The 288,358-nt window shown below is 37.8% G+C and overlaps 2 protein-coding genes, 1 long non-coding RNA gene, 1 other non-coding gene and 1 pseudogene across 9 annotated transcripts; 4 read left to right on the forward strand and 1 right to left on the reverse strand.

Moving 5' to 3' along the window:
- Positions 1 to 1,412: 1,412 nt before the first annotated feature.
- GASK1B (golgi associated kinase 1B) lies at positions 1,413 to 59,292 on the reverse strand. 3 transcript variants are annotated; one of them, XM_063809965.1, is made up of 8 exons: positions 58,525 to 59,292; positions 57,318 to 57,396; positions 50,572 to 50,740; positions 49,326 to 49,378; positions 46,931 to 48,064; positions 32,096 to 32,310; positions 7,596 to 7,822; positions 1,413 to 4,429 (listed from the first exon to the last, which is right to left on the reverse strand). In XM_063809965.1, the coding sequence occupies exons 5-8, from the start codon at positions 47,838 to 47,840 to the stop codon at positions 4,222 to 4,224; spliced, it is 1,560 nt and encodes a 519-aa protein (XP_063666035.1). In that variant the 5' UTR covers positions 47,841 to 48,064; positions 49,326 to 49,378; positions 50,572 to 50,740; positions 57,318 to 57,396; positions 58,525 to 59,292; the 3' UTR covers positions 1,413 to 4,221. The 3 variants fall into 3 exon arrangements, with proteins under 3 accessions (XP_063666035.1, XP_063666033.1, XP_001142375.1); XM_063809963.1 differs by lacking the exons at positions 50,572 to 50,740; positions 57,318 to 57,396; positions 58,525 to 59,292 and having other exon boundaries at positions 49,326 to 49,508; XM_001142375.7 differs by lacking the exons at positions 49,326 to 49,378; positions 50,572 to 50,740; positions 57,318 to 57,396; positions 58,525 to 59,292 and adding an exon at positions 48,797 to 48,887.
- A 17,463-nt stretch (positions 59,293 to 76,755) lies between these two features.
- On the forward strand, positions 76,756 to 130,408 carry TMEM144 (transmembrane protein 144). 4 transcript variants are annotated; one of them, NM_001279788.1, is given in 15 exon segments: positions 76,756 to 76,850; positions 78,790 to 78,855; positions 86,562 to 86,683; positions 87,168 to 87,327; positions 87,715 to 87,883; positions 90,282 to 90,404; positions 92,409 to 92,508; positions 94,405 to 94,485; positions 108,003 to 108,084; positions 110,538 to 110,605; positions 112,624 to 112,742; positions 115,402 to 115,521; positions 116,620 to 116,717; positions 119,450 to 119,503; positions 128,554 to 128,848. In NM_001279788.1, coding segments are annotated over 11 exon segments (1,038 nt in total). In that variant the 5' UTR covers positions 76,756 to 76,850; positions 78,790 to 78,855; positions 86,562 to 86,683; positions 87,168 to 87,327; positions 87,715 to 87,774; the 3' UTR covers positions 128,638 to 128,848.
- Positions 130,409 to 132,274: 1,866 nt separating this feature from the next.
- On the forward strand, positions 132,275 to 145,284 carry LOC107974462 (uncharacterized). The gene is made up of 3 exons (XR_001717258.2): positions 132,275 to 133,066; positions 138,779 to 142,064; positions 145,103 to 145,284. It is a non-coding gene; the product is annotated as an uncharacterized LOC107974462 (long non-coding RNA).
- A 5,949-nt stretch (positions 145,285 to 151,233) lies between these two features.
- On the forward strand, positions 151,234 to 156,397 carry LOC100612839 (axin interactor, dorsalization-associated protein-like; annotated as a pseudogene).
- A 113,928-nt stretch (positions 156,398 to 270,325) lies between these two features.
- LOC112209168 (U4 spliceosomal RNA) lies at positions 270,326 to 270,466 on the forward strand. The gene has a single exon (XR_002943818.1). It is a non-coding gene; the product is annotated as a U4 spliceosomal RNA (small nuclear RNA).
- The last annotated feature ends 17,892 nt before the right edge of the window (positions 270,467 to 288,358 follow it).

Genomic DNA, 288,358 nt, shown 5'->3' on the forward strand with positions numbered 1-288,358 from the left:
TCTTATTTTATCTTGGTAGATAATAAATCTCTGAGAATATCTTGGCTTTCTAACTTTCTAAGTCAATTTCAACATTGAAGATTCTAGGTCAACAGTTTGTACAGACTGGGGCAAGTCACTTTGCCTCACTAAGCCTCAGTTTCTCCATCAGGAGGATGAAGTTGTTGGACAAGATGCTGACTTCATGGTCCCATTTTATTATAAAATTGTGTTAGTCAGCCAAGTGCTGTGGCTCACACCTGTAATTCCAGCACTTTGGGAGGCCAAAGCAGGCAGATCACCTGAGGTCAGGAGTACCAGACCAGCCTGGCCAACATGGTGAAACCCCATCTCTGCTAAAAATACAAAAACTACCAGGGTATGGTGGCAGGCGCCTATAATCCCAGCTACTCAGGAGGCTGAGGCAGGAAAATCCCTTGAACCCAGAAGGCAGAGGCTGCAATGAGCTGAGCTCTTGCCACTGCACTCCAGCCTGGGCAACAGAGCAAGACTTCGTCTCAAAAAAAAAAAAATTGTATAAGTTGTATTTTGAAAGTTTATTAAAGTAAAATTTTCCAAAATGTAAAATCATGACTCTCAAGCAAATAAAATTATATGGCTCTGTGGTCAAATGTTGATTAAAGCAAAATTTTCAAAAGAGAAAAAACTGATTCGTATGAAAATGTTAAATGAATATAAAGATTTTATTCAAATAATCAATTAATGATGGAACCGGTGAGATGGTAAAAACCATTTAAAAGAGTATTTCAAAAGCTAACTGTTTATAGGCAATATTAGGATAAGATTGTTGGACTAGATTTAAAACTGGTTAATGCCCAATCATTAAGGTTATCTCTTCCACCAGAAGGAAATTATTTGCATCTCTATGGAACAAAATTCTACAAGTCTCTCCCCTCCTGCATTGTTAAGTAGCCCATGTAATAGAAAATTAAGCCCAGGATTGCACTGAAAAAAACACACAAAACTCTCTTCTGGCTATTTCCACGTTTCATATAATTTTTCTGACAAGTCAATTCTTTCTTTTTTTTCTTCCTTTTCAACATTTATTTTAGATTCAGGGGGTAAATGTGCAGGGTTGTTACCTGGGCATACTGCGTGATGCTGAGGTTTGGGATATGAATGATCCCATCACCTAGGTGCTGAGCATAATACCCAAGAGTTAATTTTTCAACACTTGTCCCCCTCTAGTAGTCCCAAGTGTCAATTTTTATCATCTTTATCTGACAAGTCAATTCTAGTTATATTTCATGAATGAAAGTTCTTGATTTTTGTTTATGATACTTAATTTTTTATAAAAGGTCTTTATCATCTTTATTTGACCCATGTTCAATTTCCATATAATTTTCAGATGAATGCTCTAAATGTGTGCTTGTTCTGTGCTGACATAAACATAAGAATTTCATAAGACAGTGTGTAAATAAACCTACATCTAGGTATTTTATTCATTATGTATAAGGTAAAGTATATTTAATGGCACAGTAGAATAAACAGGCTATGATTACAAGTCCAAAGATTACAAATATAATGATGATATCAAATATATGCACACACAAACACAATCCAACAAAATTCTTGACTCTCTTTCTTTTTTCACCACTAAAGGTAGCAAACATTCCTCTGTACCTAGCTCTGAAAACACATCTACAAAAGCAAATGAACTCATCTGCAAATCTTTAATTTCTAATGTTTTATTATAGATTTTTAAGATACATATTTATTTTTATATTATTAGCTTAAAGAAAGTAAGTCACACAAGAATAAGCTTTTGCATGTCTGCTAAGGTAAATTATTATATTATGTTTGTTATGAAGTTATAAATAAAACACATATTGTGCTTATGTGAATAAAACCACAGCATAATCGGAGTGCATTTGAAATGCACAGAGTATTCTCATTGTTTCAATAAGACAAAAGAAGAACATTACCTATTAGAATTAAAAGCCTGGCCTTCGGCTATCCATTAGTCAAAAATAATTCATCATGAATTACTCATTGATTACAAAACAAAATTGTTAAAAAGCAAAGGTGACTAAAATAAACATGTTCCTGGGCCTTTCATTTAATAAGCATTTTGGAATAACTGGAGGCAAATAAACAAATTTAAACCCTCACATGGGAAGACCAGGCTGCCCAACAGCATTGTAGCTTGAGACTCAAAGTTAAAGCCAGCTTCTAAAAAGCCTGTTAGTCCTATCATCAATATGATAAATTTGGATAAAGATGGTTAAAAAAAAATGTTTTAAGCAGTAAAAATGCAAATATGCCACCTTGGTAAGACAGGATGTCAGGCAACTTGCCAAAAGAGTTATTTCAAGTCAGTGGCTCAAAGTAGGATTCCAGTCTCCAAACTTTTGTTAGGCTAATTTTCATTAAGAGGATGATTTATAAGAGAAGAAAAGGATCTTAAAAATCCCAGAGACAGTGAGTAAAAGTGGAGACTCAAAAGAGCCAAGGAGTACTATAAATCTGTAGAAGCAGAGGGAGACACTCGGGTCAATAGAGGGAAAATTGAAGAGGAAGATAATCCAAAGCTCAACTGTCCAGGGGGCGAGCACAGCCCATAAGGGTGCTAAAAGTAGTACCTGAATGTGAGCCTAGAAAAGCTACAATTAGATTTTCAAATGATCTCTCTCTCCTTGGTCCACCTTCTCTTATACTTAAAACATTATTTTGACATTTTGTTCTACAATTGTATCAATTAGATCTATAGATTTTTTTTTTCAAATCTAGCCTCTATCGTAATGTTGTTAGTAGTTCTCTTTCACACAGATATTGAGTTACCCTTGACCAGAACAAAGAAAATGTGGTGTATTTTAGCAATAACAGACGTAACCGTGAAAAGACAGGAGAGAATGTATTATAAGCATTCTCAAATTGTATTTTTAAACTTTCAGGAAATGAAAAAGTCACAAATAGAACTTTTAAATAAGGAGTAGGATGTGTAAGGGCAGGAGGGTAATGGTAATCTATTCTGAATTTGAAACTCCATGTGAATATCTACCATATGTGATGATCTTGGATATTGGCAAAGGACATAAAGATGCAACACATGAACCTGATTTGTCCATGTCTTCCAATCTGATTTAAAAAGTGTTAGAAGGAGTTTGGAGGTGATTATTTGAGGCTTAATATTGTCCAAATTTACTGTTTTAGTTCTAGTCATGAGGAAAATTGATCAGACGCAGGTTTTAACTTATTTTGCTCATATTACTCATGTTGAAATAAGCCAAATAATATATTGAAACACACTCAATATTTGGACCAATTCTCAATATCTGGGCAGTAACCATTAAATCAAATTAAATATAATTACATAGAACAAATTTTAAGGAATTCACTATTACTAATAAAATATACATAAATTATATCACATTGTTGGTAAAAGTAACAAAATTTTTAAAGAGACATCCATTTTAAAATGATACTCTGTAAGTCCATTTTCAGATAGATAACTTCATACTTTAGAATTATTTAATTTCTCAGCCACTAGATACAAATTGGACCAAAATAGAGAGAGTAAAACTCTTTAACATATAAATTGCCAGATGTGAATGATTTCCATAGGGACAACAAAATAAATTTCTAAAAAGGAATGGAAAATATGATTCTTGTACTTAAATGGCTGATTTTTTATAGACACAATAGAAAACATACTGGTGATTTTGCAAATAAACCAGCATTTCTCTTTAAATGTATGGTCAGCTCTGATGCTCTTGCAGGCTGTGGGCCTCAGTGTTCCAATGTAGAGTTGCCTCAGGGTAGTGTAGAGACTGCTCTATGTTAACAATCAGCAACAGAAAAACGTCAAGAATTGTTCCCATCAGTATTTGGTCAGAACAGTCAAAATGGCACAAAATATGGTTTATTAATGGAGTCAGTATCTCTGGTTTGCACTTTTCTATTAAACAGCATGACAAATGTTTTCAAAACTTAGCTAGAATAATAACTGAAATTTCTTTTGTCAGATGTTCAGACTGACACATAGCATGATGTTAGAGAAAAATATAAACAAATATTTCTCAAGTAGTTTGTTTTTCAAAACCTTTTTAAGTATGCATACAGTGCTAAGTCCCATTATAGCTACTTGGTTAAAGTCATTTATTTTACGTATTCATCTACACTGCCTCATTGCTAAACGGGCTTGAGGTTGATGTGCTTGATTTAAAAACAAAACCAAAAATGCATAAATATATCTAACACCCTAGCCAGAAGATTCTTTCGTCATTCATTCATAGGTAATACTTTGACCCCGTGTGCATTGATATAGGTGATAAGAATTTTGGCTCTGCGTTCTATTACATCGATAAGCTTTTCAATTCCTTGTCTACCTCCTTGACTTTCCCAATACACTTTATCAAGAAACAGAGACTGAAGAAGTTTCTGCCGTAAGTGCTGGCTCTTCAAAACAGAAACTGCAGAAGCTGGAAACCTGAAAAGATAAAATGATATTTCAATCTTAGTAATTGCTTGGGAATAGTACTCCTTACCCAACTGTCCTGCCTTTCATTAATCTGTCATAAATCACACTAACAAATGGTATCTTTGAGAACCAAAACATTTTTGTTACCGCCAAGATGACACTTCTCTTAATAATAATATACTAAAAGAAAGTGTTTCCAGTGAACTGAATATTCTACACCATTCAGAACATGACAGACTTCTTACTTAAGGTCATTCCGTACACTCAAACAAAGGCATGGAATTGGAAAGGATTCTATTAGACTGGCAGAAATACTTTTCTTAGTCTTAGGCTCATTTCACCTGTGGAAACCCCTTTAATCTGTCAAGTAGAACAGTATCCTCAGGTGTGTCAAGGTGGGATTTTATGCAAGAAAATATGAGAGACAAATTGATAATGACAACTTCAATAAAGTATTCTGCCTGAATAGAAGTTACACAACTGAATTTATGTGAAATAATAAAAAATGTGTGTACTAAAATGAGATAAGATTCATTGAAAAACATCAAATTAAAGAAAGAATTGTCTGTGAGTCATATTATACTCCTGGAGCTCTGAGGATTTAGGATCATTTTATTTAACTAGAGTATTAAGATGTTTTCAAATAAATTCAGCAAAACTCAAGTTTCAGAGAAAAGTTTTAGTTCCACAATGAAAGTCTCTCTGGAAAACCTAAGACCAATTTAGAGGGGTCTTTGCTGAGTTACCTTAAAAGAATGCATTGTGCTTGCTTTTCTTCGTTTAGAAAGCCAGGAGTCCAGCATATACATTATCTGAAGGACTTAGCAAAATTTCTAGATCAAAAACATAAGTAATATTTTGCTAAATCCCCAATTTGACATTTCTCAACTTTCACTAAAATGCTGATAAAAGCACAGTAAAAATATTGTTTTAAGAGTACATTTCTAATAAACTCAGTTATACCTCAAAAACTATAGTAAGAACATATATACTTGCTTAAAGAGTACACTTTGCCAGAAATTTCAGGCCTTCTAAGCACCTCTTCCAAATTTCAATGGAGCACAATGGAGATGGCACAGAGGGTGCCCGAAAGCCAAGGATCAGGTGCTCCAGCAGTTCTGATGCTGCAGAAAGAACAAAGGCCACGGCGCCGGACAGGCTTAATGCGTGTGAGGAAGTGCGGAATGAAAGAATGTTTATAAGATGCTCTGAGTTCCCTGAAGACATTACTGTATAGTTTAGGGTCTCAACTTTAGGGGCTCTAGTATTAAGTAGCATTTTTGCTTTATGAAGTGTTAATAATCCATGAATTGTCAATTCTATAGCCCTTCAACTAATTTAGCTGTGGCAGAAGGTATGAGATGAAATTGTTAAAACGATTAGATCTCCTTAGTGGCTAATCCTTTTCATAAAGGAAAGCAAAAATATTACCTGTCTCTGCACTACATTGATATAATAGTAGGAATATTCAATGCATAAATTGGGGGTTAGAAAAGCCTTCATTTTTGCTTTTCAATGTGTGAATTATATTTTCAAAGAAGATTTAACTTCAAACCCATTACTCCTCATAATGCATTTAAATGTAAATCTTCTTTGAAAGAAGAAATAAAGATATTCACATTTACATGAATGTATGAAATGGATGGACTGTATTCTTCAGGCACTCCTAATTCTAAGAGGGAATTTAGGGATTCAAGAAGACCCTGTGATATTACCTTAGTAAGTGATGTCTTAGGAAAGTAAATTTTCCGATACATAAAATTTCCTTAGCTTAAAAGAGAGAACCTGCCACATAACCTGCCTTCAATCCACAAAGAGATGTGAGAAACAAGTGTCAACAGGGCAGGACCCGGCAAAAACTTATAAAATCGTGTCTCATAAAACTCTCACAGGAACAGTACTGCTCTTAATGCTAAAGTACATAAAATCCACACCATGTAAGTAATAGTGTTTAGGAAGAATGATTGAAATATGCTCCAGAATACTATTAACAAGAGTAATGGTAACAGAGCACACCACAGTTACTACAGAAATAGCACCACAGTTATTACAGAAAAAAAAAATACTGGACTTGGATTTGGAAGACTTGGGTTCTAACCTCAATTTTAGACTTGCTCATGAGATTTCCAGCAGTCACCTAGCTTCACACAGCTGGTTACCTATTTTACCAAAGAACCCTCTATTTTTAGGTCTCCACCCTACCGCAGTCTCTTAGTCAATCTGATTTCTGACTAAGATGGGAAGTATGGAGAGTGGCTCTGCCCACTAGGCAGTGGAGCTTGAAATCCAGCCACAATTTCCACTGCTGGGGTTGAACAGCTCACACTTTATAGCTGGGTTCTTGCCATTACTAAATGTCTAATTTCCTTTATTTCCAATAGATGTATGATCAAGTGTGCCATGAGCAACCACTGTGTTTTAACTTCTGCATTGCAGAACTCCTTCTTTGGTTCCCTCTCCACTCAGCATTCTTTCTGAGTCTTGTCGGATGTCCCCAGATCTTTGAGATCTTCCCTGAATTCTTGGTCAACCCTAAGTAAATAAATAATTCTTCCCTAACTAGCATCCGTAAGCCCTCTCTTTCAGGTGTTAGATACTTTTCCCCTCAATCTTTGTCTCCTTGAAGGATTTCAAAATGCTGAAAAATCCTCCTGCTGAATGCTACAGCCAGCTTTCCTTTGAGACTATGCCTTACTTACCAGATTGGCTGTCATTTTCCACTGCATTCATAAAAGTCACTTGAGTTCATTATGAATTTAGACATTCTGCCATGTCAATATTTGCACATCTATTAGTTCTTCCCATGTCCTATCTTATGCCTAATAATGGAGCCTCTGCCACCTGCTTATCCCTGCTCTGCCAGATCCTATGCCAGAGGTCCCTGCATTCTTCCAACAAAACCCACACGGATTTTCACAATGAGAACCAAGCAACATCATGAATCTGAAATGTAGCATGCGCTTTGTAGGCGGTATTGATTGTTGACAGAGGCGCTATGGCTGCACTCTGTTTCTGTTCTTCTTGGGTTTGTTTCCTTTCTTGGGTCTCCATTCCCAGATTCCACATTCACAATTATTTTCAAGGGTTAAAATGATGTAAGATGTGAGTTTTCTCAGAACCTTGCTACTTATCTAACATAAATGTGATGTCCTGCAGATGTTACTATAAAACTTACTCTTTGATGCCTTCTAACAATTTGAAGTTTAAGTTATCTTCACTCCTGTCAAAGAAACCCTTGTTGTCTATAAAAACCAAATGCCTTGGGTCATGCTTTCGCTGGATAATGTGTGCTAGAGCCGCGGAACCTTGGTCATCACATTTTGGCCTCAATCCATTCTGTACACAGGCATCTTCCTTGCGAGGTCTGAATCCACAGCAATTTGTATCTAAGCGATTATAAATCTGTAAATGGAAAACACAAAATCCAAGATACTGAGTGAAAACAAAACTTGGGAAAGTTACAAGATTTTCAAAGACCAGTGCTTTCTGAATAGCTGACTTGCCAGAATCTAAGAGGGCCAGGCTCATTTAATTAAAGGCAACTGTCAGAACAAGTCCAAGGTTCATATCCTTCTGACTCAGTCATAGTTAGAAGCATTTCCAGCTTCTGCTAATAGATCCAAAGTCAGATTATCCAAGTTAGGCATCTCCACCCTAAATATTCAAAGTTCCCACTGACATCACATACAGACACATGGCCAGCACAATCTCTGACTCCACGCACAGCAGAAGAAACACCATTGTACTTCAATGTGTCTGGAAGGCTCTGTCTTGTTTTCTCCCTCAGGTGGCTTATGGGAAATTGGAGTTACTTCATTGCCACAAAAAGTTTATTGCATCCCCTAGCCTATCTGGACTTCAGTATTACAGTAAGCTAACTTGAAATCACATAGAAGAAATCTATTGAAAAGATGTGAGACCCAATCATAAAACCTAAAAGCACTATCTAAATGGAGGCCACAGCTAGATTCTAAACATATGAACAAAATGGGCCTACTGAAGTTTATTATGGGACTTAAGGATACCACCCTATAGAAGAGGGTAACCAGATTAATTAGAAAAAGAAGAACTGTTTAATTCCATTTCCTTTGGGTAAGGAAAGAAATAATATTTATGAATCAGGTAAAATAAAGCCTGGGCAAAGGAATCAGACAAATTTAAGTCAAATCTCTGCTTTCACACTTCTGAGCTCTGCAACCTTGTGTAGATTCCTTTCCATCACCGACTCTCAATGTAAACACCTGAGTAACAGGAATGATACTCTTTACCTTGAACACCTGGTAGAAAGATTGATGAAAATATGTGTACACCCTCTGTCCCTGTCCCAAGCATCTATAAAACACTCAAAAAATGAAAACTACTGTTACTCTTGTTGAAACACACCTACATACCATCCAAAGTTATTTATCTCAAAACAAGCTTCTAAGACAAAGAGTAATTTATCCATTTTAAATGAAGAAAAATTCAGCCTCAGAGACATTAAGTAACCTGCCCTGGGTAGAATATTAGTAAGTAAGTAGCAAAGTCAGGATTTAGACATGGATTTGTTTGTCTCCAAAATTCCACGATTTTTTCCCCCAGTACGTCATATTGAATGGTTTTAGGCTAACTAGTCAAAAGATGGCTAGACAGACACTGCCACTTTTATTCTTTTGGTATTAAATTCCCATCTTTTTCTCATCCTCCTGTGTTTCTGCAGCTCCCATGGAGCTGTCTAGGAGACCAGCTGCTTAGAAAGGGATGCCGAAAAGCAGTGCCAAAATTTAGCCTACTTTGGAATGATCATTTATTCATTTATCCAACAAACAGTTATTGAACATCTTCTACATCCTATCAGTGAGCTAGGCACCAAGGCAAATGTTACCCATGGTCAGCACCTCTCCACCATTACCACTTCCAATGGAAAATTGAAATGGTTATTTAGTTTTCCTTTGCTACCAGAACAAGCTTCAAGAACTGGACAAAGGACTTTCTTCTCTGTTTTCTGTATGTAAATGGACTTTGTATCAAATAGCATGCTTGAGATCAAGGATTGTAAGAGAAGTTAGCATAAGCCAATTTTCTATGAAGTTTATGTAAAGCTGGTCACATGTGTGGCAAGCGAGCGACCAAGCATTTGCACCAGTCAAAGGGTACACTGCTGGCCTAGAAACAGTCACAGAAAAGGAGGGTTCTGTCAAGATTGGTTCCAAGCCACTGACCCATGGGACCATAAGTCTAACCCATAGTTTATCCAAAAAGTCACATAGACTGACTCCAGGGAACAGTAAGTTACCACTGCTTGTTAATGTGCATTTGATTGACATGAGAATAAGAAGGTTTCCCAAAGGTGAGCAAGAGTGCCCCAAGCAAATCACTGTAGGTTAGAATAGCACATGAAATGAAAAAAGCACAAATTAGAAACTTTTAGAGAACTTTATTGAGCCCTTTCTTCTCAATTTCAGTCATTTTACGCAGTACCTTCACTGACTTTGAGTATAAGAGAAATCAAATGATATAAAAGAGACTGCATCTGATTGCCAATTATTTAAGTTAAGGTCAGAAAGAACATGAAAACTAACTTTTCTATAAGCTGCTTCCCACTCAATCACCCCTTTTTTTAAATACACATTAACTAATGATTCTCAGAGAATCTGTGTACCATTTTATCATCATTGTTTTATCTAGTTACATTAACATTAAAAATAAAAAAAACTTAAATCTTATTTAATTTTGACTAAATATCAAAGTCTATTATATTGGACATACGTGTTTTGAATATAACCCGTAAAGAAAATGCTACCAAACATTTCTTAAATGCTTCTTCAAACCCTTAGTACTTCCATCATTGTGGACTTCTTAGTAGTGGGGAAAGGACTAAGATACATAACTACATTTGTACTGTTTCTATAACAAAACCATGAATATCATATATTTATGTTAAATAATAAGCTCTTTAGAGATAAGGCCCTTTCAGTACTTCTGTAAACATTATATTTTTCTATTTTTAAACTACACAAAAGCATTAAAAGTTAAAGGTTGAAAAGATTGATTTAGGTCATCTTTTTATTGCCTTACCAACATTAGATTGTTTGCTACAGTGTACTTTTAAAGTACTTCGTCTGATCTAATTTTGAATCACTCAACAGTCTGTGATGATTTCACCACCTCCCTGACAGACTGTTGTGCCATTCAGATCTAAGAGACATTATTACTGAAAACAGGTGTGTGCATTCAGCCCAACTTCTCTTATAGAAAATGTTGCCACTAATTTTTTTCAGATCTATATATGTACTTGATGGGCATATGTGTGTGTGTGTGTGTGCACGTGCACAAACACTGTGTGTACACCTGCAGATGTAAAATCAGCTGTAAGGTCTCAAATAATCTAGGTTTTACTTTGTTTTCCTTATGCTCCAACTATAGTAAATTACGTCTTTGTATTATTGCCCTTGTCTAGCAAGGGCTTACGTACCTCTTAATTCATGTTCTCTAGCTCTTCTCAGAATTTTGTTTATAGGCTTCCTTTTGAATTCATATTGAATATACCAAAAATAACTTGACCACAAAAATATAATCTACTCCCTTAAATTCAGTGCCATTTTGTTAGGCAGTTAATTTAGTTTTCTATTGAGCATATTTATGCTTACTTTTAAGACAGCTTATCTAATTTTTAAAGCCTAATAAAGCATATCCTACATAGCTATGAATCCATAATATGGTTTTAATATACTTGTTTAGTGCACACTTAAAACATTCACTTAACTACTGCATGATTAAGCACTGTAGTGTACATCTACGTGTCTGCGTAGGTAATTATCCTACAAGAAGGCTATTTGGGGATACATTCTGTCAGCTAAGCAATAATGAATGTTAGTCCTCATTATTGCTGCTTGTTCAAATTCACATCTTATTCTTTAAAACAGGAATATCTTTTCCAAAACTAATCTTCTGCATCTTAAAATACTGCCAATCACCATTTTCCATAAAATGAGTCTTTCCTTTCTTAGGAAAATACATCTTTTCAATGTTTACCTAACTAAAATTGTACTCAGAAAAACCCAGGTGTTCCAGCCAAATTTTTTGGTGGTGGTGGTGGGATATTTTTAGATATATTTCCTTCTTCTAAAGTTTTTTTAAATTCCATTTTCCTTTGGTAGTGTTAGTTTTGCATGTAGGAAAAAAGCATCTCATGAGTGATTCAGCTTATGCTTGCAGCACCTACACAAGGGTGCCTCTGCAGCACTGTCCTAGTTCACCAAAACCCATTAGAAATCTGCAGAAACCTAAAGATGTTCCATCCCTATGCACACTACCCACACCAGCTATGTCTTCAAAAATGGGCCTATCAAGAAATTGTGTCAGTTTCTTCACATCTTCTTTTTCCTCAAAACAGTATGATTAAATCACTAATTTCAGGCAATGCTTGGATGAAGGCAATAAAAAGTACTATATTTTGGCCAAGCATGCTGGCTCATGCCTGTAATCCCAGCACTTTGGAAAGCTGAGGTGGGTGGGTCACAAGGTCAGGAGTTTGAGACCAGCCTGGTCAACATGGTGAAACCCCATCTCTACTAAAGATACCGGGCGTGGTGGCACACGCCTGTAATCCCAGCTACTCAGGAGGCTGAGGCAGGAGAATCACTTGAACCTGGGAAGTGGAGGTTGCAGTGAGCCGAGATCGCCCCATTGCACTCCAGCGTGGGCGACAGGGTGAGACTCCGTCTCAAAAAAAAAAAAAGTACTATATTTTTATTTTATTTATATATATAAAATGCTGCTAATATTAATAATAAAAATATTAATAGCAGTTTTATATTGAGTGTTTAGTATGTGCCAGGAACTGTATACTTAATGCTTCACATGTATTATTTCATTTAATCCTCATAGTAACCTTAAGACATAGGTGATACCAATAGTCTTATTTGATAAATGAGGAAACTGAGGCAAAAAAGGGCTAGTTGACCTCCCCAAGGCCTCTCAACTCTTAAATGACACAACTCAGGATTCCAGTCCAGGTATCTACAGCTTTAAAGTCCATGCTCTTATCCATCCTGATTGTATCTCTCGGGGGTAGTCTCCAAAACGATACTGCAAAAAGGAGGCGCATTTGTGTAGAACGTTAAATGATACTGAATTTAAAATATTAGTTATAAAGGTTTCATCAGAAATACAAAGAACTTCCATAGGATTTCAGAGAAAAACTCATGAAGGAGATGACATTACAGTTACATTTTAAGAGCCAGGCAGTGGTAGCTAAAAACCAGGCAAAGGCATGGAGGTAAGAAATCCAAAGGCATCTTTAGAGATACAATAAGTGTATTTGGCCAGTGCTTCTCTATGTAGACTATTGTTTTGTTTAAAAAAATGATTAATCATCAGAGAAATAAAGTTTTTGAAATGGAAAATACCAGATAAACATCTTGTTAGATTCAGCAGACAAAATTATTCTATCAAATTATTATCAAAGTTTCTAAATGCTTACTTGTAACTGCATTATCTCATCATGAACTGGTATAAAGTGGCATGGGTCCTTGGATCATACTGTGAGTAGCGCAATAGGAGACCACATTACTGAGAGTAAGGGGAACATTAGGGCAGGTAGTCAGGTAGAAAGGTGAAGAAGAGTATTGTTAGCTAGGTGCAGTTATGTGCACCTACAGTCCCAGCTACTCAAGAGGCTGAGACAGGAGAATTGCTTGAGCCCAGGAGTTCAAATCGAGCCTGGGCAACATAGCAGGACCCCCAGAAAATGCACTGTGCCTATAAAAAAAAAAGCTAACAATTTTTTATGTGTCTGCAAGTTTCGTTTTTATTTTCTCATGCAGAGCTGGAAGAAAGGTTGAAGGCAAAGGGGTAGAGCATCAGGTGAAAACAGTAAAAGAATGACAACTAAAGGAAACACAGGCAGAATGTGCTTGACAGCAAAAAACAGGGTAAAATGAGGATGTTCTTTCTAACATAGGTAGGAAATTCCCATCATCCAAATGTTATTCTCATTCAAATCTGTTAGTTAAATTAGATAAACTTCTGTTTTTCCACCTCTGTTTTCCACCTCTTTAAGGGTCTAAGTGAGGGTATAATCACAAGTGTGTATGTAGGTGTGTGTGTTTCTGGTTTGGTAAGTCAGCATCTTAAGATCCTCACCATCTCTTTTCAAATGATTTGTTTTTAGCATTTAAAAACTGCATCTTTAGAAAGAAGAATGCATATCAGAGAGAAAGTATAAATATGCAATAAGACATGTAATTGGTGGAATATAACATTCACCATAGTATTTCACCCAATGCCTAGCACATAGTAGGTACTCAATAAATGTTTGTTATTGAATGAACCCTGCTGAAAGTTGGCACCCACTTTGTATTTGGCTATTTACAATGCTCCTCCAAAGCACTGTTTTGTATTGGGAAGAGTCAAATAAACAAAATGATGGTGGCTTATCAAGATAACGGATTTTTTTAAATGCAGCATACACTGAATAAGGTGCAAAAAAATTGAACAGGCCAAATAATGGAATGGCCTGTGCTTGTTATGTGCTTTTGGTTAGTTTCTTTATGTGGGTTTAAATTAACTAACCATGGATAACGAATTCTCATATCTCACAGAGGGTCCGCCATAATGCCATGTATGTAACAGGCATTCAATAAATACATACTAGGCAGGTTGACAGAAATAACCAAAGGAAATGCTTTTCTATAATTAGCAGTTTTCTGGAAGATTTCTTTCAATCCAAGTTACCTCATTGGATATCTCATTTAGAAAAAAGTTCCATTTTCAACAATTATTTTAATTATTTCAAAAAGGGAAAAAGACAGTGAGAATCATTATCATTACCAGCATCCCTTCAGACAGACAGATGCAAAAACACATGGACTTATTTGTTTATCAGCTAATAACTTACACTGGAAAATCCCTTTACATGAATTTGTCTTGATGAAAACCATTGTATGGTTCCCATATTATCAATAGAACTAGAGTTGGCCCCACGTAGTCTAATGAATGTATAAAGGGACACTAGATTGTAGAGAATGCAACCTCAGACAAATCCCACAATCCCACAATCCCATGGCACTTGTTAATATAGACACAGCCTCTTGCTTGGGGAGCTATACAAAGCAAAAGCCCACAGTATTCCCCCCCGCTCCACCCCCGCCAGCACCTGTATCACCTGCGAACTCTCACCGCATAAAATAATGAATTTCATTTTTGTTCTCTGCTGCCATGACAACAGGTGCCTGTTAAATTAGTGAGCATGCATATGTGACTTGAAGAGCAGTTGATGAATGAAGAGAAATGTAAAAATAGTCTGCAATATAGAAATCTAAAAATCGGCATAGGCTCCCTTGTGCCTCTGCCTCTGTAAAGAGCATTCATTGCTCTATTCCACCTCTACTTTAGAATTCCATGTTTAAAAATAAATGTCAGTGTATACCAACCCAGGGAAGAATCTCTAGTTTCTTCCACATTAATAAATGACACGTAATGACACAGTATTTCTTTACGTATAAGTAAAAATATTCTAAGGTTATTATACATTTGGATCGATTTCTATAGCTGCAATGTTTAAAATCCATATACTGCACCTCTCAATAAGAACCAGAAGCCAAACATCACTATGCCACAGAAAGACTGGAGTCACCAGGCAAGCAACAATCTATTTTTGGAGAAAGAAAATTTATGTTCTATAATTTGCACAAGCAGAGATACATGAAAATAGTCTCTGTCAAAGACACATCCATTTTCCTGTAAAGATTTAAAAAGAACACTCAGACTAAAAAAAAATTTTTGCATTTTATGAAATTCTGATTTATAGAATGAATTGCTATTAGGCAATAAATTTAACATGGAAATGAAATAATCTTATTGTAATAAAATATTTAAATGCCTTCTTCAGTGAAGTAAAGCACTACTATTTGGAACTAAATCTATAAAATCAAATTAGAAACAAGTAAAACATGTTCATTTATATCTGAAGGAATAGTATCACTGAAAACCTTCTTTTGTTTAACTTGATGTGTATTACTTTTATTATTAATATAGAATTTCTATCAATTTTTTCTATAATATAGATTTTTAAAGGAAAATGACAAAAATAAGTAAAGATAAGCTAAATGACTATATTAAAACTCAGTTTTGGTTATGGTTAACAGAACCTAATGTAGCAAACAAATCTAATAGCTATTTTAACTTACACTTTTTTACAAAAATCAGTTCTCTTTTGAAAAAATAAATTAATTTTGACAGCCTAATTATTTTCTGGCCACTAAAAATAAATTTTGCTTTCATGAGTTAAACTTTTCTTAAAAATTACTTTTACATATACATATAGAATTTTCCATTCTGTGTTTCTATATTCCTTGGGTTAGAAAACAGCTACAAAATCAAGCCCTTTAAATAACCTTGCTAAAATATTTCAGAACTCTGCTATAGCACTTTACATTAAAAGTTCCTAATCATCAAAATAATCCAGAATAGTATATATTTTCCCCATATTACAATTGAAGAAAAATGTTCAGAGAGGATAGCAACCTGCCTAAGGAGATAAAACGAGTGACTCGTGTGGATTTCAAAAACATCCGCCTGCCTACCACGATGCTTCCCCTGCTAGAAAAGACAAAGTTCTTGCTTTCATGAAGATTACAACTTAATGCCTCTAAGAATGATTCACTGGGTATTCTCTATAGCAACCAGCATTATACTTTATACAGTGCAGGTACTTTATAAATGTTTGTTGAAAGAAATCAAAGAACGCATACCAGCTCCACTCAGCTCACTCATTGAAGCAGAATGCAGATAGCTATCTACTAAAAGGTCTGTTTTCCCCTACCCATCCTTTTGTGGCAATCTCAAAATCTTAAAATCACAGAATCTTAGAATCACAGAAATGTAATACCTTTGAAGTTACTAGATCTTATATAGACAAAAGGGAGTTTATTTCAGAAAAGATAACCTAGAGCAGTGGTCTTCAAACTTTTGATTTTAGAATTCTTTGACACTCTTAAATATTACTGAGGACCCCCTAAGAGTATTCATTTGTGGTTATTTACCATATTAAATGAAAAATTAAAGCCAAGAATTTAAAAAATAAGTATGCATTAAATTCATATAAAAATAATCTATCATATGTTAATATAAATAAGATATTTTAAAGGAACTTGCTATACTTTCCAAACAAATGAGAGAAGTGGAATTGTTCTTTCAAGTTAAAATGGCATTTAATGAAAAAAGCAGCTAGTTCAGCTCACAATTCAAACAATTACATAAGTGGTTTCCTCAAGACAACCATTGCACTACGGGATACAGTCGATGTGCTTTACACATTCTCATTTTGTCACACAGGATATTAAAAAGACAGGGACTTACAGGTAGAGATTTTTAAAAATTAATAGATTTTCATTGCTTCAAGAAAAATTTTAAGGGAATCTGGCATTTATTTCATGTGCTATTTTTCTTCCTGTGACTGCAGTGGCAGTGAAGAGTACAATGACCACCGGTATAGTTTGGTGCCTGCCTTTATTCATGCTAAAGCATCAACAGATTTAACCACTACTGCATATATCAACACTGAAAAAAGTGAAAAACCAAAGGTCTCAGTATTACCGTGAAAATAGTTTTGCCCTTATGGACTCGCAGAAAGGCACACAAAAACCATGCCCCAAACAGTTCCATTCAATTTGACCATACAACAGTAATAATTCTTGGAAGCTCCATATGTCTCTTAGTGATATGTGTCCATAAACATCATGAATATGGTTGGGAAGAGCATGAAACTAATAGAATACGTATCCTACTTTTGCACTGGTTGAACCAGCTCTCACTTAACCCTTAACCCTCTCTGAATATACTTCTTCATTAGCCAATCATGAGTCATAAATTTTAAAAAATACATACAAAAACCATATACATTGAGCCCAATGAGTATCTGCCTGCCCTCTCAGATGTTCCTATGAAAACACTATCACGTTCATTTTTCCAAAACTGTTATATTTGCACCCTACCAGACTTACTCAGAGGCTCAGTGCTTTGACCTCTTGCTTTGCTCGAGCATACCCATCAAGGTTGGTTTCAGACTGTCTATGGTTCAATGGCACAGGCTTAGTGAAGAAGCCAATCCCAAAAGCTAGTCCCAGCAATACGTTAAAAAATGTTTGAATCTCAAATGATTATTTATGAAATCACACAGGCTTCCTCAAGTCTCTCATCTTTCTAGCCCAGCTATGTCTATAACTAGACTTACAACTGAAGCATACTAACTATGCACTGATCAATTTCAACATAGTCTAAAAAATTCACCACAAGGGTGGAAATAAGCAAAAGAAACATAAAATTTAAAAATATATACTGCAGTTTTGATTAATAATAAAATTAGAATGAATCCAGTAATGCTCAACTGGTTGTCACTTAGCTATTTGAAATTATAAATATAACATATTTGATCAGACATTTCCTTCTTTAATTCAGACGGATTCAAGAGCAAAGACTTATGTTCACCAACTTTCTAGTCTACATGTTATGCAGATGAGGCTTTAGAAAAACAACGCCAGCAATCTCTAAGCATGAGTGCTAGATAGTAGGTGGAAAGAATGTATTAAGTTCTAGAGGCTTTCAAGTTGGAAGCAGACATATGAGGAATCTATATGTTTCTTAATGGAAGAGATATGCTTTGAGACAAAGATCAGTCTGAAAAGGATGTGTACCAGCACATGTTATAATGACCCATGTTCATTACAGAGGCATAGCTTATGAGATACTGGGCCTCAATAACCAGAATGTATCAGAAAACATTCAGAAGTACCTTCTGGTTATTGAGGACAGGTATCTCATAAGCTATGCCTCTATAATGAACATGAGTTAGGGTGGCTAGGCTATTCTTTTTCTTAAAGTTGCCTTCATGAAAAAAATGCTTAAATTATGTGAAGTGAGAGAATGTGGTCTTAAAAGTCAAGTCTCCACTAGAAAAATGATGTTAATGCCCAAAAGGGAGATTCATAGGTCAGTGCCTTTGTATTTATCTTTTTTTTTTTTTTTTTTTTTTTTTTTTGAGACGGAGTCTCGCTCTGTCGCACAGGCTGGAGTGCAGTGACGCGATCTCGGCTCACTGCAAGCTCCGCCTCCCGGGTTCACGCCATTCTCCTGCCTCAGCTTCCCGAGTAGCTGGGACTGCAGGCGCCCGCCACCACGCCAGACTAATTTTTCTGTGTTTTTACTAGAGACGGGGTTTCACTGTGTTAGCCAGGATGGTTTCGATGTCCTGACCTCGTGATCAGCCCGCCTCGGCCTCCCAAAGTGCTGGGATTACAAGCGTGAGCCACCGCGCCCGGCCGATGTTGTGGTTTCTTACAGCACCAAATACCATAATGAGCAGCTCCACACTGTAGAACATTCAAAGAAAGACCTATATAATCTCTACCACTAAAGGCAGTGGTGACCATGAACAAGAGTGTGAGGCATATTTAATCAACAGTGGATAGACCAAACTACAACACACACACATGCACACACACACACACCTTATGAGGAACTAGTGGCAGACAAGATTGGAAAGTCAGCAAATTAGGTCATTGGATTTATTAAAAGCAATGCTATTTTTTTTCTATATAAACTGTACCCCTGGATAACCAAACAGGACATGAAGTGAAATTTCTCTTTAAAGAAGTAGTCTAACTAATAAATAAAGAATTAATGATATAATTAATATATCACCATTTTTCAATTCCCAGTGAACTGGTGGATCAATGTGAACATCAATAGCTGCTATTATCAGAAAAAGGACTAACCAGATATGATGTCTTCTGATAAAAGAACACACCACTATCTACAAAGAAGACTTGACAAAATAAATCAAATCTAAATTTGATCATCAATTCAACACCAATCTATAGGGAACATAGACAAAGGAAGGGCAAAAGAAAGGCACCACAAAAGTATAACCAGCAAAATCGAGAGTGTGAACTCTACAAAACAAACGATCTGGTTTCTTCAACAAGCTATTGAAAGGGAAGAGAGAAGATATAGAGATGAAGTCCATTGATTAGAAGACACACCAACCAATCACAAAGTGTGGGCATTATTTAAATCTTGATTCAAATAAACAAACTGAAATATATAAATGACACTTATGAAACAAAAATGTGGCCACTGATTGGATATTTGACTAAATCACTGCTCAATTTTATTTTGTGTGTGATAATAGTAATGTGCTTATGTGTTTTATCTTCTAGTGATACATACTGAAATATTTACAGATGAAATAATATAATGCCAATTATTTTCTTGAAATTAATGTGGATGTGGAAAGTAGACAGAGATAGAGATTTAACAAGCTGGATCATGAGCTGATAATTGTTGAAGTTGAGTGACAGGCACATAGGGGTTTATTATAATATCCCGTCTACTTTTGCATATGTTTAATTTTCCATAATAATTTTTTAATGTTCTAAAAATTTAAACTTTATTTTCCAATCAAATGGAAGTCTTTAGAGATTTTATTTTGCAAGTGGCAATATGATTAAAAGGGAAATAGGAAAGATAAATTAAGCAATGATTTGCACATTAATTGGCAGTTGGGGAAGACTAAAGACCAGGAGATTAGTTAAGAGGCTCTTACAGCATCCCGATCTACATTGGAAAAAGTCTGACTGAGGTAACATTAATAGAAATGAAAAGGAAAAAGTGACAGGAATGATTTTGAGGAGCATCAAAGTTCGCTGCTACTTGAATATGAAACACTAAGCAGAGAAAGATTAAAAGAGGACACAAAAATCTCAAACCTGGCATATTTTAAAAATAGTAATGTCATGAATAAATATAGGCCAGTCAAGATGACAAATTGTTGGGTGATGAGGTAACAAATTTACTTCTAGACATCAAGTTTGAGAGGATGAAGTGACCACTTGCTATTAAAGTAAATTATTGTTTACCTACACATGCATTAAAAGAAATCCTTTGTGCTGTCTCCTGAAATGTGATTATGTGTTTAAAAATACAGTGTCATAAATTAAACTTAGCATAATAAAATAATTGAATAAAATAAAACTATAAGTCAAACTTCCTTGTTACTAATATTAAAATAGCCCAAACCCTTCTTTGATAAAATTCTACTTTTTTGTCATGTTTTACCATTTGTTTACATTATTTCCCTGCAAAAAATGTTCCTTGATATCATAAGTAGATCTGCATATGTACTTATTTTATATCACTTTCCCTGTCTCTATACATCTAAACATATAAAGCAATGAACACATCATAGGTGCCCAATAAATACCAAGTTTTCTGGCCAATATGCTCACTTATTGCAAGCAGTACTCAGAAGAATAAGATTGTAACGCTGCCAGATAATTTGGAAAGTCTTCTGAAGCTTCCTTAAGTAAGATAACATCATTATTTTATTAAGTAGTGTCATTAATTATCTTAAGTAACATCATCAATACTGAAATAATTTCTTCTAGTGACAAACTATGGAAATACATATAGTAGAAACTGTGTCTAAGTCAGACTTTTGAATTTCATTTTTGACAAACTTAGTTGTACACTATTAAAAGTCCATAATAACCACAATACTGTTCAGTGCTTAGCATGTCCATACCCAGAAGTTTGGAATTTGTCATTTTTAATCCCTAGCATCATACATTCCCATATCCTTTACCTTAGTAAGTGATTCCTTGTGACCAAGTGAACCACTCTAATTACCTCCATGAAAAGAAATTGGGAAGATGCCTCAAAAACAATAAAAAGCAGAAATATATTGCTCTCTAAACCCTCTGATTCTTGACAGTTTTTGCTTCCTAGATCCACCAGTTCAGCATGCTACCCAATACTGACAACTAATCCCAGACTTTCTTTGTTACTTGAAGCCAAGGCAACATCCAACTACATCATCTCTCACTGTTTGCTTGAAAACAAATGTGAAACTATTTCATTCGTTTGCTTGAACTTACCAATAAATACATGGCTAGAGGTCATTTAGTTTGGCAGTATTCTGATTCAGCAAAGCAATAAAACCAACCCAAACTATTTGAAATCCCAATGTCCAGGACCCTGGAGCACTATGTCTCTTGCTGTCATAGCACCTGACTGTGAGTGTGTTTCCTCACTCGCCTCTGAAAGCTGGCAGCAAGACCCTTGACCATCAAGCAGGAGAAAAATCCTCATCATCTATCAAGGGGGCCATAGTTGGAATCTTTCTTTGTTATGCACATAGAATGTTCCTTCAGAAACAAAGATCTTTCCATGAACAGTAATAAGTTCCCTCTTGCTTCAACAATGATTGGTTGGAATTTTTATTCTTACTTTTATCACACCGTTAAGTGGGAAAAAAATAATGCACAGAATCAAAAATAGGAGAAAGCAGGACAAAGATGAACACCTCTTAATCTAATTCATTAGATTCAGGAAATAATTCTTTAGAAGTCAGGTAAGAATTAGGAGGACAGAGTTAAGTTAAAAGAGACAAATCTAGGAGGCAAGGCATACCAACTCATATTCTTGTTGTCTATTGAATTTATGAATATAAGTTTATTGCAGCCATCTGAAAGAAAACCACCTTTAGGGAACAGGATATTTCTGTAAGCACCATTTCTCCCACTCAATGAACTTTTTCAAACCCTCAACCCTTTGCTAAAATTCCTCTTTCTTATAGACTCTCTTCCCGTCTCTTGTACTCACCTAATTTCTGCAGGTTTTTTCATTTCTAGATTACATGTCACATTTTCTGTCTACACTCTCAAAATTTCTTTCTATAAAATATTACTTTTAATTATGGCACCTGCTATATTCTGCTGTGATTATCTGTCCCTTCTACTAGATTGTATAACTCCTGAGGGCTGGGAAATGGTCTCATTCATCTTTTATTACCAGCACTAAACCTACTCAGTGTCTGGAGCAGATAAGAGCTCAGAAAAGTCTGCTACAATCAAGTGAAAAGAAATACATGCAGCCTTTTTTTGACGGTAGAAAAAGATATCTCCCAAGACATATCTTTGTTGGTCCTCCTCTATGTTAACACCCATTAATTTATCATTAAATAAACAGTTATTCTTAGAAAATGTAAGTATATGAAGAAGCCATCAAACAGTGAAAATATTAAATATTTTTTACCTGTTTGATTCTTTTATTTTCTAAACTTCTAATTCTCTTCCTTTAACAAAACTAAATATACGGGTATTGTGAGAGCACTTTATATCTTTTACTTTCAACATTGTTAATCTGATACTTTAGACTTACTATTTTAATATAACTAGTTTTTTTTTTCAATAAACCATGCCCTGTGTAAGTGACATTTCCAGACACTCTGCTGCTGATAGAATTGTTACAAAGTTGAAAAAGACAGGGACTTGCCCTTGAGAAATTTACAGTTTGTCAAGACAGACTAGTCAAAAATAATTAAAACTTAATAGGCGAAGTCCTATAAGTACCTAAGTCCAAATGAAATTATTTGGGAATGACTTATAATTTAATAAATAAAAATAATGATAAAATAATTTAGTTTATTTAATTCTTACTTATTTCTACGCTTATTTCTGGATGATCAGTTGCTTAATTCATAAGTAATACTTATTGAGTGCCTACCATGTACTAGGCATCATTGTAAATGCTTTATGTATATAAAAATATTTAATCATCTCAATAGCTCTCTATATATGCACCATTATTATTCCTATTTTACAGATGAGGACACCAATGCAGAGAGAGGTTCAAGCAACTTCTTGAGGTTAAATCAGTAGTAGCAGAAATGGGACTGAAATGCAACTGACTGCAGAGTCCCAGTTCCTAACGCAATACAATACAGTGACACAATACAGTGTCTCTTTGGTCAAAAAGCAAGTTTTCTACCTCCTGAATGTGCTCCTGTTATTTTATATAATCTTTTGAGAGAAGTTTGACCAAATCTTGGAGACTCAAACACTCTCTAGAATACTTCTCTTTGTCATCCTAATGGAGGTGAATTTTTGTCTAGGCAGTTTATACCCCCACGTTTCAAGAATAAAAGATTATTTGTGCTTCTCTCACATTTTACAGACCCAGTAAAATGGCATCGCCTTTGTGAATGTAGATTTGTTAACTGGGTGAAACAAAAAGAATGCTGTGTACAGAAAATTAACAACTGGGTTCTGTATTCCCTTGCTCTGGCTCTGGCATCATAGAGCAAGTGATTTTAGTTTGCTTCAGGCATAACTTTTCTAATATTGTTCACAAATATCCATCCAATACATTCCTAAATACCATTTAAATGAAGCATTTATTCTGATTTAAAATAAAATTCTCAGTGTAATTGATGAGAAAGAGTGTATAGATAATAATAACTATTTACTATGGCATTCACGAAAAATGGCCTAAGTGTGTCCATTTATTTATTTATTTATTCAATACAATTTTTTGATTGATATTGTTCTATAGGCATTTTATGGTCAGGCATGGTGACTCATGCCTGTAATCCCAACACTTTGAGAGGACAAGGCAAGAACATCACTTGAGCTCCAGAGTTTGGTAAGACTAGCCTGGGCCACATAGTGAGACTCCGTCTCTATTGAAAATCAAAAAGTTAGCCAGGCATGGTGGCGCATACCCATAGTCCCAGCTACTCAGGAGGCTGAGGCAAGATGATCCCTTGAGCTGGGAGACTGAGGCTGCAGTGAGCTATGATCATGTCAACACACTTCAGCCTAGGCAACAGAGCAAGACTCTGTGACTCTGTCTCAAAAAAAAAAAAAAATTAAATTTAAATTTAAAAAAATCTTGTATGATGGTGAATACAGGAAGTAAAAGAATCAAGATATGATTTTATTAAAAACAAGTAAAACTCCTCTGGAGTAAGATCTACTGTAAGCCAAGTCAAAAGAAGAACAACAAAGTAAGAAAAATTATTTAAGACATAGGATTGACAAACGCTAATTTTCTTGATATACAAAAACGTTTTACCAATCAATAAGAAAAAGCTACAGAATGCAATAAAAAAGCACAATGATTTGAATGAGCAATTCACAGAAAGTAAAATATAAATAATCAATAAATATTTGAAAATAGAGGCTGGGTGTGGTGGCTCAAGCCCAGCATTTTGGGAGGCTGAGGTGGGTGGATCGCTTGAGCCCAGGAGTTTGAAACCAGGCTGGGCACGATAATGAGACCTGTCTCTAAAAAAATTTTTTTGAATTTTTTAAAAAGTGTGGTGGCATATGCCTGTTGTCCCAGTTACTCAGGAGGCTGAGGTGGAAGGATCACTTGAGCCCAAGAGTCTGAGGTTGAAGTGAGTTATGATCACACCACTGCACTCCAGCCTGAGGAACAGAGCAAGACCCTGTCTCTATTTTTAAAAAGGGAAAGAAAATATAATATCCTCAATATCACTCAAAATGAAAAACTGAAAAATATAAATAACACCCCATCACCATCTACAAGATTAGCAAAAATATTAGTTTGCTTTCCACTTCCCACAGTTGGTAAGAGAAAAGGAAAGAGGTACTTTCATACCTTACTATTGAAATTGTAAAATGCCGCAACATCTACAAGAAATTAGCCTCTTACATTTTGCACTGTGGGAAATAAATAAATATTGAATGAACAAAATATGTAAGTCCACTCTCTCAATTGCTATCCCTGAATATATAATTTGACAAATAGTATTACTTTTGTAAATACTAACCAAATTAACTTCTAATAATCAGATTAACTTCTGATTTTAGCTTTGTGCTTTAGCCATAGCTAAAATCCAGAGCTCCAATCTTGGTGTTACAATTTGAGTAAATTCTAGTAAAGTCTTGCAGAGACCTCAACCTTATGGAGCATCAAAAAAGAGAAAGGCCCTCTCACCCCAGGCAGAGGGGGCAACAGATTTGAAATATTTATTTTTGTTGAAAACTCCTAATAGTGATTTCACATGTTCAGATAAGTCCTCAAGACCACAGACAATAGGCAAGATAATGATTAAAGCTGCAGATGCACTCAGAAGAAGACTGGGGATCAGCTGGAATTTGTTCTTGCTCAGTCAGGAACATGTATGAACAGTAGAAAGTTACAAAGTAAACAGACATCTTGGAGAAACATCTCTCTTCCTCTATGTTGAGGAACCATATCTCTTAGAGGCAGCAAGCATTACTACTCCCCTCAAAGAACTCTCTGCTTCAAATGGTATATTTAGAATGCCCTGAATGTTATAAGAACAGTACCAGTCTTATATTCTTACTCATGCTTTTCCCTATCCGCTCTATCATTGACAGCCTACAATCCTACTCAAACTCTTCCTCCACTATTTTATGGCAAAGTGCTCTTCTCTTTTGACCTCATAAAAATTAGACCTTACATTATGTCATCCAGCAATCCTTGGATATATCATTCGTTTCATGCACTATATTTTCTTAACGAAATAGTTTTTAAAAAACTTAGAGTGGGACAGTGAGGATAATCATATTGTACTACTTTGCTACCATTGTGGTTGTTTTCTTCACTATAACACACAATAGATGTTGCATAAATGGAGCTTCCCTCAATAGAAAAGAAAATGATAAAGGCAGTAGGGTAGAATGAGATTTAGTTGACAGGTTCAGAATTAAAATACATGTCACTAGAAAACATAAGGGTTTGCCCTCTATTCACAATAGGTTAGCTCTTATGTTTATCAGCTTCAAACCTCAAGGTCCGTTCTCATAGACTTCACTGCCAGGTTCAAAATTTACTTTCCATTGTCCTAATCATTCTCAAGTACTTCAGTATCTCTGCTTACCACTCCCCAAACACTTGACCTCATAGTGAGAACTTTTACCTACTTCACTCTAGGTATTTTCATTCATTCTCCACTTTATTACTATTACATTTTATCGTATTGACTTGTTTCATTAATCCAAGGATAACTTGGTAGTAGTTATACAACTATGGCTAAAAATATGGAATCCACCATCAGCCAGTTTTGATGATACCTCTGTTTAGGAACTTACTAGCTATGTAACATTGAACAAGTTAGATAATTGTTGAGAGACAATTCTTCATGGCATTTCTGCACATCTTAGATTTCGTTCTGCATGCTGCTTTTTTTTTTTTTTTTTTTTTTTTTTTGAGACGGAGTCTCACTCTGTCGCCCAGTTTGGAGTGCAGTGGCGCGATCTCGGCTCACTACAAGCTCCGCCTCCCAGGTTCATGCCATTCTCCTGCCTCAGCCTCCCAAGTAACTGGCACCACAGGCGTCCACCACCATGCCCGGCTAATTTTTTGTATTTTTAGTAGAGACGAGGTTTCACCGTGTTAACCAGGATGGTCTCGATCTCCTGACCTCATGATCCACCCGCCTCGGCCTCCCAAAGTGCTGGGATTACAGGCGTAAGCCACCGCGCTCGGCCTCTGCATGTATTTTTAAGAGTGTTAGCACACCAGAGAATATCTCCCTCTGAGATGAAGGGCAGATTTGTTTCCTGACAAAGATAATAAAGATAATGTATCCATCTGAGGCAAATATTGGGCAGGTTAACTAGCAGCCCCTTAGAGAATGGGGGGTTTCCTAAGCTTAGAGTCTCTCAGCAGTGACATAAACACACTATCTGAAGCATTCACCAAGGCCACTCTATCACCCCAATAGAACTTGAGAGGCAAGGGAGCATAAAACTGATGCCACCTGCTATATCATAAGTAATAAAGTCATTTGTCTCTGACCCAGGAGTCTCATATCTTCTGCTAATGTCTATCAACCTGTGGCAGACTACCTTGTTAGCTTCCAAGTAAAGTAAAATCCCAGACTCTTCATAGTTCTTGATAATAACTTCTCTGTGCTTCAGTCCTACCTATAAAATGGAGAAAGGATGCCTACTTCACAGAACTAGTACATTAATAAAATGGAATAATGAGATAATGCATATATAATGCTTAAAACCAGTTACAGCCCCGTATCAGGACCCTTGAACACTCTTTAAGGAGGCAGAACTTGGTGGCTGCTGACCACCTCCTTGCCAAGTCAAATGTCTTACTCCCCAGTTCAGTCCTTGCTGGTGTCTCTGCACCACTGACATCAGAGATCCTTCTCTCCTCCATCAAAGTTCCTATTTCGTAGACTGTGACTCTGTACTAAACTGGTTTTCTTCCTACATTTTTGTCCCTCTGCAATTTCTTCCTCCTACTCACACTCATAAAATAATGAACTAACAAAAGGATAATGTTCCCCAAATGTTCTAAGGCCATCCTAAATTTCCACAAGATACTAGTTAACAATGCAACAACGGAAAAGTTTTTTTCTAAAATGGGCGAAGGGAAAGGGAGTAATCAGAATAAGGGGGTGGAGAAAGTCCTGAGATATTTATCAAAGGGAGAAAAGAGTCATAAGAAAGCCTTATAAAATGTGAGGAGTCACACAATTATGTAGATGATCAATATTTATTATTCTCTAATGCAGAATCTTCATGAAAAATTTGCGATAAATTTAACTGGAAAGAAAATAAGGAAAATAAGTTACATGGCCAACTGACCATTAAAACACAGTATGGAATGTTGGAAAGAAGACACTTTTACCATCAACAGATCCCAACAAATCCCAGCTCCAGCCTTCAGTGGTTGTAAGAACTTGAGTGAGATACTTAACCTCATCAAACCTCAGTTTACTCACCTCCCAAATGGGGTAAGACTATTCCTCATACCTTAGTAAACGGTAGCTATGATGAGTATGATTATTGCAGGATAATGTGAACCAAAAATAAAATTCTAAGCCCCCAACCAACTGAATTGACCTCTAAGCCTGGGGCAATCTACAACCAATACCACAGTAATAGAAAAGATCATTCAAGGCTACTATGAACACCTTTACACGCACAAACTACAAAACCTAGAGGAGATGGACAAATTCCTGGATATATACAACCCTCCTAGATTAAACTAGGAAGAAATACAAACTCTCAACAGACCAATAACAAGCAGTAGTATTCAAATGGTAATTGTGATGGTTAATGTTGAATGTCAACTTGATTGGATTGAAAGATGCAAAGTATTGTTCCTGAGTGTGTCTGTGAGGATGTTGCCAAAGAGATTAACATTTGAGTCAGTGGACTGGGAGAGGCAGACCCACCCTCAATCTGGGTGGGCACCGTCTAATTAGCTGCCAGCACAGCTAGAATAAAGCAGGCAAAAAAGGTGGAAGGAGCTGACTTGCTGAATCTTCCAGCCTTCATCTTTCTCCCATGCTGGATGGTTCCTGCCCTCAAATATCAGATTCCAAGATCTTCAGCTTTTGGAGTCTTGAACTTACACCAGTGGTTTGCCAGGGTCTCTCAGGCCTTTGGCCACAGACTGAAGGCTGCACTGTCAACTTCCTTGCTTTTGAGATTTGGGGACTTGGACTGGCTTCCTTGTTCCTCAGCTTGCAGGCGGCCTACTGTGGGACTTCACCTTGTGATTGTGTGAGTCAATACTCCTTAATAAACTCTTCATATATACATCAAACGCATTAGTTCTGTCCCTCTAGAGAACCCTAACTAATACAGTAATTAAAAAATTGCTAACAAAAAAGTCCAGAACTAGATGGATTCACAGCTGAATTCTACCAGACATTCAAAGAAGAATTGTAACCAATCCTATGACACTATTCCACTATAAGATAGGGAAAGAAGGAATCATCCCTATATCATTCTATGAAGTCAGTATCACCCCAATAGGAAAACCAGGAAAGGACACAACAAAAAAAAAAGAGGAAACTACAGACCAATATCCCTGATGAGCAAAGATGCAAAAATCCTCAGCAAAATACTAGCTAAACAAATCCAGCATACCAAAAAGATAATCCACCATGATCAAGTGGTTTCATACCAGGGATACAAGGATGGTTTAACATATGCAAGCAAGTCAATAAATGCGATACACCACATAAACAGAATTAAAAACAAAAACCACATGATTATCTCAACAGATGCAGAAAAATCATTTGACAAAATCCAGCATCCATTTATGATTAAAACCCACAGCAAAACTGTCATAGAAGGGACGTACCTTAAGGTAATAAAAGCCATCTATGATAAACCCACAGCCAACATTACACTGAATGGGGAAAAGTTAAAAACATTCCCCCTGAAAACTGGAACAAGACAAAGATCCCACTTTCCCCACTTCTATTCAACATAATACTGGAAATCCTAGCCAGAGCAATCAGAAAAGAGAAAGAAATAAAGGACATCCAAATCAGTAAAGAGGAAGTCAAACTGTCACTGTTCACTATTATATAATTGTATATCTAGAAAACCCTAAAGACTCCTCCAAAAAACTTCTAGAACTGATAAATGACTTCAGTAAAGCTTCGGGATACAAAATTAATGTACACAAATCAGTAGCTCTGCTATACACCAACAGCAACCAAGCTGAGAATCAAATCAACAATAGCTGCAAAAAATAAAATAAAATACTTAGGAATATGCTTAACCAAGTAGGTAAAAGATCTTTACAAGGAAAACTACAAAACACTGCTGAAAGAAATCATAGGTGACACAAACCAATGGTAATACATCCAATGTGAGTTTGGATGGGTAGACTTAATATTGTGAAAATGACCATCCTGCTAAAAGCAATCTACAAATTCAATGCAATTCCCATCAAAATACCACCATAACTCTTCACAGAACTAGAAAAAAAGACTCCTAAAATTCACATAGAACCAAAACAGAGTCCACACAGTCAAAGCAGGACTAAGCAAAAAGAACAAATCTGGAGCCATCACATTACCTGACTTCAAACTATACTATAAGGCTATAGTCACCAAAACAATATGATACTGGTATAAAAACAGGCACATAGACCAATGGAACAGAATAGAGGACCCAGAAATAAAGTCAAATACTTACAGCCAACTGATCTTCGACAAAGCAAACAAAAACATAAAGTGGGTAAAGGACACCCTATTCAACAAATGGTGTTGGGATAATTGGCAAGCCACATGTAGAAGAATGAAACTGTATCCTCATCTCTTACCTTATACAAAAATCAACTCAAGATGGATGAAAGACCTAAATATAAAATCTGAAACCATAAAAATTCCAGAAGATAACATCTGAAAAACCTTCCTGGACATCAGCTTAGGCAAAGGCTTCATGACCAAGAACCCAAAAGCAAATTGCAGCAACAACAACAAAAAAGATAAATAGATGGAACTTAATTAAATTAAAAGGCTTCTGCATAGCAAAAGAAATAATCAGCAGAGTAAACTGACCACCCATAGAGTGGGAGAAAATCTTTGCAAACTATGCATGACAAAGGACTAATATCCAGAATCTACAAGCAACTCAAACAAATCAGCAAGAAAAAAAAAAAAAAAAGAAACCATCCCATCAAAAAGTGGGCTAAGGACATGAATAGATAATTCTCTTAAGATATACAAATGGTCAACAAACATATGAAAAAATGTTCAACATCATTAATAATCAGGGAAATACAAGTCAAAACCACAATGTGATACCACCTTACTCCTGGAAGAATGGCCATAATACAAAATAACAGATGTTGGCGTGGATGTGGTGAAAAGGGAACACTTTTGCACTGCTGGTGGGAATGTAAACTAGTACAACTACTATGGGAAACAGTGTGAAGATTCCTTAAAGAACTAAAAGTAGATCTACCCTTTGATCCAGCAATCCCACTACTGTGTATCTACCCAGAGGAAAAGAAGTCATTATACAAAAAAGACACTTGCACATGCATGTTTATAGCAGCACAATTTGCAATTGCAAAAATATGCAACCAGACCAAATGCCCATCAATCAAGTAGATAAAGAAAATGTGGTATATATATACCATAGAATACTACTGATGCATAAAGAGGTATGAAATAATGGCATTTGCAGCAACCTGGATAAAATTGGAGACCATTATTCTAAGTGAAGTAACTCAGGAATGGAAAACCAAACATCGTATGTTCTCACTCATAAGTGGAAGCTAAGCTATGAGGATGCAAAGGCATAAGAATGATACAATGGACTTTGGGGTCTCAGGGGAAAGAATGGGAGGAGAGTGAGGGATAAAAGACTACACATTGGGTACAGTGTACACTGATCAGTTGATGGGTACACCAAAACCTCAGAAATCACCGCTAAATAATGTACCCATGTAACAAAACACCACCTGTCCCCCCAAAACCTATTGAAATTTTTAAAAAATTAAAATTAAAAAATAAAAGTAAACCTGAACACTAGTTCAGGCCATGATGGCAATGGGTGGTTGGGCATGCCTCCTTATACATTCTTCCCTTTGGAATTCAGGCACAGTTGACCGGCATTAACATTAAAACAGAACTTAAGACCGACAAAACAGATTCTCTTTGTAGCAATAAGATACCAACATGGCAGACAGTGGGCCCTGAAAGAAATCAAAGTATTTTACCCCAAGATGTATTTCTTTGATATATTTTGAAATGGCCCTGCCAAGCTGTCCCTTGTGCGGAAAATCTACATTCTGTAGAGAATCCCCTTCCCTTTCCAGATCTTTTTCCTGCTCCAGGAGAGGTTAAGAGTCTGGTACCTCTTTAAGTCTGATAAGAAACATTTATAATGTATTGTCTCTGAAGCCTGCTACCTGGAGGCCTCATCTACATTTGGCCATTATGGCCAAAACCACAATTACTTTTGCACCAAGCTAATAGAAGTTATCACCAGCTCATAAAAACTCCAGGTGCTGAACATTCCTTAGTGTCAGGCTAATATAACTCAGCGCCAGTCTTAGATAACTATTTGCTTGATTTGATAAACTTACCTGTAACAAAAAATCAAAGAGTGCCATCTTGGACCACTCATGATGATGTATTTCAGTACAACCCGATTCAGGCTTGGGTACTCGGCCATTCTGCCAGCATTTCTGTTTCAGCAACTGCTGATAAGTTCCCCAGGTGAGCTTAACAGAAGAATGGGTGTCATTACTTGCTGAAGATAAAGATGCATCCCAAAGAATGATGGGGCATGGGCGGCCATCTATAGAATCAGAAAAACAAACACACTTTCAGCACACTATTGACTCAGGGTGTGTCTTTGAGCAGGTCGTTCACTCTTTCACAGTCTCACGTTCACCTATCAAATGTGAGAGTTTAATTTGACAATATTTTATGATCTCTTTGTCTTCTGAAGTTTTAATACTTTCATACCTCAATGCTTCCTGTTTGAAGTCTCATAAAGCAGAAAGTTATTGTTAGACAATGAAAAAAAATTTAAACAAGATATTTTATAGATGTGGCAGGAATAGGCTACTAAGCACCAATAACAACGTCCTATGGTTAATGTGGTTTTATTCCACATCTAAAAGCAGCCACCACAAAAAGGGAAAGAATCCAGACATTTATAATTGTCTATTCAATGTCTGAGTGGAGCTGCTCTTTATTTGTAATAACAACTGTCTGATTTTCTGAGGCCACATTATGATGTCAGGAAGAAAAAGAATTTTTAGAAGTCGCAAATTTAAAAGTGAAATTGTATGGTTCACACCAATCACTATAATCTCCAAAGACAGAAAAAAAGAGGCAAGAGGTTTTTTTCTTTCCTGATAGAAACTGTGCAAGCACAACAGTGCTCTTGGTAAGGGATCATTTATTCACACATAACCTCAACAAAGTGCATTTAAGCAAATGTCAGTTTTTCAACTGCATGTTCATAGATGATCTTTTTTAACCTGTCACTCAATTTGTTTTGTCTCACTCTTGGAAGTTTAGAAATGTAATTTCTTTAATTGCTAAACTTTACAAAGAATTATGAGCCCCAGTGAAATAATCATAAACAAGGAAGACCATGATCCAGACACATTAAACAACACTTTAAGCTTAAAACCAATAACATCATTCCCAAGCCCCCATTTCTGCCCAATAAAGTCACAAAGAGATGGTGTGGAGCAACTTTGCTTATAACTCAAAAATCAGAATGATGTGCCTCATAAGAACAACTAAATTACAAAGATCCAATAAAGCCCACTTAACTCATTCTTAACACACCTGAACAACAGAGGCCTCTGAAATTACAACCAGAATGTTCAGACTTGTCACAGGAATTTTTAAAACCTCTCTTAAATAGCCTTACATGTTCTCAATATATAACTTTATGGCCTATTAGAAACTTTTATTTTGCCACCTTACTGTCTTGCCATCTTGTAGAATTCTTATCTCCGGTCTTTAACACAGGAAACAGTCCCCCTCTCAAACCACTCCTGAGTTTGGTGTTATACTAACCTTAATAGTTTGAATAGCATTCACTTAAATCATTCTAATCACTTGCATTCTAGTTCTGTTCAAAGAAAAATCTTTCTCCCTTTAGCCTTGCAATGTAGGCCAGGGCATGTGGAAAGTCTATTGGATTATGAAAAATATGCCACAATCATTGATAAAAAACTAAGAGAAGAGTAGAGAAAGAAATGTGAGCCATAACAAAAGAGCTTCATTTGTAGCACTCTCTCTCTCCTTCCAATGTCTTTTTACCTTAGTAAATGATTTGGGGTTCCTGGGGCCTAATTATCTTCTTAGATATCAGATAATTTTAAATGTGTATATCCCAAGTACCATGCCAATTTATTTTAAAAGAATAAATTCCAGGTAAAAGCAATCCATCATGCTGTGGAAGACAGCACTGGGCCAGTATAACCAAATACAAATAGAAAACACACACACAGCCTCCAAACGTGTGTACTTCAGGCGTCTAAAAATAAACACCAAGAAGCTCTTTCTATTAGTGTCTTTGAACCAAAGTTATATACACACAAACAGCACTTTGCATGCTCAGGGCTAGAAAGTAATCAAAAGGAGTTGAAACCTAACAGTGAACTTCAACACAAATCAACACACGGGTCAGAAGGACAGCAGTTTCCTCAGCAATTCATATAAGGCCTTCGGAGAAATATGGAAATTGATCTACATAAACAATTGAAACCTGCTGGGCTGTTTTTCTTCCCTTTAGAAACATTTGTTTCTAATTGTAAAACTAATTAAAGGTAAATCCGCTCATTTCATGAAATATAGAAAAACATAAAAATGTATAGCTAAGAAAATAAAAATCACCTATAACCTCATCTCCCAGTAATTGGTTGTTATTTGTATATTTACCTCCAGTTATTTTTCTATCCCTTTCTTTCTCATCTGAATAGGTAAACTGCTTCTAGAATTTTTTTTAAAGAGTATAACTTATGGTTAGAGCTCAGACTCTGGAATCCAACAAAATTCTGGTCACATTATGTCTTCATTTTGTAACGTTAGAGAAGTTATGTAACCTTTTTAAACCTTGTTTTTCTCACCTGTAAAATGAAGCAACAACATACATTCAAAACTGACCTTATCAGGAAGAAATGAGATCGTGCCTCTAAAATTCACAGCATGGTGCCTAACATAAACACATGCCCCAGAAAGGTTTTGCTCTGATGATTATTACATATATACATCACATAATCACATAATTCATCAGGCTTCAACTGACCTTTACCATTTCTTGAGCATTTACTGTGCACTAAGCACTGTTCTAGAACCTGCAGCTACATATATAAATAGATAAATGTCAAGTTTTTTTGCTTTCATGGAGCTTACATTTCTACCAGGAGAAAGAGGCAAAAATTATGCAAAGAAAAAAAGCTATTTGGGATCATCTTGTATGTAGAGTTTGTCATAATTATTTCGCTAAATATTATACTATAAATATTTCGTTTAATTATTTTTAAATAGTACCACTTTAATTGTAATGCAATAATCTAGCCCAGTGATCAGCAAATTTTATAAAAGGCAGAGAGTAAATATTTTAGGTTTTGAGGGCCTAAAATATCACAACTATTCAACTATGCAACCGTTCAACTCCAGTGTAGCCCAAAAGCAGTCATGGACAATATATAAACAAGTGGTTGTAACTATTCCATTAACATTTTATTGTGTATGGTGAAACTTAAATTTCATATGAGTCTCAAGGGTTATAGCAATATCACTAATCTTTTGATTTTTGTCAATCATTTAAATTATAGAGACTATTTTTAGTTCACAAAATAAAAACGGGCAGTGGGCCATTTTTGGCCTACAGGCTATACATTAACCCCTAATTTAGTTTATGGGTATACTGTATGTCAGTCACCATTTCTCTATTTTAGATCACCAAATTTTTGGAATGATACATTTTCTATACTATTCATTAAAAAGGTGTCCTCAAACTGCCAAATAAAGTGTTCAGCTGATAAGTATAATTGGTTTTCAATTAATAGCCTATGTTTTTCTCCCAATTCATCCATTTCCCCTCAGCAAAATATTTTGAATGCCAACTATCGCATAAAGACATTCTTTCCTGCCCTGCTAGAAATCAGTGCACCTCAGGAAAGGGGATTTCCAGAGAACAAGAAGAAAGCATGGTGAGCAGTAAGACAGACTGAGTCACAGATGGCTGTGGTTCCTTTCCACATACAGGCCTTCTTGCTACATATACGTGTGTGTGGCCCTTGCAGGTAATAATAGCAGTCAGTATAACTCCAGATCTCAGAGCAATGAGTACTACTGTTGAGGAGAATTCCACTTCTGTTAATATAAGGCTTTTGAAAGAATTAAATGAACCTGGATGGATTTGAAGAGATGACAGAAAAATAGCCTCTGAAAACAGGAAACTGGTTAAAGCAACTTACCCTGAAGTGTTTCAGAGATGAGAAGCATTCATCTCTCCACATTCAGGTTTGTCAAAATGATGCAGTATTGGACTCTCTAGAGAAATCTCAACAAGTGAAGAGATAAAATTCTGTCACAGTGGTGAGAAAGCGGGTTTTAAAAGATATGTGGGTGTTCATGTGAATTAAAGGTTATATAGCTGTCCTAAAAAATGAGACTTGCCAGGAAAGCTTCTTTTTTTCTGAAATCTGAATATTTCCGCTGAATTTGGTGCTCTCCCAAGTCGTTTTTTATTCAAAAGCACAAAGAAGACATTCTTCTGAGAAGATGAACATGAAAATTCACTTAGAATGAGTGCTTTACACAATCTTCTTTGTCTAGATTTATTAAATGCCCTTCACTTTGAGCACTGGCTGAGCGGTTTTGTGGAATTATAGGTGAATGCTAAGCATGTTGGGTGGAGCTACGAATGTCTGTGAGCATTTGTCACTGAGCAAAAATAAGAAGAAAAGTCTTGAGCTCTGAAATCAAAAGTTCTTTCTCTTGCACGGGCCATGTTCCAAGACTCCTTGTGAACAAGATAAAAAGCAAGTGACAGTCCAGCTCCAGTCCCTCATTAAAAACAACTCTATAATACCCATTGAAGAAAACAAAAGCCAGTCAAACTTGAGTGGCATCTTTGTTATAGGAAACAAATTCTGTTGGGCCCCATCACAACTGTCAACAACGCATTGAAGGAAAACTTTAATGCGAAAAGAAATAAACCTCCATAAGGTTTTCATGATTTTTAAAAACAGTAGGTGGGGAGGTAGGAGTCTGTAGATTACATAGGCATAGATTTTATATGGCCAAACAAGTCCTGAATCTAGGGACTTGTCCTGGAGCAAATTAAAACCACAATAAGATATGACTTCACCCCTGTTAGAAGGGCTATGATCAAAAAGACAAAAAGATTACAAGTGTTGGTGAGGGTTTGGAGAAAAGGGAACCCTTAGCACTGCTGGTTGGAATATGCATTAATACAGCCATGATGGGAAACAGTATGAAAGTTTCTCAGGAAACTAAAAATAGAATTACCATACTATCCAGTAATCCTAATTCTGGGTATCTATCCAAAGGAATTGAAATCAGTATGCCGAAGAGATGTCTGCACTCCCATGTTCACTGCAGCACTACTTATAATAGCTAAGATATGGAAGCAACCTAGGTGTCCATCATCAGAAAATGGATAAGAAAAATGTGTTTTGTTACATAAACATAATGGAGTACTATTATTCACCCTTTAAAAAGGGAGAAATCCTGTCATTTGTGACAACATGGATGAAACTGGATGACACTATTTTAAGCAAAATAATACAGGCACAGAAAGACAAATACTGCATGACCTCTCTTATATGTGGAATCTAAAAAAGTTGAGCTCAAAAGTAGAGAGTAGAATGGTGGCTACCAGAGGCTGGGAGACGGGGTTAGATGGGAAAAGTGTTGATCAACAGGTACAAAATTTCGGTTAGACAGGAGGGATAAGCTTTAGTGATCTATTGCACAGAATGGTGACTATAATAAATAATAATACAACGTATATATCAAAATTACTAAAAGAATATATTTACAATGTTTCACCCAAAAAAAAATCATCCTATGATTTGAAGAAGCCTAAAAAATAAATTAGTTAAAATTTAAATTTAAAAAAATAAGTAAGGTGATGGATTTTTAAATTAGCCTAATTTAATAATTCCACATTGTAAACATATATCAAATAATCACATTGTGCCCATAAATATATACAAATATTATTTTTCAACTTAAAATTAAATTAAATAATAAAAAAGAAACAGGTCTCTGCGTGATTCCAAATACGTTTCATATATTTATTTATCTAACTGTTTTTCACTTCATAGTTTGTTTTCTCTAGGCCTAACTGAGTTAAAATAATCTCCATACTTCCTCAGGAGTTAGCTAAGTGTGAAGTCAAGGAAGCAGGAAAGGAGAATGTCTTGTGACTTCATTCATCACCAACTACCTAAACAACTTAAATCGCCAGTTCTCCTCTGAAAACAGGCATTCTTCTTTGTTCTGACAAATGGGCAGGAACTTCTGCTTTCTAGGTCTGCCCTGAACTTCTGCTGTATAAATGGAAACTCCAAGACTCTTCCTGTCTCAATATTCCACTTTAAAAAAACAGGAATCAAATTTGACTTCAGAGGGTGGTGATGATGTGGTCACTGTGCCAGACTCTACAATCACATTTTGCAGATGAAATCTTGGTCACATCAGGGTGACTCAGTCCTGGGCGATTTAGCCTTTGTTAATCCAGTTAAAGGAGCCATGAATTCCTGACCTCAGTGACCTTCTTACTTCTTACAGTGCAAAGCCCATGACATCACTCCCTTTCTTCAAACCTTCAGCGACTCCCTATTTTCTGCAAGATAAAGTCCAGGCTCCTTGCAGGACATAAAACACACTCACTCTCCACTTACCACAGCTTAACTCACATCGTGCCCCCAAACCCTAATCTGTTGTTTTTCCGAACTATTTGCAATTTCCTGAACACACTCTGCTTTCACACGTTTTTCATAGTCTATTCTCTCTATACTTTCTGCACCCATCCTATCTCTCACACCACCCACAGTGACTTTTAAGAACCAGTTCTGGCATTACTTCTTCCAAAAGTATTTATAATTTCCCACTCAACCCCCTACATACACATTCTAGGTTAAATTCTCCCTCTCTGTGCCTACAGGGCCTCCTAAAAATATCTCCATTGAGGTTTTTATCACACATTTTTTGTAAGGTAGGTTTGCTTCACTGTCTCCTGTCTTCCAAGCTGAGAGCTCTGAAGAACAGAGACTACTTCTTAGTCCTCTGGATCTCCAACTTTTGATGCAGTGTCTAGAACAAAGCAAGCATTCAAAAATTCTGAGTGCATTTTTTCGGAATCCCCCAATGTTCATGGATAGCTCTTAGAGTCTAAGGAATGGTCCATGGACCCAGAATAAAAATTTGCCTGGCATGACATCCTAGTAAGGTGTAATTTCACTGTCTTCACTCAATATGAATTGGGAAGGATTAGAGAAACACTTGAGACATAGAGACAGGGATGTGCAGAGGTTTTGATGCCCTCATTCCGTCCAGCTTGTGCTCAACTATCCACTCCCATGTATCTCTTATATACTGGGACGATGAAAATAGGGGTGGTGGAAACACTACTGCCTCTCTCCTTCTGACCCCAGATCACTATCATGAAAAGGGGAACAGTTAGGCATCATGGCTACATTCAGGAATCAGGCGACAAGGCAATGAGAAAAGTGGTTGCAATCTGGATGGATGATTAACTGGGAAAGCCCCATGCTGCAGTCATTGGACGCTCACACATGATGTGAAGGGATAGCGGGAGGCAGTAAGGCACAGCTTTGAGGAATGAGGCTGAGTCCTCTTGACCCATGTCTGTATCCCAGCCCTACTGCACGCTACCTGTAGGATTTCAGGGAACATATATTATTCTTTCATCCTCAGTTTCCCCTCAGGAAATGTGTACAAGATCATCTGATGTAGGGGACTGTTGTGACATTTAATAAGATAATGGATGCAAACTGCCTAGCACTCCACAAATAAGAGATCTCGTTATTATCCACTATAAGCTCCAAGGTCCTTCTTTAAATGAAAATTTTAGGCGCCCATTTATTCTACTCAAGTAAACATCAATCTGGATAAACCAACTAAGAAAATCTAAAGAAGCATATCATAAAGAGCTACATCAGCTTAGAAATGGTATGAAAAAGGTAGCATTCAAGAGTGTTAGCTGGGCACAGTGGCTCACGCCTGTAATCCCAGCACTTTGGGAAACCAAGGCAGGTGGATCACGAGGTCAGGAGTTTGAGACCAGCCTAGCCAACATGGTGAAACCCTGTCTCTACTAAAAATGCAAAGATTAGCCGGGCGTGGTGACAGGCACCTGTAATCCCAGTTACTCAGGAGGCTGAGGCAAGAGAATTGCTTGAACCCAGGAGGCAGAGGTTGCAGTGAGCCGAGATCACAGCACTGCACTCCAGCCTGGACGACAGAGCAAGACTCTGTCTCGGAAAAAAAAAAAAAAAAAAAAAAAGAGTGTTAGTACGCGTTAAGCAATGTTATATTTTATACATATTAACTCATTTCATTCTCATGACAACTCTAAGGTAAGTAATGTTATCATCATTGTTTTTATTGTCATTATCCCTATTATGCTAATAAAATATAAAGCACAAAAATATTAAGTAACTTATCCCAGGTCACCTAGCTAGCAAGTGGCAGAATCAGAATTCACCTGCAAGGAGTCTACATTGCCCGTCCACACCCCCAAACACAAAGCTATTTAAATTACAAACTGTACCACTTTTCCCTAGTATCCGGGGCAGTGCCTCACACATAAAAATGCTACTGAATTGAATTGATTACAAACACATTGGAACTGTAACAATTCTTTTTTAACTTAGGTAAAAAGAGCTATCTAGCACTCCTGCACCTGTGTGGTCCTTACATCAACTCAGAGACAGCAGCAGATTCACTCCCACTGAAGAGCCCACCTCCTTGAGCTTGGGAAGGTTCTTAGTGAATCCTCACATCGGTGACTGGAAGATTTCCTCCAGAACACTGAACTCACACATGGCCCTCTAGTGTCAGTGCCACGAGAGCAGAGATTCCTGACCGTTTTGTTCACTGATGCAGCCCCAGTGACTAGAATAGTGGCTAGCACATAGTAGATGCTCAATAAATACATGTTAAAGGAAGAAAAGATAAATGTGATCCTATAGAAGACAATAGATGGCATGGAGTTAAGGCACATGCATCTTTTATGCTGTGGGTACTGTGGTAACCATTAATCACCCCTTTTATCCCAGCAGAGTGTGGGACCAAGGACAAATTACAGAAGCACAGCAGAGAAGGTTGCCCAGTTCCCCGTTTGCCTATGAAGTTATGTAGTGAGCAAACAAGAGGACACTGGAGCACAGCGCTGCTTAGAGCCGAGGCTCAGTAAACTTTTGTTCACTGATGAATGAATGTATTAAGCTGACCAGCTCAATTTGATTCATAAAGAAATAGCCTTAGGGCTTTTCTGAGGAAGAACACAACATACTTTCAATCCAACTTTTTAAAAAATAAAACATGATTACACACTCCTAAATAAATATTTTCAGAAAGTTTGCCTATATGTCAAAGATTTCTAGGATTTGGAAGCCAGTATGTTCGCAAGTTGTGAGGACATCTGTGTTATTCTCAACACTCTCTGCAAAACGACTGTGTCCTTACCTGAAAGCCTGAAACAATATAAAATGCAAAGCTGACATCCCCCTGCCTCGGCAACTGCACTTTCACCCAGAACTCACAGTGCTGCTCACATAGGCTTGAAAAGAGAGTGAAAAACATACCATATATTTCTCCTACTTTATAATACGAAGAGGCAATACAAGTTGGAAAACAGTGAGCAACTTGGGATCTACAATGAATTTAAATGGAAGTTTGTGGGGTGCCTGCAGTTTGTCATCTAAGCAGCCTTGACATACAGAATTCTTGGAACTAGGCTACCTTAATTCAGTCTGACAGCTTTGTGGCAATAAAGCAGCATCCTAAAAATAAAGCATACATAATACATCTTCCATGCTGGGCATGAAAAATAGTACAATGCTTAAATGCTACCAAAATGGTGTCCCTCGAGATTCATTCACACTACTGTGCAGACGACAGGGGAAGCTCTGGCAAAGCTGCTAAATCAAAGATCACAGAAGGGTGCTGGGTTTTCTCTGTTTTTATTCTCTTGATTTTTACATGGACATAGTCTGCTTTGTCTAATGCTAGATAAATACTTTAGGATATTTTCACTTTTTAAATTATCAAAATGTATCAGGACCACACAGTATCTGGTGACTTTTATAATAATTTGAGACTCTTGCAAGGACAATTTGGCAGAAAACAAATATGTTCATCACATTGATACACATGTGATTGTTTATGGTAAACAAGAAAATCTGGTAAGCACTGGCACCTTGGTTTGCATTAAAAAAACTTGTAGCAGTGTTCATAATGATACATCAATACTGCACTTGAGTAAAAATATTGTCAATGTTAGATTATTGAATAGAAAAAAGAAATTAAATAGAAATGTTGGCATAGTGGTAAAATCAGAAACCATCATGCTAAAATTTGCACATTTTTGACATTATCCCATAATTGTAGTAAGTTATATTTGTGAGGTAGTGTGGGTTAACAGAAGCAACGTGAGGAAACTTCAGTGTCAGAGACAGAATTGGGCACAAATTCCAATTTCATTGCTCTCTAGGTAGGTGACGTAGGGCACATTTTATAAGCTCACTGAGCCTCAGGATTCCCCTATTTAAAATAAGAGTAATATCTGCTATGTAAAATTGTTAGGTATGTATAATAGACAACACACATCAAATACAGTGTGTATACTATGTGATACATCACACTAGATTCTTTGTCACAATTGAAAAATACTTCATTATTGCACACAAACATTTTAAGGCCCTTTGATGCTATATTTTAATTCATTTTAAGACTTCCTACACAGAAACATATAGGACGAAAATCTGCTCCAGTGGTAACTGTTGGATCTTATATTGTGGCACACTGCTGGCTCTGCCTAATTAATTACTATCTTGCCCTTCCTCAAGTGCACCCTTCTCATTTTCTAGGATATCTTGGAGCATAACCTGTCAGAAAATAGTCTGTTATAAAGTACAATACCAGTAAGTCCACTAATTTCACACATCTTTTTGTATTTAAGAAGAATCATCTAGAACTCATCAAGTCACACAATCAAGATCTTGTCCCAGATTAAACTGAGCTAGCTGATTGGATCACCCACACCAGTCCTGCCAATTTAGAAAAAACCTAAAGATGAGCTTTATAATTGGAACTCTTTGTCATTTGATTAAATCAACAGAGAACTTTATCTGAAAGGCTGGGGCAGGCAGATCATTCAAATCACAGCATTTGATTCCTTCTTACATCTCCCTTTTCACATCACATATCCATTTTATAATTACTTTGGGCCTCAACTTCCATATTTGTTAAATGTTTGTCAGAGTCCCCAGGCATAATGACATCTGGGTGCAGCTGGTAGAATTTGTATGAGGATTTAATGAAATAATGCAAGCACAGTACTTAGAATGGTACCTGGTATATATACCTAGGAAAACTCAATAACTCTTAGCCATGGTTAAGGTTTTTTTGTCTCCTTGAGGAAAAAAAGGAGGTTCCCATAGCTATATCTGTGCATCAGTGTATAAGTCATCTGTTTCATTATATTTATATATTTAGTTATTTATAACTAAACTTTCTAGTAGGCTGTTGTGATAGAGAAAGACGATGTATCTTAGGGCCCCCTAAAGGATTTGTTGAGGGAAGCAGATTTATGAAAAGAGAAAAGACTGGAAGTTAGAAGACAAAAATTTTTGCTGGACAACTAACTCATCACATGACCTTGAGCAGTCTTCTTGCCTTTCTTTCATCTCTAAAATGAGGTTTAAAAAGTCTACTGCATAGGATTCTTAGAAAAATTAACTAAGACAACTTAAATATCTAAATTCAACTTGCAACACAGACCAACCACTTTCTTGGTGCCAGATATAAATTTATTTTTGTAAACATTAATCAAAACTCAGAACAGAAACAACATTTAGGGTAGATTACTTACAGGCTTTGCTGGCTTCTCACTCTCTCAAATATTAAAAGATCTACTCCCAGACCAAGCCAGGTCATCAGAGAAATATATACCTAAATTAAATCCTATTGTTCCTCCTGCAGAAAACTCATTATCAAATTACACTAGAGTGTGATGCCAACACACCACACTGATAGTTCTCACAAGAATAAGCCCTGTAAACCTTTCATTTGCATTGCAAGGAGGCTACCAAAAACATTTTTTATTACCTCCACAATGAATTCCTTATGAGATCCTCCAGGAGAAAGCCCAGCCTGGACTTAAGACTAAAAATGTTATTACACGTCCTAAGTATTAGAAGCTGGTGGCTTCCAGTATAGTTTTACTGTTTAGAGTCCAAGGAACAAGCAATGAACGCATTCCTTCCTTCATTCAAAATATTTATAGAGCATCTACTATGGGCCAGACTCTCTGCTAAGATCCAGAAATGCAATTCTAAAGAAAACAGGAAGTATCTTTGCCTTCACAGACCTAGAGAGTAGTGGGAAGGAACAGATGATTAAATAAATGATTATAATACAAATATGTATTATATAATATAATGATATAGAGCAAGCTGAAAAAGATGCTGGGTAACTAGGTAAGATCTGTTGCCTCCCTGGGTGGGCTGCGAGGCTCAAATAAAGTCAAACTCTGACCAACAGAATAGCAGTGCCCTAGAAGAAAGCTACACACTTCCTTGGAAATCAGGGAAGAAAGACACAGTGAGGAAAAGACTAGAAATAGGTGGATGGGTAGAGATACTGAGAACCTAATGCTGTCTATACCATGACCAGAAGTGGTCTATTTATGTACTTTGCAACACTATAACAGTCTGCTTGAGCAGAATTACATTGTGTAGAGTATTCATAACTATATGAAATCATTTCATGAGCCCCTGGAGAAACTGGCCTGACTTTGTGACTCTAAATGACTAGAAGAAGGTATCAAAGACAGAATGTTGTTTGAGATATAATCTTAGGGATTTTATTTATTAAATTGAGTCATATTAGTATAGCTTTATTAGTTTATTTCCATCACCACTACCATATGAAAGGAGAGAGAAATATCCAGGCTATATTGAGATTATAAACCCCGCCTTCAAATGAATTTTTGTTCTCAAAGATGCTGGAAATTCAGAGCAAAGAATTAAATATCTAAGAGGGATTGGGATTACAAAAGTTTAATTGAGCAGTTTTAGTCATAGTCCTATCACGTAACGAAGTAACACATGAGACTTGGAGATTATGTGAGGAATTCAATGAACTTGGTACCTCATGTGCTTGGTACAATAATAATAATAATAACCAATATTTATTGAAGGTTTATCTTGTGGCAAATACTGGTTCTAAGTGTTTTCCCTGTATTAACTAACAACAATCTCATATGGTAGGCAGTATTGTCATTTCACAGCTGAGGAAACTGAGGCATAAAGAGACATGGCAACATTTCCAAGTCGTAATGATTGGTAAGTTCAAACCTAGTCAGTCCAACTCCACGGCCCAGGCTCTTAGCCACTACTGTATTCTCCCAATACAGTAGTCTAAGAGCGTCTAAGGGAAGCTCAAAGGACATATCAGAGAACCCTGCCTCAGGATATACACAAGAGTTCATCTTCTCCTCTCTAGGGCCTTTATGACATGAAAATGAATGGGATTTCAGCATAACAAGGGGGATCCTGTGCTCTACTCTGCTCAGAACAGTCAGTGTGTGCCTGTTGTCCCAATGCCCACCAGCATCTCCTTTCACGCCACACGGTTCCAGTTTGGATAATAAGTTACATATTCACCTAAGTCCAGTGGCTAAGAAGTTATGTTCTGAAGTTTGCTGGGTCTACAGTCAAAACCCAGCTTAGCCACCTACTAGCTGTGGGAGTTGAGGCCAATTACTTTGTCTCAATAAGCCTCAATTTTCTTATCTACTAAATGGAAATAATAATAGTCCCCACTTCATAGCATTGTTATGACAATTCTAGGAGCCAACACATATGAATCAATTTGTATAATCCTTAGCAAATTGTGGGCACCCAATAAAAATTCATTTTTATCAACATTAGATTAAATGTTTAAGAAGGTTTCTTACATTGGCATAATTGTGGTGGACTGCTTTATAAACTTGAGACATCAAAGCATACCTGTGAATCTGGAGCACTTAGACAAGAACCACCATCAGTAGGGAAGGTCCAATTTTTCTAAGTAAATCACTGGTACTTCCAGGAGTATCCATTTTAAAATGAAATTATAATGCTAAAGCCATTGGAAATGCAGTTGGGTCTCAGCCACTCCCAGGGATTTTAATCCATTCCATTCTAGGCTCCCTGGGAACCTCACTGAAATGCTAAATTTCATGGTAACATGGAGAAAGTTAAGTATCCTTTCAGCTTATAATCTCTTTGGGGTACATTTTAGCCTCTTGGGCCAATCTGGATTCAAAGTTGTAACTTCTGGCATCATTCTGCATTCAAACATAAGCCACTGACTCACTGTACTTTGTATTCGAGCCCTGGAATAGCTTTAATATTCAGAGAATATCCTTTATATGGCATGGGCATGACCGCAGACCAATCCTTTTGTTGGCAACTGCAGTAACTGGCTACATGTGTTAGAACCTGCCAAAATGTTTGTCACCCAAGAAGGGAGAATCTTGAAAGACAGACTCAATAGATCATAGTCAGGGGCTTGATAAAACCACACAGCTAGTTAGTATACATAATGAACAAATCACCAATTTTTGCTCATTCTTTTTATTTGTTAAATAAAGAGGTTAAATCCATTGAGAAAAAAAGGGGGGGTTAAACCTAACATGGTCTGGCTCTGCGCCGCTTAAGAAGATTCCATCTGCTCAAGAACGATAACCCGCTTCCCCCTTACTTTTAAAAACTTCTACTTCCTCCCATAGTAACCTATTTAATAGTATGCCTGACTGTCAGCAAGTTCTTTGCCTCCAGCCTAGCTTCCTCTCCTCATCATGCAAATTGCCGTTGGCTTTAATTAGATTTAATAAGCCACTGGGAAGTGAAGCGAGGGAAATGGAGAGCAAAGATTATACAGTATGGGCTTACTCTTGCATGTCCAATACAGCATTTCCCTGGAACTCTCATATCCTCCCAGGCTGGGAAAATAAAGAATGCCAAGCGCATGGAAAGACACGCTGCTGCTGCTGCTGCTGCTGCTGTCCAAATGTGAACCGTGGGTGGAGAAAAATCATTTAGAAAAAGAGAGTGAGGGAAAAAAGAAAATGAACCAGAATCCCCAACAGCTGCAAATAACGAAGCATGTGAATCTGTTACCTTGGATGAACTCTGCTTTCCTGCTCACAGACGGCAGGGTCCTGTTGAGCCCCAGGATCCTGTCTAGGTGGAAGGCAAACACCTCACTCATGTCCAAGGGCTGCTTGAGAAGCCCACAGGGGCTAGGGCCACAGCGGAGCACAGCGCCAGGTGCGCCCCCCTCCAGCACCAGCAAACGGGCTCCGCTCTTAGAGGACACAGGCCGGAGCCCTGCCACTGCACTGTCCGCCAAGAGTCGCATTCTTCGGATGTCATCTTTGCTCAGCCAGGAGGGGGCGCTCTCGCTGTAGATCCTAATGTTGCTCTCCCTGGAGCTGGGCTGCAGGAAGTCTGGGCCCCCGGCTCGCACTCCCGGACCCCGCACCAACCTCCAGGGTCGCTCTCCAATCTTAACCAGGTTTGCTCCCTGAGCGTACCCAGGTGCTACAGCATCAGCTTCCCTTGCCGCTTCCTGCGGCTGAAGGGATGGTCCGACCAAAGCCTCCTGCCCTGGGGCAGCCGATGCCACTGCATGCTTTTTCCTGCGCTTGGGCTTCACGGTGCCACGGATATTGGCCGGCTTGCTGCGCTTGGAGCGTAGGGTAATGTACACCACATTGGGCTGCAGAGTGGACCCATTGCCCTGGGACTCTGGAGGGGCCAGGGTACCATCCAGGGGTATCTCAGGGAAGGATGGCTCGGCGGTGTCGCGGCTGCGATGTGGCCCCTTCTCAGCCGCCTGTCCATGCTGGAGAGAGGCCCTCCCCACCTGGCTCACCAGGAAGCCCAAGTAGATGGCACACGCAGTGCCCAGCAGAAGGTTTCTCCGGGTCCTTGGACGCCGGCTGCTCCAGAGCTTACGCACCCGCGGGACGCACAGGGAGCAGATGAACCAGTTTATGAGCTGCCCCGGCTTGTCTGGACAGGTCATTTCTCTGCCGCATCCACATGTTGAACGGAGTTTAAAGTCTGCAGTTGGCTCCTGCTAATGTGATGCATGGTTTCCTGACTTCAGCTGCCGCGTCCGCTTCGGGATATAAGTGGTCTCCAGTGGGCAGAGGTGGAAGGAAAGGGTTGGTGATGAAGCTGGGAATGTTTCTGACACAACAAACCTTTTAAATTATCAGTCTCCCCAAGGAGAAATGCGGCTTGTTTCTGGGAATGAATGGATACAGAGTTAACTGAGTCACAATCTCAAACCATTTAAGTTCCTCTACAAGAGTCAAGAAAAAAGTAATCATTTCCTTTCATAAATATCACCACTAAATGTTTTTAAAAATAAAACTTAAAAGCATGCAAACGAGATAGATGTATAGATTTGATAGTCACTTGAAAGTAGTGAAAACAAGCCACAAAAATCCAAGAGTGTTTTATAACTTGTACCTAGAGTCATTTAAGTTGACTCTGAAGCAAAAGCGTTAAAATGTGACAAACCTGGGCTTTTCCTTTTTGAAATTCAGAAAGAACTTAAGACAAGTAATAGATGATTTTTTAATACTCTATACCTATACCATTTTTATTTTTTAAAGTCCTGAATTAACTAAGTACAAGCAGCAAGTATTAACAATAAAATTTAGAAACATATTCTCTTAGTCTAAAGGTACAAATTGTACTTCATATTAATAATATGTTCCATTAGCTTACATTGTTAGTATAATACAAAGCCATAAATGTCCATATATCTTGGAAGCAGTTGCATTTATTGTTTCTCTCTCTCTCTTTCTCTCTCTCTCACACACATACACACACACAACACAACACAACTCTGACTGCTTTTTATTTCTTTTCTTTCCACCGAAGTCAGCTGAAAGAAAATAAAAGCATCTCTACTTCTGTTTTTTCACTATTAAAAAGAGAAAGAAGAAACTCGTAAGCAACCTTACTTACACAGCTGGCCCCACGCTTGGCTCCAGGAAGAATGTAATCCTTGACTCTAATGCAAAGAACTTTTAAAGGCTGAGGCATGTAAGTAGAACATATTTCATGGTCAAGAGTGTTCCACATTTCAAACATTTCAGTTCAGCTTTAAAAGCTCCCTTGAAAACTACTGATTGCAATGCAAAACTTGGAAACTGACTGCTGCATGGTTTTAAGAGATACAAAGCTTTTAAAAACAATAGTTAACAAAATAAACTTTAATTTTAAATTCGGAAAAAAGAAATGCCGTAGAGAATCAGTTTTCATTCAAATAAATTTCCACTTATTTTTAACCCCTGGGAGCCCTCTAGTGTCCTGTTCGCAAACAGACTCAGAAATGTCAGTCTCACGAAGTTCAAAAGATCGAGAATGTTTGCTATCTTGGTGGAGCAGCCGCAGCCAAGTAAGTAACTTGTAAAATGAGGAATGCCATCACCCCTCGAGTGTCCATCCCACATAACTTGGGGTTAGAGCACAAGCGTTCCCAGGAACTACTCACCTTACCATCTTGGCCATTTCATTTGTCTTCCACCAGTTCTGGAAAGAGAAGGCCTAGAAGTTCAGAAAAAAAGGTAAGAAAGAGTTAATATAAATGAGGAGAAAAAATAGAACAGTGAGATAAGAGTGCACACAGATAAGGAAAGACATTTATAGTGTGCAATTGCACGGTGCAACAGTTCACAAAAGGAAGTCGTGGATTCTCTCTGATTGGAGGTTTTTTGAAAAAACAGGTTAGGGATTGGCCTGGGTGGTTTGCGTGTCCTAGCACAAAGGCAGGGGCTGATGACCTTGGGGTGTCAATTAGACTATGGCAAATAGAATCAAAAGGCAAGAAGACAGAAAGGGGACAGGGATTTTTCCTCCCCACAGAGAAAGAAAGTTGTGATACTGAAGAGTGGGTAAAAGATTAGCATATGGTGTATAATCCTAAAAATACTATATTTTACAATGCAAAAAGAGCAAGGAGTTGGAATATATAGGGAAGGAGAGAATAAACGTCCAAGTGGTAAATTGACAAAAATTATAATCGGGCTGTTATTTCAGCACTCTAAACTCAGTCCTTTTTTCCTCTTTAAAAGTCCTGCCACATGGAGGAATGAGAAGGAGCAATCCCAATATTGACAGTAGCCTGGAAGTACCTGGATATTTTGGCTAAACTTTGTGAGAATTCAGGCATCAAAACAATTTTATTTGCACTCAAAAACTCTTAGGCACACACTTCCATACACACAGAATTATTTTCTTGATAGAAAATGTGAACTTCTTGCAAGGAAACCATACCAAAGCTGCATTTTATAACCATCTTATTATTTCCACAGTCAAAGGAATAACTGACCTGGCTCTATAACAATTAAAAGTAAGCCTTTGGCAGAGGCCAGTTATAATAAGCAGACATCTCCTCTAGCTGTTTTTAGAGCTATTTTTTTCATGGAGAAATGCCTACGAGATAGGGAGAGTTGTGTGAGTTAGTAAATTTCGTTGACTACCTTCCCACCCCCACTCCAAAAATGTCTCCTAGAAAAAGAACAATACACTGTCCCCTGCTATAGCCACAACAGGGATTAGTGGAGGCTACACTATCTACTCTGAGCTATGATTTTCAGAGAATGGGCTGAAGAGGGAGGCAGACTGGCTTTAAATTCTCCTCATTTACCTCTTACGTGTGGTCCCCTGTGGCAAGTAATCTTACCTCTCTAAGCCTCAGTTTCCCCCATGTGTAAGAAAAGAAAAATAATAGCACTTACCCTATCGGTTTCTTCTGATGATTGAATGAGATAGCAGCCTTGGAATGATCATTTGAAATATTCAGCAATGTGTTTGTTTTTATCCCCCATGATGCCTCATTAAACTGCTCAGAGGCCTCTCTCCTCAGCCCAGGCCTTGACAGATAGTCACCACTGCACCACAGCAAAGCTATCATGGTAGAATTGAGGACAAGCACACTGAATTATTTGTAGCCAACATATTGATATAGCCAATACAGTGGATAAATGGGGCTCGTCAGATATAATCAGAACACAATTTTAGTGATTCCCCCCCACTGCCCATTGAAACCTGTTCTGTGGCCTGATATCTCTTTTCAACTTTCTTAAATGGAAACTCAGGCAGTCCCCATGACTTTTCCAGTCATACTTAAATTTTTGTAAAAGTTCTCCAGTTGTTAGCCATAGACATACAGACACATAATATACATAAACTAATTAATATGTTTGATTCTATATCACAGTCAATTTTTTTAAAAATTTCTTTTAAATTCCCAGAATTTCCCCAGAAGATAGCAGTCCCTCAAAAAGCATAACCAAAATCTACTGAAAAGGGACAGAGGAGACCCATCTTACATTCTTTTTTGTTTCTGCCTAGAGCTCTTATTCCTTAACCACTCATCCAGCCGCTCACCCCACTTTGAGCCTGGCTCTGGCTGTTCCAAGGTAGTGGAGAGAGAGAAGCAATAATAGCAGAAATGGCCTTGCTACTCCATTGATACTGCTGCAAATTGACTTATAAGCTCTCCAGGTTTGGCAGGTGTGTAAAGCTGACTCTGCGATAGTTAATTCAAAGACACCACTATCAAAGCATCTCTCTAGCTGGCTGTTGATGGCCCCTTAGTCCCTTGGAACTTGGTAGCCCCCTGTTCTGCTGAGATCACCTCATCTCTCCAGGCTGTTCTCTTAGGCAGCATTTAAGCTGACCCGCAGGCTGGTTTTCTAACTTGGGCCTCTGTGTACTGCCCCACAAGTGATCCAATGGACATGGTCACCATCATTTGCTCCAGCAACCTCAGACTTCCCAATGCAGCAACCCACCTCCCTTAGCACTGCGGATCCATATCTCATTTTCGAGTGTGGAAGCAATTGCCATCAATTGCTCATGGTCTCTGTTGAAACTGAATGGAAAGGTGTTTTTTGCCATCAGGTAGCATGGGACACAGAGAAGTTTAATTTAGTTTTAGAAAAATAAAGCTAAATTCCTTGAACAAGCATTAGTTTGAAAATTTGTTGCCACAATATAACATTCGTGTATAACTTACAATATAATCTGTGAGTGCACATATAGAACTCAAAGCATTCATTATTATTAATATTATTAGATCAGAGAGACGAATAGTTCTCATGCCTAAAGTACTTTCTCTTCTTAAAAAACAATGAGAGAAATAAAGTGAAAAAGTAGACAGTAAGATAATGGTAGGGACCATTAGAATTACCTGGGGACTTTTTATATCTTTATGGAGGGGCAAGGATGGTGATGGAGAAAAAACATGAGCAAAGCAGGATTGTGGGAATGTTCTGTTTCTTCATTTAGATGGGATTTACCTAAGTATGTTTATTTTGGGATAACACATTGACTATATATTTATGATTTCTGTACTTTTCCATATTTATATATATCTTATCCTTCAATCAAATTGGAAAAGGTGATAGATAAATAGCTATTTATTTTATATTCTTTAAACCTTGTATATATGTTATAAATCTATATAGAAGGAGAGTAGGACAAATAATTTGTTTACCAAAAAAATGCATATTACTTCAGTCATTTAAAAATTAAGTTTAAATATTAAAGAACAGTAAAATCCCTGAAAATTTTAAAAATATATGAGTGTCTAGACCCCATCCATCTTCCCAGAGATTCTAAATGATCTAAAGTAGGGCCCAGGAATCCACAGTTTTAAAAGCTTCTAATGTGCAGAGTTATAATTCACTGTACTATGAGTTAGATACTTAGTTCTAGGAGGAAGTTAACACCTTTTTACAATTAAATGATGTCTTAGGTTTCACTGGCAATGACGTAATCCGTAAATCCTTCAAGGCTTCCAATAGTAAGATCCTAGTTTGGTAAAGGCTATTTGCCTTCAGTCGGGACAACTCCTGGACCAGATTAGATAGTGAATTGGGCCTCATTCTTCCACCCACAGCACTCTTATTGCCCCCACTCCTGTCAGGTGTGTCACTTGCTGTGACTGTGTGGCAGCTTGCCCATCTCCTGAGAGCCCTTGGGAAAGTGAAGGACAATATATAAGGACTCCAATCACTTAAAAGCTAAGTATTAAGTTTTTCCTTGCCACTGTTGACCCAGGCTTGTTGCATAGATTGCAGACCTGGAGATGGATACCTTGTTCCTGGTTCAGTGCTGCACAGACTCCTCCACTGGGGGACCCTATCCCTTGCTCCTCATAGTCCTGATTTCTAGGACCCATTACCCTATTATAACTAAAATCCCAGCATTAGCATAGGTTCCTGGCTACAAACTTTGCCCTACTTACTGTACGGAATTTGCTAATACCTTTGCTATCCATTCCAACACCAGGCCTGGACAGCACCAAGCTGCCCTGCCTGCAGCTGAAAAACTTTTAACTTAATAGTCTTTGAAGTTTTGTCATAAAAGTGTTAAATAGTACTCTATACTGTATCTGTCTTTTGAACTGTATGCAAAAGAAGTTACATTGAATATATTTTATAGAAATATGTGCACTTTTTATCTGACACTTGATTGCTCACCCCTAAGGACATCATTCCTGTTGACCTAAACTAGTACATCTATTTGCAGTAGGAGAAGTGCTTTTGGAGAAAATCACCTGTCTCCTCAGAACTGGTCTTACAAGTCTGTGAAGTAACACTATGTGCCATAGCCTAATCACTCATATATGACCAAGAGAACACCAAATAAGCATATTTCCAGCAGGTAAAATGCCTGGCATTGCACTGTATTAGGTATTCTCTCCTCGGTCTACTATTATACCATGCACCTTCCTCCAATTTCCTGGTATGGAAATCTCCTGCAATAATCCATTTGCCTCATTTCCCTAGGAACATTTGTTCCATTATTTGATGTTGTGTCTGTGTTAGAATGGTCCTGCCACATGACCAGAAGCTGGGCGATGTCTGCGTGAACATACCATGATATGGTAAAAAGATAAAATGTATGACAGCCAATTTTGCATATATTTGAAATGATAGACATGTATAAAGTTATTATTTCACTTCTTAATAATTAGATAATTTATGCAGATTAGAATAATTTGCATTTGTTTTATAGTTCTAAAACCTGATAATTCATAGAGTTATCATGGAATAAAGTAAGAATTAGGAAAATTGGAGGTTGCCCTGGGTTTCTTCAAAAAGCCCCCACACAATCTAGACAACTAAGCTTCTCTATTTCAGAAATGGGCACTCAATGTCTCGATACTCTGCTCCATCTCTGTCCCCAGGGCACACACACAAAGGAGAAACCAGGACAGACACACTGGCTCTAGGTCATTCTTGGCATAGAACAACCTACGCAGCAGTTTTCTGTGTTTGTAAAGGAGTAAAGATTGGACAAAACTGCTCAACCCTTGGGCTCCTTGCAGGAAGCTAGCGGAGACCAACAAATTATTTTTTTTCTCTCCTCACCTAAAGTATAGTTTTTGTAAAAGAAAAAATTCTACAGAGTACATTTAAAGGAAGAGAAGGCCCCTGGCTTCACTAGATTAAATTTGGAATGTTAGAAATGCATTGGGATTATAAACAAACACCTTAAAGTGCAGGAGAAAATGTAGAGAGAAATTTGGAATCCTTTATTCATCTGTATCTGGTAGTTTTGCAACTGAGTTGGATCACCTACTATGATTCAGACATATATAGCATATCTGATACAATGTTGGGGTATGTAACTACATACACAAGTTTCAAGAATTGATAGCAAAACTGGATTGGAAAAGACAGACTGGGTTAATGTTACATACCCTACCCATTCACCCACGCCCACCTCCCCAACACTATGGATTCAAGCACCAGAAAAGAAGAACTACAGGAAGGCACTGATGGAGATATTTTCATACATTATTCTGTGCAATATCAAAGCATCAGCAGCCATTGGCTTGCAAGGTGAGGAAATATGATGCAGGGTCAGGGAGCATCTCATCCTCTCCATCACCTCTCCGGTATTGCAACTTCTGGAGCACGGGTGGGTAGCTCCCATGGTGTGTACTTCATGGTTACCGTAGAAAACAGCAACAGCAGCAGGTGCAGCAGTAAGTTACCCATAAGTAGCTGCACAGAGAGAAGACATCCATGGGAGAGGCTTGTGTGTGTGGTAACCAGAACTGCCTGGGTTATAAGTATATGAACTACAAGACCAGGCATCCCTAAGACACAATAAGTGCTTTTTGGAGCGGTGCTGGAGTTCTTGTTCTACACAGGAGAGGGTAAAAGTCAGTGCAGTTCAAGTCAGTCCTGCCAAAGAATGCTCGGTAGCCATGGGCTAGTGAGACTTGGAGAAATGCACGTTGCACAACAGTTTAAAATGTATTGAAGACCTACTCAATGCTTGTCACTAAAGCTGGATTCTGTGGGGAGTATGCAATGTCTAAGGCACTGCCTGGACATTAACTGAATGAACAAATGCATGAATGAATGAACATATTAAGACGGTAAAACACATCCCAAGGCCAGTGGTTCTCAAAGTGTGGCCCTGAACCAGCAGCATCAGCTTCACCTAGAAATTTGTTAGAAATGAAAATCCTCAAAACCCACCGGAGACTTATGGAATCGGAAACTGGAGGACAGTCTTGTTTCAATACACATATTGAAACAAGCCCTCCAGGTGACTGCCCTAGTGAGAAGCCCCAAAAAGAATGGGGCAGGCCAGGAGGAAGACAGAAAGATGCCAAAAGAAGAAGGACAGAAAAGCAAAAAGTTGGGAGGTGATTCAAAACAATATTTGCAGTTTATTTAAGGTCATTCTATTCCTTTTGCCGTCTTTATGAGAGTTCCATTTCCTTCCTGATATTTTACCCTTTGGATCAAAAACACAGAATGTGTTAACATCACATACCCTGCCCAGCCACCCACTCTCACCTACTCAGCTCTATAGATTCAAGCCCCTTCTCAAAGCAAGTTCACAGCATGTAGAAACCGGAAAAAGAAGGAATTTGAGAGAGACTAGAGCTCACAGCCCATGGAATGAAAACCAGGAGCACCCATGGCTGGGTGTGGAGGGACTGCCTAAGGAAAAACGCCAGAGAAAAATCAATCCTCAACAGCCCATCACCAGTTATGAATCCATAAAGACTCCTTTTATAGTAAAATCACACTGTTTTCCAAAAGGCAGTCATCGGGTTCCCATGGTCATGTAACCTGTAGCATAGCCAAAAATTATAAGCCTAAAAGCTTTTGGTTAGAAGCTTGGAATGGGTTCCGAAATAAAAAGATGAAAAGATACCAAGGAGTATAACACAGGAAAAAAAATTGAATATTTTTATAAGAATGAACATGTCGTTCTCTAAATATAACACACTCCAATTATTTTTCCACAGGAAATGACCAGTGCTTTGGTTAAGAATGCACATTATACTGCAGTTCTTTGGGGAATGAAGCCACCCTTGACTGAGGTAATCATCAGTTCAAAGGCAACTCCTTGTTTTATCTTTGCACTAATTGCTTAGAGAAATAACCAGACAATATAATTTATGACAACAAATCTGCATTTAACTGAGTTAATGAATTTGTAAACAAAAAGATTCCTATCTCAGGTAGGTGCTTTTGGCAAGATATTTAATTTTGCCCAGTTTCCTCATCTGAAAAGCTAAGAGCATTATATCTAGTACACAGAACGGTTCTAATAATTAAATTGGATGCTATATGTAAAACACTTAGCACAGTGCTCAATATACTGTAAGATGTAATTGCTTATTCATTATTTTCTCTTTTCTTGCAAGGATGATACTAATGGCTAGGCACTCTCTAAAGAGATGTAAGACACTGTTGGTAAGACTCCTTGACCAACACATGATTTCAGGTTCAAGAAAAAGTTGTATTATTAAGTTACTAATGCAGCAAATTATCCAGAATTTGCTTCACTATCTTCTTTTATACTTAACAAAAGACTTAAAATATAATCAGGACTGTAGTCTGCATGCTACTTTGGATTCAAATCTTTGGCAATTTTTGCCTTTGAAATTTAGAACTAGTCTATGGTAACCTATATGAGGCTATAATGAGGTAAGTCATGGCAATGTAATTGAAATGGGGGGTATCATAATTGAATACTTGTTTTACCTTTCTTAATAATGGCATCAATCTCATAGAGCTGGTGTGAGGACTAGATGAATTAATACATGCAAGCCCTTACCATGCCAAAAAAAAAAGTCAGCTTTGTCATTATCAGGTGGGGAAAGACAGACCTTAGAAATATTCATTTATCACGGTCAAAAGGAGATTCAGAGTTGGTCATGCCCATTTATACTTTGATCAAGGGAGAGGTCACCCAATTATTGAATGGATTTAGTCAGTTCTCCTGGCAGGTATCTCCTTATTATGGAGAAACCTGTAATCGCTTATTAGAGACCGAAGTATTTGTTGTCATATCTTTAGACTCCTCTATTATTCTATTTTTTTCATTTAAAATATTTTTGGAGCAACTATCATGTGAGAGACATTGTGAAAACACTTTGGAAGTAGCAGTTAAAATGATATACAATGGCCTAGCAGTCAAGGGACTTCTAGGATCCTACCTTCTAGGCTGGACTCCCTTCTCAAAATTTCATTTCTATCCTGTTCTCCACCTTCTTCCTCATCTGCCACCCTGAGAACCTGCCCAAACCGAACAGAAATATCTAGTTTCAGGTCTCAATTCTTCCCATTGTATCTGTCTCAATATAATTAAGTAGACCATGCCTACTTACCTCAAATATGTCAATTCTAATCATGCTAAATTTGTCTACCAAGTGACAGTATTGGACTGCTTTGGGTAGTTTTATAGATAATTCATTTTCATTGATAAATAATTCACCTACCAATCTGTCATAAGTTTCAAACTGAACCAAAGCTTATTTTCACTTATTCAATTATTGAATCATGGAAAAAAAGACATTCTTCTTTTCGTTAAATAAGAAAAAATGCTTTACAATTAATTGAATTTCAGCTAACAGGTGGATAGATTTCTTTCTAAAATATATAGCTTTGTAAAATAAAAAAGTTTAATAAGTTGAGTTTGGAATTTCTGCAGCCAAAGCATATAAGTGTCTGAGAGGCTTGGTGAACATAAGTTCATCACGAAACATTTTTATTTCTTTTCAAGTTTTCCACAGAGAGCACAATTCAAAATTAAAATGTATAACTTTCTGTTTCAAGCAGTATATATTGTCAGGCTGGAAACTCTCAAAGGCCATCTTACCTAAAACCTAGACCCAGAATAAATAAGGAAAAAATGCATATAATCCATTGTTTACAAATTTCCTAAAAATGAAAGATTCTGAAATTTAAAACTTCCATAAATGACATCAAGGTATCTGCGGTTAATATTAGAAATCACAAGCATACAAAGAAAAAAAAAAACACAAAGAGAGAGAGAATTTTTGGAATTATTTGAATCCAAACATAAATATAGATAGATAAATATAAACTGTTTAAAGGACGACAAAGGGAACATGCAACAAAAGGTTTTAAAAATGATTGGGTACACATTAAAAAGAAATCTTAAAATAACATTTAGAAATGATAAAACTGTTCAAATTAAAATTCACTGGATAAAATGTTGGGCCCTGGAGTCAACAGTGTAGCTTACATTTAACTAAACCTCCTACCAAAAATAAGTTTTAAAATTGGAAAAATATATATATATAAACAATCTTCTGAAGGCATTGGAGAGCCAGTGCAAGTAATATTGAGCAGCTAGAATCCTTGAGAAAGGGAAGCACACAAGATGTATTCAACATTCACCTCGGAATTTTCCTGGGGGCATTTTCCAAGTTGTGGTGAAGGCGAAAAGAGCCCAAGAAGAAAGCAGGAGTCTCACACGTCAGAGGAGACAAAGTCTGGCGTTTCAGGACGCCAAAGGAGCTGTGATTTGAGGAGCAAACTATTGAAAAAGACAGGAAGCTAAGAGAGTGTCCCCAAATCTGCATCCTAATTTCCCTCAAATTGTGGGTAAATTTCTGACTTGTGCATGTACAAGGCAAGCCTTCAAGATATGTAGTGGGAAACAGCAAACAGAAAGCTTGAATGCTGAGCAGAGATTTCAGCAGCTGAACGGCACTGAGGAGTTAGAGATTAGAATTAAATCCAGAGGGAGCGTGCTAAACCTAGGTCCAGGACTTGGGCAAAGCTACTTTCTAAGATTAATGGTCACATCCTGTAAGTAGCAAATTAAAAAGGTCAAGTATAACAAAGCTTAAAACTAAGTCTCAACTGGATCAAAGTCATTTACTGAAGTGCTTTATAACTAAAAAACAAAAACAGCACTTTCATGGGAACATCATACAGAGAATGTACAGTATGCTATCTATATTCTGAAAACCGACTGAAAATTATAAAACATGCCAAAAATAACAACAGCAAATGACCAACACAGACGGAAAAGGGGGGAAATTTAGAAATAAATTAAAAAAAAAAAAAAAAACCCAGGCTCCATCCTTCAGGAACTCGAGGAGACCTGCATGCAGCTGCTGTCACTGCAGCCTGAGCCTAAGCCTGACGCATCAACTCTGCGTCACTTCCTGTGCCTGCACGCGCGCTCCGACTGCGTGCCCGATTTCCGAGCTCTGTGCTTCTGGAGCGCCCGGCTCTTGCAGCTCACGAGCCTGGGAAGCTGCCTCTATCCAAAGGCCTTTTTCGTGTGCTGTCTGCGCAAGCTGCCTTCTCCCTGCCTGCCCACAGGAGCATGACCAAGGTGGTAGGCTGCCAGTGGCCATCTCCATAAAGGCAACTGAAAGTTTCATACTGGAAGCTCTTTGGCTGGCACTCCCACAGTTCTATGAAATAAACTTACTTAAAGCTCTATGAAGTATGAAAACTTTGCCCTGCTCTTTGACTTGCACAAATTTTGTTTGTATGGTACGTTAGAAGAGAGAAAAGGATGGCTTGCGATGGCATTATTAACTAATGGGGCACTGCAATTTTTACCAGGAGATGAGCTATGCTTAGAAGACTCAGACTTTTGAGAAAATCATTTCTCCACTTAAAAAAAAAAAAATTGAAGGAAGGCAAGAAATTTCACAACATAGTGATAAACAGTCACGATCTTTATAGTATCCATGTAACTATTCAAAAATAAAACATTTTTCCTAAGACCTATATGGTAAGTCAGTAGATAAGAGGCTTTTGTAAAATGCTACTTATTGGTAAGCTGACTTATATGAAGTAGTCCTAATGAATAATGAGGGTTGACTAGTCTTGTTTGAAACTGTGCCTGTGAAAGTTATAGCAGTCTTATTTAAAGTGTATTATGGTGCTCTCTTGCTTAATTGAATCTTTAACATTGTAGTCTGCCACAACTGTAAAGTATTAATGATATTATTACCAAAACAAGAAAAAATTATTTTATTATGTCAAGAGTTTAAATAAGATGTTCTGCTGCCATTGTTCTAACTGTCCAGTGTATTAACACTCCTTGATGTGCTTAGAAGGTGGATCCATGAATTCCTTAGACTTTCTGCCAGAATTAAAAAGTGTCTGATTAAATGGTGAACAGTAAGTAGACTGAGGCAAATTTCCAGTGATGTTGTCTTTTTTTTTTGCTATGCCTTTAGCTTGAGGATTACAACACAATTCTGTTTAAAACCAAATGGCATTAGTTCTTATCTATTCCCCAGATTGGAAATCTATTTTAAGTCAATATTTTAAAGAAATATGAAGCCATAACAAAAGCTACCATTATTTTTGCTCTGAAGTGCTAGTTAATGAATGCAAAGAAGATAGAGAGATTTAGAACTATTCATCATTTAATGTTTAATGAAATTTATTTTCAGTATATTTTATATGGGGTTTTTTTTACCTCCTCTAAAGAGGAATAATGTTTATTGATTAAAAGTGAAAAATAATGGTTTAGACACCAATTCTTTTTCAAGATCTTTGACTATATTACGCATTGTACAATGGATTTTATTCTTCATGAAATTTTTTAGTTTCCCTACCAGTAAGATAGAGATAATGACTTAGAGAGAGTTCTACAGGAGACTCAGACTTTAAAATACTTAGATTGATCGATAAAAGAAAGTAAAGCAAAAGATAAGGAGTGGGAGAATTTCAATAGAAAATTAGAAGCTATAAAAAATCAGTGGGACCAGGCACAGTGGCTCATGCCTGTAATCTCAGCACTTTGGGAGGCCGAGGCGGGTGGATCACAAGGTCAGCAGTTTGAGATCAGCCTGACCAACATCGTGAAACCCCATTTCTACTAAAAATACAAAAATTAGCCAGGCATGGTGGTGCGCTCCTGTAATCCAAGCTACTCAGGAGGCTGAGGCAGGAGAATCGCTTGAACCCAGGAAGTGGAGGTTGCAGTGAACCGAGATCACGCCACTGCACTCCAGCCTGGGTGAGAGTGAGACTCTGTCTCAAAAAAAAAAAAAAAAATTAAGTGGACATTCTTAGTCTGAAATTTTTTAGAAATCTGAAATTAAAAAAAATTTATTTGGTTTTAAAGGCAGACAGAACAAAGCAGAACACGAGGTTTATGAAATTAAAAACAGGTCACTAGAAAATATTAAATATAAAGGCAAAGTATTAGAAAAATAAATAGAAAAAAATTAAAACCAAGTGTTTAAGATATGTATTGGACACAGTTAAAAAATCAAACATAGGTGTAACTGGATGACCCAAAGAAAAGAGAAAGACATGGTGGCAGAACAATATTTTAAAAGATGATGATAGAATTTTCAAACTCAAAAAACGTATCAACCCAAAGATTAAGTAAGATCATTGAATTCAATACAAGATATGTACAAGGAAATTATCAATAAACACCTCATAGTTCACTTATTAAAAAAACAAAATATATACAATTGAAAAGAGAATTTATAAACTAAAAGGTAGGTCAGAAGAAAATACCCAAACGGATACACAGACAGTTAAGAGGATGGAGAATCCAGAAAGGGCATGAGAAACTTATCAGATATAATTAAAAGGTTTACTCAAGGTACAGAAAGAAAGGAGAAGAAAATGGGACTAAAACAATATTTGAAGAGAAAGTAGCCAAGAATTTTTCAGATTTAAGAAATGCTACAAACCTCCAGAAGGATAAACACATTCCCATTTTATAAGAAGCAAGCAATATAAAGTTTGGATAATTGAGGTTTCATTGTATTTTTATGGAATATTAGAACTGGAAGAGACCTAAGAGATAAACTAAATATAACCCACTGATTTTATAGAAGCAGCAGCTTGAGGGGCCTACCAGTAAATAACTTGAGAGTCAGACAGAATCAGAACTCTTAAATTCAAATTAAGTGATATTTTCACTATACAAGACTTTCTCTCCTATTTAATTTTCTTAAATTAAATCAACAGCTTTCTCAGAAGATATAGAGCATTCTATCATTTTAAATATAGATTTTCCTAAACTACTTTTTAAATCTTTCTTGTTGACTTTCATAATGTCAGGCATATTGATAGTGAGAAAGAGTAATGTTAATCACTTGTTCAAGGTCACATGTTAGAGGCAGATGAGGGACTAAAATTCAGGTCTCTGAGCTTTCAAGTGCAGAGTGTTTTCCACATGTATTTTTTTTTTTTTAGATGGCATTTGAGCACTGCAACTGAAAGCAAAAACTACTGTTCTTTCACCTTCATTTTTAGCTTTAGCTATTATTTGTTGTGTGATCCATACACAACAAAATTTTGTTTGTTTGTTTGTTTTGTTTTGTTTTGAGACAGAGTTTTGCTCTTGTCATCCAGGCTGGAGTGCAGTGGCATGATCTCGGCTCACTGCAACCTCCGCCTCCTGGGTTCAACCAATTCTCCTGCCTCAGCCTCCTGAGTAGCTGGGACTACAGGTGCCTGCCACCTCACCCCACTAATTTTTTGTATTTTTAGTAGAGACAGAGTTTCGTCATGTTAAGCAGGCTGCTCTGGAACTCCTGACCTCAGGTGATCCGCCCGCCTCGGCCTCCCAAAGTGCTGGCATTACAGACGTGAGCCACCGCACCCGACCGATCCATACAGTTTCTAATCCAATTCTCTGTATTATGTGAAAGGGGGGTGGAGGAGTACAGGAGAGAATGGAGAAAGGAACTATGATTTGATAGTAAACATCTACCTTTTGTCTACCTAACATTTTTTCCTCATTTCTTCTAGTAATAGACCCCATCGCTGTCCTGGATGTAAGAATGAATACACGGCTAAGCTATGGCAAGAACAGTATATCTCCTTGTTAGGACAGCAATTGGCCCACAGTTGAGAACTTTACTCAAGGTTGGAATATTAGCCTTCTTCCAGGACTTTTACATTGAGAACATTTAATCTCTAGTCATGAAGCAATGAGTTTATGATCCCAGGAAGAGGGATGGTGCACATCATTTCAGCCAGCTTGAGAAAATGAAGTCACTGTTTAGAAAGATTCACAGGAGGAGAAGGAAGAGAATAATATAGATTAGAGCCTCTAGTTCGATGTTCCATCTTCCCTGTCCTTACCATAATTAATGTGCCAATAAATTTACCCTTTTGCCTAACAAGCTCAAATTGAGTTTCAGTCACTTTCATTTCAAAGATTTTTTATTGATGCAGAGATTTGTACAGATGGTCCCCAAGTTACGGCTCAACTTACAATTTTTCAACTTTACAATGATGCAAAAGCTACATGCATTCAATAGAAACCACACTTTGATCTTTTCCGAGGCTATAGATATGAGACGATAATCTCCCGTGATGCTGGGTGGCAGTAGTGAGCCACAGCTCCAAGTCATGTGACCATGAGGACTGAAAAATGATACTGTACTCTATCATGTACTATACACAATAAATTACACGATATATTCAACATTTTATTATATAATAATCTTAGGGTTAGATGATTTTGCCTGACCATAGGCTAATGTAAGTTTTCTGAGCATATTTAAAGTAGGGTAGGCTAAGCTATGATATTTGGTAGGCTAGGTGTATTAAATGTATTTTCAATTTAGAATATTATGAATATATAATGGATTTATCAAAGAGGTAAGTCTGGGAGTATTTACACTTAGAACTGAAATCTTGTCAATTACAGACTTTAAAATGTGGAACTTGCTGAAACAAGATGGCATAGGAACAATGCAAATCACTCCATCACCATCTGGGGGTACAATGTGCCTGTTATGTAATGGAGTAGTTTGAATAGTGCCCTCCAAAAATTCATATCCACCTGAAACCTCAAAATATGACCTTAATTGGAAATGGGGCCTTTGCAAATGTAATTAAGTTGAGGTCATACTGAATTACAGTGGGTCCTAAATCAAATGACTGGTGTCCTTATAAGAAGAGGAGGGGGCACACAGAGACACAAAGAAGAAGGCCATGTGAAGATGGAGGCAGAGACTGGAGTGATGCAGCTACAAACCAAGGAAGCCAAGGATTGTGAGAGCCGCCAGAAGCTAGGGAAAGGCAAGGAAGTATTCTTCCCTGGAGTCTTCACCAGGAGCATACCCTGCTGATACCTTGATTTCAGACTTTTAACCTCTAGAGCTGTGACAGAATAAATTTCTGTTGTTTTTAGCCACCCAGTTTGTGGTAGTTCCAGGAAACTGGTACATGTAATAACAAAACAGTTGGTTAAATCATTGCCTATTGCATTTAGGATTCAGACAACATGCCTGCTATGTCTGAAATTTTAGAAAATAGAGAAATAGGCAGATACTTCACCATGTTCATACTTCTTACAGATTGCAGGAAGATGCTGGAGAGAAATAAGCTTTAGTTAAAACCAACTCATCTGAAGAAGACTCAGAATATTCGACTCATAAAACAGGTGACAGATGTAGGTTTTGTGGGTCTGACAATCATACAGTTTGGAGCACCTTATTTAATTAAAAGAATACAAATTTAGATACTAAAGAGAATATTTACTTAGAAAATACATAAAACCAAGTTACAACATTTTAAAAGTTGATATATACCATAAACATCACAATTTCAAAAATTCCATCCACAATGGAAAAACACCACTAGGCCTAAGAGTATAACCTTTAAGTTGGGGCAGCCCATTTGCTAATGTGCAGCCATGGCTGCTACTTTCTCCCCAAATGGGGAAGTATAAGTAACAAGCACATGAGCTTAAGCTTCTTTAGGTTCATGATACATCCACCTCTGCATACAGCTTGCGTTAAGATAGGCCCATTTTGTCATTGACCGGCAATCCTAGACAGTTGGACAGTCAGGCACTATGCTGACAACAAAGCTGAATTTTCTGCCTTCACAATATAAGATGCTTCATGATCTTCTCTGCTCTCCTTCCTCCGAGATTGAGTTCATTGTTACCTCCTCTTTCTCCCTCTGATTTATTCTCTCCCTGTACCTCCAATAGTTACCTCTGCTTATTTGCAATATTACACTTATTTCATGACACTGACATTTGTTATTAGCTGTATGCTTTTTTTTATTTTCAGGTGAGAAAAACACGAAAACCCAACTCAAGCTTCCACAAAAAGAAGCTTGTGATCTCTAGAACATATGGAGGTAGAGTAGGTTCATACAGTTCAGTCAGGTCTGGCTGTGTTTCTCTGTGATTCTCTTGGCATTGCCCTTGTCCAAGGGCTGGTTTCATCCTCAGGCTGATTTTCCCCCTAATCACAAGGTAGCTGCCTGAAGCAGCAGACCTTACTGCTCCCTCTTTTATGTTTAAGTAAAAAAGATTATAAGCATCCCACAGCCACTCAACATTTCTGAGCTTTGTGCAGAAGCCACTCTTAATAAAAGTGTGTCATATAGGTTTATGCCTTGGTTGCATGCTCACTGAAGAACCAATAACTATACAAAATGATTTTGAATTGTCCCTGGACTTGGCTATGGAATTGCCTGGCTGCTACACAGTGGGAAATGGTTAGATGTTGGGTATGCAAACAAAATGTCCATTATAATCATGGTGGATTCTCTTTTTATAAAACTGTAGATCCTAGAAGATAAAACCATGAGGTCCTGGAAGATAGAGACATTGTTGATTCACCTCTGTATCTTCAGGTCCTAACCTATGGCTGGCATATAATGAATATATCGACAGCCACCTGAAACAAAATAATAATTGATTCTCCCCAAAACTATTTTTGTCACCAGCCATTTCTGTAATTCTTAAAGAATATTATAACTGTAATAATCTCACTCTCCGTGGTTACAATTTTTATTAATTGCTTCCTGGGTCTTTCATTTGATTTCAATACATTGCTGATTATTTTTAGAGCTGCCATTAACACAGATTTCAATCACTGTCCTGTTTTCCCCTTGAGCAGTGAAGCGGTTGTCATGGAAACAGAATCCAGTGCCTCTTTCTCAAGCCTCGCATCAATGCGATTTGATGAGAGGAACTAACACTCTCTCTTGTACCTGTATTTTATAAGTCTGAAGATCTATTTCCTGTAAAAGATGCAAGTCATTACTGGGGTAAAGCATACTTGATGATGCAAGGATTTGACAGCTTGTCCAAAAAGATGTATCAGAGCTCTCATCTGGAAATAATGCCCTAATCAGTGTAAGAGAAAGGTTTTAATGCTTGAACTGACTAAAAATGTGAAGTCACAAGGTAGATTTTATTTAAAGGTGGGAGGAAGAATAATTTTAATTGGCACCACTCATACAGCACAAAGTCACAGACTAGTAGCCTTTCTCAGAGAGTCCTATATGGTGATTATGTGGGAAGAAGGCTCATTTCCCTCAACTCCACCCTATACAAAAAACTGGATTTGAAGTCTAATCCAGGTAGAGTGGGGGTAGGGGGAGGGAGTAACTTCCCAAGCATCTCTGGATGAGATAGCTCTGTCAGCCAAGGGAGAACCTTTGGAGAAAGTTGCTGGCCTAGGCCTCAGCTTCTGCACTTTCAATAGCTGGGGGAAGTGTATATTGGCTACATGGGCAACTCTGTAGTAAACGAACAGCATCAATTACATAAAAGTATAAAGGATTCATCACCAAATTTTTGTCACGTTCATCAGGCCTTTATGGAAACGATTCACAGGAGGGTCTAGTTACAGAAGGGTCTAGGACCAGGTCCTAAATTCTCAGCTAGGACAAATTTAAATAGACCAACCTTTAACCTTGTCAGCATGCTGGAATATTTTATTTGGTGGCTGGATGTGCTATGATGAAATTTTCTATCATGTCATGAGATGTCTGCATAGAGTAGCCTGTATACCTCTGAGGGTAGCCTGGATTAACCCAAGGACATGGTCTAGGAGAAGCCAGGATAAGGCAAATAAAGATGACAAAGGGGCCAGGGGAGTTGGGATCGGGGAAGGTTATAATACTAGGGCCAACTATACCCACAGGGACCTAAAGCATACGGACCCAAGCAAAGCAGATGTAATGAATAGAAGAGCTACAGCCAAGTAATCATAAAAGCAGTATTGAATCCCAGAAACAAGCAGGTAACAATGAGCTAATATGCCAGAAACAAAACTGGAAAGGTACGTGTACAGACTGGAAAAGGATTAATAAACTGAGATCAGTATCAGAAAAAGGGACGAGGCAGATGATGAGGCTGGGCTGTAAGATAACAGTTGGGATCCTACCCAGTAGATTTCATTGCAGTAGATTTTTACCAGTACAATGTTTTAAAGTGGGCAGACAAAAGGCTTCTTTCTGGTTTTGTTTCATATTTTTATTATCTGCTTGCTTGGTTTACAATATGGCCCTATCAAGACTGTATTTTAAAAGATAGCAATCAGTATATCTGCTCTTGGTCTATGTATTCTTGGTCTCTGAATAAAAGGAAGATTATCCATGAGCTAGATCACAGCTGATTCTCCCAGTTGTCCTGGCTGCCACAGTTGTTGTTTTTTTTTTTTTTCTTGCCTTCATGTCAGCCACATCCCAGCTTTTCCCAAGGAAATTTCAGTTATAGTTATAGGAGCCATCTCATCACTTTTCTAGGAGAAAATCAAGTCAGTGTTATTACAGGAGTTGGTTCCACATACCACCAGGTTTAGAAATATTTTTTGTGTCAAAACATGTATGGGCTTCCTAGCACCAAATACCGCTACAACAAAGCCAGACCACATTTGGCCTAATTTTAGGACTCAAGGGTATCCAAGGCTGGCAAGATCTATGCCGGGCACTTGGAGCTGTTTTCTTGCCTTCTTCATACTAGGCCTATTTCCAAGGGGCTGGGTACAGATCTTGTTTTCACTTGTTTTGTTTTGGACAAAATTCTTGAACTGCTCCTACGTGGACTCTTAGTTTTTGATCTGTACCACTTGAACCATATACCCCACCCTGCACCCCTTGCCCTCACTGTGCCCATTCTTGCTTTCTCACTCATTCTTGTTTTGATGGTCCTACAGTACTCCCCTCACTCACTCCATGGTAGAATTTGAGGAGGACTAGATCTGAGTGAGACAGTATTATAAAAGATGATGTCAGAGGAAAGCTCAGAGCTGGGCCAAAGCCTTGTAAGCCTTTGGAAGGACTTTGGCTATTACTTTTAGAAAAATGGGAAACCATTAGAGCAAGCTTGTCCAACCTGTGGCCCACAGGCCACATGCGGCCCAGGACAGATTTCAGCACAGAACCACACAAATTCGTAGACTTTCTTAAAACATTATGAGATGTTTCTGCAATTTTTTTTTAGCTCATCAGCTATTTTAGTGTTAGTATATTTTATATGTGATCCAAGACAAATTCTTCTTCTTCCACTGTGGTCCAGAGAAGCCCAAAGATTGGAAGCCCCTGCATTAGAGGGTTTTCAGCTGAGAAGTGGACATGGTCTAAAAATAATGAAAAGGGATCACTCTTGTTGTTATGGTAGAAATAAACAGCAGAGGGAGCAAGAGTGAAAGTAGGAAATCCAGCACAATAATTCAGATTGACATGATGGAGGCTTGATCCAAGTTGTCACAGTAGAAGTACCAAGATGTGGTCAGATCCGCGTATATATTTTGAAAATTGAGGGAAAAGGATTTCCTGACAGATTGGATATGGGGTATGAGAGAAATGATGGAGGCAAAGCTGACTCTAAGGGTTTAGGTCTGAGCAATTATTTAAAAACTTACATAGTGTTTCAGGAAATCATGATTGTGCCAGACATAATTCTAAGCACTTTACCAATCACAACTCATTTAATCCTCAAAACAGCCTATGAGATACATGCTACTAGAGTGCCCAAACTTGATGCACAGATTGCTTAAATGATTTGTGCAAGTTCCCAGTGAATGTTGTTGCCACTAATTGAGATGAATCAGTACAGGAGTAGAACAGATTTGGAGCAGAACTAGGAGCTTAGTTTTAGATTTTTTAAGGTCTAGAGACTACTAACAACCCACTTGTCCAGGCTCAGTCAACTTTTGCTTTCAGCTGGTATTAGTCCATGGTGTATACTTCTTACCTGCAGTGGTTATATCAGGTACTCTAGGCTGGCACCAGGGGTCCCACAGCTTGGTCATCCACTGAAGCTAGTGATATGCTGGTAAATGTGTAACAACCAGCCCTCCAAGGGAAAAGAAATCTAGCATTTGCTGAGTATTTGCTGATTTGGGTGGTGTAAATATTCACACCATAGCCGATTTTATACAACCACCATGATGTTACTGAAAATGGACGTTGGAAGAGATGCACACTATCTGCCCTCCGCTGTAGTGTGCCAATGACTGCAGCCACTACAATAATTTTAAAGCCCTAGTTAATATCTAGAAATGGTATGTCAGGGCTCTCAAGTGAGAAGGAGAATTTATGGTTGGAGACATGGCCAAAGTAGCTGGGAAAAATAAGTTAGGCGCTTGAACTAGAGTTTTAATTATGTATGATAAAGGAAGTATAGACAGAATAAATTCAAAGAGATGGAATAATGGAGGGGCTGCATAACTATAGGAGAGCAAAATGGTTGGAATAGCCGATTCTGCGTTAATGTCATGAGGGTGGGGAGCAGACATGACTATGATGGAATCTGAAGAGATTTTAAAGTCAGGTCAGCCAATCAGAAGAAGTCTCAGAAGTAGGTAAAGGTGCAAAAATGACTTTTATTGCTCCAATCAGTGAGGAAAGAAGCATTTGAGAATTTCAATATCAGGCAGTAGCAGAAACACTCAAGTGTTTGCTAAATGACTGCTCCTACAAAACACCTGATCCAGGAGGAAATTTTTAAAATGTTTCCAATGCAGTGTGTCCAGGGCAGGTAAAGGAAAAGCTCCATAAGTGATTTATGTATAATATAAGGTTTGGGAACCTGTTAAGTACCAAAGGCAAAAGGATTCAGGATATCAAGGAGTCCCAAGAGCAAATAAAGGACACCTAATGATAAGAGTAGAGTTTAGGGTCAGAACAGCACTGACTGAAAAGAATAGAATGAAGATGACACAGCAGTGACTTACATAGGTGGGATACATAGGTGAGAACTGATGCTGAGACCTAAACACCAACAGAGAAGTTAAGCATGCTTAGCAAAAATTCAGAAAGGGTCCTGTACACATCACCAAGAAATTTTTTAAGTTTATTCTAATGGCAATGGGTGCCAAGAGAAAATACCATTCAGGGAAATGACATGATGATTTACTTTTACAGTAGTGTGGAAGATAGAATGCAAATAAGCAAGACCGAAAGTAAGTGAACTAATTAAGGAGGCACATCATGCAAAAGATGATGAGAGTGTGAACAATGGCTGTGACAATAGGAATGGAATAGTGAGGCTGATTATAGAGCTATTTTAGAGTTAGAACTGACATAGCAGGATATCTGGATATGGATATCTATTGAATATAGAAGGAATAGGCAGAAATTAAGAATAATTCCCACATTTTTTACTATGGAGAGTGAAAGATAGAGAAAACTTGAGGAGGATTCCCACATTTTTAACTAGAATGATTCAGTAAGCAGTGTCATTCAGGGAGATAGGAATCTAAGAAGAAAAAGAGAGATGGGAAAATATGTGTTCATCAGGACTCTTGATTGCAAATGAGAGGAAACTCAGCTGCCTTAGGCAAAAAATGACTTTTATTGCTGCACCGAATCCAAGAAAGAATTAAACCAACAAACAATGGTATAGTGGACTCTGATAGCTATAGTGCTGTCTTCTCAGAATGTATTACAATATCCTTTATAGTAACTGTACCCTTCACTTCTCATGTTTTCTGTAAAGCTGTGTCTGACTCTGACTTATCCACAGACACAGAAGTAGCATATGAGCTGGGTCTAGCCAGAGTGATTGGTTCAAAGGTGGTCATGAAACCTAAACTACACCAATCAGGAGCCTTCATTAGACTTTTCCCCTAAAGCCTTTGTCTTCGGGGTCATCCTTCAGGAAGGATGAGAAGACACTGGAGCAGCTTGCAGCCATCTTCCTCAGCGCCCTAGAAAAAGCATAACTGCATGAAGTCCAGTTGAGACTAATTCAAAAGCTAAAATAAGCAGAAATGGGAGATATATAAAAACAGAAAACTAGCAGTCCTGAAGTGCCACAAGCATAAATAGAGGCCTGGTTACTGCAGCTATTTGATTATATTAGCTACTTTGATGTCCTTCCCAATTATATAAGAAAATGAATACTTTTTTTCCTTCTTAGTATAGTTAGCAAGGGTATCCATAATATAAAGTACAAGATTCTTCATTAATACCTGTTGAAAGGATAGCCTACTGAGCCCCAGGAAAAACTAGATCTAGCCACCAGAATGTCACCAGAATCTAGTTATCTACCTTTCATCTGTACCTCTCTCTGGATGTCAGTTTTATTCTTTCTCACTGCAGACTGTTTTCATTCTTATAGTCAGAAATGTGACTACAAACAGCTCCCAAGTTTTACTTCTGATAGGTTTTATCTCCGAAGGGAACTGCCTTTTATTTTCTGTGCTTCCAATTTCAGATATTCTAAGGAAGGATTGTAACTGACCCATCTTGTGTTACATAATGGATCAAACAGTTGTAACTAGGGTCTTAAAATACTATGATTGGCTTAGCTTGGGCCAGGTTGACATTCCTGAACCAATCAAATGGGAGCCAGGGTGGTGGGCTCATGCAAGAAAATGGCAATGCTCATGGAAGCTGTAAAATTAGACCAGGGAGAGAAACAATTCTAAGAAGAATAGAGGTTCTATTTCCAGAAGAAGGACAAATGTAGCTATAAGTGCCTCTTGTAGGAAAGATGGTATTTTAAACATGTTGAATTTGAGACCCCATGCAGGGCCAAAAGGAGGTCAAGGAAATGCGGCCAGTTGAAATTATTACTCAAGCCTGCAAGAGAAAATTTATGCATTTATCTGATTTTGATTATTTCAGATTATAAATTTCAAATTCCATATATGGTTTTACCCCAAATTTACCTAGGTCTCTAGGTTTCAAAACAACTTTGCACATGTAAAATGATTATGCACTGTAATACAGTAGACATTGTCAATTAAGAGAAAGGGTTGTGAATCACAGAGGCAAGACCTTAGGAGAAAAAAAATCCTGATCTATGTTTCTCCCCTATGAGGAAAGAGACAAAGCTATGGACTAGCAGAGCCTGAAGACCCCAAGATTTTTGGTCTAAGAAACTGTAGTATTGCAACTGAGAAAGGGAAGATATGTCTAGGGCAGGTTTGGGGTAAGTTTGAGTTGTCTCTCAGACGTCCAAGTGGAGATACTGAGTAAGGTATTAGATATATGGGACTGGATTTCAGAAGAGTGATCTGGGAACTCCAAAATTAAGAGGTTAGGAATAAAAGGAAGAGCCATCCAAGGAGACTGATGAAGAAGCTTTGAGAGTAAAGGAGAATAACCAAGATAATTTGGTGTTCTAGCAGCCATGTGAATGCAAAACCTGAAAGAGAAGGGAAAAATCAATTGTGACAGATGCTGCTGAAGAGTGACACAAATAACGACAGAGAATTAACCATTAGATTTAGCAAACTGGCTGCCACTGGTGATTTTGACAGTTTCTATGCAGTAAGAAGAGCAAAAGGCAAGAGTTACACTTTAGCCACAAATGCCAGCCGACAAGGCAGAAATTAGATGGGTCATTGTCCTGGAAACTAGAGGATTTATGAGACATAGCATCTAACATCTTAGGACTCTGATTCATCTATGTTCATAATGTCCTGAAAGCCCCACCCCTTCCCTCAGACACAGGGACACTACCTGAGGGAGATAACTCGGGGGTTGGAGGGCTGTGTAATAAACTAAGCATTGTTTGTGTTTTACTTTTTGCCAAGGCAGACTATTGATAAAGCTTCTGCCTAAATTAACAGATCAAACTAGGCTTTAAATCAAAGTTAATGTTTTTTCTTCTTACCAGCAGGTGTAGAGAAAGAACAAATCAACTATGACAAAACTAATAAAACTATATTTTATCCTCATGTTGGATGTGTTACCTGTGTTAAATCTTTAACCCTCATGTGGGTCAAATTTTTCTTATGTTTTCACTAGTAAACTTCCCATATCAATTCATAGCTTATGCTTGATAATTTTTTCAAGCATATCTGATTTTTTCTTACAATCATTAATATTTGACAACTGTTAAGCTGTATCTTACTGGTGATTTTGGTTCATGAAATTGAATAATATCCAGGTAAAATCCTAAAGGTAAAAATCAGGATAAGTTTGAAAATGGGTCATCCACCTGAAAAGTAGAAGAATAATGGGAAGAGAGTCAAAATGAGAGGACTCAGGAGCTAGAAACAAAAAAAGACAGAGAGAGAGAGAGAAGGGATAGTGGATGAAGCAGGCTTAGATAATTTTTGAAAGTGCATTTAAAAAGACACATTACAGTTTTCACCTTCTATAGATACTTATTTGCATGTGTATTTCAGATCTCATTAAAGTTTCAGAATAAGGTGCATATCTCACAATATTTTGGAAAGCATATTAAGAACTAATAACACAAGCACTGAAATCAGAGAAAATTTGGTTTAAGAACTAGCACTACCACTTATTAGCCACATGGATCTGAGCAAGTTACTCTTTGAGACTCAGAATCCTCATTCATAAAATGGAGAAAATAATAGTATGTAACTCACCAAGCTGTTCTAAAAATTGAACAAGATAATGCAGATAAGGCTCTTTTTGCAGTGCCTTCCCAAATAAAGGCTCAATAATTATTAGTAGTTATGGTTAGTGTTATTATAGATCATTGAGAAGTCTTTCTTTAGAAGCCTTTTCCATCAGTACCTTTTTTTTCTTACTTATTTCTCCAGCCCTCTTAGGGCCCTTGAAGAATCTCATCAATGATACTCTCACCAGCACCTTCAATTACCTTTCTCCTCTGTATTTTCACCACAGGTATTATTCCAACTCTCACCCTGTGAATCCACTGACTGGGGAACATTGTTTAAGAAAATCACATGGCTGTGCCAACAAGCAAGGTAGGAACGGCCATGTGGTGACCTGTGGGCTAAAGTTAAGTGTGGTGGTTTGATCATTGTGTAAGGTAGAATCAGAGCTGGATCTCAAAGAATGTTGACTTCATTTCTTCTTCCTTTTTTTTTAATTAGTTGATTTGTTTGGTATATTTATTTACTTATATATTTTTTGCTTTGGGTTTTGGTTTTGTTTGCTTTAAGTTTTGGGAATTCCTTACAGGAGACACGGCACAGAAGACAGAGACAGAAGCAGCTTTACTGAAAAACAGAGCATGAGTAGAACGACTTCAAATCCCATATGGCACCACAGTGAGAAGTAACTTCCTCTGAGCTTCTTAGAGAATCCAACAATGTCCTGCTTCCTTGGGGAGCTGCAGCCATGGGCACATGGGAATAGGGCTTCCACCAAGAGTCCCGTCAGTCACAGCAACAGGAGGTCTTCCTCAGACAACTTTGATGATAGTGGTTGTTAGCCAGAGCAAGCTAGAACCAGAAAGAAAAACTATGAAGATGCCACAGTGGGAGTCTGAGCACCTTGAGGCCTCCTGTTGGAGACTGGCAAACCTAACTGTGGGACACTTGGATGCTGAGTTCTGGTAAACACGCTGTGGGAGGCACGGTAATTTAGTCATTAACATTTAAAAACGATCTAATTCTATGTACATACTCTGTTGAAGACTTCTTCCAACCACCTTGTATTATAAATTTAAAATATGAAATACAAACTCTTTATGTGTCTTGACTCAGATTACCTAGGAAGAGACAGTGACCTATTCCTCAATGTTTAGAATTAGAGTAAGTTGTAGAATATAGTCTGAGAAAATTACTTGGACCAAGAAAGCAATGTCCCTGACATTCATCAATCTAGAACCAGAGCTGCAGATTAAGCTAGGTGCAAATTTATCAGAAAACAATATTTTTCCCAAATACATATTGCAGCCATAAAATGCCCTAAAAACCCAGTTCTTAGAGGGACTATTGCTTACTTACTGAGAAATTGTATTCTCTGAAATCATAGACTATGAGATGTATTGGTGTTTAAAATTATTGCAATAAGAATGAAACATCTCACTCTTATCTGGAGGAGTTAAGTCATTGTGATCAGTGAAGCCTTGATTTAAGCTCCTGTGCAAAGCTTCAGAGAATGGGTCTCAGGACACAACATTTGACATCTATTTTGACTTCATTTCCAAGAAAACAGGACTGCTATGGTATGAATGTTTGTCTCCCCCAAACCAAGGTGTTGGAGGTGGGGCCTAATGGGAGATGTTTGGGTTATCAGGGTGGATCCCTCATGAATAGATTAATGCTCTCCCTGGGGTAGGGAACAGTGAGTGGGTTCTTGCTTTATTCATTCTCAAGAGAGCTGGTTGTTAAATAGAGCCTGGCGCCTCCCTCCTCCCTCCTTGCTTTCTCTCTCACCGTATGATCTTGGCATATTACACCTCCCCTCAGCTTCTGCCATGAGTGGAAGCAGCCTGAGCCTCTCACCAGGAGCAGATGCTGGTGCCATGCTTCTTATACAGCCCACAGAGCAGTGAGCCAAATAAACCTCTTTTCCTTAGATATTGCGCAGCCTCAGATGTTCCTCTAGAGCAACACAAAATGGACTAAGACAAGAACCATAGGTCCATTTCACAGTACAGAGCTGAGGTTGACCCCTTTTATACACAACCATACTTTCTTAGAGCCCATAGAACGACATTTCATTTACATCACACCTAAATTCCACTCTTTAGCAAAATCCTATGTTAACTCTATATTTTCCTTTGTTTGATGAGATACCCCACAATTGCTCTGTTATGCAGTCCCCACACTGCAATGAGTCAGTAAACTCAATTGGTCTGTTTACAGGTTGTCCCTGGTGGTTTTAGGCTGATTGGGCTAAGACAAACCACGTCTTATTTTTTTAATATCTCCTTTAAGCAAATGTTATTATCTGTATTTTACTCTATTCCATAAGCAGAAGTGACAAAGTAGTCTAATTGCACCAAAAGATGCTTATAGCATAAAACTTTCTATGCTGTAAACATAGAAAGTACTTGAAATCAAAAAGAAAAAATTACTGTTCTTAAAATGAAAAAAAAATACACACAGAGTTGGGGTTTTTTCACTTTACTAAAGCTCAGGCTGTGCTTCTTACAGTAGAACAATGATCAAAACTACAGCTTTTTTTCCTCCTTTATAATATGACCAAACAAGGGTTAGTGGCAATGAGCACTGCATCACTTAAAAGATACTGAAAAACTTGAAATACTGATGAACCTCTAACAAACACCTTCTTCCCAATCCTCACTCTTGACCTATGACCTTGTTTCCTTTTCACTGAGAAACAGAGAAAAAATTAGATGAGAATGTGTACAAGCTCTCACCACAAGATCTTCCTACCTCCTCTTACTGCACCTATATACTATTACTATCAAAGATCCCTCTGTGTCCCTAACAAAGGCTATTTCCTCTCCTTTTGCACTAAATTCCATATACTCATGCCTATGGGGAGACATTGTTCCAGTAATTATCTCCTTTCCTCTGCTTGGGTCAGCCTCTAGGATGGCCCCCCGTGATCCCCACCTCCTGGTATCCGCGCCATGATGCAATCTGCTTACAGCCTAAATCAGGATGAACCGTGTGACTCATAGAACACTGCAGAAGGGATGATGTGTGACTTCAGATGCAAAGTCATAGAGGACAAGGACACAGCCACCTTCTTGGATTTCTCACTCTGTGGAAGGGCAGTGACATTCCATGAGACAAGCAGTCCTGTGGTGAGGCCCATGTCAAGAAGGCCTGAGATCTCCCACCATCAGCTACAGCCAATTTGTCAGTCATGTGAGTAAACCACCTGGGACGTGAATCCTCTCGACTTAACCACCTCTTCAGGTGGCCAGAGCCCTAGCCCAGGTCTGACTGCAACCTGATGAGAAACCCTGAGTAGGAAGACCTGCTTGAGCTGCTCCCAAATTATTGATCCACAGACACTATGAGAGATAATACATACTTAGTGTTCTTTTAACCCACTACATTTTGGTTGGCTGTATTTATTACCCTGTAACAGATGACTAATACATCTCCTGCGATCAAAACACTTCAGAGGTTCCCCATTTCTCTCAGAGAAATATCCAAAGTCCATAAGGCCCGTGAGGCCCCTCACATTCTTCCCACCCCCATTACCTCTCTAACTCCCTTTTCTACCACTCTCCTTCTTTCCACCTCAACCACAGCTACAGTGACTTCTTTGCCCTTTCTCAAATCTGCTTCAGGGCCTCTGTACTGGACACTCTCTCTCCACTCCCACTCCCTCCTCCAGGCCTTTACTGAAATGTCTCCCTCTCAGTGAGGACTTCCTTTCCTAAACTGCAGTACCCCCAACCTTCACACACACACACACACACACACACACAGAGTCTCTAGTCTTCCTAGCTCCTTAATTTTTTTTTCCTTAGCACATATCACTATTTCATATACCATATTTGTCATCTATTATCTGGTTTCCCTTTCTCAGATGTAAGCTAAGTTGGTGCAGGGGTTTTTGTCTGTTCCCAATGTCTAGAAGAGTGTCTGGTTTACAGTAGACACTCCATGAAATTTGTCAAATGAATACACCAGTGTTAAGAGTATAAGAGTGTAATAGTACCTTTAAAAATGCCTCAAAGATAAATCTTTTGATTTATCTTTATTTTTAGATCTCTACCCCCACTTTAGCCACTTCTAAAATTTACTACTAGAAAAACCTTTTCTTTCCTGAAGAACTGTCTCACAAAAATAGCAGTTAAATAGGAAGCTATCCTAACCCACTGTTTGCCTTTTCCCTTGTGAAACTCAGACCAAAATTGAAAGTCATCTATAGTAACTATGTGTTCTTGGCATCTAAACTCTGTTTTGTTTCATCTTGACTTTCTTAATTTCCTAGGTTTTTTCCTTTGTTCCTATTATTTTATTGTTTTTATTCTATATTGCTTCAAAGACTTTATGAAATTAAGTAAATTATAAATACAAATGTAAGTAAGTATACTAGTCTTTTCTTAAGCTCACAACAAATTATTACAGGTATCTTTGATTCAGTTTATTATAGTTACAGAATTGTAAACTTTTCAAGGAATAAATCTTTAAAATCAACAAAGGTAATATTTTTATTATTTATTGGGATATTCTTTTTTTTCTTTTTTTTTTTTTCTTTTTTTTTGAGACAGAGTATCGCTTTGTCACCCAGGTTGGAGTGCAGTGGCTCAATCTCAGCTCACCTCCCAGTTTCAAGCGATTCTCCTGCCTCAGCCTCCCAAGCAGCTGGGATTACAGGCGCCGCCACTACACTCGGCTAATTTTTTGTATTTTTAGTAGACATGTGGTTTCACCGTGTTGGTCAGGCTGGTCTTGAACTCCTGACCTCAAGTGATCTACTCACCTCGGCTTCCCAAACTGCTGGGATTACAGGCATAAGCCACTGTGCCCAGCCTGGGGTATTCTTATTGTAAAACATTTTACATGAAAAATATACTTTGAATCAGGAAAGAAACATTTCAACACAGCATCATTATTTCGCAGTAAAATGGCACATTTTTCTTAATTTCAGATTATTCTTGGAAAATTTTGTTTGCTTCTATGATATAATAAAATTCTGCTTGAAAATTATGTGTTAAATTGATTCCTTCTCCATTTCCAAAAAACAGAGGAAGGGTTATTTTAAACAATAAAGTGGTTGATTATGTTATCCAGTGAATCAGCAGGTTTTTTACTGCCTTCACCAGTCATCATTTCTCATTATACACAGAGATCCTCAAAATGAGCAGCAGATACACTCAGTCTGTAGGATCATTTAGCAACTCGGGGAAGGAGGGTAAGTAGCCTAGATTTTTTTAAAGTTCCCACACCCAAACATCTCAAAAGATCATAAAAAGATAAACAAGTGTTCAGAGATTAAATATGGAAAATATTGGTATTGGTTTTGATTCTATAGACAAAAATAAAATACCACTTGGCAGTAGATTTCTCACTTTTTAAGTATTCTTGTATTTGGTGAATGGGTAAAAAGATAGTCAAATGAGTTAAATATACATTTAAATAAATGGGCAAATATGTATTATCAATTATCAGTTATCAACCCCATCAATTATTTCATCATATCTAAATATATATAATATATATTCCTCGGCCTGTGAAGTAAACCAACCCCATCAATAATCTCATTGTATTTAAATATCTATTTAATATATAAATATTCTACATTAATATATTTAATATTTAATATGTTGGTCAATATTAAATATGTTTAATAAAGACATATATTTAATAAATAATAAATATATTTATATTTCATGTTTGTATACAATATTAAATATATAAATATATATGCAAATATGATAAGATCATTTAGGGGGTTGGTTTCCTTCACCAGGCTGAGAAAATAGTTTAACTGCCATAAAATAATCACAAATTTAAAATAATGACATTTTCGCACACTATTTTCAGAGCAGTTTTAGATTTATGAAAAAAATCGAGGAGATAGGAATAGAGTTCTCATATAACCCCTCTCTACTCTCTCACAGTTCTCCTATTAGTAACATCTGCGTTTGAGTTGTACATTTCTTACAGTTGATGAACCAATATTGGTACATTATTATGAACTAAAGTCCATTGTTTACATTAGAGTGCACTCTGTATGTTGTATGGCTCTATGGGTTCTGACACATGCAAAAGGCCCCAGATGTAGTGTATCTAGGTTAATGTTCTATACGAGCTTGAGAAGAATGTGTATTTTGCTGCAGTTGAATGAGATATAACTATCAATTAAACCCAGGTGATGATGGTACTGTTCACTTCTATTATATTCTTACTGATTTTCTGCCTGTTCGATTTGCCAATTACTAATAGAGGAATACTGAAGACCCCAACTGCAATAATCTATTTGTGTCTATTTCTCCTTGCAGTTTTACCAGTTTTTGCCTTACCTATTTTGACACTCTGTTGTGAGGTGCATACACAGGATTGTTATGGCTTATTGGACAGCTGGCCCCTTTATCATTATGTAATGGCCTTCTTTATTCCTAATAATTTCCTTGTCTGAAGTTTGCTTTGTCTGAAGTTAAAATAGTTATTCTAGCTTTCCTTTGATTAGTGTTAGAAAAATATATTTTGTTGGGCGTGGTGGCTCATGCTGTAATCTCAGCACTTTGGGAGGCTGAAGGGGGAAGGTCTCTTGAGTTCAGGAGTTCAAGACCAGCCTGGGCAACATAGTGAAACCTTATCTCTACAAAAAATTAAAAATCAGCTTGTTGTGGTGGCACATGCCTGCAGTCCCAGCTACTCAACAGACTGAGGTGGGAGGATCACTTGAGCTCAGGAGTTCGCGACTGCAGTGTGCCATGACTGTGCCACTGTACTCCAGCCTGGGTGATAGAGTGAGACCCTGTTTCAAAGGTTAAAAAAAAAAAAAGGAAAGAAAAGAAAAATATAACTTTCTCCATTCCTTTTGTGTCTTTATAATTAACATGGATTTCTGGTAAACAACGTAGAGTTGATGCCTGTATTTTATTCAGTCAGTCGTTGTCTTTTAATTGGTAGACCATTTATATTTAGTGATTCTCGATAGAGTTGGATTAATATTTCCCATATATTAATTGTTTTCTGTTTGTTGCCCTTGTAATTATTTCCCTTTTTTGTCCTCCCCTCTTCATATGGTTTGGCTCTGTGCCCCTACCCAAATCTCACGTGGAATTGTAATCCCCATAATCCCCACCTGTTGAGAGAGGGACTTGGTGGGAGGTGATTGGGTCATGTGGGTGGTTTCCCCCATGCTGTTCTCGTGATAGTGAGTGAGTTCTCACGAGATCTCATGGTTTTATAAGGGGCTCTTCCCCCTTTGCTTCCTCTCACCTGCTGCCATGTACAACATGCCTTTGCTTCTCCTTCGCCTTCTGCCATGATTCTAAGCTTCCTGAGGCCTCCCCAGCCATGCAGAACTGTGAGTCAAACCTTTCCTTTATAAATTACCCAGCCTCAGGTAGTATCTTTATAGCAGTCTGCAAATAGACTAATATACCTCTTTTGCTCCCTTTTCTAGTTTTAACTGAGCATTTTATATGATTCTATTTTCTCTCCTCTCTTAGCATATCAATTATACTTAAAAATATGTTTTTAGAAATTGTCCTAGAGTTTGCAGTACACATTTACAACTAAGTCCACTTTTCAATAACACTATACCATTTCACAGGTAGTGCAGGTACTGTATAAAAGATTATTCCCAGTGCCTCTCTCCTGTTCCTTAAAGCATTGCTGTCATTTATTTCATTTATTCATAAACTAATATCACCCAATATATTACTGATATTATTATTTTGAAGTTATCTATGCGATCAATTAAGAATAAGAAACAAATTATAGGTTGGTGGATTTTTCTTTCAACACTCTAAATATTTCACTCTACTCTCTTTTTGCTTGCATGGTGTCTGAGAAGTCTGATTAATTCTCATCCTTGTTCCTTATAAGTAAGGTGATAGTTTTTCCTCTGACTCCTTTCAATATTTTCTCTTTGTTTATTTTCCACAATTTGTATACAATATGCCTACATGTAGTTTTTTTAAAATTTATCTTGCTTGGTGTTATCTGATCTTCCTGGATCTGTGGTTTGATGTCTGTTATTAATTTTAGAAAGTTGTCCACCATTATTAGATACCTAGATATCTATTATTTATGTACCTTCTGCTGCTTTCTTTCTTTTCCTTCTGGTATTGCTATTACCTGTATTTTATGCCTTTTGTAATTTTCATACAGTTCTTGGAAATTGTGCTTCTTTTTCCTATTCTGTTTTCTGTTTCCATTTAAGTTTGGGAAGTTTCAACTGACATACCTTCAAGCTCACTGATTCTTTTGCAGCTATCAAAAGTGATTCTCTTTTCTATTGTAGTATTTTTTGTTCTCTAACATTTCCTTTTGATTCTTTGAGTTTTCATCTTTCTGTTCATTCGTTCTTGCACTTTTCCCAGTTGATCTCTTAGCATATTAGTCATAGCATATTTTAAATTTCCAGTCTCATAATTCCCAAATCCCTGCCATATCTGAATCTGGTTCTGAGGCTTGCTTTGACATTTCAGAGCTGTGTTTTTTCTTGCCTTTTAGCATGCCTTATAATTGTTCATTGAAAGTGAGGCATGATGTATCAGATAATAGAAAACAAGATAAGTAGACCTTTAGTTTTTATGTGTGTTGGGCCAGAAGTTAGACTGTGCTTAATGGTTGTTGTAGCTGTAAGTATCAGAGGCTTCTATTTTCTCTAATATCTTTCTTTTTGTCTCCCCTATTTGTTGTCTTTGGGTTTTCTTAGAGACTCATTTTTAAGCAGAGTCTGTGTCTTGCAACTCTCTCTAGTTGTGATCCACAGTTATTATACCAAAACACTATTTATGTGGTCGTAAGATATTGGAGAGTTGATACATTCTATAATGTTATGATAAAATCTCTATTTTTTAATTCTTATTTCTTTTTAAACAATTTTAGATTCAGGAGGCACATGTGCAGGTTTCCTACATGGATAGATTCTGTAATGGTGAGGTTTGGGCTTCTAGTAAACCCATCACCCAAATAGTAAACATTACAGCCAATAGATAATTTTCAATCTGCTCTCCTCTCCCACCTTTCCCTGTTTTGGAGTCCCTAGCATCTATTATTTTACCTTTATGTCCATGTGTACCCATTGTTTAGCTCCCACTTATAAGTGACAACATGCAGTACTTGATTTTCTGTCTGAGTTATTTCACTTAGGATAATGGCCTCTAGCTCCATTCATGTTGCTGCAAAGGACATGATTTCACTCCTTTTTATGGCTGCATAATATTCCATAGTTTATATATACCACATTTTCTTTATCCAATCAACTACTGATGGACACTTAGGATGATTCCTAATTGTGAATAGTACCCCAATAAATATATGAGTGCCAGTGTCATTGATTATAACAATTTCTTTTCCTTCAAGTAGATACCCAATAGTGGGATTGCTGGGCCAAATGGTACTTCTATTTTCAGTTATTTGAGAAATCCCCGTACTGTTTTCCGTAGGGGTTTTACTAGTTTACATTGTCATTAACAGTATATACGCATTCCCTTTTCTCTGTATCTTTGCCAACATCTAAAACTCTGTTTTCTAGTTGTCCAGAATCCCTGAGCTGTGAACTTCATAAGGGTTTCTTCTTTTGTTTTTCTCCTTATGTGAGAAATAAAGTGTAGAAGGTGTTCAAACTGTCTAGTTGCCTTTTCTCTAATTCAGATAAAGCTCTGGGGTAAAGTTTACCTTGAGGACAGGCTTTTGTTTCTGAGTATATTTCAAATAGTTATTGTTTTCCTCCCACATGCCAGAAAAAAGAGGAAACTTTTGTCCTGTCTTCTGAAAGTAAAACTCATTAATGTGTGGATGCTCCCATATGAATGACTCCCACTGTCTCTGAGTTTTCAACTCTCAAGTTAGTCCACACTCAGCCTTCAGCAATAGGCCAAATACTGTATAAATGCCCCCCTATCCTTTACTGGCTCCAGTGGCTTTTGCTGTCCTGATAAGCTGTAACTCTCCGTATTCACCTATTTCTTCAGTTTGCAAAGAGGTGGCATGTCCTATGACATCAATTCTCTGCAGATCTAAAAAGAGTAGTTGATTTTTGATTTGCTCATTTTTTTCTTGTTGTGATGATGGAAGTAGACACTTTCACACCTTTCAAATGTCAGAGCAGAAACCAGAAGTCCTAGTAATAATGTTATATATATCTTTTGACCACATAAAAGGGGGAGGTGCACAGGTCTTATTATTATCATTTTACATATAAGAAAACTAAGGTTTAAAGAGATTAAATGAGTTTCCATGAGAAATATTGCTAACAGACGAAGCTAAAGTCAGAACCTGGATCTTCTAGTGTCTGCCAGGACTCTCCCAATACAGACCATTCTGTTTAGGCATTCATGTATACGAAACAATTTGAAAGAAAAATTTTAGTTTAAGAATAGAGTCATGCATGTTTGGATTTGCTCTGTGGCATAATGTAAAAGGCAATGGCCTAGCATATCCCTAATGAATCTTCTCAGGCCTAATTCAGCCCCCAACTCACTTTTAGACTTTAGAAATTCTCAGCAAATGCTGACACAAGCTTCAGTTTCTCCATGTGAGTGAAGCAAGAATAAACCACATGATCTTGTGACCATGAAGTGAAACAATTCTAGGTTGGATTTAGGCCCTATATTTTTGGAAGCAAGTTTGTGTATGTGTGTGTGTCTTAGGTGTGCATGTGTGGAAAGGGGAACTGATTTCTTCAAAATCTTTCTGAACTGCTAAATTAATCCTCTTCCTTAAGTGAAAAAGCTTTGCTGCTTTAATTCTTTAAATGAAATGTTATTTTGCCTTCCCATCTGCTCATCTGACATGATAGTCTATGGATGTGATTAATGTTTAAGGCAGAACTTCCTTCTAGGAAATGTCATCTTTTAACAGTCCTTGTGTTTTCTTCTTCCTGTGAATGCTACACCCATTACCAACCACTGGATGGTCTCGGGTTAAATAGCACTTCCTCAGAGAAGGCTTCTTTGAACTCAGACTAGCACAGAACCTACACTTCCCCTTTCCAACTTAAAGTTTGCATCATTTGGTGTATGCGAACCCACATGAAGAGATGTTTTTTTTGTTTTGTTTTTGTTTTGAGAGGACTCCCTCACTTTGGGAGGGCGAGGTGGGCGGATCACCTGAGGTCAGGAGATCGAGACCATCCTGGCTAACACGGTGAAACCCCGTCTCTACTAAAAATACGAAAAAATTAGCCAGGTGTGGTGGTGGGTGCCTGTAGTCCCAGCTACTCAGGAGGCTGAGGCAGGAGAATCGCTTGAACCCAGGAGGCGGAGGTTGCAGGGAGCCGAGATTGCACCACTGCACTCCAGCTTGGACGAGAGCGAGACTCCATCTTAAAAAAAAAAAAAAAAATACAGATAAATGGCCTGTACAGATAAATGGCTTAGGTGCATCTATAAAGAATTAGTGATTACAAGTGAAATCTTGTAATGTCACAAGAAATGTTAATGACGTCAGTGGTGCAGATGAATTTCTTAATACCAAGTGGAAAAATTCACTTGAGATAATCTTTTACAATGGTGTGAAATTCCTCAGACTTTTGTTTTATCCATAAACTGCACAAATAATACCTCCCTCTGTGACACTTAGAGAGGGTGACATGCTGAGAGTTTCCTGAATAATCACCTCTTGAAATACACAAAACTCTTCTAGTTTCCTGGTTGACCGACCCAGGGCTTGACGACTCCTTTTGAGCCACCTGACAATTCAGTCCAGCACAGCAACTGAAGGAAGGCGTTCCCCAACCTGCTGTCCTATGAAGGCCTCTAGGTCACCGGTGCTAAAGCCCTCCTTTCTCCACCCTCCTTAAGTGGAGGTAAACGTCCCAGCAGGAAGTCAAGGCTGGATTGGCGCTCTTCGCGAGCACCCTGGGAACGGGAGTCTGGGTCACGGGTGCTAGAGCCCTACCCTCTCCTCCCGGCCAGTGTTTGGGAAATTGTCCCCGCAGAAAGTAAAGGCTGGCCAGGCCGCCCCCAGCACGTAGAGGGAATGAGTCAGGCTCCGGCTCCACACTGGCACGTAGTGGGCGGATCGCGCCGGCGCTGAGTAGGAAGGAGCTTCAGCCGCCAGCCCGGAACGCAGTGAGTACAGCCACTCAAAGGAAAGCCAAGTCGCTTTGCAGGGGAGCGTCTCATGATTTTTCAAAAACGTGCTCATGGTTAAAAAGAAAAATCAAGGCTCGGAATAAATACATTCAAGCACTGTTAATTTTAGCCCAAAGACAGGCGGTACTTGCCTGGAGATTTGGGAAAATATGAAACTAAAAATGAAATTTTAGTTGGAGTGGAGCAAGCAGTATTGATCAGAACATACCAAATACGAATTTTTTCAAAGTCTGCGTAGAAGTTTAAATTACTAGGAAAAATGTAAAGGAGAAGTATTTACTAATAAATGAAACAAAAGTAATAAAATAAAAATGAATTAATATAGTTTGACAAAATATCAGCGAACGCTGAAAAGAAAACATTAAAATAATGTTTGAGACTTTTTAGGTTTTGTGCAGGAAGAATTGGGAAAAATGTGCTGGATGGAGTGATACTGCTTTTCTTTTCTACAAAAATTTCATTATTTTAGAGAGCGATAGAGCCTTTTTAAAGACAGTAAGTTATTGCCAATTCACAATGAAATAAGATCACATGCTCTGAAATGTACAAGAGCTGCATGCAATAAACTTCATTTATCTATAGGTAATAACTGATTGATGTTTATTCAGTAGTCGAAATGCACCTCACGCACTCTAATTAGCACGTCAAATTATTCTCTCCGTTTCAGAGGTGTAGGGCCTTTGTGGAGCCTTCTCAATAAAATAATTTGCCACTCTTGAAGGTTAGACATTCTCTTCTATCAATGTACACATAAAGGTTTTGTTTTGCTTTGCTTGTTGTGAATTAAAATGGGGAGAAAATGATGTGTTAGCTATCACCCAGTCATGTGTCTTTTTAGTCATAGGTTAGCTTTTCAAGACACTTCCTGCATCTCTGACCTGTTGCACCTCTGTTATCTTGGCACCTCTGTTATCTTAGCAGCAAGCACCTGCCTCAGCTGACCCTTGAGCCATAACCCATGTAAGTCACTGCAGGGCTGAACCTCTCTTTGAGCCTAACAGTAGAATAATAATTATTTTTGTTGAATAGTGTTAATGTGTGAATGTTGAAATGTGCCTCAGTGTGTCTTCCTCAACCACATCCCTATAGAGGATGTTTTCTTAATAGCAATGTGTTTTTGTTTTAAGAAAGTCCACACAATTTCAAATACACATTTTCTTTACTAAAGTTTATTGACCAGTTTTGAAGTGATCCTTGTTTTCAGTTAAACTATCTTTAATAATGGTAAATAACATTTTGTAGGTTGTTGTATATTTAATATTCTCTGCAAGAACACATAAGGAACAATACATGGGCCTTTAAATATTTGTCATTGTGAAATAAAATAACAAGGAAAGGTGATTTCAGGTGTACTTTATTCAATACATATATACAAGAAGTTATTACTATAACATTAAATTTGCAGGAAAAAAGAAACCACTGGATTATTCTGCTTCTATTCCAGAGGGCTTATTCCAAAGGGCCAGTGTGCAAAATATGAATCCAAGATGGCATTGTGGAAAGACGCTGTACCTCCTGTGATAAAATTACTTTGGTGGTGCTTTTTTCTCATGTATCTCGGGAAACTAAAAATCTGAATTGTATTCAGTGGCCTTTTCCAAATGGTAACTTTATGAAAAAATGTCTAATTCTTGGTTATTTGTGGTTTTAGTCCTTTCTTCATAGAGAAGCTAAAGCTGTTAAATAAGCTTAGCAGCGTTATCCACTAAAACTTTCTGCAGTGATGGAACCTACACAGGAGAATTTTTTTTGTAATGTACTAAAAATTTGTCTTCAGGGCTTGTTCTTTTTAAATTGTAGGCTAGTGATCAAAAATATTTGGTGATAGAATAAATTAACATGAAGTACAAACATTATATATAGTTGTGTAATATCCTATCTGCAAAAAGGAGTCTTAGCGTGCTTTTGAAAAATTCAATAAATATAATATGTTAATCACAATTTGGTCACAGATTCACGTCTCAATTGTTTCATTTTTTCTTTTATTTCAGAAGCTCCTGAAAAGTACATCAAGCCTAAAGTGAACCAGCTAACTCATTAAGACTGGAATCATGAGCAATAATGGAGCAGACCTAACCTTTGGTTACATCTCCTGTTTTGTAGCTATCCTTTTGTTTGGCTCAAATTTTGTGCCACTTAAAAAATTTGATACTGGTGATGGTAATTATTTTTCCTTGATTGTTAACGTTATATTATTTTTTAAAATGAAGTTCCTTTTTTGGTCTTTTAAAAGTATAGCTACAAAAATAAATCATGTTGATCTTGATACCTAGTGAATAGAGCTTAAAATTAGTCATTTGGCAGTGCTCATACCAATTTGTCTGAAAGTCAGAATAGGAGAACCATTAAGGTTGTTTCACGGTAAAGCTAGGGAGGGTACAGTCAGGAAAGCTCTTGGGCCATTATATGAATGGAAGAAATTTATAGTCAGTTCTACTAATAACACTTGTTTTGAAAACATGAATCTTCAACATGATTGATATATTAGAGAACAATGTAAGCATAACAGATTTTTGGCTTGCTTATGTGAAATTTTGTCCCTGAGAAACCTCTAGATAGGCACAGAAAACTGCACCTAGATGAATAAAGATGTGTGATAATACACACAATGCACGCAGACACATGTACAATCTTCAAATATTGACCAGCTCCCTTAGTTCATCACGTGGTTATGATGTATTCCACCCAACCACATCACCTGTCCCAACTCCTCACCCAATACCTTCACAGTAACTCGTAAGCTGCAACCCTTTGGATGCTCACTTCCAGGAGCAAACTTCTGGTCTTTTTCAATTAAAATGCCCTATTTATTACAGCATTCATGTAATTAACCAGTTAACCAGTTAAAACTGTACTGCTATTTTAATTGGGTTGAGTGTTGTTCTCCTAGCCCCATTTTCCCATTATGCTCTGTAGTTTTTACTGCATGATTTTGCATAGTGCAGTGATTTCAAGGAATGCACATGTTACATTATAGCAGAACTGACTAATGTGAATTTTGGGGAAGGAGAAGCAAGAGTTATTTGTATTTGCCTGACTTCCATATTAAAGCCAGGAGAAGGAATTGAGATTCATGGTGAACACATGTTGGGAATTACTTCCTTGGTAGTATTTATCACCTGACAGCAGTTGTGTTATTTCCCCAATTCTTTGTCTTCGTGCACTTAGAAAATAGGATTACCTCCTATTTTCCTCCAGGGCCTTTCTTCTCTTTTCCTCTGGAGTTAGGACAAGAATGGGAACTACCCGAAGAATAAAAAAATGGGTAGAGAATCTAGCTTTTTTAGTCTTCCACAATTAGCTTTGTGATCCTGGGCAAATATTACCAGCTCTGCTGTTTTCAGTTTCTCATTTGTAAAGTGAACAACTTATAAAATGAAGTTTCTTTTCATCTCTGTGATTCTACTCTTTTTAGTTTTTATTTTTCATTTTTTTGGGGAGATAGAGTCTCACTCTTTCACCGAGGATGGAGTGAAGTATCATAATCTTGGCTCACAGCAACCTCCACCTTTAGGGTTCAAGTGATTCTCATGTCTCAGCCTACCGAGTAGCTGGAACTACAGGCACACACTACCACACCCGGCTAATTTCTTATATTTATAGTAGAGACGGAATCTCAAGGGCTGGTCTCGAACTCCTGAGCTCAGGCAGTCCACCTACTTCGGCCTCCCAAAGTGCTAGGATTACAGGCCTGAGCCACCACGCCTGGCTGATTCTACTCTTTTGTCATGGAGATTAGCAGCCATTTTTTCTCTCTCCTCCATCATGAGATTGAATCCAAGAGGGGCAACAATCTTCCAAAGTTAGTGCCAGAAGTAATACATTGAGTTTTAACTGCCTCAGTATTTCTTTCAATGTCAACTATTTCCTCATCCTTTTAATCTCTAAATCCTTAATGATGCAGAAGCCTCAAAAAGGTACAGATACACCTCATCACCATCACAGATATCCTCATCTTCAGATAACTGGAAAATGGCAACTCAAAGTATAGAAAGCAGAGTAACCTTGACCTAGATAGCTAATTCTCAGGCATTGAACTCTAACTGTATGAGGCCTATGTGTGACCATAAATGGCTTTATTTTTATCCCAGAGGTGGCATAAATGGTCCCTGAAGGTTTACTGTTGTGCTATTCCGAAGCACTTACTGCCATATTTTGGGAAGCAAGAGTACTCAGTGTGGCATCTGAATGAGAATATACACTCGGTCTTGCCATCACTCTTGGGCAGAAAATTCTTGATTTGTCTAATAGGAGAAAAAAAGAATGTTAAGCCAGAGCACACCGTGTCTAAGCCTTGGAGTCAACCTGGGTTTAAATTCCAGCTCAACAAACTACTAGCTGTTTGGACACGTTGCTTAATTGCAGGTTCATTTTCTCTATCTTTGAGCTAGGGTTAATTATGTTGCAGAGTAGTCATAAGAATGAAATGTGCAAAGTCCATGGCATATGGCATTTAATAAATTGTGGCCATTCCTGTAATATCACCTCATAGATATTCCTGAGCACAAATTTACTCAATTCAATTTGAACCACTAACACTGAGTTTGTTTATTTCTAGGAATGTTTCTCCAGTGGGTCCTTTGTGCTGCCATATGGTTGGTTGCCTTGGTGGTCAATCTGATATTACGTTGTCCAAAGTTTTGGCCTTTTGCAATGCTTGGGGGCTGCATTTGGGCAACAGGTAATGTCTGATATAAGTTATACTTTTAGTATGTAACATAATGATAAAAACAATTCTCGTTCACAATAGGAGGAAATAGCGCAAACAGTGATTCTGAATAACCCTTTGTCATAGATACTAGAAATTAACTAGTTTCTTGCCTTCACATGCTCAATGAATATTTTTGGTGCCTTACCTGATTTGTTCCACCTGATTTATTCCTCTTAATGACTTATTTTTAAGTTCCTGGTAGAAAATTATTATAGTAAAAACATTTTAATTATTCTCCATCTATTCAAGCATAGCTCATATATTATTTTAATGTGTTCTGGCCCTTTTTTCTAGCATGTTTATCAGAAAATATTTATTAAATAGTAATCTCTACTAATATAATTGTTAGGACTTAATCTAATTAGGCCAATTCGAAGATACTATCATTTCAAAAGGGCTGGTTAACAGAAAAGCAAAGCAAACAAAAATCTTTCTGTTGCCTTATCAGTACCTGAAATTATATAATTAGAATTCATACCTTGGCTTGGTCAATCAAGAAATGTTTCCCTTCAATTAATATAAATACACCCCAGGAGGTCTTTTTTTCTTCAACAAAGAGAATTCCAAGTATCAATGATCTTTAGAAATAATTTGCATTAAAAGCAAATAAATGTTAAAATGTTAAAACTTTATTAAAAAATTAAAATGAAAATTTATTTATTACCCACTTAATTTGAGTCTCTGAGGAGTTAAATGATTTAGTGAAGTTCATAAGTTAGAAGATAAAAGAATTGGCTTTTAAATTTCCACCAGGATTTACATATTATACCTCACTTATACCTCAGTATGATTGCATGTCATATCTAACAGGGGGAGAGGAACAGACTAAGCATCCATCCATCCTGCAGCTCTTTATAGCCACCAGAGCATTTCTGTTCACCCAGCAGGTTCCACTGGGTGTCAGTGGGGAAAGAGTCCAATTTGAGATATGTTGCAGATGTGGATGCTATAGGTTGGAGCAACTGATAGCATATAGGACATAGCAGAATGGGAGGAGCCAATGATAATGTAGAGATTTGATTATAGGTGATTAGGAGGGTGGTGGTATTGACACATATGTGGAAATAGGAAAAAGAACATGTTTGAAAGAGAAAATGATGGGTTCAGCTTGGCACTTTCTGAGCATGAACATCCCGATGTTTCTACCATAGAGAACATCTGGTTGGAGATTTCTTCTTGACAGTTTGGAGAATAATATTAAAACCCTAAAGTAGGTCCAGGTTAGAACTGTAGCACTGGGAACACGCGCCTTTAGCTGGTAGCTGAAATTGTGAAATTAGGTCAAGTACCCAAAGGACAATAAAGCAAGGGGACAAATATGTTCAAGGGAAAATCTTTAGGGGGTACCTTATTCCAGAAGGAATGATGAAAAACAGTAGCCAGAGAAAGAGCTAAAGAGAAAAACAGGAGGAGAATCAAGAGATGAAGATATCATGGAATCCTAAAGAGGTAACCTTTTAAGAAGAGACTGTAGGACTTGATACAAAAAAAAAAAAATTATGTATTTGGCCCTCAGTGACCCTCAAAACATAAGAGAATGAATGTAGAAATCCAGAAGATAAATCAGCAATCATGGAAGAGCAAATTCTGGGCCTGTTTTATGGCCAAATACTTCTGCCAGTATTTGGCCCTAGTTCAAGTCTAAGAGGATGGTCACTGATAATTTATCACTGACAGCTTCCATGAAGAATCACAGAATAGAGAGCTATGCTAAGGGTGAGAAACCTCTGTACAATTAGGAATTCAACATTTTCTTTGTAGACTTTTTTCCTAAGCCTAGTTCTTTTAGCAGTCATACTCATAAATTTAATGCCAAAAATGTGGTTATTTTACTTAAAAAATAAGGAACTGTGCTTTACTAAATTTGTCCAAATCCCATGCACTTCAGTTGAAGTTAGAATAAAAACTAATTCTATTTATAAATGTATTTTCTATATGGAAATAACATGTTTCTTCTGTATATTACATCTACAGGGAACATTGCTGTTGTCCCAATTATCAAAACCATTGGTTTAGGCCTTGGAATCTTAATCTGGGGATCATTTAATGCCTTAACTGGCTGGGCAAGCTCAAGGTAATTCAAGTCAAACTAGTTCAACTAAGATTTCCTGCATCCATATTCTATGTAAGGCAAGTGATTACCGAGAGGAATAACATATGATTCTTATTCTCACAGAGTTTATAGCTGGTAAAACATACACATCAAATATGCCACCTTCTATTGCTATTTGCCCTAAATTCTTAATAAGTGATCTAGATATTTGATCAAGATATAGTGTAGCATTAAATCTGGGAAACACAGGTAGAGAGAGAAAAAGGAAACTGATGTTTATTGTCCCTTTCTATTGTGTGACAATTTGCTGGACATGTTCTATGCATCGTTCTCATCTCACTTTCACAAATACGTGAGGTAAGCACTATCTTATAAGAGAGTAGATATAAAAAGAGATTAAGTAACTTACTGTAGGTCACAGAACTAAGAAGCTAGGATTCAAACCCAGGTCTTCTAGTTCCAGAGCACATATTCTTTCCTCTAGAGCAGGGTTGGCAAAGCACGGTCTGGTTTCCCAGCCATTTCTATAAATAATGTTTTATCAGAACACAGCCAAACCCATCCATTTAAGGATTGTCTATGGCTATTTTTATGTTACAGTGGCAGAGTTGAGCAGCAAGGGAATAACTGACCCACAAAGCCTAAATTATCTACGATCTGGCCTTTGAGAAAAAGTTTGCCAGTCCCAGCTCTAGCGTTGTGTTGTCCAATAGTGTAGCCAGAAGCCACAGGAGGCCATTTATATTTAAATTTAAATTAATTAAAAGTTGATAAAATTAAACCTCCAGTTTTTTGGTTGCACTAGCCACATTTGATGTGCTCAGTAGCTAATGTGGGGAGAGGCTACTCTTTTGTGCAGTGAAGATAGAGAACAGTCCCATCATTAAACAAAGTTCTATCAGACTGGTGCCCTTGGTCAGTATTAAGATTAACATTCAAATCAATTTTGGGAAAATGAGTGGAATGTAGGGTGTTATTCTCACTTTACCTTTTGGATTCCCTTTCCACTCAAAGCATTATAACCACCTCAAAACAACAAAACAAACCAACTTACTAACTTCCAATACATTCTCTCCCATCCTTCCCCCATTCCCCACCTCCTGCTGTTTTCTTTTTCTTTTCCTTCTTTTCTCCTTTCCTCTTGCCCCTGGATGGTTCTCAGTGATTCTTGGTAATGATCACGGCAATGTCAGGCAGGAAAAAAAAATTGTGGTGATGACAGAGTAGGGATATTTAACCTAGAAGTTTTTTAAAAGTCTACTCCAAATATTATACAATATTGTAACCAATTAATTAACCTTCCATGAGTCAGGTGAACTACTTTTTCCTACTTCTTTTTTAGTCTTAGGAAAGAGACACTCACAAGTACTTTTATGTATACTAACTCATTTAATCTTTGTAACAAACTTATAAGGTAGGTATAATTATTATCCCATTTTAAACATGGGAGGCTGGGCACGTTGGCTAATGCCTATAATCTCAGCACTTTGGGAGATCGAGGTGGGTGGATCGCTTGATTTCAGGAATTCAAGACCAGTGAAACCCTGTCTCTACTAAAAATAGAAAAATTAGCCAGGCGTGGTAACAGGCACCTGTAGTCCCAGCTACTTGGGAGGCTGAGGCAGGAGAATAGGTTGAATTCAGGAGGCAGAGGTTGCAGTGAGCCAAGATCATACCACTGTACTCCAGCCTGGGTGACAGAGCAAGCCTCCATCTCAAAAAAAAAAAAATTTTTTTTATTTAAAAAAAATTGGAAATTGAGGCACAGTGAAGATAATTAACTTTCCCGAAGTCACAGCTAATAAGTGAGAGAGCTAGCATTTGAACCCAGGAATCTGGCCCCGAGTCCATGCCCTTAAACATTATGGTGAAACATCTTAACAGTATTTAATTTGATGTGACTTTCTGGATTTTCAGGTTTGGCTGGTTTGGATTGGATGCAGAAGAAGTATCAAATCCGCTGCTAAATTATGTTGGAGCTGGGCTATCAGTAGTAAGGTACACAGTCATTTCTAGTGATTTTGCTGTTCTTCAAAACATGGAGAGTGCTTTTTTAAGGATCCTGCTATGTTTACATTTTTTAAACCTACATTTCATAAAATCCACATGCTTGTTCCTCAGATTCTTCATTTACAATGACTGGTTTTAGAGGACAAAAAGTGCCAGATTTGGGGGCAGGAGCCCCAGCTTTAGCTCTCCAAAACTCTGAGAGCCTGGAAAATCATTTAACTGCTCTTAAGCTTAGTTTTATCATCTATACTATGTAGAAAATCATAACACATAGCTTATCAATGAGAATCATATATTTTGCAAACTAAAACATGCTATTCAAAAAAAGCATTCTGCTGGCTTCCTGATGCCCCTGGAGTAGCCACTGATTCTCTCTTCTAGGTACTACTCACTTCCTATCTCACCTAGTTTCCACTTCCCTGTCTCCTCACTCACTCTTCTCAACCTAGCTAGACAGCTCCTCTTTCACCTGTGAGAACACATACTCTTTTGAATGCCCATGTTTGGTTGCATCTGTGTCTAGCTGTATGCACTCTATGAATAAGGGTGAAAATGACTTTGAATCTCTGTATGGCAGTGTTCAGTCCATAAAACTTAACAGGAACTGGGTCACCTTAAATTCAGTCTTCTTTCCCCTCTGGATTCCATTTATATTCCCTGTCAGTTCTTCACATAATGGATAGTACTGCCTAGAAAGATTTTAGTACTTTTTTATTCTTCAGGGAAAGAACAGTATATTTGCCTTCCTTCAGCAATGATGGCTTTTCCCCAGGCACATTCAGGAACAATCTCTTTGTCATTGAAATGTTGCCTTAGAGAGTAGTCCCAGGCCAATTGGAGAAAAAGATAACATAAATTATTCTAAAATAGCAGATTCCTGACTTTTTTTGGTTAGAGGCAATTTTATGTATTTTGTATAATTCACACAGAATTCTAGCTCTGAATAGCTCTCTCAAAAACAATTTCTTTACACACCAAAATTGTAACATAGGATGGCTTAGTTTTGACTTAATGACAATTGAAGGCCAGTTTACCCAGTCTATCAGGCATTGTTTTCCTCCATATTTCTTCTTTATTTAGAAAAAGTACATTCTCTAAAATTGCAAATCAATTATTCATGTTCTACCACTTCCACCTATGTGGCCATGGGCAAATAACTTCAGTTCTCCAAGCTTTGGTTTCTTCATTTGTAGAGGGATAATAATAGCACCAACCTCATAAAGTATTTTGAGGGTTAAATGAAATAAAATATGTTTAGTGCTTCATATAGTGCTAATTACATGATTAATGCTCTACATATTAGTTGCCATTACAATTATTTTATTAATAACATTTATGTTCAATTACTGTTTCCCTGTTGGGTATTTGTTGCCCAACTTTATGTTACAGTAGGCAGTGCACCTGAGGAACCCTGTAGCTCAATTTGAACTTGGTCTGTAGCAGGGAAATTCAAGAACTCTTCCCGTAGTGCATCTAGGCTCCCTTCTATGTTTCTCTGCTAAGAGGAATTTCTGGAATATGTCATTTCATTATTTTAACTCAGTTAAATCAGTTTGTTCTGAAGGGTATTCACTGAATAAACTTGGAGCTTCATGGTCCATGTTTCATGCACTTGAAATAGGGTTGCATTCGTTTAGGATATTGCTTTTCTTTTTAAAATTAAAATTATTGCTTCTATCCTCTGTATAGTCTAATTTTTAAAGGTTGGTTAATTTCTAGTCTTACATTTTCTTTATATGATATACAAAGTGTCTATCAGTCTGTATACAAAACCTCTCCAGGTATTTTAAACAGGAGAGGATTTAACACAGGAAATTGTTTGCAAGACCCAGTTGAGCAAAAGAAGGAAGGTTGTGTCACCCATAACCCTGAAGCCCACACAATACTGCTGAATTGCCTCTGCCTGACCGACTGCTCCTGCTGAAACTACTGGAGGCACCACCAAAACATAATGTCTTCTCCTATTTTCTCAAATGATGCAAGTGCCTCCCCCTGGCAGAACCTAGCTGCCAATAAAGTTTGGGAAATGTAATTTTCAGTCTTCCATGCTCCATGGTTCAGGAGAGAGTATGTAAGGGTGAGAGCAGAGCTGACACCAAGAAACAATATTCAGAACACTCTGTTAAACATTTGCTTTCTTGAAGATCCAGGAGCCAGAGGTCTATAACAAGACCGATGTCCTTTTCAATTCAAATAATAATATGATTTGGATTATCTTTAAGGACATGCTCTCCCTTCTTTTGTCTTCTCATTTAACGTGCCTTCCCTGGAGGGTTATGTTTACTCCACAGCTTCATCTATTATTTTACCTTGTGAGGAAACCCAAATCATGGTTTCTAGCTGTCACCTTTCCTCAAGCCACAGCCCTTATTTCTAACTATGGACCAAACTACACATCTCTACACATACTCCACAGGTACCTCCTTTCAGTCTTTTCTGAGATAACACACAGAAGGGAATGATGCTGATCAGCACTTTGCCAACACTAAACCATTTGTTCCTTTCTCTTTGCCTTCAACATTTCCCAATCAGAATTACTTTTCTTACTGGACCCTTCCCTGCAAACTGGTTCCTCTTCCTGAGTTCTCTCTCTCCATAGAAGGCCACAGTCATTCAAATTCAAAACCTGTCATCTCTATTTTTTTCCCTTTATATGCTATGTCTATTCCTGTAAAAAAAATTTTGAATGTTTCACAAGTTCTTCCTCTGCTTTCCCTCGGTCCCATCCTACCTACCCACTTGTATACATGTGATTGTAAAAAATCTCACATCTAGTTTCCCTGGTTCCATTCTTCCCTTTTGCCAGTATAGATAGTTGATATCTGCCCTACATCAGGGCATGTCATTGTCCTGTTTAAAAACCTTTGAATGTTCCCCACTGAATTCAGAATAAACTTGTCTCCTTAATCTGGCTTGTCCCTTACAGTACATCTATTCAGCCAGTGTTTCTACACATGTTTCACCTTTCTCCCTGTATTGTGCATTCATTGACCCAGGATTACACCACACTCCAGACATCTCCCTCAGCCTTGAAAGCCTTTTCCTCAGCCTCCTTGGCCATCATTTAATATCATTTGAGATTGTTCCATCCCATGTGATGTTTTCTTGATTTTCTTCTCTCTAGTTAGACTCTTCCCCTAAATTACCAAAACTTTTTATGCTTCTTCCATTATTGAAACTATCAGAGTCTACTTTGTATTACTTACACAGTCCTCTTTATTCCTGAACTATGATTTCCTGAAGGACAAGGCCCATTATTTTCTATATACACCATTCCTCCCACCATCACCATCAAACTTTCATATATAGTGTTTTACACATAATTGATGCTTAGTAAATGTTTGTTGACTTCAGTTGTCAGCGTAACTGCACGTGCACACACACAATTTTTACTAAGTGTGTGATGTACGGGATTGCAAATCTAGGGAAGCTGGAAAGCTTGAAAATGTAAAGAAGAATCATTGGGTAAAACATCAAGTTTCCTTTTAAATTACCTATGCCTTTGACGGCATTCATAGACTTTATCATGGAACTTTGTATTTGATGTACTGCACCAAGTTATTTTAAGTCTGTAGCCCAAAACACCTTGTGATTTATTTGGTTTTATGTTCATATACATAAAATAAATTTGATCACCTTCTCCTTACTTACTGCCACCCACTCCCTTGATCTAACTGACTGGGACTCTTCTTTCTGATTTACCTATTCTTATGACTAGCATTAGTTGCACAGGCTCAAAATCATTGTGTAGTCCTAATTTCTTTTTCATGCTCAGCACCCCGTCACCTATCCATTTGGTAATTAAGGCCTTCTCTTTACTAACATGTTTTCAGATTTTATTTTGTGCCAGAAGTACACTGAGAATTGTGTATGCATTCTCATTTGATTTTCATCACAGCTCTGTGATGAGTGTATATCCCCATTTTTTAGATGAAAACTGTCAAGTCTCAGGGAGTGATTTGTTGGAGGGTTGTACACCTGTTTGAAGTAAAACAATCAAGAGCCTTATCTATAGTGTCCTTTTATTTATTTATTCTTTTTTTTTTTTTTACTTTAAGTTCCAGGATACATGGGCAGAACGTGCAGGATTGTTACATAGGTACATGTGTACCATGGTGGTTTGCTGCACCTATTGACCCATCCTTTAAGTTCTCTCCCCTTGCCCACCACCCCCCAACAGGCCGTGGTGTGTGTTGTTCCCCTCCCTGTGTCCACGTATTCTCACTGTTTAACTCCAACTTATGAGTGAGAACATGCAGTGTTTGGTTTTCTGTTCCTATGTTAGTTTGCTGAGGATGATGGCTTCCAGCCTTATCCATGTCTCTGCAAAGGACATGACCTCATTCCTCTTTATGGCTGCAAAGTATTCCATGGTGTATATGTACCACACTTTCTTTATCCAGTCTATCATTGATGGGCATTTGGGTTGGTTTCATGACTTTGCTATTGTAAATAGTGCTGCAATAAGCATACGTGTGCATGTGTCTTTATAATAGAATTATTTATATTCCTTTGGGTATATACCCAGTAATGGGATTGCTGGGTCAAATGGTATTTCTGGTTCTAGATCCTTGAGGAATCACCATACTGTCTTCCACAATGGTTGAACTAATTTATATTCCACCAACAGTGTAAAAGCATTCCTATTTCTCCACAGCTTCGCCAGCATCTATTGTTTCTCTTTTTTTTAATAATCGCCATTCTGACTGGCCTGAGATGGTATCTCACTGTGGTTTTGATTTGCATTTCTCTAATGATCAGTGATGTTGAGCTTTTTTCATGTTTGTTGGTCATGCAGATGTCTTCTTTGGGGAAGTGTCTGTTCATATCCTTTGCCCACTTTTTGATGGAGTTGTTTGTTTTCCTCTTGTAAATTTGTTTTAAGTTCCTTGTAAATTCTGGATATTAAACCTTTGTCAGACAGGCAGATTGCAAAAAGTTTCTCCCATTCTGTAGGTTGCCTGTTCACTCTGATGATAGTTTCTTTTGCTGTGCAGAAGCTCTTTAGTTTAATTAGATCTCACTTATGAGATCTTTAATCTTATTTTAAAAACTGTGGTCATGGGAGGCTCAGATGAGTCATAAAACACATCAGGTTGGTCATTTCCTGGGCTACATACCTTGTATAGAATAACATTATACAAATAAGTTTTTTTAGAGTTCTCGTACACTTATAATAACCGTAAAATAATAGGACCGTAGCAACCTTTCATCCTACCTCAGTGACTTGATGTATACACTGGGAACAGCCTTCGGTCTGAGGAAGGTCAGTTGAAGTCCTTACTATACAAGTCCAAATTTTAAGGAAAATGAGTTCTGCGATGAGTTTCCTCATGCTTCGGCCATGCGTGGACCAGTCAGCTTCTGGGTGTGACTGGAGCAGGGCTTGTCGTCTTCTTCAGAGTCACTTTGCAGGGGTTGGCGAAGCTGCTCTCATCCACGTACAGCTCCCAGTCTACTGATGTTTAAGGGTGGTCTCAGAGGTTGGACCTATTAGAATAAACTGAGTCTAATACCTCTACACAGTTATGTTCAACTGGGCTCTCTAATACCGAGAGCAAGGTGGCAGGGTTAGGGTGTTGTAAACTTCAATGGTTATGCGGGGATTTTCACAGAGCAAGCTTTGATATCTAGTTAGTCTAGCATTCATTGGCTAATAATGTCCTTTGGTATTTATTAAAGTCACCACAGCATGGGGGGACTTTATGTTTAGGTTTTGCCTAAGAGTTAGCTTATCTGCTTCTTGTGCTAACAGGGCCATTGCTGCTAGCGCCCTTAGACATGGGGGCCAGCCTTTGGAAACCCTGTCTAGTTGTTTTTTTTAGAGATAGGCCACTGGCCCTTGGCCAGGGCCCTACAGTCTGGGTTAAAACTCCAACTGCCATTTTTTTTCTGACACATAGGGTGTAAAGGGTTTTGTCAGCTCAGTTAGCCCCAGGGCTGGGGCTGACATGAGTTTTTCTTTTAACTCATGAAAAGCTTGTTGCTGTTGGTTGTAATAGATGTAGTTTATCTAAACTACATTTTTATTAACTGTCACCCACTAAAATATTGACTTAAATCCTGTAGCTATTTGATTTTAAGCTTTAAATTGATCTGGTATTCCTTGTGGGGCCCCAATTGCATTTAAATAGATGTGAGAGTTGAAAGACCTATAAGGGGCTTCTCTCACTTTACGATGTCTTATTTTTTTCTCCTTCTGGTTGATGAAATGCCAGGGTGAAAGGGATAGCCAAATGGACTAAAGCACAAGTGCCATGCTAGTTATTCGGCAGAGTGCCCATTAAAGGTCCACGACAATACCACCACACATCCATTCAGGGATAAACAAGGGCTGACTGATTGATAAGCTCTTGAAAATTCTTAAACTCATCACATCCTTTCAGGTCTCTAAGGAATGCTGCTTCCTCCCTGTCGTGAGAGACAGGAAGTGAATTTAGTGTTGGGAGACGGAAGCTGGATGGCCCTCGGGGGCTGACCCGCAGGGTGCCGGACTTCGGGATATAGCAGAGAGAGCTTGGCATGACTTATTACTCCAGGCTATAGAATCCTGGAAAAGAGCTACCATGCAGCCTATGCCTGGTCGACTGGAGGACCACCTTAGTGGAGCGGGGGACAATCTGGGCCTCTGGCCTGCCATGTGCACAAGCATAACTATTGCTTTTGTTTAACGTGCAGATGGAATATTTGATCCATTTTAACCAGGCATTTGCATCTTGGTATCCTGTCTTAATTGCTAAAGTTTGTTTTAAGTCTTTAACTTCTATGATCCTCTAGTAAAATGAATGTATGATTTTTATACCAGATAAGCTAAATTTTACCTTTATATTAGTGTGTTATTAATGTTAAACTTAATTTTAATAAAATCTTGTAGACATATTTATCCAATTTTTAATGTTTGAGCATAAGGTAAGATTTTATAGACTCTTTTTAATCTTTTATAATTTTTGCTAAAGAGCAGGTTGGTGATTTAGGAAAAGCCTGCTATGCTTTTATTTTAATGGCCAGTTTACAGAAAAACTGGATGATACCTCTTTAACTTTAGCCAATGTTTACACACGGAATTTTCTTTCTAATTAACATTTTAAAACTTGATTAAACCTTTAAAACAAAATATACATATTTTTAACCTTCTAATGTAGGTAAAAATTTATATTTTTATGCCTTCTTATAATTCTTTTATCAAAAGTATATTTTATTTTCTTTATATACCTTGCACATAAACTGTTTTGTTTTGTTTTTGTTTTTGTTTTATATTCAGGAGGCCTAGCTACTTTTAAATTATACAACATTTCTTGCATAAATTCTTTTTTATAACATTTTTATAACATTTTTTCTCTTTCACAACTTTCGCCGACAATTCTTTGACATGCTTTAACTTTCTGACTTATTACAAATATTTTTTTCTTTAAACAACCAGTTAATTTATTTCAGGGCAAGAATTTACCATATAATACTCTTTTTACATAAATCCCGCCCCCCCTTTTTTTCTTTTCTTTTTCTTTTGAAGATGATAACTATTCTTTCTAAAGCGAACTTCTTTTATGTCTGTGGGCTAGGCTGTCTAAGGCCACAAGAATAGAAGTTAGTATAATACATGTTACACTGTTAACTTTTAGCAAACTTTACTTTTGTTGAAAACCTTGTAAGTTTGGGATTTTAATTATCCTTTGCTATTAATAAGACCCTTGTTTTGTCCAAATTAACTTAGAATTGGTATAGATGGTTTTTTTTTTTTTTTTCCTAACAGAATAGCCTCATACCTTAAGATTTTTGAGTTAGTAAGCTGCTTTTTTGCTTTTTTGATTTAGGATACTTCTGAACTGAACTAATGAGGTGTGCTCATGATGAGGTTTCCTCTAAAAGTTATTTTTGTTTTATTTTTTTTCTGTTAACAAAGCAGTTGCCACTACAGACTGAATGCATTTGGGCCATCCACGGGTTACTGGGTTAAGGATTTTTGATAGGAAGGCCTCAGTGCTTTCAGGATACGCCATTGTTTACACTGACAATGAAGTGGTATTGGAGCATTATAGGGTTACAGAGAATACTTTCAATTATCAATTACAGGTTTTAAATTTACTTTGGCTTTTAAAGGAATAAGGTACACTGTTTTTTTTCTTAACTACTTATATATATATCTCTCTTTCTCTCTTTCTTTAACTCTTTGACTTTGTCTCTCTCTGACTTTCCTTTTGCCTCTGTCTCTTCCTCTCTCTCTTCTCGCTTATTCTGCAGTTCTCTCAACCACTGTGGAGAGCTCTAAAACCAGCTCTCCAAGCGTCTATGTATAGAACCAGTAACCAAACGTCTATGTACAGAAACTGGTCTGGGTGCCCTGGCTTTACAGGTTACCTTGGGCCATACCCTTGAAACAAGGCACCTGTCCAGGCTTCTTTCTGATGGCCAACTTACCTTCAATGCTGGCCGGTCTACTTTACACAAAGTTTTAAGTTTTCCTGGTGTTATAGTACTCCATAGTCTCCTTTAAATCCTTTCTTGAAATTTTTCAATGTATTTCCTAGTAGGGTCAGCTTATCTGTGCCTGACCCATGCTTCTTCGAGGCAAAACACCATGCTCACACCACACGCACACCACAAAGCAAAGAACGGGTAAAAAGGCACACACACACTTTTGCAGTTTACACCAAACCAAAATCAAAACCAAAATCAGAGTATCCAGAAATCCAAGCCAGGTCAAAACCAAAACCAAAGTATCAAGCAATCCAAGTCAAGTCAAAAAGAAAAACCAAAGTGCCAGTACAGGCACACCGTGGGTGATCAGGCCACGCTTCCACTCAAATGGAGTAGGCAAGTTCCCAAGACCAGTCCTGTCAAGTAATCAAACCAAGTCAAAACCAAAACCAAAATCAAAGTGCCGATAAAGGCATGCCATGGGTGATCAGGCCACGCTTCCACTCAAATGGAGTGGGCAAGTTCCCAAGACTGGTGCTGTCAAGCAATTCAAACCAAGTCAAAACCAAAACCAAAACTAAACCAAAGTGCCGATAAGGGCACGCCATGGGTGATCAGGCCACACTTCCACTCAAATGGATGGAGTAGGCAAGTTACAAAGACTAGTCTTACCAAGTTTCAGATGTCTGGACTCCAAGTACCAGTTCCTTCCCAGTATTCAGCCACTGTGTTGATCCTCCACAGGGGCCTGCCACATACTGCTCTGGTGAGGCATCCCACCGGGGCAAATGCCTACCCGGGAGCGCTCTCAGGATCCATGTCGCTTGGGCTGGTCGGAGTCCCTCGCGGGGATGTTCCACAGGGCAGGCTTAAGCCGCCTAAGGAGCTGCATTGACCATCTGCCAATCACCTCGCTTCCCGGTCAGGGAACCAAGAAATGTAGCAGGAGGAGCCACAGACAAAACTCCTCAGACATGGAGTTAAAGAAGGAAGTGGTTTATTCGGCCAGGAGCATCGGGCAAGACTCCTGTCTTAAGAGCCAAGCTCCCCAAGTGAGCAATTCCTGTCCCTTTTAAGGGCTCACAACTCTAAAGGGGTCCGCGTGAGAGGGTCGTGATGGATTGAGCAAGCAGGGGGTAGTTGACTGGGGGCTGCATGCACCGGTAATCAGAACGAAACAGAACAGGACAGGGATTTTTACAGAGCCTTTCCATACAATGTCTGGAATCTATAGATAACATAACCGGTTAGGCCATTGGTCGATCTTTAACTACCAGGCTTAGGTCAGGCAAGCCCAGGCCTGGTTTCAGGTCTGGTTCCTTGGTTTCGGGTCTGGTTCCTAGGCGCCGGGCTACCTGCCTTTAGTTTCGCTTCTCTTCCCTTTTCTGAGTATAAAACAATATGAAAAGGTCTGTCTCTCTTCTCTCAAGGTCACTCTTCTGTAGGGCTGCTGTGGTTTGCTGGGGGTACACTTCAGGGCCTATTCATCTGGTTTGCTCCCGCGCTTAGAGATGTCACTCAAGGAGGCTGAAGAACAGCAAAGATGGATGCCTTCTTCTTCATCTGGGATCTCGGACCCCAAGAGGCACCAACCTGATGCCAGTAGGATCATTCCTGCACAGGGTGCCTGACAACCCCTGTTAGAGGATCTCACCCAGTTGGGTGGCATGGGGAACAGGACCCATTTAAGGCAGCACTTTGACTGTCCCTTTTGGAGGGGGTGAGCTTCGCTGGGGGGAAAACCATTTATCTGGTCTATCCAGATTCCTCAGAACTACTGGAGGAAAGGCTAACTCTGCTGGTCTGCAGAGACTATGGCCAACCCTCCCACTAAGGGAGGCCCAGGGAGGCTAGGGTTCTGTCCCTGAGACTCAGGCTAGAGTTGTTGGAGTTCCTGCAGGGAGGCCCCGCCCAGTGAGAAAGGATGGGTCAGGGTCAGGCCTGAAGAGGTGCTCTGGCCACATTCTGCCACAGACAGTGTGTTGGGCTTTAGGGAACACTTCTTGGGGATCAAGCTCTCCAGCCTCCCTGGCTCTGGCAGTGGAAAAGCATGGCCTGGAGCTATAGAGCTGGATGCTACCCTTCCCTCACCCAGGGAGCTTAGCGTGTTAGATGGTAATGAGTCCCAGTGCTGGCTGCTGCCCCTTCCCCAAGGAGCTCAGATGGCTTAGGCAGCAGGCAGCTACAGCTGTGGTACTGGTCACCCCTCCCTTCGGGAGCTCAGCAGGCTGAGGCAGATTCCAGCGGAGAGGCTGTTGAGAATCTGCATGGCTCTAGTGTTGGGACCCTAGGCCCCAGTGGCGTAGGTTTGCAAGTGGGATCTTCCAATCTGTAGGTTGCAAGTTCTGTGGAAAAAGCATGGTTTCCCCAGCTGGGTAGCATGCTCACTCACCAATTCCCTTGGCTGGGGTGTGGGGGTCCTGCAGCCCTGTGTGGCTCTCAGGTGGGCCACTATACCACACTGCTTTTCCTTCCTGACCGTTATTACGTCAGCCACCTAGTCAGTTCTGATGAGAGAATCTGGATACCTTGGTTGCCAGTGAAGGAGTCACACACTAATTATCATTCTTTTTGATGTGAGCCTCTGATTGCTGCTGTTGCTAGTTGGCCATCTTGGTCCCACCCATCCTATCTGTAGCTTTCAAGTATTTTCTAACATATCATTCTGTATTGTTTATTAGAAAAACACACAGGTCTATACAGAGTAGAGGATTTTTGTTGTATAATTTTGAGAACAAAATGCCAATTGATGTCTAATATTAACCTTACAAATATATATATATATATGCACACACAGAAATACATATTTACACAAATATGTGTGTGTAAATATATATATAATATATATAAAACACACATATATGTAACTCATATATATTAGGCTTTATGCATTCAATTTTACTACATGTTAAATATCTTGAGGACCCTGAAGGAGATATAAGATGTGGTTTCTACTGTAGGGGTGGAAAGGTGTGATAACTTTCTTCCCTATCATAAGGGTCATGGCTGACACTCCTATAATAAAAGACAGGTTGACAAGACAAAAACATAACAAATTTAATCAAAGTTCTGCATGACATGGGAACCTGAAGACCCAAAGACCTAGGGAAAAAACATCTGTTTTTCTGCTTAGATTTGAAGATTTGACAGCCATGTAGAAATGTAATTACACAAAGGGTATGATCTAATGGTAATAGACTGAGGGGAGAAACATAGCAAAACCCGCCTGTTCGGATTCTTCTTGGTCTCTTTGTATAGTATTTCTTCTTCTTTGATATACAGCAGGACCCCTCTGGAATGAGGGTCTTATGATCTAGACAAGGTAGGTCAGAGAATTTCTTTATAGCCAGCTCCTACACAGAACGTGGAGGGTTGGGGGTTGTTGGAGTAACTGATCTAGGTTTCATGGCTGGTGTTGAGGAAGAGGGATTCTAGTGTCCATAACTCATCTTGGAGAAGAGGAATTCTAATTTCTGTGGCCTGCTTTGTGGGAGAAAGGTGAGTGGAAGCCATCAAGGCATGAGGAAATCAAAGAGAGACTTTCCTTCTGAGGCTGCTTCTGAGGCCTTCCAATCTCCTATAGTTCAAAGTACTCAGCACGCCGAAGTGCCGTAATTTGGGGTATCATTTTCTGACCCCAACATTGGCTTCTATTGAATTAGAAAATCTTTAGAGAAAAAAAGATTACATTGTGGCAAATGGTCTAGATTGTGTGGTAACTATTCTTAGTGTTGTGGGGATTCAAAGAGGAAGATTCAGTGAGGACTGGCCCAAGGGGAAGTTTTTTTTAAAACCACATTCAACACTTCAACTCTTCTTTAGTTTGGACAGGACAAAGAGTATCTAGGGTGTCCAGCTAGGGAAGAAAGAGAAGCAAGTGCAAGTCGCTGTGAAAAATTGGGGAGGGGGGTTGGTAGACAGCTTGGAGCAGGGAGTGGTCAGGCATAGAAGCCAATACGAGGATTTATGTTGAGATAGGTTGGATGGAACATAATGCAGAGAGCCATAAAAATCAAAAAGGAAAGTTAAATCTCATATGGAAAGGAATATGAAACTATTCATGTTTTAAAGCAAGTAAGAGATTGAACAAAGAAACCTAACTAGAGCATTTTAATTTTTACACAAAAGACAGCATATGATAGACACTGTTCTGTACCTAGCTACCTACCCTATTTCAGTGTCATATATGCTTTGAAAGCTTCTTATTTTGTTTGAAATGTTGAACCATGCAAATGTATTTTAAAAGTATTTCAAAAGAGATGTTAAAAGTATCCCAACGTTGTTCATTTTCTCAAGTTAATTTAATCTTTTGACACATTTTAACAAATTTGCCTGGCTTAAAAGCCAAGAGTAAGTGAGGCATTTGTTGCAAAGATACAGGACATCAATAGTGTATTATGAGAGAGATGTTAAAGGGAAAAATGTCACTAGACTTAAATGTATGTTTTTATCTCTTAAACTATATCCTGGAGATCTTCCCATATCAGAGCATAGAGATCATCATTATTCCATTTTTACAGCTGCATAGTATTCCATTGCATGACCATGTAGGCCACCTCACCTGAGTTTGAGTGTACCTGTGTGAGTGGGCCTCCGGCAGGATTGGTAAGGTCAGAAGTGGACACACCGGTGGCCTCAGTAGATCACCCCAGATTCTCCTCTGTGTGAGTTATACAGTTCTGCACTTCTATCAGCGGTATCTGAGAGTATCTGTCCCCTAGCGTTTGTCCAACTGAGGATGTTCAACTTTTGAAGTTGGTCAATATAATAGCTAAGAAATATTATTTCAATGTAGTTTTCATTTGTGTTTCTTTTACAATGTGATTTCAAAGTTAAGGGAAAGATCTGATGTAGAAGGAAAGCTTATGAGTTTAGCCTTTAGCCTGTTGTAATTAAGGAAAATGAGAAACATCTAAGAGAATAGGAGTTCTGGCAAAACGGCAGGACCACTGAAGGGGCAGTGAAATGAAAGTAATCATTGTATCATTAGGATCCGATTATTTAAGGTGTGTGTTTTTTTCTTAAAAATCAAGCAGCTTGATATAAACCAGTATTATGATAAATATCACTAAAATTTATTTTCCTTACAGTGCTTTCATATTTTTGTTCATCAAAAGTGAAATACCAAATAACACGTGTTCCATGGATACCACTCCATTAATAACAGAGCATGTGAGTATAGTATGAGAGACAACTTGATTTGAAACATAAAATTAAGATAAATGGATAATACATAAATTTTAAACACAGATGAAAAAGTGGTGTTTGCTCATCACTCCTGGCTATGTAAAATATCTTAGCTTATTTATTATGGGTAGGTCTATGTAGCAATCAATCAATATTTCCGCAGTTGAGCTTCTCAGCAAGCACACGGGTTTATTTATTTTGATTAACAGATCTCTACTAGGTGATATATATATAACCCCATTTTTGTAATGATTTAAAGATTCCTACAATAGAGGAACCCTAAATACTGTAGAGGAATGTGAAAATAACTTTAGAAAGGCAGAGGAAGGAGGTTTTGAAGTTGGTCCAGGGGAGAATAGACCATAGGAGGCCAAGAAAGGTAAGTGAAGTCCTATGAGAATAGGAACTGGTATCCCATTCTACCCGAAGTGAAAAACAGAAAATATGATAGGAGTCACTGTTTTGATCTTGAAGAATCTAAATCAGTCTGGAATAGTAAATCTGAATGAAATAGGAGCAACTTTTAAAAGGGACCTGATAAAGCGCAAGTGTCAGTAGCTACATATACAAAAGTGACTTCAGGGCAAAGCCTCATTGTCATGAACCCAGGCCCTAATCCTTCTCATCTCAAGAAATCTCTCCTGTCTGCCCTGGGCCAGTGCTATCCAGCTGCCCTCTGAATCCAGCGCTCCTCACCCCCAGTGGGGTATTGCCCCTTGGCAGGGTGCTTATTTACCCCTTACTTCAAAATTAATCTTTTCTCCTTTCCTTCTTCCCCTATCAAAACTTTTATCAACTAAAACGTTAGTTAAATTGACACTAAAGTTGAATAGTAATTAGCTTAAGTGTAAAGAGAAGAGGTTTATTAATCCATAGGCATCTCTAATCAGGGAAATGTTTCAGGGAGAAGGGAGGAGTTGGCTTTGGGAAAGGGTTCCTTGCCTGCTTCAGGGATCCAGACACCTCCTGCCCAACCATCCTCCAAAACAATGGAACAAAATAATAAAATAAATGCAGCTTGGTAAAAGATACACAGTAGGCTAACTGCCTGAGATTTTTCTAGGCAATAAGTTTAAAGATCCATAAACAGCATGATTGATGGGTACAGAACCATGCATCATGAGCTCCTTATGATGAAAGAAACCGTTATTGCCAAAGGAAAACTTGACTTAGCACATGACAAAGAATTCAAATCTACTTTCTTGTCTCTTACAAAAATAATAGGATTATAACATCAAGAACACTTCAGTTGGCCAGGCGTGATGGCTCATGCCCGTAATCCCAGCACTGTGGGAGGTCAAGGTGGGCAGATCACCTGAAGTCAGGAGTTCAAGACCAGCCTGTCCAACATGGTGAAACGCTATCTCTACTAAGAATACAAAAAAAAAAAAAAAATGAGCTGGGTGTGGTGGCACACACCTGTAATCCCAGCTACTTGGGAGGCTGAGGCAGGAGAATCACTTGAACCTGGGAGGAGGAGGTTGCAGTGAATCAAGATCACACCACTGCACTCCAGCCTGGGCAACAAGAATGAAACTCCATCTCAAAAAAGAAAACCAAAAAAACACTTCGGCTATAGTATTATAATATACCCCCCTTATCCACAGGGGATATGTTCCAAGACACCCAAGGAATGCCTGAAACCACAGATAGTACCAAACCTATATATAGTATGTCTTTGTATCTGATCACTAAGACAGCTACTAAGTGACTTGGGGGCAGGCAGTGTATACGATATGAATAGGCTGGACATAGGGATCATTCACATTCCAGGTGAGATGGAGAAGGACGATGCAGGGTTTCATCACACTATTCAGAACAGTGTGAAATTGAAAACTTATGAATTATTCATTTCCAGAATTTTTCATTTAATATCTTTGGACTACTGTTGACAGTGGGTAACTTAAACCACAGAAAGTGAAAGTACAGATAAGGGAGGGGTACTGTAATTCCATAGTAGAAATATGAATTTGCTCATAATTTTTCCTGACTTAGAATATCAGCCTAATATTGAAACATGGCTTGGAATGTTTTATTAATTTAGTAAAAAAAAACAAATCAGTATAAGAAATGCTCATTGATCTTAAGCATTCCATAGGAGGAGAGTCTAATTTCCTTACAGATTATGCAGACCATTAAAATATGCAAATGAAACATGAGATAATAAGTTTTATTAGTTTTTATAGGTGTATCACAATAGCCACATATTAAATGTGAGAATTTGAAATGGAAGACTTGCCAACTGCCAAGTCATCCTAAATGAAAGAGGAAACAATTAGAAACAGTTGAGTTTAGAGATATCAGAATGCATAGGTGACATGTTTATTATATTTTAAAACATGTTTGAAAGAGAAGAGAAAAGCACTAGAAATATTGTCACCAGTGTGATTATCAATTGAATGTTCTTTTGTTTTAATTTGGGCCAATGTTTTCAATAGGTGATCAACACAACCCAAGACCCCTGTTCCTGGGTGGATAAACTTTCTACAGTACACCACCGCATAGTGTAAGGAGAGGTTACTTCTTTGCTCTATTACTCTGTTTCATATTTGGTTAAAGCAGGGATTACCAGCATGAAGTAATGTTCATCTGAGTTCAAGAAGAAAATAGTAATGCAAGCTTTGACTTCTATCTCCATGCGGCGAGGTTTTTTTGTCCCCAGCTGAATTTTAGGTACAGATGCCCTTGAGCTCAACTGCTTTGAGTAATTACTAAATCATTGCATTTATCTCCAAATGATAAGTAGATAATAAAAGCAACCTAATTTTGCATGACTTGTGTAGCTAAAGTAAAAGAGGTAGTAATGTGACCAACCTGCTCTCAGCAGTCATAGTCAGATTAGGCAATAAACTTGTCTAGCACTGCACCACCCAGGATGCCCACCCTGCTCTGGGAATCCCCACACTCCTGTGTTTAGACAGTTATATAATTCCAGACATTCATTGTCAAATATAGTGGAACATTCTGTGTCCGTGTGGGTCCTACTCCCTCTATCTCCATAAGAACTCAGAGAGTTGGGCTCAACATCAGCCCCTCTACTTTAGGGTGTTTTTTTTGTGGTTGTTCTGTTTTTTGGACTTCCAAATAAGTATGAAAATACACACTAGTATATAGTTTGCATTTTACATTTGATGGCTGCTTTAAACTTCATGTGGTGACACCTTTTGACTCAAGAATATAAAGCCTTCTTTTTGATAGTGTATATGCTATGTTTACGGGGGAAAGAGCAGCACCTGACACATAGTAGATACTCAATAAATATTTGAATAATTTGAATGAATGAAAGAATAACAAACAACATTTGGAAGAAATAAATATGTTGCTGGTTTTGCGTCAGAATAAAACCAACCTTTGAAACAAAAAATTTTTTCAAAATTTTTTTCACAAAGCCTCCCCTTCATTAAGATATTTTTAAAGAAAAATATGTTAGTTGTCTTGTAATTAGCTAGGCTTAGTCTATTAGTCTTGTCTGCGTTTGGGACGCTCCACGGCTATGAAGTCCAGACCTCACGTGACACAGGGATTTCCAGGATGAGTAGAACATGTTGCCAAGGTGGTCTTGTGAATTTCTACAGGCTCATGTTACTTATAGTACTATTTAAATTGACTGATTTAATTTTTAAGCTTTGGAGGGAATTGTTTTTGCCTACAACTGTTTTCTGTTTGGAAGGGTTTTTTGTGTGATTTTTTTGTTTTTTTTAGAGACAAGGTCTCACTCTGTCGCCTGGGCTGGAGTGCAGTGGCAAAGTGCTGGGATTATAGGCGAAAGCCACCACGCCTGGCCTGTTTTCTGTTTTCTGTCATTGTCCTTTGTGTTAACTTCAAGGAACTGTTCCAAAATATGAATCACCTCCCCCTACAATCATTGGAAATGCTTGCTTCATGCAGATATGGCCCAAGTCTGGGGAGTCCGCCTGACTCCAGTGCTGAAAATGAAACATTTTCTTTTTTATAAAAAGGAATGTTTTGTCTGAAATACCCAGATTATTTAATTAAATCAGCACTTCTTCTTGACCATGGCATTGTCAACTAAGGCATAGGCAAGTTTGTGGATTTCAATAGTTGTTTTCAACAAAAATGCATTTAGTACTTAGTCTGTCCTAGTTCTGTGCTGGATAGCATGGCCTGTTAAAATTTTTAAAAAATCATAAAGCATGGTGTCAGTATATAGATATCTCAATTTAATTAGAGTGCCAAGTTTATTTATGTAGACTGTACAATATAACTGTAGCAATATTCTCATCTATGTAATGACAACTTATAATTATAATCCATTTTAATTTCTATAAATCATGTACTTCTAAAATTAGACACTGGTGGACTGAAGCTGTCCTCCTAGTCCTGATGCCACTTTAATACTGCAGGGTATTTCTGTGACTTCCGCCAGTCACAGAGCTTGAGATAAATGGATGGTTTTTGCTTGTTTGTGATTTGCCTTTTGAAGCATGTTTATGATTCCATTTGTGCGTTTGTCAGAAATACTGCTTTGAGCCAAGATTAATAGTGATTTATTTGTTTTGTAAGGGGCTGCAGTCTTGCAGTGATATCTGGAGTACTCTATGGATCTACATTTGTGCCAATCATCTACATCAAGGACCACAGCAAAAGAAATGATAGTATATATGCAGGGGCAAGCCAATATGGTGAGAATAAAAAGTTATCTTACTTTATTAATATCTACTTTTTATGAATATAAAAAGAATTGTGATAATAGTAAATATTGATGGGTCGATTCGATCTTTCTTTGTCCTTGTAAGTGGCGAATTAGAAAGGCATTGAACACCAAAAATAATAAAGGATTGAGTATTTTCATATGATCTTTAACATACAAATGCAACCAACTTTAGTCAGGACTCTTTTCAACTACTTGGATCTCAACACATGGTTTCTGACTTTCCAGTAAGATTTGGAAATTATTTTCCAGTTAGATGATCTCTGGGAAAATATATATACTTCTGTTCTTTTAAAAAGGCTAAAGTGTAGTACATAGTACTTTAAAATGAGGTAAAGGTTAATGTATAGCCTACTTGGTCAGAGGATATTATTTTTAAAGTACAGAGTCATGCACTGGAAGGCCCAATGTAATGCTTCCTGTTAATATCTCAGTTTCCATTGACAGAATTAATCTCCCAAGAGTAAACTCAATACTATATGCAATAGCCTTGTACAGGTTCAAAAGGAGATGAAAGTGTTTACTTTGGGGATCTACTAATTATGTTGAAGCATGGCTTACAACCATGAAATGATAAGAGAATAAGATCATTCATAAAATAAAGTTCTAAATCAGATGGCACAGAAAATTAATGTGACCTCTGTTCAGATAAAGGAGAATTTGGAGGGCAAAAGTCATGAGGGAAAGATTGTTAAAGAAGTTGAGATTTGAACTCAACTTTAACAGAATGGATAGACTGAGTAGATGCCATAATTTCCATCTTCCTTTTTATAGTTAGCCCCATGTATATTACTCAAACCTTTTACTGACTTCTTTCTTTTGTTAAAATTTTATACAAATACTTTTTTGCATTTTTACAAAAAGATAGAAATTAATAAAAATAGAATAACATAGAATAAATTAAAACAAGGTCTCACTAAAGAAAGAAAAACAAGAGTGGGTATATAAAAGGAACCAGAAACGAATCTAAAAACTTTATACTACATTTGTATACTTGCTAGAAAGGAGGCATAAATTTGGCTCTTAGAGTCCTTGTAGGCACAAGAGAAATCAGATCAGTCTCATGATTCAATGAGCACAAGATAAAAACAACTAATTGTTCAGGAGCACAGATGTTCTTGGTACAGGGACATAATAAACAGTGTCCTCACCAATCTCCACACAAAGAGAACAATGGCTTCTTAGGGATCTTGCTTGTGACAACTCTGAATGTAATGTGATGGGAACACTTTATCCCAGTTTATTCAAAAATAATTAGGGGGGATTATTTTTATTTCATTTATTTAAAAACACATATGTAATATGTGCTCTGTCCTAAGTATTTTACAAATACTCAGTTAATTCTCATAGCAACTAATACCCTTTCTTTGTTTTACAATTGAGAAAATTAAGACAGAGACGTGAGATGATTTGTCCAAGTCCCAAAGTTAGTGAGTATTGAAATGAGGATTTGCACCCAGGTGGTCCATGCTTTTAATCACTGTATTTTGCTTTCTTTTGTGGTGGTCCATATACAGATGTATTGCCCTTACATGATCCAGAAATAGGATTTAAGACTTAGAGCAACAGACAAACTCTCTGCCAAACTTTTATTCCTAAACATGGCCACTCATCTTTGTCAAAATTTTAGGGGACAGAAACATTGAGTCCAACATGGCTTTCCCAGCCAAGAACCTGTAGTGCACCCATCTGTGTGGCCACAGTCCCATCTGCTTAAACAGTCAGTGGAGTTGGGATTTTTCCGAGATTGGGCCACCATCATGTGATATTAACTCCCCCATGTACTTCGTTTTATAATCAACAATTGAATAAAGCCCTCTCTGGATTAACTTCCTGAACAGCCTTCTGTACAGCTGTCATCTGCAACAGAGATGCTGGTCTCCAGATTGATCAATGGATCCTATAAAATTAGCACCCCCAATTTTTTTCATTCACATTCTCACTGTGGTCAACCTGAGGATTTGCTATAATTGCTATTGTCATTAGTAAAATTAGGCCTGAGTGCCTATTTTTAAAAGGGAGGTATTAACATCATAGTTACATAATTCATTGTTTCTTATTTAGCTTTACCAGATGATCATAAAAACTAGCCTTTAGTTTTGATTATAGTAACTAATTTACTACTTAATGTATCTAGATTTTAAATATATTAATTAAAATTCTATATGAACAGCATGTAGAAAACTAGGATGATTAAATATAATTAATGGTTTTTTTTTTTTTTTTTTTTTTTTTGAGACAGAGTCTGGCTCTGTCGCCCAGGCTGGAGTGCAGTGGCATGATCTCTGCTCACTTCAAGCTCCGCCTCCCAGGTTCACACCATTCTCCTGCCTCAGCCTCCCAGGTAGCTGGGACTGCAGGCGCCTGCCACCACACCTGGCTAATTTTTTGTATTTTTAGTAAAGGCAGGGTTTCACCGCGTTAGCCAGGACAGTCTCGATCTCCTGACCTCGTGATCCACCCGGCTTCGCCTCCCAAAGTGCTAGGATTACAGGTGTGAGCCACTGCACTCTGCCTAATTAATGGTTTATTTGCCTTTAAGGTTAATTCTGGTAAGTTTATTTTCAGAAATCTAAATATATCTGGAATGATTAAAATGGTGTTTGAGAGTTTTTAATCTCTATTTTCAGATTTAGACTATGTTTTTGCGCACTTCAGTGGCATCTTTCTTACAAGTACTGTCTACTTTCTGGCCTACTGCATAGCCATGAAAAATAGTCCTAAACTATATCCTGAAGCAGTCCTACCAGGTAAGAATATGTACTACAGATCTTCTTACTATATGAAAGTGTCATCTACAACTCATTTAACTTGAATAAGTTTCTTCTGGAAACAAAGCCATCCTCTGTGTGTATATGTGGTGTGTGTGTGTGTGTTGTGTGTGTGTGTGTGTGTGCATGTTCATTCCCCCTAATTACTTTTGCCCAGTTCACCACCAAATATGAAGTATTTTAAATCCTTGAAACTGAATATGAAATGTTGGCCATTATTACAGAACCTAAAACTTAAACAATAAATCTACTAATAAGATATTTTCCTGTGCCAAACATCTTCTGTATTGATCATCATTCTTTACTATTTCTTTTTCACTATCTAAAGGTTCACATATCAACAAATAGGAATATGCAGTAACTTGGGAAAACAGTTTCTACAAAATGTAAGAAGAGATCGTGATGACTTCAAAAAAGACATATGTTAAACATACATGCTTTTGGACTTCATTCATTAGGCATTGATCTTTCTTAAAAATCTCATTTAGGAGTTTATTATGATTCAATTTGGAATGTAGGTCCACAAGTAAAATTTTTTAAAGGCAAAAATAAAGCATAAGTCAGAGACTTGTTCTGAATGCCTAACAGATTTATGCTAAAGAATGCCACCGTGTAGAAAATGCTAGAATACTGAATGCCTAGCTAAAGTACTGTGAAAGTTTTAGCTGGTATTTTTACTTAAATACTACAGGTGTTTTTTTTTTTCTTAGCCGTAGCATCACTCTGATCCACTTTATTAATATCTATGGTTTATGGTAAATGGTATTTGCAGAGAATGTTCCGGTTCAGTATGTCCCCTAGTCCCCTTTTCATCACCCAGTCTCTACCTCTTTTACTACTATGGGTACTTTAATGTTGATAATGTGAAAGCATTGATCACTCTACCCATAGCAGGCAAGAGTAGAGAAATTACTTGGCTCTAAAATAACAATAAAACACAGCTCAAAATTCCATGTTGGCCAACAACATTGATTGGAATGCATTTATATGTGCACTTTGATATTCCTGTTGTAGCTCAGTGTGAGTTCTTCAGGAGAGGAACATGGTCTGCAAATGTGCGTTGTCTTTGTATTTCAGGATTCCTGTCAGGAGTACTTTGGGCTATAGCTACCTGCTGTTGGTTCATAGCAAATCACTCTCTGAGTGCTGTGGTCAGTTTTCCAATAATCACTGCTGTAAGTAGCTGAACTGTTTTTCCTAATTTTCATTTTATAAATGTAAACCCAATTTTTCTGAAGCACTCTTAGGGCATCGCTAAAGACTGTCATGGAGTTTGATTTTTTAGGAATACAATTAATGGATTCAGATAGATAAACTGACCCTCTTGAATCTTCATGTGCTTGATTGCTAAGGAACATTTCTCACCTCATTTTAGCAGGGCTGTTACTCCTTAATCTTTAATATCCTTGCAGTTTTTGGTTTGATTGGTTTATCTAATGTAATTTTAGCGACATTGTAATTTGCTATTGATAACTATTATTCTCTCCTTATATAAAAGTTTATAAATATGGGACCTCTTAAAGGGAACATTGAAAAACAAATAAACAATATCCTTCACAAAACTTTTATAGTAAACAGACAGTTGGTTTTTCTACCATTGTTTCTTGTTTTGAGTTAGAATAAAGACTGAGGACAAAATGAAAGCCTAATTCAAAGGAAATAAACCACTGAAGTAGGTGAGTGTGGGCAGAGGATCAGTGAAAGTGGTCACTGTGGCTTTTGGCGACCTGCCCATCACAGAGATTATTCTTGAAAAACTGTAATGGAAGCAGAGCCTTCTCACTCACCAGGCGTAACTTTCTTACCTTGTGTGCTTGGTGCTTGTTATCTGGGAAGGACAGGTATTTGGAGTTGGTGAGGGAGTAGGTCCCTATTGCTACCAGGCCCTTGCTTGGTTTTATTTTAGTCACTTTATCCAAGGACAACCTTATCTACACACAGAAAAGATTTAGTCCCTACCCTCAACAATCTTACATTCTTCATTATTTTATTTTTTTGGTAGGGCTAGATTTTTAAAACTTTTTTAAACTTAAAATGTCAAACGAACCTATCACCTAGTTTCAACAATTATGAATATGGTCAATCAATTTTATCAGAATACATTTTAAATATCCCAGCAGTGCTGTTCTTCTCAGGTATACATATTCCCATAGTTATATATCCAGTGGTAACTAGACTGAGTTCCTTGAAAGTAGTATCCACTTTGTTTATTAGCAAATAACATTCCATTAAAAAGCTAAAAAAAAGAAAGAAAGAAAGAAAGAAAGAAAGAAAGAAAGAAAGAAAGAAAGAAAGAAAGAAAGAAAGAAGTCACCTAGCAGGGGCTGTTACCTCTGCTCCATGTCTTCCTTGATAATTCTAAACGGAATCAGCTTAATCTAAGATAGGAGCGAGTTCACTTTGTTTTCAAAGGCTGATTTACACCTAACTTACATTCGTTCACAAAAGGAAAATATACAATCCAAATTACCAAAACTGTTGTATCTCCTATGAAGATGTCCTTCCTATTTGGCTCTCCTTGGCCTGAATCAAAGAGTCAGTACATACTTTGACCTATGCTTGCATTACTTTTACCAAAGCACCCTTCCTATAACCACACTACCCACGATAACTCTTAGGCCATGCCTAAACTCATATTTAGAAAACAATCAGACAAGAATCTTCAAAGGTCAATGATACCTTGTGGTATTGTCCTGTACTATGTTCTCTGAAGGGAAATGGATTTTCAGATTAAAAATTCTTGAGTGATTAGCATAACATTAATATGGTATCCTCTGTTCTATTGTTTCCTCTCATTCTGTTGAAAGTCAGTGTGGGTTGCCTAAAAGAGCCATATGCTTCTTGTTTGATTTGGATTTTGAGGCTTAGGAACTTACATCATTGATAAAAGGCAGTTCCTTTGACCTATTTCTCTGGCTCTTTTGATGTTGACTTTCCAGATACTGATAAACAGAGAGGAGTGTATTTTTTCTGTTTCACTTACATACCAAGAGTGGAATCAAACTTCATTGACTCAGTCCTTTTGACAGTTGGAGTAGTGGTAGGGGAAAAACATTTTGGAATCTATTTGAAACTCTTCCAGAGTTTCTCGGAGTTTGAAGAGCAATCATAAAAATGCTGATACAATACACCTTCTCCACAAAGACCACACTTAGCCCGCATACCAATTTTCTTCCTTCTCAGCTAAGAAGAATTACCACCAAACTTGAATAGCTTAAAGTTTATAAATTGCAGAACCATTCCTTTTTTTCACCTGTTTCTTCTCATTTCCTCTGTCCTGTATTATTTCATTCTTTTCTTTGTCTCCTGCCCAGAAACCCCTATTGTTTTTCCTTACACGTTTATTTTAATCTTCCCATAAACCTTTTTTTAGCATTCATTGGTGTTTAATGTTAGCCAGACTTGATTGTTCTGTAGTAATATCAGTTAAAAAAATTTTTAAAGCACGAGCTACTTCCACATGTACATTATTTGTTAGGCCAAAAAGAATATGCCAAAATTTCTTCAGTTACAAGATTGTCTCATGCCAAAGAAAGTTAGAAGCTTGTGCACACTTTTTCTTATTAATCCCATTTCTAGTATCCTAAGGAACTAGGCCAATGGAAAAAATAAGCTATGTGCTTATAAAAATAATTTATGTCAAATATATTAAAGTATTATGTGGCACAAAATATTATAGCATCATCAAAATAATAAAAATGAAGACCATGAGGAAAAGAAAATGAAAAAAAGTCTTCATTTTTTTACTTAATATCACCTAAAGTTTAGCTTAGTGTGGAGTTAGGGTTGATATTATGGGTAGTTTTCCCTGAAAATATGTTTATACTGTCTCTAACTTACTATATTTATATAGAATCTAGTCATAGGTAAATATCCAATTTAATTAAAATTTATATTTTTATTTAAGGGTCCAGGATTTATAGCTGCAATGTGGGGTGTCTTCATGTTTAAGGAAATAAAGGTATGTACAAGAAAGGGCAGACTTAGAAAATGGGAATGGGGTAGGCCGGGCGTGGTGGCTCACGCTTGTCCTGGCACTTTGGGAGGCCGAGGCAGGTGGATCATGAGGTTAGGAGTTCAAGACCAGCCTGGCCAAGATGGTGAAACCCCGTCTCTACTAAAAATACAAAAAATTAGCTGGGTGTGGTGGTGTGCACCTATAATCCCAGCTACTTGGGAGGCTGAGGCAGAGAATTGCTTGAACCTGGGAGGCGGAGGTTGCAGTGAGCCAAGATCACGCCACTGCCCTCCAGTCTGGGCAACAGAGCGAGACTGCATCTCAAAAAAGAAAAGAAAATGGGAATGCATCCAGGTGAGTAAAGTATTTAATATGTTTGTGTTATTTTCTGAAAACTGCCTGTGGCGCCTAGGTCCAGGGCCAACAACCCATGAATGGATTTGACAGATAAAATGTTCAGAATGTGATAATACCTAATTAGGAAAGAAAATACTAGAGCTATGATAATTATAATGTAACACCGTGTCTCTCTCCACCCCATCTCCAATGGAAAAATGCTGTCGTTGACTTAAATTTCCCTGAAGTGATTTTAAATAACCCAATGAAATATGAGAGAGGGAAATTTGTTTAAAATATGATAAACAAGATGAAAGATTTTTTTTTTTATCCTAAAGGTTAAAGTATCCCCTGAGGTAAATCGTCTTTGGGAATAGATGTTTATATTGGTTCCTATGTCTCCCAAAGACCTCCATGTCAAACCAGCAATTTTGTAGGAAAACAGCATGGTAACAGGAGGCTATTGCCATTTCCTTTTCAAATGTAAATGATGGGAATTTAAAATTGCATTCATCAAATAGTTCTAGTAAGAGAGTGTGTGTGTGTGTGTGTGTGTGTGTTTTCTTTAAAAATCACTTTGCCAAGCATGGTGGCATGCATCTATAGTCCCAGCTACTCAGGAGGCTGAGGCAGCAGCATCACTTGAGCCCAGGAGTTTGATGTCAGCCTGGGCAATAACAACGACAACAAAAGGTATAGTCTCAAGAGTCCAACTGGGTTCAAATCCTGGCTCTGTCACATACTAGCTTGTGTGACCTTGGCCAAGTTTCTTAACCTCTCTGTGTGTATAGTCCTTATCTGAAAATGGGGATAACCAACCAAGAGAGCTGAGAGAATATGAGTAAAGTGCTAAAAACACTACCAAGAACACAATAAATGCTCAGTTAATTTTGGGGGTGAGGGTCATATAACCTAGCCCAAACTGTCGATAGCAAAATAAAACAAGTTAGGAGCAGTGGCTCACACCTGTAATCCCAGCACTTGAGGGAGGATTGCTTGAGCCCAGGAGTTTGAGACCAGCCTAGGCAACACAGCAAAACCCCTATCTCTACAAAAACAGTTTAAAAATTAGCCAGGTGTGGTGAGGAACACTTGTAGTCACAGCCACTCAGAAGGCTAAGGAGGGAGGATTGCTTGGGTTCAGGAGGTCAAGGCTGCAGCAAGCCATGATCATACCACTACAGTCCAATCTGGACAGCTGAGTGAAACCCTGTCTCCTCAAAAAAGAAAAAGAAAAAGAAAGAAAGAATAAGAAAACTCACAAAATCAGAGAACTTCTCCCCTTCTAGCCAGGCATGGTGGCATCTACCTGTAGTCCAACTATGCCGGAGGATCACTTGAGCCTAGGAGTTCAAGTCTAGCCTGGGCAACATAGTAAGACCCTGTCTCCCTAACAATTTAAAGATTTTAAAATGTTTAATCTTTTTTTAAAAAATTGCTTTGGAACTTTTCCCAGTTACCTTTACTTGTAGAAAAAGTCTTCAGTTGAGGAATATATGCAAATACTCTTTTATAAGAATTTTTATTAAAGACAATATTGATCCAAAGACCCCTCCCCCATCAAGTCATCATAGACTTGTCTTAATATGCAGTTGTAGTAGCAAATAATTCCTGGTTCTAAGGAGACTGATGTTGCTAATCTCTAAGAACCATAAAGTGAATGTACTTCTACCTGATCTTTAAAATGATTATTCAATTTTAGATTTAAAACATCATTTCAATCATTGTAAATGAAATACTTTGATTTAAAATCCATTATTTGATAATACAAGTAACATTCTCAGATTTAAAAAATAATAAACTTGTTTCAAAAATATGTGGACTATGATCAGAATTTTTATTTTTTTTAAATACACAAGAACAACTTGAAACATTTATAAACCTCTAAGTTACTTTCGTGAACATTTCTCATTTATTGTAGTTGGAGTTCCTTTCTACAAAAAGTAACTCTATGCCCAAAATATGTTGTAAATCTCTCTGCATATATTTCATCTACCTCACAAAAAAAGATTTATTTATATTAAAGAATTGGTTATTATCTCATGTAAGATGCTGAAGCCTTAGAAAATTACAAATTAGTGATCATAGTTTATTAGTAATTATAGGTATGAAGAAGTACAAACCAAGTATAGATTTATATTAAAGCATTTGAAAATTATTTTGGTCCTGACTGCAATAATAATACTGAATTGAAAATCCTCTTAACTACATATAAGAACCCTGTTCAAAGAGAATCCCTAACCAAAAAGCCTAGTATTAATTCTTTAGAGTCCTTTATTTAAAGGAGTACTGAAAAACAGTGAGGAATGTTTTGTTTTGTTTTTGGTAAAGACATCTTTAAAAAGACACATCAGACTGAATAGAAAAGTAACTTTTAAGATTAATATACTATGACCCAATAGGGTTTAATTCAGGAATGCAAGGATCGTTCATAATACGTAAATTAATTAATCTCATTTACTCTACCATATCAAATATGAAAAGGACGTGATAATACTATACTAACCTCTTAATAAGCTAGAAATAAAAGGAAGCTTTAGTGGTACAGTATGTCTATCAAAACAAAATAGCAATTATATACCTGAGTTTCATGAAACATAAGAGTTCTCTGTATATTGGAAGTCAAGGATTTCTCCATACTATTATACGATATTTCCTATAGATCTAGCTAGTTTGGAAACACCAGAATAAGAAATGAAATGAATAAATATAGGAAAAGAAATGAGAAAATTATAATTTGCAGATTACATTTTTTAAAAATGTATGCATTGTGATTTCAATTTATTGGTGACAAAAATTAAAAATTAAAATAAAAATTTAAAAGAATCAGCTGAAAAATTTAACGTCCAATAAGATCATTTAGTAAGGCTGGAGATATAAAATAAATATGAAATCAATTGCCTTCCAATGTATCACCAACAACCAGTTAAAACGAGGAAAATAAATGCTATTAATAATAACCATGAAAATTACATAAATCTAATTAAAGAATTAACAAGTAATGTGCCAGGTTTTTAAAATACTGTATTTTACTTTGCTACAAACATGTACTAGAGGACATAGAAGATCAGAACAAATATAGGAGACTTGTCACATTTCTGATGGAACATCTCGAAGCTCTTTCTAGAATTTTTAGAGTAGGTTCTAAAGTTTGGCTAATTATTTATGTAAAAATAGGCAAAGAAAAAAAAAAAAGCATGACAGCACATGTACCATATTTCTGAAATGTGCAATTTAGATTAGCTAGGCCAGTTTTCTTATAAAATAAGGATTTCTAAACTTAAGAAAATGACTGTTTGCTCTTTTCTATTTTAAAAAATGACTAAGATAAGATTACAAGTATTAAAAGAAGAGAGAGGGCCAAGCTGAAAGCAAAGAATTAAAAAAAAAAAAAAAAAAAAAAAACCTGGGGCCAGGCATGGTGGCTTATGCCTGTAGTCCCAGCACTTTGGGAAGCCAAGGTGGCCAGATCACTTGAGCTCACGAGTTCAAGACCAGCCAGGGTGACATGGTAAAACCCTGTCTCTACAAAAATACAAAAATTAACCAGCTGTGGTGGTGCATGCCTCTAGTCCCAGCTGTTTGGGAGGCTGAGATGGGAAGATGGCTTGAACCTGGAAAGTGGAGATTGCAGTGAGCCAAGATTGCACTCTGGCCTGAGTGACAGAGCTAGACTGTGTCTCAAAATAACTAACCAAATAAATAAATAAACAAAAAATCTTATATGTCATCTACAAGCAAAATTTAACAGGTGTCCAGTGGTACTTATTCAATGCAGACACCTAATTGCCTCTTGACAGCTGATTTAAAGAAAAATTTTAAATACTTACAAGCCAATCAGTTTAGAAAAGCGTCATCAACTAAACACTAAAGCCTAAATATCATAAGAATAATTTTTAAAGTATTTTTGTAGAAACAAGACAAAAACCCCTAAACTCTAAAGAAGAAAACAAAAGCAAACCTGTTATCTGCAGGACTCATAGGTACCATCAGTTATATATCTTAAAGCAGTCCTTGAAGATGCATATTTAAAAGTCTACAACCTACAGCTGCGAGGAATAAAGCTGAGAGCCAAGCACCTTTTGTGTGAAGGACTTTAATGATTCCATTTAGTTTTAATGCCATCAGTGCATCAGTTGGATGTTTTCATACTTCTGATACTTTTTTGTTGTTTTTTTGTTTGTTTGTTTTTTGAGACGGAGTCTCGCTCTGTTGCCCAGGCTGGAGTGGAGTGATGCGATCTCAGCTCACTGCAAACTCCACCTCCTGGGTTCAAGCGATTCTCCTGCCTCAGCCTCCCGAGTAGCTGGATTACAGGAGCCCACCACCACGCCCAGCTAATTTTTGTATTTTTAGTAGAGACGGGGTTTCACAGTGTTGGCCAGGCTTGTCTCGAACTCCTGATCTTGTGATCTGCCCGCCTTGGCCTCCCAAAGTGCTGGGATTACAGGCGTAAGCCACCGTGCCCGGCCCTGATATTCTTTTATATCTGATATCTGTTACTCATTGGGAAATTCATTTTAGATTATTAAATCTTTAAGCTAGATATAAATTATATTTTTACCAACACACTTTAGTCAGTATGTCTACAGTAATGCCAACACAGGCAGGTACTACCACAACAATGTATAGGTCAGTAAGCTACTCCCTGGAGAATGAGATGATCTATTATCTTAGTAGAAATCCAAGTTAAAAAACTTTCTGCTTTGGGAAGAATGTTAGCATGCTCTTTCCAAGAGTTAACATCCACCTTTGATGAAGGAAAACCATTGCTGTTGCCCAACTATAATCAGTCTTTTTCTCTAGGAGACTGGACAGTTTTAGCAAAATCTTAACATTGAAGGGGAAAAAAATTTTTCGTTCCCTGAGAACATTATTCTTCTGTCTACATAGGTAATAAAATAGCACTTAGCAATGTATTCACGTAATTAGATTGTAGAGTGCTTGTAACTGAAGACCCATTTTTTAATTTAAGTAATTGCATCAATTTCAAATTCACAAAGTATACGTGGAAATCACCTTAGTGTATTTATTGTTTGAACAAATGTTTATGGAATACCTATTCTGCATTAGTACCAGTATCTAGGTGAGAATTGCAGTCTTAAAAACTAAGAAAAAAAAGGTGCTGGGAAATCCAAAGCCTACTGCCAGGTGTGTGTGTGTGTGTGTGTGTGTGCGTGTATGTGTGTGTGTGTGTGTGTTTAAATAAGGGGTTCTGCACTTGGCAAGGTTTTCCGGTGCTTCTACTTGTAGAATTTGGGATTAAAGTGGCTTCTGTTAGTGCTAAGGGTCACACTGAATCAGACAATTCAACTGGCCCCAACCTAACTTGCAAAGACCTATCTCTGGTCATCAAACAGAGGCAAATTTATCTACTCTGATTCTTTAAGTTGAAGAAAGGGAACATATATATATATATATATATATATATATATATATATATATAATTTAGTTAGTAACATAATTATTTGATTTTGTTAATTAATACATAACATATATATATATATTACATATTAGTTAGCATTAATCTTACGAACTAATAATACAAAAGACCTTTCCTTGGCAGTTTTCACATTCCCTCCATCCTGGACTTTGTTTCTGTTCTGTTCAGATTTATTACACAAATTTACCTCTGATCTCCGCATTCTTCCAGTAAACTAGAAACACAAGACCTTTAAGGAAGTGTGAGGGAAGTAGGCAAAATGAAACCAGACAAAAGTCCACTCTTTGAAGTGAGAATTTCATTGTGGAGCCAGGAGAGCCACGTGTTCCTACTGTCAACCCGTCTATCCTGCCCCAACCCTGTTTCCTGTGGGAGCCCAGTTAGAACTTCCCTTTCTGGGTTTCCCTCAAAGCTGACCTGGCTGCAAGGCAGCAAAGACAGAACCACCCTCTACCCTCTGACCCCTTGCATCTATGCAGGGGGAAATGAGTCTCCCTAAGCCTACACTTTGCATGGCCTGGCTGTAGGAACCCAAGTTTTGGTGCATGTTCTTCACTGAGTCCTTGAGTGAGCATTAGGGGAGACACTCATGAATCAGATTAGCCCTGAGGATTAGCCTCTAACAGCCCAGGGTCCTGCTTTTATGAACCCACTCCCCCCAACAAGTCAGTCAACTCTTGCACCAAAAACACAGCATTCTATTCCCACTATCTTTCCTGAAGTTTTGCCCAAATTTGGGTAGTGTGAGGCTATTAACCTGTTGGACCTCAGTGGCCAGAATTTTCACCAGAGAGGGAGGCCACCAGCCCTATTCCCTACAGATTTAAAGCCAGCAGGATACCAACTGCTGCCTAGAGTTGCCTCCTCTCCATTCGTTTTTTCTTTTTCCAGAACCCTTATGTGTCTTCTACAATGACTTACCCATAAACCATTGTTATTTTTCCTTTTAAAAAGGATCTAATAGTATTATTAAGTAGTGCTATTAAATTAGATTATCTGATTGTAATCTTAGATGTATCTAAAATTAGAGAGGTGCTAGTCTTGTTTTACTTTGTAATGTTCAAATCTTCCCTTAGAATACTGGAGTCTTCCGCCTTGGATTCAGACTCTCCTGATGACCCACCCTTGGGACCCTTAGACCAGGCAGCCAGAGATTGCCATGCCCTCATTGGCAGAGCCAATGCCCTTAATCAGCAGGAAGTAGATACAGAAGACTGACTTCCTCCCACATCAAGCCTTAAGGATAAGGGATGGAAATCTTTAAGTTGGGGGATGAGACAGGAATAATACAGGGTGGTCACAGATTAGGAAAATCCCAGGCAGCAGTTTCACATGACTAGCAAAAGGAAACTTGAAATAGCTGCAGAGGCCATGGGCTGATAAGACCCTGAAAAACAGCATGTGGATCAAGCTGGCTAAGACCAACTGAACCCAACATGGTGCTGGATTTGCCCTAGGTTTCACCTAGGACCTCATTATACACTCATTAACATACAAATCACACACCCACCAGCACCATGACAGTTCTGGGACCACCCATATTTGGTGTAAAAATGAGTGACACCACAGTTCTGAGAAATTGTTACCTTTTTCCAGGAATCTTCATGAATATTCCACCCCTCGGTTAAAGAAACGATGAAAATAGGAACCCCAACCCCCTTGTATGATTCTCTCTTGAGTATGTCCGCACTCCACTTTCTTGAGTGTATACTTTTCACTTTGCAACAAGTCTCTGTACTTTCACTAAAAAAAAAAAAAATTAGACTCTTTAAACATGAAGGATATAGACAAAATGGCAGTCATTCAGAGGGGAGCAGCCAGGACAGTAAGGAAGCTTGAAACCATTCCATATGAAAAATGGTCAAAGAGCTAAAATACTGACCAGGAAAAGAGATGCCTCCAGGGATATATGAGAGTTATTTTTCAATGATTGAGGATTTATCTTGTGGGAGAGATATTAAAATCGATCTATCTGTACTCCTAGTGATGGAACTTATAGGAAATGAAATATTTCTACTTAACACAGGAAGATATTTCGTTGTTAATTCAAAGATGGGCTGGGCAACACAGAGAAGTGGTTCTCAGTAGTTCCCATCTTTAAGACCAGGCACCCCATACATAACTGGGCAAGTCCAACGAAGTCATTCTTCACACCCTCTCTGCATTTCTTCCTCACCCTTCAGATCCATCTCCATCTCTCCATCTGCCCTTCATCATCTTTTCCCTGGAAGACTACAGTCACCTCCTAATTGGTCTCCTTGCATCCATTCTGGCCCCTCCAATCTGTCTGCCATCCTGCAGAAAAGTGTGAGCTTTACACAATGCAAGTCTGAAATTTTAACACAGCCAGCTGCCTGTCTTTTTAATGTCTTCCTCTTTGCTTGGAAAAACAGGACCCAAATTTGAGAGGCAGAGGTGGTCAGATCACTTGAGGTCAGGAGTTCAAGACCAGCCTGGCCAACATGGTAAAACTCTGCCTCTACTAAAAATACAAAAATTCACTGGGCATGGTGGTGCATGCCTGTAATCCCAGCTACTTGGGAGGCTGAGACAGGAGAATCACGTGAACCCAGGAGGCGGAGGTTGCAGTGAGCCAAGATCCCGCCACTGAACTCCAGCCTAGGTGACGGAGGGAGACTCTGTCTCAAAAAAAAAAAAAAAGAAAAAAAAATAGAACCCAAAGCATAATAAGTGCTGAGGTCCATGGTCTTCCAACCTCATCTTGCTCCACTTAACTTTGATTGCTCCAGTCACACTGACCTCCTTTCAGTCCCTGGGAAATATTTTGCTTTTTCTTACAACAGGACTGTGCACATAAAATTCCTTCTACCTGGAATCTCTACTTGCTGCCCTAGTCCCCTGGCCAATTCACTGATACTTGTAGTTAGAAGCTCCACTTCCCACCCTCCAAACCAGCATCATTAAGATTCCTGTAACACACTCTCAAACAACCATGGTGGTTTGCTTTATTATTAACACCCCTCTCACATAATAACATTCTTTTCTGTGATTACTTCCTGTCTCCCATATTATATGATTGTTTGCATAAAGGTACATGTTGAAGCTTAGTGGGTGCCCACATTTATTTACGGAATGGGTGAATTCATAAGGCTCTGCAGGGGTTTGTGAGAACCTGATTACTTGGAAGGGGTAGCAAAAAAGGGTACAGGTGGCTAGAGCAGATGGTTAGTCAGGTCCCTAGCAATCTTGAGAGTCTGTCCATTTTGTGTGATTCAGGCCTTATTCATCACTGTTATTCTTTTTTCTTATTCAGGGTCTACAAAACTACCTATTAATGATACTTGCATTTTGCATCATCTTGACTGGAGCCTTATGCACTGCTTTTTCTAAAATCTAACAATGACAAAACCAGCAGGTGGCAGCAGTAGTTAAGAGAACGCGTCTATCGGACAGCAGCGAGATCATGCTGAGAAAAGAGTGCATTTTCATACAGCAAATGGATCTCAGCCACTGTTGGAGTGGCTAAATGATTTTTTCCCCCAAAAATGTGAGAATGAAGGAAGATTCAGTTTCATTCAAGTATAAAAATGAAAATTTCTTCTGATGAACTGTTTATGAAGGTAGTACTTTACTGGGTGACTAAAATGTCTACATTATTATAGCATTACATACGAGGATGCTCTTTTTACCACAGTATGTACCTAGTGTTGCATAATCTAGAACACAGTATAGAGTCCATATACAAAGAATATGGACAAAGAATTACAGTCCAAATTTCTCACCATTACCCCAGTGAAGTGAGGCAGAAATACCTTGGGCGAGGAGGGAGAGCCTTACCTTCTAATGGAATTAGATTCCAAAGATATTTGGATCCTTTGTTTCATAAAGTAAATGCATAGTTGGTAACTAAATGTTAAAAAGGCCATTTTATTATTGTTAGCCAAAACTTCTGTTTATTTCAAATTAATATCGCCCAACTCTACATCATCTACCCATTTTAGCTCATAATGCTTTTGATTATCGCCAGATAAAGTCCATTCTCAGAGAACAAAAATTTTTCATCGAGAATATGTGCATAACATAATACATACATACACAAGTATATTCACGTACATAAATACACACAGATATGTTGCTAAAGTGAGATTGTAGGTTATCAGTAACAATTTAAAGGAAACAACCACTCTTTTGAATGTACAATTTTTTTTTCTGAAATACACTTTTCTAAAACCCTCTTAACTGGAGGTTTCCTGTTTTCTTCTTGTTTTAACTGGTGGTTTCCAGTAGGCAAAATAAAATGACAGGCATGCTAGTTTTTTTGTTTGTTTGTTTGTTTTTTTAAGAAAACTGAAATTAAGCCAAGCAGGGTGGCGCACTACTATAATCCCAGCTGCTGGGGAGGCTGAAGTAGGAGGGTCACTTAGCCCAAGAGTGCAAATCTGCCAGCCTAGGCAACATAGCAAGGTCCCATCTCTAAAAAAGAAATTTAATTTAAATTTGTAAGAAAAAAGAAAACTGAAACAGAACTGCCAGTACAATGTTTGTTGCAATTGTTTCCAAAACTTTGAAATAACAAAACCCCTATTCAAATGTAAATTTTACCCATTCCCACCTGATAGTACTGTTTATTATTTTGCTAAGCAGGAGAAACAAAACAGCTTTTTATTTGTGTGTATACTCTGAAGTCAATGTGCATGGGTTAAATCCCATCTCTGCTTCATTTTATTTGTGTGGCTTTGGACAAGTTCCTAAGCCCTCTGTGTCAGGCCCCTCATTAACAAAATGGAGTTTATGATGGCATCTACCTCACATGGTTATTGTGCGGTTGAAATTAGTTAAAATCTGTAAAGTATGTGGATGAGTATCTGGTACTTGGCAAACACTATGTAATTGTTAGCTTTATTATTATGTGTTGTTTGAAGGGGAAAAAACTTTTTGTAGATTGGAGAACACCATGTAAAAGCTACTAAGCTCACCACCTTCCCATCCAAACAATTATTACTCCTCTAAATGAATACTACTTAAAAGTGATGGAGCTTCTGTTTGTTTATTGAATTGCTAATACAAATAAATATTTGATTATAACTTCTTATACTCATTTTAATTTTAACCTGAAATGTCATTAAATTATGCTGATAAACTTTGAATAAATTGTGATACAAAAGCTATTTTTCTCATTTAAATATATTTTAGAATTTTATATTGGATAACTTTTAATTATTCTTTAGTTGGGATTTCCAATTTATATGCAAAATTTTAAATGTGAAGTAAGGCAGTTTCAGAAGAAAAATGAAAAATTAGTCTTATTACCTCTATATAATTTATATATATATCTCTATATATACTTTGTATATATATATACACACATTTATATATATATACACATTTATATATGTGTGTGTATATATATACACATTTATATATATGTGTGTGTATATATATATATATATACACATTTATATATATATATATGTGTGTGTATATATATATATATACACACACACACACAGACCTCTATATAGTATATAGTTTCTGGTACCAAACAAGCTTTTTCAAAATGGTTACCAAAAAGCAACTTATTATTTAGAGGCTAGTCTAAATGGGCAGTTGCCAAATCTGCATTTTGTTTGCTCACCTTAGGAAGTGAATGCCTAACTCTCTTGAGACTTTTAGGTTTTATTTCTCCTAATCTAGTATGGCTAAATTCTAGTGTTTATTTTACATTTTTCTGGCATGGCTTTCTGTCAAATGGCAACCCCATCTGTACTAAAGAGATCTTGCCATCTTGTGTACAGAGACAGAACTACATTCAGTAGAAGTAGCAGCCAATAAGGCTTGTATCAGATTATGGAAATTTTCTACCACAGGAACAGAAAATCCTAATAAATTTTAAAGGATTAATAGTACAGCATCTCCCCAAACTACAAAATCTTCTTTTATTCCTGACATACTGATTTATTTATATTCAGAGTTACTAACTACTAGACTTATAAGTCTCAATATTGATAGAGCTAAAAAACACATTGTGAAAAGGCAAGTTGTGGAACCATGTGCATAGCATAACATTTAGGTAAATTTTTAGTAACCAAAGTAATAAATACTTTCTATAAATATGTATTTATGTAAAAAAAAAAGGAATTTAGCTACTAATAGTCTACTGTTGACCAGAAACCTTACCTGTAACATAAACAGTTAACACATATTTTGTATGTTATATACTATATTTTTACAGTAATCTAGAGAAAAGAAAATATTGTTAAGAAAATTATAGGGAAGAGAAAATACATTTACAGTATTATACTATATTTATCGGTACCATAAGTTTGCATCATCTGATTACAAGAAGAATCTTCTGAAATGTTGGGCAACTGCATCTGCAGACCTCAATCTGTGGTACATATCAAGCAATTCAACTTTTTCTAATAATGTCATGACTTTTCTCTGCTTCTTGGGAGCACTTCCAGCATCACTAGTCGAGGTCCATATGGGTCCCATGGTGTTATCCAAGGTTTACAAGGTTTAATTTTATTGCAATAAAAAATGATGAAAAATATACAGGAACTGCAAGAGATCATAACCACCAGAGGCAATTGACTGGAGAGACGGTTGACTCACCTGGAGATGATTAGCACCACATGGTGCTTTAAGTGGATAGTCGCAACGCTAGAGCTCACCACAATAGCAACGGAGATTTTATAATAGATTTATGTATATTTTACGGTAGTAAATGATAAAATAGACTAGTGTATATATCTATAGTATTATATATTATATATAGTATTATATATTATCTATAGTATATATTATCTATAGTATTATATATTATATATAGTATTATATATAATCTATATAGTATTATATATTATATATAGTACTATATAATATATAGTACTATATATTATATAAAGTATTATATATTATATATAGTATTATATATATGATATATAGTATTATATCTAATATATAGTATTAGATATATTATATATAGTATTATATATATTATATATAGTATTTTATATATATTTTATATATATATAGTATTCATCACATACACAAAAAGAAGTGTTCACCTCACTTGGCAAGAGGGACTTGCATGTGTCAATAAGGACCTTGAGATGGGAAGACCCTGGATTATCCAGGTGGTCACAGTGTAATCTCAAGGGTCCTTGAAAGTGGAAGAGAAGAATCAGAGTTGAGAAGGAGATAAGGTGATGGAAATGGAGGTCAGAGTGATGTCCTATGAGAAGGACTAAACCCATGCATTGTTGACTTTCAAGATGAAGGAAGGGAACACAGGCCAAGAAATGTGGGCAGCTTCTAGAAGCTGGAAAAGAGAAGGAAACAGATTCACCCATACAGCCTCCAGAAAGGCACAGCCTTGCCAGTCCCTTGGTGTTAGCCCATGTCAGGCTCCTAACCTACAGAACTATAAGAAACAACATTTGTGTTGTTTTAAGCCACTAAATTTGTGATAATTTGTTACATTAGCAATGGAAATACAGAGTTACATGACTTTTTTAATAATAATTTTCCATGTAAATGTAATATTTTTACATCTTATAGAAACTTAGAAAGTTTCAAACTCCACATATCACTTATTTATCTCATTGCTACCCCTCTTTTTCCTCTTCTTTGGGTATGTTAGAAGGAATACAACTTTTGTTCTGGATTTATACAAAGAAACAAACTGGTGTTTTCTCATATTATTCCCACTCTTAGAGTCTTAGAAGGTTTCAAATTTGCAAACAGAGATGCATTGGATATGGTAATGAGATTACTGATCTGAGAGCCAAAAAACTTCGATGATCCTCCTGGCCTTGCCTCTGGTAGGTAACATCACTTTGTGAGGTATTTTAACTTCCTCATATTTGTAAAATGGTTGTTTTCAAGTAAAGGAATTCTAAATTTATGCAAACATAAAACTTTGTTACTATGGACACATTCTAGTGGTATAATTTAATAGCATCCCAAGTTGCTTCAAGGTTCACCTTACATATTTGTATCCCACTCCTGAAGTACATAATGGGACGGGACCCACCAAACATTGAATAGAGTCACCCCTTTGCAAACTGATAAGGTGGCCTGGCACTCCCTTTTTTGAAATCCTAAGTGTGGGCACTTACAACGCTTTAAATTGAGGCCCCCAATACTGATAAAATAGGAAAAGTATCATTTTAACATGTGACTCTCAAAATAGGTCCACATTTTTTGTGTGGGTTCCCTACTCACATATGGACTAGTAAAATCCACATCCACTTACCTTAATTCAACAGTATCATCTGTGTTATAAAGATGTTCAAGTTAAGCATTTCACATGTGTAAATGCATTTGATATTCATTTTAAAATCCATATTATTTTGTAGGTAAGGGAACTGAGCCTCAATAAATTGTAGTGCCTTATTTTTAGCCATGCTGCAAGTATGTGACAAAATCAGAACTTTGAGTCAGGATTTTCTACTCTAATCGTTTAATATTCATGAAATGTCAACCATGTGTGAGGCATGGAGGATAGAGAAAGAACTACAGAGACAGGGCTCTACGCTACCCCTCAAAAGGAGCCTACATTCAGCTTATGATGTCATTTCCTTGATTAAGCTTCTCCTCCTCTTGTCTGTCTCCTACAATACTAGCCCATTTCTCCACTTCACACTCTCATTATTTTAGACACTTTTGTCTCTCCTCAGAGCTACGGGCTTCTTGATCTCACAGTACATTTCTGATATACCTTTGTAGTTTCCCTTCACTGATTAGGTAGCCAATACAACATTTTTGCAAAAAGTACAATGAATATTTACTGAATGAATGCAAGTAAGCTAAATCCTAAAGGCCTCATTTGGTGCTAAAATTATCTTGTGTCTCCTATTTAGGTTTCACACTGAAAGAAGCAGTTTGAGAAACTGCTTAATTAAAAGACATTCAAATTCAAGACAATTTACACTTTCACTCTGTAATCATTTTCATAATAGCTCACATCCAATTAATACAGTGGATAAAACTTAAAAAGTGTAATGGGAAACCCTTTTAAATACTCTTTAGTTGTCAGAAAGAACAAAAGTAAAACTTGTAATTCCTGTCACATCTTCCTCGGTTAAAAGAATATTTTATAGTTAGAATAAAAAAAGGAGCCAAATAAAATTACTTATGTTTTTCTTTTTTTCTTGTTTTTTTTTCTTTGAGGCTCAAGGAGTACATTCACAAAAATAAATTATATTGGCTCCCATATGAAATTATCAGGGATGACATTAAAACTAAACAGCCAAGGAAAACATGTCGGTGCAGGCTTTAGTTTCTCTCTAAATAGAAAAATTAATATTCTAAGTAATTTTGAAATTTAAAATATTAAATTTATTAAAGCTGTAATGAATTATACATTGCTCCCTTAAGGAAAAAAAAAATATCGGTACCAGTAAGATGTATCTGACATTCACAAACAGTAACCACCCAAAAACACCAGGTTTGGTTGCTGGATTAAGATTCTAAAATCTGATATTCTGATTTTAGAATCTTAATCTTAATAATGTATGTCTCTGTGTTCCTAAAAATTTTAAAGTGCATGACACAATACATCATGAAATAATTCATAGACTACTTTCTTAAAATTTAAGTAGTTTAAGAAATCCAGGAAAATATTCTTTCCTATTATTTTTGCATAAATTATAGCATAAATGAATATCCACATCCTACGTATATAATTAGTACCATGAAATACAACTTGCTATGTATAGTCCCTGCCACGTTAGGAAAGTTTATGAGAATTGGGACCTCTCCACAGAAGAGTCATTCAACTTTAATAACTAGGGGAAATGTTGGAGTCAGGTAGTTGGTTAAAATGGAATCTTCACACAAAATGAGGTATCTGGTTGTCTTACCTTTAGTTATTACTGTATATTAATCTTTCATTTAATTCATCTGTAAATACATTTTCAAATTTGACCACCAGAGGGAAGTATAGGGTTAATTATGATAGTCTGTGGTGGTCTATGTTATAAAATGTAAACTTTTTTTAAGTTTGGGCTCTGTCTCTCCCTCTCCTTCCCTCCTTCCCTTCTTCTCTCTCTCCTGTATCTCTGCTCTCAAATGACCATCTTTTGCCATTTATAGATTCTTAAAAGCTGAACTATAAAAAAAGAAACCTATCTTCTATTTCCCATGCTATCAGTCTAATTGTCAATGTGATGTCTGCTTTTCAGTCATCGAGTTTTCATCACTCTTTTGCTTTATTATTATATTTGGACTTTATAATTTCCTAGAAGTTGAAGACATCACAAAACAATTCAATTTTTAGACTTATTTAAACAGAAGAGTCTGTTCTTGCCCTAGAATATTTAGGACATAGAAGAAGGCTCACAGCCAGTGCTACCAACATTAATGAGTGCTGCTGAATAAATATTAAGCTAGAAGCCACATTTTTCTCTGACCTAAAAACAAAGACATCATCACTAAATCATTAGGCTGAATGGCCTCAGGTTTCTCTAAGATGCTCTAGTAATTCTTTGGCTTCGTTAGACTTTTTAGGTCACAGAGACCTGGAACTATTTGCCCTGTTATTTTTGAAGACTTTTTGCAAGCACGAGGCAGAAATGTTTTCCCAATAGCCTACTATGTCAATCATTTGTTGTAATTGGATGTTCACTGAATATGGATTCTTACAGCATTTGCCATCACTTGTAGACTGAATTGAGGAAGATGCGTTCCTATTTCCTGAGCACAGAATGATGTTTCACTACGGTAAAAGTTTGACATAAAGTGGGATAGCACATGAGCCTGTTGTTTATTTCAGCTCTGAAATGCCTAATGGAAAATCACTATGAGACAAATTCCACAAAAATAGGAAAATTGGACATGTCTAACATGCTCAAATCATAAGCTGAGATATTTTGCAGAATTTTTATTTCTCTCTATTTATACACTAAAGGTCATTTAGAATCCTGTCACCTCACTTACATCATCTTACTCATGATGCTTGTTATTGAGGATCTCAAGTCTGAAATTCAAAATCATATTATGTATGTGCTGTATTGGTAATAAAATCATCAACTTTAATATGGGAATGTGACATATTAAATATGAGGTCAGGAAATATATAAAACTAAATCTCACAATATATTTTAATATATTTTGTGTATTTTATGAGGAGTAGAGAGATGGGAAGGCAACTTGGTATTGGACACTTTCATATGAGGGATTTTTTTTTGCAAACACCAAAGACTCTACATGCTGTACTATTTTATGTAAATATGTACCTTTTCTATGGCTATTGCAAAAATTCTAAATACCTAATCATTGCTTATCTTCGATGCTTTGTAAGACTGATTTATCCTCCTGAAAAGATGATTCAAGATCATAAATAAAAGGAAGAAAATGTCATTTTCCTTAACCTTTATGTGATTTTCCTGGGTTCTGCAGCCCCCGCTGTTTGACTTACTATTCATTCAGGCAAACTTTTCAGAAAAGGCTATGGGAAATCCAGCAGGGCCTAAATGGCCTATTCTTATGCAATTTACTTGCCCATGATACAGAAAAGCACATCAACAAAAATGCATTCATATTGATCGAAGTTCAAAACTACGTTAAAAGAAAGTTCCTTAGAGAACAAGATGCTAGCTCTTTTTAATTTTTTATCGTTAATTTATATTCTCCATCCAAATTCTCTCTGGAATGGACATAGATTTTTAAAGTAGGTTTGTTTATTGTTTATCAGTAAAACAAGTTTGTTTTAAAAACAATGACAAAAACAAAAGTATAAAACTAAAAATTAAACACCACACTCATTCTCTTCCAATATCTCTCAATTTCTATCTTTCTTACACACACACACACATGCTTGGTCTTAGAGATTGTTTTCTATATTTTGTTACTAAAATTAAAAATGCTTATATGTGTATTGAAACATCACCATGTGCCCCATGAATATGTACAATATTTGTCAATTTAAAAAATAAAATAAATTAAATGCTGCCATTAATATCTTTGCATATATATTTTATACACATGTGTATATATTTACACGGTGACTTGTTAGAATTAAAATTGTTGTATCACAAAATGATACACATTTTAAATTTTGATAGTTATTGCCATAATGCCCTGCAAAAAGTTGTAACTAAATTTTTGTTCTGCTAACAGATTCTCCACACACTTGCTAAAATGATTTTTAAAAATTATTTCCCAAAGTGATGTGATTTAAATGGCTTCTGAGCACCTAAGTGTGTCTGTATGTTAATTTGTGATCAGAATCATCATTTCTTCCTATGTGTATCAGGTCCTTGTATTTCCTTTTTTTGTAACTTTTTGGGTCATCTCAATATTTTTTTCTAGGAAGTTCTGGAATGTATACTTACAATTTGTAAGATCTCCTTGTATATTGAGAAGAGTTATTCCTTTACCTCTGATATGATTTTTTGTAAATATTCTCCCAGTTCGTTTTTTATTTTGGTTCTATTGATGGTTACCATGCATTTAGTTCTTATATGGTAAAATGTATCAAATGTTCCTTTTTAACAGACAGGTTTTGACCACACTCTCGAGATAATTATGTTTTTAATCTCTATTATTTTGTTCTAATACTTTTATTTTCATGTTTTATATTTAAATATTTAATCCATGTGGAGTTAATTTTAGAATAAGGAATAAAAGTTTACCTTTATTATTTTTCCAAACTCCTAGTCAGTTAACCAAGCACCATTTATTGAATAACTCTGCTTTTCTTCAGTGTTGTAAAAAATATTTTTAATGTATTTCAAATTATTATAGGTACTTGAATCAGTTTCTGGACTGTGTAATTTTTTGTGCTAAGATCATACAGTTATAAATATCCTGTCTCTCTCTCTTTTTTTAAAAGGCGTCTTGCTCTGTCACCCCAATCTAAAGTACAGTGGCATTACCATAGCTCACGGCAGCCTTGAACTCCTGGGCTCAAGTGATCCTCCTGCTCTACCTCCCAAGTAACTGGGACTGTAGGCACACACCACCACACATGGCTAATTTTTATTTTAAGAGATTAGGGTCTCTCTTTGTTGCCAAGGCTGCTCTTGAACTTCTGGCCTCAAGCAATCACCTCAGCGTTCTGAGTAGCTAGGATTACAGGTGCAAGCCACTGTATTCGGCTCCTACTGTGTCTTAATACTGTCTTAAAATTGTTTACCTCTTCCACTATCATTATGCTTCTATTTCAGGTTATTCTAGGCTATTACTTGTTTGCTTTTCCAGATGAATTTAAAATAAGACAATTAAAATTTCAAACAGACAAACATAAGAGCAACTGAACATCTGTTGGTTTTTTGATAGGACAACATCTGAATTTGCAAATTTAACTTAGGGACAGCTGACATCTTTCAACTGCTGAGTCTTCCTATTCAAAAGTACGCAATATCGTTCCACATTTTTGTTAGTTTTTTCATTATACTACCACATAGTTTTCTATTATATTATTACTATTATTTTAAAATACCAGTTCTTGATTTCATTTGTCAGTGCTACTATTTATCTAATTTTTATATTTCTGTTTTAATCATTTCCTTTTTTACTGCGTGTGAAAGGTTTTATTTAACTCCTTAGCTAATGAGGAAACCAGGAAGATCCAGTTGAAGGTGAGAATTCGAAGAATTAACATATATAGGCAAAGGAAAACGGATATAAATTTATAAATACCTTATCAGCAAAACTGATCAATAATCATCGGGCAACAATCAACTACATCTCCACCAGATGCACTTTATTTGCATCTCTAAAGATAAGTATCATTTGTGTTAATATCAGTTTTCTGCAACTTACAGAGCTATAAAACAGCTCAAAGACCATGAAAGGCACAGGCCCCAACAGAATCAGATAAACTGCAGAGTACACTAGAAAGGACACCCAACATCATCTCTTTTTCTTTCCATTTCAAAGTCATATATAAATTTTTCTAACAGAAATATGGGGATATTTTCTAAGGTAATATATTTAAAATAGTCATCGCAGTTCTTGGCACATCATGGTTAATGCTAAAAAATCCTCTTCCCTGTCTTTCAGTCTAATGATGTCACAGGAAGAGAGATGTCTTTCATGCAAATGAGTTGGAAAAGTGTGTAAAATAGGCTGTAGGGTTCAGAGGTGAGAATATTCACAGCTGGCGGGGAAGGTCTTCCTGGTAAAAGGGATCTGGTCACCTCAATCCGGTCACCTCAATCCTATCTCTTTTGCTTGCAACACCTATCCCAGAGAAAATCATGCAGTTCCAATACCCATACCAACATTTCTCTGTCATTTTACAGCATATACATCATGACCACTTCGGTATCTCTTTTGATACTTGAGACTCAGTACTGTAATTACTCCCATTTTTTGAAAGACGATTTTTTAGAGCAGTTTTAGGTTCACAGCAAAATTGAACAGAAGGTACAGAGATTTCCCATATACTTTCATCCTCACATATGTGTAGCCTCCTCCTTTGTCAACATCTCTCACCAGAGTGTTACATTTGTTACAACTGGTCAACCTACATTACCAAATCCTAATCCCCCAAAGTCCATAGTTTACATTAGGGTTCACTCTTAGATGTGGTACATTCTATACGTTTGGGCAAAGTTATAATGGCATGTATCCACCATTATACAGAGAGTAGATTCACTGCCCTAAAAATCCTCTGTGCTCTGCCTATTCATCCCCTCCCCCACCACACACCCTCTCACCCCGGGAAACCACCCATCACTATCTTGTTATAGCTTTGTTTTTTCCAGAATGTCATATCATTGGAATCAAATAGTACGTAGTCTTTGCAGATTGCCTTTTTTCACTTGGTAATATGCATTTAAGTTTTCTCCATGTCTTTTTAGGACTTGATAGCTCTTTTTATAAGTGCTGAATAATATCCCATTATACCACAGTTTATTTATCCACTCATTTATTAAAGGACATTTCTGGCAATTATGAATACATCTGCAATACACATCCACGTGCAGGTTTTTGTGTGAACATAAGTTTTCAACTCATTTGGGTAAATATCATGTAGTGTGATTGCTAGATCGCATGGTAAGAGTATGTTTAGTACTGTAAGAAACTGCCAAACTGTCTTCCAAAGTGGCTGTTACATTTTGCATTCCCACCAACAATGAATGAGAGTTCCTGTTACTCCACATCCTCACCGGTATCTAGTGTTGTCAGTGTTGTGGATTTTGGCCGTTGTAATAGGTGTGTGGTGATATATCACATTGCTGTCTTTATTTGCTTCTCCCTGATAACATTTGCTGTGGAGCATCTTTTCAAATGCTAATTTGCAGTCTGTATATCTTATTTGGTGAGGTGTTTGTTCAGGTGTTTGGCCCCTACTTTAATTGTGTCGTTTGTTTTCTTCTTGAGTTTTAATATTTCTTTATATACTTTGGATAGCCGTTCTTTGTCAATTACGTCCATTGCAAATATTCTTCCAGTCTTTGATTTGTCCTTTCATTCTCTTGACAGTGTCTTTTGCAAAATTTTGCAGAAATTTTTAATTATAATAAAGTCCAGCTTTTCAATTGTTCCTTTCGTGATTCATACATTTGGTGTTGTTTCTAAAAAGTCATCACCAAATGCCAGGTCATTTGGATTTCTCCTATTTTATCCGCTAGGAGCTTTAGTTTTGCATTTTACATTCACAAAATAGTCTATGATCCATTTTGAGTTAATATTTGTGAAGGGTAAGGTCTGTGTCTAGATTCAATTATTTTATGGCTATCTAGTTGTTCCAGCACAATTTGTTGAAAAGATGATCTTTTCACCATGGTATTGACTTTGTTCCTTTGTCAAAGATCATTGGACTACATTTAAGTGGGTCTATTTGGGGGCTCTCTATTCTGTCCCATTGATCTATTTGCTTACTATTTTGCCAGTACCACACTGTCTTGATTACTATAGCTTTCCAGTAAGTCTTGATGAAAGGTAGTGTCAGTCCTCCAACTTTGTTCTTTCCTTCTTTATTGCATTGACTGTTCTGGGTCTTTTGCTTCTCCATATAAACTTTAGAATCAATTTGTCAGTATCCACAAAATAAATTGCTGGGATTTGGGCTGGGACTGCATTGAATCTATAGATCAAGTTAAGAACTGACACCTTAATATTATTGATCTTCCTACTGATGAACATGGAATATCTCTTATTTATTTGATTTTTATTTCTTCAGAGTTTTGTAGTTTTCCTCATATAGATTTTATACATATTTTGTTTGATTTATAGCTAAGTATTTCACTTTCTGGGGCATGGGGGAAGGTGCTAATATAAATTTTATTGTTTTATAATTTCAAATTCCACTTGTTTATTGCTGGTGTATAGGAAAGTGATTGACTTTTGAATATTGATTTTTATATCCTGCAACCTTGCTATAATCACTTATTAATTCCAGGAGTTTGTTTTTGTTGATTCTTTTGGATTTTCTGCATAGGTGATCATATCATTTGCAAACAAAGACAGTTTTATTTCTTCCTTCCTAATCAGCATACTATTTATTTCCTTGTCTTGTGTTATTTCATTAGCTAGACCTTCCCACAGGTCTAGCTTTGTTGAAAAGCAGTGCTGAAAAATGATATCTTTGTTCCTGATCTCAGCAGAAAAATTTGTTTCTCATGAGCATTATGTGAGCTTTAGGGTTTCTGTGAATATTCTTTATCAAGTTTATGAAGCTCCTCTTGATTCCTAGCTTACTGAGAGTTTTTATTGAATGGGTTTTGGATTTTGTCAAATGCTTTCATCTATTGATATGATTTTGTGATTTTTCTCTTTTAGCCTGTCAATGTGATAGATTACATTAATTGATTTTCATGGGTTGAACCAGCCTTGCATATCTGGAATAAATCCCACTTAGTTGTGGTATGTAATTCTTTTTATACATTGTTGGATTCAATTTGTTAACATTGTGTTGAGGATTATTGCATCTATGTTCATGAGAGATATTGACCTGTAATTTTCTGTTCTTGTAATTTCTTCTTCAGATTTTGGTATTAGGGTAATGCTGGGCTCATAGAATGAGTTAAGAACTATTCCTCCTGCTTCTATATTCTAAAAGAGACTGTAGAGAATTGGTATGATTTCTACCTTAAATGTTTGGTAAAATTCACGAGTGTTTTCTCTTAGGCCTGGTGCTTTCTGTTTTGGAAAGTTATTATTTATTAATTCAATTTCTTTAATATATATACAGGCCTATTCAGGCCTATTAAATACATATATAACATATTCAAATATATCAAATAGATATTCAAATATTCATATCTATTTCTTCTTGTGTGAGTTGTGGCAGATTATATCTTTCAGGGAATTAGCTATTTCATCTAGGTTATCAAATATGTGGTCATAAGAGTTGTTCATATTATATTCCTTGGTATCCTTGTAATGTCTATAGGCTCTGGAATTATGTCCTCACTTTTATTTTTAATATTGTGTCCTCTTTTTCATAATTAACATGGCTAGCCACCTATCAATATTATTGATCTTTCAAAGAACCAACTTTTTCATTGATTTTCTCTATTGGTCTTGGGACTTCTTTTTTTATTTTTCATCTACCTGGGTTAAGTACTTAATTCAATATTCCATATTTTAGTAAATGTGAGTACTTAGAGCTATTAATTTTTCTACAAATATAGTTTTAGACAAGTTATTAGTTTTGGTGTATAGAGTTTGTTTTCATTTTCTAGATATTCTGCATTATTAGTTTTAATATCCTGCTTTACACAGGAATAATTAAGATAGCATTAAAAAAATTCCAGGTGACTGGAGATTTTAAATTTTTACTTTTGCAATTTCTATTTTTCATATAATTAATATATTTTTATTTATTTAAATTTATTGAAACAGCTTTTGTGCACTAAGATAAATTTCTACAAATGTTTAATGGAAGCTTAGAAGTAAGGTTATATTAAGTGCTCTTAGATTATTAAACTTAGGACATATCTTTTAACTTTGTTCATTGTCTTTTTCACATGCTTTAAACCAAACTTTTTTCAATTTCATCTGTCAGTTAATATTTCCTGAATTTTTAAATTTGCTTTTGTATTCCCTGTAGGTTTGCTTCTTGAATTTTTATATTGTATTACTTAGTCTAGAAAGATTCATCCCAATTAGATCTTCAATACAGAGGCTAAATTATGCTACATTATCAAGTAATCCCAGAATCACAGCGGTTTACTCAAAAAGTCCATGTGTTCCTTAGGTTACATGTCCTTTGAGGTTTAGTTACACCTTGTTCCACATCTTCATTCTGGGACCAATGTGGAGGGAGCAACTTTCATTTGACACATTCTATTCTTAAGGTAGAGGGAAAAGAGAGAAGGCAGAACCATGTGATAATGCTTGAAATGTCTGTTCTAAAGAGGCACCATTATTTCCACTCATTTTTCTTTCACGGATCAATGCAAGTGTGGTTGTCAACCCTGACATCAGTGGGGTAAAACATACATTTATTCTGCAGGGACAGGTGAGTAGAGAGGTACCTGGTGGGAAACAGTCCAATAAAGAGGCACAACAACTGTTTTGCCTTTAATACATAATTAAAAGGACAAAAAGAGCTGTCTTTTTTAGCAGATGTGAGCTCCCTCTAGAGACTCCTAGAAAAAGTTTGTCAGTGAATTTTAAAAGATCAGGACGAGCATTTCTCTGGAATACCATCCATCACAGCCAAAGAGATCCTGTTTATATGATTGGCCTAGGGGAATGCTGAATATACTGAGCTAAGTCCATGTGAAGACTGTGTCCATCTTCCCTACTTTCATAAAGGATGACTTATTCTTAGGGTGACTATATTCTTTATCACATGGACTGGGATACTCTTGAGAACAAAGGGGAGTACTCTTGATAATTATATTGGACCAACAAGTAAGCCTTAGCTGATCAGGACCTATAGTCACTCTACTTATATGTCAATACCATAGATTGTAATAAATTTTTTATATTTTAATGTATTGATTCCCAGGCATGGGGTCCCTTCATCGGACTCATCAAAATTCTAGAGAGCTGTTACAAGTACAGCTTCCATGGACCTTATCTATAGAATTAAAATCTCCAGGAATGTTTGTGGCAGAGTGCATTAACATCAAAGCATTCAATGTTCCTCCATACCAATCACCTCCACTTCTGGCCACTCCTGCAGGAATTTTGTCCTTCCTACCCCACTATGAAGTTTAGCCATATGACTTGCTTTGATTGATGGAACGTAAATAGAGTGAAGTCTAGTCATAGCATAAACTATACGAGCCATTATGGGTTCCCCTTGTCTCTGTTTTCCCTCCACCAGGAAGATCAGCAATGTTTTTGATAAGGGCTACTCCTTTAGCCTTGGTCCCTGCTGGGGCTCAGAAAATGATACCCCAAAATGAAGGACTCAGAGGCAAAGTTTCTCTCTCATCCTCCCCTGCCTTTCCGTCTCTCACCCTTCCTTCTCCCCTGAGGCAAGCCATGGAAGCTAGAATTCCTCTTCACCAAGACAGGTCATAGAAACCAGAACCCCTTTTCCCCAAAGCCAGCCATAAAAATTGGAGTAAAGGTTTCAGTAAAAATATTACTCCAACCTTTCCCAACCTTTCCGTTTAAAAGCTGGCCATAAAGAAATTAAATCCCTTATTCCTGAGGGGTCCCACCCCATACCAGGAAGGAAGAAATGCTGCACAAAGAGACCAAGAAGAATCTAAACAGGTGGGCCTTGCCGAATTTCCCCACTTTGTCTCTTCACGTTAGATTGTACCCCTGTGTTCAATCACATTTCTACACAACTGTCAATACTTCTTTGAAACTAAGCATAAAAATAGATAGTTTTCCCTGTATCTTTGGGTCTTCATTCTGAAGGCTCCTGTGTCATGCAAAGCTATACTCCAATACATTTGTCATGCTTTTTTTTGTTAACCTGCCTTTTGTTACAGAGGTGTTCGCTGTGACCATTAGGATGAAGAGGAAAGAGATCATCCCCTTTCTACTCCTACATCCCCAAGTGAAGAGGACATGGAGTACAGCCACAGCCACACTTAAAGGGCGTGTAACATGAACAAAAATAAATGTTTGTTGTAAGCAATTACAATTCATGATTCATTTATTTCTATATAATAACCTGGTAGGATATGTCTGTATGTGATTTGAAAATCCTAAGCAGATTAATTTTTATGATTGATTTATTTTATTCAATACTTAATTCATTTTTTAACCTAAGTATCTTATGCAGGACATAGTATAGATTATATGTTCAATAAATAGTTATGGAATGTTTTCTTTTATCTGATTAGTCATATTTATAGTAGATTCACTATTTATTCACTATTTAGATTCACTATTTATCAATAACCTGCACTCAATAGTTTTGGTGCATTCTTCTAATTCTGTTTATTTGTTTCCTGATAATAGAAGTATCACATGCATTCTATAGATAATTTGAAAGTATAAATGAGTATTAAAAAGAAAGCTACCACATATCATCCCCCAAACTGAGATTATCATTATTAACATTTTAGTTTATTTTCAAGCATTTCCTAGGTATATTTTAGTTATTTAATCATATTATACAGTATTCAATATATCTTTTATTTTTATAGAAGTATTTTCTGTATTATAAAACATGCTACAAAATGTTTTGATGGATATACAGCATTTCAATATATCAAAGTAATAATTGCCCTAATCCTTTCTGATATCATTTGCATCTGTGTCCCCACCAAATCTTACATTCAATTGTAATCCCCCATGTTGGAGGGGGACCTGGTAGGAGGGGATTGGATCATGGGGGCGGAGTTCTAGTGAATGATTTAGCACCATCCCTGCTTGGTACTACATACAATATCATTCTATCACTTTTAAAGTGTGCTGTGAGAACTCACACTTTTAAAAGTTGTTTAAAAGTATGTAGCACCTCCCACTTCTCTCTCTTGCTCCTGCTCCAGCCATGCCAGATGGGTCTGCTTCCACTTCGCCTTTGGCCATGAGTAAAAGCTCCCTGAGGCTCCCCAGAAGCAGATGCTGCTGTGGTTCTTGTACAGCCTGCAGAACCATGAACCAAGTAAACCTTTTTTCTTTATGAATTACCCAGTCTCAGGTATTTCTTTTTTTCTTCTGCACAAATTAACCTTAGCAGCTTAAGGTGTTTATTTATAGCAATGTGAGAGCAGAGTAACGCACTTTCCCAATCATAAGACACTTAGATTGTTTCCAGTCATCACGATCTATAATGCTGTCATGAGTACCTTTGTACTAAATCTTGTAAGCATCTCTAATTCTTTTCTTATATTAGAGTTTTGGAAGATGAACTACAGAGTCAAAGAATACAAACAATTTTAAGACTTTTAATATGTATTGTCAAGTTGATTTACAGTTAAGTTTTACCAACTTAAACACCCACAAGCACTTGCTTCACTGCACGGTCATCAGCATTGTACCTGATAATTATTTTAATCTTTCCAGTTGGAAAAGCAAAACTAATCTCATTGCTGTAATTTCCATGTCTAATGAGATTCAACATTTTCTTATTCTTATTAACCATTTTCTCTTCATATGCTTCATGTTGCCATAATCTTAATATAATTTGTTCATAAGGAGTTTTAGTCAAAGCTCCTACCAACTTACCAATGAACTTTCAAAACGTATCTCATTTGAAAGTTAGAAGCTAATTATACTAGGTATATGTTGGGATGAAAGTAGAGAAAGCCTAGTAGCAAATCTGCTGTCAGAACCTTATACAAAGTTGGAAGTGTTGTGTACCATCAAATATGGTAGTCCCTAGCCACACGTGACTATTGAGCACTGAAATTGTGGCCACTGTGACTGAGGAACTGAATTTTTAAATTTTATTCCATTTTAGTTCATATAAACTTTATTTTTCAGAGCCATGTGTGGTCAGTGGTTACCATATTAGACAGCACAGCTCCAAGCAATTTATCTATTTCAGGAAATGGGAGAGCCTGGGCTTCATTCCTGGCCTACTAAATCCATAAGCAAGAGGAAAAAAACAACACAATCAAGGGACAAACTACATGGTGTGAGGCCAGCTCAGGGTACATATAGGATATACTCAACATGTTTTTGTTATTTTTTAATTGCTGTGACCATATCAACCTGGCACATTCACTATAACAGTAATGAACATTTTGAGTGCTTACAATTGTGCCATGGTGTGTCTCAAATGCTTTTCTCTTATTAATACAATCTTCACAATAAGCCTATGACATAGCTACTTGCATTTTCTCCATTTTACAGATTAAAAATTGAGGCACAAAAAGGTAAGTTGCCTAGGCACATATAGCTAATAAAGCCCAGAGCCAGCTAGTCTGGCTCCAGAATCTATGCTCTTACCCATGTATTGCTCTTGGCATATAGGCATTATGGATACATAATATCTATTGTACTTAATAAAATCAAATATGCTATTGCCCAAAATGCCTTTAATAAAGGGCGAACCAACTCTGTCTCTCCAAAAAATTTTTAAAATTAGCCTGGCATGATGGCACACACCTGTAGTCTCAGCTACTCAGGAGGCTGAGACAGGAGGATCGCATGAGCCCAGAGGGTCAAGGCTACAGTAAGCCATGACTGTGCCACTGCACTCTAGCCTAGGGGACAGAGCCAGACCCTGTCTCAAAAAAAAAAAAAAAAAAAAAGAGAAAGAAAGTCAACCCACACATGAACATGAATAGAACTAGCAATTAAATCATTCGCTACAGCATTTTTCTTCACATAACATAAGTCTAAAAGACTGACTGACAGCTTTTTACAAAGAATTGCCCTTAACTTCTACTGGGTGAGGCAAATAGCAGCAGTGCTTTGTGGTATCTGTCCTGCTCAAGCAGTTTTTCTCTGCAGGATTTATGAAAGTTGTGTTTGATAAATATTTCAAAGCTTTGCTCTCAGGGGATTGTTTTATTAAGGCTATGTCACTTTCTCATGTGAAATGTGTGTTTAGTGATTAGAATATATTGACTGACCCTTTTACTCTATAGTTTTCCAAAGCACAAAACTAATCTGCACAAACTTGACTCAACATGAAGCCAATCACAAGGCAAATCAAAGTTCTCGAATGGGGATCAAACTTCTTTGGAGTAGAAAAAATATTTGAAAAGAGAACTGTTTCTTTAATATATAATTCCAAAAGCAGTACTGCTAACATTTTAAACACTTAAAAGATTTACAAAAAGAAAAAGAAAAATTAAGTGTCGGGGAAATCGATTAATAGCACTTATTTGCAGACACCTTGTTTCCCTGTAAGTACATCTTCCTTTAGCAGTAGGGCTGCCTACGCTGTATGTTCTGCGTTCATCTGTATTAGGCAAAAACCTTGAACTACTGTATGTTGTGGTGATGTTTCAAACTCCTAAGGAACTAACTAGTGAGAAAGCAAATGATCCTTGGACTCAATTTAGAATGTTGCTTTGATGATGTACTAAATCTTACTGTTCTCTGTCTTTGACATGAAAAAGTTACAGCTGAGGATTTGGTTGAACTCTGGAAGCATCATTATTAGAACTAATACAAGGCACCGTGCAGACAGTCATGTTCAAGATCTTGAACACTACTATAATTTGCAGTGTAGTTAATGAGAAGAACACAGGGTTTGGTGTCAGAGAAACAAAAGCTAAAGTCCCAATCCTCTCACCTATTAGTAGTGTGGCACTAGATAATTTAATTAACCTCTTTCAGCCTTGGGTTCTTCATCTATTATGAAGATGTAGTATTTGCCAGACAGCTGAAAAGAACACAAAGGAGAATGGGAAAGTTCCAGAGACTTTTCATATAAACAGGCAGAAGATGAGTACTTAAGCTGGGATCCCAGAAGACAAAAGGCCAGATCCCAAATTGGGTTAACTGCATTGCAGGAACAAAGCAAAAGCAATGGCTGGAATGATAAAAATAATGTCAGATGCATGTTAAAGTTGCAATAGAAGAAAGACAATGTGCTTGTCAGTACTCAAAACAATTTTTCAGACAGCCTTGTGCCATATTCCATATCCAGGATTCTTTAAAGGGTCTGAGAACCATTTCTGACACTTTGAAACAGTTTTTACAAAGTAAAATGAAAATGAAAAATACCAACCCTGCCTAGCACCCAGGGTTATTTGGAGTAACAAGGGAAATAATGCAAATGAAAGCATTACTATGTAAATTAACGTGCTGTAGCATCCATCAAGCACTCATTAGGATGTGCTCACTGCTCTAATCAAGTATACTTAGGAGAAAGGCCTTACTTACTTCATTATCCTAGAAAATATAAACGTAAGTAGCACAACTTAATGGTTATTCTAAGCAACGTTCTATCTTTGCTGCATGTATTAGGATTAAGCATGAAGCCGTAGCATCTGTGTGTGTATTGTTTAGGATTTTTTATATTTTCTCTGATGAATATTCATTTCGATTTGTTCATAATATATAGTAACTGAGCTTTTCATACACTCAATAAGGATTAATAATATATGACAAAGTTGGCCACATTGAATAATACTTTGTAGTGACATAAAGCTGTTTCCTGCTTCTGGATACCTCAGTACCATTTATGGAAGGGTGCACCGTGTAGTGACTGAAAGAATAAGCTCTCATATTTTATAGACATTGGTTAAACTCCAGCTCTGCCACTTGTTATCTGGGTAGACTTTGCCATATTATATTTCGGAGTTTCAGTATCTTCTTTGCCTGTAAAATGGAGAAAATCATACCTATAGAAGTTCAAAGAAAGAGTGAAATAAGACAAAGGAGGTCGTCACCAGGTCAATCCTCACCAGCTTCCCCCTTAGGTATCCACAAGTGGCTTTGACCTCAATGATTCTGCAATACTCAAGTTCTGACCTTCAGTCCTGAAAGCTCAGAAAGGAAAAATCGCCGGGGCCCCAGAGTAGACTGGCCTCAGCAATCCTGAATCAAGCTATCAAAACACAGTAGATAAGTATACATTGTTGTACATTAAGGTTTTTTCCTCTAACTTTTAAAATTAATCTTTTCCAGCTTTATTGATATATCATTGACAAATAAAAATTATATATTTAAGATGTATAAAGTACTATTTTGATATATGTATACATTGTGAAATGATTATGGCCATCAAGCTAATTAATAGGCAAAACTCTTTAAATACAGCATGTTTTAATGATGTTTCATACTCCTGAGGAACTAACTAGTGAGAATGCAAATGATCCTTGGACTCAATTTAGAATGTTGCTTTGACAGTTTACTAAATCTTACTATTCTCTGTCTTTGACATGAAAAAGTTACAGCTGAGGATCTGGTTGAACACTGGAAGCATCATAATACAAGGCATTGTGCAGTCATGTTCAAGACCTTGAACATAACTGTAATTTGCAACGTACTTAATGCCATTAATCAAAAGTAATGGCAAAACCACAACTACTTTTGCACCAACCTAATAACATATGCGTCACCTCACATTGTTACCGTGTGTGTGTGTGTGTGGTGAGAACATTTAATATCTACTCTCTTATCAAATTTCAAGTATGTAATACAGTATTATTAACTACAGTCACCATGCTACACATTAATTTTAAGGAGAGCTTTCTGCCATGTGAACTTGTCTGCTGCAGTCTCTCCCTGAAGGTGAGCTACATGGAAAGCCAAATGAACAGAAAGGTTCTTGCTGAGTGAGGAATTTGAACAAGGAAAGTTGGTTATTTATTTAGGTGTATAACATAACTCTAGCTTTCTCCACATAGCTACATTTGTCATATGGACATAATACTCTGGCCAGTCTGGAGGGCTCCTGCTTAAGAGTATTAGATGGTCATTCTCGATATTTGCCTCCATGTTTTGTCTTTCTCTAAGCCCCTACTTTTATGAGCTTCCCTATTTATGGACAGAATATTTGAAGAAAGGCATATAACTCTCTTTTTTTTTTTTTGAACATCAAGAACATCCCTTTTATTTATGCCTATTTAGGAAATGATTACAGTTTTAATTAACAGTAGTTTGAAATTCCTCAGCTTTTGTTTTTTTAAATTTTTTAATTATTATTATTATTTAAATTATACTTTAAGTTCTAGGGTACATGTGCACAACGTGCAGGTTTGTTATATATGTATACATGTGCCATGTTGGTGTGCTGCACCCATTAACTCATTATTTACATTAGGTATTTCTCCTTAATGCTATCCCTCCCCCTTCCCCCCACCCCACAACAGGCCCCTGTGTGTGATATTCCTCACCCTGTGTCCAAGTGATCTCATTGTTCGATTCCCACCTATAAGTGAGAACATGCGGTGTTTGGTTTTCTGTCCTTGAGATAGTTTGCTCAGAATAAAGGCATATAACTTTCAATTATTTTGCAACCAAGTCTTGTAGGCCTATTCTTTTTAGGATAATTTTTTCAATTGTGTTGTGTAGCTCTCAAAAGGCAGACTTATCTCTCTCCCTTTGTGGTTTTTGGTGCACTCTTTGATGACATGGTCAAGAATTTATAAAAATGTCTACTTCACATTACCTGGCTGTTAGTAATTATTCAGTAAATGTTAGTTCATTAATTTTATTTTCCCTTGCCATGAATTTATCTTTGGCTATATCCCTACTCTACCCTCAAAGAAATAAAAGTCAAATTTTGTCTACCATCTCATGATAGTCTTCCTACTGATGTCAGTTACTACTAAAACTGTCCATTTCTCTGCAGCTGCTACTACTCTGTCATCCTAAGAGAAGAATCTCTGAAATTTTGACAGCATGTGTAAATATTCCCACTGATTATTGGATTATGAAGATGGAGAAGAGTATTTTAAAGGAGTTTTGTAGGAGCTGCAGGAGAGGATTCAGGTATATTTATATTCATAGTATATGTGTAATGCTTTGTTCCTGCTCCTTCATTACTTCTATTAAGAAGAGACAAGGAGAGAGACTTGGAAATGACTAAGGCACCAAAGGAAAGGCATTTTTTACATTTCAAAGTCACAGGTAAAAAACATTTATCATTTTCATGTGGAAACATTCTTCCAAGCTGTAACTAATAATGGTCTCTCCTACTATTTCCTCCCACTTCTGCAGCTGCTAAAACACCTTTGCCACCAGCTCCGACAATCAAACCATGCCTTTGGATTTCTTCAGTTTCTAAAGGGGAACATCTTTTTAAAGCCTTTGTTGTATTAATTAAGAATCCAGGGCCAAGCCCGTGGCTCATGCCCATAATCCCAGCACTTTGTGAGGCCAAGGCAGGTAGATCACCTGAGGTCAGGAGTTCAAGACCAGCCTGACCAACATGGAGAAACCCCGTATCTATTAAAAATACAAAATTAGCCAGGCATAGTGGCGTATGCCTGTAATCGCAGCTATTCAGGAGGCCAAGGCAGGAGAATCGCTTGAACCTGGGAGGTGGAGGTTGTGGTGAGCCGGGATCGTGCCATTGCACTCCAGCCTGGGTGACAAGAGCGAAACTCTGTCACAAAAAAAAAAAAAAAAAAAAAAAATTCAGTGGCTGGCATAGAGTCAAGAAACTCTATGAACAGAAGATAACTGACTTAGCAGCAGCAGAGTAAGCCTCCAAAAAGAAGCAAGATCTTTGAAAGTGGCTGGGAGAGCTCCCAACTGAATAGGCTTCAGCCTCCCACTGTCAGTACTTAAGGTTCAAATGCCTCAGGCTGCGGGAGGGGACGGGGTGGAGACTGGCCATGTCGGAGGTGACCTGGAGTCTGCTGCAGCTCTGGGGCGCCAGTTTTAGGAGAGGCGCCAACTTCGACTTTTGGGGCCAGCTGGTGGAGGCGATAGATGAGTATTAGATATTAGCAAGACATCTACAAAAAGAGGCCCAAGCTCAACACAATAATTCTGAATTCACAGAAGAACAAAAGAAAACCATAGGCAAAATTGCAACATGCTTAGAATTGTGAAGTGCAGCTTTACAGTCCACACAGTCTCAAGAAGAATTTAAACTGGAGGACCTGAAGAAGCTAGAACCAATCCTAAAGAATATTCTTACATATAATAAAGAATTCCCATTTGATATTCAGCCTGTCCCATTAAGAAGAATTTTGGCACCTGGTAAAGAGGAGAATTTGGAATTTGAAGAAGAAGAAGCGGGTGGTGCTGGAGCAGGGTCTCCTGATTCTTTTCCTGCTAGAGTTCCCGATGCTTTAGATACCAAGGTTGCCATTGGAACCAGGAATGACATTACTCACTATCAGAATTGAGAAAATTGGTTTGAAAGATGCTGGGCAGTGCATCGATCCCTATATTACAGTTAGAGTAAAGGATCTGAATGGCATAGACTGAACTCCTGTGCAAGATACTCCTGTGGCTTCAAGAAAAGAAGATACATATCTTCATTTTAATGTGGACATTGAGCTCCAGAAGCATGTTGAAAAAGTAATCAAAGGTGCAGCTATCTTCTTTGAATTCAAACACCAGAAGCCTAAAAAAAGGTTTACCAGCACCAAGTGTTTTGCTTTCATGGAGATGGATGAAATTAAACCTGGGCCAATTGTAATAGAACTATACAAGAAACCCACTGACTTTAAAAGAAAGAAATTGCAATTATTGACGAAGAAAACACTTTATCTTCGTCTACATCAAACTTTGCACAAGGAATGATCCTGACATGATGAACCTGGAACTTCTGTGAATTTTACCACTCAGTAGAAACCATCATAGCTCTGTGTAGCATATTCACCCTTCAACAGGCAGAAAGCAAGCCGTACCCCAGTAGGCTGGAGGGAGTCCAGTGCAAAGCTGTACCACAGAATTCAGAGTCCAGCACATCACTGACGTATAGGACTCCTTTGGATACAGGTTTATTGTAGATTTGGAAACATGTTTTTACTTTTCTATTAATTGGGCAATTAATAGTCTATTTTCTAATTTACCACTACTCCTACCCTGCTTCCTGGAACAATACTGTTGTGGGTAGGATGTGCTCATCTTCAAACTTAATACAGCAATAAGAATGTCCTAGAGTTTACACATCTGTTCACTTTTGCTCCAATATGCTCTTTTGACTTAACTTCAAGCTTTGGGTTCATGTGGGTAGGGTAGTGTCAAACTGTTTTAAGAGGAATTGGACCAGTTCTGCTGCCTAAGAAGGTCTGTCTGGATGTTTATAGGCAGCTCCTCTGAAGTGGCCTAAATTCACCCTGATCTGATAGTTTTCCTGCCTAGAAAGTGTGCCTTGGCCAGATCAGTATCCCACATGGGAGTGTTCCCTAGGTTGTAGCGTGATTGTTTCCAGATGACCACATTGTTTTTCTGAAAATGAGCATATTTTTAGTCATGTTGATTAGCTGTTCTTCTACATCACATTGTTACTCTTTCTGATGATGATTCTAGGGTTAACATTGGAACCATCTCAAAATAATTACAAATTTTTAGATGGGTTTACAATGTCTTCTAAACAATATAATCTAAAAATAATTGAGTCAGATGCTAACGAGATACTGCAGGCATAACTGCTGTTTTTCTGGCAACTGATTATGAAACCTTAAAACCTGCATACCTCTTCTTATAGTGAGGAATATGCAAAATCTGGAAAGATATTCTATTTTTTTTATATAGGTAGATAGGATCACCATTTATTTCCTATTTAGATATACTGACATTCATCCATATGAAAATATGCAGGTCATTAGCTTACTATAATTTGACTATTTACTTTTGACTTAATTGGGCATAAATAAAACTTTCATAGTACACATGAGGTGCATATTTGATACACAGAACATTTGTGGTGGGCTTTCTGTGGGTTAGATGTAAAGCCCACGTATTTTAATATTCACTATTTTAAATGAGCAATGCATGAGGGGAATGCAGTGTCAGTACCTGGCCTATTTTTAAACTAGTGTAATCACCCTAGTCATACCATTCAGTATGTTTGCTTTTTAAAATAAGTAACCACAATTAAGTTGTTTTAGCCCTTGCACTTCAAGAGATTTAGTCCTTCCTTTCAGTTGTCTGTTAGGTCCATTCTGTTTACTAGACGGATGTTAATAAAAACTATGTGAGCCTGAACGTATTCTTGGCCAAATTTAGTCTTGTCTCTCATCTTGATTGGATTAATTCCAAATTCTAAAATGATTCAGTCCACAATAGCTCTAGGGGATGAAGAATTTGCCTTACTTTGTTGTTCGCTCAGTTCCTAAGACTGTGAGTTGTCAAATCCCTAGACTCCTTGCTCTTCAAGGAGCAAGAAGCACATTTTCTCCATGTCATGTAATTTTTCTAAGGTGCTTGGCAGCACTCTGTACCCTGTGGAGTACTCAGTACCTTTTGTTTGATGTTGCTGACAAGATCTAAAAACCAATCCCTTAAAAAAAAAAACCATTAAAAGGTAGCAAAACCGATGTATTATTTTTTCTCTTTTCTCATAAACCGCAAGATATGTATATCAAAGTGATAATTTATATGAAGCATCTGCTATCCTTCACGTGAGTATGGTTTATATGAACTACAAATACCTTTCATCAACATTAAAGAAGCTTAAATTGAAAAAAAAAAAACTTAGGTTGTCTACGATATTAAAATTGCCAATCATGTTTAGGCGTGGGCCACTAAATTCTAATTTTTTCTTTTGCTTCTAATAAATATGAGCAGTGTCTACAAGCGTTATTGTTCCATCCTGACTTTTTGCACAAAAAGTCTTGACTTGTCTACTAAGGTATCAAGATATTCAAGATTTTTCTGGACAACACATTCAACACAATGTTCCTTTTTGACATTTTATTATAACTAGCCCAATTAACTTTCTGCAAAAACATCTCTGAAGATAGATATAAACGCCATACGTAAGTAGTTCTAATGTTTGAAAACTGTTGGAAGACATGTTGTTGTATGAAAAGAAGTGTTTCTTTTCATTTTATTCTCAGTAATTTGAACAATAAGCTAGCAATTTGTCAACACTTAGACAGGCCAGTGGAGCTATCAGTAGTCATTGTGGGAGCGTTTCACAAAAATTAGATTTGGCAATAATTAGGCAGCTGTATGGGATGAGGCTGGGGCAAAGTCAGAGGATAAGCATTCATCCCCTGGCTAGAAATTAGATGTGTACTTGCTTAGTATGTGGGGAGGGGAATAAGACTGAAAGAAATTCTACATTTTAAACTTTAATGTCATTTAAAATACCCTTTTAAATCATGTTGAACTCCTGGATACTAGAGAAATATATTATACCTTTTCATTATTCTAAGACCAAGTTCATTATAAATCATTTGTATTGCTTCAGTAAAAACTTAGGATCTTCAAATATTTTGTCAATAATAGTATGTGCAATTCCTATAGTTTCCCTTTTAAAACATTTCCATCAATTGCTTTATTTCTAAAATTTTTTATTTTATATGACCTAAGTTATTAAGACAAAAGGAGGTATTAAAAAAAAACAGAATGTATGTGACTTATTTGGATTTCCCTCAACATTTAAAAAAAAAAATTTCCATAGCTACCTGAATACTGTGCTCAGTTCGATTTTTTTAAAGGTAGGTACATGGTCTTCAGAGCTTTTATATATTAAATTAGAGTTACACTAAATTAAAAAATTTAAATAACCTATAAATTATTACTTCAATTGCAATCTATCAAGGAGTGTGAAAGCAAAGCTTGAGCTAACTCCCAACCCCTACAATACTTCTTAGGTTCTAGAAAGTTTAAATGATTTAAGTAGAATTCCTTTTTAATTAGTATTCTAAAATCCAAAAAATGGCATTATTGGCAAGTAAGATTATTAAGAATGTCATTAAAATTAATTAGCTATTGATCAGAAGATATGTGAACAGAGAATAGTGGAATGTTCTTCCATTGTTCTTCTCTTCCAAATGGAAGAGAAGAAAAGGTGGAATTGGAAGATGAAATGTTACACAGTAGGACAACCAGCATCAGAGGAAGCAAAGTGATGTCCTGATTTTGAATTTGGGGGTTACTTTAGATTTCATTCAAAATAAGAGTGAGTAAGTTACACAAATAAAGCCACCTTTCCACTTCATCTGTAAATCTATAATGTGAGGAATTGGACTATACTATATTTGTGAGCCTCCCACCAAAATACACCATTATTGATGAATTTTCTTTCACATATATCCATATCATGAAGATTTCATACTGGCCCTGAAGTTCAGAGCTATTATAGCTTTTATGCTGAAATCTGCCAAATAATTTAAAAACATGCTTTAGTCTTAAGTTTATTTAAATGTGTTTAAGTTACAATGATAGAAGAATTATAGAAGATATTCAGCTCCGGGGATAAGAGAAATGTCCCATTAACAGACCTAGCAGGTTCCTGCTTTTAAGAAAGAAGTCCAGTTATTGGGAGAAATTGGTCAGACCCATGTTAGCAGGAAGGCTGATGCAATCATGAGCCACTGTGACACTCCTCTAGGACTCATAGCCCATGATTGTCCCAGAGTTCGTGGCTGCGTTGAAGTCAGGGAGAATCAAGTGGCCTGCACTTAGTTTAGAGTGTCCCTGCAGCAAAAAAAGTCAGGAAGATTTTCACTTTTACTCTGTGTTCTATCAAAGTCAGGAGTTAGCTGACTACATTTGAAAATACATTTTGGGGAAAATTTTACCCTTGCCAAAAATACTCACTGGAAAAGTGAATCTACTTTTCATATGTCTAAACAGATGTCAAAGGTGCCATGAATTATATTAGCATAATTACACTTTTCAAAAATTCCAAGGCATTAGTCTCCCATAGAAACACATCGATGAAAATAGATGCTTGAGCAACAAATATAAATGGAATAAGCAAATCTTACCTGTCAATTATCATTATCAAAGGTATATTTTGATTAAGTAGGTAAATTGTTTTGCATTTATTCATACAGAATAAATTGGAACTAGCAATGACATTAAAAGCAAAAATTATATATTTAACTATCCTATATCTTTATTTTCTAAATGTACAATGGCCTGAATTTTTTGGGAAAAAAAAGGTACTGTTTTCCCCCTCGATAAGTTAGCCATGATACACACACAAAAAAATGAGTATTATTAAGCTAATCAGAATGTATAAGACTTTTAAATAGAAAATATTCTTATTTTACCAATTATTTTAAATTTTAATAATTACATAGAATATTTTTAAAGTTTTTCTTAGAGGTTGTCTCTCATTAAGAAATGTGCAAGCAGAGTAAATGTGAGATCAATCATGTACAGCAATGCTAAAATAAATGTAAGATTTTTGAATGGATGACTGATTAATAACCACAAAACAATTTCTAAATATGATTATCCACTAAAAAGGAACCAAGTATTATTAAGAAACGGCCAATCCAGAGTTGGGGCAGGAAAAGTACAAGATTAGCCTTGGCCAACTTGTGCCAAGAAATAAGGAAATTCTCAGGAATGATGAGGACCTGTGAAAAGGATCCAGAAGACAGTTTGGAGAGAGTTTAACTGGACAAATTAAGCCAATTTGAGAATCAAATTAAATAAGAACATAAATGAATCAGAACTCATCAAATAAAATAAAAATCCATGAATCCATACTGATATAAATAATAAAGAAAAATGCTTTATCTTAGAGCTCTACTAACAAATATAGAAAGAATGATAAAATTAGAATTACCCAAATTAACAAATTGCCATTGGGCAATTTTCATAGTAATAATTGATTCAGATGAGAAACACCAATATGTGAAAGTTTAATGAGAACAGAATATTGTATATTACTGTCTGGGCACAGTGGTTCACGTCTGTAATCCCAGCACTTTGGGAGGCTGAGACGCACAGATCACCTGAGGTCAGGAGTTTGAGACCAACCTGGCTGACATGGTGAAACCCTGTCTCTACTAAAAATACAAAAAATTAGCCAGGCATGGTGGTGGGCACCTGTAATCCCAGCTACTTGGGAGGCTGAGGCAGGAGAATCGCTTGAACCCAGGAGGCAGAGATTACAGTGAGCCAAGACCATGCCCCTGCACTCCAGCCTGGGTGACAAGAGCAAGACTACGTCTCAAAAACAAAAACAAAAAAAGAATATTGTATATTACTGGGAGTATGCATGTAAATATGACATAATATTAATAACTGAGGCATTTGGGTAAAGAGCATACAGATTTCTATGTACTCTCCTAACTATTTTTGGAAATGTAATGGTATATCAAAATTTTACTTACCCCAAAATCTACCACTTCAGACCCATACAGCCTCCTAAAGAGTATTTTTATTTATTAACTATGTTTTATTCTTAAATCTATTCTTTCATTCAGGATTTATATAGACTTCCTGTGGGTATATTTGAAATACAAGGGGAAACATATTTTTAAATAGTTCCAAATATTGGGTAAAGATGAAAAATAATAAATACAGTTAAATGCTGTATTTTAGTCAATGAAGTTTTAGTCAATGAAGACTTCACATAATCAACTTCACATAATGAAGGTTTAGTCAATGATGGGCCACATATACAACACTAGTCCCATAAAATTAGAATACCATATTTTTAATGTACCTTTTCTATGTTTTGATATGTTTAGATATACAAATACTTCCCATTGTGTGACAATTGCCTATAGTATTCAGTACAGTAGCATGCTGTGCAGGTTTATAGCCTATGAACAATAGGCTACCAGGTAGCCTAGGTGTGTAGTACATCTGGGTTTGTGTAAATACGCCCTGTGATGTTGACACAATAACAAAAATCACCTAATGATGCATGTCTCAAAAAGTATCATCCTCATTAAGTGACACATGACCGTTCCAGAGTTTATTTTTCCAAATATTTAACAGTCATTTATTACAAGTTTACTACGTGACAGATACAACTCTACATTTTGGGTTTAAAATGAGATTTGTCAGAAAGAAATGGCCAAATGGTATGAATTTGTGAAGGCAGACGGGACTGCACACTTTCATGCATGGAGAAAGAACCATTCCCTTCTTTGACGCATACCTGTGTGCTCTATCAGTATAAATTACCAGTTTTTTGTTGAACATGTTTAGTGGGCAAAGCCTATTCTTGAGCTCTGAGTGAGAAGGAAATACAAATAACATTTAAGCCCTGTCTTCTAGAAACTCAAATTCAGGGAGAAGATATAAGGAAGGAGAAAAAATAACTAATGATAAAAGAAGACATTTTGGAATGGAGACCAAAAAAGAATATGCAAACATAAGAAATAGACGAATTCTCGCCAACAGATATATTTTTAAGAAAAATGCTCGGCCAGGTGTAGTGGTTCACGCCTGTAATCCCAACGCTTTGGGAGGCCGAGGCAGGCAGATCACCTGAGGTCAGGAGTTCAAGACCAGCCTGACCAACATGGAGAAACCCTGCCTCTACAAAAAATACAAAATTAGCCAGGCATGGTGGTGCATGCCTGTAATCCCAGCTACTAGTGAGGCTGAGGCAGGAGAATGGCTTGAAACCAGGAGGTGGAGGTTGCGGTGAGCCAAGATCGCACCATTGCTCTCTAGCCTGGGCAACAAGAGCGAAACTGCCTCAAAAAAAAAAGAAAAAAAAATGCTCAACATCACTAATCATCAGGGAAATGCAAATCAAAACCACAATGACGTGTCATCTCACACTTCTTAGATTGGCTACTATTTGGACAAGAGATAACAAGTGTTGGTGAGAGGTAGTGCCAGGTCTATTCATGTGGAGGTGAGACAGCTGCAGAAGAGGCATGAGCAGGAATGATTATTTCAAACTGCTAAGGAGTCAGGTGTGTGGAGAAGAGGCAACTCTTGAACACTGCTAGTAAGAATGTAAACTAGTACAGCCATTACAGAAAACAGTATGGAGGTTCCTTAAAAAATTAAAAATACAATTACCACATGATTCAGCAACCTCATGTCTGGATATATATCCAAAGGAAAAGAAATTAGTATTTCAAAGAGATAGCTGCACTTTCATGTTCATTGCAGTATTAGTCACAAGCCATGATATAAAAGCAATGTGTAAATACTTTCTGAGAAATGCATTGTACGTGATTTTGTCATTGCATGAACATCATAGAGTGTACTTACATTAATTCAGATGGTATGGCCTACTACACACCTAGGCTGCATGGTATAGCCTGTTGTTCCTAAGCTATAAACCGGCACAGCATGCCACTGAGCTGAATACTGTAGGCTACTGTCATCCAATGGGAAGTATTTGTGTATCTCAACATATCAAAACAGAGAAAAGATACCATAAAAATATAATATTCTAATCTTATGGAATCAACATAATTTCTAGAAATCTAATGTACAGCATGGTGACTATAGTTAATAAAACTTTATTGTATACCCTCAAAATTTGCTAACAGCATAGATCTTAAATGTTCTCACCTCACATACACAGATAACTATGTGAGATGATGGACATGTTAATTAGTTTAATTGCTGTAATCACTTCACATCATGTTTTGTTTTCCCCCTAACTCCAAGTTTAGAATCACCAGATGAAATTTTGAGACCACAATGACTGAGGCTTGGTGATCATTCTTATAATAAAAAGTAAATTTTATTAGACATGAACTTGGAACGTATCTGGAATTCAAAATAATTGTTGCATCAGAGTTAAGGAAATGACATTTTGGTTTATTTTATGTGAACACATGCATTTCTAATCTGTATTAATATAGTATTAACTGCAATGACAACATATCATAAGATTACTTTTTGCCTTGCTTACTAAAATATAAAATGATTTCTGATTTTGGTAGTTATCATTCATAATAATCTTTTATAAGTGACTTTTATTGTATGAAACTTTAAAATATCTAAGAATAGACAATGTGATATAAATATGCAGTAAGTTTCATTAGATTCAGAGTAGTTAGCATTTGAAAACCTCTAATTAGAAGCTCACATTCCAGAGATGTTACTATGAGTGTTGAAGCCTTCTTTCTCTCAAGTAGTAAAAGGTTTGTTATTTAATATAAGGATACAAGACTTTTTTATCCATTGCTTAAGTAAGTGGTGTTTAAGATGTGAGTCAATTAGAAATGTTACACAGGCACCTTAATTATTATAAGAAGAAAAGAGAACTATGGAGGTAGGCTAACAGTCAATACCCTTCAGAGTTATTTTTTAGACCTAAAGATTAAGTCTTTTGCGTAGCCATTTTCAAAAGATTATGTTGCCTGCTCTGACTTAAGTTTGGTTAAATGATGCTGCTGGCATATTGTAACAACTATCTTAAATGAACTTTTCATTTATGGTGCTTGACAGAATGCCTAGAATGACAGTAAGCTGGGACTTCAATGAGATTAAAAGTTCTGTGACATTTTTTGCCTGTTTGGTAATAAATGTTTATATATGTGATATAATATGTAAACCTGAGATAACAGGTGTCGTTATATCTCACCCGTAAGCAAGGTTAGTGGCAACTGTGGCCCACAATGGCCATTAACTGATGGAGGTTACCAATATATATTAAAATAATGTCAAAATTCTGAATGACCAAATTGGCTTAATGCAGTTTGTAATCAAAGCTGCTAGTGAGAAAAGAGATACTCATACCTATGAGACAACGAACAGACAATTGCACAGGCACACACATAGTTTTTAGGGTACGGAGTGGCCTTTTATGCCTTCTATGCAAGTGTATGTGATATGTGTCAATCAAAATGTTTAGTTACATTGAATAATTTTATGTGGGATAAGGTCTTATGTTGAATTATCCTATAATGAACATAAACAACTGGAAAGTTTATGCTTAATTGGTTTCCACTTTTTAATGGCAAAACCAGAGGAGTGAATGTATTACAGTCCCTATCATACTGTATCTTTCATAGCTGGTGGATATCATGAAAATTAAACATGTTTAAAAGTTTGAATATCAGAAGTTTTATAAAATTGAAACATTTTAAGGTCTTCCTTTTGGAATAGTGTGGGCTTTTTTTTTTTTTAAGGGAAGTTCATAAATTTTGCTTTTAATCCACAATAGAATTTAAAGAAAGAGGCCGGGCACAGTGGCTTACGCCTGTAATCCCTGAACTTTGGGAGGCCAAGGCAGGTGGATCACCTGAGGTCAGGAGTTCGAGATCAGCCTGGTCAACAGGATGAAACCCTGTCTCCACTAAAAATACCAAAAAATAGCTGGGTGTGGTGGTGGGCACCTGTAATCCCAGCTACTTGGGAGGCTGAGGCAGTAGAATCACTTGAACCCAGGAGGCAGAGGTTGCAGTGAGCCGAGATCGTGCCACTGTGCTCCAGCCTGGGCAACAAGACCAAAATTCTTGTCTCAAAAAAAAAAAAAAATTAAAGAAAGAGAATTGTATATAGAATTTTAAGAAAAAATTCTGACCTTGTCCCAGAGATTCTGAAAATTTATGGAACACAATTTTTCAAGGAACAGAAACATAAGAAAGGTGGTATAAAGAATATTTCGCTTTTATTTTCCACTGATACAGTGGAAGCAGCAAGAGTTAAGCATTGGGTTTTATCATTTTGGCAGTGATGATGGTGGTGGTAGTGTGATTTGCAGGCAAGGAGGACTCTTACTGATTTTCAGCACAGTATTTACTGTGAAGTAATAGTAAACATTTTGCTAAAGTTTCTCATATTCTATCACATAGCCGAGTTTTCTATTGTTATTACATTTTAAGATAAACATTAAATGATAAAGCACATTTTAACTACTGAGGTCTGTTAAAGTCATTGTACAAACTTGCTACTTTCATTCCCTCCAGGTTTTTTGAGGCTTAGTGGAAAATAGTCTTAATTCAATCAAGAAGGATAAAAATATCAAAACACTGTACCAATTTAGATGTGGATTTACTTAGGTCTCACAAATGTGTTGAAGATGCCTAATTTATTTCCATATGTTGAAATCTTTAAGGTCTAAAATTATATTCAGCTTTTAGAAGAAATTTTGTGCATGATAAACTCTGAAATCTTGTCCACACAGAGAAAGGCACTGGCTTTGAAAACTGACTAAAACACACAGGTCAAACTAGATAACTCAAATAATAATAATTTTGTATTTTTAACATGTTACTGCATTCTTGGCATAAAATGAAATATGTCCCAATCATAAATAGTCAAACACATTGATTCAGTTGAGACCAATGTTACTCCTGAACATTTCTCTGTATTAGATAGGAAGAACCAGTGTTGACTACCCACTCCACAAAAGGCACCGTGCTAGCTGTCATGGAATACAGCAACCCTATCTTGCTGTGCATCTCAGGGAGCTAAGTGATGACCTTAGCCCAAGTAGTATTCTCCCTACTGCCCTGATACTGGAGCACCAGGTCAAATCATTTCACTCCACTTGTTCATTTCATTACCTTAAAAAAAAAAAAAGTAGTATTACATTAATGCAGGACTTAATTTCCTAAGAAAGATACAAGTTCTCCTGAAATTAGTCCAAGAACAAAATTTTCCTAATATTATGAAAGGTCATTTTTTGATTTACTGTTAGGAAGATGCCATGGAAGGATTGCAGATTTATTTGATGCTTTAGTAAAAAAATTCTTTCAAAGAGACTTCATTGATTTTTTTTAATAGGATACTCAGTCTATTGGAAGAGATAGATTTGGCAAACCAAGGTGATGTCTTAAGTTGGAGACTATCTGTAAAATTTTGGTAGGAATTAAGTAATTTATTTCTTTTAAGATACATGGCATGCATTGCTTAATGACAGGCATACACTCTAAGAAATGCGTGGTTAGATGATTTTGTCATTGTAGAAACATCATAAGTTGTACTTTCACAAATGGTATATAGCCTATTGGTCCTAGGCTACAAACCAGTACATCATGTTACTGTACTGAATACTGTAGGCAATTGTAACACAATGGTAAATTTTTGTGTATCTAAACATAGAAAAGATAAAGTAAAAATACAATAATATAATCTTATAGGACCCTCATCATATATGCAGTCTATCATTGATCAAAATGTCCCTCTGTGATGCATAACTGTACATAAAGTCAAATATCTAAGCTAAAGACTATGCAGTTACATTTTTATAATACAATGGATTAGAATGAACAAAGCAATGAATAACCACTGCGATTTCCTAAGATCATAGAAATACGACTTTTTGAGAAAAATTTTAGTTTCTTTGGAAGCAACTAAAACATAACTAGAAAACAGAAACTACTGATAATCTCAGCATTCTTACCATATTTTTACTTTTCCAGTAAATTGACTAGTGTAAATTATAATGGAAATTTTTTTTTTTTTTTTTTTTTTTTGTGAGATGGAGTCTTGCTTTGTCACCCAGGCTGGAGTGCAGTGGCACGATCTTGGCTCACTGCAACCTCCACCTCCCAGGTTCAAGCAATTCTCCTGCCTCAGCCTCCCAAGTAGCTGGGATTACAGACGTGCGCCACCACGCCCAGCTAATTTTTGTATCTTTAGTAGACATGGGGTTTCACCATGTTGGCCAGGCTGGTCTTGAATTCCTGACCTCGTGATCCACCCACCTCGGCCTCCAGAACTCTTTTTTTAAACTTTTAAGTTCAGGAATACGAGTGCAGGCTGGTTACATTGGTTACATAGGCAAACTTGTGTCATGAGGGTTTGTTGTACCAATTATTTCATCATCCAGATATTAAGCCTAGTACCCATTAGTTTTTTTTCCTGATCCTCTCCCTCCTCCCATCCTCCACCCTCTGAAAGTCCCCAGTGTATGTTGTTCCCCTCTATTTGTCCGTGAATTTTCATCATATAATGAAACTCTTGATGGTAACCGTGATTCCTGTTAAGGTATCATATGCTGAAAATATATAGTTACATATTCAGAGGAAGAAATATAAGTTGGGGAATCTTTTTTTTTTCACCTCACTAAAGAATATTCATTTATTTATAATTATTGCTAAGTAAACTTCTCTTTTAAACAGGAACATAAGAAGACAGTAGGGCTTTGCACAAATGGACTCTCTGAACAGTTGGTTTGTATAAATGTCAAAATAAGTTAGAATGGAATTTGTCCAGGAGTTTCCAAGTCACCCGAGAGGCTGTGCAACTCTTTTGAGAAGGTTAGGGAGGGGTGCAGACAGGAGCCTTGCCGAGACTACCCCCCAGCTCAAACTGTGAGTTGTGCTGTTTCCTCCTCCTAGCTTTGCCCAGGCCCAGGGCACAGGGCAGGGGGCATTCAAGTATTGAACCTCGCAGAGGGCCAGTGACGATGGCAGGGCTGGGGGAGGGAAAGGAGAGCCCCACCCCGGGGGCCAGACCTTCTCTAAGACCAAGGCCACTGCACTGGCAGGAGGGAGGAGGAGGAGGAAGTACAGGGTTCTTTTTGGTACCAAGGGAGAAAGACATTTTGGGAAGACGTAGTTGCAAGGGATGATGCCTTCTGCTCAGCAGGAGAAAACGTCTTGTACAGTGACGGGGTCACTGCCACCTGAGGGTCATCATGACGGGCACCTGGGAGGCCATGGGGCCTCGGGGTCTGGGAGCCACACTTGGGCCACCTTGTCCACCCCTCAGTCCTGATCACAGTCACCCTGAAGCCTGGCTTGGTCCTTCACTTAAGGATTCAGCCTTGGGGGTGGCTGCACTGCAGATCAGTTCCTCCCACCCCAGGCTGTTCCCCTCTCCGGGTTTCTGGGCTGAAACTAGTGGCTCCATCTGTGCCTTTGGGGCCGGCCCCTGCCTGCTCCTCCCCACTGAGGCCTCAGGAGGCAAGTGGGTGGGGGTCTGGGTTCCCTAGAGTTCCTGAGTGTGCTATTTCACTGCCCTGGGCCTGTCCTCTCTGGTTCCAGGGGCAGGAGCTGGTGTAGGAACAGCGGAGAAGAGAGCAGGCGAGCAAGGGAGCGAGCTGTTGGCTAAGCAGTCAGCAGCCCTGGCGGTGGTGGATGGGAAATGGGACGAAGCAAGTCAGCAACTCCAGGGGTCAGGCAGGGGTGGAGGGCTTCCCGGCTCTGCTTTCTCCTGCCTCCCACCCCAGCCTGCTGAGGCTGCTGCCAGCAGCTGCAACTCCAGGGCCAGGGTGACAGTCCCCATGGAGACCCAGTCCTGCCCAGCCAGGCTGCTGAGGGTGGGTGGGTAGGAAGCACGCACAGCACACAAGGAAGCTTAGGCTTGGAAAAAGAAAATACATCTCCATTAGAAAAGGTCATAGGTGACAGAGAGTTGGAAAGAAAAAAATAATAAGTTACCTTCAGAAGACCCCCTTTGCTCAAAAAAACCCTTGTTTTCCCTCTGTGTGCTTCACTTTCCTTTTTTAAATACATTGCTCTTTCCGGGGAGCTGCTGACTCATGGCTATCCCTGTTGCAAGGTGGACACTGAAGACTAAGAAATGACTGCAGTCCCCCTCCCCAACAGGTGGTCCTGGGCCTTCCCTGAGGACAGCCCTTCTTGGTCCCCTGTGGTGCCCTCACTCTGCTCTGCCCTGCCCCCTGCTTCTGGTTTTGTTAGTGTGTGCCTGACGCAGGGCCTGTCCCAGCTTTGTTCCTGGTGGGGGCTCCCTGGTGTGGAGCTCCAGCTGGGGCCGAAGTGGATGACATGTGTTGCAACCCACTTTAGGGACAACTAGACAGAAGTTGGGGAATCTTTAAAAACAAGTCAACTTAATTGTACTTGGCCTACAATTAAAGGTCAAAAATGAACCGAGTTTATTATATATGCATGGTGATTATATTTTATTTAAAAATAATTTTTAAATTACAAATGTATTGTTTCTTATATAGTTTATATATATATATATCTCTATATATAAAAAGACAAACTTTCACACATATAAATAATAACCACAACAAAATTCTGCCAATAATTTAATTCTTTACTTTGAAGAGTTTTTAAAAATAGAGGCAAGTGGCCAGGCGTGTGTAAGAGATCAGTCAGGTGGTAGGAGAAATTGTAAGAAAAAGATGCCAACCTTCTTGGAAGGGTGGGAGATTTTGCAAAAGCTTGGAAAGAGAATTTGGCTGAAGGCAGCTGAATTCTCTCAAGGTAGATAACAAGGAAGTGTAAGGGAATTGATCTAGATAAGTTAGTTTGCGTAGGCCTCAGAACCTGGCCTTTAATCATCATGCACAGGACTGCTCTCTTGGGTGGGGTGGGGTAGGGGAGGGTGCGACCATGTTAATTACTCACAAGTTGTGTTAACTCAAAGCCTTTGTCATTAAATCTGTACTAAATAAATGCCCGCAGTGCTGGCTTGTCAGGGCTGTGGCTGCTGTGACTCTTTATGGCACCCTCCTCAGTGTCTGTGAGCAGCCTGGTCCCCTAGCCGCAGGCCCAGGCAAAAAACCTGTGTTTGCCTACATTTTTTAATCCGTCACTCAGCCAGGGTCTGCGGGGCAGACCTGGCAGGTGATGCCCTGCGTGAGGAATGCTGCAGTGGATTGCGACGGAATCCTCAAAAACAAAGGTGAAGAGACTGCACAGTCAGTAAGTCATTGGTGCCTGCTTGGGATTTCCAAGTTAGAGGGAATTGTTCAGGCTAGGGTTTCATCATGGGACAACAGTTATCAGCTCAACAGATAAAAGTATTGAAACAGCTGCTTAAAGCTAGTGGAGCCTCGTTTTTGCAGGCTCAATTGAGTGACCAAATGCAAACTGTTGTTTCCCATAATCCATGGTTCCCAGAAGAAGGCATGCTAGACATAGAGCTCTGGGAACAAGTGGGGAGAAATCTTAAACAACATCATGCACAAGGGCAATGGGTCCCAGTAACATCTCTAACGTTATGGGCTTTAGTTAGGGCTGCTTTGGTCCTGCTCTATGTGGAAAAACCTAAAAAGGGAAGGGAGAAAAAAACCATCACCTACCTTACCACCTTCTCCTTCTCCCTAAGCCCAGCCATTACTGGGCAAAAATAGTAAAGAGGAAACAAAGGTTTTGCCTGAGCCCTCTTCTCCAATAAATTGGAAAAAAGGCAAGGGATATGCTATAGCTATGGGACCCTGTCTTAGGCAAGTGGCGTTAGAAGGGGAGCTCTTAGCCTGCCTGGAAATGCAAGATCATAAGGCAATCAGGTATATGAACCCATTTCTTTTGACACTTATAAAGAGATAAGAAAAAGCATTAGAGAAAATGGAGCCACTAGCCCATTTACAAGAGGGTTAATTGAGGTCATTCTGCAGACCTCTTTCTAATAATGGCCACTGTTATTATCCATCCCCTAACCCTGATCTGGCTCTCTCAAGATCCAATTTGGGTAGAACAGTAGCCTTTAAAGGGAGAGAAATTACGAGGCCATGAATTAGTTGAGGAGCAATTAAAAGCTGGCCATATAGAACCATCAAACAGCTCTTGGAATTTGCCCATTTTCATCATTCCTAAAAGGTCTGGCAAGTGGAGACTTTTGCATGACTTATGGGCTATCAATGCTAATTTGCAACCTGTGGAGACCCTTCAACAGGGCCTCCCTTCCCCCACGATGATTCCTCAAGATTGGCCTACAGTCATTATTGACTTAAAAGACTGCTTTTATACTATTCCCCTTGCCCAGGACAGAGAAAAATTTGCATTTACAATACCAGCTATCAATAATGAAAGGCCAGCTCACCAATTTCATTGGAAAGTGCTTCCTCAAGGAATGCTAAACAGTCCTACCATGTGTCAGTATCATGTAAACCAGGCTTTGCTCCCCAGTAGAAAATAATTTTCTAATTGCAGGATTATTCATTTGATGGATGATATTTTACTGGCAGCCCCAACAGAGCCAGTACTTTTAAGTTTGTATGCCTCTGTCATAAAGAATATACAGTTAAGAGGTTTAATCATAACACCTGAAAAAGTACAAATGTCCTCTCCTTGGAAATATCTTGGATACATACTAAGATATTCCCAGTCAGTAAGACCTCAAAAGGTTAAATACTAGCAGCTTACATACCTTAAATTATTATCAAAAATTACTAGGCGATATTAACTGGCTTCATCCCACCTTGGGCATAACTACTGATAAGTTGCAAAATCTGTTTTCTATCGTAAAGGGCAATACAGCCCTAGACTTTCCCAGGTATTTAACTACTGCAGCAAAAAGAGTAATTGAGGAAATAGAGCACACTATTTCTCAGAGGCAACTAGATCTCACAGACCCAAAATATTCAGTTCAATTGTTTGTTTTTCCTACTAAACATTCCCCAGCAGGATTAATAGGATGGAGGCCCCAGGGCTACACTTCCTAGAATGGGTTATTTGCTCACATACAGGGACTAAAACTCTATCTCCCTATATCCAACTAGTTAATAAAGTCATCTATTCAGGCCACAGATGATGCAATCAGTTGCTAGGTTATGACCCTGATGTCATCAGAATTCCTTTAAGCAAAAAGCAATTTGAAGCAGTATTGCCCCATCTCTAGATTTTCAGATAGCACTCTCTGATTACACAGGCCATATAGAGCATGCCCTTCCTGCTGATAAACTACTTCAGTTCTTATCTCGTACTCCTGTAGTTGTGCCTACAAAAGAAGTTCACTCTCCCATACCTAACACTTTAATGCTTTTTACTGATGGCTCTGGTAAACATGGAAAAGCGGCTATCTGGTGGAAACCACATAATTCCCTCATTCGTTCTGGATTTACTAGCCCTCAGAGAGCTGAGGTTGGAGCCTTAATATTGGCCCTGGAAATTTTTTCCACTCAGACTATCAACATTGTTAGTGATCCTGCTTACTCTGTTTATTTATTGCAGAACCTTAAACCAGCCCTCATTAAGTCCACTCTCAAGCCCACCCTGTGTGCACTTTTTCTGCTACTTCATCAATTGCTAGATCAATGTACACATCCTATTTTTATAACACACATTTGAGCCCACAGCTCACTGCCTGGCCTACTAGTTCATGGTAAGAATCAAGCAGGCCTGCAAATTATGATGTCACTACTTGACCAAGCCACCCAATAGCATCAGTTTTTCCACCAAAGTTGGAGAAACTTAACTAAATAATTTCAACTTACCCAAAGACTAGCTAAACAAATTATCCTGCAATGCTCAGATTGCCAGCTCACAGGCACATCCCCCTCCTTCAACAGGTGTTAACCCTAGAGAACTAGAACCTAGTCAGTTATGGCAAACAGATGTTACACACATCCCTGAATTTGGAAAACTAAGATATGTACATGTATCCATTGATACCAATTCTCACCTAGTTAGCACACATGCTTTTCCTGGAGAGTCCACTCAATGTTATTAAACATCTTCTCTTAACTTTTGCGTTTATGGGGCAGCCCACAAAAATTAAAACCGATAATGATCTGGCTTATGCCAGCTCACAATTTCAACAATTTTGTCACACATGAAACATCCAACATTCCGGAGGCATCCCATATAGCCCCCAAGGACAGGCCATATTAGAATGTGCCCACTCCACTCTTAAAAATATGCTCAGAAAACAAAAAAGGGGGAATATGAGTAAGGACCCTGCAACACTACTAGCACAAGCCTTATTTATCCTTAATTTAAAAAATTTAGATGATACATTTCAATCAGCCATAGAAAAGCACTTTGCTAAAACTTCTCAAGACATAAAACCTGCAGATTTATGGAAAGATGTAAATAGTAATGTATGGTTTGGTCCAAATGATTTTCTAAAATGAGGAAGAGGATATGCTTGTGTTCACACCCCCTCAGGTCCTCTTTGGATTCCAGCACAATGCATCAAACCATACCATGGCGGGGCTAGGACCCAACCCGGTACCCGAAATGAAGGAGTTAACCCTACAAGACCCACAGCCCCAGACAATGTGGCTTCCGCAGATGACACAAGCCCCAAACATCACCTGGGGGATGCTGAAGAAGATGACTTAGGAGGCTGAGCAAATCCTGCTCTGGACACAGACACCATTCACTCCAGATAATTTGTTTCTTGCTATGCTTTCTGTTGTACATCGCAACTCTTGTAGGACATTTTTATTCTCTCACTTTGCCTGCAACCTGTACCTGCTACACTCTATTAAGCCCATCTTCTAAATCCTCCTTTTTTCTGCCCTGTTACTTCGGCAGATACCCCCTTCCCAGCCTCTAATAACATAACTGTTTGGCTGGGAGGGATAGATTTACCCCCAGTGGGGTCCCTCATTAATGGCACACATTGGACTAAGATGCCAGGTAACAGTACATATCTTCCCACTGTGTGTTAGTTATAAAAGTTCTAACCCTTACTGTGTACCTGCCCAAACACAGTTATGGCTACATCATGGCAAAGGAAATGCCTTAACAGTCTTAGTTGCAGGTAGCCTCAAACTGGGCCACGCAATTAATGCCACTTTCCCAAACATTCCTCCCTGTGCTGAAGAACAAAGTCAGGAAAGTAATGGATTCCATTTTAGCTGGGAGGTCTGTCACGGGGACAAGCCCATAGTCTCCAGTTAGGCAATTATAACATCTTAGACTGGAGCCCCCACAGCCATTTGCAGGGCGATTGTACTGATGTCCACGTCTATCATGGCATCAATGACAGTTTCATAGCCACGTCCCATTCCCCTATAATTTGGGCCAATAGGGGAATGGGATATCCCAGACCCCACATAAGGTCCATGCCACCCCAGGACACTTTATGGCACCTGGGACATCTTGGCACCTCCCTTAACACCTGGCATGGGACATATCATAATCCAGTCACAATAATACTATGACCTTTTTTCATAATCACACTGATCAGTGCCTGATTTACACTACCCATCCATATGTTTTCCTTATGTGAGCCAATATTTCTATTACACCCTAAAACTCCTCGTTTGTGACCCGAGTGCAGGGACAGGCTTGGTTCGCCTCTTGTATCACTAATTATAATATATCTAATTTAAATATTACTAGTGTCATGGTATTGAGGAGACAATCTGAGGTTTTACTACCAGTCAATTTAACATACAATTGGCAAGGTTCCTCTGCCCTTGCCACCTTAGAACATGCGCTATCCCAGATCAGACACAAAAGATTCAGTTACACTGATAGCCTTTATAGTCTCAGCCATAGTCATCCTAGCAACTGCTAGTGTTGCTATAGCCATCAATTACTGAATCAGTACAAACAGCTACTTTTGTAGATAACTTGGCCAGTAATGTGTCTAATGAACTTCTCTTACAGCAGGGTATAGATCAAAAGATTCTTGCACGTCTGCAAGCCCTCAAGGCTTCCTTGGAATATGTGGGGGAGCGACAAGATGCATTGGCATTTCGACAGCAATTAAACTGTGACTGGGAGCATAAGCATATCTGTGTCACTTCTCTACCTCGGAATCAACTGACACATAGTTGGGATGAGGTGAAACAACACCTCTGGGGAATCTTACATGATAATTTAACAGCAGACATAAGGCAACTTAAAACTAGAATTTTGGAATCCCTAAATGCCATAGATCTACACACCCAACAAACAGCCATATGGAAGGATGTGTGAGAACATCTCTCTTGGATAAACCCCCACTCCTGGGGGGTCACTCCTTGATTAGAAAAGAATGTTACTGATTATACTCATGTTTGTCTTATGTTATTTACTAATTCTAGGATGCAAAGCCAGAACATGAGCAGTGACTTCTGCGCCAGACAAACCTGTTGCTGCACACATCTGTGCTCTTCAATTAACAAAACCTGATGCAAAAAACAACAACAACAACAACAACAAAAAAAAAAAAAACAGAAAAGGGGTAGATGTAGAAGATCAGTCAGGCTGGTGCGAGAAATTATAAGAAAAAGATGCAAACCTTATTGGAAGGCCTGGAGGTTTTGCAAAAGCTTCAAAAGAGGATTTGGCTGAAGGCAGCTGAATTTTCTCAGGGTAGATAACAAGGAAGTGCAAGGGAATTGATTTAGATAAGTTAGTTTGCTTAGGCCTTGGAACCTGGCCTTTAATCATCTGCACACAGGACTGCTCTCTGGGGAATGGTGGGTTGGTGAGGGAGGGCCATGTTAATTACCCACAAGTTGTGTTGACTCAAAGCTTTTGTCATTAAATCTGTACTAAATAAATGCCCACTGCACCGGCTTGTCAGGGCTGTGGCTGCTGTGACTCTTTATGGCACCCTCCTCAGTGTCTGTGAGCAGCCTTGTCCCCTAGCCACCGGCCCAGGCAAAAAATCTGTGTCTGCGTACTTTTGTTCATCTGTTGCTCCACCAGGGTCTGCAGGTCAGACCCTGCAGGCATGGTGGCTCATGCCTGTAATCCCAGCACTTTGGGAGGCCAAGGCAAGTGGATCATCTGAGGTCAGGAGTTCGAGACCAGCCTGCCCAACATGGTGAAACCCCATCTCTACTAAAAATACAAAAATTTAGCCAGGCGTGGCAACGTGGAACTGTAATCCCAGCTGCGTGGGAGGCTGAGGCAGGAGAATCGCTTGAACCTGGAAGGTGGAGGTTTCAGTGAGCCAAGATCGCGCTATTGCACTCCAGCCTGGATGACAAGAGGGAAACTCTGTCTTGCAAAACCAAATCAAACCAAACAAAACAAAAAAATACAGGCAAGCTCAGAGAGTACTGTAATAAATATTTCTCTATCCAACATGCAGAATGAACAAAGGTTAATGTGTAACTTTTGTTTCAGATGTTTTCATATAAAGTAGATGTAAGACTTGGTGAAAATAGGGTTATCTTGCAGCTGGACTGAAACAGCACTATGCTTATCTGCAGGGATGCATGGAAGTCTGGTATGACCCTTGGCCAAAGTAGGATTAGGTATACTAGTTAATGATTTATATTATGCTGTTTAAAATCTGAAACTCTTTTGGAAGGACTCTGTACTAACTAGCTTACTTAGTTTAAAAATATATAAATTACTGGTTTGCACCTAGTTTGACCAATTTTACAGCCTGGCTTTAGCTATGTGGCTCGGAGTATATGAAAGACCTCTCTACATATTTATTTCCTGGGCTCCCCTAAAACTAGGATAGCCTGTGCATATCTTGATGGTTCATTATCTGAAGCTGACATATGCTGTGCAACTGAAAAAGGACCCTAGGGCTGTGTCTGGAAGTTTTCAGACCTCCCTATGATTGCTTGCACTTTCTTTCTACGTTTGTATTGAGCCGTATTTTTTACCTTTACCATCTGTTTGTTACTGCTATATAGAAATGCAATTGCTTTTGGTACATTTATTTTGCATCCAAGAAAATTGACCAGCTCATAATTTCTAAAATAGAGCTACAAATCTTTGGGATTTTCTAACCACACGCACATATCATCAGTACATAAGATTTTTTATTTTTAATCCCTGTTTTTTTTTTATTGCACTGAATAGAAATTCCAGGGAAATGTTAAACAAAGTGACGTTAGCAGTTACTGTTGTCTTTTTCCTGTTGTTAAAAGGAATGCTTTCGACATGTCACCATTATTTATGGTGTTTACCTTTTAACAGATTAAGGAATTTCACTTTGTACTTGATTTTTGTTTGAGGTTTTGCTGTTCCTTTTTAATCTTAAATACTTCTGGTATTTTATAAATTCTTTTTCTGTATCAGAAATAATGACATGATTTTACTTTTTTATTCTTTTAGTGTGGCAAATTACATTAATTTTCTAGTGTTAAACACCTTCTTGGGGAATAAGCTCAATTTGTTGTGCATATGTATATGTACACATACATACACACACATTGATTTATATAGCTAGATTCAATGTATTAATATTCCTGTTTAATATTTTTGCATTTTAATAGACAATGTGACTTGTGATTTTCCCTCTTCCTAGTGTACTCAGTAATTATCAAGAGAATACTAAAATATATTTCAGGTGCTCCTCATTGCATCTGATGGTTTAGTGCCTATTCTCTGCTATTCTAGAATTCTACCATTTGCGTTGCGAGTCAGGAGCCTAGTTCTTTCTATAACAGCTCCAACCATTCTCTCTAACAGAGAAAACAGCCATTACTGATGTAACCAATGATCCTCATGTCCCACTTCACAGTAGATTCTTACTGACTTTGTGAGCAGAATGTCCTCTAGGTCTTCCTGAGGAAAATATTAGCATTCCCAATTCTCTGAACCTATCCCTTCCTTCTCAACTGGCCACAACAGCTCTTTGCCTCTTCTTTGATTGCAGGTCATACCTTACAGGCTTCTGGGTGCCAATCTAGAAAGTATTACCACAGCTCATGCCTGAGTGTTAAAAACTGTGTCACATAGAATGCTCCCTATTGACAAACTTTCCTTTGTTTAGCAGGAGACCTCAAGACAGTGTCATCCAACACAAGGTAACCATATTCTGCACTTCCTTTGTCCTACAATATTTCCTCCTTTGACAGCCCCATCACATCCCTCATCAAGATAAGCTGAGATTTGACTTGCTATGGTTTTGTTGGTCAGTGGTGAATATGAAGGCAGATTGCTTTTTGACAAGCATTGTTTTTGAGACTTCTATTCTGGAACATGAGAGAATTTACCACTCTGCAAAAGATTCAAGGGAAGCTGGATTCAAGGTTCTCAAATGCATCACCTTAGGTCTCAAGTTTCAGGGTTTCACTCCTCCCCTAGCAATGTCCTCACTTCAGCATGGGAGACTTACCAACACTGAAAATTCAGCCTCCCTTGAAGCCTCTTCCACTTCTACAATTAAGTCCTGGGCCTAAATCATCAGCTCTGTTGGCCCTCTGGCTGTGGAAGATGAGAGTTTCGTGAAACACTTTCAAAAAGTCCTTTGAATGTCACTCTAAACTTTAAGTTCTTAATATATGTAAGCCTGTCATTTTCTCTTTTCAACAAATCATTTGCGATTAGCAGCAGACATCCAACTCCATAGTCCTTATAGTTATGATTTCCCCAATCTTCTCAAATGCTCAAGAAACTATACTGTCTCATGTATCTTTCATCTGTATCCCATCCCAGCTCACCACAGGGGAAAGTCTTAGCAATCTTACTGGTCCAACATGCTAGTCACTATTAATATTCCACCCACCACCAGTAACTGGATCTTTTTTGTAATCCAGCTGAGAAGAGTCAAATCCTACCCTAATGGTCTGTTTCATAGGCCCACTCCTGGCACAACTATCCAAGATGTGGTTCCCTAGAAGCAGAGCCTGAGAAAAGGATTCTTGTTCAAAATTTATTCAGGGAGTGGAGAAGGAGAGGAAAGAAAGCAGCTTAGGGGAGGGAAACACAAATGAAGTGAAAATAAAGTTTCAGCTGGAGACTGTTTTCAACCTGATCTTACAAGAGAGCTCTAATCACAAGTCACCCCCACAGAGTTGGTTACCCTTGAGATAAGAAGACTGGCTTTTTATACCCTCTTGTCATTCAGACATTGGCTGAGGGCTGTCCCTGGAGGATGGTGCATAACTTTCCAGGTGATCTGCATACCATCATCTCAGGGCATTTCTTCAGAGAGGAAGAGCAGTTATGAGCTGTTAGTAGCTAATAGCCCCTGGGGCATGGGCGTACTGGCCAAATGAAAGGAATCTGGGCAAGGCACTGCAGCATATTTTATGGCCACACTTCAGAACTGGGTTACAAAAAGTGGCTATCTCTTCTATAATCAGGAAGTCACTTGTTTCAGAACCACCCTTTCACAGCTATAATTTGTCACTACAATAAGCAAAGGACCATACACAAGGAACCAGCATAATCAGAAAATCACTGTAATTCTGCTATCAGTGTCTCAAGATCTAAGCCAAATTGTTCCAATCTACATTAAAAAAAAAAAGATGCTCTCCACCCTGCCTTTCAATATGCATGAAAAAGTAGCACATGGTCCCTGAGGCCTCTGCCAAAATTCCAGAAAGAGGAAGAATGTTCTACAACTTTGCTTGCCAAAAGGAGCAAAACCAGCATATCCTGATCCTGCATGAGCACATCTGATTGTTTCTGAATCATGCTGGAATTTCACTGCAAGGAGCCTGGGAACCGTGCTTTAATGCTACTATACAGTTCTCATTCAAGAAGTCACACCAGAAGGAGAGAGAAATGGATGGTCAGCCCCAGTCCACCAAATACATCTCCATCCACTCTTTTGTTATTCAGCATCTCTCAATATTAAAACTTGCAAACAAAGATATTAGCACCAACAAGAGGCTAACACCTAAATTAATGTGACTTATGCCTCTGAAACATATCCTCTTAGTCTTCATATGACCAAAAATATCTTAATTTTACCTTAATTCTCAGGTTATAGTTTAGCTGCATAGAATTATAGGTTGATAGTGATTTTGCTTCTGAACATAGAAACTACAGTTTCACTGTTTTGAAATATTCAGTATAGCTACTGAGAAATCAGCTGCCAGTCTAACTTTCATGCCTGTATAGGTTTTGTGTTTTTTTCTGTCTGGTTTAAACTAAGTTTTGTTTTGATTTGTTTGTTTGTTTGATATTCTGCAATGTTGCTTTGGGTTTTCTAGGTATAATTTATTTTTGCTTTTCCCATTAGATCTTAATATACTCCTTCAACCTGAGACCCATCTTCAGTTCTGGGATGGTCTGAGCCATTATCTCTGTTAGCACCTCCCTTGACCTAATTCTCTTTTTTTCTTTTTCCCTGGAATTTTATCAGCATTTATCAACGGAATTCTTTTATTTTATTCTCTATGGATGTTTCATATTTTTCATCTCTGATTTATCTCTTGGTGTTTTTCTCTTTAATTTTCCAATTCAGTAATTATTCTTCATTGATTTCTTCTGATCAATCTTTTAGTCGCATTGTTAAAACTTCAGTTTCTGTAAATTTTACTATTCTTAAAGTTTCCTCATTAGTTTGTTTTCAGACTTACCTATTCTTTTATATGTTGCCTAGTTGTTACCCCTATGGTCTGTCAGATATTTTTGTGCCTGCAACATTTATGCAAACTCTTCCATTTATTGCTTTACCTGACTCTTGTTCAAGTCATGTGTTCCTTCATGTTGTTTACCTGCAGACATAGTGCCCACTACTAATCCTTATTGCCTTGTCAGGCCCTTACATCCCATGTTATTCATTGCCCTGAGTTTTAATTTCCTCTTCATTTATTTGTCCAATGATTCCCCTTTTTTGGGGAGTTCAAGTATATATTTCAGGGTTTTTTGCTTTTGTTGTTATATTTTCTTTCTAAATTTATATGTTGAAATTGAGAAGGATTTCTCACATCTGCTCAGTCTGTCATAGCAACAAAAAGTATTCTGACATTGATTTGTTTTCCATACACTAAAGAAGAAACAAAAAGCAGTTTCAGCATCTCTCTGGTAATTTAATGAAATGAAATTATTTGCAATAAGGCACTGTTTAAGATGACCTTACCTTGTCACTTTGCAGGGAGGAGATGGATGCTACCCGGAGAAGATGGAGAGAGAATCCATTACACCTCACTTCCCATTAATATGCCCTCAGTTGTTACTGGTACAATCATACTTGCAAGAGGACGTTAAAATATATCTGTCAATGTCAAACATATTTGCAGTTAGAATGCAGATATGCTATTTTGGTATATAAAATAATTTCTTTTTATTATATAACCAAGGTCTTTGGTAAATAAAAAGCTAATGCAAATAAGCCCAGTTGCTGAAATATATATCTCTAATAACTTGAAAATATATTTCTCATGGAGAATTGCTTCAGCATCTTTTCATGTTTCAGCACTTTATCTCATCCTCCTCTCCATCCTCCTCAGTCAACACAAAAGTGGCCCCATGCAAAGTTGCTTCATCGCCACAGAACCTTGTCTTCTCAGTCTCACAATGGCAGCTGATCAAGACAAAGCAGGCAACCACAGAATGTGATGAGTGAAGGTGCCAATTGCAGGGCCACTGGGTGCTTAATGGGACTCCACTGAGATTCTCCCCTGGCATTATGTTGTGTGAAGCTGAGAAGTATGGCCATCACAGATGGGCAGAGAACTCTCTACGGTATAGAAACCCAAGGAAGGGGGCCAGTGAAAGGTTTTCTTCCACTTGATATCAAGTGGTCATTATTATTTTCCCCTTCAAAAAAGAGAAAGAGTAAATAAGTTAGACCATCATGGTCCTAAGAGTTCCTTCTACCAGTTAGTCATATGTGTGCAGCAAGTTAATACAGTACTAAGGTTTTGAATTATAGAGGGTTTCCCTTCTCATGTTCTATTCTGATGAAGTGTTATTTATTCTTTGTAACAGTCAACTATCTCTTTTCTAATATTCTAAAACTGCCATACTAGGATGAAATAAAGCTATTAGCACATACAAGGAACAGAAGATTACTGTTCCAAAATTATTTTCTTTGTATTGACACCAACCAGTTACAGACCTACTGCGGATCTGCTGACAGTCAATAAAAATATTAACAAATATGGTTTAGCACTCTTTATAAAATACTAAATTAAGAAAACCACCAACACAAATGCCTTGGAAAGTAAAATGACAGTGTTTTTGTTTTGCTTAATATTAACCATTACCTAAAGAATTAAGTAATCTTTTTAAAAAATTTCAACTTTTATTTTAGATACAAGGAGCACACGTGCAGGTTTATTACATGGATATATTGTATAATGCCAGGGTTTGGGGTACAGATTCTGTCACCCAGGTACTGAGCATAGTACCCAATAGGTAGTTTCTCAACCCACTCTCCCCTCCCTCCTTCCTGCCTCTAGTAGTCTGCAGTGTCCATTGTTCCATTGTTGCATTGAGCACATGCCTATGTGTGCTCAGTGTTTGGCTCACTTGGAAGTGAGAATATGTGGTATTCGCTTTTCTGTTCCTGCATTAGTTTGCTCAGGATAATGACCTCCAGCTGCATCTATATTGCTGCAAAGGGTACGATTTTGTTATTTTTTTGTTGTTTTTTTTTTTTTTTTTTTTTTGAGACAGAGTCTCGCTCTGTCACCCAGGCTGGAGTGCAGTGGCATGATTTTGGCTCACTGCAAGCTCCGCCTCCCAGGTTCATGCCATTCTCCTGCCTCAGCCTCCTGAATAGCTGGGACTACAGGCACCCACCACCATGCGTGGCTAATTTTTTTCATATTTTTAGTAGAGACAGGGTTTCACTGTGTTAGCCAGGATGGTCTCTATCTCCTGACCTCGTGATCTGCCCTCCTCAGCCTCCCAAAGTGCTGGGATTACAGGCGTGAGCCACCTATGCCCAGCCAATTTTGTTCTTTTTTATGGCTGTGTAGTATTCCTCAGTATATATGTGCCACATTATCTTTATCCAGTCTACCCATTGATGTGCACCTAAGTTGATTCCATATCTTTGCTATTGTGAATAGTACAACATATGAGTGATTGTGTCCTCTTGGTAGAATGATTTATTTTCCTTTGAGTATATAACCAGTAATAGGATCACTGGGTCAAATTGTAGCTCTGTTTTAAGTTCTTTGGAAATCTCCAGATTGCTTTCTGCAGTGGCTGCACTAATTTACACTCCCACCAACAGTGTGTAAGCATTCTCTTTTCTCTGCAGCCTCACCAAATATGATTTTTTTCTTCTTTTTTACTTTTTAATAATAGCCATTCTGACTGGTATGAGATGGCATCTCATTGTGTTTTTGATTTGCATTTCTGTGATAATTAGTGATGTGAAGCATTTTTTCATATGTTGGTGGGCCATTTGTATGCCTTCTTTTGAAAAGTGTCTGTTAATGTTCCTTGCCCATTTTTTTTTATTATACTTTAAGTTCTGGAATACGTGTGCAGAATGTGCAGGTTTGTTACATAGGTATACATGGGCCATGGTGGTTTGCTGCACCTATCAACCCATCATCTACATTAGATATTTCTCCTAATGCTATGCCTCCCCTAGACCCCCACCCAATGACAGGCCCCAGTGTGTGATGTACCCCTCCCTGTGTCCATGTGTTCTCATTGTTCAACTCCCATTTATGAGTGAGAACATGTGGTGTTTGGTCTTCTGTTCTTGTGTTAGTTTGCTAAGAATGATGGTTTCCAGCTTCATCCAAGTCCCTGCAAAGGACATGAACTCATCCTTTTTTATTGTTGCATAGTATTCCATGGTGTATATGTGACACATTTTCTTTATCCAGTCTATGATTGATGGGCATTTGGGTTAGTTCCAAGTCTTTACTATTGTGAATAGTGCTGCAATAAACATACTTGTGCATGTGGCTTTATAAAATGATTTATAATCCTTTGGGTATATGCCCAGTAATGGGATCACTGGGTCAAATGGTATTTCTGGTTCTAGATACTTGAGGAATTGCCACACTGTCTTCCATAATGGTTGAACTAATTTATACTCCCACCAACAGTGTAAAAGTGGTCCTATTTCTCCACATCCTCTCCAGCATCTGTTGTTTCCTGACTTTTAGTGATCGCCATTCTAACTGACATGAGATAGTATCTCATTGTGGTTTTGATTTGCATTTCTCTGATGACCAGTGATGATGAGCTTTTTTTCATATGTTTGTTGGCCACATAAATGTCTTTTTTTGAGAAGTATCTGTTCATATCCTTAGCCCAGTTTTTGATGGGGTTGTTTTTTTCCTTGTAAACCTGTTTATGTTCTTTGCAGATGCTGGATATCAGCCCTTTGTCACATGGATAGATTGCAAAAATTTTCTCCCATTCTGTAGGTTGCCTATTTACTCTGATGATAGTTTCTTTGCTGTGCAGAAGCTCTTTAGTTTAATTAGATCCCATTTGTAAATTTTGGCTTTTGTTGCCATTGCTTTTGGTGTTTTAGTCATGAAGACTCTGTCCATGCCTATGTCCTGAATGGTATTGCCTAGGTTTTCCTCTAGGGTTTTTGTGGTATTAGGTCTTACGTTTATGTCTTTAATCCATCTTGAATTAATTTGCATATAAGGTGTAAGGAAGGGGTCCAGTTTCAGTTTTCTGCATATGGCTAACCAGTTTTCCCAGCACCATTTATTAAATAGGGAATCCTTTCCCCATTGCTTGTTTTTGTCAGGTTTGTCAAAGATCATAATTCATCACATAAACAGAACCGATGACGAAAACCACGATTATCTCAATAGATGCAGAAAAGGCCTTTGATAAAATTCAACAGTACTTCATGCTAAAAACTCTCAATAAACTAGGTATTGATGGAACGTATCTCAGAATAATAACAGCTATTTATGACAGACCCACAGCCAATATCATACTGAATGGGCAAACCTGGAAGCATTCCCTTTGAAAACTAGCACAAGACAAGGATGCCTTCTCTCACCACTCCTATTCAACATAGTATTGGAAATTCTGGCCCCAGCAATCAGGCAAAAGAAAGAAATAAAGCGTATTTGAATAAGAAGAGAGGAAGTCAAATTGCCTCTGTTTGTAGATGACATGATTGTATATTTAGAAAACCCCATCATCTCAGCCCAAAATCTCCTTAAGCTGATAAGCAACTTCAGCAAAGTCTCAGGATACAAAATCAATGCACAAAAATCACAAGCATTCCTATACACAAATAATAGACAAACAGAGAGCCAAATCATGAGCAAACTCCCATTCACAATTGCTACAAAGAGGATAAAATACCTAGGAATACAACTTATAAGGGATATGAAGGACGTCTTTGAGGAGAACTACAAACCACTGCTCAAGGAAATAAGAGAAGACATAAACAAATGGAAAAACATTCCATGCTCATGGATAGGAAGAATCAATATCATGAAAATGGCCATACTGCCCAAAGTCATTTATAGATTCAATGCTATCCCCATCAAGCTACCATTGACTTTCTTCACAGAATTAGAAAAAAAAAACCTTACATTTTATATGAAACCAAAAAAGAGCTCGTATAGCCAAGACAATACTAAGCAAAAAGAACAAAGCTGGAAGCATCATGCTATCTGACTTCAAACTATACTACAAGGCTATAATAACCAAAACAGCATGGTACTGGTACCAAAACAGATATATAGACCAATGGAACAGAACAGAGGCCTCAGAAATCACGCCATACATCTTTGCCCATTTTTAATGAGGTTATTTTTTGCTTATTGATTTAAGTTCCCTATAGTTTCTGGATATTAGGCCTTTGTTGCATGCATAGTTTGCCAATAACTTCTCCCATGTTATTTTGTTTATTCTGTTGATCATTTATTTTGCTGTGCAGAAGCTGTTTAGTTTGATTAGGTCCTATTTGTCTATTTCTGATTTTGTTACAATTGCTTTTGGGGACTTAGACAAAAATTATTTGCCAAGACCAATGTCAGAAAGAGTATTTTCTAATTTGTCTTCTAGAATTTTTTTTTCCTTTTTTTTATTTGCCACTTCAAGTCTGAGTTTTCTAGGATTTTTATAGTTTGAAGTCTTACATTTAAATCTTTGATCCATTTTGAGGTAATTTTTGTATATGCTGAAATGTAGGGGTCCATTGTCAATCTTCTGCCTATAGCTAGCCAGTTATCCTAGCACCATTTATTCAGTAGGGAGTCCTTTCGTCATTACTTGTTTTTGTTGGCTTTGTCAAAGGTCATATGGTTATAGGGTGTGCAGCTTTATTTCTGAGTTTTCTATTCTGTTCCATTGGTGTATGTGTCTGTTTTTGTACTAGTATCATGCTGTTTTGGTTAATGTAGACTTATAGTATAGTTTGAAGTTGGGTAGTATGATACCTCCAGCTTTGTTCTTTTTGCCTGGGATTGCTTTGGGCTCTTTTTTGGTTCCATATGAATTTTAGAATAGTTGTTCCTAATTCTGTGAAGAATGGCATTGGTAGTTTGATAGGAATAGCATTAAATCTGTAATAGCATTAAATAATACTGCTTTGGGCAGTATGGCCATTTTAAAAATATTGATTTGTCCAATCCATGAGCACAGAAAGTTTTTCCATTTATTTGTGTTGTCTATGATTTCTTTCAGCATGTTTTGTAGTTCTCCTTGTTGAGACCTTTCACCTCATTGGTTAGCTGTATTCTTAGGTATTCCATTTTCTTTGTGATTATTGTAAGTAGGATTGTGTTCTTGATTTCACTCACAGCCTGGACATTGTTGTTGTATAGAAATGCTACTGATTTTTGTACATTAATTTTGTACCCTGAAATCTTACTAAAATCATTTATCAGTTTTAGGAGACTTTTGGCTGAGTCTTGAGGATTTTCTAGGTATATATTTTTTAGGATTTTCTAGGTATTTTCTAGGTATTTTTCTAGGTACTCTAGGTATAGGATTTTCATGTCATCACCACAAAAGAGGTAGTTTGACTTCTTCTTTTCCTATTTGGATGCCATTTATTTCTCTTGCCCTATTGCTCTGGCTAGGACTTCCAATACTCTGTTGAATAGAAGTTGTCAGAGTGGGCATTCTTATCTTGTTCCAGTTCTCAAGTGGAATCGTTGGAGCTTTTGCCCATTCAGTATGATATTGGCTATGGGTTTGTCTCTTAGATGTTTGGCTCTTATTATTTTGAGGTATGTTCTTTCAATGTCTTTTCTGTTACTGGTTTTTTTTTTTTTTACATTAGGAATCAATGTTGCATTTTAGCAAAAGCTTTTTCTGCATCTATTGAGATGATCATAAGGTTTTTGCTTTTAATTATATTTATGTAGTGAATCACATTTATTGAATCATGTATGTTGAACTAGCCTTGTATCCCATCAATAAAGCCTACTTGAACATGATATATTAACTTTTTGGTGTGCTGCTAAATTTGGTTTCCTACTATTTTGTTGAGGACTTTTGCATCTATGTTCATATGTTCATCAATAATATAGGCTGTAGTTTTGTGGGGTTTTTTTGTTTTTTTTTTTTTTTTTTGGTTGGATCTCTGCCTGGTTTTGGTGTCAGGATAATACTAGCCTCACAGAATGAGTTGGGAAGGAGTCCTCAACCTCAATTTTTTGGAACAGTTTTAGCAAGATTGGTATAAGTTTTTCTTTGTACTTTTAGTAGAATTTGGCTGTGAATCCATCTGGTGCAGGGGTTTTTTTGGTTGGTAGATTCTTTATTACCAGTTCAGTTTCAGAAGTTGATGATGGTCTATTTAGGGTTTCAATCTCTTCCTGATTCAATCTTGGGAGATTGCGTGCTTCTAGGAATTTGTCCATTTCCTCCAGATATTCTAATTTGTGTGCATATTATTGTTCATAGTAGTCTCTGAGGACCTTTTGTATTTCTGTGAGATCAGTTGTAGTACTGCTTTTGTCATTTCTGATTGTGTTTATTTGTATCTTCTCTGTTTTCTTTGTTAATCTAGCTAGAAGTTTATCAATCTTAATTTTTTTTTTTTTTTTTGGAGAACCAACTCTTGGTTTCATTAATCTTTTGTATGAATTTTGGCATCTCAATTTCATTAAGCTCTTCTCTAATTATAGTTATTTCTTTTCTTCTGCTAGTTTTGGGGTTAGTTTGTTCTCTTTTTTCTACCTCTTTTAGGTGCAAATTTAGATTGCTAATTTGATATCTTTCTAACTTCTTGATGAAGGCATTTAGGGTTATAAACTTTCCTTGTATCACTGCTTTGGCTGCATCCCAGACATTTTGGTAAGTTGCATCCCCATTTTCATTAATCTCAAATAATTTTTTTATTTCTGCCTTAAATTTGATGTTCACCCAGGAATTATTCAGGAGTAAATTAATTTCCATGTATTTTTGTAGTTTTGAGGGATCTTGATATTGATTTCCATTTTTATTGCACTGTGATCCAAGAATGTGCTTGGTACAATTTTGAATGTTCTGAATGTATTGAGACTTGCTTTATGACCAAGCATGTGGTTGATCTTAGAATATTTTCCATGTGCAGACGAGAATAATATATATTCTGTGGTGGTTGGGTGGAGTGTTCTGCAAATGTCTGTTAGATCCAATTGATCAAGTGTCAAGTTTAAGTACAGTATTTGTTAGTTCTCTGCCTCAGTGATCTGTCTAATGCGGTCAGTGGGGTGTTAAAGTCTCCCACTATTATTGTGTGGTTTTTCTAAGTCTTTTTGTATGCCAGGAAAAACTTGTTTTATCAATTTGGGTGCTTTAATGTTGGGTGTGTACATATTTCAGTTAATTAAGGCTTCTTGTTGGATTGTAGCCTTTATCATTATGTAATACCCTTCATTGTCCTTCTTAATTTTTATTGGCTTAAAGTCTGTTTTGTCTGATACAAGGGTAGTAACTCTTGCTCTTTTTTGTTTTCCATTTGCATGGTAGATTTTTTTCCATCCTTTAAATTTGAGCCTGTGGGTGTTATTACATGTGAAATGGGTTTCTTGAAGATAACAGATCATTGGATCTTGTCTTTTTATCCAACTTGCCACTCTGTGTCTTTTAAGTGGGGAGTTTAGTCCATTTACATTCTAGATTAATACTGGTGTGTGATTTTGATGCTATCATCATCTGGTTGTTATATAGACTTGATTGCGTAGTTACTTTATAGTGCCTGTGAGCTATGTGCTTAAATGTGTTTTCTGGGGTAGCAGGTGTTATTCTTTCAATTCCATGTTTAGCACTCCCTTAAGGATGTCTTGTAAGGCTGGTCTAGCTGAAAAATATTCCATCAGCATTTGCTTGTCTCAGAAGGATTTTATATCTCCTTCACTTATGAAGCTTAGTTTGGTGGGATATGAAATTCTTGGTTGGAATTTCTTTTCTTTAATGATGCTGAAAATAGGCCCCCAATCTCTTCTGGCTTGTAAAGTTTCTGCTGATAGGTCTGCTGCTAAACTGATGGGGTTCCTTCTGTAAGTCCTGCCCCTTTTCCCTAGCTGATTTTAAGGCTTTTTTGTTTTGTTTTGTTTTTTGATATTGACTTTGCTGAATCTGATGATTATATGCCTTGAGAATAGTCATCTCATATAGAATCTAACTGAGGTTCTTTGTATTTTCTGGATGTTAATTTCAACCTCTCTGGTGAGATTAGGGAAATTTTTGTAGACTATTTCCTCAAATATATTCTCTAAGTTGTTTATTCTGTCTCAGTAATGCCAATGAGTCATGGGTTTGGTCTCTTTACATAATCCCATATTTCTGAGGTTTTTTTCATTTTTCTTAATTATTTTATCCTAATTTTTGTCTAAATTTATTAGAAGAACCAGTCTTCAAACTCTGAGATTATTTTCTGAGGTTGGTCTATTTTGCTGTTAATATTTCTGATTGTACTAAAAAAATTCTTGCAGTGAATTTTTCAGCTCAAGTTTAGTTTGGGTCATTCTTAAAATGGCTGTGCTGTCTTTCAGCTCTTGAATTATTTTATTGGATTGCTTGGCTTCCTTGGATTGAGTTTCAACTTTTTCCTGGATCTTAATGAGCTTCCTTGTTACCCAGATTCTGAATTCCATGTCTGTCATTTCAGACTTTTCAAAATAGTTAAGAACCATTGCTGGGGAGATAGTGGACTCCTTTGGTGGTAAGGGGACACTCTGGCTTTTTGAATTGCCAGAGTTCTTGTGCTGATTCTTTTTCAACTTGGAGGGTTGGCACTCCTTTAACTGTGGTATAAGTTGAGTTTAGTCAGTTGGTTTTGTTTCTGGAAGTTTTCAGAGGACTAAGGCTACATACAAGGTCTTTGTTGTTGAATTCTTGTCCTTAGTTTCACAGGAAGGAAAATTAGCAAAATGTCTTTTGGTGGTGTAGTTTTTGGGCTGTCATTCAATAAATGGCACTTGAGAGCAAGGAGCATAGACAGGCTCTTGCTAAGCCATGTGGCTCCTTTGTGTATCCTCACATTTGAAGCTGTGCTCTGCAGTGGGAGGGGAAAGAGGTGACCCCCTCATCAGACTTGCTCCTGAGCAGTGAGGAGCCACTTCCAATCACTGGCACAGTGCCTGCAATTTTTGTTGTGTTGTTAGGTGTTTCCAGCTGTGTTGCTCCCTTAGGGCTATGTCCAATAGGGGAATGGGCCACACTCTTACTGGACCAGTCCTGTGAAAGGAGGCACACCTAGGACCCATACCAGACTGCAAACCCATACAACTCGCCAGTCTCAATTTTCTGAGAGCATGGGCTTCTCCCCACTCAAGTGCTGAGCATAGATCTTGGCTTGGCACTTCCAAGATGCAGGCCACAGCTCCGAGTCACCAGGACCTGGTCATGGCTCCCTCCGGAACCTCAGGGTTGGGTTCCAGATGTGTTGTGGGATCCAAAGCCCTCCCAGACTGCTGAAACACACTCAGGTGGAACAAACACCCAGGATGGGCAGTGGAGGCTCCACTGTGTACACACTCTTATGGGGCAGCCAGGCAGGGACCCTCAGAAAGGCTGGTGGGCAGGTGGGCCCACAGGACAGGCATGACCTAGTCCTGTGGGGAAGCAGGCCCTGCTTTTTCCCCAGCAGTTAGCTGGTGGCAGAGCCTCTCAGAGGGAGACTGAGAGCCCTGGAGGATGGGTGTTTATGGCTGGGTTCCCCCAGAGCAGTCTTGTGCACAAAGGTCCCCAGGTCTGTACCTGCTGGAGCTCCATCTCTATCTAATCTCTGGGAAGATCCCCTGCCAGCTCAAATGTCCATGGGTGGCATGGGGTTGCCTGCAGCTAGGATCTCAGAGGACCAGGGTGAGAGTGAGCAGTCCCCTAGTCCCTTTACTCACCCTTTCCCCAGGAGCCATTTAGGGCCAGAAACCAGCCCCAGTGTTCAGGTACCCCATGAGAGCTTCCCAGCTTCTCCCTCTTCAGCCTCATCAACTGCATCTTATCTCCATCCACATTCAGCATTTTGTCTCCAAAGATTTGTTCAAATGTTATTGTTTTAGTCAAAATCCCCATCTTTCTCTGTGAGAACTGCACTTCCCAGCTGCATCTAGTCAGCCATCTTGAGATTTCTCCCAATTAATCTTTTAGAAACAAAATTATGCCCTGACTGAGAGTGGAACACCAGGAATTTTTCTTGTGTTTTTCTCTATCCTAAAAGAAAGCTTTGAAGTAACTCTTTTCTCTATTCTGGGGAAAACACTAAAATTTGAACATGGGCCACTTACAGATGTTTTAGAGAATATGTGTTGTCTTCAAAAATGCAATTTGAATATGTGTTTCAACTAAGCTATAACTCTGCTGCTTGTTTTCAAGATTGTTTTTTCTAAGCGGATTTAGCCATAATGTGACTCTATACTAAATTTCATCTTCTTGAAATGTGTGCATGTGATTAGCCAAGAAATTTCTTAATAGACATATTTCAGAGGCTGAGTCCTCTACTTGATTATTTATTCAAGCTGGAAGAAAAACTTCAAGAAAACACTGGACTGGGTTTGGCTACATTTAGCATGCATGACTCACAGATTGTTCTAGATAGAGTAATAGAATTGTTCACATGCCAAACACTATTCTAGTTTCTGGGTTCAGTGTTTTAGTCTTAAACTTGGTCTCAAGGGGCCTACTTTCCATTGAGAGAGAGAAAATAAATAAGTAAACAAATGAACAGAAAAAGAATGTCAAATAGCTCTAAGGTCTATGAAGACAAGCAGACAGATAATGTAATGGCAGAAAGATAGATGGAAGTAACAGGATATTTAAATTGAATAGAAAGGGAAGGCCTTTTCTGAAGACAGGCTATTGAGCTCAGGCTTAACTGCCAAGAAGCCAACTCTAGAAAGCTCCAGTAGAACATTCCAAGCAAAGGAAACCACAAGATCATAGGCCCTAAAGCAGAAACAAGCTTAAACTATTGAGGAATAGAAAGAAGACAATGTGAGTAGGGTGTGAAGCAAGGGAGAAAGTGGTAGGGAATCGAGACTGGACAGACAGAGGCAACAAAAACCATTGAGAACCTTGTACGTGTTGGTAAGTGCTTTGAACTTGATTTAAGATGTAACAAGAAGTCGTTTGGGGATTTTAAGCAAGAGGTTTCCTTTATTGTATTCATACAATCTCATTATAAGAATCTTCCACTAGAATCATGTCTTATGCTTGTATTTTTTCACAGCTTTTATGTTATGTGTTTATTTGTGAGAGTTTTTATAATACATGCTTCTTTTTTTACACAAGCTCCATGAGGGAAAAGACTTTTGTTTACCACTGAATATCCAGAGGCTAACTCAGTGTCTACTAGGTACACAGTATGTGCTCAATACATAATAGTTGAATGAATAATTGAATATTAAATGCTTATTTACAATTCTTTTTAAAGTCACAGGATAAGGAAATAATCCCCTCCTTGTAATAACAAGGAATATCTGACCGTTGCACTGAGTGAATCAATTCCAGGCATCATCTCAACTTTCTAAGCATGACTGCATCCACTAAGCCCAGAAAAAAATGTGTGGTTACATACTTTTCAATATTTGAAGTCAGTGTACTTGTTTATAATAAAACACAGAAAACCCAAAAGATAAAAAATTCCCAACACAAAAATGAAATACAATAGTATCAAGAGCTCCACAGGCAGGATTTTCATATCTATTGTTTTATATGATAGAAGCTCTAAAATGGTTTTTGTCTGTAAGCTACAGTTCAGTAGATTTGATGGCTAAACTGCATTAGTAAATGAGAGAACTGAAAGGACTTTATGACCATTTTCTTCAAGTAATTCTGTCCTGGATAGAAACATTACAGTCTAAAATTTTGAAACAATAAACTTACAATGGCTTTGTCCAAAGAAAGACTCTTTCTGCTTGAAAGGTATTCAGAGTCATTTCAGCAAATCAAATCTGGGTATGTCTTCCTAGAAAGTGAGCATTTATAGTAACTATTTCCATGGCTACTGCCCAGCCTCTTTTCTCAAATGGCTCCAAACTGACTCTGTCCAAACCTCTAATCTCCTTGTGTGTATGACTGTGTGTTTCATGGTTGGAATGGTGCATACGTTTTCAGTTCCTTATTTAAGTACCACCAACTCATATTTGAAATTTCCCAGAGTAACCACTAAAAACAAATCACAAGTCATAAGCATATGCACTGAGCATTTACCTGATTTCAGGGAGGTAGGGAGAATTCTAATCACCAAGAATGTATATCTAGTAGTTGAAGTTCTCTTAAAAGAATCATAGCTTTCCATTTGTCCACTAGGGTCAAAACAAATTCTAGTGGAAAAGTTAATATAATTTCATATATTCACATATTCTTACTGAGGTGTCAATAATTATCTGATGTGATGATATCAGAGCCTTCCCTGAAAGGAAGTTTGGTTATGGAGGAAAAGAGATACAGTCTTTGAAAGGGGGCTTGCCTGGGATAGAGGAGAGTTTGAAGGCAGGCAAAATAAAATCTTCCTCACAATTTTCCTGGGACCATCTCTGCTTAGAAGTTATATTTCTTCCTAGAAATAACAGCGTGATGCCTGAGTTACTCAGGAGAAGTGATAAAATAATAAAAATGCTAAGAAAGAAAGAAAAAATGTAATGATTGGTTTAGGACACAAGATCATTGGACTATTTAATTACTTCATATTACAGGGAAAACTTGAAACAAGGATTTTCCTTTGGATACTATTATAAGGTTATTCATTAAATAATGAAAAACCATCCTGTTTCTGCTGTGGGCCAGACACTGCTTGGTGCAGGCGATACAAAAATAATGAAGACAGAGACCCTGCTCTCAAGTTGTATACCCCCCATTGGGGAGACAGAGGGTACGTTAACAATTGCAATACAATTAGGCTCCTCAAGGGCAGAAATTGTTGATATGTTCTATTTAATTCCCCATCCCCAGTGCCTAAAATACTGGCAGACATGCAATATGCACTCAGTAAACATGTGAGGAGTATTAAATTAATATTATAATTGCTATAATGGAGATAAGTTCAAAGGGCTGCATAAACTTCTTAACAGCTACACATAGAAGATGGTATTTGGATTAAGACTTGCAACATTAATTGGAAATTGAAAAGTTGGCAGGACATAAATAGGGAGAGAGGACACAGGAGTGTGGACATAGCATAGTGTATTCTGGAATATAGGTAGTTTAGTAGAAATTAAGCATTAAATTCACAAGAATAAGTGGCAAGAAATGAAACTGAAAAGGTAGGAAGAAACCATATAGAGGAGGGAGGGCCATAAGATTACTGAAAAAGACTTGAAGTTGAATCTGCACATAATGGAAACATGGGAAAACTTTAATCAAAAAACAGTATATGATAGTTAATATCTATTAAACATGGCAGTCAGGCAAGAAAAGGCCTAGTCTAGAAAGAAACTAAAAAGCCAAGTAGAACGACTTCAAACTTTAATTTAAGGAATATCACATTTTAAAAATTGGCTTTAGGTAATAATTAAGAAAATATTCAGCCATCTATATATTCTTTTTAATTTATTAACTTTTTTACAATACTTTAGAATAACTTCATTTGACATAATATTAAAAACACATAATTTTTAAAACAGTCATCAATTTGCTTTTTTTCAATTAGACTGGTGATTTGTAACTGAAGGTATATATCAGAATCTCCTGAGAACTCTTGGTTTGGTTTGTTGATTTAAAATACACGTGCCCGGTTGGGCACGGGGGCTCACCCCTGTAATCCCAGCACTTTGAGAAGCTGAAGGGCAAATCACCTGAGGTCAGGAGTTCGAGACCAGCCTGGACAACATAGTGAAACCCCGCCTCTACTAAAAATACAAAAATTGGCTGGGTGTGGTTGTGGGCCCTATAATCCCAGCTACCTGGGAGGCTGAGGCAGGAGAATTGCTTGAACCTGGGAGGTGGAGGCTGCAGTGAGCCAAGATCGTGCCATTGCACTCCAGCCTGGGTGACAAGACCGAAACTCCATCTCAAAAAAACAAAACAAAACAAGCAAAATATACATAACCACATGCACTAAGATTTCTGGAGACAGGTTCTGGGCATGACTTTTTAAAACTTTTCATTTTGACATAATCTCAAACTTACAAAAAAGCTGCATGAATGAATATTACAAAGAACTGCCATGTTAATTTTATTCAGAGTTGTGGTTTTCTATTGCTGCATAATAAACATCCAAAAGTTAGTGACTTAAAATAACAACAGTTATTTCTTAGTCACCTATCTGCAACTTGGGTATGTCTCAGAAGGAAGGCTCACCTCTGCTTCATGCAGCATCTGCGGGTATAGTAGCTTAACTGGGGCTTGGAGTACCTAACTCTGAGACAGCTCCTCCTATTGCTAGCAAATTAGTGCTGGTCATCGACTCAGTTCTCCAGTGCTGAGAGCTGTGGACCTCAGTTCCTTCCCATGTGGACCTCTCCAAGAAAAGTTCCTATAGGGCTGCTTGAGCTTCCTCTGAGCATAGTGGCTGGGTTCCAAGAGTGAGCATGTTAGAGAAGCAGGCAGAAGCTATATCGCCTTTTATTATCACCCTAGGAAGTCACATAGCATAATTTGTGCCTCAGACATGCCCACCCACATTCAAGGACAGAATAAATAAACCCCTTATTTAGTAAAAGAGCTATGAGATGCGATATATTATTGTCAGCATTTGCACAAAACACAATGCACCACACCCAGAGTCACCAATTGTTTATATTTTACCTCATGTATTATTTTCCCTCTCTATCTCTACATGTATATATAGATACAGAGTATCTAGATTTGGAGAGATATATTAAATGTATATTTCCTAGGAAAGAAGTAGATTATCTTACATAACCACAGTACAATTACTAAAACCAGGAAATTTAATATTGTTACCTTACTAATATATAATCTATAGTCTATATATAAGTGTTAACAATTATCTCCCTGCCCCAGTTCATAAAGGATATTACCAGGCATGTGGATTTTTCAAATCTCCAAAGGGGCTGCTGGTGGGCATTCTTAGTAAAGAATAATATACACAGACTGAAGACAGACCCAGGTTCAAATTTCAGCTTTGTCACTGACCAGAGGCATAACCTTTGGCAAATTACTTCAGTTTTCTATGCCTCAAATTTTCATTAATAAAAATGAGGTGGTTCACACCTGTAGTCCCAGCAATTTGGGAAGCTAAGGCAGGAGGATCACTTGAGGTCAGGAGTTTGAGACCAGGTTGGGCAACACGGTGAGACCCCCATCTCTACCAAAGACAAAAGTAAAAATTAGCTGGGCATGGTGGCATGTGCCTGTAGTCCCAGCTACTCAAGAGGCCAAAGTGGGAGGTCTATATGAGCACAGGAGTTCAAGGTTACAGTGAGCTATGATCATACCACTGCACTTTGGCCTGGGGACAGAGCAAGACCTTGTCTCAGGAGGGAAAAAAAGGAACATTTTTAGCTACATCATAGAATGTTGAAAAATGTGTTATGCACCTGCTTCTCAGTCAACATTCATTTTGTGCTGTTTCACTCTTTAGAATTACTAAACAACTGAAACGGGAAATTTTCTCTGACCTCTTCACGGGTGGGAACTGGAATGGGGACACTGGAGCTGGCTGGCCGCTTTGGCTGGCTTCACTCACTCAGATCTGCTGTGCTCTACCCGTCACAGGAGGAGGAGCACAGCTGAGTGGGCGCAGAAGCTGGGGCAAGTGCTTCTGGGTGCCAGCAGGAACTCCGTGTGGGCCCTGCAGCAGCATCTAGAGGGGCATACCCAAGACCCCCAAAGCCCCAGAAGTAGTGTTACAGGCAGCGCTTTTTTAACTTTGCCATCTGCACACAGCTTAAGTGTTTAATAGTTTAGTGAACCCTCTGTCTTTTTGCAAGGACAGAGGGTCAGTGTGATGGCCTCTGTATCCTGAGCTCTTATCCAGCATCCAGGAAAAATCAGGTCACATGAACAAATAGAAGGATAGTAAATGTGGGGGACTTCATTGCTGATGGAAGTGGCTCTGAGTGGGAAGGGGAGCTGAAAAGGGGATGGAGCAGGAAGGTATTCTTCCCCTGAAGTCTGGCCATCTGCAGCTGGACTCTTCTACAAAGTCCTGCCATCAAGCTGTTCCTCTAAAGTTAAGCTGCTTCTCTCTGACATTCAGCTCCTTCTTCTCTTCTCCCCTTCTGATAAGGTTTGGCTCTGTGTCCCCACCCAAATCTCATCTTGTAGCTCCCATAATTCCCACATGTTGTGGGAGGGACCCAGTGAGAGATAATTGAATTATGAGGGCAGGTCTTTCCTGTGCTGTTCTTGTGACAGTGAATAAGTCTCACAAGATCCGATGGTTTTAAAAATGGAAGTTTCCCTGCACAAGCTCTCTCTCTGTCTTTACCCACTGCCATCCATGTAAGATATAACTTGCTCCTCCTTGCCTTCTGCCATGATTGTGAGGCCTCCCCAGCCACAGGCAACTGTAAGTCCATTAAACCTCTTTCTTTTGTAAATTGCCCAGTCTCAAGTATGTCTTTATCAGCAGCATGAAAACAGACTAATACACCTTCTCTGCTCTCTGCCAGTGGAGCCTCGGGTTTTTACAGATACATGATAGAGGGTGGGGTGGGCCAGGGGTGGTTTTGGAAAGGAACATTCAAGCAGGAAAATGGGGATGCAAAATTCTCACTTTGGGCAGTGGTTCCAGGCTTGAGGGTGGGGCCCTCAGCAGGGATGCTACCCTTTTCTGCCTAGAATTTCCCTGCCTCCTGTCCCTATCACAAAGGTTGCAGTGCTGGAGGTGGCAGTGTCTGTACAGCTCTTGCTCCTCCTCCATTGGACTTTAACTACATATGAAGCAATCGATATAAATTCAATCATGCTTTTACCAAGGCTGCCGTCACTTATTTGGGGCATATTGTTTGATTCAATTAATTTATGGATTCAATTCCACAAAAGCCTTTGTTCTCTGTTCTCAAACAAACCAGCTTGCTTTCATGAACAGGTAACTGAAGCTAGGGAAAAGCAATTGAATGAATGACGAGGAAGTCATGCCTGACCTCTTTTTTTTGTAGGACATGCTCCTCACCTTATGACGGGGTTATATCGCTATATACCCATCATTAAGTTTAAAGTATTGTATGTCAAAAATGCATTTTATACACCTAACCTACTGAAAGTCATAGCTTAGCCTAGCCTACCTCATGTGCTCAGAACACTTACATCAGCCTACAGTTGGGCAAAATCATCTAACACAAAGCCTGTTTTATAATAAGGTACTGACCGTCTCTTGTAATTTGTTGAATATTGTACATTACATCAAGATTGCAATGGTTTTGCACCATTGTAAAGTTGAAAAATTTTCAAACCATTGTTAAGTCAGGGAGCATCTGTACTTATCAAATAGTGAGTCCCTCCAATGAAGATGATTTTTCATGGCGTTATTTGTTAAGTACTAAAAAGAAGAATACAGACACGACTTCCTCACTGAGTCTTTCATTAATATTGAAATGTAAGCTACTGAAAGAAAATTCTTATGTCTTTTTCCCCCCTACTGTTAAATACGCCCCAGGATACACACAACTGTTGACTCTGCTATTTGATCATAGTTCATTAGAGGTCTGTGGGTTTATTTTGCCTGAGATTTCATTCAAGGTGACTTTATTAACTTTAACAGCTCTCGTAGTTTTCCCCATCCCTTTATGATACCATCACTAAGTAATCCTTTTCATAATATATAAACATTTTAGCATAAAAAACCTTAAGCAACTTGGTTCACTTTATCAAGAGCCACCAGACTTTGGAATCCCTTTAATTTATTATTTGCTTTGCTTTGTTGACATATTTAATAGCTGGTGAATAATTCCTAGCAAATTGCTTCAGTCTGGTTCTAAGAAGTATGAGTCCATTTACATGCATGTGTGTTTAGATAGCATAATACCATGCAGCGCCCAAACTCATCTCCAGATTTGGTTGCTGGGAGATAAAAGGGATCCCTGGAGCTAATCAAACTGTTGTCATTACCACAAGGGACAATGTCACAGATAAATGTGGCTAGACTGATCATAGTGTTGCTAATAGATCCCAGCCTAGAATGATTTACCTTAGTAGTAGAACCAAGAAAGTTAAATCAATCCTTTTAAAAATCTAAATATGTATAAACTTTGATGATACAAATATTGTTGTCAGTGCTGGTCTAGTCTCAGAATCAAAGATCTTTATGTCCTAGCTATTTCACAAAATCACAGGAGCAATAGAGAGTGACAGATGAAGTTTTGCTGCAATTTTTTCTTATTTTGCCATAATGTATCTTGAAGCCATAACTGTGTCTTGACTCTAAACACAGAACTGTGACATAACAGAAATCAATATTATTATTTAGTATACAAACACATCAGGACAGCCTAAGGCATCCTTGAGGAGACGCTATGGAGATCCACAATGTCTCTATCATCCCCATACTGAGTCAGGTTGTACCCTTCAGAGTTTGTGTGACGTAGCTTAGAGTTTGCTTCACCAATGACAGAATTCTAAACTAAAGCTACACTACATGCATGAGATGAAATAGTTAACTTTTTGCAAAAGCAGTCATAGCTTAGCCTCATATTTATATATTGTGAGTGTCTTAAGGTAGACTATAACCCTTTTACAGATGAAAATATGAAAGTCACATCTTCAGTAAAGATGTAAAGTGATTAAATCTTTTGTGATGATCCATACTGCAGAGTTTTAGTCATGTGCAGCATTGCAAAATACTTATCATCCAGTAAAACCAAAACTTTTTTTTCAAGAGATAAATATAGCTTATTCTAGTTACCAGTTAAAAGCCACCAAAGCTTGAAATTTTAAAATTCTATCCAAGACTTTTTTTCCTTTTTTTTTTTTTTTTTTTTTGAGATAGAGTTTCGCTCTGTCACCCAGGCTGGAGTGCAATGGCGAGATCTTGGCTCACTGCAACCTCCGCCTCGTGGGTTCAAGCGATTCTCCTGCCTCAGCCTCCCAAGCAGCTGGGATTATAGGCATATGCCACCACGCGGGGCTAATTTTGTATTTTTAGTAGAGACGGGGTTTCTCCATGTTGGTCAGGCTGGTCTCAAACTTCCGACCTCAGGTGATCCACCCGCCTCGGCCTCCTAAAGTGCTGGGATGACAGGTGTAAGCCACCACACCCAGCCCTATCCAAGACACTTTTAACATTTGTGTGCATTTTTCTTTATTCTAAATTATAATATCAGAAGTATATAAACTTTCAGAAACAATTAAGTATTTATTCATTTGAGCCACCTGCTTTTTCCTTGAATAGCTGCAATGTTTTTACTAACCTGCAAATGTAAAATATGCAATACAGGCTGGGTGTGGTGGTTTATGCTTGTAATCCCAGCACTTTGGGAGGCCAAGGTGTAAGGATCACTTGAGGCCAGTAGTTTGAGACCAGCCAGGGTAACATTGGGAGACCCCCATCTCTGCAAAAAACATATAAACCAAAAAATTACTGGGGCATGGTGGTACATGCCTATAGTCCAAGATACTCAGGAGGCTGAGGCAGGAGGATTGCTTGAGCCCAGGAGTTCAAGGTTGCAGTGAGCTATGATCAAGTCACTGAACTCCAGCTTGGGTGACAGAGTAAGACCCTATCTTAAAAATATAAATACATATACTCAATACATAAAATAACAAAGAAAATTGGAATATACATATAATAAAAATGAATTATTTTCTTCTTTTATTTATTTTGAAGGTGTTTCTCTAATCAATGTAGAATTAGTAACACAATAGATAATTTGCTAAGCACAATGCCAAATAACTCTCTTACATTTTTTTTACAAAAGTAAACTCCAACTATTAAATTTTAAATAAATGAATCTTTAGACTCAAGCTTATTTCATCACATATAAGCCATCTTATCTTAAAGACAAAGTTGTAGAATTTTGACCAAGACCAGTTACAGCTGTATATTAAACTATTCCGAATGGTCTGAAGAAGAAAACAATTACATCAATGAACCCTAGCATGCAGATACTATAAAATTTTAAGGCCAGAAAACTTTCATATTTATAAGAATTGTTGTGAAAGTAAGTGGAAGCTGTAAAATGCAAGAAATATTATAACTGAGAGATTCAAATTGCCCTCTGGTGAAAAGGGCAGTCTGTTTAGAACTCAGTATCTTTTTGTTTGCTAGATGAGCTCACTCCTTGTACTAGATGGACCCAACAAGCTGCTAGCTGGTTGTACTCACACTCCTAGGGAAGCCACAGGAGCCTGCCCCATCCACAGGCTTCTGAGTTCAGTACATGTGACCAGGTCACACTTGACCAGAGCAGGGTTGGATGTCTGACACAAAGGAAGCCCATCCATAGAGTGGCCCATGCATGGCCTATGAGGTAATTGATGATAGAGAGCTCAATCAAGTCTTTTTTTCCTGGTTTTTTATTTTTTATTATGTTTTAATATGTGCCATTGTACCAACAGCAAAAGTAAGAAGCAGCCAGTAAGAAGGGTTTTTTGTTTTTTTATTTTTTGAGACAGGGTCTTGCTCTGTCACCCAGGCTGGACTGCAGTGGTACAATCACAGCTCACAGCAGCCTCGACATTTTGGGCTCAAGCAGTCCTCCCACCTCAACCTTCAGAGCAGCTGGGACTGCAAGCACATGCCACCATGCCCAGCTAATGTTTAAAAAACAAAAAAACAAATTTAGACTGGGTCTCACTGTGTTGTCCTTGCTGGTCTTGAACTCCTGGCCTCAAGTGGTCCTCTCCCTCTGTCTCCCAAAGTGCTGAGATTACAAGTGTGAGCTACCATATCTAGTAATTAAGAGCATTTTAGATAACCTTCATCTATTAGCTACAATAAGCATCTGATTAGCTGTGCAATGTTGTTGCCTCTGCCTTGTACAACAAGGGAATCACCACTTGTTCCGCAGTGGGCAGCCAGTCTATGCTAACCTGCCCCAAGTCCAAGGAAGCTGAGAGGCCTAAGAAAAAGGCTAACAAATCCAGTTTCTTAGAAACATTTAATAGAGACTTATGAACAGAAGCCATGTCTGTCTCAGGCAGCAGCAAGACAAGATGATGTATCCCTGTGCCATTGCACCCCCAGACCCAGGGCTTATATACCATAGAGAAAGGGTGACTTGGAAGGAACAGGTAGGACAATTGAAATACAATAACATCAAAGGTTGTTTTGACCTAAAGTTGGGATTTACAGTAAGTAGGTGCTCTTGCACAAGCAATGATAGATAAAGTAGGTATCTTAGAGGCTTTCACAAAACTGAGATTAATCAGATGTCAATATGGTGGATTAGTATGCAACATGAAGTTGCTTTGGCCTCAATGTCACTCACCACTGCAAATCTTGTTTTCCCGGATTTATTATCATCTATAATAAAAGACCTGGTCTTTTGATATAAAACTTGGTATATGTAAAGGATACATATACATAATATATGTAGATTAAGAGCAATAATATAATGAACATCCATGAAGCTATCACTCAACCAAGAAATAAAATGTTATTTATTTACCTCTATTCATAACTTCTCATCCTGTTGCCCTGCTTCCTGCCCCGCTCAGCACAGATCACTACTGTAAATTTTGTGTTTATCATTCTTTTAATTTAAACAATTGTTGTCTGGATGACAGAGCCTTGGCAGAAAAATAAAATATAGTAAAAAATAAAAAATTGTTGTCATAAAATATGTATGCATTCAAAATTAAGCATCCACAATTTATCTAAGCAGTTATATGCTACTATATTTTCACAACTGTATCTTTTATTGTTTTAATCCTCCACAATTTCTTATTCCATTCTACTGTTAAAAACTATTATTTTTTTAGTAGGGAAAAAAAGCAATACCATGATCTGTGCTGCCACAGGCTTTCTTCTAACGGCTCCTGATACAAAGGTACAAAATTTTCTTCATGGTCTGCCTAGGAGTGAAATCACTGGGTTGTGTGGTATACAAATGTTCCACCTTTCAAGATAATTTCCAATGGTTTTCCAACATGATGGTACAACTCTCCTTTTCAATGGAGTTTGATTGTGAAATACACGGAGAGAGTGAGTTAGTGCCAGCATATGATACAGGCCAATGTCAGTATAAGCAGAAGCCCTGAAGTAGAGAAGAGAATGCTGTTCCTGAAAGATGCAGAAATAGCAACGTCAGAGATCCAGAGCTATTGCTAGGTCCTGAAGATAGTCCAGTTGCTAAGGCTGGCATTGGGTAGGACATCCAGTAATGTGTTGCATAGAAATGGTGGTATTCAGCATTGTTTTCTCCTTCTCAATCATAGGAGGAAAGCTTTTATCATTTTACCATAAAGTGTGTTATTTCTTGTAGGTTTTTTCCTACATTAAAGAAATTCCCAGTGAATACTAGTTTCCTGGAGGACTTATTTTTTGAGTCAAAAAATGGATATTGGATTTTATGAAGTGCTTTTTCTGCGTCTATCAAGATTATTGTAGTTTTTTCTCTACTTTTTGCCACTAATGCGGTGAATTACTTCATTTTTCATATATTAAAGCAACATTGCATTCCCAGAATACACCTAAATTTGTTGTGTTATTTTCTTGAGGATTTCTGCATTTTTATATATATGAGACAAACTAGATTTCAATTTTTCTTTCTTGAAATCTCCTATACAGAGTTTGATATCAATGCTACACTGGCCTCATAAAATGAATTGGATGTTTTCCTTTTTTCCTACTTTTGGGGAAATTGTGTTTAAGGTGTTAATGAGTCTTCCTTAAATGTTTGTTAAGACTTTATTATTGAGTTCTTCTGGGGCTGGACTTTTCTCTATTGTTGTTTTTGCTGTTGTTTTATTATAGACTAAATTTCTTTAACAGAAAATAGACTTATTCAGATTTCCTATTTTCTCCTATATCAGATTATACATTTCACCTAAATTTTCAAAGGTATTGCAATAAAGTTGTACATAATATCCTCTTATCATTTTAATGTATGTAGAATCATGATGTTGATAATATTTACCTTCTCTTTTTCTTTTATCAGTCTTGCAAGATATTTATAAATATTATTAGTGATACAGGAGTTAAGAAGAAATTAGGCAGATAGTGAGGGTACAAAAGTCCTGGGTAAGGTTTTCCTTTTAATGAAAGCAGCCCCAGATTATCGTCTATTCTAACAAAGAGCTGCCTGTAAAATCGAGCTGCAGACATAGATGCTGGCAGTTGCGCCACTCACGTTCAAGATGGCAGCTCCACCTTCCCTTCTCTTTGTCAGCCACGTGTATTGTAAGGAGCAGACAAGTTGGCCCAGGTCAACTGGAAACCCATTTGCATAATAAAGTTAGGGTGGGGTCGCCAGACTTCCTTGTGCAATATGTAAATGTCATACCTGATCGAACCAATCTGTAAGCCCTATGTAAATCAGACACTGCCTCCTGAAGGCTGAAGATAAAGTCCAGCACATCCGCCACCAGTCCACCTTTAATCTTGGCAGTCTCCCTCTCTCACTAGAGAGAGAGCTGTTTTCCTTTCTCTTTCTTTTGCCTATTAAACTTCTGCTCCTAAACTCCTCCTGTGTGTTTATGTCCTAAATTTTCCTGGCACAAGACGACAAACCCCAGGTATTTACTCCAGACAACGTAGCCACTTCTTTAGTACTAATTTTCCTGGTGTATTTTTGTTTTCAATTTCTTTAATTTTTGTTCCCTTCTTAAATTTTCCTTTATTCTAGAATCTTTTAGTTTAATTTGCCATTTTTATTCTAATTTTTTGAGATGAATACCTCCATAATAAATTACCAGACTTTCTTCTCTTCCAATATATGCATTTAAAACTATAAGTTTTCCTCTGAGCACTGCTTTAGCTGAATTCCACAAGTTTTTATGTGATAGTTTCATATTATAGTTTTAATCATGATTTTTGCTTTGACATGTGGATTACTTAGAAACGTAAAATCTTCTATCATTCAGGGATTTTTTCTCATTGTATTTTTGTTATTTATTTCTAACAATTTTACTATGACGGTAGTATATACTTCGTATGATTTAACATTTGCGAAGTTGTTGCGGCTTACTTTGCTGTCCAGCTATACATAATGTTGTTGCATTCCATGTAAACTTGAATATAATATGTATAATACAATTGTTAAAGGTTATGTTCCAGCAGCATGTTTTATACACACATACATATATGCATATAGCAAAGTAAGCTAGCTGTGTTCTAAATTTCTGTGTGTCTGCTGATTGTTTTCTCTGTTGTATCAGTTACTGAGAGAGGTATATTAAATTCTTCTACGATCATGGTCTTGGCAATTTCTTCTTTTGAGTCTGTCAATTTTGTTCTACATATTTGGACACTACGTATATGAATTTAGGAGTGTTATACATTTCTGGTGAATTGTATCTTTCATCATTTGAAATATTTCCCTTTATTTTTAGTAATAATCCTTGCCTTAAAGTTTACATTATCTGTTATTAGTATAACTCTGCAAGCTTTCTTTCTGTTGGTGTTTGCATAGAATGACTTTCCATTTTTTTACTTCCATTTTTTGTTGGTGTTTTCACAGAAAGACTTCCCATTTTTTACTTTCAATTTTTCTATGCCTTATATTTAAGGTGTATTACTTGTTAGTTTTAATACAATCTAACAATCTTAATTCTAGTGTGTTTTGCCTAGAACAGAGAAATAATTTTCATTGGAACATTTGGTCCATTTGAGTTAATGTAATACGGAAATATTTGAGATTATATCTACCATCTTACTCCTCTTTCTCTCCCTCCTTGCCTTGGCCTGTTGGATAAATCTGGCCTGCTACAGGGTGAATCTAGCCACATCCATTTCTTGGCATATTGTCTATGGATGCTTTTGCATTACAATATCAGAGTTGAGAACTAATAACTGTTAAGTAATGAGCTATTTAACCATAAAGTGGTAATCTGACAACTGAGAAAGTTTTTTTTAAAAATTATTTGATATATAAAACCTTACGGAAGGTAGAAGAAGACATTTCTAGTACGTATATACAACAAAGGACTCATTCAGAATTTCTAAAATTAGTAAGTTGGAAAAAGAAGATAAGGAAAGAAACCCCAAAATAACATGAACAAAAAACCTGAACTGGTATTTTATGAATAAGGATATTCAAATAGCCAATAAACACATAAAATGTGTAATCAACTTTATTAGACTCAGGAAAATATATATATTAAAACAACAATTCATTAAAACCCATCTATTAGGATGGATTTTTTTCTTGAGACAGGGTCTTACTCTGTCACCTAGGCTAGAGTGCAGTGGCTTGATCGTGGCTCACTGTAACCTCAACCTACCAGGCTCAAGCACCTCAGCCTCCCGAGTAGCTGTGACTACAGGCACGTGCCACCACACTTGGTCAATTTTTGTATTTTTTGCAGAAATGTGGTCTCACTCTGTTGCCCAGGCTGATCTTAAACTCCTGGACTCAAGCAATTCACCTGCCTCACCCTCCCAAAGTGCTGGGATTACAGGTGTGTCCCACCACACCCGGCCTAGAATGTATAAAATTTTTTAAGGCAGAAAATAATTATTGGTAAGTCTATGAAACAGTCAGAATTCCTATATGCTGCTGGTAGGAATGTACACTGATCCAACCACTTTGAGAACTCTTTGGCAGTAGTTACTAAAACTGAACATACACCTGCCTTATGACTTAGCAATTCCACACGTACCCAACAGCATTTCATGCATTTATGCACCAAAAGATATGGACAAGAATGTTCTTAGTAGTGCTACTTATAATTTCCCCAAACTAAAAACTACCCAAGTGGCCATTAACAGCAGAATAAAAAATAAATTGTGCTATTTTTCCATGGTGGAATATAAACATAATAGGAAAAAATAAACTACAGCTATACACAAGAACGAATTTCACAAACGTAATGTTGAATGAAAAAAGCATTACACAAAAGAGTGCAACAGTACCATAAGAAAGGTATAAAAAAAAGAGTGCATACTATATCTGCTATATGATTCCATGTGTATAAAGTTCAAAACCATGCAAAACTAATCTGTGATGTAAGAAGACAGAAGACAACATAGTGGTTTCCTTCTGGAAGGAAGTAATTACTTGGAGGGGTTTCTACAGAATTTCTGGGGTGCAGGTAAGTGTTATTTATTTTTTATCTTGGTGCTGGTTACATGTATGGTTAGTTTCTGAAAATCCACCCATCTGTGCACTTATGATTAGTATGTTTTATCTATTATGTTATGCCTCAATAAAATTTTCTTAATGTTATGGAAATTTAAGAGAATACTTATAAACTTAGTAATTTAGAAATAGTGTAATTATTTAGATGAAAAAGTTTGTGTGTTTTTATAATGCATCAGATTTTACTTTTATTTTCTCTGAAGCAAACTAACATATTTAATATAGTACAGAGTAGTAGTATTATACAGTAAATATTTGATTTTAAGTAAGAAAACCACAGGCTCAAGATGGAAAGAATAAAACTTTTTCATTGCATCTGCTTTCTGAGAAAACAAATGTCAGACATAATAAATAAAATAAAAATAAAATTATGGATGCAGAATATCTTAATACCATTGTGATGTTTGAATACATATTTGAATGCCTCCCTTTCTAAAGTATGTCATTAGATTTAAATTACTTATATACTCTTAGGACCTACAAATAACATAAAGTGTACTCAGAAATATTTAACAATTAAAGAGAATTGTGTAAAATTCTTACTTTATAATATATAGAAAAAATAAGAGTGTTTCTTCTTTGAAGAAAGGGGGGCTATTATTTGGTGATCAGAAAATAGAAGCACAAAAAATCTAGCTCATCTTATTTCCTTTTCTTACACCATACAAAAGCTCATATATTTAAACAATGAAAAGTAGTTGAATAGTAAACAGAGAAAGCAATTGTTGAACAAAATTATTCATTCTGGAAAAATTCCTATGATCTGCAGTTAAGAATTTTTTCCCAAGAACAGCCTCTATTCCTATACTATTGTTTGCATATTTATATAAAACTAAGTATATTTTAATTTTTGTTTGTTTGTTTGTTTTTGAGACGGAGTCTCGCTCTGTCCCCAGGCTGGAGTGCAGTGGCGCGATCTCGTTTCACTGCAAGCTCCGCCTCCTGGGTTCACGCCATTCTCCTGCCTCAGCCTCCCGAGTAGCTGGGACTACAGGTGCCTGCCACCATGCCCGGCTAATTGTTGTATTTTTTTTTTAGTAGAGACGGGGTTTCACTGTGTTAGCCAGGATGGTCTCGATCTCCTGACCCCATGATCCACCCACCTCGGCCTCCCAAAGTGCTGGGATTACAGGCGTGAGCCACCGCGCCCAGCCTATTTTACTTTATAATATTATTTGCAAAACAAATCATGGCCTACTTACGGGAACATGCTCATTATTGTCTTACTCACCATGAATTGTTAATGTCTGCTTTCTAGTGGTACATACAATGAATTTCCATCACCACAAGAAGTTCCCTTAAGCCCCTTAATATTCAAACTGTGCAACCACCCAAACCCTGGTAACCACTGATATGCTTTCTGTCACTACAGTGGTGCCTTTTCCAAAATGTCATATAAATGAAATCATAGAATACATAGTGTATTTGTCTGGCATCTTTTACTTAGCATAACATTTTTGAGATCATGTAGGTTATTGGATGTATCAATAGTTTGTCCTTTTTCATTGCTGAGTAGTATTCCATTTATATGGATTTATTGCATTTGTTTGTCCATTCACCACTGGGTAGACATGGCTAGTTTCCAATTTGGAGCTAATATAAAAATTACAAATAAAGCTGCTATGACTATTTGCATACAAGTGTTTGTATGCACATGTTACTTAAGTAAATACCCAGGAGTGGGCTTTTTGGTCATATAGTAAATGTAGTTTATAAGAAACTGCCAAAATATGTTGTAAAGTGGCTGTACTATTTTGCATTCCCACCAGCAATGTATGAGAGTTTCCATTTTCTCATATACTTGCTAAAACTTAGAGTTTCCAGCTATTTAATTTTTTCCATTTTAGTGGGTATGTGGAAGCATCTCATTGTGGTTTAAATTTGAATTTCATTATCTGTACACTAAATCTCCTCAACATACAATTTACCCATGTAACAAACTTGCACATGTACCCCTTGAATCTAAAAGTTGGAAAAAAAGTAAAATATAAAAATAAATTTGCGTATTCCTAATAGCTAATGATACTAATCATCTTTTCATGTGGTTTTTTTTTGCCATTTGTATATCTGCTTTGATAAAATCTCTTTTCAAATCTCTTATCCATTTAAAAATTTTTTTGGCTTATTAATGAGCTGTGTAAGTTGTTTATATCTTCTAAACAAGGCCCTTTATCAGATATATAATTTGCAAATATTTTTTCCCATGCTATAGTTTGACTTTTAATTTTCTTAACCATGCCTTGAAGGCTCCCCCTCTGGTATCATGCTCATTCATTCATTCAGCCATTCATTCATTCAGCCATTCATTCATTCATGCAGCAAATGTGTGTTTGGTACATACTACGTATTGCAGTACAATAAAAAAGTTTTCAAAACCCTTTCTCTCTTTCCATCAGAAAATGACCTTGAGTTAACCTTCTAACATTGTTTCCCTGGAAATGTGAAATGCTGACTTTGTTACTAGTCAACATTACTTATGGCAAAAAATGATGCCTGACTGGAAACAATATCAGCACTGGGAGGACAGAGAGTGAACCTTAAAGACCTGGTGGGAAGCCCTAGCTTTCGGGTTTCCCTGAGGATATTGATCTTATAATGGGTGTACGTGTCATGTGGATTGCTAGTAGACACCACCAGGGAATAAATACAATATTATGGGGCAATGGACCTTCTAGGTAAGGGTGGTATCTTCACCCACCAATGTGATCTTCTTTAAACATGGGCTATTACTTGGAGGGCTAGAGAAGTAAATCCTGGACTGCTATCTGGACTCCTGCTGATGACACACCTGATGCTGTCCTTCCGTCATCTCCTACCCATGTCCTGTAAAGCTGCATGAGTCTGATGCCACAAGTCCAGTTAAGTCCATGAGTATAACTGGCTAGCTGAACCCAAGACTACTGCTTCTGGTCAAGCAAAGTGGGTGATTTATGCTTCCAGACATTTATACAGAAAGATGCATGATCCAAAGACCCTGCTTTGGTCTCAGGTACCTTACATTCTAATGGGAAGAGGCAGAAGACAAATAGATTTAAAAATCATACCAGGTGGTAGTGCTCTGTTGAAAATCAAGCAGCAGGTGGAAGATAGAGAAGGACAGTGAGGAGACGTTGACATTTTATGTAGTGTGCTCAGGGCAGGTTCCGTGAAAAAGTGACATTTGAGCAGATATTTCAGAGAAATCAGGCAGCAATCTATGTAGATATCTGCAGGAGAACATTCTAGGCAGAGGAAACAGGTGCAACAGTCCTTAGCAGAAATGTGCTTAGTGTGTTCAAAAAACAGCAAGGAGGCCAGTGTGAAAAAGCAAAAAGGTGAAGAAAGAGGCCATAAAGTGTGTGGGAAGCCAGACCTGATTGTTCTTTATAAGCTACCTGAAATGAATGGGAGGTCTTGGAAGTTCTAGGCAGGGGGCACAACAGGAGCTGCTGTGTGAAGAGCAACCTGTGAGATCAAGGGTGGAAGCAGGAAAACCAGTTAAGCTGTTGCAATAATGCAAATGAAAGACAGTAGGGATGACAATTAGAATGCTGCACCGCAAATGGTGAGAAGCGGTCAGATTTGGAATCAGTTTTGAAGGTTGGGTTTGTTTCTGGGTTGACTTTTTGATATGAGGAAAAAGAAAAAGGAGTCAAGGTTGAGTCTCTGTCTTGTCGTGTAAGTATCCAGTTAAATAAGTTGCCACAGATTGAAATGGGGAAAATTGAAAGGAGAATTTGAGGGGATGGGGGATCAAGAGTCATTTTTGCACATTTGTTGTAAAATGCTCATTAGATATATAACTAGAGATGTTATATAGTTAGATGTAAAAGATTCTGGAAACTTTGAGAATAAGGTGTAAATTTGGGAGTCATGATGATGTGGATAATATTAGAAGCCAAAGAAGGAGTTCAGGGACTGGGCCCACATACTCAGGAATTGTTTAATATAATTGAGCATAAAAATTTCAATGGATTTACAAATCTTTCAGGTTTTAATTCTTAAGAAGTTCATGATTTGCCAATAAAGTGTCATGACACCAAGGGTTCTATAAAAAGCACATGTGGCACACACAAACTGACTTTGCTTTGCATATGGGCAACTGACAAAAAGATAACTCCAAAAATGCAGTGTTGGACAAGGATCTTAAAAAATTTTTTTGCTCAATTTGCTTCAAAGAAAAAAAACAGCTTTCATTCTAGAATGCTCACATTTATGGCTGGATATAGTCTACATAAAAATGAACTGTTATTCAACCCAAAACATTTTGCCTAACTTAATTTTTATTGTCTCCATCACCTGTTATGAAACAAAAATAAAGTGTGTATACATATCATGGGGTCATCATGACCAAAATGATTTAATTTATATTCTTTATAAAAACAATCAGAAGGAAATCTGCTTACAGCCAACATACTTAGAGTCAACCATAATAAGGTAAAAGTTCTCAGGCTACACAAAGAAAGAGCTTCCAGTGTTTGCTTGAGCAGCAGGGAACATAGGTCTAATAAAGAAGTCTTACTTTTTACTGTATTGTATTCCCTTTGTGCTCATTGTGCATATTTGCCCCTTTAAAGGAAAAATATTATCTGGTAAAAAAAATAAAGTTCAGTTAAATTAAATTAAAATCAAGCATAAGATTTGAATAAGAGTGGAAATATTGAGGTCATCAACTACTAAAGAGCCAAGAATTCCCAATGACTTCTACTAAGTCCCAACACTAACTACTGCTTTAGGTTCTATTAACCATATACTTTTTGTCTTTTCCCCCTTTCTATTGCCCCTTTTAGACAACTTTATTGCTTTAGGTTCAATTTTCCCCCCACCACCCCCCTCCCTTTTTTTTTTTTTTTTGAGATGGAGTCTTCCTCTGTCGCCAGACTGGAGCGCAGTGGCGCAATCTCAGCTCACTGCAACCTCCGCCTCCTGGGTTCAAGCGATTCTCGTGCCTCAGCCTCCCGAGTAGCTGGGATTACAGGTATGCACCACCACACCCAGCTAATTTTTGCGTTTTTAGTAGAGACGGGGTTTCAACCTGTTGGCCAGGATGGTCTCGATGTCCTGACCTTGTGATCTGCCCGCCTCGGCCTCCCGAAGTTGGGGATTACAGGCGTGAGCCACCATGCTAGGCCAAGCTAATTCTTTTATACCCTTCTCAAGCATTTTCCCCCTTTTATTAGCTCCTGAAATGCAAGCTTATAACTAGCAGATTAAGAACATTAGAGAATATAAACAGTTGAAAGATTATTATTTCATACAACATACAGTTAAAAATAAAAGTGACATGAAGCAAATATATAGAGAAATTTTAAAACCAAACAAAACATACATGTATGGAGATATTTATAGTTTCTTTCTAATTACCATATTATTCTTTTGGGGACCTTTTTTTTTGCAAAATGCTTTAAGTACCTGCTAAACCATCCATTACATACACCAATGCCATTAGAGTCATTATCTGAGTGTTATTTTCTCTCTCTTTCCTGCATCGTTTTCCTTTGCTTAGTCTCTAGTATTCAGTACAGATTCTCTCATACACCTCATCCGAGATAATTATTTGTCAGAGAGCTAAGGGAGAGCTCTTATCACCCATACTATATGAAAACAGCCATCTGCCAATCAAATGGTATGGCATAGAACATTAAAAATGAGGAAAATATTTCACGTAAGTATAATATAGCAGATAAACTAGCTTATTTCCACCATTGATTAGTTTAATTATTGAGTGATAATATATTTATATATTTTTAGGAATCCTGATATGAATCATAAGTTTAAGACATGGACTGGCTTGTTCCTCCCTGCTGCCTTGGCTAGAATGCCAAACATATTTGCATTAGATTTCCTCTTTTTTTTCAAATTTTCAAGATAGTTGTTTTAGAGTATCCAGCCCATGCCTCTTTTGTCTGTAAAATTTTTTGCTCCATTCTGTGGATATTGGATAACATGGGGTCTACACAATTGAGATGTTACAGAAAGCTGATTGTGACACAATGACTTTAGCTTTGCTGTTCTCTTCTCAGAAGTATTTCCCCAACCCCAGTTCTACCCCCGATGTTTATATTTGGATGTTGTTATGGAAAGGGACATTTTAAAGTTTAAAGCATATAAAATCTTCGTGAAAGCCTCTCTCTTTCTCTTTCTCTCTCTGAGCCAGAATTGGATTAGGACTTGACCAGACTCCTATGACAAGGTACTTTTATGAGACAAAATCTTCCAGAGTGTTCCCAGTGAACAGTCTGTATATTTCTTTAAGTTAGAAGAGAAACTCAAAAACTGTCATAGCTACATATTGTCTAGATTCTGGTTTTCATAATAGAACACATCTTTGAATCTTTTCTATCAGATTTGGCCAGTTTTATTGAAAACCCGGAGAAGAAAAGCCCTACCCAGACTCCTTTTCCCCTCACAAATCACTTGTTATGCTCCAAAATGCAAAGGGAAGATTCTTTTCTTTGTAAATAACATATATATTTTATATAATATAATATAAAGCATTTTAAAACTGGGACTAAATATTTTTTGTAATTAGAAACAAAATTTGGTGACAAATCTAACATTTACACAAAAAGTGGGGGGAAGTTTCCTTTAACAGACTTTTATTCCATAAAATATATAACTGTAATTTACTCACTTATTATTTAGGAAACAATATATTTATTTACATCAGAGAAAATTCTATTCTTTCTTTGCTTTAAAACGGCTTTATTATTTAATCTGCGCAGTTGGATATGTTTTAACGTATGTATACACCTGAGAAGCCATCTCCACAATTAACATAAAGAATATATCCATCACTCCCCAAAGTTTTCTAGTGCCCCAGTGGTAATCCCTCCCTCTTGTTCCATCCCACTGGTCTCTCCTTTATCCTCAGGCAACCAATGATCTGCTTTTCTGTGACAGATTAGTTTGCACTTACTAGAATTTTATATTAGTAGAATCATACAATATGTATTTTGTTTTGTCTGAGTTTTTTCACTTAGAATAATGATCTTGAGATTCATCCACTTGTTGCATGTACCAGTAGTTCTTTCCTTTCTATTGCTGAGTATTATTCTATTGTATGGACACACCTCAATTTGTTTATTCATTCACCTGTTGATGAACATTTAGTTTTGGGCTATTATAAATAAGCTGCTGTGATATTGCTCATTACTCTTGGGTAAATGGAAAAGGCTGGAATTTCCTAGGAATGGAAATGGAATGGAATTTCCATTTCCTAGGAATGGAAAGGCTGGGTTTAAGGAGGTATATGTTAACTTGTAAGGAACTGCCAAACTGTTCTCCTACACAGTTGTACCATTTTCCACTCCCACCAGGAGTTTGGTTGTTCCACATCCTCACCAACACACAATACCAGCTTTCTTTATTATAGCAATTCTGGTAGATGTGTTATCTTAAGGTGGTTTTAATTTACATGATGTTGAGTATTTTTTCATATGCTTACTTGTCATCCATAAATCTTTGATGAAGTGTCTATTAAATCCTTTGCCTATTTTTATTGGAGTGCTTATTTTCTTATTTTCAAGCATGGTACACTTTTTTTTTCTTTGAGACAGAGTTTCACACTTGTTGCCCAGGCTGGAGTGCAATGCATGATCTCAGCTCACTGCAACCTCCCCATCCCGGGTTCAAGCAATTCTCCTGCCTCAGCCTCCTGAGTAGCTGGGATTTAGAGGCATGCATCACCACGCTTGGCTAATTTTGTATTTTTAGTAGAGACAGAGTTTTGCCATGTTGGTCAGGCTGGTATCCAACTCCTAACCTCAGGTGTTCCATCTGCCTTGGCCTCCCAAAGTGCTGGGATTACAGGTGTGAGCAACCGTGCCAAGCCAGAATACTTTTTATATATTCTGAGTAGAAGTATTTTATCAGATATGTGTTTTGCAAATATTTTTGCAGTCTTTGGCTTACCCTTCATTCTATCAAGAGTTATCTTTTGAAGATCAGAAGTTATTAGTTTTGATGAAGTCTAATTTATTTGCTTATAGGTGATGCTTTTGGTATTGTATCTAAGAAATATTTGGTCACCATCTTTGATGTCATATCTAAGAAATCCAGGATCACAAAATTTCTTCCTTAAAATTTTACAGATTTAGGTTTTATACTTAGGTTTATGATCCATTTTAATTTTTGTATATTGTGCCAGGTATGAATCAAAGTTTATTCATTTGCACACAAATATTCTATTATTCTGGCACCGTTTGTTGAAAAGACTATTTTTTCTCCTCTGAAACTGCCTTGGCATCTTTGTCAAAACTTAACTATTTATGTGTGAGCCTATTTCTGAACTCTAGGTTTCATTAATGTAGCTATTTCTACACTATTACTACAGTGTCTTGGTTACTACAAATTTATGACAAGTCTTAAAGTCAGATCATGCATGTCTTCGAACATTTATTTTTTCCAGCATGTTTGAGCCATTATAGGTCTTTTGCATTTCAATGTAAATTTTAGAATCAGAATGTCAATATCTACAAAAATGCCTGCTTGGATTTTGATTGAAATTGCCTTGAATTTCTAGGTCACTTGTGGGGAGAAATTACGTATTAACAGTATTAAGTTTCTGATCCATGAACTTGGTATATCTCTTCAATTATTAAGGTTTTCCTTAATTTTCCTCAGCAATGTTTTATATTTCCAGTGCCAATGCAGTGCCTAGAATCCAAGAGTAATCTTATTTTTTGGTGAATTGAACCAATATAAAACTATCATAAAAGAAATCTAACCCTATCTTCAACTTTTAATAAAATCACACAATGTACAGCACTCTGACAAAATTATTCCAATTACTAATACACATTAACAATAATACCATTTATGCTTTTACATGACTTTGTACTAATTAGATAAGATTTCCTTAGACAATCTTGGCAAACTCTCAAATCAATTTTTTTTTATCTTTGGTATCACTGCTAAATAGGTTTATGTTTTTTATTCCCTTTTGATCTTGTTCCATTTCTGATCTTAACTTGTTTCTCTGGAGAAGCAGGTATAGAATCAGTATTTCTTTAAATAATCTCATTGTTAATTCTCCCTTTTTTGTATTCTGATAAACTATTCACATTCTCACCCATTCCTTTTCCTTTATCCTACATAGTTCCTACTTTATAAATAATCCAATAATTGCTTATTATAGGATTATCTGATTCATGTCACAAAGCTTAAGTCATGACCTATGGTACTACTTTTTACTAGCAGAGGACAGAGGAAGTTGGAAAAAAATGTATATCAAATGTGTTTTAATTTAGTATAAAAACTTTAAGCTTTGAATTCCAAATTGGAAACCCGATAAAAGAAAAAAGACTACAGGGTGGTTTTATGCCTCTCATGACTTGCTGACAAAAAGGGTTAACATTAGGATTAAGGTGTAAAGATAGACCTGAAGAACAGATCATCTAAAATATGTAGTTTTATATGCTGTAGTACATTTTAACAAAGGTTTCATAATATAAAGCAGAAATAAACAGACAAAAAGAAGCCATTAAACAAATAGTCAAGTTTCATTTTGAGCCTATTAAGTGAAAATCAATTTAATTTTATAAAGAGTTTATCTTTTTGTTCTTTTAATTTTAAAGACTTTATGATATGGTTTGGCTGTGTCCCCACCCAGATCTCATCTTGAATTCCCACATGTTGTGGGAGGGACCCAGTGGGAGGTAATTGAATCATGGGGGCAAACCTTTCCCATGCTGTTCTCATGATAGTGAATAAGTCCCAAGAGATCTGATAGTTTTAAAAAGGGGTGTTTCTCTGTATGAGCCCTCTCGCTTTGCTTGCTGACATCCATGTAAGACATGACTTGCTCCTCCTTGCCTTCTGTCATGATTGTGAGGTATCCCCAACCACATGGAACTGTAAGTCCATTAAACCTCTTTCTTTTGTAAATTGCCCAGTCTCGGGTATGTCTTTATCAGCAGTGTGGAAATAAACTAATACACTTTACCATAAAATTTTATTGTTTTCCTTCAACTAGTTTTAGCTATCTTAGTGAAGAGCTGTTTTTATAAAATGGAATCTTGGGCCAACAAGACGAGCACCATCTTACTTTAAAGAATTTACTCCAAGCTAGAACTGGAAATCTTTACTGTCATCTAGAGACAGTGATAACATATTACAGGAGAGAAACACAAATCTGTTTAAAGTATTTGACAGTGGGTATAGTTAACTCTAATATGACATCATTTTCTACAATCCAAAGTGGCATCTAAATTTATATGGCAAATCATTTTTACTCCTTATCAGTGTCTACGAGATTCTAAAAGCACCTCAGTATCAAGGCTTAGTTATTTCCCCAGCAATGGTTAAGATAGGTCTTTGTCAACTAATCAATCAATTAAGGGAGGAAGGAAAGGGAATTTAATAATTTATTTAGTCTTAAAAATGAGTACATTATAGTTTTACACGGAGGAAAAACTAAAACAGTGTATCTTAGGGCATAGTCCACGACCACCATTGTCAGAATTATCTGAGGGGACTCTCAAATCTGCATTTTTATGAAGTGCCCCCAATGGTTATTATCATATCATAATTTGAAGCTCGTCGTTCTGAAATTTTTTGCTTCAACCGTTAGCAAATAGAAAAAGAATAAGATTCTTCCTATAGAGGGTACACAATGCACAATAAACAAGAAGGGAATTAAAGGAAGAGAAATCTGTGTGGCCTGCTATTAGAAAGTGTCAATGAAAATACAGAACATAAGCTGAAACTTAGGAGAAGAAATTGCTTCCTTTAGATGTCAGAAGCAGAATATAAGAGAACAAAGACAAGGAGGCATATTCTTGTTTGGGGAAAGGTATGAGAAGAGAATAATCACAATTTTATGTAAGACACAGCTTGGGTAACAGTGGCAATTAATATTGAATCAGTGAGGTGAGTCACATAGATCACATAAGCATGGCAAGGGAGTTAAGCCTTGATATGATATTTATCTTCTTAAATTTGATGGTGATATGATAAAAAAACAGTTTAAGGATTTACTATGGCAATGATCAGATAATAGATACATATATATATACACACACACACACATGTATACACACACAGTCATATATATACATGAATAGTAATGGGAAAACAGAGACAGAAAATATGGCCAAATAACAGCTTCAGAAACAATAATGTGGAAAGAGAGAGATTTAGGTGCAGTGTATTAGGGCCCCACTATGGAGATGGAATGAATGTGAGAGAAGCTTTTAACTATCTCCACTGATTATTCCTTATACCAGAGAAGATAACCAAGAATGTACTTTTTCTCCTCATTTCAATTGAAAGGAAAATAAAAACAGAACAAAATTCAAATGGTTAATTTGTGCTATTATCCATCATAAATAATTCCAAATATTTAGCAGCCAAATGATTTCACAAAGATTACTTTTCCATTAAACAATGCCAAACTCAGAAAGAGTCTTTGTCATATAAACAGAGTATTGCATTAAAATAATAAATATTCCAACTTTCTATTCACTGCCATACTCTACATTAACAATGCAAATTTTGATTCATGAATTAGCACACAGCACATAACACTGTCAATCTTCAGTACTCCAGGTGCTAAAAATAAACATATTCTGGAAGACTTAGATTTGCTTAATACATGCATGTCTAAGGGAGTTACTGGCCTCATAAAACTGACTTTGTCACCTGTTGTTTCTTTTAAAGAACTATACAAATTCACTGTATTGTCACTGTAGTAATAACTGTTGCTATTTTATATTTTTATGATTTGATATCACATGTATTTTGGAAACTTTTGTCCTGAAGAAGACAAAATTCTAAGAATTTGGAAGAATTCTAAGGCCAACACACTTAGAAAATATTGAGAAATGCTTTGGGAAATCATTACCTATGCTTGAGGCAATGTTGGCAGAGGAAACAGTCAGTCTAAAGAAAAACCTATGCAGCAAAAATGGATGAGACTATTTTTAGTAATGTGTATGTGAACAAACTCCACTTATTAAGGTTCTAACATTTTTTTGTTCACTCAATATTAGGGTTATTCATGTAGCACATGATGTTGCTGCCTTTCTCCATTCCCTCAGCCCACCTCAGTTCACCTGGAGCTGAAGTATACAGTACATAGCAAGCTAATTTCCCACCTCAAAGGCCAGTCTCTTTTCTAAAGGATCGAAGGTTATTTCTTGACCCTCTAGGACTTGGAAGTACTAGTGTACAAGAGTTAAGACCACAGGGCAATCCTCAAACAGTAGGGGATGAACACTGGTGGATAAATGTCACAATCTTCCTGTCCTCCCGGGGGACAGGTCCGGGGTGTTCCATGGAACTCAAAGTTTTACTCACAGTATTGAACTCTAGGTGAACACAGCAATAACCCATTCATTAACATGCACTCGAAAATTTGTTTTTGGCTTTTCTTCCTTCCCTTTCTCATTTTCCCGCTTCATTAGTTTGAGTTTCCCTAAAGACTCATCTTTTTGGGGAATTTGAACTAAGCAATATACTGATACAAATTGAGAAACATTTATAGAAAATTTCCAAGAAACCCTGCTACTATACATAGTTAAATCAACTGAGCTCTCCAAGGTAGCCAACATATAATCCATAATTTATTTCAACACTTCTATATCATTCATAGGGCATATTATTAATCCCGGAATTAAAATCACCATGTTCATTACTTATCTGCAAAATTTCTTAGTGGCCCATGTGTCTTGCAAGAGCTACAGTAGTCAGGCAGGACCTCAGTGTTAGCCCCTAATGAATATGGTCCAGAATATGCTGTGGGAAGAAAACACCATCTTTGAAAATATGTCAATAGTAGCATATTTAGGGGGCTTGACATTTACCATCTTGCTAGATGGGGACCTCCCTGGTGGAAGGTGTGCTAGTGGGATAGTTAGGTCTCAGAGTAGAAAAGTCGAAAAGATGAAAGAGTATAAAGAGAACTATCTTACTATTTTAATATTCTGTATCTATCTCTCTGATGCAAAAAGTACTCTCTGTTGGTAGTCTTATTTCCTGTCTTCAGTGGCTCTCTCTTCTTCTTGTCTCCTGCCCTATTCCCAATGTCAATTTTATTTAATCGAAGAAAATGTTAGAATTGGAAAAACAAATAGTCAGGATAGTTGTGAAGGCAAAGAAAACAGAAGCATATTAGATACTGGTTTGTTCTAAGCATCCTCTTTCCCTCCACACTTTTCTATCCCCAAACCTGCAACTTCCTAACTTTTAAATTAAAATATGAAATTATTTTGGTTTGGGGCAATAGCATTTTACGCCGGGACGAAGTTGCTGAAGACTTGGCATATTTCAAAACTTTGATAATTCAAGCTTAATTTTAATCTAATTTAAAAGCCTAATCAAAGCCTAACTTTGATAATTCAAGCTTAATTTAATATTGAGAGCATGGTGGGAAATGTCTACCTAGAATGAATAATTTATAACAAATGTGCATTTGTTTTGCTTTAATGTCTCATTTTAATTTTATCATATTATCTCTGACATTTTTCAGAGTTCTCAAAAATCTGCATAGCATATCATAACAGTTATGGGAAATTGTTCATAGCATTTCATCACCTCTAACTTCTATTCCAAAGTTACTGATTTTAAAGCTTGGTTTTCAGCACTAAAGAACTATCATCACATAAATAAGATGTGATGCCTTATGTGATCTAAAAGTATTTTAAATCATATTAACCATGAATGGTAAGATAACAGCAAAGCAGTCATCATAGTCCCTCAGAGAAGCTCCAGTTCCCATAAACAAAAGCACAGTGCCCAGAATACCAATAAGTGATGGGGACATTTCTAGTTAACAACTAATGTGGCAGTACCCTGTGGGAGCAGTAAACACAGCCTCCAAGTCACTTGATAGACTAGCCTTGAAATTAATCTTTTTTTATATGCTACAGATATTCATTATTTCACATTTTTCATAAAGAAATATTTCATTAATATGTTAGGCGGCTGTCAATTTACATGATGCAAATTCCCCTAGAATGTGGCAGACACAATGTATTTAGATTAATTTTTCAGAAAAATTCTAAATCACACAAGGTGTCTAGGTTCAAGACTGGTGGTAAATAAATAAAAAGTGCTGCCTCCAGTACCAAGATTCAAATTGGCTAACCTGTTATGGGAGTTCTGGCAATCAGCATAATGAGTTATAAGTATATACAACAGAAAAATCTGAGAATATTCTGCTATGTATAATCTTAGCTTCAACTAAACAAAAAAAAATTTACTTGTAAAATTTCCTTTGGTTTAAGGACTTTTATACATTTATTTTAGGGGTTAAAATATTTTAAGAAGAAATTAAGTTCATATTCACATTTCTTAGCCTAGTATGACCTTTGAGATTCTGATAAATAATTTGGCAAAAGTAAAAGTAAATTTGGCTTACTTTGTAGTTGTTATCGATTTTCTGAAAAAAAAATTATGCAGAGAACATTTTGATTCTTAAAAGGATACATTTCTCTATAATTAATAGTCCCTTATCTTGCTTGGCTGAGCGAGTGTGAAAAAGAAACTGCTCTGTATGTATGAAGATAAACCAAGTGCACAGATTAAAAGGAAGGTATGGTGGATAATTATAGAAAGGCTGGCTATGAAATACTATTCTCTGTTTAGTTGAATATGCTGTAAAATAATAAAATGGTTACAAACTGGAGAGAATGACTGCAGGGATCTTTGGTATGCATTTAAAAAGCATCACTTGCTCCTTTTCCATTTATTTTTTAAGAGAAAAAAATTAACATTAGAAATCCTCCAATTTGGAACACCAACGTCTGTTAAAATACCAAGTTACCTGAAATACCCATCATGAACCAAGTGCTATACGACTCACTGAGCCATAGAACTAGGTGTGCCCGGCAGCCCTGCATCATCAAATGGACATTGCATATATTAAATAGCTCAAACAGGTACTGAAGGCACAAGTAAGTGGTACCAGCAATGGCTCTGATTCCTATGGCATAACATCTGTCCACAAGCCCCCAAGTTGCTCTTCACATAATATTGGCCACATAGGAAGGAATAAAAAGAAAAAAGAAAGCAGCAGAAAGACTGGTTCATGGAGTGATTGGGAATACGCTTTGCAGAAGGAACAGCATCCACCCATTTTATAGCCTTTTCCAACATGTGCTCCGTGGAACACTAGATCTGTAGTTGCCAGCAGATATTACAGATGCACACACAGATATGAGTTCTGGAGTTACAGACATTTGAGAAACGCTTGGTTCAATAAACTGAAATTTACTTAGTGGTCCTTGCATCTTTACACATAGTTTTCCCACACTTTCAGATTTCCATTCTATTTAATAGGTTAGATTATGTCACCAACTAGTTGCCCTCAAGAAAAATTACTAGTGCATCCCAGAATGTTGTTTGTTACCTCTTTCCTCCCTAATCACCATGCAACACTATATATTCCGTACAGTGGGGGGCCATAATTATTCCTACTTTTTTCACAATTGACACTTAAAAGAGATAGACACCACCACCAAGGGCATGTTCCCTCCCCATCCATAAATGCATTTGTGTTCTCAGGGAGGGGAGCATCACACACCAGGGCCTGTCAGGGGGTGGGAGCAAGGAGAGGGAGAGCATTAGGACAAATAACTAATGCATGCAAGGCTTAAAATCTAGATGACGGGTTGATAGGGGCAGCAAACCACCATGGTACATGTATACCTATGTAACAAACCTGCATGTTCTGCACATGTATCCCAGAACTTAAGAAAAATAAAATAAAATAGTAAGTAAATAAATAAATGCATTTGTCTCCCAAGCACATCTATGCTTATGTTAAATGTGAAAGGTTATCTCTTATGTAGGAGTGTGAAGGTCAGACGCCAAGAATTTGCTCTCCAATTGACAAGAGCCACACTATCCAATACAGTAGGCATTAGCCATATGTGGTTATTTAAAATTAAACTTCCAATGTAGTTCTTCACTCACACTAGCCACATTTCAGGTGTTCACTAGTCACAGGTGGCCAGTGGCTACAGCACTGAACAGTGTGGGCATAGTAAATTTCCATCGTCATAGAAAGTTCTATTGAATAGCACTGGACTAGTGTTACATCACACATATACACATGCTGCTTTAAGGAGGGAGCTCACTAAATCTCAGGAGCCTTCAGAATCTCACAAGGAAATCCTGACTTTGCAGCATCCACTCCTCTAACCAGCCTTAGCTAAGTGACTGCTGGCAACAAGCAAGCAGGAAAAGAAAATTCACATTGTCAGCATAATCCTGCCTCCCAAAAGAAACCATTTTAAACCACAAGGAGCTTGAGCATATGCACACAGGCACACATTCACAGTCTCTTTTCTCCATATAGGAGATAACAGGCTGATTTACGTAAGTACTCACGATGGTTTGAACTGTCCTCTTTCCTGTGTCTTTATTATGCCAGTCATTTTTGGTTCTCCCAAAACTACTTTAGACTCCTCAATTCTAACCTATTCAATATAGTTGAAGAAGTGAGAGGAGCCTTTGGAGAGCTGACCACGCTGAGATAATATGGTCAGCTGGACAGGCCCCAAACCACCAGGACTTGCCCCACCTTTACTTGTTGAAGAGTTACATATCATATACCAATTTAGCTAACTTTAAAAGTTTACGTCTTACATGCTTAGTGTAGTTTCTATATCTTTTCACAATCTCTCCACCTAATGTGGTTTATATTTGGTTAATATTCCCTAAAGGAACCAGATTCAACAAGTCAAGGGGCAGAGATTCCAATGAATCTGGTCAAGAATAAGCCAGAATCAGAAATCAAAGTATCAGCCAACATCTCAAACCATAATTCCCAAACCTGGCTGCATGCCAGAAAAATGTTGGAGCTTTAAAAACACGAATGTCTAGGCCCTGTCCCCAGATACACTGATTAAATTAGTCTGGGGATCAAGATCATTTAAAATCTCATTAAGTGGTTTTCATATAGTACAGACAATGGTCAGAAGTCAAAACCACTGTCTTAGAAAATACCTGAGTCTCATCCTCTAGAGCAGGGGCTATCAAAGCATAGCCTGTGAGCCAAATCTAGCCCCACACCTAGGGACCCATTTGTTTATGTCTTGTCTGTGGCTGCTTTCCCTGCTACAATGGCAGATTTAAGGAGTTGCAACAGAGACCATCTGAACCACAAAGCCAAAAGTATTTACTGTCTTGCCATTTGCTAAAGTCTGAATGTTTGTGTCCCCCCAAAAATGTATATGTTGAGACTAAATCCACAGTGCAGTAGTGATGGGAGGTGAGGCATCTGGGTGGTGATTAGGTCATGAGGGTGGAGCCCAGACAAATGGGATGAATGCACTTATAAAAAGAGGCCTGAGAGAGCTTGTTTCTACGTTTCACCATGTGAGAACACATAGAAGGCACCATCTATGAGGAACGAGCTCTCACCAGACACCAAATCCCCTGGTGCCATAATCTTGCATTTCCCAAGCTTCAGAACTGTTGGCAATAAATTTCTTTTGTCTAGGTTTTTGAATTTTATTTATTTATTTTTAGAGACAGAATCTTGCTCTGTCACCCAGGCAAGGTGATGTGACCATAGCTCACTGCAGACTCAAACTCCTGGGTTCAAACAATCTTCTTGGTTCAGCCTCCGGAGTAGCTGGGACTACGAGAGTGTGCATCACCATGCTTGGCTTTTTTTTTTTTTCCACTTCTGTGCAGACAAGGTCTCACCATGTTACCCAGGCTTTTCTCAAACTCCTGGCTTCATGCAATCCTCCTGCTCAGCCTCCCAAGTAGCTAGGACTATGAGTATGGGCCACCAGACCTGGCTAATATTTTTTTACTTTTGTGGAGACAAGGTCTCATTATGTTGCCCAGGCTTATCTTGAACTCCTGGGCTCAAGCAATCCTCCTGCCTTGGCCTCCCAAAGTGCTAGGAATACAGGCTGTTGTTTACAAATTACCCAGTCTAAGGTATTCTGTTACAGCAGCCCAAATAGACTGATACCATTACAGAAAATGTTTGCTGACCCTGGCCCTAGAGCAGTGATCCTCAGAGCAGCATAAACATCACCTGGAAACTTGTTAGATATATAAACTCTTAGGCCCACCCCAGACCTACTGAATCAGAAACTCTGTGACCTTCTCCTGCCCACTTCTCACTTGCCCCAAGGCAGAGCTCTACTCTTCCTCACCTTTCTGATGGTTGGTCTTAAGACCCTCCCCAGAGAGGGTCTTGCCCTGTACCCTGTGGGAAAGAATGCTGGCATCCTGCAGCTTCCATCAAAACCCAAGAGGACTGGGTTCGGAGAGCTTCTGGGTAACAGAACACACGGGGCTTCTTGAAGGGTGGCGCACCCAGGGAGGGCGAGGAGGCACCACGCCCTTAACCCCCACGCATCTCTTCATCTGTATCCTTTGTAGTATCATTTATAAAAATAAATAAATAAATAAGTGTTTCTCTGAGTTCTGTGAGCCTCTCCAGCAAATTAATTGAGCTCAAAGAGGGGGTCGGTCATAGGAACCCAAACTTGAAGCTGATCTGTCAGAAGTTCCGGGGGCCTGGACTTGTGACTGGTATCTGGGGGTTTGAGGGGCAGTCTTGGAGACTGAGCCCCCAACCTGTGGGATCGGACACTATCTCTAGGTAGAATTGAATGGGAGGACACCCAGCTGGTGTCTGCTGCTTGGTGTAGGGGGAAAAAACCCACACATTTGGTCACAGAAGTCTTCTGTGTTGATTGTTGTGGTGTAAAAACAGAGAAAAAACATGATTTGAGAGTTATTTTCCCAAAACACCTCCAAAACTTCAAATCAAAATAATTAAATGGTCCACCAACATGAGAGTTTTTTCAAATATTCAATAGGAACAGCTATCCTCAAGTAATCTGGTAAATTTAGGTGCAAATGCTGCCAAATTATTATCATCTTGGGAATTTTTACATTTTTAAAGAGACTTTTTTTTTTTGAAAACTCATTAATCCAATGGGATGCATTTCAGATGTAGGAATTTTAAGCACTTGTCAGTGAGGTAAATATTTAAGTAATTTTTAAGGAATGAGGTATTCTTTAGCAACCCTCATACATCTGATATAGGTGCTCTTAAAAATGTATTTCTCTGCCTTATATAATGCTAGATTTCTGATCATGTATACATCTTTGCTTTGTATTTGTAACATACAATTCCAAAATTTTATATCAGCCCTTTTTCCTTATCAATGTCATGGTAATCAATTCAATTCACTTCTTTTCTTTCTTTCTTTCTTTCTTTTTTTTTTTTTTGAGATGGAGTCTCACTCCATTGCCCAGGCTGGAGTGCAGTGGTGCAATCTCAGCTCACTGCAACCTCCGCCTCCCAGGTTCAAGCAATTCTCCTTCCTCAGCCTCCCGAGTAGATGGGATTACAGGCACGCACCACCATGCCCAGCTAATTTTTCTATTTTTAGTAGAGATGGAGTTTCACCATGTTGGCCAGGCTGGTCTCAAACTCCTGACCTTGTGATCCACCCACCTCGGCCTCCCAAAGGGCTGGGATTACAGGTGTGAGCCACCGCACTTGGCCCACTTATTTTCTACTCACCTATTTTGTCCAAAATATTGTGTTCAACACATGCCTTTGAGTTTTCACATGGCATAGTGAGGTAGACAAGTGCATCAGCTCTATTATTGTAGTAGAGTAGGTGACCTCACGCTGTTAAGTCAGGAGAGAAGCAGCAGGCATTTTAACAGAGTACCAGTTTTCTATTGGTAACAAATAACCACAAACTTAGCAGCTTCAAACAACTGTATCGTCTTACATTTGTGTAGGTGAGGAGTCCCACACAGGTGTCACTAGGCTAAAATCAAGGCATCTGCCAGGCTGCATTCCTTTCTGGAAGCTCTAGGAAGAAATCCATTTCCTTTTCAGCTCCACTGGCTTCCTACATTCCTTGTCTTGTGGCTCCTTTCTTTATCTTCAAAGATAGAAACTTTGCATCTCTCTGCCCTGCTTCTATCTTCACGTCTCTTTCTGACCACAGTCAGGAAAAGTTCTTCTCTTTTAAAGACTTGTGATTAGACTGGGCCCACTCATATAATCCAGGATAATCTCCCAGGATGAAGATCCTCTACGTGAATTTCATCTGCTAAATTCTTTTTGCCATGTCACATATTCTAAGGTTCCAAGGATTGGGATTCGGATGTGGACATACAAGGGGGAGTATTTTTCTACCTACCACAGAGAGTGAGGAAGAAGAAACAAAGCAGTGTAAAAAGACCCTGGAAGAGATGAACCTTGAGCCAAGTCTTGAAGGTGTAGTGGGAATTAGCCAGCTGGAGAAGGGGGAAAGCATTTTTTGATAAGATACTTATATTATTTCATCAACAAATATTTTTATGCTGCTCCTACAAGGTTCCAGGCACTATCCAATGACATTGGGCGTATAGGACATAGTCAAAGAATTGCAAGTAGCATTGCGATCAGAAAGAGGTCCCAATCCAGACCCCAAGAGGATCTTGTGCAAGAAAGAATTTGAGGTGAGTCATTAAAGTGAAAGCAAGTTTATTAAGAAAGTAAAGGAATAAAAGAGTGACAACTCCATAGGCAGAGCAGCCGCAAGGGCTGCTGGTTGACTATTTTTATGGTTATTTCTTGATTACATGCTAAACAAGGGATGGATTATTCAGAAGTTTTCCAGGAAAGGGGTGGGCAATCCCCAGAGCTGAAGGTTCCTCCCCTTTTTAGACCATATAAAGTAACTTCCTGACATTGACATGGCATTTGTAAACTGTCATGGCGTTGGTGGGAGTGTAGCTGTGAGAATGACCAGAGGTCACCCTCATTGCCATCTTGGTTTTGGAGGGTTTTAGCCGGCTTCTTTACTACAACCTGTTTTATCAGCAAGGTCTTTATGACCTGTATCTTGTGCCAGCTTCCTATCTCATTCTGTGACTTAGAATGCCTTAACCATCTGAGAATGCAGCCCAGTAGGTTTCAGCCTTATTTTACCCAACCCCTATTCAAAATGTAGTTGCTGTGGTTCAAATGCCTGACAGCATGGGAAAGCCAGAATATAGGGGGAATGTTAGGGGTGATTGGAAGCTCAAGCTAGCAAGTAGTCAGGGACCAGGTTATGAGAGTTTTGAACACCTGTTCAGAAGTTTGGATTTTATCCTGAAAGTGATGGGGAGCTACAAAAGTAACTTATGCAGGAGGTGATGTTATCAGATGTGTCTTTCAAAAAAAAAAAAGAAATAACTCAGCAATGAAAATTATGGATACAATAGAAAAGAACCTAGCATAGTGACATTGTTAGTGGTGATGGAAAATAGATGTATTCAAGAGACATTTAAAAAGTAAAACTCACAGAGAAGTGTAAGGAAGAGGAAGAGATATACTTGAAGAAAACTACCAGAATTCTACCTTGGTTGAATAATGAGGTGGTGATTCCATCAAGACAGGGAATGCAGAAAAGAGTGGATTCAAAGTGAATGTGACTTCTGTGTTGTACACATTACGTTTGTGGTGAAATTCTATTTAGGATATTTACTAGACATTTCAATACAATAAGCTAGATCTTAGGTACCTGGGCTACAGTTGTACATTGTTGAGTCTTTAAAAAACAAAAAAGATGGTAATTAATATGATGGGGATAAATCAAAGCAAAAAATGAGAGAATGTAAAGTGAAAAAAGAAGACAGGAGGACACCAAAAGAAAGGGTGGACAAAAGGAGTCTATGAAAAATGCCAGGAAAGAGATGACAGGAAGTAGAAAAACAGTAACAAAAGAGTTGTTGTATCAGCCAGAGGAGAATTTCAAAACTGATTGGTCAATCTGGTAAAATAAGGCAGAATAGTCAAGTAAGAAAGTATTGAAAAGAAAAGGAAAGGAAAGGAAAGGAAAGTATTGAAAAGGAAGCAAAATGAATCAGCAGAGGATAAAGAGAATATTCAAAGAGAGAAAGATATTTGAAAAAGTCAAGGTCCCAGAGAGTGCAAATCCACAACATCAGTTGAATTTTTAGACTGAGCAAGAAGACTGCTAGCTTTTCTCCAAGAGTGAAGGAAAAGGTGGGTTTGGATGCAGTAACTATAATTTTATAAGTTAAGGAAGTTCCAAAATTAAAGACTATATTCTCTCTGAAGCAGACAGTGAGGAAATCTATTAAGAGGGGAGGGCTCTAGAGAGGTGGGGATTTAAGAACAAGATGAAGACTTGAAATACTCTATGAGAGAATGGGAACCAGAAAGTGGTTTGTCAAGGAGTGTTGAGGGCCAGCTTAGGTTGACAGGTATGGGTTAGTGATGGCAGCCTCCTGCAGAAAGTTCTGGAGACCTGACCTTGTTACTGACAACAGGCACACCTCGCTTGTTCTTCCTTAAGACTCTTCCACTAGCCATTTCTTGTCCCTGCCATATTCCTCTGTTGATCTCCTGGCTGACTTCACCTTGGAATTCAGGTCTCAGCTGGGAATGTCATTTCCTTTAGAGAGAACTTTACTGATGAACCTGAAGTAGCCTCTGGAGTTACTCCCTATCATGCCAGTGTATTTTGCCTTCTTTAGAACTTGTATCACCCTGTAATATTTTCCTGTTCACTTATTTCATTATTCCTGTCTGCCTTCTCACTAGAACATAAGCCTTCATGAGAAATGGAACCTTATCAGTTTTGTTTATACAGCACCCCACTCTCTAGCACATAGTAGGTGATCAATAAATATTTCATGTTGAATATTTTGTGATTTTGCTTAAGTCGCTCAGAGGGCAGGGTATAGGGAAGGAAAAAGCAGTGAAAATGGTGACTAAAGTAAAGGGAGAAAATGTGCTGTTCAGATGGGTCAATAGACTGGAGGAAAATAGACGTCGAGGGCCTGGAAGGTTTAGTGGGAGAAATGATAGGAAGATATTGGAGTTTCTTTACAAAACAGTTTAATCATGGAAAACTCCAGACATATACAAAAATAGGAATGAGTCCCTGTACTCAGCCACAGGTTGAACGATTAGCAAGTCACTGCAATCTTTTGTTCTCTACTTGCCACCCACTCAATCCTTTCATCCAAAAGAAATTACAGTTACTGCATCCACAAATGTCAAAGTAAAATACCTGACATATCATTTTACCCATAAATATTTTGATATACCCCTAAAAGATGTAAAAAAAATCATTATCACAGTCAAAAATTAAAACTTCTTCCCTAGTTACCAGAACTTAGCATTCAGAAGTACAGAACTTCCAGCTGACAAGCTTCAGGATAGAGTCATAGGTGTAGGAGGCTAAGGGAATGGGAGGTGGGTATTTATGGCAGTGATGATTTAGTGAATCTGACATCTCTGGCTGTAAAAGTTAACAATAATTTTTTCCAGGATAATGGCAGTACTTCTGGCACAGAAAGGAATCAGGTGCCCAGTAAATTGAAGGAAGAGTACAAAGAATCAGGTAACAAGATCCTGTAGCTGAGCAATGCAGAAATGAATAAAACTTGATTACTTTTAATTACATATTCCCAACTGTCACTTACGTGACATTATAGCATACATGTACATTCTATTGTTTCTATTTTAATGTAGTTCTTCAATCAAATATGGGAATTTTTAGTTATAATTTCTACTAAGCATAGCTATATAAGTTGCCAGTCATCACTTTTGGGGATACTTATCATCAGAGAGAGAGAGAGAAACTACTAAAGATTGTGCTGAGAAAGGGGGAAAGTTTGCAAGATAGAAATTGTACAATATAGTGTGGAAGAGAAAAGGGAAACTCAGAGACACTGAGCCTGGATCTCAGCATGCACTCGCCAGCCTGTTTGGGGAACAGGAGCACAACATTGTTGAGAGCAAGTGACAATATGACTTCTGGCATAAAGTATAAAAGACAGGAGAACAACAGAATCACTGCATGTGTCCACAGGTTGGTGAATTACCACTATGCAGTTTAACTAAAAATTATTCAAAGCATCTCAGGCCTTAATTTTATCTCTGGAATTATGTTGAAGCCTGGAATAAAGAAGGAAGAATTCTATGTCCTAAAATTACAATGGCATTAAACATTTGCAAGAAGGACAAATATCAAAACAGTGTTTATCGTGCACATTATCATATTATCTGTGGCAAAGCAAAAGAAATTTACAACAATCTCACTGGAATGGGGAGATAGAAATCCTTTAAAAACTCAAGCAAGCAGGGAATCTTAATGAAAAACTTAATTGTATACCATCCGTGATTGCTGATTTATATGTATAAAATATCACTGTGGCTTTCTTTAACATACTTTTTATCATTTAATTTTTGTGAACTTAAATATCTGGAAGTCTTTTCAAAGTATTCATCTTAACCTGACCTCCTAACCTTATATTTGTAATACCTTTATCCTTCAATTCTTTCCACAAGGATTTTCAGGGAACTCATCTTGGCTAGGAGGAATCAACCACTTTCCTTATTTCTGTAGTGCCTTATTTATTGGAGGCCTGGCTTAATTTCTTTTAAGTCTGAGCCTAAGAATGTGTACAAATTTGTATGACTGGTATTTCAATTTCAGAGCAACATATTTTCAACTGGTGACTTGGGTTGTTCTAAGATTATGTGACATTTTAGAAATAGGAAAAGGTAACTTGCTTTCTCTGTTTCACCTTTATAAAGTGGTGAAGAAAATATTACTAGTTATCTGATAGAAAACTTCTATCAAATCAGTGTCTACCCAGAAGCAAGAAAGCCCCAGTCCTAAACACTGCTCAGAATAATGAAGCATTGTTGTATTTTACCAATCGTCAGAAAATGTAACCCAGGATGGCCCTATTTTCCCCTAAAAGATTCTTAGAAAGTAGTCATTGACAAGTCAATGAGTCATTTTTTTAAACCTATTCTTCCTTACCTGTTTAGCACTTTTTGCCAGGAGATAGGGTTTCCATAGTTCATATTTGCATGTACTTTCCTCTTATCCAAAGGGGATACATTCCAAGACCCCCAGTGAATACCTGAAACTGCAGGTGGTATTAAATCTCATATACACTGTGTTTTATCCTATATGTACACACCTATGATAAAGTTTAATTTATAAGTTAGGCACAGTAAGAGATGAACAATAATAACTAATAATAAAATAGAACAATTGTAATAATATGGCATAAGTTATGTGAATGTGGTCTCTTAATATTTTATTGTACTGTACTCACCTGTTTTCTGACCTCAGCTGATCTCAGGTAACTAAAACCACTGATAGTGAAACTTGATAAGGAGAAATCCTTCACCAGCAACCTTAAAAAGCCTATTTGCACTTCATTTTCTACCTACTAAAAAGAAAAATACACTCAATATAATTCTGCACTACAAAAAGTAAGTGCAATCATTTTCGAAATTGCCTAGAGATGTTTGAAATGTGCATTTTGCCCCTCATCTAACACAATTTTTCTACATAATTGACACAACACACTCAAATCTTTTCAAAAGGCAGAGTATCCTCTGACTCTTATTTTCTACCTTTATATTCTAGCACCTTCCTGAAGTTTTTCTGTAGTTTAATGCTGGAATAACAGCACCTTTATGGCAACCATTTAATAATATTTGCTTCCTTTCTGTAGGTGAGCAATAACTCTAATTAGAGTCAGCCATAAAAAATAACACACCTAGTGGTATAGAGTGCAAGGGAAATTAGACTTGTTAGGCATGAAGATATTACACTCAAAGAAAAGACTTTAATAAAATCTAAAATAACAGAGCATAGCCTTGAAAAGCTATCATAGAATTCAGGGGTAGTAGTGCTAGAAATTACTTGGTCTACCCTCCATGTTTTACTGAGGAAAAAACTAAACACCCAGAGAGCAAGCCGCCTGTGTGAGTTCTGATTAATGAGAGTCAAGTATTCCAATTGTTCTTCATATTCTAAAAATTGCCCACAGCACGGAAGAATCGCTGAATACACTCTATGCTCACGATACAAAACTAAGCTGCCATTTTTAATTCACATTCTGTGGCTGGAGCCTTCACCTCTGGGGGTGCTCATAGGAGAGTTATAGATTCCGGGACTGTTGAGAGTTGGCTCCACACCAACATTAGAGGCAAAGACCAAGCGGGCATTGGGTCCCCTGTGGTGCCTGCAGTGAGATCAAAAAGGGGCAGCAGTATGAAAGATCACTGACTAATAATTGAATGTAAAGTGTTGGCAGCAATGAAAGACGCTTTCCTGCCAAGGGCTTCAGATATGAGCAAGCAACTGTTTAGGCCATTTCACTGTGAAACCCCCCCACTCCCAGCCCCAAGTGTGCTGGAGTACCCTGTTTTTATCCTTACTTCACAGGGTACAGTGGCAACTCAGTGTAGGTTCAGGGATATTTTAAGCTAGAAGAGGAGGGAAAGGAGGAAATCATAGGGATAAGGGACGCAGTAATAGGATCGAAAATTTGTAATTCCAGATGGGATAGGAGACTGTTGGAACTGGGGTACTAGAGGGAGTCAGCTAAAGATATAAAAAGTAGTGGTCAGAGAATGGGATATTTGAAACTGAGATTATAGAGGAGTAAGGGTTTTTAGTAACCATGAGGTCAGATTTTGATTATAGCAGTAAATAACTGAGGTAGGTGAAGGATATGGAGAAGAGGAGTTCAAAGAATAAAGAGGGCTAGGCGTGGGAAGAATCACCTATGCAGATATTGAAATTGCTAGGAATTAATTAAAAAATAGTGTTTATTCACTGATAATTGTTGGCCAAATGGGAGTGGAAAATGTTGATTTTTCTAATTCCACCATTCCTTCCATTTTTATTAGCTTGAATTATCCTGTGAAGAACTTTGGATATTGTGATGAATGCTGAGCAGGATGACTACTAAAGTCTGTCTTTTTACTTATCAATTTTCAAAGAAATTGGTTCTATAGTTAGTTCAAATTGTGACAATGACCAGTTTTTTTTTTTGGAGGGGGGTGCAGTAAACTTTGCAGGTAGGGGCAGGGAGCTAGCTCTTTCTGTTAGTGTCAGTGTGAATTTATAGTTTTTCTAGTCAATATCTTTGGTTCAATTGCAGCTGTGACTTTTTTTCTTTTTTTTTTTTCTTCATTCAACAATATTTATTAAGTCCCTTCTTCGTGCAAGCCACAGTGCTGGGTGCTGGAGTTACAAAAGTGAACCTGACTAACCATGTCAGGCATATGCACTAAACATGGGTGCCTACTTCTGAATTGTATATTACACATCTGAGACATTTCACATTCTAGACACTGGGAGAAGCCATTCCAATGCACAATAACCCTGTCTATAATAGACTCCTGGCAACTGAGGCTTGCTGTTCAACCAATGATGTCTTAAATTCCAATCCTCAAAAAAAAAAAAAAAAAAAAACTGTCCTCAAAAATGTCCTGGCCATACTGCCCAAAGTAATTTATACATTCAATGCTATCTCCATCAACCTACCATTGACTTTCTGCACAGATTTAGAAAAAACTACTTTAAATTTCATATGGAACCAAAAAAGAGCCCATATAGCCAAGACAATCCTGAGCAAAAAGAACAAAGCTGGAGGCATCATGCTACCTGATTTCAAACTATACTACAAGGCTACAGTAACCAAAACAGCATGGCACTGGTACCAAAACAAATATATAGACCAGTGGAACAGAACAGAGGTCTCAGAAATAACACCACACATCTACAACCATCTGATCTTTGACAAACCTGACAAAAACAAGCAATGGAGAAAGGATTCCCTATTTAATAAATGGTGTTACGAAAACTGGTTAGCCATATGCAGAAAACTGAAACTGGACCCCTTCCTTACACCTTTTACAAAAATTAACTCAAGATGGATTAAAGACTTAAACCTAAGATGTAAAACCATGAAAACCCTAGAAGAAAACCTAGGCAATACCATTCAGGACATAGGCATGGGCAAAGACTTCATGACTAAAACACAAAAAGCAATGGCAACAAAAGACAAAATTGACAAATGGGATCTAATTAAACTAAAGAGCTTCTGCACAGCAAAAGAAACTATCATTAGAGTGAACAGGCAACCTACAGAATGGGAGAAAATTTTTGCAATCTACTCATCTGACAAAGGGGTAATATCCAGAATCTACAAAGAACTTAAACAAATTTACAAGAAAAAAACAACCCCATCAAAAAGTGGGTGATGGATATGAACAGACACTTCTCAAAAGAAGACATTTATGCAGCCAACGAACATACAAAAAAAAGCTCATCATCACTGGTCATTAGGGAAACGCAAATAAAAACCACGATGAGATGCCATCTCATGCCAGTTAGAATGGTGATCATTAAAAAGTCAGGAAACAACAGATGCTGGCAAGGATGTGGAGAAATAGGAATGCTTTTACACTGTTGGTGGGAGTGTAAATTAGTTCAACCATTGTGGAAGACAGTGTGGCAATTCCTCAAGGATCTAGAAGCAGAAATACCATTTGACCCAGCAATCGCATTACTGGGTATATACCCAATAGATTATAAATCATTCTACTATAAAGACCCATGCACACATATGTTTACTGTGGTACTGTTCACAATAGCAAAGACTTGGAACCAACCCAAATGCCCATCAATGATAGACTGGATAAAGAAAATGTGGCACATATATACCATGGAATATTATGCAATCATAAAAAAGGATGAGTTCATGTCCTTTGCAGGGACATGGATGAAGCTGGAAACCATCATTCTCAGCAAATTAACTCAGGAACAGAAAACCAAATACCACATGTTCTCACTCATAAGTGGGAGTTGAACAAAGTGAACACATGGACACAGGGAGGGGAACATCACACCCTGGGGCCTGTCGGGGGGTGAGGGGGCTAGGGGAGGGATAGCATTAGGACAAACACCTAATGTAGATCATGGGTTGATGGGTGCAGCAAACCACCATGGCCCATGTATACCTATGTAACAAACCTGCACGTTCTGCACATGTATCCCAGAACTTAAAGTATAATTAAAAAAAAAAAAAGTTGAGCTAAGATGGAACATTTTGAAGTCAGCTTTAGTTATGTTCTTTGGGAATTTCCAAGAGTGCTTATTCTCTGTTGACTATTCTAAGCTTCTGTGACCATGGAGTACTTTTTGGCAGAGCATTTAGGAGGACTCTAGTTATGAGAAATTTATCTTTGGAAACAGTCTTTTCATGTCCTCCCAGGGTTCAACCATTTGTGATTCGAATGTTTCCTTGGCTCCTGTGGGTAAAATTTTTCTGCCCTGAGAATTGAAATTCTCATGGAAACTTTTCTACCATGTTTGTCTTCTTGCATTTATCAGAATGAGCCAATCCATAATAGATATCAGTCAGCACAGCACTTTTAGATACATCCAAATATTATTTGAAAGTTACAGAATTGAACATTCAGGTAGGTCAAATAATTTACCCAAGATCACATCATTTTACTTTTTGCCATCTGTGAATATAAGAGTTGCTCCATTGAAAGTCTTCCCAATTTCGGCCAGGCGCGGCGGCTCACGCCTGTAATCCCAGCACTTTGGGAGGCCGAGGCAGGTTGATCACGAGGTCAGGAGATCGAGACCAACCTGGCTAACACGGTGAAACCCTGTCTCTACTAAAAACACAAAAAATTAGCCGGGCGTGGCGGCAGGCGCCTGTAGTCCCAGCTACTCAGGAGGCTGAGGCAGGAGAATGGCCCGGGAGGCGGAGCTTGCAGTGAGCCCAGATGGTGCCACTGCACTCCAGCCTGGGTGACAGAGCGAGACTCCGTCTCAAAAAAAAAAAAAAAAGTCTTCCCAATTTCTTTCCTGAGGTCTTTCAGAGCATCCTAGTGGGAAGTGCCTCTTTCCATTTTACAACAGAGCAGGTCTGACCTGGAGGCCTGAGTATTTTTGTGTAAACTCAACAAAAGCAATGCTCATTCTTGAAAACTTTTTGATTTCACAAAGGAGCTCTGAGGAGAAGGTGGCTTTTTTGCTTGTTTGTTTTTTAACTTTTCTTGCTTTTGCATCTTGAATAATGCATAAACTGAAATACCAAAGAGGAGAAGAGAAATAGCAGAAAAGTCTATTTCTGAATAACGAACCCACTTTTTTCCACAGCCCCATTGCTGAGACTTGTAGACCGGGGAAGATTTCACCTGTGTGATGGAAAATGTAAGTCTGAAAGAAGAGTTCTCTTTCACTCCTGCTCGGTGGGAGGCCCTTCCCGTGGACCCTTCTTCCCTGGCAGAGAGAGGGAGAGCCAGAAACATGGCCTTTTAACTTTGTTATCAGCAGTTGGGAGGCTATGGTGAGTTTTGGTTTGGTTTTCAAATGAGTGATTACCATCTCTCCAGGCAGGTCAGAGAGAAAGCTGCTTGGGAGTAGAGGAGGGACAGATCAGACATGTTGTCACTGCTTCCCAAAGGGCTTGGAAGTCCATCAAAACTATTACATTTTCTTAATTTTCCCATGTTTGGCAAGGGGGAGCTGCTTCATATTGGCTTCTGTTCCTTTTATGACATGACTTTATTAATCTTTGAAAGTCGTCTTGCTTTTTGCCGCAAGATGTCCTAGGGTTATATATTTCTTATCCCTTACTTAGAGTCATTCATCCCTTTAAACTTCAACTTTATTTCATTTAAAATGTTATGTATTGGCAAAAGTTGACAAATGGGTTCTAATTAAACTAAAGAGCTTCTGCACAGCAAAAGAAACTATCATCAGAGTGAACAGACAATCTACACAATGGGAGAAAATTTTTGCAATCCCTCCATCTGACAAAGGTCTAATATCCAGAGTCTACAAGGTACTTAAATTTACAAGAAAAACAAACAAACAACCCCACTAAAAAGTGGGTAAAGGCCATGAACAGACACTTTTCAAAAGAAAACATTCATGTGGCCAACAAACTTATGAAAAAAAGTTCAACATCACTGATCATTAGAGAAATGCAAATCAAAACCACAATGAGATACCATCTCACACCAGAATATCATCAGAATGGCCATTATTAAAAGTCAAGAAACAACAGATACTGGCAAAATTCCAAAGAAAAAGGAACACTTTTACACTGTTGGTGAGAGTGTAAGTTAGTTCAACCATTGTGGAAGACAGTGTGTTAACTCCTCAAAGATCCAGAAGCGGAAATACCATTTGACCCAGCAATCCCATTACTGGGTATATACCCAAAGGAATATAAATCATTCTTTTATAGAGATACATGCATGCATATGTTCATTGCATCACCATTCACAATAGCAAAGACATGGAATCAACCTAAATGCCCATCAATGATAGACTGGATAAAGAAAATGTGGTACATATACACTGGGGAATACTATACAGCCACAAAAAAAGAATGAGATCATGTCCTTTGCAGGGACATGGATGCAGATGCAAGCAATTATCCTCAGGAAACTAATGCAGGAACAGAAGACCAAATGCCACATGTTCTCATTTATAGGTGTGAGCTGAACAATGAGAAAACATGGACATTTGGAGAGGCATAACACACACTGGGGCCTATAGGTTGGTTACAGGAGAGCATCAGGAAGAATCGCTAATGCATGCTAGGCTTAATACTTAAGTGATTGAATGACCTGTGCAGCAAACCACTATGGCACATGTTTACCTATGTAACAAACCTGCCCATCCTGCACATGTACCCTGGAACTTAAAAAAGTTGAAGAAAAAAATGAAAAAAAGTTATTTATTGACACAATACTATGGAAGCTCATGAATATGAGGCTATCATTACTTCTAGAATTTTTATGTGGTCAGATTGGAAATAAATACTTATGAAGATGAAAATCATATATTCATCTACAATTCAAATTTAACATCTCAAAAATTTTGCTTAGACTGGGTGCAGTGGCTTACGCCTATAATCTCAGCACTTTAAGAGCCTGAGGCAGGAGGATCACTTGAGCTCAGAAGTTCAAGACCAGCTGTGGCAACATAACAAGACTCTTATCTTTAAAAAGAAAGAAACAGAAAAAAAAAAAATTGCTTATGTTTTTTGAACTTGTATTTGTTTCTTTTTTTGATTACACCAAATATCTCAGTTCCTAGCAATATTAACAAAATAAATTTTGTGTTTTATCTCACCAGGTATATATGATTATTTTGAAATAATTTTACCAATATTACTACTAACAGTGAAGTTGAATGAAGTCTTAGAATTCTTTCCACGTCTATGTCTTTTTTTTTATTATTATACTTTAAGTTTTAGGGTACATGTGCACAATGTGCAGGTTAGTTACCTACGTATACATGTGCCACGCTGGTGTGCTGCACCCATTAACTCGTCATTTAGCATTAGGTATATCTCCCAAAGCTATCCCTCCCCCCTCCCCCCACCCCACAACAGTCCCCAGAGTGTGATGTTCCCCTTCCTGTGTCCATGTGATCTCACTGTTCAATTCCTACCTATGAGTGAGAATATGTGGTGTTTGGTTTTTTGTTCTTGCGATAGTTTATGGAGAATGATGATTTCCAATTTCATCCATGTCCCTACAAAGGACATGAACTCATCATTTTTTATGGCTGCATAGTATTCCATGGTGTATATGTGCCACATTTTCTTAATCCAGTCTATCATTGTTGGACATTTGGGTTGGTTCCAAGTCCTTGCTATTGTGAATAGTGCCACAATAAACATAACATGTGCATGTGTCTTTATAGCAGCATGATTTATAGTCCTTTGGGTATATACCCAGTAACGGGATGGCTGGGTCAAATGGTATTTCTAGTTCTAGATCCCTGAGGAATGGCCACACTGACTTCCACAATGGTTGAACTAGTTTACAGTCCCACCAACAGTGTAAAAGTGTTCCTATTTCTCCACATCCTCTCCAGCACCTGTTGTTTCCTGACTTTTTAATGATTGCCATTCTAACTGGTGTGAGATGGTATCTCATTGTGGTTTTGATTTGCATTTCTCTGATGGCCAGTGATGGTGAGCATTTTTTCATGTGTTTTTTGGCTGCATAAATGTCTTCTTTTGAGAAGTGTCTGTTCATGTCCTTCACCCACTTTTTGATGGGGTTGTTTGTTTTTTTCTTGTAAATTTGTTTGAGTTCATTGTAGATTCTGGATATTAGCCCTTTGTCAGATGAGTAGGTTGTGAAAATTTTCTCCCATTTTTTAGGTTGCCTGTTCACTCTGATGGTAGTTTCTTTTGCTGTGCAGAAGCTCTTTAGTTTAATTAGATCCCATTTGTCAATTTTGTCTTTTGTTGCCATTGCTTTTGGTGTTTTAGACATGAAGTCCTTGCCCATGCCTATGTCCTGAATGGTATTGCCTAGGTTTTCTTCTAGGGTTTTTAGAGTTTTAGGTCTAACATTTAAGTCTTTAATCCATCTTGAATTAATTTTGGTATAAGGTGTAAGGAAGGGATCCAGTTTCAGTTTTCTGCATATGGCTAACCAGTTTTCGTAACACCATTTATTAAATAGGGAATCCTTTCCCCATTGCCTGTTTTTCTCAGGTTTATCAAAGATCAGATAGTTTTAGATATGTGGCATTATTTCTGAGGGCTCTATTCTGTTCCATTGATCTATATCTCTGTTTTGGTACCAGTACCATGCTGTTCTGGTTATTGTAGCCTTGTAGTATAGTTTGAAGTCAGGTAGCGTGATGCCTCCAGCTTTGTTCTTTTGGCTTAGGATTGACTTCGCGATGTGGGCTCTTTTTTGGTTCCATATGAACTTTAAAGCAGTTTTTCCCAATTCTGTGAAGAAAGTCATTGGTAGCTTGATGGGGATGGCATTCAATCTATAAATTACCTTGGGCAGTATGGCCATTTTCATGATATTGATTCTTCCTACCCATGAGCATGGAATGTTCTTCCATTTGATTGTATCCTCTTTTATTTCATTGAGCAGTGGTTTGTAGTTCTCCTTGAAAAGGTCCTTCACGTCCCTTGTAAGTTGGATTCCTAGGTATTTTATTCTCTCTGAAGCAATTGTGAATGGGAGTTCACTCACGATTTGGCTCTCTGTTTGTCTGTTTTTGGTGTATAAGAATGCTTGTGATTTTTGTACATTGATTTTTTATCCTGAGACTTCGCTGAAGTTGCTTATCAGCTTAAGGAGATTTTGGGCTGAGACAATGGGGTTTTCTAGATATACAATCATGTCGTCTGCAAACAGGGACAATTTGACTTCCTCTTTTCCTAATTGAATACCCTTTATTTCCTTCTCCTGCCTAATTGCCCTGGCCAGAACTTCCAACACTATGTTGAATAGGAGTGGTGAGAGAAGGCATCCCTGTCTTGTACCAGTTTTCAAAGGGAATGCTTCCAGTTTTTGCCCATTCAGTATGATATTGGCTGTGGGTTTGTCATAGATATCTCTTATTATTTTGAGATACGTCCCATCAATACCTAATTTATTGAGAGTTTTTAGCATGAAGGGTTGTTGAATTTTGTCAAAGGCCTTTTCTGCATCTATTGAGATAATCATGTGGTTTTTGTCTTTGGTTCTGTTTATATGCTGGATTACATTTATTGATTTGCGTATATTGAACCAGCCTTGCATTCCAGGGATGAAGCCAACTTGATCATGGTGGATAAGCTTTTTGATGTGCTGCTGGATTCAGTTTGCCAGTATTTTATTGAGGATTTTTGCATCTATGTTCATCAAGGATATTGGTCTAAAATTCTCTTTTTTGGTTGTGTCTCTGCCAGGCTTTGGTATCAGGATGATGCTGGCCTCATAAAATGAGTTAGGGAGGATTCCCTCTTTTTCTATTGATTGGAATAGTTTCAGAAGGAATGGTAATAGTTCCTCCTTGTACCTCTGGTAGAATTTGGCTGTGAATCCATCTGGTCCTGGACTCTTTTTGGTTGGTAAGCTATTGATTATTGCCACAATTTCAGAGTCTGTTATTGGTCTATTCAGAGATTCAACTTCTTCCTGGTTTAGTCTTGGGGGGGTGTATGTGTCGAGGAATTTATCCATTTCTTCTAGATTTTCTAGTTTATTTGCATAGAGGTGTTTGTAGTATTCTCTGATGGTAGTTTGTATTTCTGTGGGATCGGTGGTGATATCCCCTTTATCATTTTTTATTGCATCTATTTGATGCTTCTGTCTTTTCTTCTTTATTAGTCTTGCTAGCGCTGTATCAGTTTTTTTTGACCCTTTCAAAAAACCAGCTCCTGGATTCATTAATTTTTTGAAGGGTTTTTTGTGTCTCTATTTCCTTCAGTTCTGCTCTGATTTTAGTTATTTCTTGCCTTATGCTAGCTTTTGAATGTGTTTGCTCTTGCTTTTCTAGTTCTTTTAATTGTGATGTTAGGGTGTCAATTTTGGATCTTTCCTGCTTTCTCTGGTGGGCATTTAGTGCTATAAATTTCCCTCTACACACTGCTTTGAATGTGTCCCAAAGATTCTGGTATGTTGTGTCTTTGTTCTCGTTGGTTTCAAAGAACATCTTTATTTCCACCTTCATTTCATTATGTACCCAGTAGTCATTCAGGAGCAGGTTATTCAGTTTCCATGTAGTTGAGTGGTTTTCAGTGAGTTTCTTAATCCTGAGTTCTAGTTTGATTGCACTGTGGTCTGAGAGACAGTTTGTTATAATTTCTGATCTTTTACCTTTGCTGAGGAGATCTTTACTTCCAACTATGAGGTCAATTTTGGAATAGGTGTGGTGTGGTGCTGAAAAAATGTATATTCTGTTGATTTGGGGTGGAGAGTTCTATAGATGTCTATTCGGTCTGCTTGGTGCAGAGCTGAGTTCAATTCTTCGGTATCCTTGTTAACTTCCTGTCTCGTTGATCTGTCTAATGTTGACAGTGGGGTGTTAAAGTCTCCCATTATTACTGTGTGGGAGTCTAAGTCTCTTTGTAGGTCACTCAGGACTTGCTTTATGAATGTGGGTGCTCCTGTATTGGGTGCATATATATTTAGGATAGTTAGCTCTTCTTCTTGAATTGATCCCTTTACCATTATGTAATGGCCTTCTTTTTCTCTTTTGATATTTGTTGGTTTAAAGTCTGTTTTATCAGAGACTAGGATTGCAACACCTGCCTTTTTTTGTTTTCCATTTGCTTGGTAGATCTTCCTCCATCCTTTTATTTTGAGCCTATGTGTGTCTCTGCACGTGAGATGGGTTTCCTGAATACAGCACACTGATGGGTCTTGACTCTTTATCCAATTTGCCAGTCTGTGTCTTTTAATTGGAGCATTTAGTCCATTTACATTTAAAGTTAATATTGTTATGTGTGAATTTGATCCTGTCATTATGATGTTAGCTGGTTATTTGGCTCATTAGTTGATGCAGTTTCTTCCTAGCCTCGATGGTCTTTACAATTTGGCATCATTTTGCAGTGGCTGGTACTGGTTGTTCCTTTCCATGTTTAGTGCTTCCTTCAGGAGCTCTTTTAGGGGAGGCCTGGTGGTGACAAAATCTCTCAGCATTTGCTTGTCTGTAAAGTATTTTATTTCTCCTTCACTTATGAAGCTTAGTTTGGCTGGATATGAAATTCTGGGTTGAAAATTCTTTTCTTTAAGAATGTTGAATATGGGCCCCCACTCTCTCCTGGCTTGTAGAGTTTCTGCCGAGAGATCTGCTGTTATTCTGATGGTCTTCCCTTTGTGGGTAGACCCTTTCTCTCTGGCTGCCCTTAACATTTTTTCCTTCATTTCAACTTTGGTGAATCTGACAATTATGTGTCTTGGAGTTGCTCTTCTCGAGGAGTATCTTTGTGGCATTCTCTGTATTTCCTGAATCTGAATGTTGGCCTGCCTTGCTAGATTGGGGAAGTTCTCCTGGATAATATCCTGCAGAGTGTTTTCCAACTTGGTTCCATTCTCCCCGTCACTTTCAGGTACACCAATCAGACGTAGATTTGGTCTTTTCATATAGTCCCATATTTCTTGGAGGCTTTGTTTGTTTCTTTTTATTCTTTTTTCTCTAAACTTCCCTTCTCACTTCATTTCATTCATTTCATCTTCCATCACTGATACCCTTTCTTCCAGTTGATCGCATCGGCTCCTGAGGTTTCTGCATTCTTCACGTAGTTCTCGAGCCTTCGCTTTCAGCTCCATCAGCTCCTTTAAGCACTTCTCTGTATTGGTTATTCTAGTTATACATTCTTCTAAATTTTTTTCAAAGTTTACAACTTCTTTGCCTTTGGTTTGAATTTCCTCCTGTAGCGCAGAGTAGTTTGATCGTCTGAAGCCTTCTTCTCTCAACTCGTCAAAGTCATTCTCCATCCAGCTTTGTTCCGTTGCTGGTGAGGAGCTGCGTTCCTTTGGAGGAGGAGAGGTGCTCTGCATTTTAGAGTATCCAGTTGTTCTGCTCTGTTTTTTCCCCATCTTTGTGGTTTTATCTACTTTTGGTCTTTGATGATGGTGATGTGCAGATGGATTTTTGGTGTGGATGTGCTTTCTGTTTGTTAGTTTTCCTTCTAACAGACAGGACCCTCAGCTGCAGGTCTGTTGGGGTTTGCTAGAGGTCCACTCCAGACCCTGTTTGCCTGGGTACCAGCAGCGGTGGCTGCAGAACAGCAGATTTTCGTGAACCGCGAATGCTGCTGTCTGATCGTTCCTCTGGAAGTTTAGTCTCAGTGGAGTACCCGGCCATGTGAGGTGTCAGTCTGCCCCTACTTGGGGGGTGCCTCCCAGTTAGGCTGCTCGGGGGTCAGGGGTCAGGGACCCACTTGAGGAGGCAGTCTGTCTGTTCTCAGATCTCCAGCTGCGTGCTGGGAGAACCACTGCTCTCTTCAAAGCTTTCAGATAGGGACATTTAAGCCTGCAGAAGTTACTGCTGTCTTTTTGTTTGTCTGTGCCCTGCCCCCAGAGGTGGAGCCTACAGAGGCAGGCAGGCCTCCTTGAGCTGTGATGGGCTCCACCCAGTTCGAGCTTCCTGGCTGCTTTGTTTACCTAAGCAAGCCTGGGCAATGGCAGGTGCCCCTCCCCCAGCCTTGCTGCCACCTTGCAGTTTGACCTCAGACTGCTGTGCTAGTAATCAGCGAGACTCCATGGGTATAGGACCCTCTGAGCCATGTGTGGGATATAATCTCCTGGTGCGCCTTTTTTTAAGCCCATCAGAAAAACCCAGTATTTGGGTGGGAGTGACCCGATTTTCCAGGTGCTGTCTGTCACCCCTTTCTTTGACTAGGAAAGGGAACTCCCTGACTGCTTGTGCTTCCCAAGTGAGGCAATGCCTCACCCTGCTTCGGCTCGCGCACGGTGTGCTGCACCCACTGTCCTGCGCCCACTGTCTGGCACTCCCTAGTGAGATGAACCCAGTACCTCAGATGGAAATTCAGAAATCACCCGTCTTCTGCATCGCTCACGCTGGGAGCTGTAGACCGGAGCTGTTCCTTTTTGGCCATCTTGACTTCCCCCCTCACGTCTATGTCTTTAAAATATGTGAGTGTAGAACATATATGTCTGTAGAATACACTTTGGATCTATAATCAAAATATGTTCTGAAGTCACTTGAAATAATCCTTTGCTTTGAGTGATTTTTCTCCAACTTAAAATGCATTTAAACATTCATTTTTAGCATGTTTCCATTTTTAAGTGTTGCTTTAAAAAATTTTTATCTTGTGAGTGTGTACCTCATTTACAGAATCCTGAAGTTGAAGCTGTATTACAAAATATGTTCAGGTAAGTCTTACTTCCATCCCTGTCTTATCTACCTTGTTCCCTCCCTCCCTTATATGCCATTTATGTCCGTTTTTCATTTACCCTTTCAGAATTTCCCTCTGCAAATATATACATATCTTTGTATTTCTCCCCCTTTCCTGTACAAAAGTCTGCATATCATATATATACTATTCATTTTTACCTTACTTTATTCATTTAATGTATCTTGGACATCACACCACTTTAGGATATGGAAAATTTTCCTCATTTCTTTTTATGTCTACAGAGTATTCCACTGTGAGATGTATCATATCATTTGGATTGTAGGGTTTTTTCTTTGCTGTCATTACACATATAAGTAATTGTATTTATGTTTATATCTGTAATTGTATGTATATAAAATTATTTACTGTATCACACAAATAAAACAATGAGTAACCTTTTGCTAATGTTGTTTTTACTTGTACTAGTATATTCATGAATTATAGTCCTAGAAGTGGGAATGCTGACTCAAAGAGCAAATGAATATTGCAATTGAAAGAATATTGCCAAGCTTCTTTTCATATGGGGATATAACAATTTTTCATTTCTACCAGTGCCATTTGAGTTTGTCTATTTCATAACAGCCTTGCGAACAGAATATTCTACCAAACATTTAGATTGCTGCCAAGATTATAGGTGAGAAATAGTATCTCAATATAGTTAGTTTTAATTTACATTTCTTCTATTAAAGTAAGTTTGAGCTTCTTTAAATAACTTTAAACATCATTAAACTCAATTTTTGCTTCTTCTAGTGAACTGCCTAGCATATCTTTTGCTCATTTTTCTATCACTGTTGGTCTCTCTCTTTCCTGTTTTTAGTAACTTTTTTATATATTAGAAACAATAGCCCTTTGTCTTTAACATAAGCCATAAGGCACAAACATTTTCTTTACAATGTGTGATTTTTCTTTTACTTCATTTATGGCAATTTTCCATGCACTCTTATTAAGTAGTCAAACATGTTGACCATTTCTTAAATGAGAGAGCCATGAAATTTTAGCAGTTTTCCTGATAATGATGATGAATTTTGAATAACTCGTCCTATCTTACATAGGCACTATTATAAACAATAAATGATATCTGCAAAAAGGTGAACAACTTTAAAAGTGAGTGACTGTAATGGGATCGTCATCCTAACTAAATATCAATTCAACTCCACAGCTTTGACTTGATTCGTGTTTTTATTCAACCACACACCGTAAGAGTCATCAGTACCATTACCCTAATTTTACCAGGGTGTAACAGAGGCTCAGAAAAGTGTGGTGGTGTACAGCATTCACCCACTGAGTCAGTAGACATGGTTCTAGGGCTGGAGCACAAGCCCTGAATTCTTTCTACTTTCACCCCTGGCCTAAGTTAGGGCTCACTGATTTCTGTTTTCACAAATCACCATGGTAATGATAAAGAATTATGTTCTCTTTCTTCTACTTCTTAATGAGCAAACCGTTTTTGTTGTTGTTGTTTTAATATTGTATCTCTTCTTTGGAAGCCTAGTAAGTATTTGGACTTTTTTTGTTTAAGGGAGAAAAAGCACAGTTGGGAATCCAAAGACAGCTTTTGCATCCCCTCACTGCACATCTCTCTCCCCACCTGCAGAGAATTGCCACTTAGATACCATCTTCCTCACCTCAACCTCTTGTAATGTTCCTCACTACCATGTTCCTTCCTCCAGCCTCTCACAGTGTGGTTGACTGTTTCCTCACAATCTCTTCATCTCTAAACTAGACATTTAAATGTAAGGAGTTTTCATCCTTTCTGCTAAAATTGAATCTTACCATATTGTTTATCTATATTATCATAACTTTTCATTCAGCCACATAAATCTTGCTCTCAGTATTAATTCAATCATATATAAATATTGCTTTCAATAATTAATATGAACACTTTTTAGAACATGTTAAAAGCTGGAGAAGAAAAAGAAAGAAAGCAGTAAGAAGATAGGGTATTTATACTTTTATCTCTTCTAACCAACGATCAGTCAATTCAATGATCCATGCTAGACACACACGCAGCTTCATCTTTCTGATGACTTGTTACACCCATCCCAATGATCCCACTTTCTTTCTCAACAACATTTGTTTTAACTCCACTTTATCCAATTTTACTTTTTCTCATATTTTCTGATCCAGAATTGGCCAAATGAGTTAAAAAACCTAATATCAAATGCATCGATGATTTCTTTACAATGCAGTAAATATTACATGTTTTTAGTTAATAAAAAGGGCCAAAACTGCTTCACATGATCTCTTTACTACATTCATCTTTAATATTTCATAAGCTTGCTTATTCACCACTTTCATAAATAACAAATCTATTCAAACAATGACTCATTATTATACAATTTCCTTAAGAAACATACTTTAATCTTAAGAAATCAACTATGTGTTTTGTTAAACATATTTGTGGTATTTATTTCATAATGTAGGAAAGTGTATTTTAGACAAATTCACCAAATCATTCATTGTATGAAAAAAGTGTCATAAAGTGCTACATTTAAGAAAATATACATTGCAAAACCCCGTCTCTACTAAAAATACAAAAGTTAGCTGGCCTGGACAACAAAGCGAGACTGTCTAAAAAAAAGAAAATTTACATCAGATTTTTTATTGCTATTGAAAATTCACTATACTGATCCTTCATAGGCTAAATTGTTAAAAGAAGCCAAGACTAAAGCAATGAAAACCTTATTCCACATGGAAATATCACTGACCAAAGGAGGTTAGTAAAGAAGATCAAATTACGTCTACTGAGTCTTTCATAATTGAACATCTAAGTATTCAATAAATATTAACTAGCTAGCTCCAATTAATATCTTAAATTGTAGAATTACAAATCAAAGCACAAATTCTAGACAGTAAGAAACTGTAAAAAGACATTCATGGCAATTTTGCAGTATTGAGACATTTTCACAAGTCATTGAACCTTCGGAATATTTTTGAACCTGTAATGTCTTGCCTCTCTCTATGTTGTCAGATGATAAGTTTCTTCTCTTCCTAGCTATTACTTTTTCTCAACTTAGTATCTCTTAAGGCTAAAAAAACTATTCAGAGCATCATAGAAAGTTTCAAAATAAAATATGTTTTACCTAAAATATTCAGCCCCTTGAATCAAGATTGGCTATTTCCTGGAATTTTCCTATTACCTCCACTTTTCACTCTATTTTGCTTCTGTAATCATATCTTTAATACATACAAAATCTAACATGTCTTGCAACTAATGCAGAAGTTTTATAAATCCATGGGTGGTATTGGGGATTGAATTGTATTCCTCAAAAAGATATGCCCAAATCCTAATCTTGGTACCTGTGAATGTAACCTTATTTGAGTATAGGGTCTTTGCATAGGTAATGAAAAGGATCTTCAGATGGGATCATCCTGGATTTAAAGAGGGTCCTACATTCAATAGCTAGTGTTCATATAAGAAAAGAAGAGATTTGAGACATGCACCCAGAGAAGAAGGTGGTGTGAAGGTAGAGCAGAGGTCAGAATGGTGAGTCTACAAGCCAAGAAACCAAGACTGCCAGCAGCCGCCAGAAGCTAGGAGAGAGGCAGGGAAACAGATGCTCCTTCTGGGCTTCTAGAAGGAAGCAACCCTACCAAACACCTTAATTTTCAGCTTCTAATCTCCAGAACTATCAGAGAATAAGTTCCTGTTATTTTTTTTCTTTTCTTTTTTTTTTTTTTTTGAGACAAGAGTCTCACTCTGTCGCCCAGGCTAGAGTGCGGTGGCGCGATGTCTACTCACTGCAAGCTCTGCCTCCCGGGTTCACACCATTCTCCTGCCTCAGCCTCCCGAGTAGCTGGGACTACAGGCACCCGCCACCACGCCCAGCTAATTTTTTTGTATTTTTAGTAGAGTCGGGGTTTCACCATGTTAGCCAGGATGGTCTCGATCTCCTGACCTCGTGATCCGCCCACCTTGGCCTCCCAAAGTGCTGGGATTACAGGCGTGAGCCACCCTGCCCGGCCAAGTTCCTGTTATTTTAAGCCACCAAGTTTGTAGTAACTTGCTACAGCAACCCTAAGAAACTAACATAAATAGTTAAACAATAAAACAAACATTAGTTGCCAAGAATCTAAAATCTAGTAATTCATATATACAGTGTGTCAGCTGCCTCGGTCTCCAGTTTCCACCAGCAGTTTTACTTACACAAATTTACTTTTCGATACTATTTAGTTTTCAAGCTGGATGGCTAATGTAATCCTTCTAATTTTAGAGGCTATTTGGAAAATCTTCTCTTATTATCTATAACATGCCTTATCTGTCAGATTGTTTCATTTTGCTTTGTCTGCAAAGAAAAGCTAGATTCAGTTGCCAAGGGCAAATTTGGAAAAAGATATGTCACCTTGGTCTTTGATGAGTATCATTGGCAATACAAAGAAAAGCAAGTTTCTTACATTGCCTGGTGGGAAAGGAAAAGACGCTCAGACAATTACTCTGTTCTCCCAATTTCTGAAACGCTGAAAAAAGACCTTGGTCCATAGAAGAACAATATTCCTCAAGAACAAACCTGAACACTTTGGTTGAATTCTTTGGTAGTCTATATTTTTAGTCACAGATAGTTACTCTCCTGAAGTACAATATATTGCTGAGCCCCAGGAAAAAAAATAAATCACAGAATGTTCCCAATGCCTGCATCTTAGAATTGCTTCATTTATTTGTTCAACAAATGCTTATTGAGCCTTTTTTTTTTTTGACTCAGTCACTGAGTTAGGTACAGTGAACACATAATCATTTAAGCCCTTTCCTGCTAGTGGATAGAGAAGTCAGAGAAAAATAAGTTACAGTGTGGTATTAAAAAGACCCATTACAGAGATATGGACAAAATGTTAAGAAAACAAAAAGAATGGACCTAACTCTGCCTGAAAAGACTTAGAAAGACATCACCATATCGGGCTTCCAGGAGGGGGCCACTGAGAGGCTCTTGCAGTGTGAAAGATGAAGGCTGTAGAGGGGAAATAAGAAAAAGGGGGAAGGGGGTGAGGTTTTGCAGTATGCTCTCACCCGCCACATCTTGCAAACTAGAAATACATGTTCTCTGCCATAAAAGGGAGAATTCGCCTCATTCAGATTAATTCCAACATTCATACCTCTAATAGGGAGGATTAAGCTATTGAGATCTGAATTAACAATGCCATGAGAGAGTAGGACCAGCCAGGAATCACTAAGTCAGAAGCCACTGTTCTCACTCCTGCTCTGGGTATCCTAGAGCTATTAGCCATAGTCATAAGGAAAGCCAGGGCTGTGTAATCAGAATATGACATGTAGCTTTATATTGTTAAGCAGAAAATGTTCTGGAAGAGAAGAGGAGGCAAAGCTCTGGTCCAATAAAAAAAATTCAAGCTTACCACTGAAGAGAGATATATTCTAAGTCAAACACATATACATTTCTTAATTCTGAACATGCTGCATTTTTTACTTTATCACCTTAATTGTTGGTTGCCCAGCTCTGCACTTGTATATGCCTGTGTGGAAAAGTAGAGGCATTTCTATAAGGCAGTGAAACTAGTTTCTAAACAAACCTGTCTGAACCTGCAGCTTTGCAGCTTTAAATGAGGAGTTCCCTTTTAATAGTCACCCAGGAAAGTCATATGCCATTGTGGTGAGAGGCCTAGCAACTTGTGGGCCGGGCACGGTGGCTCACACCTGTAATCTCAGCACTTTGGGAAGCCAAGGAGAGTGGATCACAAGGTCAAGAGATCGAGACCAGCCTGCCCAACATGGTGAAACCCCGTCTCTACTAAAAATACAAAAATTAGCTGGGTGTGGTGGCACACCTGTAGTCCCAGCTACTCTGGAGGCTGAGGCAGGAGAATCGCTTGAACCCAGGAGGCGGAGGTTGCAGTGAGCCGAGATCGCACCACTGCACTGCAGCCTGGCAACAGAGCAAGACTCCATCTAAAAAAAAAAGACATTTGTGAACTTTTGTGTTTTAATTTTTGTTGTTTCTTCTCTAGCCACCAGTGTGCCAGCTCTTCTCCTGGGAATCACTGGAAGTGACCCCAACCCAAAGGGTAATGATCGTTGCAGAATAATTGGAGGCTGATACCAAGAAAAGTAAACACTTTTGGGTCAGGAAATGTAGTTCCCTTCAGAATGGTTGTGTGCATCCAAAAATAAAAGCTTGAAGAAAGTATCTTTTTAAAAGGTATTTAATAGTTCCATTGTGCAGTAAAGGAAGGTGTATTCAAACTTTTGACATCAAATGTTTGAAAGAAAGCTGTTTGTCGCCTAATGATCACTGTAGGCATGAAAAAGAAGGCTTGTTACTAGATTCCTGAGAGTCAGATGCTTAAATCAACCCTGACTAGCGTCCCTGAGCAGTCGGAACTCTGAGGGTTCTGTAGTTAAAGAATTAAGCACCAAGGTCTAGAACCAAAGACACGATGATATGACTACCTTGGGAGAAAAAGCGAGGAGCACTCACAGCTGAATCCTCATCTACCGTAAGAGGAAGTCAAAGAGGAGGTCTAAAATGGAGCAATAAAAATAACTGTAGGCAGTATCATTGAAATTTTAAAGTAAACACCAGAAGAAACAGCCAAAGGATCTGAAAATGATTGTCTTTGAATGCCTGAACTGAAGACTAGGGAAGATAGCCCAACAGCCATCCATTTTTTAAAGATAAACCTTTATTGTAAAAATGAACATGCATTCCTTTGAAAAAATGTTCAAAGAACTATAATAAAAGGAAAAACACTGTATTATCTTTAAAAGTCCAGAACTGATGTCTTATTTTAAATAATGTGCTTTTATTCCTTTTGTAAAAATCTAGTAATTTTAAAAATATAGCTTCTTGTTAACTGGCAAGAAATCCACAGACCTTCATTACTCAAATTCATAACCAACCATAGGGGGCTAGGCGTAAGAAAAGGTGGTACAATACTTTTTGTTATTTGGAGGCTGTAGGTAATATGGCAAAAAGAAAAAAGCCAGGGGACTCTTTCCCTCAAAGCACATGAAGATTAGAGAAAGCCCTAGATTTCACATTTTAAAGTGGAAAACAAATAGCATAGATATAGAGATTGAATTATTTGTGTTAAGAAGACTTACAAATATGGTTGCAACCATTGTTCCAGTCTCCATTTCTGTGTGTCTGTGCATGCTGGGGATGAGGAAGAGAAAACTGAGAGAAAAGGCATTCCATGTGGATGGCAGAGTGGGAATAGGAGAGAGTATGAAAAAAGGAATGAAGCCAGAAATGGTAACTTCCAGGGAGGTAGAGCTGTGAAAGGGGAATCTTTATAGAAAATCCAAAAATTATGCAAAAACAAAAATTGGACAGAGGATCCTTCCTTAAGTATTTGTCCTAGGATATATGCCAGGAAAAAAGCACATTAACTCCAAGGAAATCTCATAAAAAAAATTCTAGGTCAAATAAGTTTCAGCTGACTCTTCAGAGACCTTAAGAAGGGACTAAGGCTTAGAATAACCTTTCCTAAACATCCAGAGGCTCCAGTTTGAACCAGAAATAAAAATCTAAAGTCACATTAGAATTTTAATTGGAATAACAACACATGTGAAATGATTGTGAAATGAAATGAAAGTGGTATAACTTGCAATCACTCTAGTTGGGTGTTGTCTTAGTCTATTTTGTAATGCTATAACAATACTACAGACTGGGTAATTTATAAACAATAGAAGTGAATTTGGCTCACAGTTCTGGAGGTTGGGAAGTCTAAGACCAAGGAGCCGCATCTGGTGAGGGCCTTCTTGCTGCATCGTCACATGGAGGAAGGCATCGCATGGTGGGAAAGCATGCATGGTAGGGAGGGGGCCAAACTCATCCTTTTTATTTGGAACCCATTCCTTAGATAACCAACGCACGATAACAGGCAAAGCCCTCAAGACCTAATTACCTCTTAACTTCCCATCTCTCAACATTGTTGCACTGGGGATTAACTTTTCAACACATGAAATTTGGGGGACATGTTCAAACCATAGCAGGTATATTTAAGCTTCTTGCCTCTATGCATAAATTATGGCTGTTACTCTTGGCATCTATGCTTAGAATTGGCTAAATGATTGCCTGGTTTGGAAGAGTCCTTTCTATTTAGAGTCCTATTGACAATGACAGCATCTCTGCAGAACCCCCTAATGACCAAGGCAAGTGTTTACACAGTTGCCATTTTGTGAATAATTCCAGAGTTTTGTTGTTTTATTTCTTGTTCTTTATTGCTTTATTAATATCTGCCTGTTTTTTTTTTTAATCCCTGTTTTCTCTCATTGTCTGGGCCTATGCAATTGTCATTCCTTACTTGACCTCCATCTCATTCTCTCTACTAGCCATAGACCAACGGGTCTCTACTGAACTATGACTGAATATTAGATCACTCAGGAGGCTTTAAAAAAATGCTGATGCCCAAACCTCACCCCAGATAAATTGAGCTCATCTAACTGGGCCTAGCGCCTAGGAATTGGTACTTTTTAAAGCTTCCCTGATTATTCTAGTTGCTAATCACTGTTGTAAATATTTGTTTCTGCTGTGACTCTGTTGCCTGGCGTAGAGTTGGGTGATTATGTCATGACACAAAGGCAGAGAACCGTGAAGAATATTTTCATCCCTGTCTGATCCTTCCACATACCAGGATAATAGAATTTATCTTTATGTCTCTTTTATTACAAAGCCTTTTGTTTCTTTTGTGTGTGTGTGTGCTTTTGTTTTGTTTCATTATATTCAATGTTTGGCTGAACCCAGTGAAACAATTAGAATGTAATGAAGCATCTAGATAACCGAGAATGATAATAATGTACACCTGATACATCCAGATAATAGAAACATCTATGCCTTCATTGAAACTTGTGGAAAGTGTCTCAGTTCTTTAATGTACATTGATAGCAGAGGAAGCGACCTGACCTTTATGCCATGAGCTATGGTTTCATTTAGCTGGTGTCCAGGAAGCTATGTGATTTTTTAATAAGTTCCCTTGACTTTTGTCTTCTTAGAAGCAGGAATTCTTGTTGTGACAAAAGAAAAATGATTTTGGTTTATTTAGGAATTTTTCCACTTACAGTAAAATTTTATTGTATTTTAAGAAAAACCACAATTCATAACACTTGGTTTCCTAAAAACCAAATTTTGTGTATATGTATGTATGTATATGTGTGTGTATATATGTGTATATGTATATGTGTGTATATACATATAACATGCCTCCCAACTGTTTAAGAGCTACTTTTAAAGATACTTTTTTTTTTTTTTTTTGAGACAGAGTTTTGCTCTTTTTGCCCAGGCTGGAGTGCTATGGTGCAACCTCGGCTCACTGCAATCTCCACCTCCCAGGTTCAAGCAATTCTCCTGCCTCAGCCTTCCAAGTAGCTGGATTACAGGTGCCCATCACCATGCCTGGCTAAGTTTTTTAAAACTCTGTCTCTTCTAAAAATACTTCAAGTAATCCGCCGCCTCAGCTTCCCAAAGTGCTGGGTTTATAGGTGTGAGCCACCACGCCCAGCCAAGATCCTCTTTTTTCTGAAATGACTTGACTACTTTCACAAAAACAAAATTTAAGGTAGATGTTTACATTTCACCTTTCTTATAAATTTTTCAGATAATTATAGTGATCATAACCATAGATGTACAGTTATTTAATTATGGAAGTTCAATGTCTAATTTTCAAATTCAAAAACTCATATTTTGTTGCAATGAAAAAATAAGACCTAATGTAAAATAAATTCCAAAACTTTTTTCACAAATAATTTATCTTCAGAAAAAATATGATTTGACAGAGCTGCAAGGAAGAGACAAAATGGATTCATTTTAATTTCACCCATTGACTTTCTTATGCCCATTTTCAGATATAAGTAACAATAAGTAGTATAATTATAAAATAAAGAAAAGTGATCCAAGAAAAAGTGAGACATTTTCTGTTCCTTTTTTGCATTGTGAGTGGGTTTCTAGATCGTGGATATATAAAAAAAATCAATATCTGAAAAACATTAAGGTTATGTTTAACATAATAACAAATAAGAATATTCTCATTTTGAGAACTGGCCCTTCTTGGAGTGAGATATATTCATTATCTATACTCAGGAACTTAACCGTGTTCTGTTTATTCCAAAGAAATTTATAAAATGAAGGATTTTACCTGTAGATATGGTTTTTCTATCACCTTTTGAAATTTCAAAGTAGATTGTAACAACCTATCAACATAAATCATAATGCTTAAAGATGTATTACATTTATTCTTTTAAAAGTTTTATTTAGTCCCTAGAAGGAAAAGTCAAGGGGAAATAAACTTATTTATATTAGTAAAATTAAACATCCAGCAACTGAAGGAAAGGTTGCTTTGTTTTAATGTTGCTTTTCTTTTTACTTTCTATATACATAGTCAAGCCTCCACTCTTACCTAAAAGTACAAGTTCTCTTCAAGAAGACAGGCTCCACAGAGATCATATTTGGGCCATGTAACACATTGTAATTACGGGACACTGCTATCATTTGGATATAGTTAGTTTGTTCCTGTCAAAACTCATTTTGAAATTTGCTCCCCAGTGTGGTGGTATTTGAAGTGGATCCTAGTGGCAGGTGCTTGGGCTATGGAGGCAGATCTCTCACAAGTAGCTTGGTGCCATTGGTAATGAATGCATTAGACTGAGTTAGTTCTCCAAAGAGTGGGTTGTTATAAAGCAAGAACACCCATTGGGTTTTGCTTCTCTTCACATGTGTCTACTTCCCCTTTGACCTACTCAACCATAGTATGATGCAGCAGAAAAACCCTCACCAGAAGCTGAGGCTATGCCCTTGAACTTCCCAGCCTGCAGAACTGTGAGCTAAATTAACCTCTTTTCTTTATAAATTTTACCCAGTCTCAGGTATTCTGTTATAGCAACACAAAATGGACAAAAATATATTACCACAAAATGTGCTTCATAAAATTGACTGAATTTGATACAGCCTTTTAAACTATTAAGTCATTTCTATAATAAATCTATTGCCCAGTTTTATAAGGAAAAATAGAAATATTTTCTTTCCTCTTAAAGCATTTTATGTACTATGCCAGGATTCTTAGAAATCTCAGTTCTCTTTATAATCATTTTATGTTTTGGAATCTATCGCATTGGAAACAAAAGTTGCCCATCTAAATTTCTGACACATTTCAAGTCCCAGCTCAATTCTCAAATCCTCTGAGAGTTTTATTATTTCATCCCCAGCAATTTCTTCTGGGTTTGTAGGAAAATGAGATGATATTGTCAGGTTGTGATTCCAGGAGCCAGGAGTGGAAACAGTGAGGGAGGGATGGGACTGGCCCATTAACAGCAGAGAATGGAACAAATAAACATCTTCAAGACAGTAGCTGGAGTATGGTAGATTCAGTTTGTGTCCTATCCAACATTCATTTTCCCCTTTTGCTTTTCTAACCCTCATTTTAATCACCCACACTATTCTGAACTCTATTGGTAGGTCCTGAAGAGTAAGCCAATCTGCATATGGCATTCCACTCCAACTATGATTGATCTAAGTTTGGGTATTCATTAGACCCAATCAGAATGAAGAAGGGGACCTATACCACGGTTTGGGAAAAGGGGGAGAATTTTGTATTTTTCTTCTACTGTATATAAACAATGACAGTGGTTCCCCCATTTGCTGCTGGTTGTATCTTGCAGTCATGAAGGAAACCAACCTAGGGACCAATCTGACAATGGAGAAGGGCAAAGCAAAATTAATTACAAAGAAAAATAAACCTTATTTATTGTCATATATTCCCAGGAGCCTATAGGTAGGGTAGGAATGGAGAGGAATATGATCAGGGGTTATGGGGAAGGGGGATAGGAGCTCAGTCTTATCTTCTCCTGTATGGCTCACTCTTTGAGATCTGTTGTATTCCTCTTCACCTTGCTAAGTATAATGCATATTTATTTGTTCAGTTAATTCAGTAAATAAATATTGAAAGTCTAGGACGTACCAGGCATGTTCTAGGTATCAGGATACAGCAGGAGCAAAAGTTCCTTCAGTATGATCACAGGTCATAGTCCTCTCCATTCCTACCCTACCTATAGGCCCCTGGGAATGATAATAAGTTTTCTTATTAAGCTCATTTGAACTGCCATTTTTGTTACCTGCTGCCAAAAGCATTCAAACCTTTACAAAGACATAATAAATCCAGTCAATAGTCCAACTAAAACAGCAATCTGAAGGCTGTGTACAGAGAAAGCAAGAAAAGGGACAGAATCTAGAGATGCTAAAGGAGATAATGTAGATTCCTAATGAAGAACAAGAGAGTCTAGAGCAGGATTTCTCACCCTCAGCACTACTGATGTTATGGGCCAGATGTTTCTTTGTCTTGGGCTGCTGTCCTATGCACTATAAAAGGTTTAGCAGCATCCCTGGCCTCTACCCACTAGATATCAGTAGCACCACCACCCCAACAAGTATGATGATCAAAATGTCCCTTGGGAGGCAAAACAGCCCCTGCGAGAGCCATTGTTTTAAAGGGATTCTCTGAGGCTCTGGATCATAGCTGCATGGCTTTACTATAGGAATCAGCAAGTTCACCTGGGACAGCAACAGAGAAATTAATGATATTATTGTTCAGATACTTTCCTCTGTGTTCAGTGGCATTAAATTCTTGTGCCACTCATTTTGGACCTTAACTTTTATGGTCTGGTACCAATTAAATAACTACTCTTTGCTTCAATTTCTTTATAAAGAAAACAGGCCTGGTACAGTGGCTTATGTCTATACTGCCAGCAATTTGGGAGGCCAAGGTGGGAAGATCGCTTGAGGCCAATAGTTGAGACCACCTGGTCAACATGGAGAGACCCTATGTTTATGAAAAAAAAGAAAAGTAAAAATTAGCCGTGCATGGTGGCACATGCCTGTAGTCCCAGCTACTGAGCAGGCTGAGGTGGGAGGATTGCCTCAGCCCAGGAGTTTGAGGCTGCAGTGAGCTATGATCACACTACTGCACTTCAGCCTGGGCAAAAGAGAAGACCCTGTCTAAAAAACAAAAAAAAAAATAAAAACAGGCAAGATAATAGCAATTAAATCATTGCACTGTTAGAAGGGTTAAATAAGATAATGCATGAAAAAAGCTGAGAGTGACTGGCAGATAGTAAGTTCAAACAAATTTTAGCTACTAATATTATTAATTGCCTTGTTAATAATTAACAATTAATTATTAACAGTATTATTATTATTACCAAAACTTTCTTCTCAGGAACCATGGCCTCTCTGGAACCTTCAGATAATTAGGCAGAGGCTACTACGGATTGCAGAATATTGGAAGTATTTATTGACTTCACAGTATGTGACAGTAGGAAATGAGGGTGTCTCAAGTTCAAGGTAAAGGAGTAAAAATTTCCTAAGGTTTATGTATGCAAGACAACTTTCCTCGCGATACAATCTTTCACTATCTTCTGCAAGTTCACTTCTCTCTCTTCCCATTGCCATGACAATCCACATCCATAATGGATGTTGAGTGACAGGGGACAAATCGTATAAATATGACCAGTACTCCCAACATAAACATGTTTACCTGAGGAGAGGTTGTGGGGAAGGAAGATAGGGGCTCAGTATTATCTTTTCCTGTATGGCTCACTCTTAACAATTTTGTTGTATTTCTGTTTGCCTTGGTGAAAACAATGCATATTAATTCCTTCAATTAATTCAATAAATATATATTGAAAATCTAGGACATACCAGGCATGTTCTAGGTATCAGGATATAGCAGGAGCAAAAATTTCCCTCAAGAAACTGCATTAAAGTTGGGGAGACAATCCAAGAATACATATTCTGCAGATGTAACAGGTGCTATGGAGAAACAAGGTAAGGCAGGCCAGGAAGGGGGTCATCGATCTTTTATGTAATGTAGTCAGGAAAAGAGTCACTGCTGAGAAGATAGAGGGTGAGCCATGTAAGGAAGAAAGTTCCAGGCGGAAGGAGCAGTGAGTGAAAAGATTCTGAGGGGAGTTGTGAGCCCTGAATTTAGAGAAATAGCAAAAAGATCAGTAAGGCTGGAGCAGGAGTAATGGCCCTAGAATAGGAAAGATGGTCAGAGAGCAGCGGAGTGGGGAGGTGGCGCGGGTCAGGTGGGCCTAGTAGACGGCTGAAAGGACATAGCATTTTGCTCAGATTAGGTTCTAAAAGGTTTTGCTAGAGAAGTGACATAATTTCATTTTATATGCGTAATAGAAACTCTATTAATACTCACATGAATGAAATTATTAACCAATGTTTACTGAGAATTAATGAAATGTTAATAGCTGTTTCAATGAAAAACATAACATCCTTGGAAGGACCTCTGATTTAGGGGGCATGAAGAGGTCAGTGACTTCCCTCCCCCAAAGAATAATATAAAACAGGAAAAAATGTCAAAACAATTAATTTAAGGTATTGAAAATTGCCAAAGGCAGACAATAAATTTAAAAGTATTTATACTTGACCAACTGCTAGAGCAGAGGAGTAAGTCAGCAGCAGGTGGTGGCAGGAGACTCACCCAGGGCAGCTCAGGCTGAAAAACAGCAGCTTCATTGTCAGAGGTATGGACTCAATTTGGGGCAGAGGTGGAAAACTGTCTTTGCCATCTAAAAGTTATGAAATTAGTTGAGGCTGAACAGGAAAAACTCATAGCTTTGCAAGCTCAAGGTTTCACTTTTTGATAGCAATTTAATGGAGAGGTCCTGGAAATGAGTGATCTTTGAAACATAGCTAATAGAACTAAGAAACAGAATTGTTCATTTCATTTTAACTCAATTGAATTTTAAAAGCCGTATGTGGCTACGACATTGGATAACACGGATTTATACTATTACAATCAAGGATGGACAATCGGGAAGCTTCGGGAAGCTTTCCCAATTAAAAATCATAATTCATTGCCCAATTTTAGAACCTGAGCCAATTTTCATATCCAGAACTCGCTGCCTGGAAAAGAGACTAAATCCCCATAAGAAAAGATTCTGCAGCAGCACAGCAAAGATACATGGTCATAATTCCTCTAGTCCTTTCCCAAAGGAACCTATAACCATGAACAGCCAGACACTGAGGACTGTAAGATACAGGATTAATATTTAGGTCAATAAACAATTTTTTGAGACCGTATCATGAACTAAACATAAGAAATATAACCATAAATAAGCCTTGGCCTCCGCCTTGAAGGACCTTATTGGCTTTATCATAAACAATGAACTCAGGAATGTTATATACACAAATACACAAAACATTCCAAGCCTACTGGAGATATATAGGTTGAGGTGATGAGGGGAAAGCACAGATAATATATTATGTACTTTTAAATGGGGAGAAGTATTTCTCAAGCTTTTTTTAATTATCACTCCTCCAAGAAGCACTTTTAGAAATTTTATTCCTAACAGCCTCCTACCCCATGAAATGATATACTTAGTAATAAGATTGAGTATTGGAGGGTCACAAACCATTGTAATATCTAAGATTTTTCACCCTCTGTGAGACAAGAATCAATTTTCACCCCTGTAGGGGCAGTATCATTGAGAATGCAGATATAGCTTCTCTGCATTGTAGAGAAAGGTTACTTTTGCTGGAAGGGAATTAAGAAAGTCTGTGAGGAAGTAACATTAGAACTGATTTAGAAACATGAGTATGATTTATTCATATAGAGAAAGAGATAAAGGAAGTGCAGTTAAGAGAATTTCTGGTATCACATTGCTGAGAGAGAAAACCCTTGCGTAAGTCAAAGCTTCTGCCAACACCTTTGAAATCACTGTTGCTATGTAGTGGTTGGCTTGCAAAATCTGCAAAGGAAAAGATCAGAGAATACTCTGGGGACACCTGGAATAGACAGTTACAAACAAAAAATGTAAAATGCATGAGATTTATATTGTTTTTTTAAATTTTGTATTTGATGTATTTCTTATCACTAATTTAGAATACAACCAGCCCTCCATATCCATGGGTTCCACATCCATGGATTCAACCAATTGTTGAAATACATGGGAAAAAAATTATACAAAGTTCCAAAAGAGCAAAACTTAAATTTGCCACATGCCAAGTACTATGTTGAATCCACATGAATAAAATGATATGTAGGTAATTATTAGGTATAATAAGTAATCTAGAGGTGATTTAAAGTATACGGAAGAATATTTACAGATATTACACCTTTTATATCAGGGACTTGAACATCCTCAGATTTGGTATCCAAGGGGGTCTTGAAACCAATCCCCAAGGCTACTGAGGAACAACTGTATTTCTAAATTGCTGTGGAAGTTGAAATTCTATTATTAACATACACATTAAGTCAGAAGTTCGTAAGAATGAGCTTGGTAAAAATAAATGTAACCTTAAATACCACTTCTGTAGAAAAGCTACTGAGTCAAATATTATTTTAAGTTTTATTAACAGCAACAACATAACTCTAATACAACCTTCCAGTACTTGCACATTTTAAAAGCTATCATTACTTTGTCTTTCTAGCTGAGACCTCAAACACACCCTCATGCATACACTTTGCATTGCTACAACATATTTGAAGATGAAGTTTTTTTGTAATAATCTACATAAGAGATGTGGAGCTGTATAATCAATACATGTACTAGGGCTGGGCATGGTTGCAGACGCCTGTAATCCCAGCTACTTGGGAGCCTGAGGCAGGAGAATCGCTTGAACCTAAGAGGCAGCGGTTGCAGTGAGCCAAGAGATCACACCACTGCCTGGGCAACAGAGGGAGACTCTGTCTCGTGTGTATACATATATATATATATACACACACACACACACACATAGACACAGACACACACACACACACACACACACACACACACACACACACACTAGACGATAAGTCCTGGGGTCAGAATTAGTCCTGACTTATATTTTGTATCCTTATACCAGTTAGCAGTCCCTTGACCAGCATCAAGATTTCTTTGTTAAACTAAACATGTTTGGCACATTGAGATCAGTTTGAGTGCCTTGGGAACAAGGGTAAAAAAAATGGAAAGATATGAATATATGTTTCCCATATCAGACATATAAAATCTAACCAATTGAGGATTTTTATTTTTGGCATGAGGCACTGAAGACTCCATTACATTAAAAATTAAGACCCCTAGACAAAGAGGATATGAGAAATTTCCTTTTGGAATTAGAGGAGGAACCAAGGTAAGTTTGGATTAGAATATCTTTTTGAAAAGTTATTTTTTGGAATCACAATTGTGTTGCACAAAGAAAATTTTCTAATAGTTTGCTGACCACTGGTCTCTGATTTAACCATTGAAGGTAGTCCTAACTACTTATGATGACAGAATGCATCCTATAAGCTCTAATAGTAAATAAGCATAAATATTTGTTACATAAATGAATACAAATAAATATTATAGCCATAGTATTTTTGAACTTATATTTCAAGACTCCAGAATCCTCCATCCTGACCATAATTTGCTCTGCTTCCATCAATTCCACTCCTTTTTACCATGATTGCTACTCATCATCATCATAATCATCCATCCAAATCCCCGAAGGCTTAGCCATTGCCAGTTCTTCAGCCCATCTGGCCTCCTCTGGATTCACTTTCTTTCCCAGCATGGGCATCTACCGCTACCATTTTTTCACCTGTATGGTCAGTTTCTTGGTCCACCTTCTTTTCCATTTAACTTGCCTCACCAGTCCCTACCTCCAGATTTAGCCGAAAGTCCTTTCTTTCTATACTCCAGCATCCAGGGTGAAGAAACTGACAGAAGCATCTGGGTTGAAATAACAAATGGATAGTTTCCAGCCACACCTGGGCCTTTTCAATAAACTGCCACATTTCTTTTAAAGGGACATTATTTTTTCACCTACAGGCTCTCAAAGGTAAAGCCTTTGGATATTTGTCCCTTTATATATTTAGAACACAGAGGAGAACATATATTTTCTCCTAATTATTTGAGATGACAGTGGAGGTTGTTTCAGTGAAATGCATTTTAACTGCAGATAACCAAAAATGTCTACAAATCAGCTTAAATGATAGCAAATATCTGATGTCACATAAGAAATCTGAGGAAGCACAGCCCAAAGGGATGTTTGATGCAGTGACTCAATAAAGTCAACAGGCTGGGTACAGTGCCCCATGCCTGTAATCCCAGCACTTTGGGAGACCAAGGCAGGAAGATCACTGGAGGCCAAGAGTTTGAGACCAGCCTGGGGGCAACATAGCGAGTCCCCGTCTCTACAAAAAATTAAAAAATTAGCTGGGTATGGTGGCGCTTGCCTGTAGTTCCACCTACTCAGGCTAAAGCAGAAGTATCCCTTGAGCCCAGGAGTTACAGGTTGCAGTGAGCCATGATCACAGCACTGCACTCCACCCTGGGTGACAGGGCGAGATCTTTTCTCCAAAAAATAATAATAAACAAAGTTATCAAAGACCTACATTATTTTCACCTCTCTGCTATCTTCATTGTGTTGTCTTTGCCCTCAGGCTGGTTCCTCATGGCCCCAAATACTGCAGGAGTTCCAAGTATCACGTCTAGATGTTATAATGTCCAGAGAATAAAGTGAAACATCTCAGTATACTTCCTTCATAAGAACATGAAATACTCTCCCTCCCTGAAAACCACTGGCTGACTTTTCTTATGTCTCATTGAGTAGTTTTGGATCATATCCCTTTTCCTAAACCAATCACTAACAAGGGATTTCCATAATTAATTTCAACATTTATCTGAGGATATCAACCACAGAGATTACAACCTAGACTATCAGGATCTGTCTCAAGAAAGTGTCATTCCATCAAGTTTATATATGCTTTCTTTAAGATTTTGAACCAATAATTTTTTCAGTCAGCAGGCTTATTAGCATAAAGAAAAATATTAATAGAGTCAATTCAGTAAACATTCATTATATATAAACAACGTGGAAAATGCTGTGCTAGGCACTATAAGAAATAAAAATCAAAATAGGACAGTCTTTCTTCAGGATTTGTTTCCCTAGTAGAGGATCAGGCACATTGATACTGTCATAGAAGGTAGACTTTAATCGTCATATTGAAAACAGTGAGTGATTCATTCTGGCCGAGGTTTTTGTTATACTTAATTCTCTGATTTATGACTCCATAAGCCCACAGACATGCGGTACCCCCACAGGTTTGAAGGTAAACATTTCCCTCAGTGTTCACAGCGTAGAGCAGTTCTCCAAATGGCTGCCCTAATTTTCACACCACACACATCGGTCTAACATCATCCACAGGCCCAATAATGTTTTATTTTCCAACAGACTGTGGGGTAAACGGCACCTTTTAAATGTTCCAGGCCAGGCGCAGTGGCTCATGCCTGTAATCCCAGTACTTTGGGAGGCCAAGGTGGGAGGATCAGTTGAGCCCAGGAGTTCAAGACCAGCAGGGTCAACATGGTGAGACCCCTGTCTCTACAAAAAAATAAAAAATTAGCCTGATGCGGTGGCACATGCCTGCAGTCCCAGCTACTTAGTAGGCTGAGGTAGGAGGATCCCTTGAGCTCAGGAGGTGGAGGCTGCAGTGAATTGTGACTCCAGCCTGGGCCATAGAGCAAGACCCTGTCTCAAAAAAACACCCAAATGTTCCAGAGCATCGAGTCAGGATTAGCTGCCATTTCTAGAAAATGACAAGAGGCCTGTTTTTTAAAAGTGACTCTACTCTGGAAATTGTCACATGGAGAACTGGAAGCAGAGATTTTATGAAATTCCCATGCTTTAAAAGAATCAAGAGGAGGTTAAAAAAAAATTAAAAGATTTTACCAAATCACATTGGAGGACAAACCTTTACAGGGAAACTTTGGTTGCTCCTCCTTTGTGTTGGGTACCAAGTTTTTTTGTAAGATATTAATAAATTTTCTTGTTCTAAATCCATAACTGCTCATATTTTAAAAGAGATGGCTCTTACGGGTATTATTTTACATTATATCCCGTCTCTGAAAATCTCTCAACATTGAGAATAAAACTTAATGGATGAAATTTATTTACTTATTTATTTATTTATTTTATTTCATTTTATTTTTTTTTTGAGACAGGGTTTCACTCTGTTGCCCAGGCTGGAGTGTAATGGTATGATCTCAGCTCACTGCAACCTCCGACTCCGGGTTGAAGCAATTCTCCTGCCTCAGCCTCCCTAGCAGCTGGGATTACAGGAATGCACCACCACACCTGGCTAATTTTTGTATTTTTAGTAGAGATGGGGTTTCACCATGTTGGCCAGGCTGGTCTCAAACCCCTGACTTCAAGTGATCTGCCCATCTCGGCCTCCCAAACTGCTGGGATTACAGGTGTGAGCCACCGCATCCAGCCAAGAATAAAACTTAATAGATCAAATTTATTTTTAAAAATTCATTTATTTCCACCTCTGCTAAATCAAAGCTACTTTACTGAGCAGGTGGCTATCTGATTCTGTCATCTTATTAGCAGACACCAACCAAGAGGAGTTACGTGATACCCAGAGGAATATTAAACTGAAGAAATAAGGGCCACCAAGGGCTCATCTGTAGGCAGCTCTTTGAAGTTCCTCTCTGGGCCCAACTTTCCTCTGGCAGATTGGTAGGAGACAGCTGTCTTCACAGTGCACGTTCCCCTACCATTTCAAACACTCTTGACTAAATCTTAAACTACTCACTAGTTGTTGATTGTAAATCCATTTGCTTTTATTGTAGCACAATGCATGTTTATTGTAGAAAAAGCAAAAAAAATACAAGTAAGGAAAAATAAAGTACGTAATTCCAATTATCCAAAGGCATTTACCGTTAATGCCTTCGTATATATGGTTCCAGGTTTATCTGTGCGTCAAAAGATTTAACACTATACTTGAAATAGCTGAATAGTATTCCATTACATACATATATATATCAATTTAACAAATTGTTATGGTTTTCACAGCTATAAATGTCCATCTTATCTTATTACAAATAGCCATTTCAAAGAATATGTCCAGTACTCAGGATCTGTGCATCTCCTAATTATTTCCTTTAAAAAGTCTATATTTTATGCTCAATACCACTAATCATTAGGGAAATGCAAATGAAAACCATAATGAGATACCATCTCATACTAGTCAGAAGGGCTTTTATTAAAAGGTCTGAAGATAACAGATGCTGGTGAGGTTGTGGAGAAAAGGGAGTGCTTATACACTCCTGGTGGGAATGTAAATTAGTTCAGTCACTGGACATTTCTCAAAGAACTTAAAATAGAACTACCATTCAACCCAGCAATCTCACTACTGAGTATATACCCAAAGGAATATAAATCATTCTACCATAAAGACACATGCACACCTATGTTCATCACAGCACCATTCACAATAGCAATTGCATGGAATCAACCTAAATGCCCATCAGGTGGACTGGATAAAGAAAATGTTGGGCCAGGCAGAGTAGCTCACGCCTATAAACCAAGCATTTTGGGAGGCTAAGGTGGGCGGATCACTTCAAGTCAGGAGCTCATGACCAGCCTGGCTAATATGACAAAACCCCATCTCTACTAAGAATAGAAAAATCAGCCAGGCATGGCGGTACGTGCCTATATTCCCAGCTACTGGGGAAACTGAGGCACGAGAAACATTTGAAGCCTGGGAGGTGGAGGTTGCAGTGAGCTGAGATGGTACTACTGCACTCTAGCCTGGGTGACAGAGCAAGACTCTATCTCAGAAAAAGAAAAAGAAAGAAAATGTGACACATATAACACCATGGAATACTACACAGTCACAGAAAAGAACAAAATTACATTCTTTGCAGCAACATGGGTGAAACCGGAGGCCATCATCCTAAGTGAATTAACACAGGAACAGAAAATCAAATACTGCATGTTCTCCCTAATAAGTGGGAGCTAAACATTGAGTACACCCAGGCTAGAGTGCAGAGGCACCATCTCAGCTCAAACATGGACATAATGAAGGGAATAATAGATATGGAAGCCTAACTGAGGGTGGAGGGTGAGAGGAGGATGGTGATTGAAAAACTACCTATCAGGCATTATGCTGATTACTTGGGTGACAAAATTACCTGTATACCAAACCCCCAAACACGTAATTTACCCACGTAACAAATGTGCACATATACCCCTTGAATCTAAAATGAAAGTTGGAAAGAACAAAAAGTCTACATTTTAAAACATTAGATTTTTCCACACTTTTTTTCTATTTGTTTAAAAAGGAGAGAAAGGATAAAAAAAGAGCTAGAGAATCTTTAAAATTCACATTTGGCATATGTGAATATGGCTATGTTTTATGATCATTTATTTGCAGTTTTTAAGCTGTATACTTCCAAAAGGTTATTGATATTGGTTACAAGCAAATTTATGTACATGCATGCAGCAAAACACTAAAGGTAAAGAGATGAGAACGCACATAAAGAGGAGAGTAATGGTGTAAGGAAGGAGTAATGAGTTAATTTTAATATCAGGACAGCCAAGGAAAAAAAGGAAGCATTACAGGTGAGGCGATTCTCATTGTCTGATAAAAGGAAGCACACTATTTCAAAGGAGTCTTTTTTTCTAGCACTACACTAGTGATACAGTAATATATCCCATGTGTCTTTAAATAAAGGCATTGATCAATGAATTTTTTTAATCCACCATTTCTTTATAAAGCCAAGGACACAATATTAAATTTCATTTCAGGAAAAACATTTTTATAGGAAAAGCTAACATAGTTCAAGTAGATATCTTGTGATCTAACTTGTTACAAAGAAAGAACTTAGACTAACATATAATAACGTTCCCATATGTGGTTTTCCTCCAACAGCTCTCATTTCAACCATACATTTGGCAGAAGCTAATTAACTGCGGACTCCAGAACTGCCTGATGGAGAGTCAATATTGACCTCAAATCTTTGAATTTGTTTGAAAGCCTACATAACTACTAAGGTGAGCCCCATAGAGCAAAATGTAGATGACTGGGATTAGAAATTCTTTTCAATGAGCTTCCTTGACCATAAAAGAATCTGAGGGTAGTTTGGGTAGAAAGAAGGTTGCCAGCTCAAAAGCCCTCAGGTGTCACTAAATGCATAATGGAGCCAGGTGTGAACAATGGCAAATTGAAGCTGCTTAGCCAAAGGCACTGAAAACATACAAACATTCAAAAGTATAAAAACACTGTTGGGCCAGGCACAGTGGCTTACACCTATAATTCCATCACTGGGGTCCGAGGCTGGTGGATCACCTGAGGTCAGGAGTTCGAGGCCAGCCTGGTCAATATGGTGAAACTCCCATCTCTACTAAAAATACAAAATTAGCTAAGCATGGTGGCAGGCACCTGTAATCCCAGCTACTCAGGAGACTGAGGCAGGAGAATTAGGAATATAAATCATTCTACGATATATTTTATATATATATATACACACACACACACACACATATATACATATATATGTGTATATGTATATATGTGTATATGTGTATATATGTGTGTGTGTATATGTGTGTGTGTGTGTGTATGTATGTATATATATATATAGAGAGAGAGAGAGAGAGAGAGGAGGCGGAGGTTGCAATGAGCTGAGATTGCGCCATTGCACTCCAGCCTGGATGACAAGAGTGAAATTTCAACTCCGGGAAAAAAAAAAAACACTGTTGCAACCAGTCTCCTGGTAGAACTTGGTCTGCAGGCAGCCAGTTGGTATACCTGCTGACAATAACTGACTTGGAGCATTAGCGCTTCCTGTTGAGCCAACCAGAATGAGTTCTCTACAAAATGTACAGCCAAGTTCCTGAATAAATATACTCACTATTTGAATATTGGAATCCATCAGCCAAGAACACCTGTTTTAGTTCTTTTAACAGTAGTAGGCAATCAGGGTGAAAGGCTCCTCCTAATCCATGATAGCGCCCCACGTCATCAGTTTAGAGAAGTTTGTTTTTCTATTTGCTGTAACAAAAGGACATGGATTACCTTAATATAAATAATAAGAATCAGACTATTGGTTTATGTTGATAAGAAGAGTGAGTAGAACATAGCTCTCTTTTATCTGCAATGGATCAGAGCACCCCATCGTATCCATCTTGATTCTGGTAGGGGTATTATGAAGAATTCATATGCACTAGAAAGGCTCAGCCATCTTGGCTTTCTTGACTTCATAATTTAGCCATGCTTTGGCCAAATTGCTGAAAAACAGTAATATTTAGGTACATAATAAATTTAAGGGAGACGCATTCACTCTTAACCTTACTTGAGGGTCAAGGCAAATATTTCCAGAAAAATGACCCATGGGAAAATGATCTTTGAGTAAAGATTTTCTATGCCTCAGTGTTTTGCAGAGTCAATTCTAGGCATTCCATTCTTTCAACACTATCAACAAATGGGTTTTTGAACATGTGACTTATTTTTAAAACTGTAAAGATTTTCCTTAAATTGTATTCAAATAAGTCCTAGCCAAGTTAATATACATTAATACTTCTGTACTGCCCTTAAGAATAAATTCATACAAAAACACCTATTAACATAGAACTTTCCTTCATCTTCACCTTTGCTTTTACTCAATTTTTTTCAAGGGTGTTGACCAGCACTGTTGCTACTAGCCACATATTATTGAAATTTAAATCAACATTAGAATTAAATTAAAAGCTCAGTTTCTTTCCACATTTTCAAGTGTTCAATGACCACGTGGGTATAGTGGATACTATATTGGTCTGCACATATATAGAATATTTTCATCATCACTGAAAATTGTACTGGAGAGCCATGATTGAGATAAGAGAAAAAGCAACTGAATATTTGCCCATAAAGAAAATGACATGGAAATTTGCTGGGAGAAAACAATTTGCTTATAAATATACCTGCCAATTGAGAAGTCACAATTTGTTGGAGTTCAATTACAAAATTATTTTTGTCTTTCAACTATGTCCACCAGCAACACTGGATCAAATTTGCTTTTCCAGCTGGGTGACTGCTGCCTTAACAATGTCTTAGGATGATTCTGTAGTCATTTTTAGTTACTAAAACAATGTCAACAATCTTTTTTGTTCCAATAATTAAGACTCAATGTGGCTAGGCACATTGGCTCACACCTGTAAATACCAGCACTTCGTGAGGCTAAGATGAGAGGATCAGTTGAGCTCAGGAGTTCAAGATCAGCCTGGGCAACATGGCAAGGTCCTGTCTCTACAAAAAAATTAAAAATTAGCCCAGTGTACCTGTAGCCCCAGAGGCTGAGGTAGGAAGACTGCTTGGGCCCAGGAGGTTGAGGCTGCAGTGGGTCATGATCTGATCCAGCCACTGCACTCCAACCTGGGTGACAGAGTGAGACCCTGTCTCAAAAAAAAGACCCAATGCCATTAAATTTTTAATATTTGAATGTCACACTCGACCCAGAACTCTTGTCCTCTCTTACCACTTCCCTTACCTCACGCAAGCTTTAGTGTTTGAAGTGAAGGAGGAAGGTGTGGTTTGTCTCTGAGACACTTTTTATTCCTTCTTTTTTAAAAAACTTCATTGTTTGAATTGACACATAATTGAAATAATATTCACAGAGTATATAGTGACCTTTTGATACTATATCATGATCAGGGTAATTAGCATATTCATCATCTCAAACATTTATCATCTCTGGGAACATTCAATATCCTCCTTCTGGCTGTCTAAAACTATATTATTGTTAACTATAGTCATCCTATAGTGCTTTATATAGAACACTAGAACTTATTCCCCATCTACCTTTAATTTTGTATTCTTTAACAAATCTTTCCATTGCCCATGTCCCTCTGCCCTTCCCAGCCTCTAGTATCCTCTGCTATAGTTTTTACCTCTAAGAGTTCAACTAATTTTTAGCTTCCCCATGTGAGTGAGAACATACTGGGGTTTAACTTTCTATTCCTGGCTTATTTCACTTAGCATAATATTCCCCAGTTCTACACATGTTGCTGTGAATGACAGGATTTCTTTCTTTTTGTGGCTGAATAACATTCCATGGTGCACCATGTGGTTCTTCTTCTATTGATGGACACTTAGGTTGATTCCTATCTTGGCTATTGTGAGTGGTGCTGCAATAAACACGGAGGTGCAGATGTCTCTTTTATATACAAATTTCCTCTCCTCTGGATAAATGCCCAGGGACATTTGCTACCATGGATTCGGGGACAAGATGATGATGGAGCTGAGGCAACAAAACTCTCCTCATGTGATTGTCTCCATGGGAAGACATAGAGTTGGGAAAGGCCTCTACTCTTCTTGTAGTTTAAGCTGCCTCCATCTGGTTGTGATGGCCTCCCCTGATGTGTCAGCCTCTACATAAGGGGTGTACTTGTGAAGTTTCACACTAGACCTATGTGTCCAATATCCTCTCAGTCTCCAAGGGCTCCTCCATTTAACACCTTTTCTCCTTCAACCTTGCCATGAACACATCTTCAAAATCAGGAGACACGGGCCAGCATTTCCCTCTTCTTTTCTATTATGAGGGAAGAGAGCTGAAAAGAAAAGCATGTCATACATATAGCAACAGAAGTCTCCAGATTCTAGCTTTGTACCGTGGCAGTCTCATAACCAATGAGGTTTATTCGAGGCGTGATTACTGCTAATTAAAAACTTTTTCCAATACCCCATCATCATGACTTGAAATATAGCTGGCATAGGCAATTTTTGACAGTCTCTATGGAGACTTAACTATCTCAGGTTTAAAAAAAGCTGACATTTTTTTTTTAAGTCTCCAGATTCTGCAGCTAAGTAAGTACTTGAAGGGAAAGGGTGTCAGTCTCCTCTTTTTCAAGACACCCCCAACCTTCATGAGCATTTTATCAAAACTGACTCACTTGGCTCCATTAATGGAAAAGCACCACTGCCACCTTCTCCAAGGACAGACATAGCAGAGAGGACCTCCAACCACAAATTGTGAAAGTTGTTCCTCCAAGTTCCTGGGATGCAGGAGGAAATCAGGGGACAGGGGGAGATGGTAACTAGTGGTAGTAGTAGGGATAAATGCCACTCAGCATGCACTGGCAACTATTAGTGGCTTAGGAATACTTAGTGCCTTGTGTCCTCAGCTTTGGGTTTTAGCCACAATTCTGAGACAACAGGAAAAATCAAACTCCACTTTCTCTTACATATGCAATAGATATTAGAAGCAGCCTTAAATTTATGCCTTAAAATTTCCATCCAAACATAGTAAAGATTTTTAGTCATTTAGAGCTATGTTCCAGAGCAGTTTCCAAGTCAGAATAAGTTAAACCGTTTGCCTTTTGATACTTGATATTTTATGGTTTCCAATTTGCTATTTGCAGCTAACCTTAGGGGTGAACAGCTCTAATTCATCTGAATGGAGAAACAGTGTAACCAACCAGTTTCTCACAGAGACAGAATACTTTGGCTGCTTTGTCCAGGCTGTTGGGATGGAGTCAGCCAATAGCTAAGAATGAGGGTCATTGATTCACATGACAGGGGGTCCAATGTAGGTCAAGTTCTACCTGCGTATCTGAGAATTGCCCCTGAATAATATTTATATCTGAATGAATCGATTCTAATATAGTAGTAAAAAGTGTGAGCTTCAGAGTCAAACACCTGAGCTGACAGTCCATCCCAACTACGTATTAACTCTGTGAAGTTGAGCACATTGCAGAATTCCTGTGCCCCTGTGTAATCATCCTTACAATGGTGGCTCCTGGGTGGCTATGAGGGTAATATGTGATTACACACCTGCAGGACTTACATGTGCTTAAACAGACACCATCATAAACTTTCATATTACATTCTGATAGAATTAGAAACTATAAAGGTGTTATGAGGAGGAGGAGAGACATTTATGGAAATATTTGCCAAACTCACTTGTAATCTATAATTTGACCATTTACTGCACACACTGTCCATGCTCTAGATGTCACTGGACTCCATTGCTAGATGGTGCTCCCCAGTGTGATTTATTTTTCAGACATTGCATTATCTTTGGTGTAATATGTTTTTATTAAAGTCACATTACCATGTGATATTCAGAGCACAAAATTTAACATAAAACAAATTTAATACAAAGAAAGGCAACTTATATCTAAATGATTTCTCTCTAACCCACTATTTGTAACAGCAGTAGAATAAAAGGAAATATTTTCACTGAAATAAAAATTGGACAGCAAAAATATATTTTTCAAAATGTAAGTAAAAATCAATTTATCTTAATTTTGGAATTCTTTATCGAAATGGCAAAAGTTGTTATAATTGAATTAAGGTATTTCATATGAGAAGGCAATTCTGAGACAGTAATGTAGACATTGTTCACTCAAAATTCATGTTGAAGCCTCAAAGACCAATATAATCGTATTTGGAGATGGGATCTCTGGAAGATAATTAGGTTTACATGAGGTCATGAGACTGCCACTCTCCTGACGGCATTGGTGCCCTCATAAGAGTCCCAGAGAGCTTGTTCTCCACTCCATCCCACTTTACCCTATGCCTGCCATATAAGAACACAGCAAGAAGGTGGCATCTACAGGCAGGAAGAGAGCCCTCATCACAAACCATAGGCATTTTGATCTTGGACTTTTAGCCTCCAGAACTGTAAGAAAATAAATTTCTATTGTTTTGGACAGCTAGACTAAGACTGTGTGTGTGTGTGTGTGTGTGTGTGTGTGTGTGTGTGTGAGACAGGGTCTCACTCAAGGATCCTCCTACCACAGCCTCCCACGTAGCTGGGACTACAGGTTCATGCCACCATGCTTATCTAATTTTTGTATTTTTTGTAGAGATGGTGTTTCACCATGTTGGCCAAGCTGGTATCGAACTCCTGAGCTCAAGCGACCCACCCATCTCGGCCTCCCAAAGTGCTGGGATTACAGGCGTGAGCCACCGTGCCCGGCCCTAAGATATGTTATTACAGAGGCCCAAGCTAAAGTAGCACTCTGCATGCTTCTATTATCAGCAAAAGTTTTTGAGTATGTTGAAATAAATGTGTGCGTTGTTACAGAAATAAAGATATATAACTTTGAATGGACATTTAGAAATCTATTAAAAATGGGGAAGAAAAGAATTCTGGAGTAATTTATGCAGATCTGAATAAAAAGTAACAATCGGTTTGGTTGGCTCCCTTACTGAGGCACTTATGAATCTAGTGCTGACCCAGCAAAACATCTTCCAACTCAGCACTTGGCTAAGAGGGCAGGAAGAAATCCTGCTCTAAAGAGATTACTTCAGAATTCACTTACTCTACTGTTTCAATTCAAACAAAAGTTTATACTTTCCTCATGACCATGGAAGATTGAAGTAAAACCACCATACTGGCATGATATAATGTAGTAGACGAACTGGCTCTTTATCAGAATATATGAAATTCATGCTGGGCCATTTATCAGTGACCTCGAATTAATTCTTTAACTTCACTGGACTTCGGTTTCTGCATTTGTAAAAATGAGAAAATAATGGCAATATCCGTCTCACTGGGTTGTTACAAGAATGTTAGAAAAGTGGCTGGCTTATGGCAAACTCTCAACTAATGTTAAATGCCCTGGCCTATCTAAGTATTAAATTCAACAAATGAACTCACATTCGTCCAGAAGAATAAGCATAGGCTCTAGATGACTGCAGAAAAATTTAACAAACCATTTAATTCAGACCCTACTGAAAACTCAGTAGGCCCTTTACAAGTAAAAGTTACCCCCACACTATAGTAAGCTCCATGACATTATATGATATGGAGAATTTTTTGTAGTGTATTCATCCATGATTTTGAATGAGAGTTGAAAAAATGTTTTTAAATGTTTAATGCTCATATGTGATTAGTTTTGTCAAAATAGAAATGATTGAAACAAATATATTTTAATTTTGCTACAAATTTTATGAAAGTACACAAATCTTCCAGATGGTCATATATCATTTTCATTGCAGATTTAAAATAATTTTTATTTAATTTAAATGTAGGAATTGATTGTATTAAATTAATTTAAATAATCTTTAACATTAAACTTTGCTTTGTCAAGGTATAATTTTACATCCCAACTACATTGGTTTTTTTATTCAATCTGAGAGCATCTGTCTTTTAGTGTGTTAGACCATTCGGGGTTTGTTCCTTGTAAACCTTTTGAGTTTTTCCACCTTGACCTCAGATAATTTCCTCCCACAAAAACACTGACCTATGCTCAGATGAAGACTAGAGGACCTGCTGCAGAGCTCTGAAGTTCTCTGGAGCCCTCTCCCCCTGGATACTTTGCCACCTTAGCCTACCCAATTTCTAGCTCTGTCTCCTCAACTCAGGGATACCACCAACCTCCTCCTCCTGGGATCTGCTTCCCTCCAGCATGGCCTGGAAACTCTCTCCTGGGAGGAAACTGGGGCAATCCTAGGCCTCACCTCATTTGTTTCTCCTCTCCCAGGAATTCTTGTCTTTTATTACCTGATGTCCCATGTCTTGGTAAACCATTGTTTCATATATTTTGTTCAGTTTTTTTGTTCAGGCAGAAGAGTAAGTCCAGTCCCTGTTACCACAGAAGGGCTTCCACCTTGATTTCCAACAGGAAAATTGAAATGAGCACCTGCACTTATAAAGCCTTATTTGTTCTCTCTCATTTGAGGGACATGGAACCCTTGACTGCCTTTAGCAAATTCTGTGACGCTTTCCAATACCACTAATGGCCTATTTCATGTCTGCTCCAGTGGGACGGTGACCTGCACCCAGGAATGGCTCTTCAGCCTGCCTCCTGCTCGTCCTCACCCCAACTAGAAGGTGGTAGACAAGAACATTTCTAGGCAGGATCTCCAAGGCCCAGGCAGAGGAGCACAGAAAAAAAAAAGGAGACAGCAGCCCAACCCAGTACATATAATTTAAGGACCCCTTGTCCTTGACAATTGCTTTGATTGTCATCTTCCCATTGGACATTTTTTTTAACTCAATGCTATTCACTCCTTTTATATGCTATATTTAAACTTGTTGGGAGAAAACAACATGTGCTTCCGTTTCTCCTGACATCTTCCTTTCCCATCCATCCAAGTCCTTCCCCCATCATTTGCAGCCCAGAAAGAATGCAAACTGTGGTACCTAGGCCCGTACAGCTGTCAGGGCTCAAAACACAATACCCTTAAACTTGGCACCTTGGCATGCTGAGTACTTTGAACTGAAGGAAACTGGAAGGCCTCTGAAGCAAGGTATTTCTGACCTTCTCCCATCTTCCTGTTTCTTGCCCCTTCTTCTCCCTCTAAGCAAGCATAGAAAACAATTCCTCTTCCCAAAGGCAGGCCATAGAAGTAGAACCTCTCTTCCCCAAAGAAAACCATAAAGCCTAGAAAGATCACTCTCTCCTTCTACCTTGAAGACCCTCATTTCAGAGGGGTTGTGCCTCAGGAGGAAGGAATGCTACACAGAGAGGCCAAGAAGACTCTGAACAGAGAGGCCTTGCTGGGGTCTCCCCATTCACTCAGTCAATTACCACTCAATCATACACTTTTGTCCAACCACATTTCCATATGGCTGTCCATTTTTCATCAAACTTAAGCATAAAAATAGGCAGTTTTCCCTGGGTCTTTGAGTCTTCATATCTGAAGGCTCCTGTGTCATGCAAAACTTTGATTAAATAAATCCTTATGCTTTTGTCTTGTTAACCTGTCTTTTGTTATAAGGGTGTAAGCCGTGCCCCTTGTGATGGGTGAGAAAAGGGATCACACCTTTCCACAGCCCCCACCTACCACCACCCAGATCCACCTGGTACCACGAAGGGCCTCAGTACAGCTCGTGGGGAAGCCAGTCTATATCTGTATGTCCTGATCACATACCCCCAAAAATGCTGCTGGGCCCTGTAGCCACAGGGGTAAACAACTGGAGCTCAGTTGGACTTTGGGTGATCCATCTGGGGAGGATGCCTTGGGACCTAAAAGCAGGCCCATTCATTTGCACAGGGACTTCTATGGTCCTGGAGAACCAGGACAGCATGTAGAAGTGGGTGAGGGAGGGAGGAGGACAGAAGCTGCTGGTGTGTGGGTGCCCTTGCCCAGTGAGGAACTGGAGTTCAGGGTGGCAACTAGAAGGCAGGGTACACAGGGCAGGGGCTCCAGTGACCCAGCTCTAGAAGTGGTACTGTCTCACTATAAAACTCTCACTAAGGAACCATATTGAAATGTATTTCTTTAACTATGTAAATACTTCTTGTGAGAAACTATATTATTTGCATCTAGTATTAATTACTTGGAAAAATCAAACTCATAAATTTGGCCACAACAGTCAACAAATAATTTCTACCTAAAAATTATAAAGACTTCGGCAGAATTTTTTTTCTTCCTCACTGGTCAAGTTGCTTTCTGGTAGACAGTGAGCTAAAATTACAAGAAATTCTCTGGGGAGCAGATTGTAAGAACCAGAATGAAATAAAGTGTGCTTCTTCAGAAACAAAATGTTGGAACTCCATTCCAAACAGCATTTGCTCATAAGAGATACAGTTTTATTTGTCTTCAATGTATCATTCCAAGAAGTTTTGACTACCATGATTGGGCTTAGACATCCAGTGGGTGTTTTCAGATACACATCATCCCTTAAGGGAGATTTACATGCAACTAACAGGTGTCATAGGGAAGGTAAAAAAAAAAAAAATGCTTGTCTGATGAGGGTGTCCTTCGATTCACTTCACCTCAAGCATTTGATCAAAGTTCACTAGATATAGGTCTGTCATGTGGAAATAAATGGAAGCGTTTCAAATAGAAATCTGACTATACCCTGCCAAGATTAATTCCTCACTAGATTTATTTACACACACTTGCAGTTTTTGATGTCTTTGGGAGATCAGCACTTATTTTGGAAAAATGATCAAAAAAGATTATAAATTAACAATATCTTTTTAATGTCTCAGGTCAATAACTAATTTAAGAAATTTTCTTAAATTTTTCATATTACACTCTTAAATAAAATCCACAAACCAAACAGGAAGCAGCTTCATTAATCCATGACAAAGGAAAAAGTGACATATCTGAAATAAACTTGGAAAACTCTAAAAAAGCAATATAATTTTTGCCGTATATTACAGTGACAGTAAAAGACAGAAACTAGGTTTGACTTAAAGTCACACAACAGCTGCACAAACTGATATTTTAAATAGAAAACTCTGCCTTTAGAGGATAAAATAGAAGTCAGGAATTTTCAAAGAGAAAAAAAATCAGAAATTATCTTTAAAAACCAGCTGGACATGCATCCTGCTTATGTCTCACATGAATTCTTGCTGAAATTTAAATGAACCTTGCTAGAACATTGGCAAAGTGGGGACATTAAAATAAAATATTACATGCTTGACTAGTCCAGGAATTTGGGTTTGTTCCGAGATTCAAAAAGATGGACTGAAAAAGCACTGAGAGGTAGTGAGCAGGTATATTCACATGGAGATGAGATGGTTGCAAGACAGGAATGAGCAGGAATGATTATTTCACTGCTAAAGAGTCAGGAGTGTGGAGAAGAGGGAATTCTTGTACGCTGTTGGTGGGGATGTAAATTTTATGGAAAATTGTACAGACGGTCCTTGCATTAGTCTGTTCTCATGCTGCTCTAAAGAAATGTCCGAGACTGAGTAATTCACTAAGAAAAGAGGTTTAATTAATTCATAGTTCAGCATGGCTGGGGAGGTCCAGAAAATTTATAATCATGGCAGAAGGGGAAGCAAACACATCCTTCTTCACATGGTGGCAGCAAGGAGAAGAATGAGTGCCCAGCAAAGGGGGAAGCCTCTTATAAAACCATCAGATCTCATAAGAACTAACTCCCTATCATGAGAACAGGATGGGGGAAACTGCCCTCATGATTCAATTATCTCCACCTGGTCCGTCCCATGACATGTGGGGATTATGGGAACTACAATTCAAGATGATATTTGGGTGGGGACACAGCCAAACCATATAAGTCTGCCCTGGCCCCTCCCAAATCACATGCCCTCACATTTCAAAACACAATCATACCCTTCCAACAGTCCCCCAAAGTCTTCACTCATTCCAGCATTAACCCAAAAGTCTAAGTCTAAAGTCTCATCTGAGACAAGTGAGCTCTATGGTTGTCCCAACTTATTGCTCAGGAGAATTCCTGATGCAGGCAGGGGAAACTCAGCAAAACCCAACCATCTTCCCGAGTTGAGGAAATGCAACTGAGACTCCAGGGAGACTAACAAGGCTAGAACTGGCAGCACAGATAACTGCAGCAAAGAGAACTTCCCAGAGACAGAAACCTGGGAATCTGCAGAGGCTCCTCAAGTATTCAGCAGATCAAAGGGTACATATAAATAAACGATCTAAGTCCAGAGAAAGAGCCATCAGAAAGAAGTAGAGGGAACAGCACCCAACACTCTCACAGGGCCCGGAATAGTACCTGCTCCAGCCAGCCAGATTCAGAAATTTCATAATCCATGGGGCAGCAGGTTGAGCAGGGGCCCCCAAACCTGGGCCACAGACCAGTACCAATCCGTGGTGTGTTAGGAAACAAGCCACACAGCAGGAGGTGAGTGGCAGGTGAGCAAGCATTACCGCCTGAGCTCCACCTCCTTTCAGATCTGCTGCAGCATTAGATTCTCATAGGAGTGTGAACCCTATTGTGAACTGTGCAAGCGAGGGTTCTAGGTTGCATGCTCCTTATGAGAATCTAATGCCTGAGGATCTATCACTGTTTCCCATCACCCACAGATGGAACTGTCTAGTTGCAGGAAAACAAGTTCAGGGCTCCCACTGATTCTACATTATGGTGAGTTGTATAATTATTTCATTATATATTACAATTAACATAGAAATAAAGTGCACAATAAATGTAATGTGCTTAAATTATCCTAAACCACCCCCCACCCTGGTCCATGGAAAAACTGTTTTACATGTAACCAGTCTCTGGTACCAAAAAGGTTGGGAACCGCTGAGGTAGAGTACTCAGATAGGATTTGCCTCAGGCATGGGGAAAAAATAGCCTTAGACTATATGTTGCTCTGGTCCTGCAAGACTTGAAAGAATCCTAGCAGTAAAATTGTTAGACCAAATTGCACGCACATTTTACATTTTGATATACCCCCTCCCCCTTGGCCTCTAAAAAGTCTATCAATTTATGCTGTCCATTTTATTCACAGAGTTGTCATCAAGGCATTGATGTATTTATTTGTTGGTCTAATGGGTAAATGTTTATTCTTATGGCTTAACTCCCTTGTTCCTTATCAACTATCTAATCTGACTTGGCTGCTCCATGAATGTGAATTGCTGACTATTGCCACACTCTATTGACATCCTTGAATCTAACTCAGACCGGTAGATACAATCCAAACCTCAACAAACACAGGCACGTGAGGGTCCCAGTTCAGAGACTGTCCACTCTCTCCTAACAGGGAGAATGCAGATTCTAATTGCCAATACTTTCTAGTTTCTCAAACAAAAGACAACATAGGCAAAGCTCACCTTACTAATTTAAGATATTTTTTACCAATGGGCTAAGAATAAAATAATGCAACAAGTGCCTATCTTTCAGAGGCAGATTTGAAGTCAAATATCTTCTCTTTTATCTACTAATTGGATGACCCTGAGCAAAATAAATTATACTCTCTAAACTACTTTCTTCACCTGCAGAATGAGAGAAGGTTAACACTACTTTTGAAGGGTTGCTGTGAGGAATAAATGAGGTAATGAATGAAAAGTCATTATGGAAGTGACTTATAAATATATAAAAAGATGTGTCCCTAAATTTAAAAATTACCTAACGTATTCTAAGTTGTCTAAGTAAACTAGATTCAGTTTTTTGTGAAATTACCTTCATCAAACTTTAAAGAATCTCAAAATAATGTACAAAGATAGAAGCAAAATCAATAATGCATTGTTAACTTGACAAAATTCTATTTCACATTCAAATTTAAAGACAGCTAAATAATGGCAAAAAATTTTAAAGATCACCCCAAAATAAAGAAGCCATTTGCCACAAATGAAAAACATTGTCAATGTATTCACTTTTGTGAATTTTGCTGTTGTTAGAAATAACCACAAACTTAGTGGCTTAAAAGAACACAAATTATCTTACAGTTCTAGAGGTCAGAATGCCAAATGGAGTCTCAGACGATTAAAATCAAAGTGCTGGCAGGGCTGGTTCCTTCTAGAGGATCCAGGAGAAAATTCCATTCTGTGCCTCTTCCAGTTTCCAAATGCTACCAGCATTCCTTAGCTTGTGGCTGCAACACTCCAACCTCTCACTTTCATAGCCACATTTCCTGCTACTCACTGTGATCTCCTGCCTCGCTCTTATAAAGGTCCCTGTAATTACATCAGCCCCACCTGCATAATTGAGGCAAATCTTCCCATCTCGAGAATCACAATTTAACCCTATCTGCAAAATCCTTCTGTCATATAAGGTAACATTCACAGGTTCCACAAGTTAGGATATGGACATCTGGGCTAGGGGCACTATTCAGCCTACCACAGGGAAAAATGCAAACACAGTCATAATTCAGGCAACAGACACATTAAGAGCACTGCACTGAGTCACACAAATCAGGTTAAGAAGCAACACGTGATACAAGGGTGATTGAATATTAAACCCTCCACGAAGCATCTCCTGATTCCCTTCAATAAGCTGTGAGCAATTGTTTTAAGGCTATGTATTTAAAAGCATGTGTGGCAAAAAAGGGGAAATCTTGACTGAACACCTACTGTGTGCCATGAACTGTCTGGGCACTGAGGATACAACAGTGAACAACCCAAAGTCTCTCCCTTCATGGAGCCCTCATTCAAGCAGAGGGACACAGTATACCAACAAGTCTTCTAGTAACACCAGCAATGTTGCCTTGATTGAAAGTAGTGAGATTCATACATTCTGTATGACTCCAGTATAAAAATCTGGAAAATATTAACAGTATGATTCCCAGGGCACCTGCCTGAAATAGACAAGGCTAGTGCAAAAAAAGTTAGGACTTATTCTAAAAACTAAAATAAAATAAGCTTACACCTGAAGACACGGGTTTTGCTTTGTTTTGTTTTTGTTTGTTTGTTTTTGAGAGGGAGTCTCACTCTGTCACCCAGGCTGGGGTGCAATGCCACAATCTTTGCTCACTGCAACCTCCACCTCCTGGGTTCAAATGATTCTCTTGTCTCAGCCTCCCGAGTAGCTGGGATTACAGGTGCATGCTGCCACACCCGGCTAATTTTTTGTATTTTAGTAGAGACGGGGTTTCACTGTGTTGCCCAGGTTGGTCTCAAACTCCTGAGCTCAGGCAATCCACCCCCTTCGGCCTCCCAAAGTGCTAGGATTACAGTCATGAGCCACCACGCCCGGCTGAAGACATGGGTTTCTTCATACCCTAGTGAAGGATAGAAAAGAAAATTTGGAAAAGATGAATGAATTCCAGAGGCCATTAATAGTGGGCTGCAGATTAAATAGACTACATTATGAAGAAGGAAAGCTATTTTTTTCAATCATATAACTCAGTTTAAGGTACAAGAAGACTCCTGAGATATAAAACAGAATATTTCATATGAAGGAGTAAGAATGGCCTCATTTTTCTGGCCAAATTTGACATTAACTAAAATAGGAAAAAATGAATCTGTGTCTTCCAATTATGTTAAACTCACATTTGGTTAATTTGAAAGGTTAACCAAAAAATGTAGCTACAGGAAAATATGAGAGGCTGATCTAATGGGATGATTTGTTTCTTGGTGTGAAATTATTTTGGTTTATTACTATCCTATTATATTTTCCAATATCCCTTTTCCTCTTTCTCCTAATAGCCTACTTCTTCTGAGCTCCCACCTCTGATTCAGTTCTCCTTGGTTAGGGTTTTCTACTTACCTATATGAAATTTACTAAAGAAAGGCAGTAAGTAGCATCTTGGCTATCCTGTGTGCCTCATCAAGAAACCAAAAAATAAAAACTATTTTTAGCATATCAAACTTTGACAGTTCTTTTAGAAAAAGTAAGTCTCCTTTTTAAGGCATAAGGAAACACTTATGCTGAGACAGAGAACCACATGGGGAAAATATGCCTCCATGATCCAATCACCTCCCACAAGGCACCTCCGCTCACACGTGGGGATTTAAATTTGAGATGAAACTGGGTGGTAACACAGCCAAATCATATCAATAAGGTAACGTGCAATCAGCCACATCTGAAAGAAGGTGGGAAATCATTAGCAAAATCAGTAAGTGTATCCATTAGAGTTTAATCAGAGGAGGAGGATCACAAAGATGGACACAGAAGAAGGGATTTATTAAAAAGTTTAAACTTTAAAATTGTTTGAGAAGCTGGGGAAATAAAACTCCAGAAGAAAGCATTTTAGAGAATTAGAAAAAAAAAAAGTCACAAATCAGGAACCTCAGGCAAGAGCTGATGGAGAGGTCTTTCTGCAAGTCTCTTACCTCTGCACCTGGCAGTGAGTCTGAAGTTGCTACAGGTCAGGTAGGCCAAGAGATAGGAAAATAAATTTGGCTACAAAGCTGGAGAAATCAAGGAAAAACTAGAATCCACGAAGGCCAACAGGAACTCACAAAAACAAACTGAAACCCAAGAGGACAAACAGAAACATGCAGGAATATCCCTGTCCATATTGCAACAGTGGTGACCTACAGGAATCTGGTGCCTTTCACTGTGCGGCTGCGCAGGTGCCTGGCCCTGGACTTGGAGAAGCTGGAGGAGGCGACCCAGCAAGATCTGACACAGATGCAGACATTGATGCAGATGAAGCTGCAGGTCTTGCTGCTGCCCGCCCCAAAGAAGCAAATCAGCAGATCACTGGCCATATACATAGAACCCTACAATGAACCTTCTGAGTGCCATTGCCTGCTGCCTCCTCTGCCCTCCAAATGTCACATACATTTCTCCTGTGCCCAACTCTAACCCAGAATCATACAGGAAAGGAGCATCCAGCACAACTTTTCCTTACATATATAATTTATTCAATATTATTTCCCAAGCCTACCATATATAAATTCACATTGTCTCCCTTTTTCTATCCTAATATCCCCCAAATCCTCTAAAGCAGTGATTCTCAAACTTCAGAGTATAGAAGAATCACCTAGGAATCTTCCTAAAAGGCAGATTCCAATTCAGTAGGTCCAGGATGGGGCCTGAGGTTCTGCATGTCTAACATATGTCTTTATGAGAGGTGACAGCGTGTTGGCAGCCCTCACAGCCCTCACTCGCTCTCGGAGCCTCCTCGGCCTTGGCGCCCACTTTGGCGGCACCTGAGGAGCCCTTCAGCCCACCGCTGCACTGTGGGAGCCCCTTTTTGGGCTGGCCAAGGCCGGAGCTGACTCCCTCTGCTTGCAAGGAGGTGTGGAGGGAGAGATGCGAGCCGGAACCGGGGCTGCGCGGCTTGCGAGCCAGCTGGAGTTCCGGGTGGGCGTGGGCTTGGCGGGCCTCGCACTTGAGCTGCCGGCCGCCCCGCTGGCCCCGGGCAATGAGGGGCTTAGCACCCGGGCCAGCGGCTGCGGAGGGTGTGCTGGGTCCCCCAGCAGTGCCGGCCCACCGGCGGGGCGCTCGATTTCTCGCCGGGCCTTAGCTGCCTCCCCGCGGGGCAAACCCACCAATTCCGGACACATTTACACAAGATTTAATCCTCAGAAATAAAAATGCTGTTGTGGAAATTTTTAAATTGTGTTTCAGGAGGTCCTGAAACACAATCAAATAAATAAGTAAAAGATTTCATATAGATAAGTAAAAAACCCTAAACAAAGGAAACTTAATTGGAGGAGGGAGCGCAGGAGAATTAGGGTATTAGGAGAACGAGGAAAAGGGATAGTATAAAATACAATAGAAAAATAATAAACCGGCCGGGCACGGTGGCTCACGCCTGTAATACCAGCACTTTGGGAGGCCGAGGCGGGCAGATCACGAGGTCAGGAGATCGAGATCATCCTGGCTAACACGGTGAAACTCGTCTCTACTGAAAATACACAAAAAAAGAAATTACCTGGGCGTGGTGGCGGAGGCCTGTAGTCCCAGCTCCTCTGGAGGCTGAGGTAGGAGAATGGCGGGAACCCAGGAGGCGGAGCTTACAGTGAGCCGAGATCGCGCCACTGCACTCCAGCATGGGCGACAGAGCGAGATTCCGTCTCAAAAAAAAAAAGAAAGAAAGAAAAAAAAAAAAGAAAAATAATAAACCAAAAGAGTTTTGTACCAAGAAGCTAATCATCCCGTTAGATCACCTCCCCAGAGGTGCCTAACCGGCCATGGTTTGGTGGGGAAAAAGAAGCAAAGGACAGGTTTGGCCTCTGCACCTGCCTTGTCTGCACTACTTTTATCTATTTTAAGGTATTCGAATTTCGTGTAAAATTTCACTTGCAGAAAAATATAGATGAGTTCCCTGGTGATATGGTTTGGCTGTAGGCCCACCAAAATCTCAACTTGAGTTGTATCTCCTAGAATTCCCACAGGTTGTGGGAGGGACCCAGGTGGAGGTGATTAAATCATGGGGGCCAGTCTCTCCCGTGCTATTCTCGTGATAGTGAATAAGTCTCACGAGATCTGATAGGTGTATCAGGGGTTTCCGCTTTTGCTTCTTTCTCATTTTCTCTTGCCAGCGCTGTGTAAGAAGAGCCATTCACCTCCCGCCATGATTCTGAGGCCTCGCCAGCCATGTGGAACTGTAAGTCCAATTAAACCTTTTTTTGTTCCCAGTTTCGGGAATGTCTTTATCAGCAGTGTGAAAACGGACTAATACACCTGGTTTAACGACAACACAGCTTGAAAATCATTTGAGTCTCAACGACCATGAGCTTAATTACAAAATTATTTTGGCATTGTTTTTGAAGAAAGGAAAATAAATGTTCCACTCAGCATTCTCTGAACTACATTATAAAAGTTTTAGTTTGGCACATTGAGAACATGTGTTCATTTATTATTTTATTGATCCTTGCCTGTTCAAGAATACGAAATTGTCCTCAAATACTTTTAATTTTTATTTATTTTTGAGAGAAGGTCTCACTCTGTCACCCAGGCTGGAGTGCAGTGGTGCCATCATAGCTCACTGCAATCACCAACTCCTGAGCTCAAGTGATCCTCCCGCCTCAGCCTCCCAAAGTACTGAGATTACAGGCATGAGCCACCACTCCTGTCTTTCCTCAAATATTTTTAATATATTAACTGAATTCCCTTTATAACCTTAGGCGAAATCACTAACTTTCTCAAGAGCTTATTTATGTATGTTTAAATTCAAGTCAACAAACATTCGCTGAATACTAGATAGGGTAGGGGTGTATCGCGTTAGGGTACAAGGGGCTTCACTCATGATTTCTGTCTTTGAAGAGATTTGCTTTCTATTAGGAAGAACAAAATGACTTACTATAAAACACAGTGAAAGGAAACCCATAAAAAGTGTTAATGTGCAAGAATTCAAATGAGAAATTGTCTCCAGTTGGAATGACCAGGTGGAGTTTAGAATTGGTAATGGAAATAAATCCTCAAAGGATGGATACGAATTCTTCTATCATTAATGAAGAGAAAAAAGTATTTCTGGTGAAAAGCACAGGTTGGACAAAGAATGGAGTCCAGAGAGTTAGAGAAATAGAGGTCCATGGGAAACAAGATGAGTGAGACCGGATTTGGACAGGGAGCAGAGTCCCCATGATTGTTGTGGAATCACTTGTCACAGGAGTTCAGTCTTAATTGTAGGAGGAGCTGAGAAAATGAAGATCCAGAAGAGGGAGTTGGAGGATCAGAAAAGACACTCGGCAGTCCTTTTAAGAACCCATATTCCAGCGCAGCAAATGAGACTGGGAAGCGGAGTTCATAGGGAGGTATATAGACAGCTGTTATTAATGTGAAGCTAGCACATCTGAGAGTGCACAAACATCTGGAGGCTGCCCAGAGGCTGATGTTGGTCAACAGGACCAACAGTTGAGGAGCTAGATACAAATCAGAAGAGAGCCAGAGCAAGTGGGAACCCGCTAGGCACCTCTACATGTTTTCATTACCTTATACGACTAAAACCACCTTTAGAGAGTAATGGCCACTACTTCACTTTTGCTTTTTGATTCTCACCTGAGTTCTTCATAAGCCACACAGGGCGACTTATCCTGGGAAATATAGCGCCCAACTTAAATGAGTCAACGCGAACAAGCCACCACACAAGTTGTCCTGTTTAAGAGATATAAGATGCATATGTGAATGTGCTGAAGATCAGTTTGGTTAAGGTATCAGGGAACATGAGAGTGACCATGACTTCCATGGTGTGAAGTTGATTCTCAATCAAGGGAATCATCTCTAGTGAGGTGAGAGTGAGGTTTATTTTTGCAGGTTCAGGATGAAAAGCCTGAGACTGATCCAAAATTATCCAGTCCAGCATAAGAAAATATTCCTTGACAGGATGCCCTAATCCATGCAGCCATGAGAGGGTTTTATTTAGATGAGAGAGAGAGCTCTATAGCAGTGCCTTCCAACTCCTGTGTCAAAGCAAGCCATTGTACTGGTATATGGAAAAGGGTTCAGGTGTGCTGAGATATTCATCCTCCAAGCCTGCAGGGCAGCATGGTCGCAGTCAGAGCTCCTAGACCAGCTGCCTTGGGCAATGAGCATTTCTGTCCAGGGCTGAAGGCAGTGAGCATACTGGGCTACATTTATTTCTTGCTGCTTCCCCACCATTCACTCAGCACAGTGTGTGGTACTCTAGCACCTGGGCATCTCTTCCAGTAGCCATCTGCAGCATGAATTGCTATTCATAATGGACAAGGTGGCTACAGAGCTGCTGAAGGAGTGCATGCTCCAGATGCCCAAGGAGCTCAGCAGGCAGCCGTAAGTATACTAGCAGGAGGTAAGAATGGCAGGAGGCCAGGGAGACTGTTTTTGGCAGGCACCACCCAAGGAGTAGCTCTGAATCTCTGCCTTCAGTTTTTGTAACACATATGGGTTTGTGGCTTAACTTGTTCCTTTTCTGATTCCAGCTAGCTTCAGGTGCACCTACATTCTGACAATTAGAGCTTTGTCATTATTTTAAAATTGTGACATAAAAAATTTCATGTGGATTCAAAATCTATTAACATTAAAGATAATTTCAAAGTTTCATCTCTGAGGGAGAAAATGGGGTCTTCTTTAAATACAGTTTCAGCTGTTACAAACAACTTGAATGGCTGAAAAAAATGGTTTTAATTTTTTAAATTACATGGCTATGTGAACAAAATGTATTTGATGGTAGCTATAAACAAAGTAATCATCATCTGAAATCATTAATAAGGAATTTACTATAGCCATTGAGAACATAAGACCTAATAACAAAATGTTATGTTCATGGAAGCAAATATGAGTTTTTTATTAAAAACCTTGGAAGATTCTATTTGTAAATTTTAATCATGTTCAATTGGTAACAACTAAAAAGTATATATCATATAAAATAAATGTAATAAAATTTTTCACTAAGCACCACGGAGATTCCTCCAGATCCCCCCATTTACTCCAGTGTATTGTATGATTGTAATTTTATGGTTTTCTATTTATTTCACAATGTTAAATATAAAATTGTCATGAAGAACTACTCTTGAGAAGGTTAGAAATGCACATTTCTTTGGGGTCAGAGAGACACAAATCTTGTAGCTCTAATTCCATATGTCCCCCTTATATCCCAACATTATCTTAACATTATATCCCAGTGGGCTGGCATTATTATGAAGGATATTTACAATTGAGACTCCTGGATGCAGGACTACTCTCCAGCTCCATGTCAGATAAAAAAAAAATCACCCAGTGCAAATGATTAGTGATTGGTAACTACTGATTTGTCTTCTCATTTTATCAATGTTTCTCTGAAAAAGTAATTATGTTAACTGAGTTCTTTAAAACTTATAGATTCAAGACTGCATTTTAAGAAGACCAAACTGGCTGAGACTATATATGATGAGGAGAAAAGGGAGGAATGAAAGAAGGGAAGAAAAGTTGTATGCTGTTGCAATAGTCAGAGGACAATAATGAAGACCTAGCATAAGGCTGTACAGTAGCTGTGGAAAAGAGATTCTTGAGGCACTTTGTAGATAAAATCTTCAGAACTCTTGAGTTTGGGGAGAAAGAGACATGTGAAAGAAGTCAAATATGACTGAAATGTTGATTGTGAGAGGATGGTAAAATAGAGTTAAGGAAGAGAAAAGGAAGAGATGGTTTAGGGAGGAGAATAATGTATTTGGATCTGGAAATGTTAAATTTGGGTCCTGGGGTAGGACAACAATATAAACTGTTCTGCCAAAAAACCAAGATACTGATCAGAATATGAGGAGAAATGCCCTCAAATATATAGCTTAATTCTCAAACAGAAGGAGGAACATATTTTTTAATTGTTTTTCCATAAGTTATTGGGGCACAGGTGGTATTTGGTTACATGAGTAAGTTCTTTAGTGGTGATTTGTGAGATTTTGGTGCACTCATCACCTAAGCAGTATACACTGCACCATATTTGTAGTCTTTTATCTCTCACCTCCCTCCCACTCTTCCCCCCAAATCCCCAAAGTCCAATGTATCATTCTTATGCCTTTGCATCCTCATAGCATAGCTCCTACATATCAGTGAGAAAATATGATGTTTGGTTTTCCATTCCTGAGTTACTTCACTTAGAATAATAGTCTCCAATCTCATCCAGGTCACTGCAAATGCTATTAATTCATTCCTTTTTATGACTGCATA

The sequence above is a fragment of the Pan troglodytes genome, chromosome 3 (assembly GCF_028858775.2).
Source record: "Pan troglodytes isolate AG18354 chromosome 3, NHGRI_mPanTro3-v2.0_pri, whole genome shotgun sequence".
Classification (NCBI taxonomy): domain Eukaryota; kingdom Metazoa; phylum Chordata; class Mammalia; order Primates; family Hominidae; genus Pan; species Pan troglodytes.

Bases quoted from the DNA above. Each gene is read 5' to 3' on its own strand.
- GASK1B (XM_063809965.1), bottom strand. From the start codon at position 47,840: ATGACCTGTCCAGACAAGCCGGGGCAGCTCATAAACTGGTTCATCTGC. The intron at 32,311-46,930 runs GTAACAGATTCA...CTGATTCTATAG, and splicing joins GAAAGCAGAGTTCATCCAAG to ATGGCCGCCCATGCCCCATC. The intron at 7,823-32,095 runs GTAAGTTTATCA...TTCCATTTACAG, and splicing joins TCTTTGATTTTTTGTTACAG to ATTTATAATCGCTTAGATAC.
- TMEM144 (XM_009448440.5), top strand. From the start codon at position 87,775: ATGAGCAATAATGGAGCAGACCTAACCTTTGGTTACATCTCCTGTTTT. The intron at 108,085-110,537 runs GTGAGTATAGTA...TGTTTTCAATAG, and splicing joins CTCCATTAATAACAGAGCAT to GTGATCAACACAACCCAAGA. The intron at 119,504-128,553 runs GTATGTACAAGA...TTTCTTATTCAG, and splicing joins TCATGTTTAAGGAAATAAAG to GGTCTACAAAACTACCTATT.